Below are 205,517 nucleotides of genomic sequence, written 5' to 3'. Positions count from 1 at the left end.
AGGCTAGAGGTCCAATTCCACATTTACTGAGTGCTTACAGAGGTGGTGTGTGGCTTCCCCCAACCCCCATATTTGTCAAGTCCACATTCAGGTTCAGAAAAACTGGGGTGATGATAATACCAATCTGGAGGTGGGGAGAGGAAGAAGGGCAGGAAGAGAACAAAGAAATCAAGCTTTAAAAGTTAGACAACTCAGTCTTTGTCCTGTGGGTTATAACTATCAGAGTTTAAATATAGAACACTAGTCTAAGCATGTAGTAAGCACTCAATAATTGATTGAGGCAAATGTTAGATCAGTTGTCTTGTAGATTCCTGGGGGCTAGGACCTTACTAGCTTGGCATAATATCTGTTACGAATCTAGCACAATAGAGTATTCCTAATGAAGATTTCAGGGATCAAAGGTTGAAGTTCATGGACCATTCTAGGGCTGGCAAGCTCAATCAGGTACTAACGAGGCACAGGTGATGAGTTTTCTGTCCTTATGGGTGTGAGCTACTCATCAAACCATGCGTCACTTTGATAAGCACAAGTCACTGTTGATAACGGTAAAACTAGAGTTAAGGAGCAAGATTAGGAGATAAATGCCAATATATTATAATACTAGTGGATTGTTTGAGAGGAACAGGATGTTTTAACAGGTTAGGAGATGAATAAAAATGACTTGGAGAAATGAAATGAGGTGAAGCAGAAGAGTCAACTCTCTGAGTTCAAATTTCTATACAGAGCAGAGGTGGAGGAAGGAAAGTAGTAAATCTCAGACTTTTTTTGATTATGATCCATAATTAAGAAAACAATTTAATGCTGTGAGTGTGTATGCCCACACATTGTCATCCTCATTCAACGTATATATCTGAAATTAAAATAGCATCAAGTGATGCTCTTATCACAGTGAACTCTGAAGTTTTCAATTCCATTTCATTGTTTCAAAAATGCTGGCCAGATCTGCTGAATTGATTTCACAGCTCATAATTATTGGGGTTATGGCCTATAGTTTGAAAAGCAGATGACTGGGTGAAGTAAGGACAGAGCAGAGAACGTGCAGTTAGAATTTCAGTGAGGTCTTATCGCAGGCTGAAAGAAGAGAATGCTGGGATGGTCCAAACAGTGAAGAAACTTCTGGGAAGTTAGCAGGCTGAGAGTTCAGCCCTGCCTATGGGAATCAGGCCAGCATCAAGTTTTGCCCAAATCATCTGATACCTCATACCTGGACTGACCTGCCTTCAAGGCACTGCAGGATTTCCATGAAACAGCTAAGATAGGGAGCAGGTAGGGGATATTGGTGGCCAGTATCACTGAGTGATGCTCAGTTCAGTTCAGTCACTCAGTCGCATCTGACTCCTTGTGACCCCATGGACTGCAGCATGCCAGGCTTCCCTGTCCATCACCAACTCCTGGAGCTTGCTCAAACTCATATCCATTGAGTCCATGATGCCATCCAACCATCTCGTTCTCTGTCATCCCCTTCTCCTCCTGCCTTCAATCTTTCCCAGCATCAGGGTCTTTTCAAATGAATCAGCTCTTCACATCAGGTGGCCAAAGTATTGGAGCTTCAGCATCAGTCCTTCCAATGAACACTCAGGACTGATCTCCTTTAGGAGGGACTGGTTCGATCTCCTTGCAGTCCAAGGGACTCTCAAGAGTCTTCTCCAATACCATACTTCAAAAGCATCAATTCTTTGGCACTCAGCTTTCTTTATAGTCCAACTTTCACATCCATACGTGACTACCAGAAAAACCATAGCCTTGACAAGACAGACCTTTGTTGGCAAAGTAATGTCTCTGCTTTTTAATATGCTGTCTAGGATGGTCATAACTTTCTTTCCAAGGAGTAAGCGTCTTTTAATTTCATGGCTGCAATCACTATCTGCAGTGATTTTGGAGCCCCCCAAAATAAAATTTCTCGCTGTTTCTGTTTCCCCATCTATTCACCATGCAGTGATGGGACCAGATGCCATGATCTTTGTTTTCTGAATGTTGAGCTTTAAGCCAACTTTTTCACTCTCCTCTTTCACTTTCATCAAGAGGCTCCTCAGTTCCTCTTCACTTTCTGCCATAAGGGTGGGATCATCTGCATATCTGAGGTTATTGATATTTCCCCTGGCAATCTTGATTCCAGCTTGTGCTTCATCCAGCCCAGCATTTCTCATGATGTACTCTGCATTTAAGTTAAATAAGTTAAATAAGCAGGGTGACAATATACAGCCTTGACATATTCCTTTCCCAATTTGGAACCAGTCTGTTGTTCCATGTCCAGTTCTAACTGTTGCTTCCTGACTTGCATATAGGTTTCTCAAGAGGCAGGTCAGGTGGTCTGGTATTCCCATCTCTTTCAGAATTTTGCACAGTTTATTGTGATCCACACAGTCAAAGGCTTTGGCATAGTCAATAAAGCAGAAATAGATGTTTTTCTGGAACTCTCTTGATTTTTTGATGATCCAGAGGATGTTGGCAATTTGATCTCTGGTTCCTCTGCCTTTTCTAAAAAGAGCTTGAGCATTTGGAAGTTCACGGTTCATGTACTGTTGAAGACTGGCTTGGAGAATTTTGAGCATTACTTTACTAGTGGGTGAGAAGAGTGCAATTGTGCGGTAGTTTGAGCATTCTTTGGCATTGCCTTTCTTTGGGATTGAAATGAAAACTGACCTTTTCCAGTCCTATGGCCACTGCTGAGTTTTCCAAATGTGCTGGCATATTAAGTGTAGCACATTCACAGCATCATCTTTTAGGATTTGAAACAGCTCAGCTGGATTTCCATCACCTCTACTAGCTTTGTTCCTAGTGATGCTTCCTAAGGCCCACTTGACTTCACATTCCAGGATGTCTGGCTCTAGATGAGTGATCACACCATTGTGATTATCTGGGTCGTGAAGATCTTTTTTGTAGAGTTCTTCTGTGTGTTCTTGCCACCTCTTCTTAATATCTTCTGCTTCTGTTACATCCATACTATTTCTGTCCTTTATTGATCCCATCTTTGCATGAAATGTTCCCTGGTATCTCTAATTTTCTTAAAGAGATCTCTAGTCTTTCCCATTCTATTGTTTTCCTCTATTTCTTTGCACTGATCACTGAGGAAGGCTTTCTTACCTCTCCTTGCTATTCTTTGGAACTCTGCATTTAAATGGGTATATCTTTCTTTTTCTCCTTTGCTTTTCGCTTCTCTTCTTTTCACAGCTATTTATTTGTAAGGCCTCCTCAGACAGCCATTTTGCTTTTTTGCATTTCTTTTCCATGGGGATGGTCTTGATCCCTGTCTCCTGTAGAATGTCATGAACCCCTGTCCATAGTTCTTCAGGCACTCTGTCTATCAGATCTAGTCCCTTAAATCTATTTCTCACTTCCACTGTATAATTGTAAGGAATTTGATTTAGGTCATACCTGAATGGTCTAGTGGTTTTCCCTCCTTTCTTCAATTTCAGTCTGAATTTGGCAATAAGGAGTTCATGATCTGAGCCACAGTTAGCTCCCAGTCTTATTTTTGCTAATAGTATAGAGCTTCTCCATCTTTGGCTGCAAAGAATTTAATCAATCTGATTTTGGTGTTGGCCCTCTGGTGATGTCTATGTGTAGAGTCTTCTCTTGTATTGTTAAAAGAGGGTATTTGCTATGACCAGTGCATTCTCCTGGCAAAACTCTATTCACCTTTGCCCTGCTTAATTCTGTACCCCAAGGCCAAATTTGCCTGTTACTCCAGGTGTTTCTTGACGTTCTACTTCCAAGGAGCTAGTCTTTTAATTTCATGGCTGCAGTCACCATCTGCAGTGATTTTGGAGCCCCCCAAAATAAAGTCTCTTACTATTTTCATTGTTTCCCCATCTATTTGCCATGAAGTGATGGGACCAGATGCCATGATCTTCGTTTTTTGAATGTTGAGTTCTAAGCCAGCTTTTTCACTCTTCTCTTTCACTTTCATCAAGAGCCTCTTTATTTCTTCTTCACTTTCTGCCATAAGGGTGATTTCATCTGCCTATCTGAGGTTATTGATATTTTCCCCAGGAATCTTGATCCCAGCTTGTGCTTCCTCTAGTCTAGCATTTCACATGATGTACTGTGCATATAAGTTAAATAAGCAGGGTAACAATATACAGCCTTGATATACTCCTTTCTCGGTTTGGAACCAGTCTGTTTTTCCATGCCCAGTTCTAACTGTTGCTTCTTGACCTGCCTACAGATTTCACAGGAGGCAGGTAAGGTGGTCTGATATTCCCATTACTTGAAGAATTTTCCAGTTTGTTGTCTGTGGAAACAAACTAAAGTCAAATGCTTTAGCATAGTAAATGAAGCAGAAGTAGATGTTTTTCTGGAATTCTCGTGCTTTTTCTGTGATCCAACGGATGTTTAGTGATTCTAGGGACCAGAAACCTGTGGGAAGTACTGCCCTGCTGTGTGTTATAATCTCTGCAGACCTTACAGCTGAGGTAATTTATATTATAGAGACGCTGCTGCTGCTGCTGCTAAGTCACTTCAGTCATGTCTGACTCTGTGTGACCCCATAGACAGCAGCCCACCAGGCTCCCCTGTGCCTGGGGTTCTCCAGGCAAGAATACTGGAGTGGGTTGCCATTTCCTTCTCCAATGCATGAAAGTGAAAAGTGAAAGTGAAGTCACTCAGTTGTGTCCGACTCTTAGTGACCCCATGGACTGCAGCCTACCAGGCTCCTCCGTCCATGGGATTTTCCAGGCAAGAGTACTGGAGTGGGGTGCCTTTGCCTTCTCTGTGTAGAGATGCAACTCTTCCCAATTTAAAATACCAGCTTTCCATGACATTTATGATTAAGGCCAAAATTTTTGCCACGGGCCAAACAGCCTTAATGATTTGTGCTCTGACCCTCTCTCTGACTGCTCTTCCTTCCCCCACCCTACTGTGCAGCCTGTGATAATTTCAAATGCTCTTGCTGTTTCCTTGGCCTTCCCTGCACTCTTCCCTCCCCTTGAGCCATTTTTCTTATCGACACACAACCCAATTTTTGCGGCCCCATGAATTCTTTCTTGATCCCATCCCCTACACATATTGGAATGAAACTAGATCTGCCAATTAGTACTTCCATACCAGGAAATTCAATTATTTGTGTAAGCATGTATTTAATATATGTCTCCCCACTAGACTATGAGCTCTATGAAAGCAAGAACAGTAACTGATTTAAAAAAAAAAAACAGTTAAAACAATGAATTTAAATTAAATGTCTTACTAGGGAATGGCACTCAATTTCTTAAAAATATCTCAGGCTTCCCTAGTGGTCTAGTGGTTAGGAGTCATGGATTACATTCCTGGTCTGAGAGGATCCCACATGCTGCAAGGGAACTAAACCCATGCACCACAACTACTGAGGCTATGCTCTAGAGTCCATGCTCTGCAACGAGAGAAGCCACCACAATGGTCAGCCTGTACAGTTCAACTAGAGAGTAGCCCTGGCTTGCTGCAACTAGAGAAAGCCTGTGAGCAGCAACGAAGACCCAGAGTGGCCAAGAATAAATAAATAAATAAAATATCTCTTAAATCTAAAATAGCTAGAGGCCCAAGGTTTTTCATTGAACAGTTACAGAATCTACAATAAAGACTGTTTTGTATCTTTCTTTTGAAAAGTTGTATTTACTATTTCATTTTCATGTCTTATTGCTTTATTTTAGCCACTTAAACAATGTTAACAACATTGATGATAGCACACATCTCTATCTTATTGCTGAATTTGTTGGAAATGGCTTTAGTATTTTCTATTTTTTATGCTGTTTGCTGTGCTGTTTTGAGTAGTTCATGTTTATTTTTCCTTGAGAGACCTTCCTGGCCCTTACTGGTTGAATGAAAACCAGAAGCGTCCTGGGAGCCATTTCAAGACAGGAGTGATTAACCATGTCGAATGCTGGATGGGTCAAGTAAGACAAAGCCTGAGAACTGGTCATTAGATTTAAAATCATGGAGGTCACTGATGACCTTGACAAGAGCAGTTTCCATACAGTAGTAACTAGAATTGGTTAAAGAAAGAACAGAAGAGAAGAATTAGAGACACCAAGCAGAGATAAGTTTTGTTTTGCCAAGATTTGTTATAGAAGAAGGAAGAGACTTGGGAGAGCTGCCAAAGGAAGAGAGTCAAAAGAGTTTTTGTTTTGTATTGTTATTTTCAAGATTCAAGACACTAAACCCTATGGGAAAGCCACTGCTTATGGCCTCTTTATGAGGACAAACTAATGATCCAAGAGTATGCTTAGTCGCTAAGTTGTGTTCAACTCTTTGTGGGTGGACTCTAACTCACCAGGCTCCTCTGTCCATGGAATTTTCCAGGCACGAATACTGGAGTGGGTTACCATTTCCTTCTCCAATGATTTCAGATAGAGGGGAGCATTTATTTATAAAGTCATGTCCTTAAGTGAGAGGCTGGGTCTTGCACGTAAGTGGGAGGTGACTTCAGATGGAGCAGGGGCAGCTTATTTACAATAAGAGGCGAGAAGGCAGAATAGGACAAATGGGGACAGACACTGGGCAGTGCGTCATTGTAGTCTCCTACTATTTCTATGGCTCAGTGTATTTAACGATTTCCGGATGATTCCGGTGAACATGTAGGTTTGGAGTCACTGGCCTATAGTTAAAACCAAGCAAACCAAAGGGCTTATCTAAACTCCTCTCCTCCAACTCTATTCTTGTGTCTCATTTTTCTGCTGGTGAGCAAAGAGCATATCCAGAGCATCCTGGGGTGACGGTGAGGAGTGAGTTGCCTCAGTTTGTCAACCTTAGGTCCCACACTGTGAGAACAACCCTAGGCCTGTCTCACTTTCCTAACCGTGCAAACTGCACATATGAGAATAGAGAGGACTTAGATAGATAGATACACAGACACATAGACAGACAGACAGGCAGGCAGATAGAATGAATATAGGTCAGATCTCTCCCAAAATAGAGCACCCCAAGAGGGAGCAGGACACCTGGCCCAGCATAGGCTTACTTTTATGCCCCTGCTACTGGGACTCCACCTTCTAGAAGTCACAGTCCAGTCAGTTCCTTAAACATGACCAGTCCATACCACAAGGAGAGAGGCCACAAAGTCATGAACACTGATGCCAAATTCTCCTTGGAACAGAAGGAGTGGGGTGGGGGAAATTGTTTAATAAATCTAAATTGCCTCCCCTCTTCCACCTAGGCCCAAGTCAAAAATGGGTGTCACAAGAGATTTAGCTAGCACGATTGTTGCAGTCCCTTTGGACTGATATAACAAAAATACCATAGACTGAGTGGCTGATGCAAACATTTATTTCTCACAGTTCTGGAGGCTGGGAAGTCCAAGATCAGGGTGCTGGCATATTTGGTGTCTGGTGAGAGCCAGCTTCCTTGTTCTTAGATCATTGTCTTCAACCTGTGCCCTTTTATAAGGGCACTAATCCCATTGTTGAGAGTTCTACCCTTATGACCTAATCACCTCCCAAAGTCCCCAGATACCATCACACTGGGGATTAGGTTTCAACATATAAAATTTGAGGAGACACAGCATTCATTCTATAGCCACAATAATTTAAAAAAATTATATCTATCCACCCTAAGCAAGGTGGGCATGGCATTTTCCTGCTTAAGGTGGCAACTCCCTGCTTGTGTACTCCAGGACCCTGGCCTAGCCACCAAGGTACAACTTGCATATCCAGTCATAGACAGTGGGAAAATGCTGGTATATTTTTTCCCCCAGGAAGAAAGAAGTCCAAAATAACCTGGTGGCTTTCCCAACCACTAAGCTCTGTGTGGTTATTTTCTGCTGGTTCACCCCTACTTAGGCCAGCTGTTTCTTTAGGTGTCCTCTCTTGAGGGTAAAAATAAGGAACAACCTATTTCCTGGTAGCAGCATCCACAGGATGACAGCATGTGATATCAATGTGATGGAGGGAGTCTAGTTCCTATTCATTCCCTTGGCATTGTGCAGTAATGGACTCCGATATTAAAATGCATATTTCACACCCTTGTCCCCAGATTTGGAGGATGGCCATTCACTATGCATGATCCATTCACTCATGCTCATCACACAGAGAAAATTACATTTTCCCAGTTGCCAAATGAAAGAGATAAATTATCTCACGTGGATAAGAACACTGCTTCCACAGCAGTTCCACAGACCCAAGACACTGATCTAAAGCACCCAGGAGGGAGATTGCGATTTCCTGGGGTCTTCCTGGTCAGACGAGGTGGGACATTCGCCCTTCCAGCTTTTTTGGATAAAATGAGCATCCTTGAACCCTCTTATTCTTCCTTCCTAGGAAATATGTTATAAAAGAAATAAATCAACACACAGCATTTCAGATTTATGCCTACCCACTGAATTGATAACACTTATTTGTAATGAAAATTAAAGAAGCAAAATGTTAAAATGTTCTCTTTGGGGAAGATACACTGGAATGTCTCACCACTGATGGACACATATCTGCTTCTTGCACACTCTCTCCTTATCCCAGTGTATTCTTTTAGGTTAATGAGAATCAGATCACTGCTGTCTCTAATTTAGAATCTATTCCTAAACCTATTGGTAGCAGCAGTGGTAAAGAATCTGCCTGTTAATGCAGGAGATGCAGGAGACACAGGTTCGTTCCCTGGGTCAGGAAGATCCTCTGGAGAAGGAAATGACAACCCACTCCAGTATTCTTGCCTGGAAAATTCCATGGACAGAGGAGCCCTGGTGGACTACAGTCCATAGGGTCCTAAACAGCTGGACACAACTAAGCACACACACTTAAACCTGTTACCTATACACATATAATTAATAGCAATTGTATCTGTACAGTAATTACAGCTACCATTTATTATCCTTCACATGGACATCACTATTCTAACCACTTAATGCATATTTCTAATATAATCTCATAATTTAAATTTTTTGGTTTTGCCCATGTTACAATTAGCACAGTTATATGATTCACACAGTAATTCTTTCAACGGTTATCCAGCGCCTATTACACACCTGGAATTGTACGAGGCCATGGAGGCTGAGGGGGGCGTGAAGCAGAACCAGAGTACATGGCAGACCCTCCAGAGTGTCGAAGTGAAGTTCTCGCACTGATTGCTTTGGAAGTTGGGAGAAGGGAAGGCTCAAGGGCAGCTAAAGCCACCAGTGACCTCATTATACAATATTTAGGTTATCGTATTTTTCTCTGCCTAGAAAAGCGGCTTCTCGATCCATCCCACTGCGGCGCACGCATTAAGCGACGCCCCTAATCAGTGTGGAACACTTTGGATTTGCCCGAAGGCACCACCTAAACGCTAATTATTACTAGTGTACAGGTCTAGTGGCTTCTGCTTTCCTTTTCTCTGGCTTCTTAAGTGTTGCTTCCCTTCTGTTAGTTTTATCCCGGTCGTGCAAAGGAGCACAGATCACAGCCCGGGCGCCAGGCTCTGGACTGGTGCACGTGCGCTCGGTGCCCCTCAACCTTCGGCGGGGTCCCCTCTCCCGCGCCACCCAGTCCGGGCTGGTCCCTTCTCCTCCCGGGCGTCCCCGCCTCCGGCCGCCGCATCAGAGCAGGGCGGACCCGGCAGAGAGGCCAGGGTTTCGACCGAGCGCAGAAGCACTCCGCTTCCCGCCGCCCCATCCCTCGCGGCAGAGCTCAAGGGGGTCCCCTCCCTCGGGGAGGAGTAGGACGAGCTCCAAAGGTGATGGAGGATTCTGGGGAGCGTGCTCCCAGGCAGGAAGGGCAGGCTACCCTGGGGAGCTGGGTTCGACTCAGAGAACGCGAGTCCCAGGCCCCCCAGGTGAGGTTGCCTCCGAGAGGGCTGGGTCGGAGAAGGCCGGTCTACACCGCGCGCGCTCCGCCCCGGAACAGCGCGGCGGAGCGGCCTCGGGGCTTGCGGGAGGAGGGAGCCGGGCGCGCGGGGGAGGCAGCCGCCCCCTGCCGCCCAAGGCCGGGCTCCCCCGCGCGCCCGCCGCCGCAGCAGGTGGGGGCCCGGCGGGCCGGGGGCGGGGCCCAGTTCGGGGCGGAGCCGCGGCGGAGAGCGCGGGGCGGCGAGGACCCGGGCCGGGGCCAGAGAGGCAGCCCGAGCCGGAGCCGCGCGCCGGGCTGTCCGGGCGCCCGCGGGAGCTCGCCGCGCGCCGGGGTTGGGACAGGCTAGGCAGAGCGCGCCGGCGCCGCGGCCGCAGACAAAGGCGCCGCTCGCTCCCGGGCCGCCGCGCTCTCGGGCTCTGCCTTGGGTAAGTGGCTCCCCCCTGCGCCTTCTTTCTTCTCCCGGCTGCCTGCTCCTCTCGGAGTTCCACGGGCTCCCGAGGAGCCGGAGAGAAAGGAAGAAATGACACTTCCCCGCTCTCTCTGCAGTCCTCATTACACCTTTTAAAAAAATTCCTGAACAAAAACCCTAGCCAATTTCACACTCGCGTGTTTCCGAGCGGTGGGACGTCTCCCGTGGGATCGGCGCGGCTGCCCTCTGTGACCCCTTGCTCCGCCGACTGAGCGCGCGGGTGTAGACCCTGGATCGGCGGTTTGGACGTGAAAGTGGACGGTGGGCTCCCCCGGGGCGGAGGGGCGAGGGTTGTAGGGGAGGAGGTCGTGGGGACCGATTGCCGCGAGGGAACCCCCATCTCCAAGGACTGCTCGGCGCGTTCTGGAGCGCCGAGGGGCAGTTCGCACTGTAAGTTCAGATTTGGATCTCGGTTATGGGGTCTGCCCCAGTCCCCTAGCACCCTGCTTTCCAGCCTTCTCCCTGTCTTGTTCAGGGTTAATATAGCGCCCCCTACGCCCCACCCCACCGAAGCTCCCACTCTGCCCCTTCGCGGCCCCAGGGCGGGGGCTCCGAACGCCTGAGAGGGAGGAAGCCCCGCCGCCTTCCCGGCTGGGGGAACCCCAAACGCGTATCTGCGGCGGGAGGGCGGGCGGCTGCAGGCGGAGGAGATTTGACATCACAGCGTGGTCCCCGGCCGGCTCCCCCAGCCTCTTTCCGGGCTGCCCTCCGTCAGAAAAGGAATCCCGGCTGCCTTTTTTTTTTTTTTTTTTTTTTTTTGCTTTTGTTCTGTCGGTAACTCTCCGGAATCCGGGGATAAGCCGGGGCGGGCCGATACCCCCGGGAGGGGGACCTTGGCGGAAGCTCCAGGTGCAAGCCCAAAGTGACAATTGGAGGCGGCAGCTGTCTCCCGCCCCCGAGTGGGGAAGAGATCCCGATCACTGATCAATGCTGGGGAGCAGGCAGTGGGTCGGCCGCCTGCCTAAGAGTGGGATGTCCGCCGCTGCCGCGCGCCGTCACGCGCCGCTCCCGCACTCTCGGAAACGCTTCCTCGAAACGCGCATCGCCATTCACGGATCTGTGTCTGGGACTTGATTAATGTCACTTCTGCCCGGGTTCTCTGAGGAGCGAGCGTCTGCTTCTATTTAATTTAATAGCCTTTTATAGGGGCCTACTGTGTGCAAGGCAGCAGCCCTACGATTATCCTAAGAGATACTTAATGGAGCGCCTACTGTGTGCAAAGCAGGTGTGTTACGAACTTTTCAGTTTAGCGGAGTTTATTGAGTACTTACTGTATTCACGGTACCGATGCTCTGACCGTATCTTAATAGATATTTACTGAGCAACTACAGCGTACAAGGACGTTTTTGTTTTGTTGCTGAAGGGCTGCCCAGTGTATCTTTGGGGGCGGGGGACACGTCGAGGCAAGGAAGCCAAAATATGTCTTCTAACCCTTCAATTCCTTTGGTAACCTGCCTTTAACTTTCCCGGACTGCTTGCTGTGTGGTGTAGGAAGAGCTGGTCTGGTACATTCCAGCTTGAGGGGTTTATCAGACGGGAGCAGGGCAGAATAATGAAAAGGACCTCTTTCCAATTTAGTTTCCTCACTTTAAAAAGAAGGAGGGAGGAGGCGGTTCTCTTTGTGCAAAGCAGGGTGGTAGTTATTGCAGGAAATCAAAGGTTAATGAGGCAAAGCATTGACACTTAGAGGGGGGAAAGTCTATGGTGGGGACAGAAAGACCAAAGACAATCAAACCAGGAAGCTTGTGGGGTGGAGCATGAAGATAGGGCCAAGTTAGACCCCTCAGCCACTGGCTCCAAACCATGACCCTGTTGAGAGTGGCTTTAAAATTCTATATTTCTGGTGGCTGGGGACATAAAGGCAGAATCAAATGGTCTGAGGGTCCTATCTAGTAAGAGATTAGATGAGTCTGTTACTCTGATGGGATCTTGTGACACTGGAATATCCAGATTGGCAAGAAAACCATGGGTCCTCAGCCTCTTGGCATATAGTTGTTGTATGGTGACTGCAGCCATGAAATTAAAAGACGCTTACTCCTTGGAAGGAAAGTTATGACCAACCTAGATAGCATATTCAAAAGCAGAGACAGTACTTTGCCAACAAGGTTCATCTAGTCAAGGCCATGGTTTTTCCAGTGGTCGTATATGGATATGAGAGTTGGACTGTGAAGAAAGCTGAGCGCCGAAGAATTGATGCTTTTGAACTGTGGTGTTGGAGAAGACTCTTGAGAGTCCCTTGGACTGCAGGGGGATCCAACCAGTCCATTCTAAAGCATATCAGTCCTGGGTGTTCTTTGGAAGGAATGATGCTAAAGCTGAAACTCCAGTACTTTGGCCACCTCATGTGAAGAGTTGACTCAGTGGAAAAGACTCTGATGCTGGGAGGGATTGGGGGCAGGAGGAGAAGGGGACGACAGAGGATGAGATGGCTGGATGGCATCACCGACTCGATGGATGTGAGTTTGAGTGAACTCTGGGAGATGGTAATGGACAGGGAGGCCTGGCATGCTGCGGATTCATGGGGTCACAAAGAGTCGGACACAACTGAGCGACTGAACTGAACTGAACTGATAGGCTGTTATCAGGAAAATGTAGACTAGTAGGTATGATGTAGTCTAGTAGGAGTTCTTGTGATAAACACATAAACGGGTTGCTTGGGCAGCGTACGTGAAAAGCTAGGAGCAGAGTCTTCCTAGAATTTAACGTCAAAAACAAAATTCTATGCTCATGGAATTGTGGCTTTCCTTTTATCAGAGAGTGAGAAATTCTCTGTGTCTAGTATGGTTGTCTTTTTAACTTCAGTTCAGTTCAGTCAGGTGGGGGCTTCACCCAGCCTGGCCTGGCGTTCACTGTAATTCCCATGGCTGGTGGCTGGTGAGAACCCTTGTCTCCTGTTCCAGCTGCAGGGAGCACTGCATCCCTACCATTCTTTCCAACATTCCTAGGGTTTTTTTCACCTGAGCCAAACTTGATTGTAATCTTCTTCAAAGCCAAGAATGTAACTTGGTCTTTTCTCTACATCCTTCCCTCCCTGGAGGCTCTGGCGTAGTCTGCAGGGTAGGTGACTTTTATTCCAGAACCCTGGATTGTCCATTCCTTCCACCTTTCCCTACGGAAGGGCCTGACCTTTCTCCCTCTCTACCACTTTCAGCTCCTCAGAGCCTTTCACTGTATGAAAACTCAGGACAAAACCAACCTGTCATCAACCCCTTTCTCTTGACTAGGAGTGTAGGTCACTGTTCTGTCTTCCAGGGGTCCTTGCACTTTAAACCTCATTATGGAACGAAAGGCCTTATCCACCATGAGATTTCAGGCATAGACAAGTGGCTGTTGGAGGTAACGGGGGAGGCGAAGGGCCTTTCCTGGTGCTTCTGAAGTGATGCTGCTACCACCTCCTTGGGTAGCCAGTCTTGGCAAAGGTCCCTGTGGGCCCACAATCCACAAAAGTCTGGAGCCTTCGTTGCTTGGTGGCTGGCGTGGCGGCCAAGGTCAGAGAGCAGTCCTGCCTGTGCTGTCAACCCGGCCTTCTCTCGCTCTGCTCTTTAAAGCTTAATCCTTTTCCAGACAGGATTCTTTCTTCCTTCCCTACACGTGCCATTATTCTAAGGCTGGGATTCTCAACCTGAGCACTCTTGGTGTCGTGAGCTGGGACATTTGTTGTGGGGCCTGTCCTATGCATTGTAGAATGCTTAGCAGCAGCCCTGGCCTCTACCCACCAGATGCCAGTAGCACCCCACGTCCCCTCCCCAAGTTGTGACAATGAAAAGTGTCCCCAGTTATTATCAGATGTCCCCTGGGGAGCAGAATCACCCCCTATTGTGAATAGCTGTTCTGAGGGGTACTGGTTACTCTGTACAGTGCTATGTGACCATTCCCACTTTTCTGGAAGAGGCCTCCTTTATTGTAACTTGGTTTTCAAGATAGGTGACTTGGTAAATATAAGGTGTGTGTGTGCTGAGTTACTTCAGTCGTGTCTGACTCTTTGTGACCCTATGGACTGTAGCCCACCAGGCTCCTCTGCCCGGGGGATTCTCCAGGCAAGAATACTGGGGTTTGTTGCCATGCCCTCCTCCATGGGATCTTCCTGATGCAGGGATCGAACCTGGGTCTCTTACATCTCCTGCATCAGCAGGCCGGTTCTTTAGCCACTAGAGCCACCTGGGAGGCCCACAAGTGTGTAATGTACATTGTGGCATTTTCCATGTGAATAATTTCCTAAATCAGAATAAACATCCTTTGCAGGTCACATATCCTAATCTGGTCATCAGTCAATTTTTTGAGACAAAGCAACAACAACCACCCCCCTCCCCCCAAAAAAAACCACAAGACACCTCTCAGCTTCTTCCCCTAGCATGTGTTTGATTTATGTAGCAGAAATGCAGGTAGTAGAACCACTGTGGGGAACCACAATTGCCCACAGGGCCATCCCAGCCCGCTGCTCGGACAGTGGCTGGTGGGTGGTAGTGGGGGTGAGAAGCGGTGGGCGAGGATCCAGTTCTGGTGGGATAGGATGCTTGCGTAAACTGTCCTGTTTACCAAAAACAATGAGCACTTGAGTGTGTGCTGGGGCCCTTCACTGGCCCTGGATGGGGCTCTGAGTTTTCAGTTTCATTCGCTTCAGGTGAAGCCGGCTCTGGGGATCGCTGATGGCAGTGTCTGCACAAACAGGCTTGCTGCTACCCGTGAAGTCAGGAACTGAGACGCTTCTCAAAGACTTGGCTTCAGGAGAGCACAGCGATCAAACGGGATGGTTGAGCACAGGGTAGCCAGCACTTCTGTTCCTATCTGCCTTCAAAAGTAGAACTTCCACAGCGTTAGCAGCAACCGCATCTTTGTAGGATGGAAGGAGCACGGCTAGTTCAAGTTTAGCAGCAGGATTCTTGAGTTCTGTCCAGTAAATGGAAGTAACTTAATGGACCTTGTAAGTGAGTTTGGTCTGCTGCCCAAGTTATTGCTTCCGAAAGTGACTGAAACTCTTTTTGGGGTCACTATAATCGTAGTTGAAAAGTTTACAGTAAGATTTGGATTCAGACTTCTATTTTGGACCACCCCAGTGTGGGGTGAGACTTTTCCTGTCATTGAAACAGGCCAGATAGGAAATACCTTCTGGAGGCAAGGTGGGAAAATAACTCAAGTCCTTAAATACTTAATAAAACAAACAAATAAAACCCCTCTATATTTCAGGCTTTTCATTCGTCTACAGTCTTTTTCCTTAAACTGACCTATTTTCAAGGAGGAAGAGAAAGTGCTATGATTTGTATCTAAATGTGCCTGGCTCTGCATGAAACTGATCTGCCAATATTGCCATTGTCTACATTTAACAAAAATAAAGACTCTTATTAGAAAATTTGATGTAGGAGGGATTCTTTGAAAAATTAGTAGTTTTTCTATTTCTGTTTGAAGTGATTCAAGTTTTATAAAACTTTTCAAGAATCAAGATCAGTTTGGAGAGTTGGGGTCAAATTTACACATTATCTAAGAATGTAGACCTGCAAGGGATCTTGGGGGTCAGTGACCAGCTCTCCCTGCCCAACTGTGTAAATGGGGAAACTGAGGCTGAGAGGTGGTTTGCCAAGGTCACACAGAGGTCAGGGCCATGGCTGAGCAAGGAGTCAGGAGTTTGTCCCATTCTCTCGGACACTCAGTACCACTGGGGAAATAACTCGAGTACTTAAGAACTTAATAAAACAAACAAATAAAACCCCTCTATATTTCAGGCTTTCCATCTTTCCAGGTGAATGTTGGCGGAGGAAGAGCCAGGAAGGAAAAGAGCTTGATAACTTGTCTCATTTCCATGCCGCCTAATCCTGATAGAACTAATCACTGATTCAGACTGATTACATCTGTGCCAAAGGTGTGTGCGCGTACAGGTCGCACTGAATAAAAACTGAAACAGTTGGATTAGTGGAACGAGATTGTTTTATAAAACTTCCTATGTACAGCACAGTGACTATAGTTAGCAATGCTGTATTATATGTTTGAAAGTTGCTAATAGAGTAGATCTTTAATGTTCTCATCACAAGAAAAAAATTGTAGCTTTGCCTGGTGATGACTTATTGCTGGTGAACATTCCTGGTATATATACAAATATTGGATCATTGTTTTACATCTGAAACTAATACAGTGTTACATGTCAATGACATCTCAATAAAATATTTGAAAAAAAATTTTAACTTTCTTTAATGTTGTTTTATATTGTCTGTAAATAGAATGAAACATTTATCTCCCTATTGGGGAAAGGAATACGGGTTCATTATGGAAAGTAGCAAGGTGAATGAAAATGATCCTTCTACCTGTGATAGACTGATCTGATCACATTGTACTATGTTTATGTTTAGTGTTTTCCCCTCAGCTCATTTTTAAACACAATTGAGATGATGCTGTGTTGTGCTGTGCTAAGTAGCTTTAGTCGTGTCCGACTCTATGAACTGTAGCCCACCAGGCTCCTCTGTCCATGGAAGTCTCTAAGCAGGAATACTGGAATGGGTTGTCATTTCCTCCTCCAGGGAATCTTCCAGACCCAGGGATCCAACCTGCATCTCTTAAGTCTCTTACGTTGGCAGGCGAGTACCACTAGCGCCACCTGGGAAGCCCAGGCATATAATTTTAATTTTTTATCTTGCTTTTTCTCAGCTAATATTGTAATAAGCAATTTCCATGTTATTACAAATGCTTTGTAAACATATTTTTAGTGACTGTGCAATTCAGTGCTTTGGAACCCTGTTAACTTATTACAATATTTTGTTATTAGTGGGCATTATTTTCTCCCAAATCTGATCACTGTGTCATGACAGTGAGTAGCTTTGCACTTATACTTTTTAACAATTAGGATTGTTTTCTTAGTAAATATTTCCAGATAGTGAAATTAGTCAGCCAGGGGAAAGCACCATGTTAATACCTTGCTTTCCAGAACTGGAAATGATTTTACCACATCATTGACAACATAGGGTCTTTTATTTTTTTAAACTATTTATTTAAGGTGAAAAATATGTTGCTTTCATTTGCATTTTGGTTACCAACTTGGCTAAACATTTTCTCCGTAAGAATTGTTATCTGTTTGTATTTTTTGTTAATTTGTTAACTTTTCTATTTGGGTTTAGTGCTTAAAAAAAAAATGATCTGCTTGTAGAAAACCCATTTTTAAAGAGGAAAACAATAAACCTCTGATTGCATAGATATTTTATGAAGGCTTCCATCTAACCCTAATATTCCACAGTTGCAATACGTCACGGGCTGTATTTCAGGCTGAACTCTTTGTCACAGTGATGGAGCTGCCTGTTCCATTCCTGAAGCAAGCTCGGGTGGACAGGGAGCTCCATCGTCTTGTCCAGCCAGCAGGCAGTAAGCACTTATTCAGTGCTTCCCAGGCACTGAGTTCTCAATCCTTACTTTGTAAAGTGGGTACTGTTTTACTATATCCATTTAGATATGAGGAGAGTGATGCACAGAGAGGTAAAATAACCATGGTCCCATATACCTTTTAAAGGGTTCTGATCACCAATTCCAGCATACATGAGGTTTTTGCCACACATCTGATAAATCCTCTGTGACACCAGCTGGGTGTCCTGAGGTTCAACTTGAGTCTAACCCTCTACCTGAGATAGCATCAGATCTGATGGGTTATTGGCTCAGTCCCACAAGACTGCCCTCCAGCTCCAGTCTCAGGCCAGGTTGTCACCTGTGTCTCTGACAAAAGTGAAAAGTGTTAGTCGCTTAGTCATGTCTGACTCTTTGTGACCCCATGGACTGTGGCCCGCCAGGCTCTGTCCATGGAATTCTCCAGGCAAGAATACTGGAGTGGGTTGCCGTTTCCTTCTCCAGGGGAATCTTCCCAACCCAGGGATTGAACCTGGGTCTCCCACTTTGCAGGCAGACTCTTAACTGTCTGAGCCACCAGGGAAGTTAAATCAGAGGTTCTCATGACTCCCTCCTTGAGTTCAATTAATTTGCTAGAGTGGTCGCAGACATAGGAAAAGCCATTTATTGTCTAGATTACTGTTTTATTACAAAGGATATTAAAGTATGCAAATCAATAGCCAGATGAAGAGCTAGCCAGGGTGAGGGCTTAACATAGGAGGTTCTGTCCTTGTGGAGTTTGGGGCCCAGCATGGTGGCATATGGAAGCATTCTTGTTCTCCAACCTGGAAGCTCTCCAAACCTTTTGGATTTTTATGGAGGCTTCATTACAAAGGCATTATTGGTCAAATCACCAGCCACTGGTGGTTGATTCAATCTCCAGCTCCTTGCCCCAACCAGAAATCAGGGAGTGGGACTGAAAATTCCATCTCTTTTTCCACGGTTGGTTTCCTTGACGACCAGCCCCCATCCCTAGGTACTTTCCAAAGTCACCTCATGAATACAAACCCAGGTGTGCTGGAATGGGGTTTATTATGAATACGGAGACACCCATTTCACCTTTCTGGCTCTGAAGCAATGTCAGGATCTGAGGACAAAGGACAATATTGTTAACAAAAGATATTCCCATTGCATGTATGGCTCAGGAAATTCCAAGGGTTTGGGGAGCTATGAGCCAGGAACCATTGATTTGAAGACCATATATATGGAAAACATATTTTGTTCATCTGAACAGGCAGATACATGTTCCTTGTAAATCACAATATTGAATCTTTATTTTTGGCTGTGCTGGGCCTTTATTGCTGTGTTTCGACCTTCTCTAGTCGCAGTGCCTGGACTTCTTGTTGCTTCTCTTGTTGAAGAGCACAGGCTCTAGGGCGTATGGGCTCAGTAGTTGTGGCACATGGGCTTAGTTGCCCCATGGCATATGAAATCTTCCTGGACCAGGGATCGAACCTGTGTCCCCTGCATTGGCGGTGGATTCTAAACCACGGGACTGCCAGGGAAGTCCACCGGATTACAACTTTCAACCACTGTTTCCAACCTCTGAGTCTTCCCCAAAGTGATCTGCCTCCATTAGTCTTTGAGGAAGCTGGGCTTAGGAAAACTAGCTACTTTTTATTTACTCCACTGCCTATTACTGGGAGAACTTTGTGTTGTAAGGTAATTTTGTTACCTCAAACGTTTTCTTAACTTTTATGTCTCTTAGCCTCTCTTCTGCTTCTCCATCCTTTTTATATCTCCTAGCTGCATCTGGTAGTTCTTCTGACCTATCTTCTAAGTCTCACCGTGTCTCTTCAGCTGGGTCTAATCTGCAGTTAAATCCATCTGTTGCATTCTTAATTTCAGTTACTGAATTTCAGTTCTAGAATTTTTAGCTCTTTTTCAGATCTTTAATGTTACTTTATATAGTCCTGGTTCCTTGTTCTGAAAATTTTAAGCCCAATTTCTATCACCATGAGCACAGTTATGTACTCTATCGTTGTCTTACATTCTGTGTCTGGTAATTTTTCCATCTGGGATATGTCTGTTTCTTCTGTTTGGTGTTTGTCCTAATTCTCATGTTGGTTTGTATTTATGTCATTGTATCTCCTCGTGTGCCTTGTTATCTTTGAATGTGTGTTAGATGTGGTTTTGAAAAAAAATGTTTGTATAAATACCATATTTCATCAATTAAGTACATTTTTTTCACATTTTAATCTCTGAAATTCAGATGTAATTTACAGTTGATCAAGATGTACATTTACAGTTGGTAGCATTTTCCCCTTTTTCATTGGCTCATACCTAAAAAAAAATAGAGCATCATATAATTAGCAGTACTGAAGGTTGATGAAGTAATCTGAGGCTTTGAATGATAATAAACATGACAAGAGTTCTAGAGAGTCTTTTAAACAACCTCTGCCGGCTTTCTGGGTACCAGCAATCCCAGATCAATTTGGGCACTTGAGATTTTCTAGGCCATTCAGATGACTGGAAGTTTCCTTTTTGTTTTCTCTTACTTGTAGGGCTTCGTCACGCCCAACCACAGGCGTGAAGTGGCTTGTCAGGCTTTAACCTTGCGGATGCTCTGGGTCCCTGACCCTGTGAGGCTGTGAAGGTGATGCTCAGCTTTCCAGTTCTCTCTTCCTGCTTGACAGATTCTCCCCAACTCGATAAGAGTGGCTTCTAAGACCTAGGGCCACAACTCAGGCTCATATTCCAGATCTGAAGCCTGAATCCCCCTCTCTCTTGTAAGCTCTTTGATACTTTTGTGTGCTGTGTGCTCAGACGCTCAGTCATGTCCGACTCTTTGCAACCCCGTGGACTGTAGCCCACCGGGCTCGCCTGTCCATGGGTTTCTCCAGGCAAGAATGCTGGAGTGGGCTGCCGTGTCCTCCTCCAGGGGATCTTCCTGACCCAGGGATTAGATTACAGTCTCTTACATCCCCTGCATTGGCAGGTGGATTCTTTAACCACAGCGCCACCTGGGAAACTTCTAGGAATAATTAAAGCATTTCATCTGGGTTTCTTTGTTATGGTCACTGGGAAGGTTGGTTCTAATTATGCAGTTTATCACTGTCGGAAGGAGGCAGTAGTGAATCTCATCTGTCTTAGAGACTGACGGAAGAGCATGGAATACCAGCTGCTCTTTGCTAGCTCATGGTTAGGGAACTTCCTCCATCCACTCCTAGTATGCCATCTGGGTTGTAACTGCAAAGTGGAGGTTGGGATGAATACATTTCCACAAACTGGATATAGCTAAATATAGATATATTTCCCTATATAAAAGAGACGAATTCCTCAGGCTTTTCTTAATAAAGTGGGTGACTTGGCAAAGAAAGCGGTTCTAGGAGTTGCTTCTGGATCCCCATCAGTCATGTTTCCATCCGGCTTCTTCCTTCTCATTCATACTGTCCTGCAGAGAGATGGGGATTTAGGACCAAGGACCCTGATGAGGGAGCAAGATGCTTTGTGTTCCAGCAACTGTTACGAAGTAAAACAAAAAACTAGACCATATTTGAGCTAGGTGAGATTTCTTCCCTTCAGCATGGGCCCCAGCATTTCATTTGGAAAGCGGAATTTCTCACCCCTGGCCGAGGCTACTCCTTGCGGAAACTGACCTGTTGTGTCCACAAGGCTCGGGGTGGCCTTTCCAAAGGACTCTTCTTAAATCTTATTTTTCAAAAGAAGCTCTGTGTTCCTTTCTGGCCTCTCAAAGGCATATGGTTACCTATGTTTTCTCAAAATCAGCTGCCAATTGTATTTTCCCCCTGCCTCAATCCAACTCTTATAGATGTTTTCCCAGCAGCTTTCATGAAGCCAGAGAAATTTACCATGAGTTTCAAACTCTGTATTGAGTTTGAAAAGGTTGGGTGAAGGGGCACAGAATGGCAGGAAGCCCTCCCTCCCACCAAACCAGAGCCTCCATTGGCTTTTTTGAAGGGGGAGGGCTCTTGTGTTTATTTGGGGATTTTATTTTTTTTTTTTCTCTGAAAACCTTAGAACTGTCCTCTCAGAAAATTGCTTCTGCCCGGGGGACTGCTGGCCAGAAGTGTAGCCATTGGGTGTAGTGATGAAAGGTATGTTATCAGGGATCTGTCCTTCTAGAAAGGCTTGTTTGGTGGGGGTAGGGTATCCCCACCACCTGTTCGGAGACCACCTCTTACCTTTTGTGTATTGCATGATGATTTATTCAGCTTATTTGGATTTTCATTTACTTTTACAATATTTCACACGTAGGAAAGATTACATATAACCATTGTAACATATTGCATATAACTATGCATATTTCTAGAGATGGAAACCCTCCAATTAGCTTTTAATAACTGTCCTTAGGGACTTCCCTAGTGGTCCAGTGGCTCAGACTCTGCACTCCCAATGCAGGGGGCTGGGGTTCGATCTCTGGTCAGGTAACTAGATCCCACACGTTGCAACTAAGACCCAGAGCAGCCAAAGAGATAAACTGATAAATACACAAATACTTTTTAAAAGATAATTAAAAGAATAACTGTCCTTAAGCAACAAGTCTGTCATTCCACTCCTGAGTAATTCTAGATTGTAACTGATCCCTTTGGAAGAAATGATAAATGACTTAATTAATTTTGAAGAAACAAATTTTCTATTCTCCCAGAAAATGTGCCCCCCTCATGATTATTTTTGGAGGCAGAACTACTAGAAAACCCCACCAACCATAAGAACTTATGAATCAAGACATCTGAAAACTCTTCAGCCTGAAAGGAAGTGAATTAATTCCTTCAGCATGATTCATTTCGGTACAAGCCAGCTTCCTTTATTTACCAGTAACTTAGACTCTTAAGCTGATTTTTCTAAAGAGGTATAATTATTTTGACATCAAGGCCATATTCATATATCTCTAACATCAGATTTTCCATTTATTTGAAGCTGAGGTTTTTCCCAGCCATTTTGAGACCGTTTTGTCTGCTAATAAGAGATAATATGCTGTGATTTCAATAACATGTGTGAGAACCACAGGAAGTTCAGACAGAGTCAGCTGAGCAAATGTCTGTACTTGTCATAGAGAGCTGCACACTGCCTTCAGAATGTGTCCGTGATAGTGTGCGTGAGAGCTACGTCGCTTCAGTTGTGTCCAACTCTTTGCAACCCTATGGACTGTAGCCCGCCAGTCTCCTCTGTCCGTGGGATTCTCCAGGCAAAAATACCAGAGTGGGTTGCCCTACCCTCCTCCAGGGGATCTTCCTGACCCAGGGATCGAACCCGCATCTCATGTCTCCAGCAGTGGCAGGTGGGTTCTTTACCGCTAGTGCCGCCTGGGAAGCCCCGGTAGCCGTAGTACCTTTTACCAAACTTTTTACCAAATAGTCAGGACTTTTTAGAAGACTCAGAACAGTAAAGTGTGATAGCTCTTTCAACATAAATAAAAGGGACAGAGAAATTCAGAAATCTGCAATGATTATATTGGTAAGAAGAGAATAAGGGAGATGATTGCTGTATACCACTTAGAAGAGGAGATGAGAAGTATGTTAACAATAGAGTAACCATAGTGACTGTTTTGAGCTTTCCGGAAAGAAGGAGCGAAAATGAAAAATGTCTTGACCAATTACTCTAACAACCCACACATCTGCTGTGTAATAAAGCCAGTGAAATACGGGCCATCAAATGGACAGGGAGAACTTTAGGGTATACAGAGTAAAGAGAGAGAATTTTCTTTTTCTGCACTGTGAGAATTTGTCTAGTAAATAGTTCTGGGCATGTCGTGGCCTAAATAACTGTAAAAATTTTCCTATACTTTACGGTTTTCTTGAGCTGAATGGAAATTAAAGACAAATAAAAGGCTTAGATCCTTAACTAATTTTGTTAGGTCTCTAGATGAAGGGCAATAAGGAGTAGGAGTCCAGCAGGAAAATGCTCATAGTTTGTTATTTTAGTTAAAAGCTTGATGTCTTATTTCTAAATTTTTGTGCATGCTTTCATTCTTCAGGAGTCTTTCGCTGAATTTGTTAATCCTGAAAACCCCCTTTTTATGAGCAGTCTTTGAACCTGAAATGCATTTAAAGAATAAGAGGAGGTAAAAAAAAATTTAAAAAAATCCTTTGACTTCTCTCTCTGATTTATTCAGAAACAGATCCCCAGAAGCAAAGATCTATGTATAGGTCCTTTAGCAGCTGAATTTTATTTCACCAACAAACAGTACTGTTTTGCTCTGCACTCCTGAGTTCAGGATTTAGCAACTAAACCACCACTGCCACGACAATATATTAAATAACCTTCTCGTCTTCTGTTCCACCTTTTCTATTGGTAAGAAATAATAAGAGCATTATTATTTAATTATCACCACTCGAAGCTATGTCAGATTTCAGTAATCTAAAACTATATTGTCTTAAACTGAGATTGTTTGAAATAAGATCTTTCCTGTACAGTAATGGATACCTAGAAAAGGAGGTGGATAGTTATAGACACAGGGAGTAGAATCAGGAATATATACATACATAGTTTTGATTATGGGGTAATCATAAGCTTTGTTTCTGGAAGGACACATGAGACATTGTGAGTAGTGGCAAAGTAAGAAGTAACTGGTTACACAGGTGGTAGTGTTCAGTTGCTCAGTCATGTCCGACTCTTTGCAACCCCATGGACTGCAGCACACCAGGCTTCCCTGTCCTTCACCATCTCCCAGAGCTCGCTCAAACTTATGTCCATTGAGTAGGTGATGCCATCCAACCATCTCATCCTCTGTCGTCCCCTTCTCCACCTGCCTTCAATCTTTCCCAGCATCAGGGTCTTTTCCAGTGAGTTGGCTCTTTGCATCACATGCCAAAGCATTGGAACTTCAGCTTCAGCATCAGTCCTTCCAATGAACACCCAGGACTGATCTCCTTTAGGATGGACTGGTTGGATCTCCTTGCAGTCCAAGGGACTCTCAAGAGCCTTCTCCAACACCACAGTTCAAAAGCATCAATTCTTCAGCGCTCAGCATTCTTTATAGTCCAACTCTCACATCCATACATGACCACTGGAAAAACCATAGCCTTGACTAGACAGACTTTTGTTGACCAAGTAATGTCGCTGCTTTTTAATATGCTGTCTAGGTTGGTCTTAGCTTTTCTTCCAAGGAGTAAGCATCTTTTAATTTCATGGCTGCAGTCACCATCTGCAGTGATTTTGGAGCCCAAGAAAATAAAGTCTGTCACTCTTTTCATTGTTTCCCCATCTATTTGCCATGAAGTGATGGGACTGGATGCCATGATCTTACATGTTGAATTTTAAGCCAGCTTTTTCACTTCCTCTCTCACCTTCATCAAGAGGCTCTTTAGTTCCTCTTCACTTTCTGCCTTAAAGGTGGTGTCTACATATCTGAGGTTACTGATATTTCTCCCTGCAATCTTGATTCTGGCTTGAGCTACATCCACCCTGGCATTTCACACAATATACTCTGCAAATAAGTTAAATAAGCAAGGTGACAATATACAGCCTTAACATACTCCTTTCCCAATTTAGAATCAATCCATTGTTCCATGTCAGGTTCTAACTGTTGCTTCTTGATCTGCATACTGATTTCACAGGAGGCAGGTAAGGTGGCTGGTATTCCCATCTCTTGAAGAATTTTCCATAGTTTGTTGTGATCCACACAGTCAAAGGCTTGAGTGTAGTCAGTGAAGCAGAAGTAGAGGTGAGGGAAGGGAATTTTAAATTTTATAGTTTTCCATACTATTTAATTTTTAGCATGAACGTATATTTTTATTTAATATGTAAATATGGGGGAAAATTAAGAAAGTAGAAAACAGAGAAGAAGCCACTGTATACGAGATCCTGCAGGTCTGAATTTAACCTCTGGATTCCTTTCTCAGTGGAAATTCTGGCTTTTATGAGTCATCAGACCCAAGTCTATATCGACTCAGTTATGTCATCCTCCATGCTTTTGTGTAACTTATCTTATGTAGCATATTTTCAATCCCTCTCATGCCTGTGTTTCCTTTGAGCCTGACAATGGCACTGTCCAGTATGTTGGACTGGTATTATATGATTCCCATTTTACAGGTGAAAAGACTGAAGCTTAAGAAAGATAGGTGACTTATCAGGGGTGCCATGTTTGCTACCCATGAAGTTCAGAACTAGAAGTCAAGTTCAGTGTGCCTTTAACCCTTGTAGAAAGAACTTGGCCATTTATTTTGGACATTAAAAAAATATTCCAAGCTGTCTCCTCTCCGGTTTCACACCATAGCATCTATTTCATTCTGTCTTATATCATGGTTAGATGTGTAATTGTTTTCCTCATTAATTTTTATCACCCTAGGCTGTCTCTCTTCTTTCTCTAGCCTTTCTGTGTCTGGTCCATTTGATGCATATATTAGTTCTTAATCTTTGTTTTATGGAATTGGATACTCAAGGTACTTTCTCCTACATAATAATCCATTTTTAGGAAAACAAAATAGTAAAAGCCATTTCCACAAGACTAATATCATTGTCCACAAGAGAATTCAAGCCACATAGTGTTTGAGCTGGAAGAAAACCATCTTTGTGAGTATTTATTTTGCTTTAGAAATGAGGAACCTGAAGATCAAATAAGTGGCTCAAGATCACACAGGGAGTGAGAGGTGACTTGGTATCAGAGGACGGTTCTCTTTCAGCCCAGCCCGGTTCCTGCTGCAGCGATCATTACAGACACTTATTCTTCTGGTCATCAGGCATTTAGATGAATGGTCAATGTGGGCAAAAGGTAGGTCACACTTAACGTAGTAACCATGAAGTGGTAACTTCAAAATGAGGTATTGAGCTGATTTTTCCATGTTTTAGTGAATGATTTTGCAGTTTACTTCCTTTTAAAGCAAACTTGGTATATACATGCCAGCATTTCCACAAAAGGATTGGGACTAGGAATCTTTTAGATGATAAGTAATCCCACCTTGAGCATTTACAATAGAGTCAAATCACCCTCGCTTGTGGATAAATCTAGGTGCATAGCATCAAAGTTGTGAGTGAGAAATTAATAGTGTTTTCTATTTTACTTATTGGCTTTTAAAATGCAAGTCATTCCTGGCTTGGTGAATAAGCCACCTGTTCTCCTCTTAAATGAGGAGTGACGAGTCCTCCAGTTCCTAAATTCACCCCTGGGTACCTGAGTGCCCAAAAGATTCCCAGTTTTCAAATATGCTGAGAAGGGAGCTGGAAAGCCTTTTTTTTTTTTTTTTGTCCGAAGCTATGCAGAGGAGAAACAGAAGGATAAATCCCAAATAGGGCGACAGTATCAAAAGTGTGAGGACTGGGGGAGCCCTGGGCGTCGGATTCACTAATGAGACAGAACGTCTTTTTATGAAGTACGTTCTTTTTTGTGCCACCTCCTATTGGATTCATACAGTCCTCAAAGGCACCAGGTCCGGAAGGCATACTTGTAAAAGACATCAGGGGAACAGACATCTCTAAAAATTCAATTTAGTTCAACAAATATATACGGTAGGTGCTATAGGAGAGTTATGGTAAAAATCACAGAAGACCGGCCCAGCTTTTCTGGAGGTTGGAGTCTGTGCTGTGCTCTCCAAACTTGTCTGCATTTTGGAATCATCTAGGGACCCTCAAAAGTCACTGAGGTCTGTGTCCAGTCCACCACCCCCGATTGAGCTTGTGATCCAGCTGGTTTGGGATGTGGCCTAAGGTTTGGAATAGTTGAAAAGAGAATTCTAAAAGTGCAGTCAAATTTGGGAATTAGTGGTCTGTGAAGTGGTTCTCAGCCTTGACCGACTATATTAGAATCACCTGGAGTATATACGTATGTCTGTACATATGTGTGTATATGTATATGTATGTATACATATATGTATGCATGTGTATATAACCATAAGCATATTCACACATGTGTATACAAATGCATGTGTGTATAAGCATGTATGTGCATGTGCATATACCCATATGCATAATATACATACAGGGCTTCTGTGGTGGCTCAGATGGTAAAGAATCTGCCTACAGAGCAGGATACCCGGGTTCGATCCCTGGGCCGGGAAGATCCCCTGGAGATGGGAATGGCTACCCACTCCTGTATTCCTACCTGGAGAACCCCGGGGACAGAGGAGCCTGGTGGGCTACAGCCAGTGGGGTTGCAAACAGTCAAACACAAGTGAGCGACTAGCACTTTGTTAGCCCTTATACATACATGCCCAGGCTCCAGCTCTTGAGATTCTGATTTACATGGTTTGGGATGGAGTCCAGACATCCATATTATTTAAAACCATGGTTCACCAAATTGCTGACACCTGGGTCTGACTCCAGACACTCTGGTTTAATTAGCCTGGGGTCTTGTCTAGTCATCAGAGTCTTTTCAACCCACTTTCCCCTGCCATGTGATTCTAATATGCAGTCAAGGTTGCAGTCTACTGGGTTAGTGAGTGAGACCTGGCTACCTTGTGCATAGTTGGTTCTCAAGAAAAATGGTTCACTCTGAAATGAAAACTAGATAGAAGAATTTGTAAGAAACGTCAGTGCTGAAAAATTGTACATTCCTTGTTCTTCGGGCCTTTCTGCAGGCCTGAATATACGATGCAGTGATTTGGGGGGAGAGTAGGGTGTCAAAAACCTCATCAATTCAGCTCACAACCATAGCCTTTGTTGTGGCTGCCAGTGAAACTTCCAGCTGAAACTGACAGCCAAGATCTTCCTAATTGCTCGATTCCATTATATCTGCTTGTGATGGGCAGGGCGATCTGCCTGTCACACTCCTGATGCGTCCCACGTTGTGTTTTAAAGAAAAACACCCAGAAACTGGCTTCTGTGAGATCTCAGTGCTCCAGCCCTGGATTCACCCTGAGGTGAACTCTGTCCCGGGCAGCCAGCGTCTGCGAGGGCCCTCCCAGCCCGCCTGCCCAGGGCTAGGGAGAGCTCTCCGGAGCCCAGAGCACAGAGTTGTCTGGTTTCCTTTGTTCCCTAGGTGACTCTCGATTAGTCCAAGGGGTACTGGGAGGGGAAGTATTTCCGCATCTGGCCCCGGTGAATGCAGCTGCTTTCAGCCTTGGAGAGGCTCCACCACCCTGGAAAGGGGGAGACTGCCAGGCAGGGAGTTCACCGCAGCTGCTTACAGGGCAAAATCTGAACCCTCCCTCCTGTTGGTCTTTGAAGGCTCTAGGGCACTGATGCTGAAACTCGAGTGGATCAGAATCCCCTGGAGTTGTGTTAAACTACAGATCACTGGGGCAGCTCCCAGATTTTCTGATTTGGTCGGGCAGGGGTGGGGCCAAGCACTTGCATGTGTGATGTAGGAGGAAGCACCCAGATGGCACCTGTGTGATTTAGCAAAAGGATGTTACTTGATTGCTGCAAATTTACCTAATGGTCACAGGATCAATTGAAATGACCTCCAACTGTAAGATTGATAGGTTAATTGATTTTTTAAAATTATGTCTACTTGCCAGGTGTTGTGCAAGCCTTGTTGCTACAAGGAAGAGGAAGATGTGGTTCTTCACTGAGCAGCTTGTCTTGGGGGGTGGTGACACAGCAGTAAAGGGACAAGCACAGTACTGACCACTTAGTGGAAGGAGTGCCGGGCTCCGCTGGGACACACATGAGCAGGAGGAGTGTGGCTCAGGGTTGGCTTCCAGGAGTAGGTGATTCTGGGGTGGGATCCTGGGGGATGACTGGGGGACTGCCAGGTGAAGAAGGTGGGGCAGAGTTCCAGGGGCAGTGTGAGCAAAGAGGAGCAGGAAGATGAGCAAGCCTGGTGTGGGGAGCCCCATGTGGTTTAGGGTGATTGATGGGGAGCAGAGAGCTTAGTCTGGACAGGCAGGCAGGGGGCGGATCCTGGGGGTGCCTGTTTTCCACATGGAAGAGTCTGGGCTGATCCAAAAGCCAGGATGGTCACTGAGGGGTTTTAAGTAGGCAAGTAACACCATCAGCTTCGCCTGCAAGTTGGAAAACGGGCTGCAGGGAGCAAGCGCCTGCAGGAGGCACGGGAGACTGTCATGGGAGTCCCCCTGGGAAGTGATGAGGCCACAGGGGACGTGACCCTTACATCACCTGTCCTTGCATCACCCTCCGCCTCTGCTCAGTATTTCAGACACTCAAGGTCATTTCCAGTGGGTGTATTAGCTGATTTCTTGAATGTCTGCTGTGTGTGCTTTTAGAGTGGAACCAGGCAATCAGTCTTGTGCTTCCCCTATAGAGATACTGTGTTTCAAGGAGAATTAAGTTAAAATAAACATCAAGGGCAACCTTAGAACAGGTGAGCCCCACATGAAGGGCCTGTGTGGAAGGGATCAGACATTTCCAACTGTTTAGTCTGGATGACGTCAGGGAGGGATGGTCTCTGCGTGTTGTCTGTCTGAGTTTTTCCTTTTTGGTTCTAACTGGGAGTCACTCTTCCCTCTCTTGCTCCCACCTTGAGAACAGATTCCAAATCCGAGTCTTAGTCCAGCCACCTGCTGGCAGCTGTCTTCCCCCACCTCCCCGCCCTTTGGTTTGGGGACTTACCCAGGACAGTTGCCTAAATTCCTAGTACCCTGGAGATGGCTTGAGTGCTGGGCATCATGGAGGAAAAGGGATGTTCAAAGCAGATAAGTCCCATGCATGCCCACCTCAGTAGTTAAGGAATTGTGCATGAAGGAAACCCCAAAGAGGGCTGCAGTGAGCTAGTGCTTGGGTAAAGAGCACGCTCTCATCTGTCCCTGACCCATCTTAAAAAAAAAAAATCAACACTGGTGGATTCTGCTTGTGGTCCTTCATACTTCATCTGGTAATGAAAATTTGATTTGTGGTTTCCTCTCATAGGGCTCTTCAACTCATCGTAATTGATCCATCTCCAACAAGTGGCTCTTGAGGAAATCAATTCCTACAAGTCTTGTCAGGACCCAGAGAGCCTTCCAGGAATGTTGGAGGCTCCTTCTCCCCTTTGCACCCCTTCCTCCCGCAGGTTGTGGTTTCACCATCGGCTGAGTGAGGGGCTCCCTCAGAAGCTCTGAGTGGGCTGCTGCTGGGGAGGCAGCGGTCCCCTTAAGTAGATTGATGACCAGCACCAGTGAGCAGTCTGTGCTCTGAGGTAATGGCATCAAGATTTACAGGTCATCAATGCCGAGGTGGCTTTGCTGCTTCACACCAACACGGTAGATGTGAGACTCGATTGCAGAATGAATTGCTGGCAGCCTGCCTCAGATTGCAAGACTAAGAGCAGAAAGAAAGGACTAGCATGACCCTCGGTTGGTGTTTGCTCTGGTCACTGGATGCTGTCCAAAGAGGCACAACCTGAATTCTTCAGTGAGGGTCGTCCCAGGCTTTTTGCTGGTGACATGGTCAACTGGGATTCTTCTTGCTGGAGGGCTGCTAAAAAGGTTTGCCAAATGTCCAAGGAGATTTTCCTTGACTTTTGGCTAGTTAAGGCAGAGCTGCTTTTATCCTGATTCCATCTGCTGTTTGTCTCTGAAGGAAACTCACCATATAGTGGGTACCATCCTGGAAGTCTGTACTTAGGCCACTTGAGGGGGCTCTGCTTTCTCTGTCTTTCATGGTGTTTACTCTCGGCCCTGCCCAATGGACCTGCACACACGGTGTGTGCTAAGTCGATTCAGTTGTGTCTCTTTGCCACCCTATGGACCATAGCCCACCAGGCTCCTCTGTCCATAGGATTCTCCAGGCAAGAATACTGGAGTGGGTTGCCATGCTCTCCTCCAGGGGATCTTCCCAACCCAGGGATCGAACCCACATCTCTTATATCTGCTGCATGGCAGATGGGTCCTTTACCACCAATGCCACCTGGGAAGCCCCAGTGGACCAGCATTAGAATACAAATTGTTTAATTCTCTAATGACATTGAATGTGCCAATCAGATGCTTAATAAACCTTCAAGTCAGGAACGTAAACATATCACTGAACTTTCCTAGCACCCTCTTGCTTTGCATTTTCCATCACACAGCACCTTTTGTCCAACTGTATGCTTGATCTGGGTGCCTGAATTCCCTTTAGCTCCCTTGTTATTGGAACGTGTCTGCCTTTATGCTGCTCATGGGGCCTTTTGCCTTATACTGGCTGGATAGGAATGCTTGACGCATTTATTCCTCCTTTACTCTGTGAGTGATAAGGGTCATAGTTTGCATATTTGTTCTGGGTCTTCTCAGTGTACCAAGATACACTAGTGCTTTTACTTAAAAAGTGAGGAAACAGGATGTATTAATTATCTGTTGCTGTGCAACCAATGATTCCCCAATTTGAAAGCTTAAAATGGCAAGCATTTATTATCTTATAGTTGTTATGGGTCCAGAATTTGGAAGTGGCTTGGCTGAGTGCATCTAGTTTAGGGTCTCTGGTGAGGTTGTAGTCAAGATGTTGGCTGGGGTCACAGACATCTGGAGACTTGCCCTGGGAGGGAGAAGGAGGGGTCAAGTTCATGTGTGGCTATTGGCTAGAGGCCTCAGTTCCTCCCTTTGAACATACTTTAAGCCACGTGAAGTATGTGGGTTCCTGGGTCTGACCAAAGGGATGAGCAGAGGTGGCTGAGTCCATTCTCTGCTAAGAGCTCGCTTCTTCAGGTGGGTGACTTGGAGCCTGCTCTAGAGAACTCCCGTGAGCTGTTGAGGGTGAAAAATGGTTGGGATACCCAGTTACAGAATTTAGAGTTACTCTGACAACAGTTATTGAGTAGGAGACGTATCAATACAGTCACTGCGGGCAAGTGCTTCTGTGCATTCCTGGGAATAGGAAGCTCATTTTTCATTTCAATCTTTACTTTTGGGATGGGATTGCCACCTGGTGGTGACACCCATAAATTGCAGGGTTTTTTGAGACATGCACCCTGGTAGCTCAGATGGTAAAGAATCTGCCTGCCCTACAGGAGACCCAGGTTCTATCTCTGGGTTGGGAAGATCCCTTGGAGAAGGGAATGGCTACCCACTGCAGTATTCTTGCCTGGAGAATTCAATGGACAGAGGAGCCTAGTGGGCTAGTCCATGGGGTCGCAAAGAGTCAAACCCAACTGACTGACTGACGCTTTCTCTTTATAGCTTTTAAAATATTTTCAATTTGAAAAGATAGTTATGAAATGACAGCTGGGAGAAAATTCGCATCATACCTTTCAAAGCTCATTTAACAAACTCTACCTCACTTGGTTACGACAAGAATTCTGTAGAGTAAATCAAGCAGGTGCTATTATCTCTACGTTATAGATGGGAAACAGGCAGTAGGGACTGAAACATCGCCCAGAGCTCGGAGTAAGTCACTAGAGCAAGAGTGAGGGCTGGAACTTAGGCCTCCAAGTCTACACCAGCAGAGCTGGTGGCAGATGCTTCGGAAGAGGGTTTATTAAGTCAAGTGGGAAGAAGGGGCGCATGAAAGACATTTCACTTCCCAAGACTGCTGCTGAATACAAGATTTCAGCTGTTTGCTTCACAGAAGGGTTTGCAGTTCTCTGTCTACATGGCTGATGATGTCTTTTATGTCAGTATTGCTGAGTGTTCTTTTTTTGTGGTAGAATGAAGAGACCTTGCTGTTTCTGTTCTACTGCAGCCTAACAAACCCACCCTGTAGGCTTCCCTGGTGGTGCAGTGGTAAAGACTCCACTGGCCAATGCAGAAGACACGAGAGATGCAGGTTTGATCCCTGGGTAGGGAAGATCCCCTGGAGAAGGAATGGCAACCCACTGCGGTATTCTTGCATGGAAAATTCCATGGGCAGAGGAGCTTGGTGGGCTACAGTCCATGAGGTCACAAAGAACTGGACGTGCCTGAGCACACAGCACAACAAACCCACCCTAAAACTTGATGTCTTCACACAAGAGTGACTTATTGTTATTTCTCATGATTGTGTGATTTGGGCAGCGCTTGGCTGGGTGATGATTCTGCTTCATGCAGCATCAGATGGGACTATTTGTTTAGCTGCTCTCAGCTGCTGACTGGGTTGGCTTGGGCCAGAAGGTCCGAGAAGGCTTCCCTCACAGGCCTCACACCTCGTGTTCTTCCATTGTGATCCCTCTCCACGTCTGGCTTGGGCTTCCTCACAGCATGGTTGTCTCAGGGTAGCCAGACTTCTAACAGGGAGGCTGGCTCCCTAGGGAGCATGCAGCAGTTGATGGTTCTCTTGAGACCCAGGCTCCAGAGTCCCAGAGTGAGCATCATTCCCATCACCCTCTGCTGGTCAGAGCTAGTCACAAGGTCAACCCAGACTCACAGGGAGGAGAAATGGACTCCAGTTCTTGGTGTGCAGGGTGACATGTACACACGATGGTGGGAGGAGATGCTGGTGGCCAAATTAGGCCTCTGTCTACTACAGTAACATTCCTGTGTCCACTTGCTGAGGAAAACTCACCGTCCGTAGGCACGAGGAGAAACCATCTGTTAAAGCCACCAAGTGTGCAAAAGGCATTTGTGAAAATTCAGGAATAACAAGTTCAGCCCAATGTGAAGATTAGGTGGAGGAACAGCCCTGGGGTACGGGTCCTCTCTCTGCCTATTGCCAGACCAGGCTCTCGTAGGGGCTCTTTTCTGGGACTGCAGGTAGTTCCAGGAATCATGGCTTTGGTCTTAAAGATTACTTTATGTTTCAATGCTATTCTCTCAAATCATCCCACCCTCGCCTTCTCCCACAGAGTCCAAAAGTCTGTTCTAGCACTGAAACATGTATATTACCATATGTGAAATAGATCGCCAGTCCAGGTTTGAGGCATGAGACTGGGTGCTCAGGGCCAGAGCACTGGGATGACCCTGAGGGATGGGATGGGGAGGGAGGTGGGAGGCAGGTTCAGGATGGGGAAGACATGTATACCCGTGGCTGATTCATGTCAAAAACCACTACAATACTGTAAAGTAATTAGCCCCCAAATTAAAATAAATTAATTTTTTAAAAAAAGAAAAAAAAAGATTGTGCGTCTAACCCAAACTCAGTTCAGATAGATATTTATAGAGGGAAAAGCTTGAAAATATGGCCTTAAAAGTTGGCTTGTTGGATGGTAGAAAAATATGAACTCTTCATGTCATGATAATGGTATGTCCAAAGCCTTTTATTTGGATTTGAATTATGGTTCAAATTCAAATAGGCTCAAATATGTACTTCTCCAATTGTTTATGTCTAGAAAATGGTCCCTCTCTTTCAGTGTGTTTCCGTCCATCCACCCAGCCACATTCTTAGTTCCTGAGCAAGCTTTTTTGTTAGCTCTTAACTGCATTGAGAGAATAGGATACAGGAGTTCAAATTGCAATTAGCAGAATTCCCAGCTGGAGCTCCTATTGTTCTGTGCAGTTGTCCTCTCACCTGCAAATTTGCATTGCCAATGTGTTTGTAGAGCTTTTTTCAGAGAGCTTTCACATGCATTATTACATTTTAATTTTCATGGCAATACCCTAAGATAACACTGAGTGAGATTGCTCCCTTGCAGAAAGAAGGAAATAGAAGTCCACTGATGTTAACACATTATTGATGGGGGGGGGGGGTGGATTTTTGCAGAAACTAATGCCTGTGGCTGATGATTTGTTATATAAATGCATATTGAAACACTCCAGTCAATAACATTCAGGTAACAAAACATCTACTAATATGTCTCTGGTCAAAACATTGTTACAAATTTGATCAAGAAGTGGCAAAGCCAGACTTATGTCCTTTTTTCAGTGTTTTCTCCTCTATTCCACATATCCAGCTTATAATCTGTCTACCCTAATGCCCAGGGCATGGTGACCAGTCATGATGAAAGGATAGTTCTTAGACTAAAACATTTGTTAGGAGCTTTACAACAGCGTTGGTCTTGAAGTTAAGATGCAAACATATGCATCTTTGAGTAGAATTTCAGTTAGTGGTGTAAAAACTTGCTTTTCGCAGCCAGTGGAGGGGACAGCAGGAACGTGTTAGCCAGCCCTGATGGTGGCTTTCTCTTTGGAGGGGGATTTGAGCTCATTCATTCCCTCATGGACCAGAGCATCACACAGGACAGGAATAAGGGCAGGGTGCTCATCAGGGGCTGAAGCGCTTCCACGGTGCCCACTTGGATCTTTACTGCCCAGGAGGTGGACAGGTTAGGGCCCATTGGCAAGCCTGTGGAGCCACCAAGCCAGCTCAGAGCCCCACATGCAGATTCAAGAGGAAACTTTCTCGATAGCAATGAATGGGCTTTTCTGCTGTGCTAAAATTAGAGCTGAAAGATAAACACAGGTATATCACTGGAGTGGAATAATAATGTTATGCCATATGCGGAAAGGCCAGGGTGGGTTAGTGGACCTATTGTCCTTGGAGTTCTTCAAGACTGTTATGAGCTGTGCAGAGATTGGGGGGGGGGGGCGTGCATTCTGGTTGACCAGTGAGATAGTCTCAGTACGGTTTCTTATCCTTGCGTAATTATTATGTAGTATGTTTCCTTTTACTCTTGGAACTGTTCTGTTTGGGTGATAATTATATAGCCCCCTACAGCATGAAGCTCAGCACTGAGTAGGCGCCCAGGGAACGTTAGTCCCTTTCCTTGATAAGCCAGTAACGTATGAAGGGAAGTGACTACACATGTGTATTTTGTGCTTTTTATTTTATTTTTGATTATTTTATATTAGAGTATAGTTGCTTTACAGTGTTGTACAGCAAAGTGAATCAGCTATATGTATACATATATCCCTTCTTTTTTGAATTTCCTTCCAATTTAGGGCCCCACGGAGCACTGAGTATTTCCCTGTGTATATGGTAGCTTCTCATGTGTTGTCTATTTCATGTGTGTGTGTGTGCACTCAGTCGTGTCCGGCTGTTTGCGACCCCGTGGGCTGTAGCCCACTAGACGCCCCTGTCCATGGAATTCTCCAGGCAAGAATACTGGGGTGGGTTGCCATTTCCTACTCCAGGGGATCTTCCCAACCCAGGGATTGAACCCACATCTCTTGTGTCTCCTGCATTGACAGGTGGATTCTTTACCACTGGCACCACCTGGGAATAGTATCAATAGAATATGTATGTCAATCCCAATCTCCCAATTCATCCTCACACCCCCCACCTCCTACCCCCAGCTTTATTTTGTGCTTTTAATGAACCTGTTCTTCTTGACACTGCTGCTTCTGCTAAGTCACTTCAATTGTGTCCGACTCTGTGCGACCCCATAGACAGCAGCCCACCAGGCTCTGCTGTCCCCGGGATTCTCCAGGAAAGAACACTGGAGTGGGTTGCCATTTCCTTCTCCATTGCATGAAAGTGAAAAGTGAAAGGGAAGTCGCTCAGTCGTGTCCGACTCTTTGCAACCCCATGGACTGCAGCCTACCAGGCTCCTCCGCCCATGGGATTTTCCAGGCAAAAGTACTGGAGTGGGGTGCCATCGCTTTCTCTGCTTCTTGACACTAGAAGTTGAAATAAGGGCTTTTCTCTTGATTGACCTCTTCTTCTTAAAAGTGAAAACACTTATTTGAGTTTCTTTTGGCACAGTAATAGGCTTGACCTCTGCTGGCTGTGGATTCGGTTGAGCACTTAGAAAAAAGGTGTCTCTGGTTCTTCATAGAGGAATCAGTTATATCCTTGTAATAATATCATCCACTGTATTGATAGCTTAGTAAATTGTTTCTCATGCATGCTGTATCTCACCGCAGCCCTCTTCAGTGGAACTAGAGTTATAGAGAGAATCCCACAGCTTATTAATAATGCTGCAAAAACTGGAACCGAGACTTTTCCCACCTTTTGATCCTACATCCTCGTCTTAGTCCCACCTTTTGTAGAGGCTCCCAATGGCTGTATTTGGCCATGTTGGCTTATGATGTTTCTCTTAACGCCTGGTAAAACTGAAGACCCAGTGAAATGGGTGAAGTTGGAACATGCTGGCCTAGGTGACAGCACAGAATGTGGTTACTCTGGAACACGCATTGTTGCTAGTCTACTCATCTCGTGTGGCCAAGGGGCACCGTCATTAAACAGGCCTTCTATTTGTTTAGTGCTTTTATGGCTTGCACGGTAATTTTCTTGCCCTGTTTGCAGCATCTGTTTGATGCATCAGAAGCATAAAGCACAGGTGAGAGGTCTTACCATCATTTTTCCCTAACGGAGGAGGAAGGAGGCTCAGCAAGATCAAGTGGATTGCTCAAGGTGACAGAGCAAGCACAAGGCAGTGCTTGGCTCAGAGCTCAAGTATTTCTGACAGTTGACCCCCTCCTGGCCTCACATTCCTGATTTCATGGAGATTTTGGAGCATGTGGTTAAACTCGGGAGAGATGGTTTGACTCCAGGGCCACAGGGCTCCAAATGAGCACCTCGTGAGAGGCTGAGGTGGAGTCTCCTCTGCGAAGAAGGACAAGCTTGGTTTCCTGATGCCACACTGGTGAGAAGTGAATTAAAACAGCTCATTTTCAAATGAAGCCAAGTGGACAGAAGGTAAGCAGAGACAGGCAAAGGACTGAAGGAGAGGGTTTTTAAGGCTTGCAGACCCTGCCTGTCATGAGGGAGAAATGGGAAAATGCTAGAGGCCCACAAAGGTTGGAGAAGCTTTTTAAAAAAGGCCCAGAAAAGGGTTCAAGACAGGCCAGTGGCTCCTTCCACAGGGAAATTTTGTTTGGTTTCTCATTTGGATCAGGGAGGACTCAAGGGGCAAGGAATTTTAGACAAATATTGTGCAAATCTATAAAGACCAGAGCTAGAGAAGAAACTGAGGGCCAAAATACCCACTTGCTCTGAGTTAGAATAATGCCTTTCCCCCTCACCATGGACTTTGAAAGACCTCAGTAAGAGAGAGAAAGCAACCAGCTCATGTTGGGAGCAAACTCATCGTAACTCCTATTGCTTTTGTTTCATTTTATTTCTCTATTGTTCTAGTTTTTCCGTTCTATTTTCTGTCTCCTTTGTGTGATGGAGGGCACAGACTGATACAGATTTCCTCATACCAGTTATAGAGGCTTTGTCTCCAATCAAGCTGGGAATTACTGATGGAGTGAAAGGAGAAGAGCTGATTGCATGAGAGGAGGGAATTGTCATGCCTTTTGTTCAGTTCCTAACTCTGGAAGGAGCTGACTTAGAATCACTGGATGTTAGAATTCAAAAAAGGAACCCTGGAAACTGGGTAGTTCAACTTTTCATCAAATACAGGTACATTCAACTTTTCTGTAACTACATAAATTGATGGCAGTTCAGAAATTTGGGGAACACTTTTCAGAGAGTCAGAATTTCTAGGCATACCTCATTTTATTACACTTTATAGCACTTTGCTGATATTGCAGTTTTTATAGATTGAAGGTTTGTGACAATCCTGCATTGTCAAATGATGGTTAGCATTCTTAGCAATAAAGTATTTTTTAATTAGGCTGTATACTTTTTTTTTAGTCATAATGATATTGCACACTTTGTAGGCTACAGTATAGTATAAATGTAACTTTTGTATGCACTGAGAAACCAAAAGAAAAATCGATACTTTATTGCAATGTTCACTTTATCGCTGTGGTCTGGAACTGAAACTGCAGCATCTCCAGTGTATGCCTGTACCGTCTCAGGAGACGGCCCCTTCCATCTCATTTTTTAACCCATTGATGTTGACATAGCATCTGCCATGTGCCAGACGCTGACTGCTGTGGGTCCTTACTTAGTCATGGGGCTAACACAACTTTTATCCCTATTTTATAAATGAAGAAATTGAGAAACAAAGAGGTTAAGTAACTTACCTAAGGTCACACAGCAAGCAATGACGGAGATAGATAAGACTGGAACCCAGGCAGTCTGACTCCATAGTCTGTGCACTTAACCAAGTTTGCTACCTTAGTAACTACTTATCAGAGTAATCGCTGTTTGTTTTGTGTAATTACTGTTTGTTTCTTATTTTGCATCAAATTGGTCCCTTGTATTTTCTGTTCCAGGGTCTTTCATATGATTTGTGTGCTCTTGGTCCTTCCTCTGGTTGCATGCAGTTGGATTGGTGAAAAGCACCTGAGATTTAAGATCAGATTTACTTAAGCGAAAATCTCAGCCTCCTTACTTACTAGCTATATAAACTTGAGCAGATATTTTATCAGTTTTTCTCAGCAAAGAGTCCTTCATTTGTGAAATTAGACTAAATAAGCTTCCTGGGTCATTGTAAAGATGAGCAAGGGTAGGACTCACAGTGTGAGCTCCATAAAAGATATGTTACTTTGTTGCAACTGTCTAACTATAATAATGACATCTGTATTCATTCGTCTAAAATTCATCTGTAGAGTCAAACAATCTCAATCAAAACCTTAGCTGGCTCATTTGAAGAAACTGATAGGCCAGTCTAACTTTATATGAAAATGCTAAGCAATAGTGAAAAAGAAGGACAAAGTTGGAGGACTCCATTTGATTTCAAGATTTACTATAAAGCTATAGTATCAAAGATAATGTAACTCTGACATAGGAAAAACATATAGATCAATGAAGCAGAATAGAGTCTAGAAACAGACTCACATATCTACAATTAATTGATTTTTTCTTTTTTTTTACAAAGAGGCAAAGTCAAGTCAAAAAGGGCTGTTTAACAGATGGTGTTGGAAAAAAATGGGTGTGTGTGCGTGTGCTTAGCTGCTCAGTCATGTCTGACTCTTTGTGACCCTTTGGACTGTAGTCTGCCAGGCTCCTCTGTCCATGAGATTTCCCAGGCAAGAATAGTGGAGTGGGTTGCCATTTCCTTCTCCAGGGGATCGAACTGACCCAGGGATCAAACCGTGTCTCCTGTGTATCCTACCTTGCAGCTGGATCCTTTACCCACTGAGCCATTGGGGAAGTCCAGAAAAAAATGGGTATCTCTCTCTAAATAAAATGAACCTTGACCCCGACTCCACTGTACACATTGAAACTAATGTTAGATCATAGACTTAATGTGAAAGCTAGACATAAAACTTCAAGAAGACAATGTAGGGGATTAAAAATTGTGATTAGTCAGAGACTGAGACACAAGAAAATCCCATGGGCGGAGGAGCCTGGTAGGCTGCAGTCCATGGAGTCGCTAAGAGTCAGACTGTGAAGAAGGCTGAGTGCCGAAGAATTGATACTTTTGAACTGTAGTGTTGGAGAAGACTCTTGAGAGTCCCTTGGACTGCAAGGAGATCCAACCAGTCCATTCTGAAGGAGATCAGTCCTGGGATTTCTTTGGAAGGAATGATGCTAAAGCTGAAACTCCAGTATTTTGGCCACCTCATGCGAAGAGTTGACTCATTGGAAAAGACTGATGCTGGGAGGGATTGGGGACAGGAGGAGAAGGAGACGACAGAGGATGAGATGGCTGGATGGCATCACTGACTCGATGGACGTGAGTCTGAGTGAACTCCGGGAGTCGGTGATGGACAGAGAGGCCTGGCGTGCTGCGATTCATGGGGTCGCAAAGAGTCGGACACGACTGAGCGACTGAACTGAACTGAATTGAAGAGTCAGACACGACTGAGCAACTTCACTTTCACTTTTCACTTTCATGCATTGGAGAAGGAAATGGCAACCCACTCCAGTGTTCTTGCCTGGAGAATCCCAGGGACGGGGGAGCCTGGTGGGCTGCCGTCTATGGGGTCGTACAGAGTCAGACACGACTGAAGTGACTCAGCAGCAGCAGCAGCAGTGACACAAGAAACATTAACCATAAAAGGAAAAAAAGGATATATTGGACTTCATCAAAATTGGATGTTTTTGTTCCTGAAGAAATATTATGAATAAAATGAACAGACCATCTTATGACTGGGAAGAACTATTCACAACACATATAAATAAGTGCTTGCATGCTTAGTTGTTCCATCATGTCTGACTCTTTGCAACCTCTGGCCTTGGGCTTTTCCAGGTCAGGATACTGCAGAGGGTTGCCATTTCCTTCTCCAGGGGATATTCCTGACCCAGGGGTCAAACCCACATCTCCTGAGTCTCCTGCATTGGCAGGCAGATTCTTTTCCACTGCGCCACCTAGGAAACCCATATAAATAAGATTTAAAGTGTAATAGACAACTCCTACAAATCAATAATAAGGAGACAAATAACCCAATGAAAATCATGCGCAAAAGACTTGAACAGAAGAAGATATGCAAAACCCAGTGAAGAGCTTGCATCTTTTGTCATAAAGGAAATGCAAATTAAATGAGATGCTATTAATGATTGCTAGAATAACAAAAATCAGAAAAGCTGGGAATATCAAATGTTGGGAAGAAAATGGAGCAACTGAGATGCTTGTACAATACTGCTGGGTGTGTTAAATGATATAATCACTTGGAGAACTGTTTGTAAGTTGTTATAAAGTAAAAATACATCTATGGCCCAGCTATTTCATTCTTATCAATAGAGCTTTACACAGGAGAAATGAAAACATATGTCCATAAAAAGACTTATATGAGACATGTTTGTTGCAGCTTTATTCATATTAGCCCCAAACTGGAATCAACCCAAGAGCTCATCAACAGGGAATGAATGAATAAATTGTGTTATTATGGAAAAGGGAATAATACTCAGCAATAAGAAAGAGTGAAATACTGATACACACAACAGAGTCTCAAAAACAAAATAGTGAGTGGAGGAAAAAGCCAGAAAAAAAAGAGTACTTCCTAAATTATTGATATGAAGTTCAGGAATAGATAAAACTAATAATCTGTGATAGGAGTTAGAACAGTGTTTGCCTTTATCAGGAGTGGGTAGCAATTGACTGGAAGAGGCTGAGAGGAAATTTTCTAGGGGGACAGAAACATTCTGTTTCTTGCTTGGGGTGATGGTTATATAGGGGGACATAGTCATGACAACGTGTTATATACTTAAGAGCTGTATAAATTCTACCTAAACATTTAAGAACAATAATGCTATCTGAAATTGAATATATTAATGATTTAAAGAGTAGCAAGTGCTTTTATTTCTATGATTTAAACTTTCTACTTCTATTAATGTGGCCTGAGATTGTATTTACTTTTTTCTTAGCTCCTGGGCTAAGAGCACTCTGCCTGACCCCTGGCTTGCTTCTGCTTGGTATTTTGATACTTTGACCTGTTCTGTCTCTGGTTAGTCTTCTTAGAATAGCTCAATCTAGGTTTACTTCCCTAAGGAACATCATACCCTGAGCACTTCATGAATTCCTTACATGACTCTTATGGGAGAACCTGTCTGTGAAGGGGCAGCGGAACGCGGTGAGGGAAAATGTCCCTTGCGATCTCCAGACCTTATTCCAAGCCCAGCCTTTGCAGTCTTTCTCCACACACCCAAGTTCAAAGAATTCCTTAAATACCATCAACTAGCCCTGAAGGTGCATGCTGCTTTCCACATATCTAACCAAATAGACATCAGTTACATAAAGTCAGATCGGGACTCACTGCTGGGTAGCAACTCATGCCTGAAAGGAAGAGAGTCTTGGCAGTTAGCATTAGCCACAAATTCCATAAATGGCAAGAGTGTGATGATGCTGCTTACAAAAAAAATTAAAGTGAAATCAAACTCAAGCCACATGAATAGAAATAGAATGGCAAAGAGTCAGACACAACGGAGTGACTGAGCATACACACACATTCAGAATATGGAATAATAGTCCCAAAGCACTCGTCCCAGTTTAGAATAAGTCTTGACATGTTCAATTTCAGATGTCATTATTATTACATTTTAGCATTTAGGAAGATTTTACATGGACATCAAGTGTTTAGTTTAATCAATGTGCTAAGTCACTTCAATCGTGTCCGACTCTTTGCGACCCTATGGACTGTAGCCTGCTAGGCTCCTCTGTGCATGGGATTTTCCAGGCAAGAATACTGGAGTGGGTTGCTATGCCTTTCTCCAGGGAATATTCCTGACCAGGGATCATTAAACTCAGTTTAATGACTATGTCCACCCATATAATCAAAACCACAATCAAGATACAGGATATTCCTGTTACCCCCAAAGTTTCCTCATTTCCCTCTCTAAGTCAATTCCCACTCATCCTCACCAAAAGCATCTTTTGATCCAGAGAGCAGAGGTCTTCTGGAGCAGATTGGAATTTTTGTTTACTAATATTTACCACTTTATATGGTCACAGACCCAGAGGAAGCGTCCCTTGGAAAGGGGTGTCATAGGCTAGAAATGGCTTGTTGCAGGGGCGGATTTGATCTTACCAGCTGGGAACGCTGCTGTCCACAACTCACAGCCAGTCTTGGAGGACACTCACCTGTGCTAAAATCATGACTGTCCTGCTCATTTTCTTTCTAGACCAGTGGTCCCAGGGAGTCCTGCTAGATGAAAGCATAGGTTTCTGTTTTTTCATGCCAAAGGAAGCATTGAATTACCTAGAAAGTTCCAGGTGGTGAGATACAAGTCTTATTTAGACCTTTTAATGATCTGCTTTCTTAATAGGCTATGTCAAATTGGCCTTAAACTCAGTCAGAAATAAGACCTGAGAATGTGTTGGGCCAGGAGGCACCCACAGGACACAGGGTGATGTGTCTGAGAGAGATGCATGGGCAGGGCTCCCCAGCCCCTGGGCCACAGCCGAGCGCAGAACCGGTTCAGGTCCACGGTCTGTTAGGAACTGGGCTTCGCAGCAGGATATGAGTGGCTGTCAAGTGAGTGAAGCTTCATCTGTATTTACAGCCGCTCCCCATCACTTGCATTACCACCTGAACTCCACCTCCTGTCTGATCAGCAGTGGCATCAGATTCTCATACGGCTGCAAGCCTACCGCGAACTGTGAATGCAAGGGATCATCTAGGTGGCACAGTCCTTATGAGAATCATCCCTAAATTACCCCCTGCCACCCTGACTTGTGGAAAAATTTTCTTCCATGAAACTGATCCCTGGTGCCAAAAAGGTTGGGGACTGCTGGCCTACTGCGTATGCTTGATAAAGAAGTTAGACCTCAGTTTTCCTTGGGAATTCATCATAGGTCAGCTCTGCATATACACTTAGTTTCTTTGCGTTGCAAAGTCCTCAACTGAAAATTGGGATTGATGTGGTGTCTCTATCTCAAGATTATAGGTAAAGGGGAAATGAGATATGAAGTCGTTAGAGGTCTGAAAATGTATAAAAGCAGTGTGACATTAGGGAGCTCGGTCTGTCAAAACCATCACTATGGCTCCTTGAAGAAGCTGAGCTAGTGGAAAACCAAAACAATACAATAGTTGGGCTTGGGGCTGTAAAACAACTTTTTCAGCCCCTGTGTATTTGAAAATTCACCCTTAGTCATTCATCCGTTAAGACTCCCTCCCCTCACAGCCAAAAAACCCTGAGAAATGTTAGGCTCTGAAACTCGATCTAAATCGAGTCAACTGACTTTAATATTAAATATTTACTGTATGCCAAGCACTGTGAAGGTTATAAAAATGAGTAAGAAATAGCTCCTGCCTTCCAGGAATTTACAGCTTGGTCAGATCCCTTACACGAGGAGAAGAATCTCAAGGAAATCATGCCCCTCTGTTTTATTCACTAACTGACATACCGGTCTTCTTACTAGTTCATCTTGATTTGTCCGAGTCTCTGCTTTTTCACACATTAAGTGATTCCTGAGTTTCCTTTCTACAATGAAGAACGGCCTAGCCAAGGGGAAAAAAAAATCCTTTCCTGGACTTCTAAGACAGGACCAAAATAAATTACTCTTATCTGTTGAAAGAGACATAAATAAACTTGCGGTTATTGTGTTCTCTATTTATGGATGGTTTTTGTTTTAAAAGTTTCCGCACACCTTTATCTTACTCATTCATGCCCTGAGCTCTCTCTCTCTCTTTTTTTTTTTTAACTAAATGCCACATTTTATTTGCATTTCACCTGCTTGTCCATTAATGTTCTCTCTTGTTCCAGGAGCCAGTCTAGAGTAAGGCATCACACTTAGTTGTTATGTCTTTCCAGTCTCCCCTGATCTGTGATAACTTCTCCATCATCCCATGTTTATTCATGACCTTGGCAGTCTTGAGGAGTGCTGGTTTAGTATCCTGTCCCCCAGTCTGGGTTTATCTGACGTTCCTCTCATGATCAGTCTAGGGTTATACGTTTTTGGAAAGAACACTACAGAGGTGATGTGACCTTCTTGTCACATCATCTCGAGGTGCAGGACATTCACAGACAGTGCTGATGATGTTAACCTTGATTGAGGAGGTGTTTCCCATGGTTTCTTCTGCCATAGAAAGCTACTCTTTTCCCCTTTGTATACTCTCTTCTTTGGAAGTGGGCCATTCAGTCTAGCACACTGTAAGAGTTACATCCTGCAGCAGAGTAACTACATATATTATTTTGGGTGAATTTTTTGTTTGTTTTAGAAAAAAATTTTTTTGGAGTATAGTTATTTACAATGTGGTGTTAGTTTCTACTATGCAGCAAAGTGAATCAGCTCTATGTATACATACATCACTTCATGGCAAATAGACGGGGAAACAATGAAAACAGTGACAGACTTTATTTCTGGGGGCTCCAAAATCACTGCAGATGGTGACAGCAGCCATGAAATTAAAAGACGTTTGCTCCTTGGAAGAACAGCTATGACAAACCTAGACAGGATATTAAAAAGCAGAGACATTACTTTGCCAACAAGGGTCTAGTCAAAGCTATGGTTTTTCCAGTAGTCATATACGGATGTGAGAGTTGGACCGTAAAGAAGGCTGAGCATCAAAGAATTGATGCTTTTGAACTGTGGTGTTGGAGAAGACTCTGGAGAGTTCCTTGGACAGCAAGGAGATTTAACTACTCAATTCTCAAGGGAATTAATCCTGAATATTCATTGGAAGGACTGATGCTGAAGCTACAATACTTTGGCCACCTGATGCAAAGAGCTGACTCATTAGAAAAGACCGTGATGCTGGGAAAGATTGGGGGCAGGAGGAGAAGGGGATGACAGAGGATGAGATGGCTGGATGGCATCACCAACTCAATGGACGTGAGTTTGAGTAAACTCCAGGAGTTGGTGATGGACAGGGAGGCCTGACTTGCTGCGGTCCATGGGGTCGCAAAGAGTCGGACACGACTGAGCTACTGAACAACAACAACAATACATATATGCCCTCTTTTTTGGTTTTCCTTCCCATTTTGGTTGCCACAGAACACTGACTAGAGTTCTCTGTGGTATATAGCAGGCTCTCATTAGTTATCTATTTTACATAGTTACCAATAATGTATATGTATCAGTCCCAGTCTCCTTATTGGGTGAAGGTTTCTTGAACGGAATTATTATTCAGCCTCTACCACAGTACAATTCAACCTTGTACTACGTTTCATCCTTGCTCTGTGCTTTGAGAACATTAGCTAATTAATCCTAATTAGCCATTATAGCAGAATCTCACTAATTCTCATTTCACTGATCTGTACATAGAACAATTTTTCTAAAAACCCATCTGTCTTCACTTCTAAGCCTAGATGTATGTTAAGGAAGTCTATGTCTATGAATGTGTTTCTAAAGGGCTTATCTACAGAGTCTCAGCATGAGTAACTCTCCACAGATATTTTACTCATTATTTTCTGCTTTCCTGTGAAGCATTATCCTAAGTCATTTCAAAGAATATGCTCATGAAAATAGCCTTGGATTTTAATCTGTTTATTATATTACGAACTCAAAATGGAGCACCTTTTTCTAAAGAGTGCAAAGCCGATTATGCCATTAATTATGTAATATCTTCACTCTCAAAACAACCCAGTCTCTTTATGACTTGGTTTCTAATAGAACACAGTTTGGTTTAGGATGAATCTGTCTTGGATTCTGTCCAGTAGAAGGTATTGTATTTGGTACTTAAATATATCGCCTTGTATATTATAATTATTTTCCATGTATATGCATCTGTGTGTTTCCTCAATCATACCCTAAATGTTTTAAAGGTGTATTCTGTGACTTATAGCTTTGTCTCCTGTAGTGATTGGCTTCCCGCCTTTGTAGTTGGTGTTGTTGATTGTCTACCCAACACCCATTTATGCCTTACCTTCTACCCAATAGAATCCCAATTTATTCAGATACTCTTTCCCCCTCCTCAGCCAGGCATCTCAGGAGAAACTGACCAACCCTTAGCTCCAAGAGTGGATCTGATTTGTTTAAGGGCATTCATCTTTCTGGCTTCTGATCAGCTTAGACTGTACACATGACCCCAAATAGGCTGTGAAAGGGCTTGCTGGGAGCTTCTGATAAAAATTTCCTCCAATTAAAAAAAAAAAAAAAAAGCTACAGGGGGATGTGAGTTGGTCCCTCTGCCTATGGACATCTTTGTTTGTAACTGTGAAGATCAGAGCTGCGGGAGCCTCCTCCCCGCTCCAGTGGGAGCACGAAGCTGGAAGAATCTCAGGCAAAGGCCGGGGTCTGAGCCATGCTGTGCCTTTCAGTTTTGTGAAACAACAAATGTGCTTACTGTTTAAGCCGCTTTGAGATAAGTTTCTCCTTACTTGCAGCCAAAGGCATCCTGAATAATATATAATAATGTATCCTAAATACATCATGTGTTTATGGATAATGTAGAATTATCCATAAATATTTTTCCTGATTGATTTTAGTGACACAGGTCCTCTTTGGAAAAGGAGATTATGCTTGAACAAGAAACACTAGTTCACTTTGGGAAAGTCATTTCAAGCCAGTTAGAAATTTTTAAAGAATATGTAGTATTTGGTCCTAATCAGTTTTTTTTCCCCATAAACTTATTCATTAGATGATAGTTCAAACTTGACATTGTTCATGTTTGATGCTATGAAATAAAATATTTGGGGTGGAGTGGACCGATCTGTTCTGTGCTAGCGTGCCTGGAGCGTGGAGCTGGTGTTGTGAAGTAATCTTGATTCGTCGCCTCCTCTGAAACCCCTGCAGCTCTCTCCTCCAAAAGCTATTTGCTCTCAGTTCCTTCCGCCCTTCCATGTGGCATCCCTTCTCTCTCTTTCTTCAGGCCATCCTGTTGTGGGCAGGGGTCCACAGAGCTGCCTTCCTGGAGGCAGGGTTAGTTTCAGCCTCTCTGTCTTGGGAATAGGACACACCCTTCACTAGTGTCCACCCTTGGGCTTCCCCCATGATTTCTTGCAGATCCTATTTGCTGTTTCATGGCATTACCTTCTATTCATTAAGGCTTTGCAAACTGACACCTATAGGAATTCAGTTCAGTTCAGTAGCCCAGTTGTGTCCGATTCTTTGTGACCCCATGGACTACAGCACGCCAGGCTTCCCTGTCCATCACCAACACCAAGTTGGAGTTTGCTCGAACTCATGTCCATCGAGTCTGTGATGCCATCCAACCAGCTCATACTCTGTCGTCTCCTTCTCCTCCTGCCTTCAGTCTTTCCCAGCATCAGGGTCTTTCCTGGAATTCAAGCCCAGGACTATTGTTTCTCACCTTTTCCTATAGTTGCTTGGTCACCAGGCACTTCTCCACTCTACTCATCCTTGGTCTTGCCTGCTGCCTCTGCAGCAGCTCACTGTGAGGGGTTTATGATGAAAATTCTCTCCACCTCCATGGACACATCAATTTATTTTCCCTCCATCCTCAGGAAAAGAGCCATTAATTTGGTATCTTAAGCCTTAGCCCAGTAAGTAAATTTCTTTTTTCTCTCCAGCCAGCAGCCCAGTATTTCCCAGCGGTATGATTCAGCTCTAGCCCCTGTATTTTTATACTGTGTTTCTTACATTATTTTCCTTGGAATATAGTCCCTTAAAATGCTCTGTAGAAAAATGGTTCCACAGACTAAGTAACTTGAAAAATACCACAGACCTTCTCAGTGAGTTCACATAGATTATGAAAAAAAATGTTAGTCACCCAGTCATGTCCAACTCTTTGTGACTCCATGGACTGTAGCCTGCCAGACTCCTCTGCCCATGGGATTCTCCAGGCAAGAATACTGGAGTGAGTAGCCATTCCCTTCTCCAGGGGATCTTCCCAATCCAGGGAACAAACCCAAGTCTCCTGCATTGCAGGCAGATTCCTGACCATCTGAGCCTCCAGAGAGCCCTGGTCTCATACAGTATAGTTCCCAATGATCCTGTATGAAGACTAAAACCAACTGCTGAACTTATATGACTGTAACACCCCTCAACTCCTTTTTCCCTTGGTACCTCCCCTCCCCAGTTTATTGAGTAGCTAATGGATCCCACTGAGTAGAACTTAGAATTCCCTGAACCCGTTTGAGCTTTGCCACTTCTAAGTCCCGGCTCTGGGGCTTCCTTACCCAGAATACCCTCCCTCCCAATCTGTGCCATAGAATGCCCCCACCCTACCCCCAGAGTCTGGCGCACAGGAGTGTCTGTGTGATAGCTTACTCTCAAATATTTCCATGTAAAAGTCGCAGCAGGAGTGTCGACACAGTTTAACTCCAGTCCACCTGCCTGGGCTAAGTGCGTAATAAGATACGCTAGTCAGGAACCAACATTCTAGAGATAGTTACCCAGCATCCCAGGCATACCTGGTGTCTATCCCTGGGGGCTAATTAGCTAATTAGATCCCTGCTCCATGGAGGACCCCGGCTGCCTGTGTTTGAAACAGCCTCCTGAGAAACAAGATGCTGGCCTTGGCGTCAGAGGGCCAAGCTGTGCCTTTCCTGAGCTGTAGGCACTATTCATGTGGCTGGGTTCACAGGCCGGCTAAGAAGTGTTAACCAGTCAGCTGAATTTCACCAAAGACTTGCTTCAGTTGTATCATACTAGCTGGTAGGGAGGTGGTGGTGAGGGGCCCTTCAGTTCAGTTCAGTCCAGTCGCTCAGTCGTGTCTGACTCTTTGCGACCCCATGGACTGCAGCTCGCCAGGCTTCCCTGTCTTTCACCATCTCCTGAAGTTTGCTCAGACTCATGTCCCTTGAGTCAGTGATGCCATCTGCTGAGTTACCAGAAGAGTCTCGTAGACAGTTTGGGCAGTCAGCAGAGGGGTCTGTCCCCGCAGGTGACAGCAAGCTCAGACCCACCCCTCACCCCTCTGGTGCTGGTACTGGATGTGATGCGGGGCTGGGCAAGGAGTCATCAGCTGCCCCAAGCTTTGCAGTCAATGGGCGGTCATTTCCTACATCTCCTTTGTCCCCCTTAGTAAATGCATCTGCATCAGGGACTTCTAAGCCTGGACACCGACATCTCCTCCCCCCTGTGACCACAAAGAGGGGACCTTTGCACTAGACGACCACTCACTAGCTCCTGCAGGTGCCCTGCCCTCCACGTCTTCCTGCTCTACCCCCCAACATTCTGAGGGCTCTGGTAGGACCCGTACCAGCAGATGGCACACTGTCACTCCTCCCGGAACCCAGTCCTCCACCCCCAGGCTCTTGTGTTAGTCTTATCTTCGCTGTGCCTCAGAGTCTATACCTGGAAAATGGGTATAATAATAGGATCCCCTTGCGGGCCTGTTGCAGGGAAACTAGCTCACACGTGCATAGCACTCACTGCCCAGCTCACTGTTCCCTGTGCCCGTTCATCCTTCCTTTCCTTTCCCTCCCGTGCTTCCTTCCTTCCCCTCTCTCTCACTTTTTCTTCCTCTGCCCTTTTCTCCCTCACTCCGCTTGCCTTTCATTCCTTTCTTTTCTGTCTTCCTTTCTCCTTTCCTTCTTTATTCTTAATTATTAAAACTTTTTCTTAACACTTGGACTTGTTATACTAGTGAGGGACGAATGAGCCGTATTCCTCCATGGAAGCTTGGATCAGACTTCTATTAAACATCTATCTATGAAACAAGACAGATGTCACCAAGACCTTGTACTAACGTTCAGTTCTTTACTCAGGAAACAGTCCTTTTGGTCGGCCCTTACTTATGCTTATTTGCTCTTGGTTTGCATGGAGTTTTAATAAGCTTGATTTACTTTCCAACTTCATAGAAGATTAGAAAAGGCCCATTAGAAGGAATTTGTGGTTGGTGTCCTCAAAGCAGCAAGAAGAGACTGCTGAAAATGAAGGAAGAGGCATATAAATATAAAATCAGACAAAAGAACTTTTAAATTCTGGAATCTTTGGGGGTAGAAACAAACCCAGAATAGCCCCATACCTCAGTAGTTCTTGAATAGTGTCATTGTTTTAAAAGCCCACTGGAATGGTTGATGCTTGTAATGATGGCCCTGAATGATGAGATGATTCAGTGATTTTTAGCACGCTTTGTTTAAAGAGGCCAAAAAGTATGTGACAAGCTTTAGAACTTCCAGCAAAGGGGTAAATGAGAGTGATAAATCATCATTTTATTTGTTAAGGCAATTTGTGTAACATACCCAGGGCCCCGATCATGCTGGATAAATGAGGCATCATTTTACATAGTTATGGCTGTTAATGTTTGTTAAAATATCCCCTATTTCATGAGACACGAGCTCACTCTATTAGAGAAACAACCCCAAATCTGACTCCTGCCAGATCTGCAGTTTTATAGACACACGTGAGAACACACAGAGCGTGGAGGATAATAGATCTGAGGAAGAGACTGAAGCCTGTAAATAAAGCAGCCTTTTCCTAATTTCTATTTTTAACTTCTGCTTTCTGTCTTGCCCTAGAAGGCCTTATCCACTGTTATGTTTTGCTAAGTTGGGACCAGATGTATTTTAGAGGTACCAGGGAAAGGCCTGTGGAATATTTTGCTTTGGCTGCAAAGACTTTCCTGGTCACCAAGTTTTGCCTTGGCCTTTTGGGAGCAGCTTGTCTCAAGGGTAGAGGGCCCAGAGTGGGGGTTTTGCCCCAGCAGTGACTCAGACCTGACCCAGTCTGGGTTAAATACTCGGGTTAAATAGGTAAGGGATTTGAAGGTCTGTGACGGATGATATGGAAAGAGACAGCTTGAAATTGCTGAACGCGCTCCCCATTAAGAAAGAGGATGGTAATTACTTTCTGACATTATTGCCATGGCCATTACCTTATATGGAGCTCTTACCACCTGCCAGGCACCATGCACAAATCAACGCTTCAGCTCAGCTGCTCTCAACCCCATAGGGTCGGCACTTTGTAGAATGAGGAGACTGAAGCTCAGGGAGGCTTAGTGACTTAGCCAAAGTCACACAGCCCGGAAAAGGAGGAACCAAAGTTCAGATCCAGATCTGTCTGCCTCTGGACAGATGGCAGGGCTGTGCTTTTAACCACGAGGTGAGCACCTGGGGACACCCCATCCCCCAGGACCAGCCCGACCTTGGTCTTGGTGTACAAAAAGGGGCCAGGAGAGGGCTCCTGGGAGGATGCACGTTCTGCTCTAAGACAGAAATGCCAGGGATGAAGATACGCAGCCATTTGGATGGGGCCTCGGGCTCACTGCCTGGTCTGAACCCTCCTCGTGGAGTGGGCCCTCTATTTCAGGGCCAGAGCAACGCACAGGAACCACTGTCCCTCCCGCTGCCCGGGACGCTCTCTGTGCCCCCACTCCCATGGCCAATGTGCCCCGGCTCAGGGGCTTGTTCAGGGTCACCTCTAATGCGGCGGCTTCACTGCTGATCTCCTTAGGTTTTCAGTTCAGACCTCGCCTTGTTTTCATGGGGGATGTCTCCCAGGAGGTAGAGAGGAAGAGAACCAGCCCTGCAAGCTTCCTTCTGGAGGTTGGGCCGTCAGGGCAGGATGCCTGCTTTCCTAGGGGTCCAGGCCTCTGTTCCTCTTCTCTCTAGCTGACTCGACTGCCACCCTGTTTCCCTGGGGAACACGGCAGCTTCTGTCCATGGGCTCAGCCTGAACCCAGTTCCTCCGGATCCTCTTGTCCATTCGTAAGCTGCAGTCAGAGGAAAAAGTCAGAGGGTAGATTAGGGCCATGACCTCAGAGGGAAAGAGAGGTACACACAGACCATTGCTTCGTCCTGGTGCTCTGCAAGGTGTCCCGAAACACAGGGCTTTCTGGGCTGAAGCGTGAAATGAGGGCTTGTGTTTCTCACGGGGGAAGGAAGGAACAGGTATCCTGGTAACAGAAGAGCACTTCCAGAGGACTGGCCTCTGCCCTGGTGTCAGACAGACATGGGAATGCCCCCTGTCCCCGACTGTGTAGCCATGGACATTTTCTTAATTTCTGAGGGAGATTAGATAGATAGAGGCAAAGGAATCCTTGTTAAGAATAATGGAAAATATTATAGGGTGGATAATAGTTTACGTACACATATTGGCTTCCCTAATGGCTCAGTGGTAAAGAATCTGCCTGCAGCGCAGGAGACGTGAGTAGATGCAGGTTCGATCCCTGGGTCAGGAAGATCGCGGCTCAGTGGTAAAGAATCTGCCTGCAGTGCAGGAGACGTGAGTAGATGCAGGTTCTATCCCTGAGTCAGGAAGATCTCCTGGAGAAGGAAATGGCTACCCACTCTGGCATTCTTGCCTGAAAAATCTACGGTCCATAGGGTCTCAAAGAACCAGACATGACTGAGTGACTGTGTGTGTGTGTGTGTGTGTGTGTGTGTGTGTGTGTATACACCACAAAGTCTTGAGTGTCAGGCACAGGGGTTGGAATTTTATATATTAGGGATCCAGTCAAGTTTCCTGAGCAGGGATGTCACCCGATGAAATAGTGCTCCGGTGAGATGAGCTCCACAGTATTAGTTCCCATTCAAATCTGTGCCTGCTCCTGGAGAAAGCTTGCGGCCATCTCGGAAACGCTGCCCTGTTGGTGGCCTGGTGTGAGCCACTCTGGTGGACGTCAGTGCTGTCCTCAAAGTGGTTCTAGTTCTGTTTTCCGGGACCGTAGCAGGCGTACGCTTTCCTGCTTCAAAGTTGGGTGTGGCTGAGTGACTTGCTGAGACCCGTGCTGGGGTCGGTGAGCTTTCTCTTGAGGACCAGACACTGAATACGTGTTTCCAGCCCCTGGGCCCTGCAGTCACTGCCACGCCGGCTCAGCTCTGCTGCCGTGGTGTGGAAGAGGGTGTGCATGGGCGTGTGCATGGGTGTGCATGGGGGCAGGTGCCGCGTGTTCCAGTGAAACTGGAGGTACAAGGACAGGCAGCTGGCCCGAGGGCTGTAGTTCGCAACCCCTGAACCAATGCATTGTCAGTGGGAAAAGCTCTGATGGGGCGTGTGATGACCATGGACGCACATGTGGAAGTGAAGCCGCTGCCGGTCTGGGACCCTAAGTGAGCACATGGCCTGAAGGAGACATAAACTGGCAGTGTGAAGCCATGGAGACTTTGGTGGTGTTTCTTACCGTAGCATAAGCTGTGTCTGCGCTGAGTGATGAGTGATTCGGCATCATCCCTGCGTGCACAGTGTCACCATCGTCCATCGACATCCTCCTCCCCCCACTCCTCACTGTCACAGCTGGTGTCTGCAAGCCCTACCTGGGGGACTTTACCAACTTGGTTTCAGTAATTCCTTCCCACGCGCCACCTTTCACAGAAACGAGAAAGGGACATTCAGAGAGGTGAAATAAATTTCCCCCTGTCTCACAAATGGTTAAGTGTGGGAACTGGGGTTTGAGCCTAGCTCTTCTAAATTCTTAACTTCTGTGTATCCCGCCTCGGGTTCAGGTCTTTGGATTATGATTTTTTTTTTCTTTTATCCCTTCACCTCTTTGATCACTGCTCTTGGCAATGTATCCTGTTTCGACAGGACCCGCAGTGGCTCTGGCAGCAGGCGGAGAGGGAAGAAAGACCCTTGCTTCCAGAAAAGCACTGGTTTCAAGCAGTGGAGGAGGTAGATGGAAGTAACCAGAGGGTTGGATCAGGTTGGCAGCTCAGATGCTCCGAGGAGGAGGACGGCTCTGGGGACTGGCACCTCTGAGCAGTGGCTCTCAGTCCTGTATTTCCTGTATTTCTGTCAGTCATCTCCCAGGCACGCTGTCCTCTTTCCTTGCTCAGCCATGTTCTTGTCTTTCTCTGAAGCAATTAAAAAAAATTATATTCTGAAACAGTCTTGAGAAATTGTGTTACTCCCCTTGCTGGCCTGACAAAGATATCAAGCTCTGACTGCCATCTTTGATGGTTTGGCAGATAATTTTCCAATCTGGTGTTACAAAGGCCTAGCTCTATTTGATCAAGTAATAAGAAGCCATGTAATGAGTTCTTATAACTTCTGAAGAGCTACCACTGAAGACGCTGTCCATTCTGTTATTCAATATTTCTTATTTAAAGTCTCACTTAATTAAATTTCTCTATTTAGTGTCATGGAAAATTTTCTCTCGTTAAAATGATCCCTTGCCCTAATCACCAGTGAGAATTACATAAGCGATTATGTTTCCCTTTTTACCTTGGCTGTTGGGAAGCAGGATTTATTTGATACTTGGAGATAATACCTGTTTGGACTCAGGATCAGAGTAGATTATCTACCCATTCCCCCCTTCTCCTTCACCTCTGGGTTCAGATCGCTGTTTCTGACTTTAAGTTTTAAATCGTGTAACATGCTGTTGTAGGTTCCTGAAAATCCTTCTTGGAAGTAGATGAGATTTAAGTTATAATGAAGACCTCACGTGCCCATATTGTGGCAAGTCAGAAAGTGAAACCGAGAGCCCCTTATGGCCTCATCCTAGGAGGAGGTTCTTGTTGTGTATCATCTAAGACTGTGCTCAATCAGAACTTGAGGTTGGGCAGGTTCCCTTCCGTTTCCACAGTGATAACTCCTGGGCAAAGGGCTTTGCTGGGGTCGCGCTGCCAGGAACAGCTCTCCTCCCACCTTGCAGTTTAGCTTTAGTGTCCCTCTAGCGCCCCCTGTTGGCAGAAACTGACAGGGCGCCCCTTCTCAGAGAGGCCTCGTGAATCGCATTTTGCTGATTCTCACCCCAACACCACTGAGCAGAGAACTGACAGGTGGTTCAGAGCGGGGAGATAAGCGCTTCACAACAGGAGCACTCTCTCTGCCCCCACTTCTTTATTTATGAAGTGATGAGATGCAGCACATGATGTGCAGGGTGACGAATGGCACGCTTGACCCTCTCCTAGGCCTCAGTCACAGCAAAAGATGCAGCCAATCAAGTTCCCTCCTCCCCTGTCTGCGCTCAGTGGTAAGTAAGTATTCTGAGGCCTTATATGTCTCCCCCGCTCCCAGTTCTTGCCTAGTGCCAAGGACAGTGCTTACAGGGGACACTCATTGTATGCTTGAGATAGTTAATTATTGGATTTTTAATATATGCAAGTCACCAAGTATTCAATAGCTACAGACTGTATCCAGCCCAGGGCCAGGGAAGCAGACCATGCGGGAGGCATGGCCTGGCTGTGAATGAGCTTATAGTCTTGTTATAAAGTGAGATAAAGCCAGTAAGCACAGAGCAGGGTTTTACCTTTATGATGACAAGAATACTGGAGTGGGTTGCCATTTCCTTCTCCAGGGGATCTTCCTGACCTAGGAATTGAACCTAGGTCTTCTGCATGGCAGGTGGATTCTTTACTGTCTCTGAGCTACCAGGGAAGCCCCAATGAAGAGTCTCAAGTTTTAGTAGATTCAGGTGGAGTTTGAGTCCAGGGAAGGGATAGAGAACCTCATTGCTTGGAGTAGGAGGTTTTCAAGAGAATCTGGTTTCTTAGCCATCTCTCGTGTACTCACCTGGAGACACAATTTCTCCAAAGACATGTGTGTTGGGAGAAGCTACTCATTCTGCCACCTCTGGCATCTGGCATCGCGGGTACTGTGCTTTTCCTCAGCATCACCATCCCACAGTGACACAACAGTGTGCAACTTCCTACATTAGAAAAATGAATGTCTGAGACCCCAGGAGAACGTTCGGCATAGAAAATCATCCTCGGGAGCAGCCCTGGATGCATCCTCACAAAGCTCCACCAAATGAGTGAGCAGAGAGGACTTTTGGCTGGAAGGCATCTCGGAGCTCCTTATCCGGGCCTGGCCCAGAGTGTTTCCTTGCGGATGTCACCCCAGGGAGAGCTGACAGCTGGGGCAGTGTTCCCTGGCCTCAAAGGAAGGCTTCAGGGACTCGTTTAATGAAGCAGCACTTGATCTTCAAGGTCTGCAGAGAAGGATACAGTGGCCCAGAGGAGAAGGTAGCATTCCTTCAGTGGCCCCTGTCCACGTCAGCACGACGTGGGTGCGGGCCCTGGATGAAACGACTGAGGAGGACTCTCTGATGCTGGATCCCTTCGAGATGATCACACTGTTGACCCCGCTTTGCCCGACTTCTTGTGCAGGAATGGGGCTGTGTTCTTCACACAGAGCCCTCAGGCACACTCTCCTCTTTTTCATTTAAATTTTTACATATTGAAGTATGTTGCCTAGGGTAAAGCTTATGAATCTTAAACATACAGCTTGATGGATTTTTTTTCCATGTGTCTACACTATGCAAGCAGATAAGACTATAGACTATTTCTAGTTCCCTAAAATTCTTCATGCCCTCACTCCCAGGCAGTTCTCTCCTCTAAATATTAGCTTTGTCTGGCTTTGAGTCTTCTATAAATGGAATCATGGAAAATATATTCAGTTTTGTCTTTTTCTTTTGCTAAATATTGTACAATTCTAATTTTTTTACTTTTGGGAAAAGTTGAAACAGTTCAGAGAAGTGGCGTGGCTTGAACCAGGTTTGACACCTGCAGTCCTGTACTGTTTACCATTGCACAGCTTGTTACCCTGCCACCGTGCATCCGTCTGTCCTTCCACCCATCCTTGCAAACTCGTGTTGAAAGATGGCTCTATGTCAGGGATGGTGCCCGGTGCTGGACATGTAGATATGAGTAAAATCACCCTGCCTTCAAAGATCTCCCAGTGTAATGGGAGTGAAATATCTCAGGAGGATAATTAAGGTGTAGAGGGTGTAGAGGTCTGTACAAGAAGCTGGGTCTTTATGGGAATGCCTGGAGGAGAATGGAGAGGCGGAGGCAGACGAGGAAGAGGCAGTGACTGTGGCTGGAGGGCTCAGGAAGGAGGAAATGGCATTAGAACAGAATTTCATCTTTCTTGTTTTCTTATCAACAGGGCTGCAGAATTTAAGAAGACAGGTAGGGTTGGGGTCATCATCTGTGTATCACTTATAGGATCTTGCATTCACGGAGCTAACAGCTAATTCGTGATCCCAAATCTCCAAACATTACAACATGTCTTCTCTAAGGGCATGAGTAGCGCACCTAGAACTTTCTAACTAGGCGGAGAGCAGAAAGCAATGGGCTACTTCCCTGATTTGATTAGACACCTGGAGAGATCAATGGTAAACAACAGTGACAGTTTCAGCAGAGTTCCTGAAGCGGAACTTTCTAGCTCGGGTAAACATAGGGCTCTATACGAATTTCTGGAAACTATGTACATCAGCTTGCTTCTCTAGATAGGTAGGAACTTTTTCAAGATCTCTCTCTTCTGTCAGAACATAAGAATACACACTGTGGCAGATGTCACCACGTGACCCTCAATGAGTATAACCCCTTTATAATACCCTGTATAACCCCCTCCTCCTGAGCATGATGGAACCTATGACTTGGCTTCTAACCAACAGAAATGGGAAAGGTGACGGGGGTGGGGTGGGGTCATTCTCTTAATTAGGCTACATTATGTGGGAAAGATGATAGATGTCAGTCTCATAATTATGTTACATAAGACTCTGCCTTAGCAGACTAGAGAGGGAGTCTCCTGTTGGCCTTGAAAAAGTATACAGCCAGATTGTGAGAAGGTCTGTGCAGAGGGCCACATGGCAGGCGACTGTAGGTGGCCTCAAGGACCTGAGTGGCCTCCAGCCAACTGCTGGTAAGAAGCTGGGGCTCCAAGGCTTAGAGTTGCAAGGAAATGAATTCTACTAACAACATGAATGAGCTTGGATTCTTCCCTGGTCAAGCCTCGAGATGAGAATGCAGCCCATTCAATACCTTGAGTCCTGAGCAGAGTAGACGCCTGACCCACAGAAACTGTGAGATGATAAACATGTGTTACTTTAAGCTGATAACTTTGTGGTAATTTGTTACATGGCAATAGATAATTAATACACATACTTATTTGCAAGCATTTGTTGTATCAAAATAACCCCTCAGTGACACATGATTCTGCAGATACTCTGAGTCCTGCATGCCCTAAAGAGGATGTTCAGTTCAGTTCAGTTGCTCAGTCGCATCCAACTCTTTGTGACCCCATGGACTGCAGCACGCCAGGCCTCCCTGTCCATCACCAACTCTTGGAGTTTACTCAAACTCCTGTCCATTGAGTCGGTGGATGTAGAAGTGGCCAATGAATTCCTTTAAGGATTGCTATTTATAACAGCATTTTACTTTCACACTGTTGTGGGCTTTGACTTCTCTAAGAAGTAAATAAGGGCATTGTATAGGACACAAGTTTAGTTGTTCTGAGAGAGACCCGATATCAACCAGCCCCTTTTCTAACATTTGTAGGGTCTGGGGCAAGAATGCAAATGGATGACATACCATATGTCTAAAGGATGAAAAGTTATAAATCACTGTTACATGTAACATGTTCTGCTATGGTGACAAATATGTATTGTAATAACAATATATGTGTCAAGGTCTTTATATCACTGAAGAATGGCAAAACATTAAAGATAATGAAATATAATTATTATTTTGCATTCTTGGCTGTTTAGTTGATGGAAAATATTTGAACAGAGTAACAATGTTTAATTCATATATTATTGTATTTTCGATAAAATATATTTTCTTGCTTCCATTTCAAGGTCACTAATTATTTTGTTTAGTATAGTGGATGTTCAATTGACAGTAAGACTCTAAAGGATTAAAAAATAGATTGTCTACCAAATTTGAGTGTTTTATTTTCATCAAAATATAAATTTAAAGTAGTGAAAAATTTAAAATTTAAGTGAAAGTTTTCAAATAGTTTTTTCCAAAGTATTCACAAATCTATGAAAACTAAAAAGCAAACATACCAATTATAAATTATAAAAAACTTAGTTATTTAAATACAGCTGAATTTTCAGTTTCTTAAACATTTAGTTTAAGGTCTTATTAAATATTCTTTTAAAAAGAAAACCACTTGTAATTGTAGCTTTTAAAGTTTGCCTAGGGACCAACGTAAAGAATCAGGGTCACATTTCATGTATATTATTTCTAGTCTCAGATTATTATTGCAAACTATCACTCCACTTTCCATATGCAACTCTTGTTGCATACCGATCCAGTGGTACTGATGAAATCAAGAACTAGAAGATGAAGAGAAGCAAAAAAAAAAAAAATAACCCACAGATATTCTGGCCTTCTGGGAAACAATACCTCTTCATTATGCAGAAATCTGTTGCACTGATGCTCTGTGAAGAAAGATTTGACGAGTTAATCCCCCCATGCTGGCACTGATCAAATTCTCCATCCTCCGCGGCTGCATCTGTCCCCGATCCTGGCAGTGGCGAAGTCCCCAATCTTTCACAGCCCTTGGACACAGTGGCCTTTTGTTTCGAGGACTAAGGCAAGAGATGTGGAGAAATGTTTCCCTGGGGCTTGAATGATGTTCATCATGCAAGCGGATGCTTTGGGTGCTGATCATGCTGTGTCAGCACTGGGTCCCAATTGATTGGAGCACCCATGCGTTCTTCAATAAATGTGTGTGTGTGTGTGAGAGAGAGAGAGAGATGAGAGAGAGAGAGAGAGACCCATTGCTTTCAGAAGTGTGGGTCCACATACACACATCCTTCTTGTTTGAGTCCAAGGGGGGTGTTTGCTGCCCCAAATATTAGTTTTTTAATCAGTATAGCACTTGCCTTCCTTCTCACAATAGTTTGCAAGCGTAATAGTCTTGAAGCTCTAAGACTTTGGCCACTTGATGTGAAGAGCTGACTCACTGGAAACACCTTGATGCTGGGAAAGACTGAAGGCGAAGGGAGAGGAGGGTGGCAAAGGATGAGATGGTTAGATAGCATCACCGACTCGATGCACATGAATTTGGGCAAACTCCAGGAGATAGTGAAGGACAGGGGAGCCTGGCCGTAGTCCGTAGTCCATGGGGTCGCAATGAGTCGGACACAACTTAGCAAGTGAACGACAACAAATAATAGTCCTTGATGCGATGGCAGCTCAACCCAGGCTCTTTCTCTCTGGCTGTTCCCTTTTCCCTAGGTTGTTGCCCTCATCAGCATGGCTCAAGATGGTTCCCACTGTATTTCTTTTTTTTTTTTTTTTTTTGATAGAAATGTGTTTGTTTATTTGAAATTTAAATTACACTGGTGAACCTGTATTTAATCTAGCCATCCTGCTGCTGCTGCTGCTGCTGCTGCTGCATCACTTCAGTCGTGTTCGACTCTGTGCGACCCCATAGATGGCAGCCCACCAGGCTCCCCCATCCCTGGGATTCTCCAGGCAAGAACACTGGAGTGGGTTGCTATTTCCTTCTCCAATGCATGAAAGTGAAAAGTGAAAGTGAAGTCGCTCAGCTGTGTCTGACTGTCAGCGACCCCATGGACTGTAGCCCACCAGGCACCTCCATCCATGGGATTTTCCAGGCAAAAGTACTGGAGTGGGGTGCCATTGCCTTCTCCACCCACTGTATTTCTAATTCAGCCAGAAGGAAGAAAAAGACGAGAAGCAGGGCTTGTCCCTCTTTTTAAGAGTCTGACCCTGAAGGTGCACACACCAATTCTGCACACATCCCACTGTCCACAGACGACTGAGAAATTGTTCTTCTATTGGGTGTTCTCATGTCTACCTAAAAATTAGTCTTCTGTGAGTGAAGGGGAGAACACAGCTTGGGTGACAGCTAGTAATCTCTGTCACAGTATGTATTTTTTTATGTAAGTTTGGAAGGATGATCATTTAGAATCACGCATACAAGGTTGCCCAAGTTCAGTTGTATTTGACAAAACAACAGACTTCTAGGAAAGAGCTTTGGATGGTTTTAAGCACACTGCAGGCTGGGGGCTGCCTGAAATGTTAAGCTGAGTGGGTGGAAAACTGAACTGGGTTCAGATCCACAACCAGCTGCAAACAACTAAAGTGACCTTGATCCAGTTACATCTGTTGGCCCCAGTTTGCTTTTCAGTAAAATGAGGGCTTTGTATTAGACTACTGGTTTACGAACTGGGTACCATGGAACCTTGGAGATCCTCAGAGTCACTTCAGAAGCTAGGGATTGGCTCTGAACCTTTCTTCCCTATGTATTAATTCTAATTAATTTAATTTCCTATGTATTAATTTTTATTGATTGTGAGATAAAGGAAAAAAGGGAAGAGAGCTTCTATTGCCAAAATGAAAGTTTGACAATGCCTGTGCACTGGGGTGCCTAGTGGATATAGTAGGATATAGGGGTCGGACTCAATGGATATGAGTTTTAGCAAACTCAGGGAGACAGCGAAGGACAGGGAAGCCTGGCGTGCTGCAGTTCACTGGGTCACAGAGAATCGGACATGACTTGTCGACTGAACAACTGAGGGGTCAGACTGCCTGCATTTCAACCTCAACTTGCCACTTTCTCTGATACCTTATGCTGAGGTCTTCCCTTTTCCTGAGTCTCAAGTATTGCTTCCTCATCTATAAAATATCATTACTATTCTGTACCTCTTGGGACTGTCTCAGAGCTTAAATGAGGTAACATACCTGAGAGGGCTTACCTTAGAGCATCTGGTGTCACAGGTGTGGCTAATAAATGGGAACCGTTATCATTGTCTCTGTCAACGACCTCGTCTCTAAGGCTTCAGCTCTGGGCCCTCAAGCTTGGTGTTTCTGTGAATTGATGCACATAATGAAGGACCTTTCTATGAAATAAATGGCTACCCACGGGTTTTTCTCTTTACACCTGGATTTTTGCAGGTTTTCTCTAAATGAGGCAGATGTAGAGTTCTGTCATTTCAGAGGCAAAATTTAAATAATTTTTTTCAACAGAGAAAAGCAATTTCAGTCTTTTAATTCAAGGAGAAAATGAATCAAGTCCGCACATGGTAGGAAATAAAATGCAGAGCTTCTAGCACTTTAAATAGTTAACCAGAAGGATAAGCAGGAAAAATCCCATGATATGACTTTTTGTCAATCTTGACTTTCTAGGGATTAAAGCTGCTTTTGAGTTTAGACTGCTGCTTATTCCAGTTTGTTAAACCCCTGACAAACTCCAGTGTGTTCCACTCAGCAGTTCCACATGAGGGGGTCACATTACAGTCTCCACATTACAGAGCCGATGAAGCAACAGCACAGAACCGTGTGCTCCCGGGGCTGAGACTTGGAGGTCACTGACTGCAACCATCCTTGTGGGCCAACTGATGTTGTATCCAGAATCAAGTGGAAGAAGTGTAATGGGCCTTTGGATCCACCCAGTCATCTTATGATGGCTCAGATGGTAAAGAATCAGCCTGCCATGCAGGAGACCTGGGTTTGATCCGTGGGTAGGGAAGATCCCCTGGAGAAGGGGAATGGCAACCCACTCCAATATTCTTGTCTGGAGAATTCCATAGACAGAGAAGACTGGCGGACTACAGTCCATGGGGTCACAAAGAGTCGGACACAACTAAGCGACTAACACTTCAACTTCAAAAGATTTAACAGGAATGTGCGAGAGAGGATTTTAAATCTTAGGATGAGTGCTGTGTGGTGTTTAGTTGCTCAGTCATGTCCACTCTTTGCAACCCCACGAATTGTAGCTTGCCAGGCTCCTCTGTCCATGGGGATTCTCCAGGCAAGAATACTGGAGTGGGTTGCCATGCCCTCCTCCAGGGGAATCTTCCCAACCCAGGGATCAAACCTGGGTCTCCTGCATTGCAGGCAGATTCTTTACCATCTGAGCCACCAGGGAGCCAAGGTTGGGGACTGTTAAATCTTTACTCTGACTTATAACCATAAGGCCTTTGACTACACCCCAGCCATCTTGTTTTCTAGCTCTGTAACGATTCTTGTTTATAGAACCTGAAAATCTGAGCACTGAAGTGATGCTCAGAGTTTATGCAATGCCAGAGTCTTCTTCATATCATCTTTGACAGATTGTTACTGCTCCTTCCTGACTGTGTCCCCATGATGAGGAGCTCACGGCTTTGTTAGGAGGCAGCCACTCCTTTGGAGGAAAGAGCCAACTTACTTGAAAATTTTTCTTTTGCCCTGAAGCTTGCTTTTCTGGTATATGAGTATTGTATATGTATGCGTATATCTGACAGCCTTTTTTACCTTCCAGATCAACCCCATTTAAAACCGATCCCTCTTTGCAGGTGGGTCTTTCAAATATATGAAGCCAACCCACTTCCATCTCCAGCCTTCATACGCTCTCAGTATCCCTCATATGTTGATGCCCTTAACCACCTGATCATTCCCTCCGGGCTTCCTTGGTTTTGATGAAAGTGCGTTTGTTAAAGTGAATGAGCCAAACCAGTTATCATACCCTGTGCTGACTCCTACTCTTCCTTTTTCCATTTTTCCCCATTTCACTTTATTAAAAAAATATTTATTTGTTTATTTGGCTGTGCTGGGTCTTAGTTTCAGCATGCAGGATCTTTAGCTGTGGCTATGCAAACTCTTCACTGGGGCATTTGGAGATCTAGTTCCCTGACCAGGGATTGAACCCCAGCTCCTTACATTGGGAGCATGGAGTCTTAGCCACTGGACTACCAGGGAAGTCCCTCCCCACTTCACGTTAGAAGCTGTATGTGAACTCCCCCATAATGGCTTGATTAATGTTGGAGAAAATAAGAGGAGGAATATATATGGGCCCTTAAGTTCTATTTCTCTGCATATATTTCTGTATCAAGATGGGCTCTAAAAATGGTTTTGTCATAATGATTCAGATGTAAACCTGAGGTCTGCCAAGTCTCTCAGACCTTTTCCAGTGGCCATTCCTGTATTTCAGACCTTCATAGTAAACCTGGAGGGTAAGTGCTGCATCTTTTATTTATTTACTACATTTCCCTTGGTTTTGAGGATACCTGTGCTTGTGTTTTTTAATTACCTCTAAAATGTATTAAGGTACTTAAAAAATCTATCTTTAGAAATGTTAGAGATCACTAGCATTTAGGCACCATCTACAAGGCTGATGGGAAGGCATTTGCTCTGTTGATAACAGTGTCTTCATCATAATGAAGTGAGCCGTCTCATTTGAAGGGCTGGATCAGGGTAAACAAGACCATCCCAAACCTGGAGAGAAAATGCACTTTGCTCTGCAGAATACTGTCTGAGTGTCAACTGTGTTGGGCATTTGACACTTCCAAGATTCAGACTCCTGGCTTATGTAACTGCCTTTCTATAGCATGTCTAAAGACATGTGGGTCAGTCATTACACACTATATTTAAAAAAAAAAAAGAAGAAGAAGAAGGTGAATGGACACTGAGACATGAAAAATGTATCATTTTAATTATGCTGTCTGAAAAAGTGATGAAAATATTCATCAGAAAAAAATGAAATGATCAGCCATGGTGTGTTTTCCCATGAGTCATTACATATTTACCCAGTCATATGAACTGCCTTATCAAAATTCAGGAGTTTACATTAAACTAGACCTAGAACCCTTGACTTACCCAGTGAGACAAGCAGATCTGAATTACCATTGACGACTGCCTCTCTCCTGCCGTCATCTTTCCTTCCCCAAGCAGGGAGCACGCTTACACCATGGAAATCTTCTAGGCTTTATTTTTAACCTCTTGGTCCTTTTACCAAACCTGAAGGCCATGAACCAAATTGATGTTACCTTTCCTTCTTCTCTGCAGGCCTTTCTCTCTGCAGCGTTGGTGAAAGAGGAAGCCTCTGGCCAGTCCACAGGGGGCTTGGCCTGGGCAGGTGCTGGTCTGTGCTGCAGGGTTCCTGGCCATGGAACAGAACTGGGGGCCCAACTCTCTGAGGACATGCAGGCTGTGCAGCTTCTCTGTTTGGGTTGGCAACACAAGTCATGTGCTTCACTTTTGCTGGGGCCCTATCGCTTGCTGAATATTTATTTGTCCCCAAGATTATTTAGTTATCCTCAGGAATCCAGACTCTCTGGCCAGCTTTTCTCCTTTGGCATAGGTTCCCAGAGGGGAATGTGATTGACCCCCTTCTCCCTTCAGAAGGGGCCTTATTGCTCATTGACTTGGCAGCATTAGAGCAGAAAAGCAAAAAGGGACACGGGAAGACACATGACTGTGTCTACAGTTAGCCGCCGGGCTAAGATTAGAGCTTGGGTCTTCTGATTCCAAATCCAGAGTTCTTTCTAGAACCTCTCAAACTTTGGGGAGCATGTAAGCACCTGGGGGACTCATTTAATAACATAAGCACCTGCTGCTGTTGTTGTTCAGCCACTCAGTTGTGTCTAACTCTTTGCAACCCCGTGGACGGCAGCTCGCCAGGCTTCCCTGTCCTCCACCATCTCCTGGAATTTGCTCAAACTCACGTCCATTGAGTCGGTGATGCCATCCAACCATCTCATCCTCTGTCATCCCCTTCTCCTCCTGCCCTCTTTCCTAGCATCAGGGTCTTTTTCAATAAGCACCTGAGGAACTTATTTAATAAAATGCAAAGTCTTAGTTTTCCCTCTTTAGAAATTCTGATGTGGAATCTGCCTGCTGAATGTGCATCTCTATGATCTAAGATGTGCACTAGGTCATACTGGCTTATCAACCTTTGCCTTCTACTTGCATTCACCTGTTGAAGCTACCCAGTTAAATATGAAGATTGTCATATACCCTTACTCATTAAAAAATTACAGCACAAAGAACATGATAAAGTCATTGAAGTAAGATAGAAAGTAGAAGAAATCTACCCATAGCCAAGCTCCCCGTCAGCCTATCTACCTACCTACCCTGTCATCTTGGGAGAGGTTATGTATCAACCTAATAATTCTATTACCTTAATTTTACTTCTTTTGAGCCAAGTAGGCTTTGTTATTTGACTCCCTAAGAAATGAGGCTCTCCAAAGCTATTAAAGTAGAAAAACAGTATGAATTTTATTGAGCATCTGGTACATTACTGGGCACTGTACTCAGTGTTTTACACAGATTCACTCATTTCCTCACATTGACCTTATGAAGAAAGTTCTATTATCCCCATTTTCCAGACAAGAAAACAGGCTTGGAAAGGCTAAGTGGCTTGTATCAAGTTTTCTGGTTAAGAAGCAAAGCTGAGATTCAAACCCTCCTACGCCAAAGCCCAGGCTCTTCCTCACCACACTGCTTTCCAAACATGCAGACAAAAGTCAGAGATGCCTGAACTTCAGGTCCTCATCTCTGTGAAAAAAGGAGACATTCCTAAACAGAAAACAACCAGAGGACAACAATAACAAGTGTATTTAATTTCTAAAACGTGTGCTAGAGATACGTGGTGCTGTAGGGAGGGAATATAGGGAAATATTTACTGGATTGGAAGCTTTTGAATGCAAGGGAGGAAAAAGACACTTTATCTTGATGGTGGAGGCTGCTATTATAGGTTTGGGGGCAAGGGAGTAACTCCGTGAAATGAAAAGTCACAGAGAGCCCCAGTCTGCTAAAAGCCATCCATTTCGGCTGACTCCCCAAGCAGATCCTTTGCCAGAGCCACTACAGATTTGGGATTTGACTTTTTCTCTCTCCAGAGCTGTTAATCAGCACAGACAGGACCCCAAATGAGAGGGAAAAGGGATGACAAGCTGGAGGATTACATTCTTAATAATTCAGGGTATAGGTGCTACCAGGAGCAGGGTTCTTCCCAGAAATGAAATCTCCATTGTCCCCAGTGAGCCAGTTATTAGAAAAGTTTTCTTGTGATTTCCCTGGAGTTTCTTCAATTTCTCTCTTCCCCAACTCTCCACAATGCTTTCATTTGACTTTAGCATTACACATGCTGTCGTTTCACGTACTACTCATCACTGTCAGTGACATCAACCGGCATTTACTATCTCTTTAAAACTTGAGGTATAATTCACTTACAATATTATATATTCGTTTCAGGTGTACAACATAGTGGTTTGATACATTTATAAATGACAAAATAATCACTGTGACAAATCTACTTACCCTGTCGCCACCATTACAATATCATTGACTGTATTCCTTTTGCTGTACGTTTCATCCCTGTGGCTTATTTATTCTGTAACTGCAAGTTTGTAGCTCTTGATTCCCTCTACCTGTTTCACTCCCTCCTACCCTTTCCCTCTGGCAACCTCTGTATCTCTGAGTCTGTTTCTGTTTTGTTATGTTTGTTTGTTTTGTTTTTTAGACTTCACATATAACTGAAACCATACAGTATTTGTCTTTCTCTTCTGACATCTTTTACTAAGCAGAATACCCTCTAGGTCCATCCATGTTTTCACAAGCGACAAGATTTCGTTCTTTTATATGGATGAATAATATTCCTGTGTGTGTGTGTGTGTGTGTGTGTATGTGTGTGTGTATCTCCCATCTTCTTTACCCATTTATTTCTTGATGGACATTTAACTTGCTTCCGTATCTTGGCTGCAGTTTTAATAATACTGCAGTTAACACAGGGGTGCATATATCTATTCAAATAAGTGTTTCTATTTTCTTCAGAAAAATACCCAGAAGTGGAATTGGTGATTTATATGGGCTTCCCTTGTAGCTCAGTCAGTAAAGAATCTGCCTGCAATGCAGGAGACCCAGGTTCGATCCCTGGGTTGGGAAGATCCCATGGAGAAGGAAATGGCCACCCACTCCTGTATTCTTGCCTGGAGTATCCCAGGGACACAGGGGCCTGGCGGGCTACAGTCTATGGGGTCGCAAGAGTTGGATGCCGCTTAGTGCTTAAACCACCACCGTGGTATGTTTAATATTTTGAGGAACCTCCATACTGTTTTCTGAAGCGACTGCACTAATTTACATTCCCGCCAACAGTGTGCAAAGGTTCCCTTTGCTTCACATCCTCACCAACGTTTGCTATTTGTTTTCTTTTTGATAATAGCCATTGTGACAGGTGTGAGGTGACTGCATTTGCCTGAAGGGTCAGTGATGTTGAGCATCTTTTCATGAGTGACAGTCACTCTCTTGCGCACTGCCCTGTGCTAGGCATGCGAAGTAGGTTAAGGCCCTGCCGTTGGGTGTTTGTGGCCTGTCTGGGGAGACAGGACCTGTTCATGATACCAATTAACAGCCCTTAGAGTTCACTGTGATCTCAGGGGACTTTATTATAAAAGGAGGAAGATGGAGGCCACAAGTTAAGAGGACAGACCCAAAGCGAGCCAAAGAATAGGAGGCAGGAGAGGCTATCGTGGCCTGGGGTTCATAAGGGGCTTGTCTTCTGGAGAAGGCAGGCCTCAAAAGGGGGCTGTGTGGAAGGACTGGAGTTATGCAGGAGGCTTTAGTGAGGGTTGTTCCAGCAGGTCTATCTCCCTGCCCAGACCATAGCACCTGTGACAGGTGTGGGGTTCCACCACGTCTTCCCTGGGGGAGCTGCCCCTTGCGTTACACGTCAGAGGCGGTGGCTGCTGGGAGGCAGGCTCTGTGACACAGATTTGTGTAAAGGGAGTTTGTTAAGAAGAAAGAGGGAAGCAGAGTTGAGGATAAGTTGGGCTGTGAAGCCATCCCAGTGACAGCCTCGTCTGACACTCTGGAGACTCGTGCAGCTGAAATGTTCTTCAGACTTGCCCTGACTCAGAGGCCTTTCTGCTCACCTGTCACGTTGTCCCTGGACGTGGGCTGCCCCAGGGAGGGAGCCTGGCCTGAGCTGTATTCTGGAGGAAAACAGAGGAGGCGGTTCTGAGGCGGGGCTGCAGCCCCCGGTGCCGGTGCAGTGAGTCCTCCTTTCCTGAAGGGGGCGCTGAGCAGCTGGGCAGGTCCATGCGCAATGGACGTATTGACTGAGAGCAGCTGTCTCCATGGCACTGGGTCCCTGGCTTGTGGCAGTGACGCAGACAGAATAGGGTTGGAATTGCAGCATTTGTTTAAAAAATAATAATTTTCTAGGCCAAGAAAGACCATTTTGTGAAGGGTTGAGTAGCAGCCACCACAAATGGCCTAGTGTATGGGTTTTGGGCTTTAAAATACCAGCCTCATTTGTAATGAGAGGGAAGGCAGTGCTCCCAAGCCAATTAGTGATGGTTGGGGAGGAATTAGTGACTTGTACAGTCAAATAAATGGTATTATTTCAGATACTGTCCCCCAAAGATATGTTTTTCAGAGACAGAGAGCCCTTGGAGTAAGATAAATATCTCTGTGTACACAACTATTTTAGTTAATTCAGGAGCCAGCCTAAGAAACAAAATAATTTATGGTAAGCATCCTTTCCAGTTGAAATACTTTGGGTATCATTTCTCAGCCTTTAAAAGAGCCGTAGGAGTTAGGAAGGGAGCGCTTACTCTATTTGTTTTGTTAAGATGGGGAATCTCCATAAAGTAAGGAAAATTCCCTGAAGAACCTGGACCACCTGGGTCTCCGTGCTTGAAGCACCAAGTTCCTTGGAGGCAGGGGGAATGGATCACAGAAGATTTGTAAACATCGTACAGCAGTGTGGTTTTCTACCAATTCATTTAGACTCCTCCCAAATCTGCATGTCCCCTAGACTTTCTAATCCATAGATGGTTGCCCCTGGTCAGTGAAGCAAAATCATGAGGGATCTTGCTTTAGTTCTCCCTGTCCTCATTCCTTATAGCTCACCTAGTAGCACATATTGGTTCCACTTCTAGGATTCACCTTGCATCTCTCTCAACCCCTCCTCCTTGACCTTGACATCCAAGTCACCATCACTGCCCACCTGGACCTCCTTACTAGTCTCCCTGTCTTCATGCTTACTTCCCCTGAATATATTCCTTGCATTTCAGGAATCAGCCAGAGGGAGCTTATAAACGTGCAAATTAGATCATATCACTGCCTTACCCGAGCACTTCATGGCTTCCTGGTACAATGGAATGAAGTTAAAACTGCTGCTTATGATGTAAAAGATCCTGTGGGGCCCTGCTCTTCAACCTCGTCCCACACTGTTCTTGCTGCTTCAGCCGCACCAGCCTCCTTCCTGAATATACCAGCCTCCTTCCTGCCCCAGGGCATTTGCACTTGCTGTTTTCCCTGCACTGCTTATTCTTCCTTTAGCTGTTTACATGGATGACTCCTTCTCTTTCAGGTCTCAACCCAAACAATATCTTTTCAGAAAGGCCTTCTAGCTAAAATAACCCTCTCTCCTGAGATAGTTGTTACATCACCTGTCTCTCTCTCTCTGGTTTTTTTTTTTTTTTTCAATTCATCGTCCTTATCATAATCTGGTTTTGTTAAAAATCACTGTTTTTTAAAAAAATTATCTGTCTTCTCTCACTGCAAGGTAAGTTCCATTAGAGCAGGAAGCTTTAGTTTACTGGTTTACTGTTACATCTCATTGCTAACACAATGATGGGAACGTAGGAGGCACATAATCAGCGTATGGTGAGAGAATGAGTGAACAGGCAAATATATAAGTTTTCCAGGGCCTGATGTACAAATGGAAGCAGAATACAAGAGCACCAGCCAAATGATTATTTCCTAATGATATTCCTAGAGGTTTGTACATGAAGCTATAATTTGCAAATATTTTATTAAAGGAGGACACACTATGTATAGGAAACCAACACAGGAGTAAATCGTAGTACTCTGTGTGATGATGCCCAGAGCTCTTAGATGATGCAGTGTCTCTTAGGATTTTTTTATAGTATGTTGCTTATAAGACAGCCCATACTATATGATCCTTTTTTCCTTTAAAAAATGTTACTGTATCTTAGAGGGGTGAGATGGGGATGGAGGTGGGAGGGAGGTTCAAGAGGGAGGGGACATATGTACACCTATGGCTGATTCATAATGATGTTTGGCAGAAACCAACACAGTACTCTAAAGCAATTATCCTTCAATTAAAAGTAAATAAATTTTTAAAAAATGTTACTGTAATTATACAGCAAAGGTTAGACAGGTATTATCGAAGTATTAGCCAGGATTATCCAGAGTGTTAAAGTCATTCTTTGTTTTTCTTATTTTTATTATCTGATTTTTATGTGGTGAATTTGTAATTTGTTTTTTCATTGTTGATTTAGTTTTCATTGCGCTGGATCTTCATTGCTGCGTGCGGGCTTTCTCTAGTTGCAGTGAGCGGGGTCTACTCTTCGGTGAGGTGCTCAGGCTTCTCTCTGTGGTAGCTTCTCTTGTTGCAGAGCACAGGCTCCAGGGCGCACAGTCTTCAGCAGTTGTGGCACACAGGTATAGTTGCTCCGAGGCATGAGGAATCTTCCCAGGTCCGGGATCGAACCTGTGTCCCCTGCATTGGCAGACAGACTCTTATCCACTGTACCAGCAGGGAAATCCTGTCCTCTTTTTAAAAGCAGCAACTGTTTTTGTTGTTTTTCTTAAACATACTAATGGTGAATCCTTTCGTGGAATAAAGAATGAGCATCAGCTTTGTTTTTTGTTTTTTTTTTTTTTTAACCTAAATCCAACTTTTCATACCTTGGTTCACTTGCTTTTCATGAATCAGCTGTGACAGGAGTTTTGTGGAGGTGGTGGTAGTGATGTCATTGTTGATAATCTTGTTTTAAGAAAAATCCCTTCCTGGAGGGCCTTGTCTGGTACACTCTCCTGGTGCAGTCTCCTGGGAAGTTGTGACTGCCTCGGGGTCTCCAGAGAACCTGTTGTGTTCAGAAAACGACTCTTGAGAGTGGCTTGCCGAAGGAGTACTGAGTCAGCTGTAGGTTTTGTCAGAGTCCACGGCTGAGCCAGAGCCTTGTCCTTTGTGGCTCTGAATTCCATTCTGATTCCCTCCCCAGGGAACCAGCATGAGCGGCTGAAGCTCAGGCCGCCCTACACACTCAGCCGGCTTTGTGCTTCCCTGAGTGGACTGGGGAGCAGAGGAAGGTGTGGAGTGGGTGCAGGTCAGGGGGAGCTGAGACTGGCCTTGGAAAGGGTCCACATCAGGGAGGCCTGGGGTCTTGACCTCAGGAGACTGAGCCTCTGGTGACCAGAGTCCTGGGATGCTAAGGGAGAGCAAGGGTGCTGGCTTGAAATGGTGAGATTTTTCTCCTTCCTTCCTTCACCCTGCCCCTGATCTTGGTCTGTTTCCTCTCCCAGGCCCTGTTTCCTCTCCGAGAGCCCCTGTCTGGCCTCTTCCTTCCATAGACCCACCAAAGTCGAGGACCAACATTCTGTAAATGAATGTGCATCAAGCACTTAGCAGGTGCCAGGACCGTGACACACACAGCAGAGGCCAAGGGGCAGAACTGTCTCCCCATCGTGGAGCTTCCACTAGAAGGAGAGAGGGTGGACGTGCTCATGTGGGCAGGACAGAGTGAAGATGTGGACGCCAGGGTGGACGTGAGGAGTAAGTGCCCAGTTCAAAGGCCAGGCTGGATCCAGGCCTGGAGAGGCTGAAAAATTATGCCACATTGGAGGCCTTCTCAAAAAGGAGAGAGATGAACCTACTAGGCCCCCTCCCAGGACTCTGAAAGGGGCCCTGCAAGTGAGGAGCCCTCGGCTTAAGGTTTGTTAGTTTCCTGGTGTGGTAGAGTTCTCCAGAGAAACAGAACCAATAGGATGTGTGTGTACACACACACATGCGCGCACACACAAAGAGATTTCATATATCTTTAGAGAGAGAGAAAAATACATGATTTATTTTAAGGAATTGGCTCGCTTGATTGTGGAGACTGGCAAGTTCGAAATCTGCAGGGTGGGCCGATAGCCTGGATACCCAGGAAGAGCCGATGTTGGAGCTGAACTCCAAAGGGTTTCTGCTGGCAGAATTCTCTCTCGCTTGGAAGAGGCCAGCATTTTGTTCTGCTGGATGAGACCCACCCAGACTATGGAGGGCGATCTGCCTTACTCAGTGTCCTGATTTAAACGTAAATCCTACCCCAAAACACCCCTACTAAAACTTCCTGATTAGTATTTGACCTAATATCTTGCATCATGGCCCAGTCAAGTTAGCATATAAAACTACCCATCTCACCTGGTATATCCATCTCTGGATGTGAGGTCAACAGAGGGGAGGATCGCTATGGACAGAGTGGGCAGAGAGCGCTCCTTGGGAGAGGTGAGGGTGAACCATCCTTGGGCTTCATGGGGCCCACTGTCCTTGAGTATTAAGCCATAGGAGGGACTTGGGGTGGCATCTCACTAGAGGCTGCAAGGATGCTGGCGTGGCTAATGGGGTTGGTGACCTTTGGCTCAAGGAGTCGTCAAGGCCATTTCTTGTGGGTTACTTGCCCCCATGCCGTCCCACCATGAGAACCTGTTTTTACTTTTACTTGTCCTCTTTCTCCTCCATTTTGCCTTCCTATCTTTTCTTGCTGTCCTCTCTCAGGTTAAACCTCAGACAGGACAAGGCCTGGCTGGCTCACCAGCAGTCACAGGAGACTTGAGCAAGGGAGCTTCATTCCAAATCCTCAGAATGAGCCACAGCCTCGGTCCGTAGTGTCACTCACACACCCAGGCTTCTCTGATGTTCAGAGAAAGCCTTTGTTGTTGGTATTCCCACACCTGGTGCCCAAGTGGCTCTTTGCAGGTGTTAATTGGTATGTGATGTCATTTATCACGTAGGTGTAATTTAAGGGAGCCTCTGCATGTTCTCTGCACAGAGAAACCAGCTTCCTTGCTCTCCTCAGCCCGCCATCAATCTGCAAGACAGATGGGTGTTTTCATTCGGCCCTGTACATACAGTAGGGTAGAGCATTCCAACTTTCCTTTCCAATGCACTTTCGCATTCCCCCCTCAAGTCTTGGCCAAGTGTCTTTTATTTCAACTCCCTTTGTGTTTCCTCAGTTAGATCCTGCCTGGACCTCTCTAGAAGCAACAAGCTGACAAAAATCATCTAGGAGGGTCCAATGGATAGCAGTGAGGAAGCAGAAAACAGTACCTTCCAGAATGTTCCTTCCTGCTCCTTGCCACCTGCTTCGGCATTGGCCTGGGGTCCGGGGAAAGGAAAGGCTTCAACCATGCTTCCTCCTCCTTCCAGAAGTCAGATTTGAGATCCTTCTGACCTGAAAATGATTTGAAAAGTGGGACCAGAACACCACCACCAGGGTGCATTCAAAGCAGTTTGGTCTGGTGGTAATGGCCCCTTGGCGGCATTTGGCAGTGACGGCATTCTGTCCCTAACAGCACCTGGATGAGGAGGACATGACATGTGATCATCCCTGTTCTGCGAGGTCAGGCGAGGCCCCTGAGTGGCAGGACTTGAACCAGATCCTGAGCCCAGTATGGCCTGCCCAGGAATGGCACAGAGGGCAGGTTCTCTTGTGGCCATGCCTTTGGAGGGTGTTTACAGGCCACCCCAGAGACCTGGCTGCATGGGGTGCTCTCTCATGGTTTCCTGGGGCCTGGAGTAAGCATCTTCGTGAGGTCAGTGAGACAAGTCTGGTGACGGCCGCGTCCTCCCGCGGTCTTAGGTTCTGAGTGGAGCCACGGGGCTGGGGAGTGGGCGAGCTGACACAGGTTCTTCTCTCCAAAGCAGAGGTTTAGTCACCAGGGAATTAGCTCCCCCAGGCCGCCCCCACCCATCTGGGCCCCGTGGTGACTTGTGACTCTCACGCTGAGCTGCAGTTCCCAGGGGGTGGGGTCCAGGGTGCAGGGGGGAGGCTGGTTCCCATTGAAGCGCTCCCCAGATGCCAAGTTGCAGCCCGCTCAGCTAATTGGCAAGAGAAGGAGAAGCAAAAATAGTGAAAATCTGTGAATTAATAAAACAGCCTTGAAGCAACCGCCAAAATGTGTACAAATCATGAAGTAATTAGAAGTGTGAAGAATTCTATCGGGTTGACTGTTTCCAAATCCAGCATCTGATCGCTTTAGGAGGCCAAGGGCTGGCAGGCCAGGGGAGTAAAATTCTTTCCATTGCATTCTCATCTGGCCTCCTTGAAGCCTGGGTTTCTTGAAACCCTTTCAGGGTCCAGGCAGTGGCTTGGGACCTGCTTGAGTCAAATGTGCACCTTGTTAAGGCCCTTTAGGACATGCAAGATCTTGTCCCAATAGCATCTCATATTTTAGAATAAAACTTTAAGGTTTTACAAAGCGTTTTTTGGATTGATGGTCGTATTTAATCTCACTATCACCAAATATTTTTATGTCAGTAAAATACTGACAATTACTCTAAAAAATTTAGAGTAGGAAATCAAAGTCCAGAGAGTGAAATGCTATCAACCCAACTCCAAGAGCTAACCAGTAGCAGAACCTGGGGCCAAATCCAGGGTCTCCTGGTAACCCCGCCAGCCTTCCCCTCTCCCGTGCACTTCTTCCTTTGGAACCTCCTGTGTCTCTCCACCCATCTGAGCCACCAGGGAAGCTGGCTCAGACGAGCTGCTCAGCAGTGCTGGATATGTCTATCTCATGATTCTCATGGCTGAGAGCTGAATGCAGTTCTGTTTGGCCAAGGTATTAAATTTAGATAAGTTACTCGACCCACTTGTTTGATTAATAAACTAAGGCTCCGGCACAGTCACCTATTTGTTGATTTAAATTTCATTTTATATCCAGATTAGAGCAGGGAGGAGAAAAGGATCCATTTTTCTTATCTTTTTGGAAACACTTTACGGAGACAGATTTCAGGTATCATGTCTTGTCATTTACCCTTGAGCAGAGATAGAAACAGTATGTGGTTAGAGTTTCTTTGTTTGGATTTGTTATTTCTGATCTGAGGGGACTTTAAGGGTAGGAGCTCACATTCAGTCATTGAAGGGCAGGCATCTCTCAGGGCTGAAATGCAGCCTGCTCAGGGTTAGAAATTCTGAGAGCAGACATCGGAGCAGAACCCTGGGAGAGTCATGTAACGAGCTTGACGTGTGTTGTTAATTCCCCACGCGGCAGCGAAAGCTCCCGGGAGGATGGAGTTTACATGGTTTACAGCCAGACTGAACAAACAACAGTGTGATTAAGTTACACGCATTAGTTGGCTCCAGAACCAGAATAGAAATGTACATGTTAATCTGGGATGGAAAGTTTTCAACAAAGTGGAGGCCGCTTGCACTGACTTGTGGGAGAGGAGATGGGGGAGTCAGGGGCGGTACTGGCTGTGGAATCTGAGGTGCCCAGTGCGATAGGAAGATGGGGCCCCTTGCTTCAAAATTAAGAATTTTCAAGACGGCCACAGCAGAGCATTAAACCAAGTGCAAGGTCCTTCTGAGCATGGGTGGGACCCGTGAGGTCGCAGAGGCTGGAAGCTCTTGAAGCCCCGGAAAAGGGAGGTTATAAGCTCTGGGCTAAGGAGGGGTCTGTGTACCAAGTGGCGCTGCCTGGAAGGTCAGAGATGAAAGGCTTTCAGATTATATTTCTGGAGTCACTTGGATGCCCCAAGTCACTTTTAAGCTGCGGGGATTCAGCCGTGAGCAAGCAAGAGCTGCTGGGTGTGTGGCTACAGCTGCGAGCTCTGGCGTCAGCCTGTCAGCTCGGAGAGTTTTAAGAGCTCCACTAACCTTGTGCATTTCCCATCTGTAAATGGGCTGAATGGTAATAACACCCACCTCTGACGTGAGGACCATGCCCATCACGAGTTATCATGTGCAAGTGTCTGGACACCTCAAGGGCTTTAATGGATGTCAGCAAAGACGACAGGCAGGTAAACAACCGTGATGCGTGATGGGGAGCCCTGGGCGCATGCAAGAGGGAGACGGAGGACGGGGTCAGGGAAGGCCGCCCTCTGGGCGTTCGGCCTGCCTCGATGGCTTGTTCCTTTTGGACAGATACGGAGACTTGGGAGTCTGACACCACAAAGCTATTTCCTCTTCTCACTCACTCTAGACCAGCCACTCAGCGCCATTCTAAGGATCCAGGGGTGGCCCGGTGCTGACCTCACATGGCCTTTGTCCAGAGCATCCTCTCCTGACCCATCCTTCAAGGTCCTAAAATTATGCTCTTTTCCAGTCCTGCCCTTGCCAGGTTCCCTGATCTGCTGGTTAAAGTTTGATCCCTTGTCCTGATAGTCACGGCCCACCCCCTATCTGACCACCTCTGCCTCGATAGTCACGCCCCCTCCCATCACCACATTACCCCAGAACCAGCTTCCCACCCTTGCTTCATTTCCCCCACCTGAGAGCCTCCTTCACCTGTGTTTACAGTCAGATTCAATTGGCAGATGGGGACCGAGTGCCTCTCCTCACAGCCCTTCTGTAACAGAGTACAACTGATCCTCGTTGTTCACGGAGCCTGCGTTTGCCAACGCGCCTACCCACCAACACTGATTTGTAAGCCCCCAGCTCAGGACTTCTGCGGCTTTCTCTGCTGTTCATGGTCAGAGCAGAAAGGCAAAATTTTGAGTCGCTCACATTCCCAGCTGAGATCCAACGAAGGTGACACTGGCTTCTTGTTTCAGCTCTCAGACGCTAAACAAGCTTCCTTTCTGTGTCTCTTTAGTGCCACTTTGTGCATTTTGTCGGTGACTTCATTGTTTAAAATGCTCCTGGGTGGAGAGCTGAAGGGCTGTCTAGCGTTCCTAAGGGCAAGAAGACTGTGATGTGCCCGCAGGAGAATATACGTGTAGCACACATTTGATAAGCATGCTTCAGGTGTGTGTTATGGTGCTGCCGACCCAGGGTTCAGTGTTAATGAATCCACAATATGGCACATCCAGAAAAAGGAAGAGGAAATTCAGCAAAATGTATGTCAAGTGGCTCCACTGTTTTGCCCAAGGGAGGCTCCGAGGAACCTCACCCTGTATTTGCCCTGGGAGCCGTGGTTCCAAGGTAACTAATTCAGTGTCTGTAGAGACCAAGGCTCCCTCTGTCCATGGGATTCTCCAGGCAAGAATACTGGAGTCGGTTGTCATGTCTACCTCCAGGGGATCTTCCCGATCCAGGGATTGAACCTGCATCTCTTATGTCTCCTGCATTGGCAGGCAGGTTCTTTACCATTAGCGCCACCTGGGGAGCCCATATAGGACATAACTACCACGGATAATGAGAATCAGCCTTGCCCCTGCCCGCCACAAAAGCCTTGTGTTTCTACTAAGTGTCAGATATCATTCAACCCCCTCTGGTACTTTGTCGCTTCCTGCTTGATCCAGACCAGTGCTTTCTCTGTCCTGTGAGCTGATTTTGCATCAGGGTCTGTGCATTTTGTTGAGTACTCACCCAAACACTGGCTTCTGGTGCCCCCTCAGTATTAACCCTCCAGTTGTAACCCCCAGATGGACACTAAGTCCCTTGAGGGCAGAAAACCATTGGCCCTCACATTGTCCTTCCCAGGGAGGTGGACAGTGAAGATGTCCTGAAGCCAAAGGTGGAAAAATTGTTAGTCGCATGTGCTTACGGAGAGATGCTAGACCCAGCAGGGAATGATTCAACAGAACCATGAGCTGCAAGAAAAACCGTAGAGCGCCTGCCCCCCCAGGGATGTGGCAGAATCAGAGATGTTTGTAAAAGCACAAAGTAAGCTTTGGAAGTGCCATGCGAGTGTTCTTTAGTGTTGGCATCCATGGGAGGGACCCCTGGGGGTCGGGGGCTACCCAAACTCCAGGCCAATGGGGCACCCTCATGGCCTGAAGAGCCTGACTCAGTGCTATCCCAGCCAGGACCCCACCGTGTCCAACCTTCCAGGGACGTCATGCTGCTGAGGGGAGAAAGTGGGATTTCACATGGCCCGGGGTGGATGTTCCCAGGCTGCTGCCTCCCAAAAGTGCTGCCTGCTCTCTGGTGGAGGTCATATCATCCCTGTCCACATTCACGTGGCCTGGAGTGGTCACCGCTGGGGTTCGGCAGCCCTGTCCCTGGGCTGTGGGGATTCTCCAGAGCCGGTGGGTACTGTGGTGTATGATACATCCTCCCGTGTTTCTTCTATTCATTTGAGAGAAGTCTGTTTTTCTTCTTGTTGCTTGCTGCTACTGTTGCTAACTCACTTCAGTCGTGTCCGACTCTGTGTGACCCCATAGACGGCAGCCCACCAGGCTCCGTCGTCCCTGGGATTCTCCAGGCAAGAACACTGGAGCGGGTTGCCATTTCCTTCTCCAATGCGTGAAAGTGAAGTCGCTCAGTCGTGTCTGACTCTTAGCGACACCATGGACTGCAGCCTACCAGGCTCCTCCATCCGTGGGATTTTCCAGGCAAGAGTACTGGAGTGGGGTGCCATTGCCTTGATTTCCACATAATTAGATTTGTGTGGTTTTTCTCTATGGTTTGTCACAATCCACTGTCCTAATCTTTCGATTTCGAAGCATCCACTCATGGGTGCCCTCTGTCTGTGGTATTTCCCTCAATTGGTTCTCCTGGATTCTTTCACATTCTGTCGTGTGCTTTCTCTCTTTATGGACATTTGTGAATAATATTAAGCCTCTTCTGGTCTTTAATCTTCCTTGAGGACAGAGACTGGATCTGATTTTTTTTTTTTTTAATGTACTACTGTGCTGATGGACGTGAGTTTCAGTAGGCTCCAGGAGTTGGTGATGGACAGGGAAGCCTGGCGTGCTGCAGTCCATGGGGTCGCAAAGAGTCAGACACGACTGAGTGACTGGACTGAACTGTGCTGAGTACAATACCAAGAAGGTCATAAATTATCTATAGAAAGGATGGAGTCATTTACTGGAAACCTAAACAGAGGTTACAGTTTTACACCTGGGTCCCTGGGGCAATAAGGAAATGGACTAAGTCAGGCTCTCAGCTGTCCCATCTGTGCCTGGGGAAGCATCAGCTTAGCTCTTCTCTACCTCATGGTGAGGGAGGGGCTGATTGAGAGAGGTGGGAGGGACACAAGGAAGTCCTGGTCAAGTTGAGAAGGACACAGAGGAATCCCTTTCATGGAGGATCTTTAGGGAAAAGTGACATCTTTTTTTCTTAAAATGGTTGCCTGGAAACAAGGACCTGCCTGGGAAGGGACAGCTATTCCCAGACAGCCAGGGCCCGGTCCAGTGGCCTGAGCCGTGGTGGCCGGAGGGCCCAGGAGTTCTGTTTCCGGAGCAGTGAGCAGGGGCCCTAGTTGACTGAAATACTGTCACACACACTGGTTCAGAGAATGTTCTAGTGCATCTCTAGGATAGTTGAGGACCTGTGAGCTTCTGAGGGTGTGATTCTTGTCACCTCCTCCCTTTATTTAGTGACTCACCAGGCCAAGCCACTTGGGCAGCTAGATCTATCTTAAACACCTTGATCCTCTCAACCCTCAGTGACCTCACACTGCAGAAGGGATACAACCTTAACTCCTTACTCTGAAATCCCTGAGGTCCAGGCCTCCCTCTGATACTCCTTACCAAGTCCTCAGAACAGTGGAGATGGACAGTGATAAAATGCTGAGTGTTGGTTTGATTTTATCTGTGGTTGCTTCTGGAGAATGGCAGGGCTCTAGAAGGTTCTGTCTGTCCACTGACTCTCCATCCTAAGGTATTCAGAGAAAGCACAGTCCAGCACCGTCAGAGTCTCACTGTGGGCTGTTACGTTGCTTCTAGTCAGGGGCCATCAGGAAGAATTTGGGGAGCACTGGGCACTGAGCAGAGTGTGAGGTCAGGGCAGAGAGTGGGGAACACTAGTTTTGTTGGGGGTTGAAGTTCAGGTTTGTGTTTTTTTGGATCCTTGCCGCTCCCACACTTTCATATCTCCCAGGTACCTCGTTTTTTTCCTTTTCAAGCAGGCCTGATGAAACCCGGGCCCTCCCTTCCCATCAGCCCCAAGCAAAGGTGAGTGGGAAGGTTCTGAGTGGTGCTGGGCACTGCTCCTGGAGGGGGCAGGATGCGAGCTCTGGGCTCTGCAGGTGACGTGGGGTTTGCCTGGCATGTGCTACTTCTTTTCAGACTGGCTGCCCGTTGTTTTTTCTTTCAAGGAAAATTGAGGAATGTCTGCTTTGAGAGTGAGTTCAAGGGCAAGGTGAGTTCAATTCCAGGAGTGAGGAAGCTGAGGGGTCCATTGTAGTGACTTGGAAAGAGGAGTACAGCACGAGCAGGCTGATGTCCCTTGGCATTTATTTTGTCCTGTATGTTGGCATGGGTCACACCCGCCTTACGTTACACTTGACTTACATCTTCTATTATAGTATCAGCTCTTTCAGAGAAGGGATCATCTGTCATTCAACTTTGTTTCTCCCATAACCATGGGAGGTGTTTCTCTGTGTCATGGGAGAAGCTCTACGATTCAAGACAGCCAAGCCCAGTTCTTAATGAGGGAGCCACGGAGCATCTAGGAACCAGAAATTACTAAGGATGAAAATATATTGGTTCAATATCCAAAGAATATTATCCCTATTATCCCCACGTGTTTTAGTTTTTCTGTTCTAAATCTCTGAGGCCTAAGATCTTGAGTCATTTTTCTACTTCTTCTTCCTATGTGACTAGATTCAGGCTGTGCTGGGTCTGGCATGCTCTGCAGTAGTGTTTCTCAACTCTGACTCCACCACAGAGTCACCCAGGACCACTCCTCAACACCCTGATGCCCAAGTAGCTGAGACCCCCTAGGTGGGACCTAAGCATCAGTAGCTGTCAGACTTGCAGGTGATTCCAGCGTGAGGCCAAGGCTGAGCATGAGGTGTTTGAAGGAGGGGAATCTCTTCATTGTTTTATCTCCAGGGCCTCCTAGAATGCTTGGCACAGAGAGTATTCAGCACGTGTCAGTGCCTCCTGTTTCACCATGTCCTCACGGGTGTCACATAACTTCAAACAGTGTGATCCTAAGACCCTCCCGTCCCTCTTCCGGGGCTTCCCCATCTCAGCATTTGCATCCCCATCTGTCTAGTAGCACAAGCTAGAGCTTGAGGTTCATCTCTGATGCCCCCTCCCAGCCCTCCCCAGCTTCCCAGCCCTTCATTATGGGATGTACATGCTGAGTCTCTTCAGTTATGTCCGACTCTCTGCAATTCCAGGGACTGTGGCCCACCAGGCTCCTCTGTCCATGGGATTCTCCAAGCAAGAATACTGGAGTGGGTTGCCATTTCCTTCTCCAGGGGATCTTCGGGACCCAGGGATCGAACCCATGTCTCTTATGTGGCCTACATTGGCAGGTGGTCTCTTTACCACTAGCGCCACTATGGGGATTTTACACTAAATCTGCCTCACAGTTACGCATTTGTTTCCATCCTCACCCACATCCTCATCCGTGGTCCCACCCTCAGTCCCCTGAAATACCTCAGAACTGCCCAGCCAGCTGCCTGCACGCAGCCCAGCCTCACCAATCCACTGCCCACACCAGTCAGAATCATCTTTACCAAGCGCAAATGTGATTGTGTGGCCTGTTGATTGAAGCACTTCAGTGATGTGCCACTGCGGTTGGGGACCAAACTCTTTAATCCTGTGGACAAGACCCCATGGTCTGGTCCTCGCATCCCTGTGGCCTGTCCACTAGACCCCAGGGTCTGACCCACTTTCTCAGTCTTGGTTCAGTCCACCCTCTGCCACATCTTGACTCTCCAGCCACTCTCACTTTCTTTCCCTTCCTTGAATCTTCCACTCCTTCCAGTCTTGGGGCCTCTACATTTAAAAGAAGGGTCTGACCACATACCCCTGCCTCTTTGCCTTGTTAATTGCTGCTGCTTCTTCAGTTCTCAGCTTAAGCGCCCTTATCCCCATAAAACCTTCTTAGACCCATTAAAAACTCCTTTGTCTCATGGTCCTGTGGCCTCAGGCTCACTTCTCCATGAGTGTTTTTATCTCAGTGTGTAGCTCACTTTCCATCTGAGTGATTTTCTGACCCGTGTCTTTCTGCCCCGCCTGACTGCAGCCACATGAAGGCAGGGCTGTGTCTGATTTTGCTCATTCTCTCCCCCGTGCCAAGCAAAGGGCAGAACACCTAGAATGTGCTCAGTAAGCCCTTGCGGACTGAATGCCTGGCCTCTTTTGTCCCAGAGCTCCGTGTCTGGGAGTAGCTGTGGCTTCTCTTGTCTCCTCTTCTGTTAGGCAGTGGCTACCTCGCCTGCCTGAGACCCCATGCTGGTTCCTAGCTGCACAGTCCTATGAAAGATTCCACGTGACACATCTGCTTTGCCCTATTTTCAGCAGCCTCCTAAAGATCTATTAATATCCACATCCATCAATTGCTTTTCTATGGGAATCTTTTGATATTTCTGAATCTCCTTAGAACTTTCCCAAATCTTAATTTTTTGGGCTTAAGGTGTATCTTCTGTCCTGCCCTTTGGCCCACTAGGGATTTCAGGAGTTGCTCTTTTTTTATTTTAGAGCCCATGCCAGAGCATCTTACGTCATCCATGTGCTTTTACATGTGTTTGTGGCCTCATAGTGATGCTCGGAGGATCTGTGTTTATAGAAGAGAAACACAGGGTCCAGGACTGCAGTCTCCCTGTTCCCATCACAGCCTCCTGGTTGCCTTAAATCCACTGCACGACCCCCCCTCCCCCACTTTAAAAACCACTAGAAACTAAAGCCTGCCTCCAAACAGTTGTTTCTTTGAACATCAATGGATAGAACATTAGCCTCGATCCTGATTACTGGTTTTTGTGACCTTCTAAGACATTTCCCATTTCTGGAGCTCACTTTACTGACTTCATAAAATGAAAAGTTAAGACCAGATTATTAAGGATCCTTCAGTCATAATAATGGTAATAGTAATACTAATGGTGAAAATTGTAGTAATAATAATATTAGCTAGTATTTATTGGGCACTTACCACGTGTCAAGTACTATGTGTCAGTATTTTACATTGTCTTGGGGAAATGCTGTGTTTTTCCTTTGTCCTTTCTCACAACACCTCTGACACCAGATTGTGTGGGCTTTTCTTCAACATTGACCAGTTCTGTGACATCAGCTGGGTGTCCTGCAATTCAGTTCTGACACTGTCTACCTAGAGTTAATATCAGATTCTACAGGTGAAGGGCTTGGTCCTGCAAGACTGTCTCCACTTCAGACACCAATCGCAAGTCCAGATTGTCACCTGTGCTTCTGACCAGTTGGCTGTCCATCAGAAGTTCCCATGACTGCCTACTTAGTTTCAGGTAATTCGCTAGGATGGCTCACAGAACCCAGGAAAACAGTTTATGTTCTAGGTTTCTGGTATATTACAAAGAATATTAAAGGATACATAGGTGAGGTCCAGAAGGGTCCTGAACACAGGAGCTTCTGTCTCTGTGGAGTTTGGGGTGTACCACCTTCCAATACTTGGATGCATTCTTATTCACCAACTTAGAAGCTTTCCAAACCAATATTTTAAGGATTTCTGGAGGCTTCACCACATAATCGATTATTAACTTCCAGCCCCTGTCTCCTCTCTGGAAAATGAGAAGTGGAGCTGAAAGTTCCAAGCTTCTTATCATGGCTTAGTCTTGCTGGTGATCAGCCTCCATCCAGGAGCCCACCAAGAGTCATCGCAATAGAACAAAAGATGCTCTTATCACTCAAGAAATTCCAAAGAATATAAGAGCTCTGTGTCAGGAAGCAAGATCAAAGACTAAATATTAGCAGGTACCAGATGCAGAGACACACACACACACACACACACACACACACATATATATATATCCTTTTATTTCACACATGTTTTAGATTCTTTAATCCCCTCTACAAGCAACCAAGTAGGGCTCTTTCTGTGGCTCAGTCTTACAGATGTTGAAACTCAGACACAGTGACGTTAAGTAACTTGCTCAATACCACAGAGCCAGGAAATGGCAGAGCTAGGATTCAAACCACCCAGGATCACTGGCTCCAAAGCCCTCACTCTTCACCAGCTAAAGTAGAAGTCACTAAAGTAAAGCATACCAAGCTTTGGGTCAAACTGATCTGGTTTGAGGACTGACTCTGCCAGCTATCAGCTGTCTGATTCCAACATGGGCTATTCTGTACACCTGTTTTCCCATATGCATAAAATGGAAATAGTACCTGTAGTAGGTGTATCAGGTCTCTTGGGCTGCTATAACACAATACTCCAGACATTTATTTTCTCACAGTCTGGAAGCTAGAAGTCCGAGATCAAGGTGTCAGCAGCTCTGGTTTCTGCTGAGGCCTCTCCCCTTGGCTTGCAGGTGGCACTTCTCACTGTGTCCTCACATGGTCTTAGCTCCATATTCCTGCGTGTCTGTGTCCTAATCTCCTCTTCTAATAAGGGTACCAGTTGTATTGGTGTCCATTAGGGCCTACCTATATGATCTCATTTTACTTGATACAGTCACATTCTGTGATCCTGGCAGTTAGGGTTTCAACATGTGAATTTAGGAGGTACACAATCCAGCCCAAAACAGCCCCAAAGAGAGTTTTGTGCAGCGTCAAGGACATCGTGTTGGATAGAGTACCTGAGTTAAGCATTCAGTTAATGCCTGACCTTCTTCTCTCTCTGCCGGTTCTGACTCCACATCCATCTTTTTATCCCAGGGTAATGATGAGACTTGACGCTCTGTTGGCAGCATGTGAGTGAGCATTGGGTGGAATCTGCCTCTTTGGCAGCTATTTCTAGTTCAGTTCAGTTCAGTCTCTCAGTTGTGTCTCAGTTGAGACACCGTGAATTGCACCACGCCAGGCCTCCCTGTCCATCACCATCTCCCAGAGTTCACTCAAACTTATGTCCATCGAGTAGGTGATGCCATCCAGCCATCTCATCCTCTGTCGTCCCCTTCTCCTCCTGCCCCCAATCCCTCCCAGCATCAGGGTCTTTTTCAATGAGTCGACTCTTCACATGAGGTGGGCAAAGTACTGGAGTTTCAGCTTCAGCATCATTCCTTCCAAAGAACACCCACAGCTGATCTCCTTTAGAATGGACTAGTTGGATCTCCTTGCAGTCCAAGGATTCTCAAGAGTCTTCTCCAACACCACAGTTCAAAAGCATCAATTCTTCGGTGCTCAGCTTTCTTCACAGTTCAACTCTCACATCCATACACGACCACTTGAAAAACCATAGCCTTGACTAGACGGACCTTTGTAGGCAAAGTAATGTCTCTGCTTTTCAATATGCTATCTAGGTTGGTCATAACTTTTCTTCCAAGAAGTAAGCATCTTTTAATTTCATGGCTGCAGTCACCATCTTCAGTGATTTTGGAGCCCCAAAAAATAAAGTCTGACACTGTTTCCACTGTTTCCCCATCTATTTCCCATGAAGTGATGGGACCAGATGCCATGATCTTCATTTTCTGAATGTTGAGCTTTAAGCCAACTTTTTCACTCTCCTCTTTCACTTTCATCAAGAGGCTTTTTAGTTCCTCTTCACTTTCTGCTATAAGGGTGATATCATCTGCATATCTGAGGTTATTGATATTTCTCCCGGAAATCTTGATTCCAGCTTGTGCTTCATCCAGCCCAGCATTTCTCATGATGTACTCTGCATGTAAGTTAAATAAGTAGGGTGCCAATATACAGACTTGACGTCCTCCTTTTCCTATTTGGAACCAGTCTGTTGTTCCAGGTCCAGTTCTAGCTGTTTCTTGCTGACCTGCATACAGATTTCTCAAGAGGCAGGTCAGGTGGTCTGGTATTCCCATCTCTTTCAGAATTTTCCCCAGTTTATTGTGATACACGCAGTCAAAGGCTTTGGCATAGTCAGTAAAGCAGAAATAAGTGTTTTTCTGGAACTCTCTTGCTTTTTCGATGATCCAGTGGATGTTGTCAATTTGATCTCTGGTTCCTCTGCCTTTCTAAATCCATCTTGAACATTTGGAAGTTCACGGTTGACGTATTGCTGAAGCCTGGCTTGGAGAATTTTGAGCGTTACTTTACTAGCGTGTGAGATGAGTCCAGTTGTGCAACAGTTTGAACATGCTTTGTCATTGCCTTTCTTTGGGACTGGAATGAAAACTGACCTAACAACCTAGATGTTTTCAATTGCATATGCTAAAAGAACTGGCTTTGCAGTTTTCAAGGAAAAAAAGTTTCAAAGCTATTTCTAGAGTGGAAAAAAAAAAAAAACTCTCCCTCATTTTAGATCACTTATGGCAGAGTTTACAGCCCTTGAATTAACACTGGAGGCCTTGAAGTCTTAGAAAAATATTATCATAAGTCACAAGCCTTCCAACTTGCATGACATACTTCATCCAAGGGTGGTAGCTGGCCTTTCATATGTGAATTTCTTCTTCTGCCTCTAGTAAGGCAGTGCCTCCCTCCTCTTGCCGCTGAATAACTGAGGCATTAACACTTCACATACAAATGGCAAGAGGAATCTTGGAGTTTCCCACTGCTGTACCCTGGCCCTTCCTGTGTTTGCTTGTGGCCTCCTTTTTCTCCTGGAAGCCTACCTTTCTGAAGTCACAGAAGGTAGGAGGTGGGCTGGCCAAGAGGAGGAGCCAGGAGAACAGAAACATTAATTTAGTGGTGCTGAGTTACTGAAGATGCGCTAGCATGGTGACATGGGCATGAAAGACATCCCTTCCATGCAGAATCTAAGAAGAAATGATACAAAGGACTTATCTACAAAACAGACTTAGAGAACGAACTTATGGTTGCAGGAGAGGGGGGACTGGGGGGGAACGATGGAGGGAAGGGATAGTTAGGGAGTTTGGGATGGACATGTACACACTGCTGCATTTAAAATTAATAACCAACAAGGACCTACTTACTGTATAGCATGAAGAACCCTGCTCAATGTTTACGTGGCAGCCTGGATGGGAGGGGTGTTTAAGGGAGAATGGATACATGTATATGTATGGCTGAGTCCCTTTGTTGTCCCCTGAAGTATCCCAGTGATGTATAAGCTATCAGATAAGCTATACACCAATATAAAATTTTAAAAAAATTTTAAATTTTTGAAATGCCTAATTGGTAGTCTCTATAATTAGCATTTCTGTTAAAAGTTTAATATGGTTTTTAAAAAACAGATGTGGGAGCCTTTAGAGACAGACCAGATTCTTCCCTGGAAGGAAGAACCAAGAAGCAGCAACAGCAGCATCATTGAAAACTAGCAACTGCTGTTGATGGACTGAGAGCCTGTTATGCCAAGCATCAAGCAAAACTCTATAGGTGAGTTATCTCAGCCCTCAGAGTAGGTTTGATGATCCCCTTTCTTCAGACAAGGCACTGAGGCTTGGGGAGGCTAAACAACTCGCCCAAGGTGTCTTAGCTCCTAAGCAGCAGAGCCAGTGTCCAAAGCCAGAGGAGGGAACCTGCTTAGGGGCTCCCGGGGCACGGGCCAGGAACATCACGTGGGTGACCAGATGGGTGGGGCAGAAGAGCTGCCTGTGAAGTCTCAAAGGAGCGCCTGGTGCCCAGAGCTGAAAATATCCAGGGAATGGAGAAAAACACAGCAAAAATACAGCTCAACTCTGCCTATGGGGAGAGTAAGCAAGCTGCCTTGAAGAAGCGAAAGTAAGGGCTGATGCCAAGCTTGATGACTGGAAAGGGAGTGAACCTGCAAAGCAGAAATTCTTACAGTTGAGCCAAATTAACTAAATTCCAAGACAGCAACTTGTCATCTGCCTTTTCTCAGTGTCTGTGGGAGATTGATTCCAGGACCCCAGCGGATACCAAAATCCCCTGGTGCTTAAGTCCTGTAGTCGGTTCTTGGTATCTATGGAGGCAGGACCTGTGGAGATGGAAAGGTGACTATAGTTCACACACCAAAAGGACTTTATTTCCTGGTTGCTGATTTGAGTGATCTCTGAAAGTTTTGTGTTTTATTAAGAGAGGTTGGGAAGAATGGGAAAGAACTGTACTCTCAATGTCAAACCACCTTTCCTTTACCGATTTTTTTCTGGTTGTAAAATTATGGTTATTGCAGGAAATTAGTGTGAATAACACAGGAAATTATAAAGAGAAAAAATTTCAATGATCTACTGCTTTCAGATAACAATCAAAAATTTTAAAGACCGCTTTTCCAATCTCTTTTCTATATAATTTTAAAACCAAAAAAAGGATCATACTTTGTAACCCTTTATCACTTAGCACTATAATGTTGTTCTTTAAATGTTGTTCTTTTTGAATGGAAGTTTTTCTCCCTAATGGGTGATGTACCATAATCTAATTAAGTCCTTTTGTTCGTTGAGAGTTTCTTGCCTTGATTAGCTCACCTGGTAGATGACCATTAGGGACCTCCCAATAGCAGGACAAGGTGTCTATTTTGGGAAATCAATGCTATTTATATACAATTTTCTCTAGTAATTATCTCTAATATCAACTAACAGAGGTCTGAACTAGTGGCAGTATCTGCTATTTTTAGCCACTTCACATTCTTTTGTCCTAATAGGAACAGTTCGAATGTGTCACAAACCTTTAATTCTGAAAGATGATTCATCTTGGGAAGTGTGGGCACAACCCAATGTTCTTTATATACATCCACTCACATATGTGATCTTTATATATGCTCAGTCACTTCAGTTGTGTCCAACTCTTTGCAACCCCATGGACTATAGCCTGCCAGGCTCCTCTGTCCATGGGAGTTTTCAGGCAAGAATACTGGAGTGGGTTGTCGTGCCCTCCTCCAGGGGATCTTCCCAACTCAGGGATTGAATCTGCGTCTCCTGAATCTCCTGCATTGCAGGTGAATTCTTTACCCCGAGCCACTGGGTAAGCCTGCTCTTTATATATCAGATCAGATCAGTCGCTCTGTTGTGTCTGACTCTTTGTGACCCCATGAATCGCAGCACGCCAGGCCTCCCTATCCATCACCAACTCCCGGAGTTCACTCAGACTCACGTCCATCGAGTCAGTGATGCCATCCAGCCATCTCATCCTCTGTTGTCCCCTTCTCCTCCTGCCCCCAATCCCTCCCAGCATCAGAGTCTTTTCCAATTAGTCATCTTTACATGAGGTGGCCAAAGTACTAGAGTTTCAGCTTTAGCATCATTCCTTCCAAAGAAATGCCAGGGCTGATCTCCTTCAGAATGGACTGGTTGGATCTCCTTGCAGTCCAAGGGAGTCTCAAGAGTCTTCTCCAACACCACAGTTCAAAAGCATCAATTCTTCAGCACTCAGCCTTCTTCACAGTCCAACTCTCACATCCATACATGACCACAGGAAAAACCATAGCCTTGACTAGACGAACCTTTGTTGGCAAAGTAATGTCTCTGCTTTTGAATATGCTATCTAGGTTTGTCATAACATTCCTTATATACACATACATAAAAGCATAGGTCAAGTGGCAAAGACCACCATACTGGGAATAGAAAAGTTCCTATTACAATGAGATATGAGATGTTTTGAAGGAGACTGACAATCAAAGACATATTACAAAATGGACTTTTTGCCCTCTTGGGTTCCCATCAGCAGCATGGCTGTTCAGAAGCTATGCTTGGCCACTGCGGGGTGGGGTGGGTCGCACCAAGGAAACTAGGGTTTATACTCCAGTCTCAAATTAGGAATGATCTTGGCCATAGGAACAGGAATTGTGACTGCTTCCAACCCTTCTACTGGCCTAAACGCACACACACACCCTACACACACACCCCCTACACACACACACACCCTGCACACGCCTGTGTGTTTGTAGCTGAGCAGCCAAGGGAGGAGAAGAGGGAACACCTTACAGATCTTACAGCAGATGGAGCTGGCTTCTATGAATATAGCTAGAAAAGGAGAAGATGGAATGTCCAATAGCAAACAAAAATTATTTACAAATTCACAAATCTGTGTTGTTTTTTCACTTTACTATTGCCCAAGATTATTATTTGTCAATTTCAGGAGAATCATCTGAGCTGCCACCTGAAAAAATGGTTGAATAAGTCTAGTTGGTGACACAAAATCAGCCTCTGTTCTTTGTCTTTTCACTAATCACCAAGTGACCCTGGAGTCACTTTCTACAAATAATCACTTTCAAGTGTTCTTTCTCTGAAACATGGGACACCAAAAGTGGCCTGGCCGTGTTGTCAGGAGAAGTTGGTTTGAAGCTTACCCTGTCACTAAATCCCTCTGTAGGGTTTGGGCAAGTCTCCCTGTCTTCCCCCTGATTGCCTCATCTGTAAAAATAGAAAAGTCATATAGATTTTATCTTTTGTGTTTGAAGGTATTTTGGTGTTGCATAGATATTTGCATTGACCTTCTTTTAAAATGTATTTTAAATTTCTTTTAAGAATTATAACCCCCAGTCACATTCAAATCTGTTGTGTATAGCACACTCAATGTGTTAATTTGATTGCTCACCTGAAAGTTTATTCTGCCATCTCTTTTTAACTTAAATATAATTTGAGATTGTCAGAGTGAACTATATTTTTTTTCCAAAAAGCTATTTACACAATTACTATAACTTATCTCTGTGAATCAGGATTTTTTTCAATAATATAAATTTAATAAAATTTAGACATAAACTGGACAAGTATTACATAAGAATCAGGTTCAATGTTCTCACTGTCTTTATAATGATTAGAATTTATACTGAAAATGTAATAAATTAAATAGCATAGTTCAGAGTCTGTCTTATAGATATTGTTAGAAGTTATTTAGAATGTTAGTGTTTTTCCATCATTAGTATTTGGTTTTCTGTGAGATCTTTTTTTTAAAAAATGCTCTGCAACATTACCTCTGAGAACCCCTCAGACTTGACATTCTGTGTAAATTACATTTTTATATGTAAACAAAATGTATTTGTGGCCTTCCAAACATTATAGTATACACTAATGGCCTTAAACGGTTTTAGTGAAAGACAGGGGATTAAAATAACTAATTAAATTAAGTAAATGATAACCGTTATAAAGGAACTGTAAGCAGAATCATAATTAGTGAATTTGCTAATTATTTTCCCCACTGCTTGGCTGCTGTTTGGTTGTCAGCTGAAATGCATTATTGTGTTTTGGGGAAGAGGAAATTTACTTGGAGGTTGCAAAGACTAGCCTACGCACCAGTGCTAAAGAATTCCATCCCAGGGGACTTTAAGGAATAGATTTTGGACAACTGTTCAATTGATTATTCTAAATTAAATTACTAAGTACTGACTCCAAATTTGGTTTAGAGAAACCTTGCTGGTATATGCATTCCATCTTCCTTCCCTTATTTTATAAGTAGAGTCCAAGAAATTGCCTAAACTCGAGTAGGCAGGACTACTGGAAAGTTATTTTCAGGGGCAGCTTTGCCCTATAATATAAATTTAGTGAAGTATTAAATAGAACTCCTTTTTACAGCTGATATCCCTGGACAGAACGAATGCCCCTCATTTGATTATTATTGATGTTTTAAGGGGTTAAATGGTGCTGGGCATGAGATCTATCATGGCATATATGAACAGAGAATAGCATAGCCAGGAGCATCTCTTGTTCAAAGCTCCAATGCTCCTCTGTGATTAGCACCCTGCAGGGGGTGGTTAGTAACCAATCAGCCTCAGTCTTGACCCTTCAAAGTGAGACCAGATCAGCTACAGTGCCATCATTTTCTTGATGGCTTCGTATTGCGTTGGGAAAGAGGTTTCTGCCCCTACCCTCCACCTTCCAAGTCTCCCCTTTGCCAGTGGTTCTCAAAGGCTGGTCTTGAGACCAGTAACATCAGCATCACCTGGGAACTTGCTAGAAAGGCAGCTTCTCCAGTCTCACTCCATCCCAGACCTCCTGACTGAGACACTCTGGGGTGGGGCCAGTCATCTGTGTTTGAAGGATCCTTCCAACACATTCAAGTTTAAGCACTGCTGCTCTGGGTCATTGGAGAAGGCAATGGCACCCCACTCCAGTACTTTTGCCTGGAAAACCCCATGGACGGAGGAGCCTGGTAGGCTGTAGTCCATGGGGTCTCGAAGAGTCGGACACGACTGAGCGACTTCACTTTCACTTTTCACTTTCATGCATTGGAGAAGGAAATGGCAACCCACTCCAGTGTTCTTGCCTGGAGAATCCCAGGGATGGGGGAGCCTGGTGGGCTGCCGTCTGTGGGGTCGCACAGGGTCGGACATGACTGAAGCGGCTTAGCAGCAGCAGCAGCTCTGGGTCATGGCTCACCCAGGCAGGGTGGCCATTCCAGGGTCAGGTCTGGGGATCTCTGTTGAGAAGTCCAACTGACCTGACAGGAAGCTTGGGCTTATGCCCGAAGTATTCATTTGGCTCTGGTTCCAGACAGTCCTCTTCTTGCTGACAGAAAATGGTATGGATGGGCTTGCTGAAGCAGCAGGAATACACGTGGACACAAGCGCATCTCCCACAGCACTCTACAGTTGTCTGTAGCAGTGGAAAACTAGCTCCTCTTGGCCGTATGCTGATGTGAAACATATTTTCTTATCCTTATTTGCCATCTGTGTCTCTTCTTTGGTGAGATGTCTATTTAAATCCTTGGTCCATTTTTTAATCGGGTTATTTGTTTTCTTACTGTTGAGCTTTATGAGTTCTTTGAATATTTTAAGTAACAGTCCTTTATCAGATATGTCTTCTGCAAATATTTTTTTCCCAGCCTTGGGCTTATCTTCTCATTCTCTCGAGGCATCGGGAGCTTAAAAACTTCCCAGGTGGTTCTAATATGCTGCTGAGTTTGAGAATCAGTGGGTTAAATGTCAAGGTACCTGATGAAGGTGAGGAGAAGGATGGGGTGGGCAGTAAGGGAAAAGCCCAGTCACTGACAAGAGACCCTCGAAAGATGGTTCTCTAGGCAGCTCTCAAAGCCCTCTCTTCTTCTCAACATCTTGTCCCACAGAACCAAAGTAACTTTCCGTCTTCAGAACATCCTTTCTGCTTTGCCCTGGTGACCATGAGGTTGACAGTAAGTGATGACTTCCAAGTCTTTCTCACTTTAATCTCTGCAAGCCATGATTTTTTAAAAAAGTTCAAAAGGGATTCATAATGAAAAGCTACCACAATCTTTCCCATCTTTGACTGCAAACTTTCAAGCATTTCTTTCTTTAGTTGTTTTGTTGTTTGGTGTCATATCTTTTAAATAACGTACTTGACTTGCTCAGTAGTGGTTTTTCTGGTTTTGCTCATTTTTGTTGTTAGAAAAAAAGAACAAGACAGAAAGGGAGTAATTTAGAGAGTGAAAATCTGCTTGTCTGCCTATGAAATAACCTGATATTGTTAGGGTAATATTTATTTTTTGGTGAATCCTTAATTCCTCTCTCACTAGAAAATAAGCATTGTGATACTTGACTTTGATAATAATTATCACTTTTTAAAGAGCTTATCTTTTATCCTTTAACTTCCAGTCCTTATAGTCACTATAACTTTCTTTCTCTTTCCATTAGAATTCAGCACTAGCTTTCAACTTGGTTTGAGAATGTACTTATTTTCCTTCCCTCCTTCTTCCCTTCCACCTTCCAAATTTTATTTGCTACTGAATCTTTTCTTGTACATGTCAAATTTGATGATATTTACCTTTTGTTTGTGACATACACACCTATAGATTGATTCTAAAAATGGAAAACCAGTAGATGTCAAATTCATTTGCATTGTGGGTTTGTGTAAATAATGTCCCCTTCCCCAGTAACTCTCATCCTGTCACTGATTCTCCACTGCAAGTGACAACCATGTTCCCAGAACTTGGGGTTTAAGAAGAGAGCGGGAAGGGGAGGGAGACCCCTGGGGTGATGTGGAAGGGTGTCCAGTGGTTTCCCATGCAAACCTTCACAGAATTCCAGTTTCAGGAGTTACTTCCCACCTGCCTGTTACCCTCAGTCCGGGTGTTGGTGGAACTGGAGAGCGCCTTCCTCTGTTGCCCCTGCCCCGCCCTCAATGTGCCTCCTGAGCAGAGACTTCCAAATTCCCACCCTTTCAGAAATGTGGTGAAATCTCTTGTCTTCTGGTTTTTATGCTCCTGTTGTCTCCACTTTTATGGGTTTATATTGATTCAAAGGGCTTCCCTTGTGGCTCAGTGGTAAAGAATCCACCTGCCAATGCAGGAAATGCGATTTTGATCCTTGGCTCAAAAAGATCCCCTGGAGAAGGGAATGGCAACCCACTCCAGTATCCTTGTTTGGGAAATCCCGTGGACAGAGGCTCCTGGAGGGCTACAGTCCATGGGGTTGCAAAAGAGTTGGACATGACTTAGTGGCTAGACAACAACAGTTGATTTAAAGACTCCCTTCCGAGCATTTTAATGCCATCTCAGTGGAAAGGGAGACATCAAATGCCCACTTGGCCCACATCTAGAACAGCATCTGAGCTGCCGCCTCCTCTCTCTGCAGCTGCATCCCGGCAGGACTGAAGTACAAGAAGATTTGGAATTTCTGCTTTGGAAAGGAGACCTTGCTTAGATTACTGTTCATTTGGGTGGGTAGGGGGGAGGGAAGAGTGAAGGGGAAAACGGAATATGATAGTGTAAAATAATGTCCACATTCAGTTGCCTTGGTAACAGCCTCCCTCTGTAAATAACGCTTGGGAGGCGGAGGGAGAAGGGGAGAGCTGGTGTCAGCAGATTGATGGGGTTGACAGAAGGGAAGGGAATCACCAGATTGGAACCACTCAGAGGCTAAAATCGGCTAGATGACTGAGAACTGAGTAACACCTGTCGCTGATATCTGGAAGGCCCCAAACCTGTTCAGTCGTGTAAGCAAAAGACTCAGGAGCTGTTTGAACAGGGACAAAAGGCAGCAGTGTTTTGGGGTGCCAATACTGCATCATTACCCCTCTCCTCAAAGAGGCTCCATGACCCTCTCTCCTCCTCTTTCTGGCACCTGGGGAAATGACCTCTGTGGTGTCAGTTTACCATCCCCCAAATAGCCAAGGTGATGCCTAACCTTTCCTGACCAGGACACAGGTTTTCATTCCATGGTTAGCTTTAGGGCTTAAAGTATAGATCCCCTGGGAGAGGGAACCTGGTATCTTAGTTACGGAGAAGACTAGATGGCTAGACTCAAATCCTTCTGGAGGTGCTAACAGGGAGGGGTCTGGGTGTTTGAAAAAAGCAGTAGACAGGACACAGCAGAGAAAGAAAAGGAACAGAAAGTGACCTTGGAATCATCCAGATAGATGTTTCCTCACCATTTGCCTGTGATTGGATGTTCCCCATCCTCTCATCCCACTCGTACCTGCCCCCTCATCCTCTTTCCTAAACTCCCAGGTGGCTGTTCTGAGGGGATATTGATCAGAGTTGGAGTGCAGAATATGGGATGGGATGAGGACTGGCAGGGGAGAATGCTCTAGGTGGAAGATGGGGCAGCAGGAGAGAGCAGTGTTCATCAAGGGGATGGCTGGGAAAGAGTGCAGAGAGCAAAGACAGAAGGCCAAGGAGCCTTCTGCCACACATTTCAAGCTACGGGATTAAAGATGAGGGGTGAATGCTGACAAGCCATCCAAAATGACCCTAGAACTTGGCAGAGCACCACAGGCTCTCCAATGTGGCAGACTAGCCTGCGGCTGCAAGAAGGATGGGCTTGTGAGAGTCTGTGCAGGATCTTGCTGCTGGGTGATTATTAGACACTATATATAGCCACCTGATACTCGCAACAGGAGCTAGGCACCTTTCTTAGGGTTTCCTACCATGAACCCATTAATGTGATTGCTGTCCCTGGTCACAAAAGGAAAGGGAAGCAAGAGAAAGACAGTCCCTTGTCAAGGGGCACATAGCAAGTTAGTGGCAATTTTGTGGTGTCACTTTCCACAGTGGCTCCATAGGCTGTTTACTGGGACAGCTCTTAGCACTCAGTGCCCTGGGGCATTTAATTCACTCAACAGCATCAGTTCAGTTAAGTCGCTCAGTCGTGTCAAAGCAGATACATTACTTTGCCAACAAAGATCTGTCTAGTCAAAGCTTTGAGTTTTCCAGCAGTCATGTATGGATGGGAGAGTTGGACTATAAAGAAAGCTGAGCGCCAAAGAATTGATGCTTTTGAACTGTGGTCCTGGAGAAGACTCTTGAGAGTCCCTCGGACTGCAAGGAGATCCAACCAGTCCATCCTAAAGGAAATTGGTCCTGAATATTCATTGGAAGGACTGATGCTGAAGCTGAAACTCCAATACTTTGGCCACCTGATGCAAAGAGCTGACTTATTTGAAAAGACCCTGATGCTGGGAAAGATTGAGGGCAAGAGGAGAAGGAGATGACAGAGGATGAGATGGTTGGATGGCATCACCAACTCAATGGACATGAGTTTGAGTGAGCTCTGGAGTTGGTGATGGACAAGGAAGCCTGGTGTGCTGCAGTCTATGGGGTCGAATAGCCTCATGGTAAGGGCGTGGGGTCTGGAGGTGGACTGTTGGGGGTTTGAAGTCCTGTCCTGCCACTTCCCAGCTGGGTAAGCTTGGGCAAGTTCCTTCGCCAGGTTGTGCCTCGGGTTCCCATTTGTAAGATGCAGTCAATGCTGATACGTTCCTGGGAACATCCTTGTGAATTTTAAATGAGATGGGGTACATCGCTGTCAGTCATCATTTAGTGTGGGGAGGTGAATAATATTTATGGGGATTATTGCTGCAGCCGTCTTTTATGTGGTATTTACTTTTCACACTGCCTTCAGGGCTACTGCTTTTAACTCTCACAAAAGCCCTGTGAGATATAATATGGAAGGTGTTAATATTCCCGTTAGTAGACGTGGAAACTGAGGCTCAAGGTCACGTCTTCTGTGAGTGGCAGAGGTCGGACGTGAACCCAGAGTTCTTTCATAAGCCAGAGGCTCGCCACTCCACTGTGCCTGACGGGCACCTTCTCCAGGGGAGACGCTGCCTCCTCCAGGCAGTCCCCCAAAATCCACGGGAAGCTTTGCATAAAAAGAAATGGGACATCACAGGAGTACGTCTCCCTTGGCTGTTTCCTGAGAGTCAGGTGACGTTGTTTGGTTCTTCACCTGCATCTTCTGCACTTGGGGCCCACCTAGAGCTGGTCAGTCAGAGTAGGTGGCTTCTGGGAAAAGGAGATGGAGCCTGAGCACCTCAGCAAATCCCCCCCGCCCCTCTCAGAGCGCCCAAGCATAGTCAAGGGGGACCGGAGAGTCAGGGGCGTTCACCAGGACTCTCAGAGGGCCTGCGATGGCCACTGTCCCCAGGACATCCAGCCCAGAGCCCTCCCATCTCCACTCCACCAGCTGGAGAGCCTCTGCTCACTCCTCAGGTCTCAGCTTAGATGTCTCTTCTTCAGAGAATCTGCCATTTTTCATCAAAGTCTCCTTGTCGTCCCCCCCATCACCTCCTGTACTTTCCCATCACACACTCATCACAATTGTAGTCACGCATAGGCTCTATTTATGCCAGTATCTGTGTCATACCTGCCTCTCCACCCGCAGACTGTAAGTTCCTTGGGGCCAGGGATTGTGTCTGCTTAATTTACCCTGGGTCCCTCCCCACCCACTGTCCGGTACAAAATGATGCAATAAATATTCCATGGAAGTATTAAATGTTTAAAAATACACACAAATGCTTTGGACAATGGAAAGTTGCTTTGCAAATGTGTTTTCATCTTCATTTTACTGCTGTCTGTGGGGCCACCACACAAGGAGAGAACAGTCTGCGGCAGCTGAGGCTCCCAGATAAATCAGGCAGGACAGTTCGTAGGAAGTCCCTGCTATTTGGCATGTCTGCTTCTGAAGAAGGAAAGTAGACAAGTGAGCCGGAGGAGGGAGTCTTGGTAAACAACCCGAATTTAGCATCCTGAGTTTGTCAGTGTGATGATCTATAAGTTGGGAGAAGGAAAAAAACGAACACCTAAGGGAATGGCTTGCAGTCGCTGTCTGGGTTTATTTTTGCTTGAGCTGGTCTGTTCCTACCATGCCGATGATGCCCAAAAGTAGTTACTAGGAATCAGCCAGCAAGAGCCCTTCTCTGGTCCCAGCTTCTTTCAGCTCCGCCGGACTCTCTGCAACACTCCCGCTAAATCAACTATCTGCCTTCATACTTCCGATCAGCTCCCACCGGACCTCACTGTCCCTCACACCTTGGTGGGTGCTGTCCCAGCGCAGTCTGTAAGCCCAGACTGATCTTCAGAGCTCACTGTTCAGCCGCCCCCTTGTTCCCCATGAACATCCTACTGTTGTCCAGAGAGCCGACTTGGCTTCCACCAGCACGCCGCCCCTCCAGGCAAGGCGCTGTTATGAATCACTTCCCCAAGTGCCCCTTCCGAACAGTTTCCACTCTCAAGTCCCTAGCTCTGTTGCCACCCATCTCTTCATCTGTTCATCAAATTTTTATTGAGCACCTACTACGTATCAGAAACTGTACACGATTGGGGATATAAGGATTAACCAGCCACCGTACTCTTGCTCTCGGAACATCCAGAATTGGAAAGGATGACCCACAGGGAGGTGCAGCCCCGTGAGATGACGCCTTGGGTGTAGGCATTGTGCACCACCATCCTGGAGAAGGGAGAGCTTACTCTGAGGACGGCAGGGTTGACATTTGGTAGCACTGCTCCAAGGACCCTAAGAGGACAGGATCTCTGACATCAGGCTGTGTGTACTGGGAAAATGGCAAGTCAGAAAATGGCAAGTCAGGGACTATTGCCCTAGTCTGTGTGTCGTGGGGTGCGGTTTGGGGAGTGGTTGGACGTGAGGCAGGAAAATAGATCAGGTCCATTGTGGGGGCTGTGGAAGAAGCTTGAGTTTCAATCTCTGAACAGTGGGGAGCTATTGAAAATCTTTTATAAAACAGGAGAATGAAATGATCAGATGCATTTCAGAGATCACTGAAAGAAGAAAGGAAGATGGATTGGAGAGGATGCAGGAAGGTGGTGGAGAGAGCATTTGGAGGCTATTTAGGCTTCATTCATTCATTCACTCTAATCCTGCTCATGGAAGAAGCCACAGTGCTACAGTGCTCTCAGCTGCAGGGAAGCCAATGTGAATGGTTCTCGCGCCTTGCTGTTACAGTGGGGTGAAAGCTAGAGGTGGTCCGATGCAGGCTCTGGACGTGTCAGGATATCCAGGACCTAAGCTGAGGTTGTGTGGCTGAAAAAAAGGGGACAAGTGGCAATATTTCCAAGAAAAAGTCTTATCTTCCCCACATCACCACCTCTCCCATGTTCTTTCCGGTCACAGCCCACACCAGCTTCCCTAGGAGGTCATCCCACTGGAGACCCGGCAGGGAGTGGGAAGAGAAAGGCAAGTCCAGGCTCAGAAAACACCCTGAGCATAGGCACAGGGGGTGGGAGGGCTCTGAGATTTTTCCAGGCCTTCGTCCCAGTCGCCTTTTCTGACAACCCAAAAGAAATCAGAGCCTCTTTGGAGCCTGTAGGCGTGGGGTAGAAGCCGACAGCCCATTCCTGTCTGCAGTTGTGTTGAAGAGCGATGGAACAGATTGATCCATGGGTCAAAGAGACAACGATCAAAGTCAGTGTTTGGTTTGCTTTTTGCTTTATTTCAAAGAAAAGCTCACCTTAATCATATAAAATTGAACAAAGGGATATGAGTGGACCGTGAGTCCCGGGCCCTCTGCCTCATTCCGGTTGGTCAGGACTCTTGCACCCTGACTCTTGCTCCTGATGGAGCCCCTTGGCTCCATCCTGACAAAACCCACCCCCCTGTCCTCTCCAGACTTCCTGGGGCCCCGCCTCGTGGGCACAGGCACTACGTCCCAAGACTCTCTAGCCACCCACACTTGGGATCCTAATTTGCAGTTTGGGTGGTTAAAACAGATTCTAAACCAAAAACAAGTCATATTGTTGCTCGAAAAAAGAAAATGATTTTGTCATTGGTAATATAAAGTCTTACTCTAACAGCAAACTTCTTCCCACCTAGAAGGTTCTCACTGATGGTAGGGGTTGCTCCCACCACCCTCCGTGAGTAGGGATGTCAGTCCTCTGTATCTGTAGGTTCCGCATCTGCAGATTGAAACAGCTGCAGGTCAAAACTGCTTGAAAAAAATTTCCAGAAAGTTTCAAAAAGCAAAACTTGAATTGGTCATGCTCCAGCACCTTGTAACGTAGCAATTTTTACTATATTAGTGCTAAGTCGCTCAGGCATGTCTGAGTCTATGCAACCCTATGGACAATAGCCTGCCAGGCTCCTCTGTCCATGGGATTCTCCAGGCAAGAATCCCCTCCTCCAGGGAATCTTCCCAACCCAGGGATCAAACCAGCGTCTCTTTTATCTCCGAGCATTGGCAGGCAGGTTCTTTACCACTAGCGCCACCTGGGAAGCCCTTATTGTATTAGGGATTGTACATAGTCTCCAGATTTGAAGTATATGGGAGGGTGTGTGCAGGTTATTTGCGGATACTGTGCCATTCTATATAAGGCACTTGAACACCCTTAGATTTTGGTATCCACAGGACTTCCTGGACCACAGACTCTGGGGGATGATGGTCATCTCTCTCTGCTTACTCCAAGTGAGAGGTGACCAGTGCTGGAGAGGACAGCTCCTTCCAGCCCACCCTTCTAGAAGGTGTTCTGGAAGGCAGCTCTGTCTATGATGCACACCAGTCAACTGCCTTACCTACCCCTTTGAGTCCCAGTTTGCTCTGGCCTCAAAGCACTGATAGGTATTGAGGGCAACATCTACCCAGTAGCATTCCTCCCAAGATGTGGCTTGGAGACTGGATCTGCCTTTAAGCCTGGGAGTGGCTGGGCGCTTCCCAGGCAGCTCCCTGCCCACACCCTTGCTTTTTCTCTTGTTCCCTGCTCTGGAGAACTCCAGCATGACAAGGACACAGAGCCTGATTTGTGCTGGTGCTCAGAATCATTAAATCCTGAGGTTGGTGCATCTGGAACCTGTAGAGAAAGGGTGGGGTAAAGGAACGCTTCCCTGCGTCTCTGCTCTGCCTAGGCACTCATGCCTCCTTGGCCCAGCTGCCAGCCTGATCCGGGTTTCCAGCTAACAATGCCCAGCAGGTAAAAAAAAAATCCAGTCCCTGCCCAGGACTCCCTGTACCTGTGAGAGGCATGGAATTGGTGGCCGCAGCGCGATTATGTCTATATTGTGTTGGTCATGCTGCTGACCTTCTCGAGGTTCCAGCACTTTCTGCAGTGAGGACTTTTAACGATCTGTCTGTCTAAGGCTCCCGGGCAGCGAGGACTGTCTGGATGCCAAGTGCTCACAACCGCCCAGCAACTCAATTAGGAGGCAGAAGTGGTGCCTGGGGGTGAGGTGGGGCGGGGGTCCCTCTTTCTTCCCTTACCCCTCCTTCTCTCTCTCCTCACTTCTCCTCCCAGGTCTCCTCTTCCACCTTGTTCCTCCTCTTCAGCCCTGCTCAGAGGAACTGGGCCAGCTTGGGCCCCCACCTTGCCTCTATTCAGGATTCTGAATGCCCACTGTCTCACTGGTACCTTGAGGCTTAAGACCATGCACATCCCTGTGTTTCCTTCATGGCCTTGGTTTCACGTGAACAGACAGAGGGGGCTTTTGCTCCTGGCCTATGGGGGCTTAGCTCTCCCCAGTCCAAAATGGACTTGGAGCCTTCCCGATGCCACAGATACTGGCTCTGTCCCTCCAGGGTTCCTGCGGCACCGTGCTGGGCACCAGCCCTGTGCATCCTCGGTGGGGACAGCGACCAAGTCACCATTCCCCCTTCCTTCTTCCTCCCCCAGCCCAGCCTGGCTCCCAGCGCTGCTGTCGGTGAGGGGAGAGGATTCCAGTCTGGAAGGCGGACAGCTGCTGCCATGCGGTCCATATGCGATGCTTTTCCCCGTTGCTGAATAATTACTTAATGACTTGAGGAGGCGGGGCTGCTCCTTCCCAGCCTGCCAGGCCTGGCCGCGTGCTGCTCTCTGGCAGCCTGGTCAGGACGCCGTTCCTCTTTGATGGAGGCTGTCCTGGCCATTTGCATGGTGGTCCTGGGGCCCAAGAAACCACTGGAAGTGCCTGCACCCCAAACTGACAGCCTGGGGCACCCTACAAAGCCTGGTTCCTGCCTCTCTGAGTGACCTGAAGATTCATTTCCTTTTTCTGGGTCCCAGTCTCCTCATCTGGCAAAGTGAAAGTGTCAGTTGCTCTTTTGTGACCCCATGAACTGTAACCCTGTAACCCACCAGGCTCCTCTGTCCATGGGATTCCCCAGGCAAGAAATACTGGAGTGGGTTGTCATTTCCTCCTCCAGGGGATCTTCCCGACCCAAGGATCGAACCCAGGGCTCCCGCTCTACAGGCAGATTCTTTGCTGGCTAAGCCACCTGGCAAGGCTGAGGGCAATTAGTGTGAGCTGAACTGGCAGTGTTCTGACACCCAGGATGGACACCTTTCTCCAAATGAAATTGAAACCAGCTAAGAACACACGTGCCAGCTGGAAAACCCAGTATCACCATCTGGGCTCTTGTTCTTTGCCTCATTTATCTTAAGAACCCCAGGGTGGGAGAGGGGCAGTTGTGGGGGCGTGGTGGGTGGTCCCCTGCCCACCTCCCTGCTTCCTCTTGCTCTCTTGCTTCCATCGCTTTTTTCCCCAGTCTTCCTCCACTTCCTTCCCAGGCAGTGGAACCGTTCTTCTCCAGGGAGTTCTCATAATCGAAAGGCTGATCACTTCCTTCCCTCCTGCTTCCTTGTCCAGTAGGTTTTAATGACCTTGACCATCAAACATAAGAGGGCTATTTGTATATAGAATCTCTCACAGGCTTGCAGGGCCTCATTGTTTCTAAGAGGCCAGTGACACTTGCTGGTATATCTTCTGCTAGAGCGAGGAGGAAAATGAAAAAGCAAGCACCCATCAGCACGTTTCCCTTCCAGTGGGTCATGTTCCTACAATGTGATCTCTGTGGCATGAGATTCTGAGTCTTGGAGTCTCATAGCCTTTCAGTGAAGGAGGTGTTCTCAGGGAGAGTTGAGGAGAGGGCGATGGACGCTTGGAGGTCCCTGAGAGCAGGTGGCCTCACCGTGATGGGCCAGGTTAGCCCCTGGTATTAAGAAGCAGAGGCATCACTTTGCGGACAAAGGTCCATCTAGTCAAAGCTATGGTTTTTCCAGTGGTCACGTATGGATGTGAGAGCTGGACTATAAGGAAAGCTGAGCACCGAAGAATTCATGCTTTTGAACTGTGGTGCTGGAGAAGATTCTTGAGAGTCCCTTGGACTGCAAGGAGATCCAACCAGTCAATCCTATAGGAACTCAGTCCTGAATATTCATTGGAAGAACTGATGCTGAAGCTGAAGCTCCAATTCTTTGGCCACTTGATGCAAAGAGCCAACTCATTGAAAACGACCCTGATGCTGGGAAAGATTGAAGGCAGGAAGAGAAGGGGATGACAGAGGATGAGTTGGTGGGATGGCATCACCAATTAATGGACATGAGTTTGAGCCAGCTCTGGCAGATGCTTAAGGACAGGGAGGCCTTGGTGTGCTGCAGTCCATGGGGTCGCAAAGAACTGAACATGACTGAGCGACTAAACTGAACTGTCTTAGTCTGTTTGGGCTCCTACAACAAAGTACCATAGACTGAGTAGCTTATCAATACCTGAGGTTTGTCTCTTGTGATCTGGAGGTGGGGAAGTTTGGTTTTTCCCATTTCCTGGAGAGCACCCAGGCAGTGAGAAGACTTGAACCCAGGCCTCCCGGCTCCCAGCCCGCAGCTTTCCTCCTCGGCTGTGACAGCGCCGTGTGGGCCGGCGATCGTTGCTGTCATCTGAGCTGTCGGGATGCCAGCTCTTCTGTCACCTGTGGACAGCGGGATGCAATCACCAGGAGAGAGAACACTCTTTCTGCTCTACGAATGATTTCTTTGTACCTTTGAGCGCAACCCCTGGAAGTGATTAGCGTCCGTGGGAATAGTAGGGGGTAGCCCGTGGCACGTCCACGGGACAGTGGGCCAGGTGCCTGGGTGGGAAGCAGACCAGTGAAAGGAAGTCAAGAGCTCAATGAAGTTTATTAAAGGGACTGTACCGCACGCAGGATTCAAATCAGGAAAAAACTTGTGAAATTCTTGCATCTGGGTGGCATCTCTCATGAGGAGGAAAGAAGTGAGTATCACAAATATGAATTTGTTAATGATACTCTGGACCATAGGGCTTCTCAGAATCCATTTGTTCTGCCCTGTGTGGTGCTTAGTTGCTCAGTCATGTCCAACTCTTTGCAATCCCATGAACGGTAGCCCGCCAGGTTCCTCTGTCCATGGGAATTCTCCAGGCAGGAATACTGGAGAAGGTTGCCATACCCTCTTCCAGGGGATCTTCCGAACCCAGGGATCAAACCCAGGTGCTCCTGCATTGCAGGAGGATTCTTGACCATCTGAACCCCAGAGAAGCCCAAGAATACTGGCGTGGGTAGCATATCCCTTCTCTGGGGGATCTTCCCGACCCAGGAATCAAACCAGGATCTCCTGCATTGCAGGCAGATTGTTCTGCCCAAATATTATTTATTGTTAAGTAAGTTAATAATTAGGCATTGGGGCCAGAGTGATGCACATGGGCCACTGCCTCTCCAAGCTTCCAATCAAACACTGAAGACAAGGGATTAAAGCTCAGACTAAAAGAGAGAAAGTAGTATGAGAGGGGAGAACACAGTCTGACAGATAAGCTAGTCTGGAGAGGGAACAAAGCATCAGGGAAGGCTTCCTGGATGAAAAGGCATTTAAGCTTAGACCCAGAGGAGAAGTAAGAATTAGCCAGAGGAAGAGAGGAAACGGCATGCATGGAGGCCTAGAGGCAAGAGAGAAGATGACGTATTCAATGGATGGCCGGTGAGTGGACTCGAGGAAGCTATGAGGTCAGAGGCTGAGACCGTTAGATGGGATGCCAGTTTCCAAGGTGATTTAAAGGAGCAAGGCTTCTCCTCCAAGGAAGTGGGGAGACTAAAGAAACAAAAGTGAGCCCTCAAATGTGAGAGGGATGGCGGTGGGAGCTTCATGGCAGGAGCCCCCATAGGAGATGACAGAATGCACTAGGGTTGCAACCAAGCCTGGATCAGGAAGTGGGGTCAACCCCATCTAGTGTGTGATCTTGAGCAAGTCAGTTCACTTCTCTCGACACAGAAGGGAGGGGAGGGGACAGGTGCCTGCCCTGCACAAATCACTGGTGCCGTGTTTATTCACATCGAGAATAATTATGCCTTCCTCGCCATGTGCCATGGAGCCTCAAACATTGTTGACCGTGTGTGATGGTGCCCAGCACATAGTAGGCCCTCAATAAACACCAGCAAGTCAGACTGCGTGCCTGGGGAACACGGTGGGGGCTTGATCCCAGTGGGGGCAAGGAGCTCAGAGAGAGCCTGCCTGTCCACGCAGATAGGCTCTGCCCTGAGCACCAGCTGTGGGCCATCGACAGGGCCTCTCAGAATGCTGATGGAGAAGGGTTCTCATCTTCCTGGCTCATCAGGAAAGAGGGGTGATCACTGGTTATCAGCATCTGCTGTGGGTGCAAAAATGAGTTGATAGTAGTACACATAACGGAAGTTGCCATTTCTGATCTAAAGGCAAGATAACTTAATGCTGTATCCTTTAGCTACAAACCAGGGATCTTTCAGCATCCTTGCCATCTGCTGACCCTACAGGGGAGTAAGTGGCTCCCTGTATGGGCCCCAGCGTTTGGCAGGAAAAATCAGATCTGAACAACGAACTCCTCCAGGGACCACGATGGATCATGAAATCTGGGCTCAGAGAGAGTAGTCCCGGAATTCAGGAAGGCACAGTGGCCCGTGGGCACCGTACAGTGGGTGCTGGTGTGAGTGTGGGAGAAATGAAAGAGGCAGGCTCTGCTTTGGAGAGGCTGAGACCCTGGCTGGGATCTCTGCCCTTGAGAACACAGTCCAAACAAAGCAAGCCCCAAAGGGCTCACCTTATTTAGCCACTGAAGTCAGAGCTGTCCTGATTTAGATTTTGAAAGAGGCCAACATCTTCTGCGATCCCAGGTTTTGTTCCTTAGGAAAAAAAAAAATACGAGAAGTTTTTCCTTTGCGTCGATAAAGGTCAAATGGAGGAGTTGTGTCAAATCAGAAGGATTTCAGTGCTGGCACACACACACAGCCTCACACACTTGTGATCTAAAAGTCACACTCGCAGCCTCGAGCCTGTGCAGGTGGAGCTCCTGCCCCCATGCTGTTCCCGTGGCGACCAGCACCCACTCCCCACCACTTGAGGACCCAGACTGCCCGCCCCCAGCTCTGCACCGATGTGGGCTTTGGAGCTCCAATGAGGTCGCTGGAATTTCTCACTGAGCTATTTCAGTATTGTTGGGAGGCTTGGGAAGCCTTTGTTCTCCCTGGCTGGTTACGTAATTTTCAAGAGAAAAGGCAGAGGAAAGACTGAACTGAATGCTTTCCGAGTCTGCTTCTGGGGGAGGTGGTAACCCCAGAATTTGATGTCCCCTCCGCTCCTTTTATCCTTCCAGCCCCTCTGGAGCTCTCCTCCCTTCCCCCCTCAAGGAGATGATGATAAAACAGGTTCCCCTCCTGTTTCTTACACTTGGCATCCCCACTGGCATGTTCTGGAGGAAGCTGTAAATGGGAAACCAGCCAGGGCCGGTGGCATCACTGCCTCACGGGGACGTGAAGGTGTTTGCACATCTCAGGGGAGGACGCTCACTGGGGCCTGGCCTGGGGACCAGGCCTGTCAGTGGCTCCCCGCTTGGGATATACGTGTATTTTAGGCCAAGCAATGCTTTGGGTCTGGGGCTGGTGGCTGAAGTGCTGGCTGGTGTGTGAAGGGGTATCCGAAGACCTTGGCTGGAGTGGTCCTGGGAGTGAGAGAAGCTTGGGGCGTAGGACCTGCAGCCTGAGTTGGCATCATGGGTGTCGACCCTGGGGAGAGCCAGCTGCCCCTGCACGTGGGTTCCCACAAATAGAAAGGGCTTCCGGGCTCAGACGCCTTTCTACCCGTGAACGCCCCCCAGCCTGTTCACCTCCTGGGTCGAGGGAGTGGTACTTCAAGAGTCAAAAGACCAGGAGGAGTTGTTCCCCTTGATTCCTGGGCGCCCCACAGCTGCCTCCTACTGCAAGACGCACAGAGGCTCAGTGCTAAAAACCAGAGAGAACCCAGTGATCACTGCCTCGGGATCAGCAGCCCTTTCCTTGGTGAGGCCACGTGTCACCTCTCTTCTGAGGTCTGGGTGGCATCCTTGCTTGAGCCCCGCCTTTATCCCCAGCTCACCGCCTGTGTGTGTGTGTGTGTGTGTGTGTGTGTGTGTGTGTGTTAGTCACTCAGTCGTGACCCCATGGACTGTGGCTCACCCTAATCCTAACCAGCTTCCTCTGCCCACTCCTCCCTGGAGGGATTCAAAAAGCTTTCTAATCTGGGCTCGGGGGCAGTTGTCTTTCCACATGGGTTATACTTTGTCATAACCCTAATCTTACTGCAAGCAGGTAGCCATTCCTATGTCAACTGGCATTTATTTCTAGAATCCTTACTGTGTGTCAGACACTGGACTCCCCCGTGGGGTTATGTCAGTGAATAAAGAAAGGTAAGTTTCCCCAGCAACCCCGACTCCCCAGGGTCCTGTCTGGCTCTGGAATCTGATGGGATCTAAGCCAGCTCTGACCCAGGAACCCCTGCCCAGTAGACTCAAGGTCTCAGGCCAAGTCTGCCCCTTTTCCGTCTTGGCCATGTCAAAAACTGAGGCCTCCAGCTCCCTCCCCTCCGTTAGTCACCTATTGCCTATAATAAACACCCCCACATTTAACTAACTTAAGCAGCACTTGACATCACACAGTTTCTCTGGGTCAGGAATCTGGGCCCAGCTTTTAGCTGGTGCCTGTGGTATAAGGTCTGGGTGAGACTTCAGTGGGGCCATGGCCTCCGGGAAGGGCTGCAGTCCCCTCAAGCTCACGGGGGGAAAGATCCACTTCCCAGCTCACTCATGTGACGGCCAGCAGGCCTCAGAAGATCCCACTGTAAGATCGCACCTGGGCCCCCCTTCGGGGCCGCCTCACGACACAGCCTCTGGCTCCACCTGGGCTGGAAGCCACAGTCTTCCTGTATCCTGATCTCAGAAGTAACATCCCGTTACTCCGACCATATTCCGTAGAAGTGAGTCAGGGGGCGTCCCTGTTGGTCCCGTGGTTAAGACTCCATGCTAACACTGCAGAGTAATGCGGGTTCAGTCCCTGGTTGAGGAACAAAGATCCCACATGCCTTGTTGCGGCCAAAAAATAGTTTTTTTTTTTAAAGTGAGCCACTAAGTCTATACACATTTAGGGGAGGGGATTCCACAGGACCTGAAGCCAGGAGGTGGGGACCTTCCCCTCCTCCAGGAGGCTTCTCTGACTGACCCGCCTGGTCCTAACTCCTACTCCCCCTGTAGGAGAAGGATGAAGCTGGCCCCCGAATATTTTTGCACCATTTCTGTAATTGTTATGTGGGCCTGCTCTCCCTGTAGGAATATAAGCTCCTTGAGGTCAGGAGCCATGTGTTCCACATCTCTTTATTTCCCACTTAGACCAACCATATACTTTCTATCAGGTATTTCAGGTTAAAAACAAGCCAGTAAAAAATGCCTTAAACAAAAATAGAACTTGACCGTCTCACTTGGCAGGAAAGCTGGAGGCAAGCATTTCCAGTCTTAGCCTAGCTACTCAGCGACGTCTGCAAGGCCCCATGCTCGTCTGCCAACTCCAGTGTGCTGGCTTTGTTGCCACATGGTCTCAAGATAGCTGCTGTGGCACCGGCACCACAACTGCATCCTACAACTGCATCTAAGGACAGGGAGTAAGGGAAGAACTTTTTCAATGAAGTCCCTGCAGTGATCTTTGCTATAAGGCTATTGTCCAGAACTAGATCATATGACACCTGTCAAATGGGAGTTGAATTAGCACGACTGACTTAGACGTATGGCCCTCGGTGGGGATGGGTGTGGATGTCATCACCCTCTGGGATTTTGGCAGTGAGGCTGTCACAGGAACCAGGGGTGCTGTTGGCGTTTAGTGGGGCAGAGCTAGGGTTGCTAAATTTTTGGTAATACTGTACCGTGTTGTGCTAAGTTGCTTCAGTCTTTGTGAGCCTGCCAGGCTCCTCTGTCCATGGGATTTCCCAGGCAAGAATACTGGAGTGGGTTGCCATGTGCTTCTGCAAGCGATCTTCCTGGCCCAGGGGTTGAACCCACATCTCTTATGTCTCCTGCATTGGCAGGCAGGTTCTTTACCACTAAGCACCACCTGGGAGGCCCCCCAAGCTCTGTGAAACAAATAACTCTACTGTGAAATTGACAATGCTGTCTCTGCTGGAGAGTGCTGCTTCGGACCAGTGGTTCTCTACTGGGTATGATTTTGTGCCTTCTCCACTGGTGATGGTTTTCAATGATTAGAGGTATTTTGGTTGCAACAACTAGGGGGCACTACTGGTATCTAGTGGGTAGAGGCCAGGGATCCTACAGTGCACAGGCCAGGCCTGCAGCCAAGAATGAAAGTGCAAATGTTAGTTGCTCAGTCGTGTCTGACTCTCTGCGACTGTGGTCTGCCAGGCAAGAATACGGGAGTGGGTTACCATTCCCTTACTCCAGGGGATCTTCCCGACCCAGGGATTGAACCTGAGTCTCCTGCATTGCAGGCAGATTCTTTACCCTCTGAGCCTTCAGGGAAGCCCCAAGAATGATTTAATCATAATTGTGCTGATGTTGAGAAGCTCTGCTGTAGAGCCCCCATCCAACCATGGGTCATCCCTGAGTTGGGCTCAGCCGCTCAGTGGCTGACCCAGACTTGGTCTCTGTTCCTTTGGAGGAAGTGGGAGTGGTTCCTGGGCAGGGGGCCAGTGGCAGCTATGGGACCAGCTGGGAGGATGCTCAGCTCAGCTTCCCTCTAGGATGGCCAGTCCCTGCAGCCAGGGGCTCTGGCATCTGAGGTTTATAGTTAGAGAAGAGGTCAGGTACTGGTTGGAAGGCAGGGTTGTGGTTGTTTGAACTTAGCAGAAGTTTTGTTTATTTATTGGTTTGGCTTTGTGTTTCATTTGGTTTTCTTTCACCCAATCTCATTGTAATGTTTTACTTCTCCATTTTTCTTTTTACCAAGTGGGCTGATTACCTGTGATCTCCAAACTGGAGCTGAACACATGCTGAAAAGGGGCTGCTTTGTGCTTTAAGACCCACAAGGTGTGCCTCCCCCAAACTTGTCCTTCACTAATCCTGGGACGTCACACTGGGTCTAGATAGTTCTTGGTGGGAATCACTTAGCTGGGCTCAGCTAATATGTTTCAGGGACGAGAAGTGTGGACTTTGGCGGCAGGCAGACTCATGTTTACGCCCCCAGATTCGCCTCTGGCTGCTTGTGTGGCTTTGGGAAAGTTGTTTCCCTCGGGGGCTTCGTGGGAGAATGATATCAATCCCAAGGGGCTCTTGTGAGACCCAACCAACTAATGTCAGACCCTTGGCCCAGCGTGAACCCTCCCTGTGTGTAGGTACCCCGTCTTCATCATGTTGTCTTCGCCACTCCCCCAGAAAGCCTCCGTGAAAATGCATGTGGGTTTGGGAGTGAGGCCCATCAACAGCACCATAGAATCATCAAAGGGTTGGTAGGTAGTTTGTTGGAAAGCTGGGTCCTGAGGGCATGCAACCTATAGGTGAGCTGAACTAAGCCTGATGGAGTCTGGAGCCCAGGGAACCTCCTAGGGAGGGCAGGCTTGGGGCCTAGGGCAGCTCCGAGGGGCAATGAGGTAGAGTAGGAAAGGCCTGGTTATGGCATACTTCAGTGCCTCCTTGGGAACAAGCTAGATGTTCCTACATGATCCAGAGTAGGGGTCAGCAACTTACCCCCTGGCCAAACCCAGCCCCCCACCTATTTTTGTAAATAAAGTGTTCCTGAAATGCAGCCATGCCATTCATTGAGGTATTGTCTGTGGCTGCTCTTGTGATACAAAGACAGGGTTGAGTAGTTGTACCAGAGATGGTGCTATAAAGCCTAAGGTATTTATTCTTGACTCTTTATAGAAAAAAAAAATTGTCAGTCTCTGCTAGGGCACTTCATTCACATAGACTACAGCAATGAGGATCACCAAGCTTTGAGTCAGGCAGACTCGACTGTGATGTGAATGACAGCACCTGGAACTGTGCAGTGGATAGCCTGTTCAATGGTAAACATCAGCCCCGCTGGGGGAGGCTTTCCTGTAAGATTTTAGATGCTCAGGAGGGGGAAGAAAGCAGTGTCTGGGAAATGTCAGCACTTCGCTGGGGGCCATAGTTCCTGCTGAAAGCTGCCAATGTGAGGTTGGGGAGGATCAGAGGAGGTGAATCTAAATTTAGACTTTCCAAAGCCACTTTGTAAACCAGAGCCCCAGGAGTCCTCGAAAGGGGCAGTTGGCACACACCAGCTCGTCTCTGGTTTGCCTCTACATGTTAAAAGCTGAATGCATGAGAGGATAATTAATTGGCCTCAAATAAGAAATTGGTGGAAAGTTGGTGAGAAATCGGTGGAGAGGAGAAGCTCCTCTGGACGGAGTCCGGGGGTAGAGATTTCCATTTGTATGTTTTATTACAACGTTCCCCATGGAATCATGGGAGCCTTGCTGCCCTTGGAAGAATTACATGCATTCTTCTCCCTGAGTGTCATTTGAGCACAACTGGACCATGACCTTTCCGCCTCTCAAGGTTAATGCCAGCTCCCTAGTTCCGAATCACACCTGTGATTCAGAGCAGCTCTGAGCCACCACCTCCAAATGGGGAACAGCTGTGATTTGCTCTAGAAGCTTCATCACATCAAGAGCTGCCATCCACCCTCTGCCCAGGAGGGCACATCCAGGTGTGGGGTCTGGGACTCCCCAGGCCCGATGGGCCCACACCAGAAAAGAACCACTAATCTGAGACTTCGTAGGTAATCAGTGTTTCATAATCAGTCCACCTGTGGGGAAAGGCAAAGGGTTTATGGTAGAAATTATAGGGGAATGATATGGGAAAACTTAGAAAATAGGAGGTTTGAGAAGGGATGAATCACAGTAAACTCAAATGGGAACAGAGAAATGGTCAGACGAGGGCTGCCTGGTTTGTGTTGAAATGCTAAGAGAGGCAGCATCTAAGTTCAGAAATATTGGTTTGTCTGAGCAGCTGAGGCTTGTGTGAAGAGCCCTGTTGCAATGAACACGTTGCATTGGGGCAGCCACGGAAGGGAGGGCAGGCTGGCTGTCTCGGGAAGTTGGCCATTGCGGTTTTGTAGATGTAACAAATGGACCGAAAGTAACTCCAATCCATTATGTTCTAAGTGCTGCTTTGTGTCCTGGACTTGGAGCTTAAAGTCAAGTTGAGAGATGGACATGTATAAAAAGTTAAATAATAGCCCAGATTAGTATATGGCAAATGTCAAATAAAGTATATACACACGGATGTACAGGAGTTCAGGAAAGATTGGAATGTCACTGAAGACACTTCAGGGGGGAAGTGAGACTTCATCTGGATTCAGAATGATGGACAGGGTTTCAACAAGTGGGCAGGAAGCAGAACATTTCGGGAACAGGGAAGATGCAAGCAAAGAAGCGAGGCAGGAGTTAAAAGAGTGTGTTTAGAGTCCATGAGAACAGTGCAGTAGCTGGAATAGAGCCTTCCCAAGGTGAAGAGGTACCTGCCAATAGTTTGTTGAGCAGACCACTCACACACAAACACACACACACACGACAGCCCCTCTGCCTGTGAGAGGAAGAAGAAAGAGTTTTAAAAATAAATAAAGTCCCTCTTAATTATCCACAGATTATCTGCACTGCAGCTGATCTGGAACAAATCCTGCCTGCAGCTTGCTGGTGATGTCATCTCCCTGTTTAGGTGCTCTTTCCCGTCTCTGTTTACCACCCAGTGGGAGCCGGAAAGGGAAGAAGCCTTTAGCATCTCCCCTCATAAAGCAAAATATACAATTGCCTCTGTTTGCTGTGCCCTTGGGAACCAGGCCAAGTATATGGGTGGAAAGTGAAAGGAGTTCCAGTTTAGTTTCTGTTCCCTGACTTGGGCAGCAGGAATTGGAGGAGGGATGGAATGGGGCCCCAGGTGGTTCTTTTGTTCCCCCGAATTAGGTGACCAAGTGGACTTCACTGCACAGGCCACAGATTGACTCAGTGGGTGGTCTTAGCACTGTCTCTAACTGGCTTGGAATCTTCAAAGTGAATGGTGTTTATCAATTCCTCAAGTGTTTATTGATCCTGTCTGTGCTAGAAGCACTAAGCTGGTGTTCTTTGAGCCCCAGTGCCCTTATCTCCAAAGTGGGAACTCGGACTAGAATTGCAGTCTCTCAGTGGAGATGCTGGCATTATTCATTGATGGAGATGCTCATCAGGATGGTTAGCAAATCCAACTCTGCCCATTAAAGGCCTGTAGTGACTTCTTGTCAGAGTAGCCAAAGAAGGCAGGACCACCCTCAGTTAAGGACCACTGGACTTGTTTGCTACAATTGCTTCCCAATCTGAAATTCTGATTATTTTGTGGCTGGGCCCAATAAAAACATGTACAGTAGAATTACTGAAGGTTGATGAAACATCAGAATAGCAGGTACATCTTATGCAAGTAAAGGGAATTTTTAAGAGTAGCAGCAACAGATAATATCTGTTGAGCAATTATTATGTTTCAGATTCTTGGCAAATTCCTTTCATTAGAAGTCTTTAGAGAGCATTTTGGAGAAGGCAATGGCACCCCACTCCAGTACTCTTGCCTGGAAAATCCCATGGATGGAGGAGCCTGGTAGGCTGCAGTCCATGGGGTCTAAGAGTCGGACACAACTGAGCGACTTCACTTTCACTTTTCACTTTCCTGCATTGGAGAAGGAAATGGCAACCCACTCCAGTATTCTTGCCTGGAGAATCGCAGGGACGGGGGAGCCTGGTGGGCTGCCATCTATGGGATCGCACAGAGTCGGACACAACTGAAGCGACTTAGCAGCAGCAGCAGCAGCAGCAGAGAGCATTTGATTGTTTACCATTTCAGATCATTTGTGTCCTCTAATTTGTCCCCTTAATTTTAGAGCATTGAGTTGACAATTGTCTTGCTTCATTTACCATCTGCAAAGTTCAGATGTGTACGTAGCCCTATAGGGGACCCTACAGTATGAAGAGAATGAAGCAGCAGCCCTGGCTAGATTCACTCTTCTGCACAGGATACAGCATTTGTTCTCTGTATATATGTGGATTTAACAAACTTAGGAAACCTGTGACTCCCTAAGAAGCTATAATATTGTCTTTTCTTCAGAGATCTGAATTGCTCTTTTTGACATTTTTTTCCCTCCCCAATGAAGTCCTTTGCCTGCAATTTGAGTCAGGAACCACCAGGGGGCAATCAGGATATGATCTGACTCATTGCTTTCAAGAGCTGCTGCTGTTGGCTGCTGCTAAGTTGCTTCAGTGGTGTCCGACTCTGTGTGACCCCATACAGCAGCCCACTAGGCTCCCCTGTCCCTGGGATTCTCCAGGCAAGAACACTGGAATGGGTTGCCATTTCCTTCTCCATTGCATGAAAGTGAAAAGTGAAAGTGAAGTCGCTCAGTCGTGTCCGACTCTTTGCGACCCCATAGAGCGAGGTCCCCATTATCAGAAAGAATACAGTTCATCATGCCAATGCTACTGTCCTGCTAAGAAGCCTATGTCCTGTTTTGCTGTGCAGAAAGTTCCTTTTCTAGGGTGGCAACAACATTTCCTTATAGTTTGTATGTATGCATTCTTGTGCTATTACATGGAAAGAAAGAGATACAAATAATTAAATCTGTGTTTAGCAAATTCTTTCAAAATATTCAAAGACATTTGCAAAAGAAGGAAGAAAAGGGGTCCAAGTAGAAAAACAAATGTATTGATCCCTTATTTTCCGTCTGCAATGAGTTTCTTTTTACTGTTACCCTTCTCCGCTAGTGCTGCTGTGTGTGTTTGGAGGGCATAATGAATGATTTTTGCAAAAGTCAGAGCTGATCACTGCCACCCACAGCTTGTGCATGTTAACCTTCGGGGAGAAGGCATTTACATTAAAGGCACACTAGCTGATGATCTTATCAAATCAATCCATCTTCTCTCTCTTCCAGGGGAGCGTTGCATACAGCAGGCTGGGTGGCTTGGGCAGTGCAAAGCCTGGAATCCCCTGAGCAAGCAATGTTTCAGCTGGCTGGACAGATCAAATAACACTTGGGCTGGTTAACAAAAGGCACCCAAGTGGGAAGGTGTTGGAAGCTGAAGTGTGGAAATTTACCCAACATTGTCTCTTTGACAGGGAAGGAGACTCGGTCTGAAAGATGCTGCATTCCTGCCAGCCTCTCTGGGTCCAGCAGAACACAATCTCCTTCACGGTGATGTGGATGAGGGGGTGACAGAGGACACTGCCTGCCTCTGAAGTCTCCGGAGGATCCAGGCCAGGCAGGTGAGACCCAGGTCTGGGACTTCAGGTGCAGTTTGGTGTAGAGTTCATGAAAGGTGCTTGAATTTCTCCAGCTTCCTTCACCAACATTCAACAGACTGGTTTGGGTTTCAGAATCTGAGAGGAGCTGGTAGAAAGGAAAGCTGGCAGAGGTACAGAGAAGTCCCTACAAGCCTCTCGAATCTACTGTTGGGATCCCTTCATACTGCTTGGGACTGGGAGGGCAGCTCCCAGGCTGCCAGAGGCTGCCATACCACTAGACTTTGGACCATCAAAAGGAAAGGAACATAGCTCAGCAACGGCTGCACATTTGAGCCAGAAGGAACCTCTTATAACAAAGAATTTAAACGGGAGAGTTTCTGCATCTTTACTTTGTGGTCCATCATGAGAGAAAACTTTCCATTCACATAGATAATGGGACTGGGTTTTCTTTCCAAAATACTGTATTTGAAAGAATCATGAGCCATTCTAAGCTTCCAGGGAGGCTCAGGGCACATAGGAGTTGGTGGACGGCCTTCCCAGGGCAAGGCTAAGGGGACAGCCTGAGCCTCCAACTTCTGCAGCTCAGCGGGTATGGACAGATGCCACTCTTGTCTCCAGAGAGCCGGTGGCAGTGACATCACCAGGAGAAAAGGCATCCTTCAGCCTTGGGACTTGACAGAATGAGGAGGGCTGGGGAAGTCAGGAGCTGGGACTCAGTCTTTCCCGACTGCCCCTCTGTCCCACGGGCAGCGCCTGACCACTGAGCCAACCATGGCCGAGAAGGGTGGCTGCCTCGCCAGCGTCTACGGCTATGACCTGGGCGGGCGCTTCGTTGACTTCCAGCCCCTAGGTTTCGGCGTCAATGGGCTGGTGCTGTCCGCCGTGGACAGCAGGGCCCGCCGGAAGGTGGCAGTGAAGAAGATCACCCTGAGTGATGCCCGAAGCAGGAAGCACGCGCTCCGGGAGATCAAGATTATCCAGCGCCTGGACCACGACAACATCGTGAAGGTGTACGAGGTGCTGGGGCCCCAGGGCACCGACCTGCAGGGTGAGCTGTTCAAGTTCAGCGTGGCCTACATCGTCCAGGAGTACATGGAGACCGACCTGGCACGCCTGCTGGAGCAGGGCACGCTGACCGAGGAGCACGCCAAGCTGTTCATGTACCAGCTGCTCCGGGGGCTTAAGTACATCCACTCTGCCAATGTGCTGCACCGGGACCTGAAGCCCGCCAACATCTTCATCAGCACCGAGGACCTCGTGCTCAAGATTGGGGATTTTGGGTTGGCGAGGATCGTTGATCAGCACTATTCACACAAGGTATGTCTGGCTGGAATGGCTGGGACGAGCGGTCCTTGGAATCCTCAAGAACGCTCGGTGTTCGAGAGGGTATTCCTAGCTCCAGTGGAATCAGAGCACTGGGCTCAGTATTTAGGGGGAAGCTGGAGGGTGCGAGAAAGAGGGGAGGTCCAGTTCTTAGTCTTGCCTCTGCCACGTGGCCATGACCAATGATTCATGGCTCTACAGAAGGCGGTTGGATTAGATGATCCAGCTCTAAACTCTGTGGCTTTATAATTGTGCAGCTGGGGAGCTCCCCCAGTGGGCTAGTGGTTAGGATTCCGGGCTTTTACTGCCGCAGCCTGGGTTCAATCCCTGGTGGGGGAACTAGGATCCTGTAAGCCGTGTAGCACAGCCAAAAAAAAAAATGTGCTGCTGGTGAATTTGCCTCTAGCACCGTTTTATCCCCGCCATCTGCCTAACCTCCTCCCCTCCCTACCCTCTATTCAGGACTCCCCGGGAGGCCTCCCAGGATTTGAGTCTTACTCTCTGGCTCATCTTGCCTCCTCCTTCCATCAGAGTTGCCCCACTCTGTGTTCCATTCTCTCTGTGGACAGAGGCACAAACGGTGAATCTGATAAACTCATTCTCAGCGTACCTTATCCAGCTAGGGGCTCAGCTCTCCCAGGTCCCGTGATGCCCTGGGCCCGCAGTGTGATGTTGAAGCCACAGGGTCCCGTTGGTACTGAGACCCCACATGGTGGTCAGCTAAACACACCAGCAGCTGCAGAGATCAGAGCTGCCCCGGCCACACTGACACTCGTTCTCAAGGCCCCTGACTTCTTCTTACCTTATCCACTGGGCCCTTCAGGAGCTAGGAGTTCTCTGAAGTTCTGTTCTCCTTACCCCAGTTCCTCTGACTTTAGGGGAGCCTCTGAGCATCTCAGGCAGGCACCCCTCAACAGAGCTGTGGGGTGGCTGTGACTTCTGGCCTCCTGCCAAAACTTGTGGATCATGAATTTTTACTACTGGATTAGCCAAAAAGTTCGTCCCGATTTGCAAAAACACCTGAATGAAGTTTCTGGCCAACCCAAGAGAATAAGTGCATTCCTCAGGAGGTGGGTGCATCATAACCTGTTACCAGCCACAGGGCTGGGGCGGGCAATGAGTGGGGAGGGCATCTCTGACCTTGAATGTGTTCCGGCCTTCTCTCTAGGCCCCGTTCCTCTGCTCTCCCTTGCCACCCTATCTGCCTCCAGCCAGGTCACAGACACTGAGAAAAGGTGCTGACCTGCCTGGCGCAGCGGCAGTGGGGTGGGGGTGGGGGACTGGGGGGCAGAGCTCCCTGTCCCACCTTCCCTGGCTGGAACCTGGGATCCAGCTCAGATTTCAGACCTCGAATCAGCCCAGCTGGCTCTCGTTGCCTGGTGCCGCCTGAACCACGAGCTTGCCCTCTGTCCCCACTCCTGCAGCCAGGCCATCTGTCAAACCTGACAGCCGAGTCTGTAGGAAGGAATGTCCACGGTAAAAAAAAAAAAAAAATCCCATGTCCTTCTGTCTTCCTAATTCCCTGTGCTGGTTCTCTTTTTTTCAAAGGAGCAGTGATTCCAAACAATTGAACCGAAGGTTTTAACCCAAATCTGCCCTTATTTGGTAAAAGGACCAGAGAATCCGTGACACTGTTATTTCTGGGATGCACAAAACCACTTTCTGAATTGGAATAAACCAGGATGTTTGGAAATAATAAAAGGAGCTTTTCTTCGATGCAAGTGAAGTGCTATTATGGGAACAGGCACAGAACAGCACGTGGTGGGGGCTTTCAGGAAAATGAGGGCAGGGGGTTGTTGGGGCAAGCAGTGTCTGTGGCAGTGATTCCTAAGGAGGTGTGAGGAGGTGATGCTGTGATGGAGACTGAGACCCGGGCTCCCCTCTGGGGATGCTGCCTGGGACACAGTCACCCCCGGGAGCCTCTATTTCCCCATCTTTGATAAGGGTGATCGTATGTGCCTTGCCTGCCCCCCTAGCTTGTGGTTATGAATCAAAATGGAACATAAAAGCAAAGCCCCTTAGAAAGTAGTAAGGAACCCCCCCCCACCCCCACTCCACTCTGCCCTGTTCAGAGTGCTGGCTGAGTACACGAGGCCTGGGAGCTATGCTGGGAACTACGGAGGAGCCTCAGGTTCACTGATCACCAACGCTGGCCATGCGCCTGTCCCTCAGGGGTGGGAAGCCACCGTCTCTCTGGTCGGGACTTTCATTTTCCTGATGCAGAGGAATTTAGATGCTCTGACTTACTCTTCCGTGGGCTCTTTTCAATAAAATTAACTGTGGGAGGTTTAAAAGAAAAAAAAAAATCATGGAGCCAGTGACAGGCCCAGTAGGAGCTGACATCAGCCCTGGGTTTGGCAGGCGTCCCCACCCCCGTTGGCCTCCTCCCTCGTATGCTCTCTGCTTTTAGCTTCCTCCCTACTCTTCCCCAAGTGATGACGAAAGCTTTATATTCGGTGCCTTTATCTGATTGCATTTAAATCAGTTCTCATTTAATTCTCATAATGCCGTGAGGCACTTTGGGCAAATGGTCCATTTTAAGATGGAGAGAACTGGCTTTCTCAAGATTACTTGGCTGACTGCAGCAGAAGGGACACAAGAATTTGGCCTTCTAGCATCTTGATGAATGGTCTTTCCATGCACCATTTCCTCCATGGAGGCTGTCTGGGTCTTTGCTTCCTTTGAATTCCCTGCCGCCCATAACCTGGATCTTCTAGCACCCACCATTGACTGATTTATGGTATTTCTGCCACTGTCTTCTGTGTTCTCTTAGGCTAAGAGCTCCGTGGTTCTTGACGGCTGTATCACGTTCATATCAGTTTCTTCCAGGGAGTCTAATCCTGTACCCGAGACATGGCCCAGGTGATTGTGATGACTGTCGTGGACAAACGGAAGAATTGCCATGGGCCAGCACGTTGCAGATGTCAAGCTAGCTGGGGTCATTGATTCCATGTGCTTAGAAGGTTTGACTCTCAGAGAGAGAGCATGGCATTCTTCCAGCCAACGGAAGTCAGAAGTAGGCACCTGGTCTCCCCGGTGTGTTTGGAGGACAATTGCTTTCATGTGAGCGGCTCTAAACTTGACCCCTCTGAAAGCTTCAAGGATCCTACGCTTGCCCTGAAGAAGCTCATGCGCATTTGGGCTGCACCCAGTGCCTTTGTGTGGGTTACAGCCCAGGGTCAGGGACAGGCTTTGTGATCCAATGGCGGGGTAGGGGGTGGGAGAGGAGCTGGACATGGAAGCAGCAGCTGGTCCTCCTTGTCCTCATTGTAACTTTGTCCTGAGTGGACAGCAAGTCTCCTTCCTGTCCACATCCCTCCTCGTCTAGCACAGGGCCTGGCCCAGGGAAGGTGTCTATTGTGTTTGCCTCATGGAGGAAAAGGCCTTCTCTTCTCTAATGGGTATCTGACAGCTTTGGAGCATCAAGTTACAGTCAGCAAACATTATGGGCATGTGACCCCTCCCACACCACCCCAAGGATCTTTGATTTTGCAAGGCAGAGGGCAACTAGAGGCCCTGGTTGACCCACACTGACGGTAGAATGTGGCAGTGGGTAGCAATAGGGGTACTCTGGTGGCTCTCATTCATCAGACATGGCATGGGGGACCCCTGGTTTCTCTGTGTCATTCACCATGTGACCTCAATTCCTTTACCTTGTGTAGGTCATTCCCAGAATAAGAGATCTATAAGGAGACCTCCCAATCACCTGGTCCATTTTTCCATCTCACAAATGGAAATACTGAGGTCTAGGAAAGAGATCTGTTTAAGACCACACAAGTATTGGCTGAGCCTAGAGTACCATGTCCACTGTTTTTTTCTGAGCTCCTTCTCAACTGTCTGATCTGTCAAATGGGGCCATCATTCCCCTTCTGCTTATTTCATAGGATCCTTGTCAGCATCAGTGAAAGCAGGGATGTCAAAGGCTTTCCTGATGCGCGAAAGGCTAAATCACTAACAACCGCTTGCCCAGTAGATGCTATGGTAACACCAGGCAGACACCCGATGTCAGTTTCCCCTCCACCGACATATGGACCCACAGACAGGGGGGCCTGGCGTGCTGCAGTCCACGGGGTGGCAAAGAGTCAGACATGACTGAGCCACTGAACAACCTGACGTGATGGCCGAAGGGCAAGCCAGGAGGCCCCACCTCCTGAGGGCGGCTGCCGGCCTGTGTTCTTGTCATGAACCCTTTTCTGCCCGCCTCCTCGGCAGGCCTGCTAATTAGTTCCTTGTGTGTGTCAAGAGGAGGCAGCTGGAAGAGCATGTTTCCCTTTGAATTTATCCTATTGAGGGAGTAGATGAGCTCAAAAGAGGGAAAAAATGTAGTTTAAGACTTCACTAAGTTCTGTGTAAATTCTGAGAAATGTCAGGAGCCCCCAGGAGAGGGTGCTGAAGGCTGAACAGGGCGCTGACAGCCTGATTAGCTGTGTGAACATGTTCCTCCAGGCAGGGGCCTGGGAGAGGGAACCATCTTTTGTCCTTGCCGAGGGCTGCCAGCAGACCTGCCTTTCCTGGGAGCGGTAAGCAGAGAAAACTGCAAAGGAAAGAAAGCAAGAGGAAGAGGCCCATAGCATGTATCTTGGTGGATCATTCAAGCAAGTCCAAGTTTTCTGCCAGGCTGGCCTGCCTTTGGGTCCTGACCCCTTCCTATTGGGTTGGCCAGAAGGTTCTTAAGATCCAGACAGTTCCATAGGATGTTATGGAAAAACTTGGGCTTTCTGGCCAACCCAATACTTCAGAATCGTCCATCTTCTTACCTTATAATTCATGATCGGAATGCTCTCACACTCTGCCTCTGCATCTCATGAAGATTTCCTTAGAAATCAACTAGTACCATCATCCTCAAAGCGTGGCTCTGGACCAGCAGCATCAGCCTTACCTGGGCACTTGTTAGAGATGCAGGTTCTTGGTTCCCATCTCAGACCTACTGAATCAGAAACTCAGCGTGGGGGCCCAGCAAGCTGAGGTTCAACATGCCTCCAGGTGATTCTCATGCGGGTGAACTGTTAAGCATCACTGATCTGAAGATGTGGAGTAGCTTGTCTGTGAGCAAGCTACTTTTATTTTGTGAGCGTTCCTTTTAGTTTTTTCTTGAATACTTGCTATTTATTTGGTTACGTCGAGTCTCGGTTGGGGCGCGGGATCGTTGTTGCGTCATGTGGGGTCTTTTGTTGTGCTGCACCAACTCTCTAGTTGAGCTCATGAGCTCAGTAGTTGTGATGTGAGAGCTTAGTTGCTCCAAGGCACGTATGATCTTATTTCCCCAACCAGGGATCGAACCCATGTCCCCTCCATTGCAAGGTGGATTTTTAACCACTGGACCACCAAGGAAGTCCCCAGAAAGTGGACACTCCTCGTGTATCTGCTGATGCGTGCAGTTGAGGTTCTCAAACTTGAGCTTAATGAAGAAGGCTAAGAATACCTCCCTGGTAACACAGGTGTGTTTGAAGTAGGTACCTTAATCAAAAGGGGTACTTAATGGTGGTGATATCAGGCACTGTAATGGGGAATTATGAAGATGGTTTTAGGCGGGATGACTTTTAAGGCTTTAGTCACATCACTTGGAAACCGCCTGGTCCACCATTCCTTGAGCTTGGTGGAAAACTGCACAAACACAGTCCATCAGGAGTGCTGGTTCTGTTTAGGTTTGACTTTAACAAGAGTTAGGTGATTCTGGGGCTTCCCAGGTGGCTCAGTGGTAAAGAATCTGCCTGCCAAGCAGGAGACATGGGTTTGATCCTTGGGTCGGGAAGATCCCCTAGAGAAGGAAGTGGTATGACACTCCAGTATTCTTTCCTGGAAAATCCCATGGACAGAGGAGCCTGTCTGGCTACAGTCCATAGGGTCGCAAAGAGTCAGACAGACTTGCAAAAAAACAACAAGGTGATACGAGAAATGATTTTAGAAAATATGCTTTTTATCCTGGTGTAAACTACCTCACTAGATGTTATTTAAAGACAAGACATTGCTTTCACAGTTCAGCGAGACTGATTGAGGGCTCAGCAAATTACTGCAGTTTGTTAAGACTTGTGGTTCAAGGTCCCAAAGGAGGCAAAGAGGTACATGATGGAAAATGTATCAGGCAGCTTCCAAAGGCTGTGCACAGAGCTTTGATTAGCTGTGTTTTTGCTGGTGAGATTGTGTTGATCCACCACACCTCCTCCTCCTCTGGGCCACTCTGCCTGCCTTTGACGGCTTCTTGTCTGTCTAGGCCAAGATAACCCTCCCCTGCCTGCCTAGGCAGACACACGGATTCCTTTGAACCTGAACCTAGGAGGAGAAATGTCCATTTCTGTGGCTGAAATAGAGTCTTTGTCGCTGATCAAGAGACTGTCTGTTTGTTCTGTGTGCCTTTATTTTGCATGGCCTCCACCTTGAAGATGCAGATATGTAGGCGCAGGAAGGGAGGAGGGGCTTGCCTGGCATCCCAGAAAAGGACCGGGGTGCACAGTGCAGGCACTGGGAGGGGCCCAGCCACTCCTGAGGTCCAAGGTTTCATGAGAAAGTGGACTCATTGAAGGACAACTTGCTGGGGGCCCAGCTAGAAGTTCTTAAGCTGCTAAGAACATTATTCTCAATCAGTGGAGGTGAAAAGATTTATTTAAAAGGCTATGAAATATCTCATTTTAAAATGGAAAACTATGACGTAGGGGATTAGAACAGAGGTTGTTCTAGAGTCAAGTGTCCCTGAAACCTCAGGCTGACCTGGGAAAGTTCATTTTGGTAGCTTTCAGAGCTTCCCTGGTTCCTACTGCACACCCCCCCTCCCCGCCCCCGGCTCCAGGAGCAGAGTCTTCATTCTGTCCCTAGGCCTCCTGGGGTCCTTCTCTACCCACTGCCAGAGCCCTACACACAGAGAAGCAACCCCACTTAGCTCCAGTGGTGATATTGTAAACCTTTAATAACTGGCATGGCCCAGGCACCAACCAATTCGAAAGGAAGCTGGCAGAGCCCTGGAGGTGCCCTGCTTGCCGTAAGTTGATCCTTCATTGCTCCATCATAGGGATGTCTGGGAGTATCTGGGAATGAGGCCAAGGTGATGAGCGAGGGAACCGGGCTCGGAGCAGCGGCTACTTCCCGGCCAATCTGCAGGTATTTCGTTACTGACAGCTGGCCTAACTGTACCAGTGCGTACCTGTCATCCTTTTCTGCCTTTCTCTGAATGTCCAAGATCGTCCTTCCCATACACCTGGGTCTGGTTGTCCACTGGGGGGTGAATGGTTGATTAAATAGCGCAGAGAGATCACCACCTCCCTCCTTCCTGTCAACACCTGCCTACTCACTCACCTACTCACAATCAGAGCTGCCCTCTCCTACGGTGAGCTCCAAAGCTCTAGGAGAATTCAAGAAGCAGGAAGTCAGCCTTCTTGCTAGGAATGCTAGAGAGTGGCCAGTATTTTATGTAGTTCAGGCTTTCTGGGGACAAATTCTTTTATCTAGAAAGTGTCTTTATTTCTCTCTCATTTAAAAAGTTTGTTTTCCCAGGACAGAAAGCTCTGAATCTGTATTTTTCTCTTTCAGTACTTGAAAATGTCCATGCTTTATTTCCTATCCCTAATGTTTCTCAAGAGAAGGTCTTCATATGGATCATTGTTCCTCCATATGTAATGTATTTTTCTCTCTTAACTGCTTTCAAGATTCTTTCTTGATCTTTAACTTCCAGAAGCTTGATTGTGGTGTGCCCAGGTATGGTTTTCTTTGTACTTATCCCATTTAGATAATTCATTGAACTTCTCAGATATGTGTATTTTCCCCCACCAAATTTGGGATGTTTTCGGCAATCATTTTTTTTCCTGTCCCCATTTTCTCTTCTCCTTCCGGGCTCTGATTATATGTGTGTTACTGAGCTTGGTATGTCGCAAAAGTTTGTCCTCCGATCTTTTTCCTCTTTTTCAGAATGGATAATATCTATGGTTCTGTCTTCAACTTCCTTGACCTTTTCTTCTGCCATCTTTAATTTGCTGTTAAGCTCATTGGATGAAGTTTTCATTTTGGATGCTGTACTTTCCTACAATTTCTATTTGCTTCTTTTTCATAGTTTCCACTTATATACTGAGATTTCCCCATCTTTTCACTCACTGAGATCATATTTTCTTTACGTTCTTGAACATATAATACCTGCTTTAAAGTCTTTACTAATTTGAACATCGGGGACATCTCGGCATCTGTTTCCTATTGTTTTCCTTGAATTTGGGTCACTTTTCCTGCTCCTCCGCATTTCTAGTAATTTTTGATTGTTTGTGGATATTACAGTTGCTACCCTGAAAGGAGCTTGAATTATACTGTCTTCCTTTAATAAGTGTTGCATTTTGTTCTGACGGGGAGTTAATTCACCCGTAGTGAATTACGGGATCCTTGATCCCACTGAGGCTTGGGTTCATGCTTCGACAGGGCAGGCCTAGCGTGGACCTGACTCCAGAATGTGATCCTTACTCCTGTGGTATGACCTTGCTGTTGTCTCACTTGAATGTCTGGAATGTGAATAAGGAGTTTCCCCCTCTGGCTAGATTGAAACGCCTATGTGTCCAGGGTTTCTGCAACTTCTACTATCCGCGTTCTGCTGTAAGTTCCAAAGTAACTACTCTTTGCTAGATCTCACCCTGTGTATGGGCAGACCAGCCTTCAGCCAAAGATCTCTGGGGGATCTCCCCCCTCTACAAACTCCTGAGCATGTACCCTATGAAGCTCCTTCCTCTCCAGTATCCTGCCCCACGGGCTCCAGTGCTTCTTTAGCTGCAGACTCCAGGCTCTAATTCCTCAACTCAGTAGGACAACTGTACCCTGCTTTATTCCACCTTCCTGTGTGGTGGTTGGAAATCTACTCAGGCAGAGTGCCAGGTGAACACGAAGCTCACCTGATGTGTTTCTTTCCCTTCTTTCAGGGATCCTGTACAGCCTATTCAGTTCAGTCACTCAGTCGAGTCCAACTCTGTGAGACCCCATGGACTGCAGCACGCCAGGCCTCCCTGTCCATCGCCAACTCCCGGAGTTTACTCAAACTCATGTCCATTGAGTAGGTGATGCCATCCAACCATCTCATCCTCTGTCGTCCCCTTCTCCTCCTGCCTTCAGTCTTTCCCAGCATCAGGGTCTTTTCCAGTGAGTCAGTTCTTCCCATCAGGTGGTCAAAGTATTGGAGTTTCCCCTTCAGCATCAGTCCTTCCAATGAATATTCAGGACTAATTTCCTTTAGGACGGACTGGTTGGATCTCCTTGCAGTCCAAGGGACTCTATTGTTGAATCCCTAAAAACTGCTGTGTATATTTGTTTTATACTCGATTTCAGCAGGAGGGCAAATCCAGCACTGGTTACTCCATCGTGATTAGAAATGGCCAGCCCTAACATTTAATGATGTAAGGCTCTGTGTGGCTGTGAATCTTTTAAAGCTAGCACACAAGCACCTCGGAGGAAGTGTTGATGACTTATATCTACATCCCTGTAGCATGCTTAATGAATATTATTAAATGTAATGAAATGGAGAGTCTGGGAGATCAGTGTTGAATAACGTGTTCCTCCATCATTTTTGCCTAGGAGATGTGCTGGGAAGGGAACTCCTTCCAGATAGCATCTTCTGTCCCTTCAGTCTTGGTGGGAAGGATCCCAATTGCTCCTGTACTGACTCCAGTCTCTCTACTTAGGGATTCCAAGGTTATAAATGTCTCAGGAACATCACACACTGTCTTATTCTATAGGCAGATATTCCTGTGTTTATACTGAAGAAGGAGGATTAGAAAATTGGATCAAATCCTTTTTCATTTTCTCCTGAAACGTCATTTCTTTCTTCATCCTTTACCGTGGTAGTCTATTGAGAAGACAGCAGTAGAGAAACAGAAGGCTCAAGGGGAGCATCAGATTGCTATGTTTACCCTCACGTTCATGGTAGCTTCTCGATCAGCACTACACTTGGAGCTGGGAGAGAACCACCTTTATCTGTAGCTTCATTTGCTGCCACCCAATCATCTAGCGCTGTATCACTGACTTCTCAGCATTTGCTGGAAAATACTTGGTGACAGGTCTAGTCCCCAACACTGTTCCCTCTGCTCCCACATACACCCCTAATTATCCCTGCAAACTCCACTCAAAAGCCCCAATTCTGTAAAGCTTCACCCAGCTCTCCAGGGAGTTAATCACACCTTCCTCTGGTTGTCCATAACAGTTAACCCCATGCCATTGTGATTATTTATCTAAAATGTTTATGATGCCTCTACCCCAGTAGATAGTAGGGCCCTTAGGAAAGTGTATCTATCTCATTCATCAGATGAATACGCTGAGGCACAGACAGTAACTTATGCCAGGTCCCCGAGCTAGTAAATGGCAGAGTTGGGTTTCAAAGTTTCAAAGCCTAATAGAATAACCACCTCATGGTGCCTTCAGAGGTCATGCTTTATCCACTGAGCATACTGCCTTGTTGGCTATTTAGATGACAGTGTTTCCAAAGGTCATATATTCCAACTGTCCTTTCACTGACTGACCTACTTGTCACACCCTTTCCTAAAATCTTCCAGAACAGATACCTTGTGAAGTCAGTGGGAACATGACATCTTTGCTCCATAAATGACTCTCCGTTCATGTTGTTGGTATTTTGTTGTTGCTGTTCAGTCACTCAGTCGTGTCTGACTCTGCGACCACATGGACTGCAGCATGCCACATTTCCCTGTCCTTCACCATCTCCTGGAGTTGGCTCAAATTCATGTCCATTGAGTCAGTGATGCCATCCAACCCTTCTCCTCCCAGCTTCAATCTTTCCCAGCATCAGGGTCTTTTCCAATGAGTCAGCTCTTCGCATCAGGTGGCCAAAGTACTGGAGCTTCAGCATCAGTCCTTCCAATGATTATTCAGGACTGATTTCCTTTAGGATGGACTGGTTGGATCTCCTTGCAGTCCAAGGGACTCTCAAGAGTCTTCTCCAACACCACACTTTGAAAGCATCAATTCTTCGGTGCTCAGCCTTCTTTATGGTCCAACTCTAACATCTGTACATGACTACTGGAAAAACCATAGCTTTGACTAGATGGACCTTTGTTGACAAAGTGATGTCTCTGCTTTTTCATATGGTGTCTAGGTTGGTCATAGCTTTTCTTCTAAGGAGCCAGTGTCTTTTAATTTCATGGCTACCATCACCATCTGCAGTGATTTTGGAGCAAAATAAATGAAGTCTGTCACTGCTTCCATTGTTTCCCCATCTATTTGCCATGAAGTGAGGGGACTGGATGCCATGATCTTAGTTTTCTGAATGTCAAGTTTTAAGCCAGCTTCTTCATTCTCCTCTTTCACCTTCACCAAGAGGCTCCTTAGCTCCTCTTCTCTTTCTGCCATTAGAGTGGTGTCATCTGCATATCTGAGTTTATTGATATTTCTCCCAGCAATCTTGATTCCAGCTTGTGCTTCTTCCAACCTGGATTTTCGCATGATGTACTCTGCATATAAGCTAAATAAGCAGGGTGACAATATACAGCCTTGCCGTACTCCTTTCCCAGTTTTGAACCAGTCCATTATTCCATGTCCAGTTCTAACTGTTGCTCTTGACTTCCATACACGTTTCTCAGGAGGCAGCTAAGATGGTCTGGTATCCCCCTCTCTTTAAGAATTGTCCACAGTTTGCTGTGATCCACACAGTCAAAGGCTTTAGTGTAATCAGTGTATTTGTGCTGATATTCTGCGGGGCAGCCATGTCACTCTATTGGCTCATATTGAGGTTGTAGCCAACTAACTTCTAATAAGTTTGGTATTCCCTATTCACATTCATGGGCTTCCCTGGTGGCTTAGAGGGTAAAGCGTCTGCCTGCAATGTGGGAGACCCAGGTTTGATCCCTGGGTGGGGAAGATCCCCTGGAGAAGGCAATGGCACCCCACTCCAGTACTCTTGCCTGGAAAATCCCATGGACGGAGGAGCCTGGTAGGCTACAGTCCATGGGGTCGCAAAGAGTCGGACACGACTGAGCGACATGTATGTTTGTTTGTTTGTTTATTCACATTTATATTATTGATTTTTAGCCCAAGTACAAAACTTTGCCTTTCTCCCTTCTCTCTCTTCTTGGCTTCCAGCAAATATTTCAGCCTGACAAGGTCTTTTGGCTCTTTGCTCTATCACATAATCTTATCCCATACAGCTTCATAATTCACAAGCCAATTTTCTATGACTTCACCCATATCACTGATTTTAAAATGTGTGAAGAGATTAGGTGAAAGGCTTAGTGTCATGGCCACCAGCTACTTCCTTCCAGGGTGACAGTGACCCTAAGCCAGAATTCTTTGGGTTTAGCTGTCCAACCACTTGTAAATTTACATCATTTTATAGTGGTCTGACCCATGTTTCTTCATCGTCCACAAAGATGTCCTGAGAGATTGAGCTAAATGCTTTGTTGAGATTCAGGGACATTGTCTATAGTATCCTCTCATTCTACCTCAGTACAGTTTTAAATTCATCCCCAAGTAAAAAATCCCAATTCAAGCTGTGAAACCAACTATGATTCCTAGATACATGGAACTCAGATCTTGGCAAACAGTACCTCTTTACTTAAAGAAAACCTGAGACATGAAAATTTAAACTTAACAAATTTATGTTGGAGCTTAAAGCATGATTAAGTACACTATGTCCATCCACTAAATAGAAAGATATACAACCATTTTCAATGGTGATTTTGAAGAGTTTAGAATAACATAGAAACTGTATATGTAATAAGGATTAGGTTTAAAAAGGAAGATACAGCATTGGATGGATGGTATGATCATAAGAGTTTAAAACAAGGAGAGACGAATGATATATAAAAAACAGATGAGAAGTAAAAACTCCAAAGTGCTAATGACTGGACTATACATGGTGTTTTTTTTTTCCCCAGTCATTCCAAAAGTACAATGTAAACATGCACACTTTAAAAAAATACTTTATTTGTGGCTATGCTGGGTCTTCATTGCTGCGAGGGCTTTTTTCCAGTTGCAGTGAGCAGGGTGGAGAAGAAAATGGCAACCCACTCCAGTATTCTTGCCTGGAGAATCCCAGGGATGGGGGAGCCTGGTGGGCTGCCGTCTATGGGGTCGCAGAGAGTCAGACACGACTGAAGCGACTCAGCAGCAGCAGCAGCAGTGAGCAGGGGCTCACTGCAACAGGGAGAGTTGCAGCATGCAGGCTTCTCACTGCAGTGGCTTCTCTCGTCGTGGAGCATGGGGTCTAGAGCCTGCGGGCCTCTGTAATTGTGGTGCAAGGGCTCAGCAGTGGCAGCTCCCAGGCTCTAGAGCCCAGGCTTAGTGGCTGTGGCGCACGAGCTTAGTTGCTCTGCAGCATGTGGGATCTTCCCAGACCAGGGATCGAACCTGTGTCTCCTGCATTGGCAGACAGATTCTTTACCACCGAGTCACCAGGAAAGCCTGAACATATATAATTTTGTCCCAGTGATCTCTTCAGGTAGGAAGCTGGGGAAGTTTGTTTGCTGGGTGGGACGAGTAAGCTTGCAAAAACATGTTTATTGCAAAAATAGGTAAACTCAGATCATTTGGCCTCTGAGAGAGCCGGGTCAAGCACCGTGGCATCTGGCCCAGGAGGCTGGACATGCTGACCCTTGTCTGCATTCTGTCTGGAGGTGCCCGTGCTGTCGAGCATGTAAATCTTACCTCCCCACCCAGGGTGGCAGCTGTGCTTTGGCCACTGGCTCCACGGGAACGTGGGGCAGGCTCTTCTGGGTGTGCCATCCCCTGGGAAGCAGAACTGCTCCCCTCAGAGGCAGGATGGCCAGATGCTAACTGCTGCCATGGAATCCTGAGCAAATTACTTCACCTTCCTCACAAGCCTCTGATGGCTGGCTCCATCCTCTCATGATCGATTCTACTTCTCAGGGCCGTGTAAGAGTCGAGAACATGATGCATGTAATGTGTGTGTCAGCTATCTTGGAAGGACTCAGTAAACAGTGGCTTTTTTTTTTTTTTACTATGATTATGAATCACCATTGGAGGGAATTCTGATACCTGAAATTTGACCACTAATGATGCCAAAACTCAGCCTCTGTGCACCAGTGCCGAATCGATTCTCAGAGTTTTAGGTGAAGTAGAAAAGCTTTATTGCTTTGCCAGGCCAAGGGCGACATGCAGGCTCATGCTCTCAAATCTCAAATCAAACCCAGTCCCAGGCTGGGGGGTATTTGGTGAGGAGTTTTATAGCAGTGGATGGGGGTGGGAGGAGGTTGCTAATAAGGATCAGGGTTTGTGTGGGGTCTGGTGGCTCAGATGGTAAAGAATCCACATGCAATACAGGAGACCTGGGTTGGGAAGATCCCCTGCAAAAGGGAACGGCCACCCACTCCAGTATTCTTGCCTGGAGAATTCCATGGACAGAGGAGCCTGGCAGGCTACACTCCATGGGGTCGCAGAGAGTCAGACAGGACTGAGCGACTTTGACTTTCACTGCATTTCTTTAATCTGACCTCAGGTGGTCTCCTGATAAGCGTCTCTGGTTCTTGAGGTTATCAAACTGTGACCTTCTTTCTGGAATGAAGAATGCTTCATCAAGTTAACATCTCCCACTTGTTGGAAGTTTCAGTTCTGTAGACGAGTTCAAAGGTACCATGTGTATCCTTTGAGGCAGAACCGGGCCCCTGCCCCAAGCCTGCACTGTTGTTTCCTGATGCAACTTTCTTGTCTCTGCGTCCCCTCCCATCCCTATTAGCAACTCTTTGAACCTGCCCTCTAGAACTCTAAGAAGGTCATGGAGGCTGAAGCCTATTTCCCACAAATAAGAAATGGGGGACACAGAATGGCTTCCACTCCCAGGAACCCCCCAGAGTCCTGTCCAGTTTCACTAACAGTAAATTTTATTGAGACAGTTGACCGTGTTTCATTTTCTCTTCTAAGATACAAATTGAAGGAGTGAAGAAGAGGAAAGGTTCAGAAAGCCTTTATTTGAACGAACTTGTCCAAATGGATGGATTAGGAAGCAGTGCACTGGGGGAAGTGTATTTAACCCAAAGAGGGATCAGAATAGGGAGCCGCCTGCCTTAGTTTTTGACACTTTGGCCATTTAGCCAAAGTGATTTTAGTATGGAGGTTATACACTAAGAAAGTGAAAGTGAAGTTGCTCAGTCATGTCCAACTCTTTGCGACCCCATGGACTGTAGCCTATCAGGCTCCTCCATCCATGGGATTTTCCAGGCAAGAGTGCTGGAGTGGATTGCCATTTCCTTCTCCAATGGATCTTCCCAACCCAGGGATCAAACCCCGGTCTCCCACATTGTAGACAGACGCTTTACCGTCTGAACCACCAGGGCAATTTCTTTACACTAAGAGTGATATTCAAAACACTTAATTGCTAAGGTTTGGGACCAACCAATCAAAATAGACGTTGGTAATGACCAATCAGCATGGATCCTGGTTGCTATGAGCACCCAAATCCCTACCTCTGCACACCTCACTCTACAAAGCCTGGAAGGCAGAGCCCTGCCTCCCCAGAGATGCTCCTTTAGACATCCGCCAGCAGCTCCACATCTGGGCACGCAGAGCAGTAATCGAGAGCCAAGCCCTGGTCCCCGAGCTGCCCCAAGCTCTCATTCCTGCTTCCTTCTCTTGTCCATGACACCATGTTGGCCCTCTGCTGTCCACCACACCTCTGACAGCAGGCACGGGGGAGCTGTTCCTTAGTCTCCCTGCTGGGCCACGCTGGCCCCTCCTGTGTCCCCAGATGACCTGGACGGTAGGTTTCCAAGATGTCGGGGCCTCTGGAGTATGGCTGTGAAGGTTTTATTCTGCTTTGCACCTGCTACCCAGAAGTGCTGCCATCTGTAGAAACCATGAGTACTCCTGGAGGTAATCTCAGTTAAACAGTTACGATCTGCAGGACTCATCTTTTGGAGATGAATATTTCCCATTTTACATCCCTACACTGTTTATTTTGGATTTGGAGTCACAATTCCCTGTGTAAGAGAGTGAGCCCAGAGTGACCATCCTGGCCTGGCTCTACAGGCCAGCACCCTGGAGGAAGGAGGTTGTCTGTAGATTGCGTGATGAAGGCAGAGGAGTCTGTAGCCAGAAGACTAAGCTTGTAAGTCTGGTTGTCTTGGCTTTTTATATGAGCTCTGCTCTGTGGTCACCAGCTGCCCTTATTCCTGACCCCAACCAATTTGCATGTGGTGGGTGGGTCAGATGCTAATGAGAGAATAAACAGGTGATAGATACTATAGCTAGGGGACCAATATCGTCATTCCGAACCTGAAACTTTTCCCACAGTTCACAATAGTGAGCCCTGGAAGTTCTTTCCCGTCCTTGATAACTCTGGGTCCTCCCACCAACCCTCTAAGGGAGGCAGATCACATTACTTACTGTTCTCCTTGACAGCTGAGGACTAGGGAGCCCCAGGGGTTGAGAGGTTCATCTAAGACCTACTGCTAATAAGTAGCAGTGGTGGACCAGGCCTGCCTCTAGGGACCAGGAGCAGCTGAAGCAACTGGGCTCAGCTTCAGAACTCGAGAACTCCCCTGCTGCCTTCCGTGATGAGGGAAGAGTCATAAGACAGGGGGCACTTGATTCTGCTTTCCCAAGAGGACACGAGGCAAACAGAGCAGTTCTGTGACCTTCTCCATACCCCACGGTGAGCAGACAGGGAACCAGACAGGAACTGACGGTCCCTGTGTCCTTGGCCAGCCCTCCTCTCTGCGGGTCTCTTCCCACCTTCCCACGTGCCTCCTGCTGTCCCCCAGCACTCCCACGGGCCCTCTTCTTCCATCTCTCCCCACTGGAAACTTACTGAGGCCCAGGGCCTGCTTCTTGGGAACACAGGCTCCCACCAAGGGACCAGAGCTCGCTACCCCAGCATTCAGCTAGTTGGAAAAGTGCTACCAGCTAGGGTATCACTTTTCAGTAGAATATTTGCCTTTAAACTCTTTTAAAAACAATTTGGCTGAAATAAACAATTTACCCATTTAAAGTTTACAATCCATTGGCTTTTAGCATATTCAGAGTCATGCATGTAGCACCAGAATCAATTTTAAAACGTCCTCAGACATATTCCTAAAAGATCTCACCCACCTTAGTCACCATCCCCCAAAGTCTCCACACCTCCCCACCATCCTTGGCAAGCAAGAAATCTACTTTCTTTATAGATTTGCTTATTCTGGGCATTTCACATAAATGGAATCATGCAATATGTGATTCTTTGTGACTGACTTCTTAGTGTTTTCAAGGTTCATCCACGTGGTGGAAGATTTTAGTACGTCCTTTCTTTTTACTGCTGAATTATATTCCACTGTATATACAACATTTGCTTATCTATTCCTTAACTGATGGATAGGTCAGCTGTTTCCACTTTGGGGTTTTGGATTAATGCTGCTATGAACATTCATGTACAAGTTTTTGTGTTTACAGAGGTTTTCCTTTCTCTTGGATTATATACATGGGAGTTGAATTATTGGGTCATATGGTACTGTTGGAGGAATTACCAGGATGTTTTCCAAAACGGCAGCACTATTTTACATTCTCACCAGCAATGTATGAGGGTTCAATTTCTCTAAATATTCACACACACTTGAGATTTTTTTTGTTTAATTCTAGCCATCCTAGTGGGTGTGAAGTGGCATGTCATTGTGGTTTTGATTTCCATTTCCCTGATGTCTGATGATGTTGAGTATCTTTTCATGTGTTTATTGGCCATTTGTATATCTTCTTTGGGAGACTGTCTATTCATATCCTCTGCCCATCCATTTTAAAATTTTTTATAGAATTGTACAAGTTCTTTACATATTCTAGATGCAAGTCTCTTATCATATAAACAGTTTGCAAAAAAAAAAATTTCTTCCATTTTTTGGGTTATTCTTTTTACTGTCTTGGTGTTACCCTTTGAAGCACAAAAGTGTTTCTTTTTGATGATATCCAGTTGATGTACTTTTTCTTTTCTTGCTCTTGCTTTTGGTGTCGAAATGAAGAAACCATTGCCTAATCCAAGTTCATGAAGATTTAACCCATCATTCCTTAAAAGTTTTATGGTTTTAGTTCTTACATTTGGGTCTTTGATGCATTTTGAGTTAACTTTTATATAAGATGTGAGATTTTTGTCATAAGTTTTGACATCAGGAGTGTGAGTCTGACAACATTGTTCTTTTTCAAGATTGTTTTGTCTATTTAGGTCATAAAAAGGATGCATTCTATAATAAGGATGAATCTTGAAACTGTTAATACTAAGTGAAAGCAGTCAGTTACAAAAGGCCACATACTGTATGAGTCCATTTATTTATATATGAGTCCATTTCAAATATATTATATGAAATACACAAAATAAGCAAATTCAGAGAGACAGAAAATAAATTTGTGTTAGGATCTAGAGGTTGGGGAAAAATGGAGTGTGACTTCCAATAAGAATGAGGTTTTATGTTGGGGTGACAAAAACATTCTGGAATTAGGTAGTAATGATGTTTATATAATCTTGCCAATGTACTGAAAACCACTGGATTCTTATATAGTGCATTTTATGATACGTGAATTATATCTTAAAAAATTAAGCAGATCATTTGATATCACTGTATCTATTAAAGAAATTAAATGTGTAGTTAAAAACTACCCCCACAAAGAAAACCCCAGGCCCAAATAACTTCATAGGTGAATGTTACCAAATATTTAAGGAAGTAAGTACCAATTCTATAAGCTCTTTCAAAATATTGAAGAGAATGGACTACTTTCCAATTCATTCTAAGCATTACCATGAAGCCAAACCTGGCAAAACCATTACAGGAAAACAACAGATTAATATCTTCCATTAACACTGATATAAAATTTCTAAACAAAACTATCAAATTGAATTTAGCAACATATAAAAAGGAAAATGCACATCAGTCAAGTATGTTTTATCTCAGGAATGCAAGTTTGGCTTAATATTTGAAAATCAATGTTATAACCATTTTGGAAAATGATTTGGCAGTTCCTTTAAAAGTTAAACTTACATCTACCATGATTCAGACATTGCGCTTCTATATATTTACCCAAGAGAAATGAAAGCATATGTGCATACAAAGACTTGTGTATAAAATTTTATAGCAGCTTTCTTTTCACAGAGAAAAACTAGAAGCCACCCAGATCCATCAACATCCATGTAAACAAACTGGGTCCTACTCAGCCTTCATAGGGTCACCAGAGGGGCCGCACTGCTGGGATTCATAGGATGCCTGCTACAAAAGAGCCGAGGTCAGGAAAGTTACCACCCTACCAGATATATAAAAATAAACAATAAAAAACAGCAATTTAGGTGAAATTAGGCAGCGGAAGAACATGTTCCAGATTAAGAAATAAGATTTTTAAAAGCCCAGAAAAATAACCAAGTGAAGTAGAGATACACAATCTACCCAAGGAGGAGTTCAGGGTAAGGATCATAAAGATGATCAAGGAACTCAGGAGAACTGATGCACAGAGCAAGAAATTAGAAGATTTAAACAAAGAGTTAGAAAATATAGAGAACAAACAGAGATGAAGAATATAGTGACTGAAATTAAAAATATACTAGAAAGAATCAGTAGTAAACTAAATGATATAGGAGAATGGATCCGCAAGCTGGAACACAGTAGTGGAAATCACCGATGCTGGACAGGAAAAAGAAAAGAAACGAGGACAGTGTAAGAGACCTCGGCGACAACATCAAGCACACTAATATTCATGGTACAGGGGTCCCAGAGGGACAGGACAGAGGGAGGAACTGAGAACATGCTTGAAGACATAATAGCTGCAAACCTTCCGTAACCTGGGAAAGAAAACACACATCCAAGTCCAGAAAGAAGAGAGTCCCAAACAGAATCAACCCAAAGAGAAACACAAGACTCACTGTAAATGGCAAAAAGTAGAGTATTAAAAGCAACGAGGGAAAAACAACAAAAGAACAGATGAGGGAACTCCCGTAAGGCTATCAGCTGACTTTTCAGCAGCAATTCTGTAGGCCAGAAGGGAATGGCATGATATATTTCAGCTAATGAAGAAGAAAAACCTACAACCAAGAATATTCTACCTGAGTAAAATTCTTCCTGAATGAGAGCAAGGTTCTCATTCAGATTTGCTGGAGAGATCAAAAGAAAAAGAGAGAGGATCCAAATTGATAAAACCATAAATGTAAAAGGAGAAGTTACAATTGATAGCAACAAAATACAAAAGATCATAAGAGACTAAAACAGACAACTATCAGTTCAGTTCAGTCGCTCAGTCGTGTCCGACTCTTTGCCACCCCATAAATCGCAGCACGCCAGGCCTCCCTGTCCATCACCAACTCCCGGAGTTCACTCAGACTCACGTCCATCGAGTCAGTGATGCCATCCAGCCATCTCATCCTCTACCCATAAAATGGACAACCTAGAAGAAAGGAACAAATTCTTAGAAAGGTGTAGTCTCCCAACACTGAATCAGGAAGAAAGAGAAAATATGAACAGACCACTTACCAGTAATGAAATTGAATCAGTGATTTAAAAAAAAAAATGAACTCCCAACAAACAAAAGTCCATGAGCAAATGACTACACAGGTGAATTCTACTAAACATTTAGAAGAATTAACATGGCTTCTCAAACTATTCCCCCTCCCCACAAAAAAGCACCAAAAAAGTGCTCCCAAACTCATTCTACAAGGCCTGCATCATTCTGATACCAAAATTAGACAAAGATACAACAAAAAAAGAACATTACAGACCAATATCATTGATGAGCAAAGATGCAAAAATTCTCAACAAAATATTGGCAAACCAAATCCAATTATACATAAAAAGGATCATACAGCATGATCAAGTAGGTTTTATCTCAGGGGTGTAAGTGTTTTTCGATATCTGCAAAATTAATGTGACGCACATTAACAAGTGCATGCATGCTCAGTCACTCAGTCGTCTCCAACTCTTTGTAACCCCACAGACTGTAGCCTGCCAGGGGATTCTACAGGCAAGAAAACTGGGTTGCCATTTCCTCCTCCGGGGCATCTTCCTGACCCAAGGATCAAATCCACATCTTCTACGTCTCCTGCATTGGCAGGCAGATTCTTTATCATTGTGCCATCTAGGAGGCCCCATATTAACAAATTGAAGAATAAAAAGCATATGATTACCTCAGTAAGTTTAGAAAAAGGTTTTGATAAAATCAATATCCATTTATGATAAAAACTCTCCAGAAAGTGGGTATAGAGGGAACCTACCTCAACATAATAAAGGCCATATATGACAAACCTACAGCTAACATCTTACTAAATGGTGAAAAGCCTACAATCAGAAATAAGACATGGATGTCCACTGTCACCACTTTTATTCAACATAATACCAGAAGTCCTAGCCCCCAAAATCAAACAATAAATGAATCCAAATTGGAAAGGAAGAAGTAAAACTGTCTCTGTTTGCAGATGACATAATATACATAGTAAATCCTAAAGTCACCACCAGAAAACTACTAGAGCTCATCAATGAATTTGGTAAAGTTTCAGAATACAGAATTAATATACAGAAATCTGTTGCATTTCTATATACTAACAAGCTGTCATAGAAATTAAGCAAACAATCCCATTTACCACTGCATCAATAAGAATAAAATACCTAGGAATATACCTACCTAAGAAAGTAAAAGACCTGAACTCAGCAAGCTCTTAAGACACTGATGAAAGAAACTGAAGATAAGATAGATGGAAAGATACACTGTGTTTTTGGACTAAAAGAATCAATATTGTTAAAATGACCATACTACCCAAAGCAATCTGCAGATTCAATGCAACCCCTATCAAAATACCAAAGGCATTTTCCACAGAAACAGGACAAATAATTTTTAAATTTATATGGAAACACAAAAGTCCACAAATAGCCAAAACAATCTTGAAAAAAAACATAGCTGAAGGTATCGTGCTCCCTGCCTTTATATTACAAAGCTACAATAATCAAAATATTAATGGTGTTAGCACAAGAACAGACATATTGATCAATGGAACAGACTAGAGAACCCAAAAATAGACCCACACACTTAAGGTCAATGTATAACAAAGGAGGCAAGAATATACAATAAAGAAGAGACATTCTCTTCATTAAACAGTGCCAGGGAAATTGGACAGCTACATGCAAAAGAACGAAATTAAAGCATTTTCTAACACCATATTCAGAAATAAACTCAAAATTATTAAAAATCTGAATGTAAGACAGGAAACTGCTAGAAGAACACATGGCAGAACACTCCTTGACATAAATGTGGCAATATTTTTTTTGGATCTGTTTCCTAAGGCAAAGGAAACAAAAGCAAAAATAAACAAACAGGGCCTCATTAAACTTAAAAGCTATTGCATAGCCAAGTAAACCCCTGTGAAAAGACAACCTACTGAATGGGAGAAAATATTTGCAAATTATATGACCAATAAGGGATTAATATCCAAAATATATAAATGGTTCATACAACTCAACATCAGGGGAAAAAAATGCAATTTAAAAATGGGCAGAAAAAAAAAACCTCAAAAAAAAAAAAATAAAAAATAAAAATGGGCAGAAGACTTGAATAGAAAAGTCTTTTCTATTTTTCCAGAGAAGACATATAGATAGCCAAGAGGCACATGAAAAGATACTCAACATCATTAATTATCAGAGAAACACCTATCAGAATGGCTGTCATCAAAAAGACCACAAATAAAAAATGTTGGCAAAGATGTGGAAAAAAGGGAATCCAGTACACTCACTGTTGGTGGAAAAGGCAACTGGTGCAGTCACTGTGGAAAACAGCACAGAAGTTTCTCAAAAAATTAAAAATGGAACTACCAGCTGACCCAGCAATCCCACTCCTGGATATATATCCAGAAAAAATGAAAATACTAATTCAAAAAGATGCATGCACCCAAGTGCTCATGGCAGCATTATTTACAATAGCCAAGATATGGAAGCAATCTAAGCGTCTATCAACAGATGAATAAAGAAGAATACTATTGGAATACTACTCAGCCATAGAAAAGAATGACATTTTGCCATTTGCAACAACATGAACGGACTTGGAGTGTATTATGCTAAGTGAAACAGGTCACAGAAAGACAAATACTATATGACATCACTTACACATGGACTCTAAAATATAAAACTAGTGAACGTAACAACCAAAGAAAACAGACTCACAGATACAGAGAAAAAGCCAGTGGTTACCAGTGGGGAGAGGGAAAGAGGAAGGGGCAAGATAGAGGCAGGTGATTAAGAGGTAGAAACTACTGTGTATAAAATAAACTACAAGTATGTATTGTATGACATGGGGAATATAACCAATATTTTATAATCACTACAAATGGAGTATAACCTTTAAAAATTATGAATCACTGTTATATACCTGTAACTTATTATATATCAACTGTCAACGAATATTTGAATGCTAACCATGGGCTGGGTGCTAGGGATACAAAACAAACACAAGACTGTAAACAAGGGCTCTGCTTCGTGGAGTTTATATTTAAGTGTGAAGCTTAGGTAGACTAGATACTTCATAATAGTCCTCAGGTTCACCCACACAATCCTTTCAGCCCCAGGTGGAGTCGTCCCCTCCCTCCCAGAAGTGCAGGAGGGCTGGATACAGGGCTGCATGGAGCTGGGCTTTAGCCCCGGAAGAACCACGATTGGGTTTTCTTCTTTCTCTCCGGGGGTTCCCCTTTAGGCCTCTGGCTCACCATCCATGCTCCTACCCTGACCAGCAGGAAGGGGGTTAGGCCTGGTGGCCCCTCCTGTCTTTGGGGGAACTTCTCCTCACCCTGCTGCTGCTAAGTCGCTTCAGTCGTGTCTGACTCTGTGCGACCCCATAGATGGCAGCCCACCAGGCTTCCCCGTCCCTGGGATTCTCCAGGCAAGAACACTGGAGTGGGCTGCCATTTCCTTCTCCAGTGCGTGAAAGTGAAGTCGCTCAGTCGTGTCCAACTCTAGCGACCCCATGGACTGTAGCCTACCAGGCTCCTCCATCCATGGGATTTTCCAGGCAAAAGTACCGGAGTGGGGAGCCATTGCCTTCTCCTCACCCTAACCTCCATCAAACAGCCTTGGAGGAGCCTCTCTTTTTGCTTAAACTCCTTTCACTGGCTCTGTCATTGCGACTCAGACAAGCTCTGAGTCCCGTCATTCCTTTGGGTGGCCTCTGTCTTCAGGAGAGCTGGAGACGAGGCGTGGAGGGGGAACGACTCTCTGCCCTCACCAGGTAGGGCTGGATCCTTCCTTAGAGCAGCTTCATGTCCTCAGAGCGGCCACACAGGAGAGAGGAAGGTCTGTCCTGAGGAGGACCCCCCCCCCCCGGGGGCTCTAGAGGCCATCAGCAGAGAGGTCCTGGGAGGAAGCTGAATAGAGTGGAGGCTGTTGCAGGGATCCAGAAGCAGGTTCTGGGCAGGACTGGGGACAAAGGGACAGGAGCAGCGTGTGTGGTGACCCACAGGGGTCGTCACATCTGCAGGCCTGGCTCCCTGGAGGTGGTCCCAGCCCACCTGTGCTCACCAGTGGGTCTCCTCCCCGTCACGCCTTCTGGATTCCTTTGTGGAGGCTCCTTGCTCAGGACGCTCGTGGTGGGCATCCCACAGCCCATCAGGAATGCACAGACCAAGGAAGTCGCTCATTTGGGAGCAAAACCCTGGCCTGAGATTCAGACAATCTGGTTTCTAGGCTTAAGTGACCAGGAGCAAATAGCACTGCTGTGTGCCTTGGTTTCCCCATCTGGAAACAGGAACAGTGGCCGCTCTTCTGAGGGCACAGAGGCATGATAAGAATTGAAAGCAATGTGGGCTGCTTTCAGAGACCAGAAGAAAGACAGGTGTCAGGGTCCCCAGTCCCAGCCCAGCCTCCCAACGTTACCAGTGTGACCCTGAGCAAGTCACCCCGCCCCGCGGGGCTCAGCCTCCTCACTTGTCAAATGACAGAGTGCCCCTGCTTCCCACACGCTGCCGTGGGGAAGATCAGAGTTCAAAGAGGAGGACACGCTCAGAGACGCGGACGTGCCACGTGTGCGTGAGGAGGCACAGTGACCACAGAGCAAGCGGCGAGACTGATGATCAAGGAAGTCAAGGACTCCCCCACCCATCCCAGGGCCTTCCCCTCAGTCCATCTCAAGACAAAGACCCCAGAATTCTAACCGCGAGACTGCGTGGGATCAAAGCAACCTTCATCCCTGATCATCAGGTCTCTGCCCTGCTCCTCCGGGAAGGCCAGCTGTGTTCACCTCACCCCCAGACTGCGTTCGGGAGAAGCAGCCAGGTTTAAAGACCGTCATCATCCTGAGGGGTGCCAGATGATGACCCTCGGTGTGTCCAGCTCCCCGGTGGGCTCTGTTGTTACAGTGATGTATGTCTACTGCTTTCAAGGGGAGTCCTGCCACTGGAGCCAGCGAGTCTGTGCTTGACGAATTTCCCGGCTAGCTTGGGGCAGGCGACACTCAGCAAAATAACAATTAACAGGAATGCTCAAGCAACCAGAGTGGCGTGGTTCTCAGGGATACAGACGTGAGGGCCACGTAAGAGCCTAGATTTCAGCTCCTCTCACTGCCCAAGGAGGCCCTCCCACAAGTGTCTTGCCCAAGATGATGGTAAAGTCTAGACTTGACTCTGACGAGCAGATAACCACAAAACAAATACAAGTTGCATCACGAGTTCCCTTGTCCTTTGGACCATCAACTTCCCATTGGTTCCGAGTCCGAATACTCTGTAGACCAAATGCCAAATGTCTTCCACATTTTCTACGCTTCTCTCTGGTGCCTGATGCCATGATGAACTAAAATTCAGAAAGACCCGGAAGCGAAGAATGTCACTCAGTCATCACAAACTGAATTCTGTTCCCTGGGTGCTAGGCACCAAGGCCGGAAATCAAATGGGGACATTACAGAGATATTTCCAGACACAGAGGTTGAAACAAAAAGCCTTTTCTGCTTAACTCTCTTTTAGCCAGAACACCAAATCATCTCCACAAAAGCACTGAAACTTCTGCATGATATTAACACTCTGCTTCCTTCCTGAACAATGGATTTTCTTTTCAGAAGTGGCCCCTGATTTATGCAAACCAAACCACCCTACTCTGCTGTTGGAGAGCTAACGCAAGGCATGTTTGTTCACACTCCAAACCCAAAGTCCATTTTGCAAACATGCTTCCCTTTAAGCTTGTACATGGTAATCAGGTTGAGGTCTTCCTGCAGCCAGCATGGGCCCAAGTTTTCTGGGACACATCTGCTCTGTGCAACGAGACTTCCTTGACATCTTTCTCAGTTGTTTGGCGATGTGGGTGCCCACGGCCATCCCAGAAAGGAGTACTGCTTTTGTCAACTCCACTCTGGTTGACTGGAGGAGAGAGGAGCAGAATCAGGACTGAGGTCACGGATTTTGAGCAGTGAGACCAAGGAGGCCAGACAGGATGGATGTGAGATTCCTAGCAAACCCACCTTAGACTCAGGACCCCCTAGCCCCCAACCTTCTCCACAAAGCCTAGACTGGGAAAGCCCAGAAAGGAGGGATGCGAGGCCTGAGTCAGAGCCCCTGAAGGCTCATCTCTCCCAAGCTAACTCTTCTGCTTCACCTGCCTTGCTGTTTCAGGTCATTACAGTGACCTATGCATCTGGGCAGCTGTGCCCCTTAATAACAGGCAGTAGAAAAGGAAAGAAATCTCTCTACTCCTGTTTTAAAGTGATACTGTTCAGGTTGGGCTTTCACATTTCTAAGCCTCTCCCACTCCTTCTCTTTTAGATCCAGGTGTGAGTTGATATATAAATTATCCTCACTTGCTTCCAGAAAAGCATCTTGCTGCTAACAACGCTTGACACAGTGAGTTAACCTCACTGACATATTACAGAGCACCCAAATGCACAATGAGAACAAGACAGTCAGAACAAAAATTTAAAGAGCTCTGAATAGAGATTGTAAATGACAAAAGAATTTGGCAGTCACTATGTAACCACTTAAAAAGCTCCTTTTATCCTAAAGAGAAGTCATCTGTAATTGAGGTGAAGAAATCAGGTGAAGGGAAAGTATAATAATTTCATTTCTGAAAAGAAAGCATATATGTGTGTGGATAGAGAGAGGAAAGGAAAAAATGAGAATTATGCTAGCAACCCACGCCAGTACTCTTGCCTGGAAACTCCCATGGACGGAGGAGCCTGGTAGGCTACAGTCCATGGGGTCACGAAGAGTCAGACACGGCTGAGCGACTTCACTTTCACTTTTCACTTTCATGCATTGGAGAAGGAAATGGCAATCCACTCCAGTATTCTTGCCTGGAGAATCCCAGGGACAGAGGAGCCTGGTAGGCTGCCATCTATGGGGTCGCACAGAGTCAGACACGACTGGAGTGACTTAGCAGCTGCAGTGATTCCCTTTAGGGAATGGGGTTGGGGGGTGATACCTTGAGAATCAAGGAATAACTCACTTTGAAAGATTATTTCTTTAGTGGCTGAGATTTTTTAAGTGAACCTATACCAATTTGTGATTAAAGAATAAAACAAAAATCTATCTTGCAAGACAGCAAAAGGAAAGCTCCAGAAATGAATCTGCCAGGAAGGCAAAGCATCTTCAGGAAGGGCAGGGCACCTGAGAGGCAGGAAGGAGTGAGAATTTGACTCTCACTTATAAAGAGAGGATTCGTGGTCAGTTGAAATTTAACATTTTTTCTGCCTTCTGATGGAGGCCTGTGCTATTGAACTTAACAAATCCTGGAGCATATTCTGTGTAAGAGCCTCCTCTATGTATGTATGGGGTTTCCTGCACACCCACACATGGTCATTTAAACACCCATGTGGCATTCAGTAGAGGCAGTTTTCTGAAACCAGTCTTCAGGTCAAAGCATTAAAAAAGATAAAGCCTGGCGAATTTTTTTTTTGCACAATAGGTTTTATCACTCTCAGGTTTTACTACTGAAAGCTTTCCAACTGAGGCTCTTGCCCCATGTACTTTTGTGCAGAGAACACCTCTGATGGTCTCAGAGAGTGAGTATGTGGAACCAGGACTAGTTTTAGCCAAAACTGCAGAGCTAGTAGGGTCTGTATCTCTTGGTGTCCTTTCTGCATCCCTTGGCTCACATTGGAGCTTCCCTCCTCACTTTGCGATGCCCCATCTCCTTTCCCATCCTTCCTTATACCCACAGGAGCACCGCTGGATGCTTCTTCCTTCTCTCAAAACCCTCCACGGATCTTAAAGGGAGCTGGTATCAGTCATTTACATTTTAGTATGAATGTTAACATATGGCCACAGAAGCAGGAGGTCTTTATATCTTAAGTTTTACTCTTTACTGTGACATGGAAGGTTGAATCCCAGGGAAAGGAATTTCCAGGCAACAGCCAACAGGTGGAGGCAGTATTTTTCAAGCAACCTTCCTGCTGCTACTAAGTCGCTTCAGTCGTGTCCGACTCTGTGCGACCCCAGAGACAGCAGCCCACCAGGCTCCCCTGTCCCTGGGATTCTCCAGGCAAGAACACTGGAGTGGGTTGCCATTTCCTTCTTCAATGCATGCAAGTGAAAGTGAAGTCGCTGTCATGTCCAACTCTTAGCGACTCCATGGACTGCAGCCCACCAGGCTCCTCTGTCCATGGAATTTTCCAGGCAAGAGTACTGGAGTGGGGTGCCATTGCCTTCTCCAGAAAGCACACCACCTGACTGCTGCCTTGATCTTGGGTCTTCCTGCCCAGAGGCTCAGTACAGGGCCTCCCCCAGTCCTGGGGGGCCCCCTCTGCTCTCCGGAGGATACTTTTCATTGTTCTCCACATTGTTCATTTTTCTCCTTTCATTGTTCTCTAAATGGTGTGTGTCAGGTCTCTGGCTCAGACCACTCACCTTTTGTAGGAGAGAATCTGGACACCCAGGACCCAGCAGGGCCTGGGATTCACTGTTGAGAGCCCAGGAGAGGGAACTCTGGAGAGCACTGTGTGACCTTGGGACTTCCCTGGTGGTGCAGTGGTTAAGAACCTGCCTTGCAATGCAAGGGACGTGGGTCCAAACCCTGGTCGGAGAACTGAAATCCCACATGCCGTGGAACAACTAAGCCCGCGCGCCAGAACTAGAGAGTCCACGTGCTGCAGTGAAAGACCCTGCATGCCGCAACTGAGACCCAACACAGCCAAATTAATTAATTTAAAAAGTTGTGTGACCCTGAGCAAGCTAGTCATCCTCTCCCAGCTCAGTTTTCTTACCTGGAAGAAGGACATAATGGCTTCTCTTTTCTTGTGTTGTATTAAGGATGGATTGTGATCAAGAAGGCAAAGTGCTCAGCACAAGGCCTGGCAGGCCGGAAGCCCTCAGGAAATCTGAGTGCTTACTTGGTGGAACAAAGCAAGGCACACGGGAGGAAAGAAAACCAAAAATTCAACTGCTTTGATCCAGGGGCCTCCTATGGGTCGTGCAGTGAGAGAGTACGCGTGAGGGTTGGCTGGTGGCTCCCAAGCCCAGCACAAGATTGGAAATGATGGCTTGTAAGTAAGGAGAACTCAGGACAGCAGTCCCTCTGTTATGCAGCCTCACTCATCTGAGGCACAGGCAAGACAGAAGCTAAAAGGATCGTTGGCTGCTGAGCAGATGGTACATAGCTGGTGCACAACGTTTATCATACACTTTACCTGAGCCTGTGTACCTTCACTCTATACGTGGTTCTCACAAAATTCATTATCCGGTTGTCAAGGCCACCATGGACGAAAGGCAACAAACGGGGTGAGACAGGCACCGGAAGTGCAGAGAGAAGTGACAACCGGGAGTCTGCCAAGGAAGGAGACAGAAAACTAGACAGACAGACATTAGAATTAACAAGGAGTCACAGCCATCAGGCTCTGGAAGAGTGTCTGCCTCCCTTTGATTTCTGAGTGCTGCGGTGTGTGATAGCTCAGAATTCAGAATTATGATGTCCAATTTCTTGACCCTGCAGAAGGATGTTCAGCTACAGTCAGTGCATGTTAAGCAGCCAGCAGGGTGTAGAACGTGAAGGACAATAGAACCTTGCGGGGGAGATGTTCAAGTGTGCATGGGCTGTCCACAGATTTCATTATCATTTCATTCCCATGATAATCCTGGGGTAAAGGCAGGACTCATGCTATCGTCTCCCATTTTACAGAGGATGAAGCGAAGCCTCAGGGTGGCTAAGAGACGGGCTCGGCTCACATGACTAGTGTGTACTAGAGCTGGGCTTCCCCCAGGACCTCTGATTTGCAGTCCAGTGCTGTTTCCACCACGTGGGTGCTTTCAAACTGTGTTCCTGGGAACCCCAGGGTTCTGCCCAGAGGCTGATACAGGGGCACTGCACCCCCTCCCCCAGCAGGGCTGTGACTTCCCACCTCTGATGCAATGAGGATTGCTCAGTATTTCTCCGCAGGAGTCTTTAGATGAGTAAAATAAAAAAAGATCCTGCTGCCTGGGGGAGAAAAAGAATGGAAGAAAGAAAAACTGTGAAATGTTGCCCAAAATATTTGGGGAACATTTCTATCCAATTAAAATCAAAAGAAAGTCACAGGGCTGTGTGCGCACAGGGGAGACCTGCTGCTCTCCAGAAATCTCAGCCGGCCAGAAGGGCTTTTTCTGGGGATGTCCAGTCCTGCTGGAGGCAGGTTCCCCAAGGGCTGCCCCAGGTGGGCTCAGTCGCTGACCTTAGATGGAAAGATCTCAGCCTGCACTCTCCACGCCCCTCCTCCATCCCCTACACGTGCACGCAGGGTCCCCAGGCCACCCAGGGCCATCAGGGATCTTTACAGTCCCTCTCATGGGCCACACGAGTTCTTCATCCCCACCTCAAGGCAACACCTGGCAAACTCCTCAATGATACTCAGCTGACCCAGCACCATCACTTCACGTGGTGTCCTCTCTGCCCAACAAAGCCATTCCTAAATTCTTTCACAGGGGTCACGCCTGTTGTATTTCAACAACTTAGTACTTGTTGAATGAATGACAGTTATCTTTCTGCGTGTTAACAGTGGCCTCAAGTGCCCCAGAGTACCACCGTGTCATGTCATTTATCTGAGGGTAAGATCGGGCCCTGCGACAGGTCCCCGGGAGCGTCATCTGCAGAGACAGGGCTTCTGTGACACCATACCGGTGGCCACTAAGTCACCTGGGAAGAGCTGGCCCATCTCACTTGGTCACTCTGCACCCACAGCCACCTCACCGAGAGGAGGAAAGAGCCTGAGTGCCACCAGATGTTAGTCATTCCCGTGTCACCACCATGACCACGGGCAGACACTTGCTGAATGCAGACAGTCTGGGCTGGGTATTTTAAGAGGGAAATTATACGACTTCTCCTTTACCTGGCCACTGTCAGAAATCAGTCTGAATTGTAAGCACTTGGTAAATAGCAGTGTTGACCATGACTGGAGCTGACGATCCAAGGGGAAAGACAGGACACAGACTAAAATCTTAGCAAAACAGACAAGGTGGCATCTAGCCAGCGTGGAGGGAGTGACACAGATAGCGTCCTTTGTCGAAACTTTCCTTCCCCCACCTCCCTTTCTGGCCCCATTTTCCCCCCTCTCAATTAGAGGTCATTTTGGAGCTGGAAGGGCTTCCCTGGTGGCTCGACTGGTAAAGAATCCGCTTGCAATGCGGGAGACCTGGGTTCGATCTCTGGGTTGGGAAATGTATCAGAAGAAAATACTTATGGTTGTGAGACTTGGACTATAAAGAAAGTTGAGTGCCGAAGAATTGACGCTTTTGAACTGTGGTGTTGGAGAAGACTCTTGAGAGTCCCTTGGACTGCAAGGAGATCCAACCAGTCCATCCTAAAGAAAATCAGTCATGAATATTCATTGGAAGGACTGATGCTGAAGCTCCAATACTTTGGCCACCTGATGAGAAGAGCTGACTCATTGGAAAAGACCCTGATGCTGGGAAAGATTGAAGACGGGAGGAGAAGGAGACAACAGATGATGACATGGTTGGATGGCATCACCAACTCAATGGACATAAGTTTGAGTAAGCTCCAGGAATTCGCGATGGACAGGGAGGCCTGGCGTGCTGTAGTCCATGGGGTCACAAAGAGTCAGACACGACTGAGCAACTGAACTGAACTGAGAACTGAAGGGGTCAAAGAGGATGTCTTGAGGTGGGGGTAGGGTGTGAAGTGAGCCCTGTGGGTTGTTAGGATGTAAATAGGAAGGGAGGGAGGAGCCTTTCCAGGGGAGAAGAGAGACTGGGGGAGGGGCAGAGCAGGAAGAACCTGAGAGAGCAGGCTGACGGGTATGAAGACAAGAGAAAAAAGAACCATTAAAGTCTCTCTCACCACGGAGACTGACAGAGGGAAAGCTGAGGAGCTTCTGTGGTGTTCCTGTTGAGCCCTGACTGCAACCTGGTCAAGTGTGAGCTCTGTCTTGCAGATGAGGAATCTGTAGCTCAGAGAGGTTAAGAAAGTTACTGCGAATCACCAGCAAGTACATCACTGGCCCAAGATTTGAACCCAGGCTCACATTCTCAACACAGATACCCAGCATTGGAGAAATCTTTGTCTGGAGGGGCAGTGCAGGCTGCCCTGGATGAGGAGTCAGGTCCTCCTGCTAAGAAAGCCCAAAGATACTTCAGTGCAAGAGTCAGGGTCCCAGCAGGGCAGAAACACCTAGGAGGATTTGTAAAGAATTTTACTTTTGGAGTAAGGAAACGGCAACCCACTCCAGTATTCATGCCTGGAAAATCCCATGGACCGAGGAGCCTGGTGGGGTACAATCCATGGGGTCACAAAGAGTCGGACACGACTGAACGACTTCTGTGTGTGTGTTTACTTTTGCTATTTAAAAAAAAAAAAGGCAAAAAAAAAAATCAAAGTCATCATCATGGGAAGAAAATTAGACCCTTGTTGGACACTGTATTGGGCTTCCTTGGTAGCTCAGGTGGTAAAGCGTCCAGCTGCAATGCAGGAGACCTGGGTTCGATCCCTGGGTCGGGAAGATCCCCTGGAGAAGGAAATGGCAACCCACTCCAGTACTCTTGCCTGGAAATTCCTCGGATGGAGGAGCCTGGTGGGCTGCAGTCCGTGGGATCGCAGAGTCGGACACGACTCAGCGACTTCACTGGACACTGTATGAGTTTGCTAGGCCTGCTGCAATGAAGCGTCACAAATTTGAATGACAGAAATCTAATGTCTCACAGTTCTGGAGGCTGGAAGTCCAAGATCAAGGAGATTTGGTTTGGTTTCTCCTAGCACTGTGAGGGAGAATCTGCCCTCTGCCCCTCCTCTAGTTGCTGGTAATCTCTGGCATTCCTTGGCTTGTGGGAGCATCACCCCAAGATCTGCCTTCATCTTCTCCCAGCATGCATGCATGTCCAGATTTCCCCTTTTTAGAAAGACTGGCCATATTGGATTAGTGAAAGTGTTAGTCTCTCAGTCATGTCTGACTCTGTGCGATCCTATGGACTGTAGCCTGCCAGGCTCTGTCCATGGAATTCTCCATGTAAGAATACTGGAATGAGTTGCCATTCCCTTCTCCAGGGGATCTTCCTGATCCAGGGATAAAACCCAGGTCTCCTGCATTGCAGGCACATTCTTGACTGAGCCACCAGGGAGACCTATATTCCTATATTGGATTAAGATCCACTTTAATGACATCATCTTAAGCAGTTACATCTGCAGTGACCCTATTTCCAAATAAGGTCACCTTTTGAGGTGCTGGAGGTCGGGACTTCGAGATGCAAATCTTGGAGGACACAATTCACCCTACAACAGGCTTCCTTACATTCATAGTTTCTGTAGATTTTATTTGAAGTACCTACAGGAAAGGAGCACCAGGCTAGATCAGTCCTAAGGGCCTCTAAAGATCTCTTCCTGGTCTGGGGGACCCCACGAGCAGAGCAGTGTGGAGAGAACAGACCACGAAGTCCTGACCTCAAGGTGCGATGAGGCTTGGACACTTGAGTCAAGAGAATAGCATGAGACAGCGCTCCCTGGCGTTGAACCCCACTGTCCAACCCCAAAGGCTGCGTGGGGACATTGTGGGCTTCCCTGGGAGAGAAGCAAAAGCCATCCTGCAGAAACTGCAGGTCCGAGAGAACAGTATGTTGGGTTATACTGTGGCTATACTGCACTCACTGTATGTTGGGCTGTACCCTGTGGGCCTGCGGGCTTTGTAGCTGCCCGGCCTCAAGACCAAAGAAAGACCCCAGAGACAGCAACAGAGATCGAAGATCTTACAGGTCAGAGGCAAAGGGTCCCAGAGCAACACAGCACCGTGTGAGAAGCAAGGCATGGTAGCCGTCTTGACTACTCCGGGGAGAAGGAGGCTACCATTTATAGGGGGATGCGATGTCAGGTGGGCTCGTCAGTTACCGAGGGCGATTATTAAGCCTTATAAATAAGAGGACTGGATGGTCATGCGAGTGAAGCAGGGACTGGCCGAGCAGGGCACACAAGAGAACAGGCATCTCAAGTGGCCTAACCGTACACGCTGGGAAAGACTATGAGGTTCCAATCTGGGGTCTCTTCTGGGTCCAGGGACCCTCCTCCCCATTTGGCCAAGGGCCAGAGCAGCCAGCATCAGCTGCCGTGAGCTGTGTGTTGCCCATAACACAGCCTGGGAAGTCAGGGGCAGGAACAGCCCCTTTTCCCAGCATAACTTGTTTACACGGAGTGTAACAGAAAACATGTTTAATTGGGGTGATTATCCACATAGACACAGACAGTGACGGCAGCACTAGCTGGCTGCGGTGAGGCTGAGGTCCTGGGAACGTGTAGGCAGTCAGCCTGGCATGGGGCCCCTGGCACATGCTTGGAAGAGAGGCATGGTGAGGAGGAGAAGTGCGTTGTGAAAGAACCAGTGAGAAACTCAAGAGTTCTGGTTCTGTATACACAACAGTTGTTCTCAAAGGCTGGCCCCCAGACCAATAGCGTCAGCATCACCTGGAACTTTTTAGACAAGCGCATCCTCTGGCTCTGCTGCAGACTCACTGACTCTGAAACTCTGAGGGTGGAGCCAGGGCTCTGAGTTTAACAAGCCCTCCAGGTGATTCTGATACCTGCTTCAGTTTGAGAATTGCTGATGTAGAGCATCACGAAGCTGTTCAAAACAAGACAGGGCTCCTTCACAGCTTCAGCACTTAACTAGCTGGGTCACCGTATCTTTATCTAAGCCTTACTCTGTGCGTGCTTAGAGGCTTTAGTCCTGTCTGACTCTTTGTGACCCTATGGACTGTAGTCCCTGCCAGGCTTCTCTGTCCATGGGACTCCCCAGGCAAGTATACTCGAGTGGATTACCATGCCCTCCTCCAGGGGATCTTCCTGACCCAGGGATCAAACCCAGGTCTCCTGTATCTTCTGCATCGCAGGTAGATTCTTTATCCCTGAGCCACCAGGGAAGCCCAAGCCTTACTTTACTTATCTATAAATAGGAATAAAAACACCTGCCCTATGGGAGCAGCAAGTGGACCGCAGAGGTGGGAACTTCTCTGCTTTGTTCACTGCTCTGCCCCAGGACTCAGCTAGAACATGACAGCTCAGTAGATGGTTGCTACGCTGGTGATGCAACAAGACTATGGTGAGGTATTCGTTGAAGTTCTGCATGTCAAGTATTGATGCAATGCTTGGCAGGCATCTAGTAAGTGCTTCATGATCATGCAGATTATAGACAGATGATGGCGATGCTTAGGAGTTCCCCTTCTGCAAAATGAGAGGCTTGGTTGAAATGACCTACATCATCCCTTTTAGAGACGAGTCAGAAGATCAGGTCCACAGCCTCCAAGGGTTCTAACTGCACCAAAATCTCTAAATGGGGAGGAGAAAGGAGGTTGGTAGGCTGTCATTTTATCCACAGAAGGGAACAGAAGGAAACAGGACAACGTTGGTCACCTGTGCATCTTGGGCCCAACAAGTACAAAGCGTAACTCAGCCATCTAAAGAGTTCTCAAGGGCCCCTGAGTAGCTTGGAGGTTTCCAGGTGAGTCTGGGTCCTAACTCCTCAACGTGAGGCCCCCTATTGGCAGACAGCCCGAAGGTGCAGGGTCGTGGGCCCTGCCCAGTGAGCAGTTTCTCAGAGCTGCTTTGTGGGATGGGCTTGTCCAGGCCAATTAACTTAGTTACAGGAGCTCACCCATATTCCTCTGTCACTCTGAAAAGTGCTAAACCACAGCAAGAGCTCCTTAAAGGACAATAATGCTCTCTCCCTCTGGGAATCAAAATGACAGCTGATCATGGTTTTCATTCTCCTGAAGGCAGAAACCTAGTCAGGGCCTAGGTTACACTACTGGGCCTTGCCCACACACTCCTGTGGGTGGCACATCTCAGGTCAGCAGGAAATCAAATCGGGCAACAAGCTGGCAAGTCTCAGTGTCCGCCTTCCACAGAGTGGCCAGTGGCCTCCAGGGTCCGACCATCCCAACAGCCCTAAAGAGCAAAGAATAGAACCACAGATTCTAAATTAAGAGTATGCTATGAACCCTATGCCCATAAATGTTCATTTATTAAATACATATATTTATTAAATAGTAATATGAAGTGAATAGGTTCTTAGAAAAATATAATTTTATCAAAATTGGACTCAAAAAGAACACCTCAACAATGCAATAACCATTAAAGAAACTAAATCAGTAGTTAAAAAGCTCACAACGAAAACCTCAGGCCTTATAGTTTACAGGCAAACTTTTAAATAACATAAGTTTAATCAAACTCTCACAGAGAATCTAAAAAGAGGAAATACCCTGCTACATTAAAACATTGTTACCAGAGTCAGAAACAAAGGAGGAAAAAAAAAGATCACATGATCTTTTCAACAGATACAGAAAAACATTCTAGAAAATTCAGAGCTGGTAGTATGATAAAAACTCATACTAACTAGGAAGAAGAGGATTTCCTTCACTGAAAAATGGTTTCTACCAAAAATCTCAACAAAGTTTTATTTAACAATGAAATGTTAAAAACCTTTTTTAAAAGCTAGGAACATGCTAAGGTTGTCACTTACTGCTCATCATTGAGCTAGTCCTGGCAAGCAAAATAAGGCAAAACTGTTATTATTCACAGATGATTTGGCTGTGTAAATAAAGCCTCAATCTACAGCCAAATTAATAGATTTAATAAAGACTTTAGTAGTGTTACTGAATATAAAATCAATATATAAAATTCAACTTCATTTCTATACACTGGCTGAAAGCAGAAAACATAATCTTAAATAATATACCATTATAATATATATAGCAATTATATAATTGCTATATTATAGCATTATATATAGAGCAATCAAACAATATGTGGTAACTTGGTGATTCAGTTCATACCTGGAGTTAGGACAAACCTCACAGGTTAAGGGCATTCCCCCCACAGAACTACCTACACTTCAACCACAAACTCAGGGTTTCCCAGCCCACTTGCAAAAATAACCAACTAGCTACATATTTGAGGACTCCCATACCCCCTCGCTTGAACAATTCACAAAACTCGGGAAAGCCCTATACTTAAAATAGGACTTTTTAAAGCTAATCCAATAAACTTCAGATATAGAACACAACCAGCCAAAAGACGAGGCCCATGGGGCAAGGTCTGCTGCTGCTAAGTCACTTCAGTTGTGTCCGACTCTTAGCTACCCCATGGACTGCAGCCTACCAGGCTCCTCTGTCCATGGGATTTGCCATGAGTACTGGAGTGGGTTGTCATTGCCTTCTCCGGGGCAAGGTCTAGGAGGGTCCCAAATGTGAAGCTTCTTGGTCACCCTCTTAGCAAATTGATGTGTATCACCAACCAGGGACTCTTACTTAACTTTCAGTGTCCAGGGTTTTAACTGTGGATATGTTTACATGGTTTTCAGCAACTTCTACATAGAGTTAAGTTAGTGCCAGCATCTTGGTGTAGGAATAACTTCTAGGAATACCTCTGTGGCTCACCAAATCAACTCATGAGTGTCACGACAAAACAGCAGGGCCCACCCTATATAGCTCACAGTACATAACGAGTAGGACATCACGGACAACCGGGTTGATGAGTGTCATGGATTCAAAGAATAGATGTTTAGTCACCATGTAAGAAAATTGGAAATGCCCCCCAAATCTCACAGCTCATAAGCAAAAGAATATCTAAGTAAGGTTTTTCCCAAATTTGACAATAATCTTGAAAATGTATACGACATTGGTGATAACTAGTTTTGAAGGTAAAAAACTTCTAGACTATCTACCCAACGAAAGAATTGACTGTATTAGAGGAAAGACTGAGTTATCTTTTCAATTATCTGTCAAACACTGAATTAGCTTTAAATTCTGCCTGTAAAAATTATTACAAAACTGTCATAGACAAGATCAGAGATTATGAAATCCATTCACGTGTTTGCTACCCGCACTTTGCCAAGCAGCTAATTAGTAAAAATGTTATTTTTATGAATGTTGTGATGTTTGTGCTATTTGCCAGCTTTTCAGAATTTTTAATTTGCTGCACTTTTCTGATTCAAAAATAAATATTCACTTCCGTACCCAATTTTGTGTTCATAACTTCTAAGGACCACCCCCGTGCCCCCGAGCATGGATCCACCCTGCCCCCTTTCTGCTCCTTTCTTCACTTGGTGCCTGCCTCCTCCCCTCTCTGTCCCTCACCCAGCGTTGACTTGTTGCTAGTTTAATGATTGTCTTTGCAGTTGAGCCAGCTAACTCACTGTCTAGAATTGGGCTGTAAGCTCCTTGAGGATAGTCCCCTAACTTAGAGCATCACGCCCAGGGCCAGCACCACCAGAAACACTGAAGAAATGCTGTCAAAATACCTGTCTGAAATGGGACCTGTGTTCCCTGGCACAGGTGACCCGGGCAGCCTCTCAGCACTGGGACACTTCTAAAGAAGGCTCATGCCGGAGACCTGCAGCTTTTGTAGGAAGGGAAGGGTTTCTGCAGAAAGGATGTGGCCCCTGATGGATAACTTGAGCCGGCTGGTTGCCTGGTCAGCAAGGAGAGAAGACCCTTCTCGAGGTCAGGGTTGGGCAGGGTTACTGAGCCTGCATTCAGACCCTGCCAGAAGCAACAGAGGAGAAGGGCTGGAGTCTGCAGTCTCCCCTCCACCCTGCTGCCTGTTTGCGCTCTGGGCAGTGGGCTGGCCTCGGTGCCTGCACTCCCCACACCTCTAATGGCTTCTGTAACAGGCAACACCCCTGCCTTGGCTCAGCAAGTCCAGTGGCCCTGGCCCTAGGAGGCTCAGAGATAAACGGGGGAGGAAGTACGTTTCCATCCACACGGAGCACACTCAGCAGCAGCCACGGTGACCGTAGAAGACGGGGAAAATGGGCCAGTGTGTTTCCTCTCCCAGGTAAACACATTAACAAGGACCTTACCTGGGACTTCCCACAGCGCATCCTGAGAACAACTGGTCCCTAAGATGCACCTAGAAAAGAGAAGTGGTTACATGGACAGAGAGAAGTGCCAAAGACTGCATCCTTAGCCCCTGAGACGGTAAAAAAAAACTTACTAGCCGCTGCCAACCTGTCCCAGGGTGTTTGTCCACACGCCTTACCTGCCCCTAGTAACCTCTCTGGGGTGTGGACCCATCTGGGGAAATACTGCCCTCACTATAAGCAGCAACTGTGGGTGAGACTCTCCAGGACAGGCGGGTAGTCAAATTCAGCAGTCGTGGGGAGTTTCGGGCTGCTTCTACCAACATCTACCGGTAGCGACTTCCTTCTAACACACAGGCGTCCTTCCCCTGGTCAGGGGCCTTCCTGCATCAGGAGCCCTGAATGACCACCACCTCCTCCCCCTGACTCCTCCCCTTCTTGGGACTGGGAGAGAGGGATTTCTAACACCTGCAGCGCAAGGCCTGACCCCTCCCACTGTCATCTGTGAAGTGAAGCCACCTGGATGCTCTCAAATCTGCCTTCTAAGTTCTACCTGATCCTGGATGGAAACAAGCAAGGCCACGAGGGCTCTCTCTTCCTTTTCTTAGCCGATTGATTCTGTCTTTGTTACCTTCAATAAAGGTGGTGGTTTACACCCCAGAGCCTTCAGAGAAGGGGAGTTGCCCAACGAAGTGCCTTTCATTCTTCTGGGTATGCTCTCCCCGCAAGCTGAACAAGGGGGAATTTTAACCTTCCGTGAGGGGATGGGTGAGCAGAAATGAGGTTGGGGGGGAGGCTGGGAGCAGGAGAGGGACTTCGGAGACTGGACTGTCCTCTGGGGGACTTGGTGACCTTGGCACTGTGTCACCGACCTTCTGCCCCAGCTTCCCACCCCCTCCCATCAGGAACAGTAACAGCACCCACCTTGTGAGCATAAGTGTGTGCTAAGTCGCTTCGGTCATCTCCGACTCTGAGTGACCCTATGGACAGTAGCCCACCAGGCTCCTCTGTCCATGGGGATTTTCCAGGCAAGAATACTGGAGTGGGTTGCCATTTCCTTCTCCAGGGGATCTTCCTGACCCAGGGATGAAACCGCATCTCTCATGTCTCCTGCGTTGCCAGGCAGGAGCGCCTGCCAACTAGTGCCACCTGGGAAGCCCCCACCTTATGAAACTGATAATCAAATGAAAGGACGCAGAGCTCAGGTGGTACCTATGGCGACCCACTCCAGTACTCTTGCCTGGAAAATCCCATGGACAGAGGAGCCTGGAAGGCTGCAGTCCGTGGGGTCGCTGAGTCGGACACGACTGAGCGACTTCACTTTTCACTTTTCACTTTCATGCACTGGAGAAGGAAATGGCAACCCACTCCAGTGTTCTTGCCTGGAGAATCCCAGGGACGGAGGAGCCTGGTGGGCTGCCGTCTATGGGGTCACGCAGAGTCGGACACGACTGAAGCAACTTAGCAGCAGCAGCAGCAGGACGTGGTCAGCTCCTGGCAAACATGACTATTGTCTGCGTCACTCAATAGTGCTTTGGGGGGTGAATATTCTCTTTCTTTTTTGAGAGTGAATTAGAAGGGATTGCACTAAAGCCCTGAATCTGACCTCTAGGTTGGCCCCAAGGGCCCAGCTCCCACCATTAAGGTCACATCAAACAGAAATCCACAGCCACATCTCACATCTGAGGGAGCCCCTAGATTTCAGAGGGCTGGACTTGAACGTGGCAGCTACCTTTGTCCCGCAATTCAAACATGTCCCACAAACTTCAAAATAATCTCCCCTTGACCGGTGATCAGTGTCTAAAATTCCACCACGGGCGTATCAATCATTCCTTTGGCTTAGATTTTTATCCAAGTCAGTCACCTCGTTGAAAGTGAGCATCTACCCTAGAAAAAACAGCCTTCAGGGCCTCCCCTTCCATGGAGTTGTGATCTGGAGATAAAGAGGTCCAGGATCACAAAGGCTTACCAGCTAAGCCAAGCAGAGGGGAGGGACCTGCAAGAATTTCCCCAGAGAGAAAATGAAAAAAGAAATACCTTCCAGGGTTGTCAGGAGGTCAGCTGAGTTAATGCTGCCAAACTCCCTTGTGCCTAACGGGGACTCAACAAACTTTCATTCCCTTCTCCTCCTAACCTGTTGTCAGTGGTTTACACCTGGGGTTAACGAGGGCCTGAGACGAGGGCTTGCTGGGTGAGCTGGTGAAGGTGAGAGTGTTTCTTTTGGGGACAGGACGGGAGACAGAAAAGGAAGCCTTGGGGCCACTCCTTTGAGTCACTCTGGTCCCTGTTCACTTCCCCACTTGTCACAGAGGCCTTCCTAGACCACCCACCCAGTCCCTCACTGTATCTCCTTACCCTGCTTGACTTTTTATTCCTCACACTCCCTCGGCTGTCTTTCCTACCAAATGCATGTCTACAAGGACTTTGTTTTGCTCTCTGCCAGGATGGAATCTCAGCATTGCCAGTTCGGACCTGATTTGGCCCTGGTCAAACTATTTCCTTTTCTGTGCTGTCTTCATAGGGTCATTTTGATGATTAAATGCACTAATAATAAAGCAGCACTTGGCACAGTGCCAAGCACATCCTAAGTTCTCACTGAATGGCTGGTTATTTTCTAGTAAAATTTTCCTTCCTGTGGGTCAGCCGTCTGGAGAAGACTGCTGTGGCCACTCAGGGAATTCATCTCGAGTGGAGCCAGAAATAGAAGCCTGCACTAATTGGGGAACTGTGAAAATACTGCTTACCTTCCAAAGCCAATGAGCCAGGGATCCCTAGGATACTGGTTCTCAAATATGGCTGCGCATTGGGGTCACCTGGAGAGTTTTAAAAATGACTGATGCCTGGGTGCTCTGCCAGAGACTCTGATGTCATCAGCATGGTTGGTGGCCTAAGCATCAGGATTTGTCTTAAGTTGCCCAAGTGCTTCTAATGTGTATCAGGTTTGAAAGCCGCTGCTCCAGACTGCTGCCAGATTTCCCCCTTGAAAGTCAGCGAGAGACAAGTGTCTAATTATGGCCTGCTGGTTAATGCATCTTCCTAAAAGGGACCATTCGCTCACAGTCCAGCCCATTAAAAACTAATCACTTTGGCCCTGCAGGGTCCCCTCGCTTAGAGATTGCTAGTGACTTCGGTGCAGATTTCTAGGACTCCAGCACCCCGCAAAGGAAATCCTGGAGGCCAGCAGCACAAGCAAATGGGGAAACTGAGGCTGGAGCAGCTGCACCAGGCCTTCGTCCACCCAGCCCAGCCCTGGTCCTGGCAAGGACGGCGGTATTAGAACTGGCGATCCAAACAAACGAAACATTTTGTCATGTCTTGCACTGTAACAGAACTCAGAGCTGATGATTAGGATCCCAGAGGGATAACATGCAAAGCTTTTATCTGTGACGCGAGCTCTAGTTGAGTGAGAAGACAACCACATTTTAAGAAAGTACTTTTTAAAAAGAAGCTCAGCTCCATTGCTCCCACCTTCCTGCTGTTTAAAGCAGGGAGAAGTACATTATGCTGAGTGAAAGAAGCCAGTCACAGACAGACAGATACTGTATGATCCCGCTTATATGAATAGTCACATTCAATAGAGCCAGAAAGAGTGCTGGTCGACGGGGGCTTTGGGGGCTGGAGTTGGAGAGCTGTTGTTTAATAGGCATTGACTCAGTTTTGCACATGGTTGTGATGCTGGGACAACAATGTGAAGTACTTAATACTACTGAATGTTGTGCTTAAAAACAGTTAAAACGGTGAATTTTATGTGTATTTTACCACGAATAAAAATAAGTCATTTTTTAAAGCAATTCTGATTTTTTTTTTAGTGTAAAAGGAAGGGACCACATGGGGGCTGCAGGCCTATAGGAACTTAACTGGGCTTTTGGTTATTTCCATGGAAACTGGGGGAGAGATGAATTTCACTGGAGAGGATCCAGAGCAGGGAGTGGGGAGGGGGCAGCCCTGAGAAAGGAGGGCATCAGATCAGCACTTAAGGGGCATCCACTTTAGAGGTTATTGATGGCTCGGACGGTAAAGAATCTGCCCGCAATGCAGGAGACACGGGTTCAATCCCTAGGTTGGAAAGATCCCCTGCAGAAAGTAATGGCTTACCCACTCCAATATTCTTGCCTGAAGAATTCCATGGACAGAGGAGCCTGGCGGGCTACGGTCCATGGGGTCACAAAGAGTCAGACATGACTGAGCAACTAACACTTTCACTTGAGAAGTTAATGAAAATTCAGGGCAGCTGATTTAACCACACTGTTCACCATGTGTATTTTAGCTGCATAAACAGAATGTGCATGCATGCTCAGTCGTTCAGTGGTGTCCGATTCTTTGCAACCCACGGGCTGTAGCCCACCAGGCTTCTTTGTCCATGGAATTTTCCAGGCAAGAACACTGGAGTGGGCTGCCACTTCCTTCTCCAGGGGATATTCCAGATTCAGGGGTGGAACCCACGTCTCCTGCATTAGCAGGCAGATTCTTTACCACTGGGCCACCAGGGAAGCTATAAACAGAACGTACCCGGTGACTTACCAATGATTGTATTGTACACTGGGCTTGTAAGACTGTGCGTTCCTTCCCTCAGCTTGAGAGAGTCCCTGCTGCATATCTTCATGGAAATGAGTTTAACAGAATGAGTTTGGAGTCAGCAAGAAGAAAGGTGATTCCACTGTGGTGTTCTTTATCTTTTAAAAGGCTTCTAACATGCCTGATGTGGATATTGGCACAAATAAGAATTATACCTTCGGAGGAAGGAGGCTGTGGAGAGGGAGGCAGTGTATTTCTGCTTAACCTGGGCCTCTGAGAAGGTGGTGTTTTTCTAAATGATCTTTTGATGAGTGCTTGTAACACAAAGAATTAACCCCTATTACAGGTCAGCCTGCTGCTCAGTTAGAGAAATCTGCCTGGCCTGTGAGCAAGGCATTAATCCCTTGGGCAGGGCAGGATATTAAAGATCATCCAGGGTTTTCCTGGTTCAAATGCAGTCCCCCAACCTGCAGCATCGGTACCACCTTGTTGGCCTGATGAAATGGAATCTGCACGTGTTCAGCCCAGGTCCCCAAGAATTCAAGTGCAAGCCAGAGTCCGAGGATCTGCGGCCTGCAGGGTGCTGCTGGCTCATCTCCCATGAGCTTGTCCATCCCTGTCTGCCTGGGAGCCCAGCCCCACCCTGCGACAGCCTGGTGGATTCGAGGGCTCTCTTTCTTCGAAAGGCAGTTCAGCCATCTATTCAGATCACAGGGACTACATCGTCCCAAACTGGCGCTGCATCCCAGCTGTGCTGCTTGCAGCCTGGGTGACCATGGATAGGTTGCTTACCCTCTCTGTGCTTCCGATTCCTCCCTGTCAAATGACTGTCATAAGAGTCCCTAACTCATGGGGTTTTCTCAGGGATTAAAAGAGTTAATCCCTAGGAAGCATGAGAGCAGTTCGAGTATCTCAGTAAGCGTGAGCTATTATTATACTGCCTGGATTCCTGCCTCATGCCATGGCTCACGTCTGTCCCTAGAGCCTCAGAGAACAAGCTTAACTCCCCATCTGTATGACAGCCCTGTGTACGTCCAGAGGCAGCTCTCATGTCCTCCTCTGCAATATTCCCCAGGCTCTAAGCGCCCCGTCTTTCCCATTCCTTGGGTGACATGCTTTGATTTCCACAGCACATCCGTCGGGAGCTCTTCTGAGAACTTGCACCTCCACAAAATCACAGCATCCATGCCACAGCCCTGTTGACCCCCTCAAGCTCAAAAGTTCTTACTTCTCCGTAGCCTGATAACTCTTTCCCTTGACCCAGTTTCTTCTAGATCAGAGAGGATCCATGTGTGCATTCCTCCCCTCTTCCAGGGAAGTGTGGTGCCCAGGGGCCTTCCTGAACCTGTTAACCCACGGCTACCCAGAGAGCACCTGAGTTGCAAGCCTCTCCAGGCTTCCCGCAGCCACTGCCAGGGCTCCACGAACGGCCCTCCCTCTAGTGGAGTCTGCAGGAGCCCTACCACGGGCACAGGCCTCCCCAGGACCTTCCATAGAAATCCCCGTCCTACCCACCTCCCCTCCTTGCCCAACCCCACCCCCAGGTCTGCCCTGACCCAGAAATGCCCACACCCCTCTGTTCCCATCCCTCCCTCCCCAGGGCTCCTTTTGCTCCAGAGCCTGGCATAAGCCACAGGAAGAAAGTGAGTTAGTCGCTTAGTCATGTCCAACTCTTTGCCACCCCCTGGACGGTAGCCTGCCAGGCTTCTCTCTCCATCAGATTTTCTAGGCAGAAATGCTGGAGTGGGTAGCCATTCCCTTCTCCACGGCATCTTCCTGACCCAGGGATCAAACCCACATCTCCTGCATGGCAGGCAGATTCTTAACCTCTGTCCTATGGCTCCTGAAACACATCAGGGGCAGCCTTGCCTCTGCAAACATCTTTTACATTCAGGGCAGGTGCTTCAGAAGGAAGCCCCCTGCATCCACTTCAGCCCCAGATTCTGCAGATAGACAGGTGTTAATTATAGGGAATTCCATAACAGCCTGCTCACTGACACATCAGAGTAAACTCCCCTCGGTATCTTCCCCAATGGGCACTCTGCTTTTGCCTTCCTCTGACACTCTTACCTTCTGGCTGGAGAATAACACTGGGCCATTCTTTATTTATAACCCACCCACCCAGATGTGCGCACCTACAGTTGGGCTTGTCTCTCATTTTGAGACTCAGACTTAAACTCACGAGCTACTCTCCATACAACCACAGGGATGAGTCCAGATGCATTAGGCTAAGCAAAGGAATTTCAACTCAAAAGGCTACACACTATGACTCCATTTATATGCATTCTGTACAAGGCAAAACTAAGGAGATGGAAAAGAGTGGTTTCTAAGGAACTAGGGCTGGGGGTGACCCGAAGCAGGCAGGAGGGGATTGTGTGAGATAATAGATTGTTATACATCTTGATTGTGATGGTGGTTACACGATTTTATACTTTGTCAAAACTCATGGAACTATACACTAAAAAGTGAATTTTACTGTTTATAAATTATACATCAATAAACCTGGCTTTAAAAAAAGTTACACTTGCCAGTCCTTTCTGGAACAAGGCAAAGTGTAAGGCAAAAGCCAACAACTTTTGTAAACTCCTCACCCACTGCTGAAAGTGGGAATTGGATCTCCCTGTAAAATCAGGTCTGTTAAAGAAAGGGATCAGTGGTTCCTCCAGTAGGGGCCCCATTTTGAAAGGGCTCTGGCCATGCGAGACTTTCTTTACTCATTCATCCGTCCATCCACTCAACAGTGTTCATTGGACATTTCCTAAGAGGCAGACTTGGGACAGAAACGAGCAAGGCAGAAACGGCTGTGAAACAAGATACAGCCTCTACCCATGAGGGGGGAATTGTCCAGTGGTCCTGGGGGTTGAGTGGGTGAGGCAGGTGGGATGGGAACAGCAGAGAAGTAAAGTGCTCAGTCATGTCCCACTCTTTGCCACCCCAGGGACTGCAGTCCCCCAGACTCCTCTGTCCATGGGATTTTCCAGGCAAGAATACTGGAGTGGGTTGCCACTTCCTCCTCCAGGGGATATTCCCTACCTAGAAATCAAACCCACATCCCCTGAATTGCAGGCAGTCTTTTACCACTGAGCCACCAGGGAAGCCCCAGAGAAGTAAAGAAACAGAGACAAAACAGGGATGGTGGAACTCCTGGGAGGGGGCATTCAACTTCACCCCAGGGAGCTGGGGAGCTTCTGAGAGGAAGCAGGCCTGCATGAGTTAGCTAGGAAGGACAACGGGTGTGAAGACACCCATCCCTGGAAGGTACACATGCAAAGGCCCAAAGGACAGAGAAAGGGGGCACATTTTAAAAATTACAAGGAGCTCATTTGGGAGCCTCGAGGCTGGGGAGTGGGGGTGCTCTAGTCTTTTCTTCCTTTCTGCCGCCAGTTTGAGGTCCCGCTCTGAAGAAACATGTGTCACTGAGGAGAGAAAACTGCTGTAACTGAGGGCTCTCGGGTTTTAAACACAATAAATCTTTGCTCAACAAGTGAAGAGATTTCAGATTAACTGATTAAAAGCTCCTGGGGACTTGAGCTTCCTAACTTTTCCTCTGTTTTAACCTGGGTCTGTGATACTTTCTACTTCAGCAGAAAAGGAAAATTAGATGCCAAATTGGAAATTACAACAGCAAATAACAAAATGTTCCCTAGACTCCCTGACTGGATACCCCTGGTGCTAACTGTCTGACCTTGACCACCAAATAGGTCTGTTTTCTTCACTTTAGAGAGACCGTTCCAGGTAATGCAAACAGACATTTTGCAGATTTCACTGTTGCACATGCTTTCTGAATTACACAGAGAACAGTTTCCACATGGCCTGGCTATACTTCCCTAAAGCACCTATGACGTCATTATTTCCCATAGGAAGGGCTTCCACCCCAGGCCACACACAGAGCAGTGGCTGAAATCAGCTAGAGCATCCACCCCACACTCTGTAGAACTCCCAGAACCCTCTGGGCCAACCAAAGCTGTGTCCAGTCTGCCCTTTAGGGCTGCTCCCCAAAGCCCTTCACCCACACCCATGATGAAGCTGGCTTCGTCCATTCCCAGCAGAAGATTGGTGTCTGGCATTGTAGCAGAATTAATTTAATCATAAGCACCAAAGCAACTGGCTTGATTTCAATTTTCCAGCTATTTCTGAGATTCAGCCCACTGCATAAATGAAATTCCAGTTTCTCGTCATTACTCTGTTGATGGTGACAATGAACTCGAGTACGGCTCCTGTTTATCCATCTTCTTACTAGACGAGGGTAGAGTGTTATGTGTTGTTACATCAAGATGGGCTGGGAAAGCGTTGCTTCTTAAATAATAGCATCCTGGATCCCATTCCACCGAACAGAAGAACTCCAGGGCCTCATAAGATTCCCCCACCAAACTCTTTGAGCCCCTCAAACCTGCCTGAACCCCTCTAAACAGATGATCAACAGGAAGGATGGAGAGTGAAAGGGGTCTTTTCTCCCTGAGAAGGGACAAGAAGAAAGGTACGGGAGGGAGTGATGCTCAGTCATGTTGGACTCTCTGCGATCCCATGGAATTCTCCAGGCCAGAATACTGGAGTGGGTAGCCTTTCCCTTCTCCAAGCAATCTTCCCAACCCAGGGATCGAGCCCAGGTCTCCCGCACTGCAGGCGGATTCTTTACCAGCTGAGCCACCAGGGAAGCCCTGTGGGAGGGAGGGTGTCCACAAATGACTGACCATTGGAAGCTGGGGTTTTGTCTTCCAGGGCTACCTGTCAGAAGGCCTGGTAACGAAGTGGTACCGCTCACCACGCCTACTCCTCTCCCCTAACAACTACACCAAAGCCATCGACATGTGGGCCGCCGGCTGTATCCTGGCTGAGATGCTCACGGGCAGGATGCTCTTTGCTGGTAAGCTGCTACCCGGGCCACCCTCCTACCCCTCTGCTGCAGCTCAATAAAAGGGGCGGAAACATGCTAATCACAAAACCTGCTATCCTCCTCTTTGAGGTTGCCTCTGACTTTGACGGCACTACTTGCAGGCACCTTGTTATCAACTATTTCGGGCAAAATCCTGGCTTAAAAAAAAAAAGAAAGAAGAAGAAAAAACTTCTTGAGCACTAAACTTCCAAAATCAAGAAATCGTGTCTCTTCAAACACCTTAAGATTGACCCATGAAAACACCCACCCAACCTTTTCAGCTCCTTTCTTCCCTCTCCCTGCCACTGTGAGAGGTCAGTCTGGACTGCTCATTTAGAGAGGGGACCCCGCCAGGCTCCCAGAGTCCCTGCACCGACTCTACCTGAGTCCACTGCAGGGAGAAGCCAAGTGACTCCTTCAGAGCAGACGCTGATGCTTCGCCACTTTCTGGGTCAGCATTCACAGCATTCGCATGCACTTAGTGCCACACAGGGCATCATTAGGGGGACACGGGAGAGCCCTGCCCTTGGCCTCCAGCTTCTGGAAGACTGGGACCCCAGAGGACTCAGTGATGGTGGGGGTTGCTCTGTGCAGCTGGATGAGTCAGGAAGGAAGACCGGGCTTGGTTGGATTTAACCCAGTAGAGGTGAATGGCAAGGCTACTCATGCAAAAAGGGAAAACAAAAGGAATGGAATGGCCAGAGACCAGAGAGGGCGGCAAAGATTCAGACCTGACCCACCCCAGCAGCATCAAAGCTCTGAAACAGCATCAGCAATGGCCTGGGTGTGGAAGAGGACTTGAGTTTCCGAGAATCAGAAAGCCTGAAGCTTCTTATGGGTGAAGATGCTATTCATTCCCAGCATGTAGCATGATCCCTGGCAGGGAGAGGACACTCCATAAATATTTGTTGAGTGAACGAATGAGTGACTGAATGAGTGCTTGAATGAGCCATTCCGTTCTGTACCATAGGCCTGGCACGCCCTGTCTTCCTCCCTCTGCCTGGAGGAGCACAAGTCAGTGTGCTCATGACATGTCCCAAACTTAATTTGCTATTCCTGATTTTTTTTTTTTCCCTCCTAATGTGAACCCAAAAGGTAAGACTTATTTTTAGCCTTAAAATCTCTTCCTCACCCAGCCTGGTAAAGGACATGCACAGAGGTGCATGGGAAGGAACGCTTGGAAAGCCTCAGGTCGGACTCCCATCATTTTAGCGTGGGCTGACTCAGGCTGTATGAGGCTAGACCATTCCAGAGGCACAGAATGCTAAGAGAATGGATGGGCCCCAGAGACTAGCCCTTCTTTCTGCATTTGACCAAGCCCCAGAAATGGCAAGCAACTTGCCCACCGTCACCCAGAAGTTAGCAGCAGAATGAACCCAGGGCCCCGGGCTCCCACTGTCCTAGGCTCCTAGGCGCTGGGGTTTCCACACCCACCAGCCTGGTGGGCAGCATGCTTAACCATCTGGCATTTGCCTCCGCAGGGGCTCACGAGCTGGAGCAGATGCAGCTCATCCTGGAGACCGTCCCCGTGATCCGGGAGGAGGACAAGGACGAGCTGCTCAAGGTGATGCCTTCCTTCGTCAGCAGCACCTGGGAGGTGAAGCGGCCGCTGCGCAAGCTGCTCCCGGAAGTGAACAGCGAAGGTACCGCCGCCCGACTGCCCGGCCGGCGTCTGGAGGCTGCACTCTGCGCCCTGGCTTCACCCTGGGGCCCGGGGGCAGGCAGTCTTTTCCAAAAGGACCAGAGTCCCTAGACACAGAAGCGGGGGACCCCCCCTGGCAGCAGGTCTTTGCCCTCGCTGCTTCCAGACCGAGTTCAGCCGTCAGGCCACCCTCAAGGCAGTCACTGCTGGTCCTCCACACTCAACCCTGATTTTGTTTCCTTTTCCTTCTTTCTCACTTGCCTCCCTCCCTCTCCTCCACCTCCCTTTACTTTTTCCCCTCTGGAAGGCATGGTACAGTTTCATCAGCTTCCAAGTCTGACCCAGGCTCAGCTCTCCATTCCACCAGTGACTAGCTGTTTGGCATTGGGCAAACTTAACTTCTCTGCATCTGTTTCCCTAACTGTAAAATGGGTATATTAATACATGACACATAGGGTCATTGTGATGAGTACATAAAATAGAGTTTGTAAAGTCCTTGGCATAGGATAGTTTCTCCATTATCTGAGATGTCAGAATATCACCAGTCTCATACCTGCTAGAGGCTTCCTTGTTGTTCTTCAGTCGCTAAGTCGTGTCTGACTCTTTGCCACCCCCTGGACTGAAGTATGCCAGGCTCCTCTGTCCTCCACTGTCCCCTAGAATTTACTCAGATTCATATCCAGTGAGTCAGTGATGCTATCTAACCATCTCATCCTCTGCTTGAGGAAATTCCTATATCAGATAGGATATAGGTTTGGCCAATTGTAAGAGAAACCCAGATTCTCAACAACTTAAATAACATTTATTTCTTATTTAAGAAAAAAAAAAGAGTTTATTTCTCTCATATAAGAATCTAAAGTAGACAGTCCAGGGCCTCTGAGGTAGACCTGGTCTACAGTCATCCAGAGGTTCAAGCCCCTTCTGTCTTATATCTCTACCACCTTAGGGTGTTGCCCTTACCCCTTGGAGGCAGGTGGGGGAGGAGGGCAGCCCCTTGCCTTTAAAGTCATGAGCCAGGATTTGGACACCTCACCTCCATTCATGTCCTGTTGGCCAGAGTGTAAGTCACCTGGCCCCACCTCGCTGCAGTGAGGCTGTGACATGGAAACTTACCCCACTGCCACTATGTGTCCATTACTCTGAAAGAGGAGAACAGACATGGGTACCAACTACCGTCTCTGCCATGCTCACCCCCATCGAAAAACCAAGAACTTGGACTAACAGTGTCTTTGGCCATAATCCCCTGTCAATCAATAAACTGTCTCAGCTTCCCTGCCATCAAGGGAGAGAGGCAGTTTGATTCCCTACAAATTAAGTCTCAGCCCATCCACATTTTTTTTTGATTCTTGGGCCTTTGTAGAAATCCTGCCATGTGACAGGAGGTTCAGAATTCTCAGGAATTCTGGATCAGGGGTGAGTCATCCATGTCTCTTCCCAAACCACCACACACACACAGTAGCCCCTCTGAATGTTGTGGGCCTGTCTCAGAGAAACCAGAGACATGACAGATGGTCTACCAGGGAAGATGGATACCTGTCAGAGATGAGCAGATGAAGGAACACATCCTAAGGGGCCAGCGAGAGCTCTGGGGGTTTGGGGAGGGCGTGAGAGCCACCGGGCACAGAGAGGGACAGAGAGCCGGCCCGGAGAGCTGATGAGGGCTGGGATCAGCAGGATCTGATCGTCTGAAGTGAAGTGGGAGGGGTGAGCAAGGCCAAGAGGCCACAAGGCTCTGAATGCCCAGGCAACGTGTGTGGACTGGATCCTGGAGCCAAATAGAGGTTCACGAAAGCCGGGCCGGCTTCACCCTCCCAATGTGCCGGCTTCAACCACAGTTCTCTCATCCGTCTCTGGGCTTGGAAAGTGACCCCGGTCAGCCTGACCTCAGGGGAGAGAGGTATGGCTGAAATGAAACTTCAGTAGGGAAAAGGGTATCACACCCGCCTGCCCCAAAGAGCCAGCTGCTGTCCCTCGGCTCACCCTGGGCTGTCCCTCTGAGGACCTACAGGCCTGGGAAGAGGCTGTCTCTCTAGCTTTCCCCTCGGAGGCATGAAGGACACAGTCTGGGTGGACTGTGTTCCCCAAGCAGCCACCACTGCACAGCCGCAGGACAAGGGAGCAGGCCCGAGACTGCACCCAGAGGGCGTCAGTCCTGAGCTGTGCTGGCAAGAAGCAACTATACCGCAGGGGACAGAGCCGATGAGGAAGTCTCTTCCCAAAACAGGGAGAGGAGCGCTCTGGCCCTGCCCCCCACCCCACCTCTCAATCACCAGAGATGCCCCTCCCTGAGAATCCTTCCAGAAACCCTGGGGGCTCTGAAGAGCCCAGCTGAGAATCTAGTGGGGCCACATAAAAGTCACATGATTGTACAGCTGCTACTGCTAAGTCGCTTCAGTCGTGAATGACTCTGTGCGACCCCATAGATGGCAGCCCACCAGGCTCCTCCACCCATGGGATTTTCCAGGCACGAGTGCTGGAGTGGGGTGCCATTGCCTTCTCTGAAGCCTCATTATATCAGAAGCATCAAAAAACCCCACAAAAACATGTGGGAGGTTGAACTTGCAGAAGAAGAAAGAGTTGGGGAGTAAGGGCAGTGGTCATGAGTTAAGGGGAAGCCAGTCCTGTAGCTGATAGACCTGAAATCTCCATGGCCTACCTGCTAGCGATGTAGGCACTGATCAACTCAAGTCCAGACAGACGGGGGCCTCTGCCCAGGACACAGGCCTTCTGCCATCTTCGATCAGAGCTTCCAAGGCTCCCCTGGGCACCAACTTCCAGCTGAAGCCAGAGACGGGAAAGAGAGCAGACACACATGCAGGAGGTTTTGAAGAAGATGGCCTTCATCTGTCAAACCTCCAGGGGCAACATGTGGGAGAAAGAGCTCTGGACCTAGGAGGCCCGGGCTGGCAGACTCTGTCCCCCCGCCTTCCTCCATGGTGACGGCTCTCACTCAGGCTTTCTACTGCTGAGTCCTACAGGAGGAGGGTCCTCCACCGGCTCCCCCCACAGCTGCACTCAACCCACACCTGATGGTGGGGGTGGAGATGCCCCCGCCTACCCTCTCCAGGTGGGACCACCTCCGAGGCGTGTCCTACGCTGTCTCTCGGAGGACCCAGTGGAACGGAGCCCCAAGTGCCTTCAGCAGGAACTTCTCACTAGCACGTCCTTGGCTGGCTTCTCCCCCACCCCCTACCGGTGCTTCCTGGGGTCACTGCCACATAAAGTGCCTCCACCCCGTTCCTTGTCTCTGCAGAAATCCAGCCAAAGGCAAAGTTCTAGCCCTGACCTCCCGTAACCAACGGTGACCTTATCTTACAAGTCACTGCAATCCCTCTGTATGTATTGTATGTATGTGGGCAGTCAGTCATGTCCGACTCTTTGCGACCCCATGGACTGTAGCCTGCCAGGCTCCTCTTGTCCATGGAATTTTCCAGGCAAGAATACTGGAGTGGTTGCCATTTCCTGCTCCAGGGATCGAGCCCACATCGTTTGCGTCTCCTGCATGGGCAGGCTGATTCTTTACCATAAGCGCCACCTGGGAAGACCGTAACCCCTCTGAAAGTGCAAGTAAAAGTCTCTCAGTCATGCCCGACTCCTTGCGACCTCATGGACTATACAGTCCATGGAATTCTCCAGATCAGAATACTGGAGTGGGTAGCCTATCCCTTCTCCAGGGGATCTTCCCAACCCAGGGATCAAACCGGGGTCTCCTGCAATGCAGGTGGATTCTTTACCAGCTCAGCTACCAGGGTAAGCCCTCTGGACCTCCGTTAATTCATTTGTGGAGTCAGAAAGCAGCATCTGCTCTGAATTTATCCCTAGACTGTGGTGAGGGTCATGAGAAAGGGAACGGGTAAGAAGCCCTTTCACAAATGGAAAAGTACAGACACTCGGGGGCATCCCCAGGCTGAGGAGTCTCATTCTCAGTGTGGCAAGGGCACCAATGACCATCCCGTCCTGCTCTGCTCCCCACAGCCATCGACTTTCTGGAGAAGATACTGACCTTTAACCCCATGGATCGCCTGACTGCCGAGATGGGGCTGCAGCACCCCTACATGAGCCCGTACTCTTGCCCGGAGGATGAGCCCACCTCACAGCACCCCTTCCGCATCGAGGATGAGATTGACGACATCCTGCTGATGGCCGCCAGCCAGAGCCAGCTCTCCAACTGGGACAGGTGTGGTTCCAGGGGCCCCAGCCCTGGAGGTTGGGGTTCATTACCCCATCCTCCCATTTCTACCTGCCTCTGATCCTCTGTGACCTCTCCTTCTGTCTCCCGAGTTCTAAAGTCCATGGGGCGCTTTCCCCAGCTTGGCTTCCCGCCCTTCCCTCCTTGTCCCTAGACGCTCGCTGTAGATGAACAGCCGTGTCCTGCGTGTGCGGTCAGGGGCTGCCTTTGTGCCTCTGCCACCCTCTTTCCCCACCCCAGCTGCACCGCACACCCGGGCTCAACACAGAGTTGGGCAAGCATTTAATGTGCACCCGCGGCTGGAGCTCACGTCTTGCAGGCTGGGAATTTGCCCCAGAAAAGCAAAGCACAGCAATGCAAGAAAACAAGGTGCAGTTCACGGTCACACAACACCTTCCTGCTCTTCACACCCTTTGCATCTCCTGAGAAGCCAGTAAAGCAGGCACCATTATCATTATTGCCCACTGATACACGAGGAAGCCACAGCTCAGAGAGGCTGGAGACTGGTGTCGTGTCACAGGGCTAACACCTGGCCACGAGGGGCAGTCCCCTGTCTCGTGTCAGACATCGTTAACACTCGCAGAACTCTTCTCTCCTAAGCTGGGCTGGGCCTCAGAATCCTTCTCAACCCAGTGTGCCTAGAAGTCACTACCAATGAGTCAGAGCTGGGGAGAAGATATGTTTTTTTTGTTTTTTGTTTTTTTACAAACTACATAAGCACACAATGATCTCTCAGGGCCCTTCCCATTCTGATGTTCTAGATCAGGCAGAAATGTTTAGGCATCACCACCTGCTAATTCTGGGAGGGGAGCGATGGTAGCTGCTCCATTTAGAAACAGAACTCCAGGGCTTAGCAGCTAGGACTCTGAGGGGGCCGAAGTGGGAGCCCTGCTGCTGTGAGAAAGTGACAGCTAGTTACAGAAGTGACAGATGAGCAGTATCTCCTTTTCGGTCATTTGACAGATGATGGGTTTCAGATTAAGGAGGCTCCGAGGGAGGGTCAGGGCCACCTTGCTATTTTGGGACAGGCTGGTCGTTGTCGATGGTTGTTATCAAGTGTTGCCAGCAAATAGAGATTAACTAAGACCCTCTCTGCTGCTCCCATGCTAGGCCTGCCCTTAACTGTGGTCCCTGCAGCCCCGCCCCCTCCACTCCACAGCGTCTAGGGCACAGCGCATTGGCGTGGCAGGGTTCATCCATGCTCATCACGGCTATGGCCTGAGGCTGGCACCTGGAAAACTGTAGCAGGGTTTCTTTGGCCCCTGCCCATCAACTCTGACCACTTCTAAACCTGGGCCTCCTCTGCTCTGACTTTTCCCATCACACCTGCATGACGAAGGCGGATGACGAAGGCAGTGACAAGCCCCTGCCCACAGGCCCTGCTGCTTTGGGCAAGCTGTTGACTTCCGAACACTCGTGTCCTCACCTATGGAGCAGGTGATAATACTCCATGGGGTTGCCCTGGAGACTGCAGACAACTTATCGGGTTGGCCGAAAAGTTTGTTAGGGCTTTCCATACCATCGTGTGGACAAGCCCGAACCAATTTTTTGGCCAACCCAATACATTTGGCCCTTAGCAATGTAGCAGCCAAAAGTGAAAGACATCCCATTGGGGTTTTATTAAATGCTATCACAGAGCTGCAGAAGAATGGGATGAATATGAGCTTTACCTTTTTGAATTATGCCCAGTCCAGCCAGTGTAGAAACTGGCAAGACAGTTCTGTGAGTTATGCAGCTGGAGCACTCACGGTTCACTGAAGCTCTGAATCCTCAGCAATGCCATCTGCACATACTCATACTCTGTCCAGGGTCCCAGCCTAGCCCTTACCAAGATACTGGTCCTGGTTTGAGGGGATTCTGAAACCTCAAACTAACAGAACTTTCTAATAGAACTAACAGAGCGTCCAAAAGTGATGCTCTTCACAAGTTCTTCCGCCTGAAATCTCTGCCATTTCAAGGACCCTCACGGGAGGGGGCAGTGTTCACCTTGAGGAGTGACTCCTGCCCTAATGGCATCAACAGGCAGAACTGGTACCTTCCTGCCTGGAAGGTACCAAACCACAAGGCATGGACCACAGCTGCCTGCCTGCCTGGTTACACAGCCAAACAAGCCTTCCCTTGGTTTTTCCTGTGTGAGCGCTTGGCCTCCTGTTCCAAGAGGTTTCTTCTGTGCTCCCTGCCTCCCCGTCCCCTAAATTCCGCATAGAACATCTGACACGGGGAGGGCTCAGCCCAGGCTGATGGCCTGCCCGCCTGCCCACCTGTCCTTCACTGGGCAGCTGCTTTCCAAGGCCCCAGGACAGTCAACAGAGGGCAGAATTCCAAGGATCCTTGGCCTCTTTAGAGGGTATGCCAAGAGGTACCAAAGAGGGTACTCTTTTTGGTACGCCCCACCTGCTCACATCTGCACAGAGTCCTGCAGAGCCTCCAACCAGAACCCCTAGGGCAGGGTTCTTAGCCCTGGTTGGAACTTAGAAACACCTGGAGAGGTGTTTCTAAGATGACCTGCAGGGCCTTTCCCTAGACATACTGAATCAGCATTGGAGGTGCAGGGCGGGCATGGAACTTTATTTTTAATTCCCCCCCCACCCGCCCCCGACACACACACGTGCGCGCGCACACACACACACACAAACAAGTGATTCTAATCTGAGCCAAGGCAGTGAAGCACTCATCAGAGCCCTGCTACTCAAAGTGTGGGCCACGGACCAGCAGCATCACATCACCTGGGAGCCTGTTAGACACGCAGATTCTCAGACCCCACCTCATTTACTGGATCAAGATCTGTGTTCTAACAAGGTCCCCAGGTGATTTGTGTGGACATCACAGTTTGAGGAGCACTACATAGGTGGATCCACTAGAAAATGCATTCCAAGGTGACAAGGATTTTGTTCCCTGCTGTGTCCAGTAATGCCCAGTACAGCACCTGGCACAGAGGAGGTGCTCAAGAAATATTTGTAGGGTATTGAATGAATGGGCTTCCAAAGAGGCCCCAGTGGTAAAGCGCCTGACAATGCAGGTTTGATCCCTGGGTCGGGAAGAGCCCCTGGAGGAGGGCATGGCAACCCACTCCAGTATTCTTGCCTGGAGAATCCCATGGACAGAGGAGCCTGGTGGGCTACAGTCCATAGGGTCACAAGCAGTGGGACATGACTGAAGTGACTCAGGACGCACACACATTGAATGAATGAATACTATACATACATTCCATGAAATTCTCCAGGCCAGAATACTGAAGTGGGTAGCCTTTCCCTTCTCCAGGGGATCTTCCCAACCCAGGGATCGCACCCAGGTCTCCCACATTGTGGGCAGATTCTTTACCAGCTGAGCTACAAGGGAAGCCCAAGAATACTGGAGTGGGTAGCCTATTCCTTCTCCAGCGGATCTTCCCGACCCAGGAACCCAACCAGGCTCTCCTGCAGGCGGATTCTTTACCAACTGAGCTCTGAGGGAAGCCCCTTGAATATAAGAGGAAACAATCAGTCCCTCCACCTGCGCACTGGGGGCTCACCGTTACTGTTCCTTTGTCCCATGTCCCTCCCACCTTGGAGGTGGGGGACAGCAGGAGCTGGGGGGACTGGAAAGGAATGGAAAGCCTGGCTGTTGGGGGGGCAAACAGTGATGAGGGGGGTGGCTCCCTCCGCAAAGCCACCCCGGCTGGCAAGGCGAGCAAGAGCGGAGTGTCCAACGGCCATCCCGTCTTACCCTGCAGGTACCCCGTGAGCCTGTCGTCGGACCTGGAGTGGCGGCCCGACCGGTGCCAGGACACGAGCGAGGGGCAGCGTGACCCACGCGCGGGGTCGGCGCCGCTGGTGGAGGACGTGCAGGTGGACCCGCGCAAGGACTCGCAGAGCAGCTCCGAGCGCTTCCTGGAGCAGTCACACTCGTCCATGGAGCGCGCCTTCGAGGCCGACTACGGGCGCTCCTGCGACTACAAGGTGGGCTCGCCGTCCTACCTGGACAAGCTGCTGTGGCGCGACAGCAAGCCGCACCACTACTCGGAGCCCAAGCTCATCTTGGACCTGTCGCACTGGAAGCAGGCAGCCGGCGCGCCCCCCGCTGCCGGGGTGGCCGGCGTGGCTGCGGTGACCGCGGACCCCGGGCCGCGAGACGACGAGCCGGCCAGCCTCTTCCTGGAGATTGCGCAGTGGGTCAAGAGCACGCAGGGCTGCCCTGAGCGCGGCGCCAGCCCGCCCCCCGACGGCCCAGAGCGCCGCCGGTCCCCACCCGGCCGCCCGGCCCCCATCGATGGGGGCGCCAGCCCGCAGTTCGACCTGGACGTGTTCATCTCCCGCGCCCTGAAGCTCTGCACCAAGCCCGAGGACCTGCCGGACAATAAACTGGGCGACCTCAACGGCGCGTGCATCTCCGAGCACCCCGGCGACCTCGTGCAGACCGAGGCCTTCTCCAAAGAAAGGTGGTGAGGGCAGAGGGGCGCTCCAGCCCGTCCCCCCGGAAACCATCCAGGGAAAGCCAGCCCTGGCCCGAGGGGACCGCCCCCCTGACACCTCCACCAGCCCTTCCACCCCCTCTCTGCTGCCCTGGGGTTAGCGGAACAGGAAGGATCCGAGGAGCGAGAGGAATGTCCATTTCTTAAACTGCCTTAATAACTAGCCTTTAACCTCTGGGAGCGTGTTTGAACAGGAGCCTATTTTGGGGGGTGGGGGGTTGATCACTTTCCCAGCAAAGAAGAGGCCCTTGTGTTTTTATCAGCGGTGGTGCGCAGGGCAGAAAGGTCTTAGCAGTCAACAGGCCCCACCTGGGTGGCTGCCTGGAGAGGAGCCTGGCAGAGAGGGTTGGAACTCTCTAGTCCAAGCAGCCTCAGCTCACAGATGAGAAACACAGTGAGGTCCAGAGAAGCCAAGTGACTTGTTAATGAGATCGGGGCCTAGCCGTGTCAGGGCAAGCCTTGAATCCCAGTCTCCTGGCCCCCAGGCCAGTGTCTATCCATCTGTCCACTAAACAATGTCTTCCTCTACTGGGGTCACTCTGGCCTTTTTGTCAGAAAACTTGGTTCAAGACGTTTCTTCCCTGTCCATTACCAGCTTACCCATTCTGTGTGCTTTTACTCAGAGCCGTGTCCTGTGAATTCTGAAATTGGACATTGAGCCAGCTTCCTTCCCCTTGTCAACAAGCATATATTTTTTTTTTCCTGGCTCTCATGGCACCCCACTCCAGTACTCTTGCCTGGAAAATCCCAAGGATGGAGGAGCCTGGTAGGCTGCGGTCCATAGGGTTGCTAAGAGTCGGACATGACGAGCGACTTCCCTTTCACTTTTCACTTTCATGTACTGGAGAAGGAAATGGCAACCCACTCCAGTATTCTTGCCTGGAGAATCCCAGGTCCAGGGGAGCCTGATGGGCTGTTGTCTATGGGGTCGCACAGAGTCGGACACGACTGAAGTGACTTAGCAGTAGCAGCAACTACTGAATATTCCCATTTGCCTCACCCCGGTGTGATCTGAACTCTTGGTTTCAGATCAGACCAGTTTGGGATCTGTGGGTAAAATCACCCATCCTCCCAGACCTGTGCACACACATTTTCCAGAACTTCCTATGCACTTTCCTGACACACACGCAGACACAGTGACACAGCTCTTGTTCCCCAGGGAATGCCGTACACTGGTGAGTTTGAAGACAGCAATTCCAAGAATCCCTGCAGCCTGCCCCGCACCCCTAGTACACACAGCCCCGCTCCAAGCCTACCTTGGGAGCTTGTGTTCTCAGCCCAAATTGCCCCTTTGGAGGAAAGCAGTGAAGTGCCTGCAACAGAGCGGATGTGCTGGGAGAGACGCCCTCACACAGGACCCATCGACCTTCATTAATTCTGCCCTTGGTTTGATCATCCATTTAGCCCCAGCAAACTGCAGGCCCTGAAGAAATATACTGGAGAGCAAGGGGCCTTGGGGACAAGGAATCCAGAAAGGCAGGAAGGTCTGAAAAGTGGGGTGCTGACATTGAGTGCCCTCAGGGGTCAGGTATCAGCATGGGGACCCCATGACAGAAGAAGGGACTTGAGACCACCATGTCCTCCCTAGCTTAGGCCAGGATGAATTTGGAGCATGCCAAACCAGAGGTACCGGAGAAGGCAATGGCACCCCACTCCAGTGCTCTTGCCTGGAAAACTCCATGGACGGAGGAGCCTGGTGGGCTGCAGTCCATGGGGTCTCGAAGAGTCGGACATGACTGAGCGACTTCACTTTCACTTTTCACTTTCCTGCATTGGAGAAGGAAATGGCAACCCACTCCGGTGTTCTTGCCTGGAGAATCCCAGGGACGGGGGAGCCTGGTGGGCTGCCATCTATGGGGTTGCACAGAGTCAGACACAACTGAAGTGACTTAGCAAACCAGAGGTGCACGTGTTTACAGAGCCTCAAGGGACAGTGTGTAGCATGGCAGGTCCTCTGCAGAGGCATGGAGTCCGGTCCCCGGCAAACGCTCTTCCGTTTCCACCACCGGCATTCAGCTCCCCTCAGAGATGCCCATAGGAGCCGGTCTGTAAACAGAGGATCCCCCAGTGTTGATCGTAGGCTGTGTTCACCCTCACCTCAACAGCACCTTAAATCTAATCAGCTAACTAGGATCTGTACATTGAAACCTGCAACACATTAGAAACTTATATTTAAAAACAGTTAACCATACTGACCAATTTTTACCTGGGAAATATGTAAATATGAAGTGTTGGGGTTTCTTTTTTTTTTTTTTTTAAGAAAAGGAGACGTTCACCGCTCTCATGTGCCATTTGTCCTCAGAGGGCGGTTTTACTTTTTTGGTAAAGGAACAAGCTGCTGATCTTGACAAGGAGTTCATATATAATTGTTATTACAGAGGAATTGCTATTACTCATGTTTTACAAATATCTATTAAACATTATTAAACTTGATCGGGATGGGCCAAATAAAGTTTTATTGGAACATAGATTCATTTGTTCATCTACTTACTCTCATTCATTTACACGTTATCTGCTGTCTTTAACAGCAGTTGAGTCATCGGAACACGGCTGGATTCTCCCTGTACCTGTGAAGACAAGGTGTTTTGAGGGGTTGCAAGTTGAAGGGGAGGTGAGGAGAGAATCTACAAAGATTGGTAAAAAGGGAAGACATTCAACAATCACCTGGGTCAGGCCCAGGGTCTACCTTGTATGTTTCAAACCATCTCTTGGAGCCAACTCCAAACCTTCTGACCGAGGTTGGTTCTTGGTCCCACAGCTTCCTCCTAGCTTGGAGCTCTATCAGTGAGGAAAGTCAGAGGAACTGCTTAGTTTCCTTCAAAAGCAAACTCAGAGACAAAGAATCAAGTGCAAGTAATTAAGGGGCGGGAGAAATGGCTTCAGGAGACACAGATAGGTGATAGGGAAGTGATGGGGAAGGGAAAGAAGCCAACAAGGGTGCATGCCACCACTGTGGGCATGGCAGCTTAATCCCGGTGGGGTGCTCGATTAGAGAGGAACATCCACCTCGCCACCCGGCGCATCCTTGGAGGATGACCATATTCTTGGACTGTTACTTCCCAGCAGTCTGGCCTGTCCTGCACTGCAGCAGAACAGGTTCCAGCAGCCAAAGAAAGGCCACAGACACGAGGACACAGGTGCTGGCAGGTGAAAGTTGGGGTGACAAGCGCAGAAAGACTAGGACCAAGTAGATCTCAGTAAAGCACCAACACTCGCAGGTGTCAGCAGCAGGATTTAACGCGAAGAGGGTTCAGAACACCTGTTAGTGTTGGCAATACACTCCGGGTTTCTCAACCCCTCCTGTCCCCTCTTGACTGCCTCCAAGAATTAAAACCTGTCACAGGGCAGGAAGCTGCAGGTAAAACACAGAGGTGGAAGAGGCTGGAGGTACTAAGGTGACTGCTACCTGAGCTACCCATGGCTTTTCATGTCAATCTCCTAAACATCCCAAGCTCGGCATCTGTGTCCCGCCACGAGTCCCACTAATCCAACTCTGGGATCAGTCGTCCCTGTCCCTGCTGAGAAGTTTCAGTGTCAAATCGATGGGGGTCCTTGTGTCAGACCCTACTGGCAAGGCCTGTGGTGTAGGTGCAAGAGCTGTGTGTAAGGCCACTTTGACCCTTGAGATGTGAATTTTGCTTTTTACACTAAGAACTTCACGAAGATCATGAAAAACATTCAAAGTTCAAGTTCCTTAGTTTCCGCTCATGTCTCTTTCTTGCTCTGCACGTTCTTGACTAACAGGTATGTTAACTCTCTTTACGCATTGGCACCTTTTAGCACCCAGTCGCTAATTCCCACGGGAATGAAATATGGCAGGGTTCTGAGTACAATCGTGGTCAGGAAACAGAGCCCAGCCCACCAGACAACTGAACCTGCAGGTGCAGTCTCCTTGGTACAGTGCTTTGGCTGGGCAACTCAGCTATATTCTGGGTCATTCTATTTCATGAATAGTGATTGGCTTTGTTTTTACTCACAGCATTAGAGTGATTATTAGTCTCAAGGTCCTTACTGTGGGATCAGATTGGCCCTCAGAGCACCTGCCCCACCCCAGTCCCTTCCATCAAGCTTAGTTGACAGGCTTGTCGAAAATAGGCTCTGCTGTGGGAGAAAACAAACTTGTGAATGACAAGTTTGTGTCTGAGAGCCAAACTGCATATTTGACTATTGTTCCATACTGTCTTCCAGAACTCTGAACCAAAGCAAGGCTTAACATCTTCTCCACTTTAATTCATGGGCTCAGTACTAAGATAGAGCTTTAAATGACTGAGAAATTCCTTTGCAGACACAAAGACACCGTGAGCTGTGCAGAGATGCATCAAAATATGGTTGTGGGGGTCCCAGTGGCCATCAGACTTCGGTCACTACTGTCCTGGCTTCGTTCTCGGGAATCTTAAGGTGGGGATTCCTTAGCAAGTGATTGATGGAGGAGATACCTGAAGATGACGGAGGGTATGGGACACAGAGGAGGGCTGGAGACGAGTACTCAGCAAGTACCCGGTCCAGGCGAGAAACTAGCTTCAGCTTGACCCCACGGAGAGCTCTGCAGTACAGATTGTGCCGTGGAATTGGCCCCACCTTGAAGAGGAGAGGACAGCCTTTTGTGCCTCCATGTCAGCCAGTCTTTGGTTGCAGGCTGTGGGGGTTGGTGGTGAGGGGCAGGACCTATTCACCAAAAGAAGTTCTAGGAGCAGCTGTGAGCCACTCAGCGGTCAAACCCACAGCCACGGGACAGTGGGCAGACTCCCTGCTGAAGGGGGTCTGGGCAGGGTCCCATCCACATCACAGAGCCCTGTGCTAGGCGCTGGGGGGGATAAAGAGGCAGAAAGGGGGCCGGCCCAGCAGATTTTTATGGTTGGAGTGGATAAGTGGGGCAAACATATAAACCCTCTGAGGTGCAAACAAGAGACCTTCCAAGTTCCTCACCTGGTGGGCACGCCAAGGCCCAGGTCCAGCCCTTTCATTATTAACTTTCTGCTGTTCACTTGCCTAAAAGCTACCTCTACACCACCGCCCCCTACCACGGAACTCTCAGGCAAGTGACTGTGTTGGGGGTCCCCAAGCCCACCCACACCCACATCTTATTGGCCTGTTTCTCAGGAGAGCCCTGACTAGTGAGAGCACAGGGCTTGACATGCACCATCCATTTTAATCCTCACCACAACTGAGGAGGCAGATGTCATCAAACCCATTTTACAAGTGTGGAGACCAAGGGACAGAGAAGTTAAGTAACTTACCCAAGGTCAGAGTAACAAAGGATTTCAGCCAGGAATAACTGAGCCAGACGGCATGGGCTGGAATTCCAGCACTATCACGTACTCACTTTCTTCTTTTCACTTTCATCACTTACTTAAGTTCATCTTTCTATGCCTCCATTTCCTCATCTGTAAAATGGGGATAATTGTAATACCTGTCTCATAGAATCATTGCAAACATTAAAGATGCTAAACTATGTAAAGCACTTAGTGTTTGTACAATACAGTGTTTGACATGTCAAAAGTGTTTTATATGTGTTTGGTAAGTAAATTAAAAGAAACAAGATTATTAAATGGCAGATCCAAAATTTGTACCTAATAAATGATACTTTCAATTTTATTTCTTCTCTGGGATTTTTATATTGCTCTATGTCAAACAGGTAGAAAATCCACATCTCTGTTAAAAACAAAAATCAGCCGCAAAACCCCACCCTTTGAAGTATTTGCTCAGCCTACAACCTCCCTTCTCTGAGAAGTGTACCCCGGCTCCCCCATTCACAGGAGAGGCTGCTCCATTCAAGTTGGAGCTATGGTGACCTTCCGCCCTCACCCTTCCCACCCCCGTCCTGGTGACTGGACCAGGGTACACACTCCCGACCCAAACTGGACCAACTGTGTTCTCTCTCCTGGGAATGTAGATTTAAGATTTAAGATGAGAATGCAGATTTAAGATTTAAGATGGGAATGTAAATTTAAGATTTAAGATGAGAATGCAGATTTAAGATTTAAGATGGGAATGTAGATTTAAGATTTAAGATGGGAATGTAGATTTAAGATGTCAGAGTTTGCTGTTGCTTGAACTGAGGACAAAGCAACCTCAGAACTGTGAGATGACCAAGTTCACTGTGAGTCTTTAATCACAGAAGGAGAGGAATAGAGCAGCAGTAATAGAGGAGAGCAGAGAAGGCAATGGCACCCCACTCCAGTACTCTTGCCTGAAAAATCCCATGGGCGGAGGAGCCTGGTAGGCTGCAGTCCATGGGGTCGCTAGAGTCGGACACGACTGAGCGACTTCACTTTCCCTTTTCACTTTCCTGCATTGGAGAAGGAAATGGCAACCCACTCCGGTGTTCTTGCCTGGAGAATCCCAGGGACGGGGGAGCCTGGTGGGCTGCCGTCTGTGGGGTCGCACAGAATCGGACACGACTGAAGCGACTTAGCAGCAGCAATAGAGGAGAGAGGGAGAGACAAACTGAACTGCCCTAGTGCTGGTTTCTGCCAGTTTCAGTCGCTCATGGGGCCTTGACTACACCTCCGGTCCCTGGTCCCTATAGGTTACCCCATGTCCTGAGAATAACACCCCTTTCTGTGCATCTCCCTTGAGTGGACTCTCACAGCTGAGAAGAGCCTTGACTCAGCTGCCTTCCTGTCCAAGCCCCGTGCTGAACCCCCACATGTGACCTGGATGTGGGGGGCCTTGTCCCCCTAGTATGCATTCATGTTTTGGCACAGGAAGCTCATCACAGCAGCCTCCTGTGAGCAGTGCTTTGCTCAAAAGGAAAGAAACTGCATAGACTTCCAGGTGAGAGGGAATGGGAGGCATTTAGATAAAGCCTTCCCCTTGGGCCAGAACTGGGTGAACCCAACCCAGCTGGCGCTGTGGTGAAGAACCCACCTGCCAATGCAGGTGTCCATGAAAAATGCGGGTTTGATTCCTGGGTCGGGAAGACCCCCTGGAGGAGAGTACAGCAACGCACTCCAATATTCTTGCCTGGAGAATCCCATGGACAGAGGAGCCTGGTGGGCTATGGCCCATAAGGTCTGTACACAGAGTTGAACATGACTGAAGCAACTTAGCATGCATGCAGAAAACCATGGGTGGGAAGGAAAGTTCTGGCAGGACCTCAGGGCTAATTTCATCTCCTCCAGATTTCCGCCTCAGGCTGCCCTGACCTGAGCGGGGCAGCGGCCAGTCAGTGGCTAGAGAAGCTCCCACCTGCAAGCTCCATTCTCATGATTTCAGCCACGGTCCAGGTTGTTAGCCACTGGCTGCAGGTGGCTACTGAACCCTTGAAATGTAGCTGGTTTGAATTGAGATGTGCTGTAAGTGCCAAATACATTCAAATTTCAAAGACTTAGTACCTCCCCCCGCAACAAATGTAAAATATCTCCTTCATAAATATTTATACTGATTACATATTGAAGTCATAACAGTTTTGTGTATGCGTGAATGCATGCTCAGTCGCTCCAGTCATGTCTGACTCTTTGCGATCCTATGGACTGTAGCCCACCAGTCTCCTCTGTCCATGGGATTCTCCAGGAAAGAATACTGGAGTGACTTGCCATGCACTCCTCCAGGGGATCTTCCCAACCCAGGGATCAAGCCCGCATCTTCTGTATCTCCTGCATTGGCAGGCAGATTCTTTACCCACTGAGCCACCTGGGAAGCCCCCGTGACATTTTTGATGTTGTATTAAATAAAATACATTAAAACTAACTTCATCTATCTCCTTCGTTAAAAAAAAAACCTTGACTAGCTAATACAAAAGTTTTAAATTGCGTAAGTGCCCCATATTTTACTTCTATTGAACAGCATTCTCTGACACTCTCATCGGGAACAAACTTCAAGAGATCAAGGACACTAAGATGCTGTTATAATTAAAGTTCCATCAAAATCTGTGAGCACGAGAGTTTATCCAGCCAACAAACGTCCTCTGACCGTAAGAAGGAAAAGAGCCACAGCTGTTTTTCACCAAATGGATCTCATTAAATTAATTACATTAGCACTGGATAGCTCCTTCAAGGCCCTCCAGGAGTTTTAATACAATCAGTAGTGTTAGAGCAGAAAGAGATCATCTACTGAATCTTACCCTAGAGATAAAGTTGTAGGTTCAGAGAGGCCAGCTGACCAGAGGAAGGTCATATAGCAAGATGGTGGCTCCTGGCTCATAATCCATTGCTCTTCCTTCTATAGCAGGGTGCCTTATCTTGGGGCTTGAGGCATTCACTGTGGTTGACTATCCAACAGTCACTTCCAACACCCTTTCCTTTTGTCTCTGTCCCTAGAGGCAGAAAACTGCTTTTCCAACCATCCTGGAAGCAACTCATGGCCATTTGACCCAGTTCTGGTCAATGAGATATAAAGGGGTATTTCTTGAGAACCTTCTCAATACATATGAGACAAAAACCTTTTACCTCTGCTTCCTGTTTTTTGATTTTTGGATGCAATCCTGGAGCTGCCACAGCCATCTTAAGATCATGAGGCAACAAACCCAAGGACAAAAGGTCAAACAGACTGTGGAGGCGAAAAAGAGGAATAGAAAGAGCCCAAGTTCATAATGATGTCATTAGGTTACTGAACCAGCCCTAGAACTGCCTGCTATCAGACTTTTTGTTAAGAAAACAATAAATATCCTTATGATTAAGCCAATTAGTCTTCAGTTACAAGACTTAGAATCCTCCCAGTGGATGCTGAACGCATCCCAGTGAATAAAGATTTATTTGAAGGTCCCTAAGTCCTCCACTATCTTATTCTGCTTCATTCCTGTCACTGTTGCAGTCTGGGCTGCTGTAGCTTGACAAACTCTTGGCTGATCCCAGCGGCATATTTCTGTTCAAGGATATGCCTTTTATTGCAAAGAATCTGACTTTTCCTGAACATACAAACAAAAGTTTCAAACCACCGAGTTTGGGCTTTCTTGTAGATACAGCCATATATTACCCTCACCCACTCCTGCCACCCTGGGAAACCTTCTTGCATTATCTACTGTGTTCTTAACTTATAGTTCTCTAGTCATCCTGTCCCTCCAGCTTATTCCTGAGATGTTTACTGGACACGTTAGCTGCTCTCAGAAATACCTGCAGTCCCCTATTTACTAGACCCCCTCCCTGGGTTTCATATCTGCTCATATCTCCTTTACACTTTCACCTTTACTCTCCCTGGGAGAAAACAGATATCGACCCAGAGAAGCTCCCATCTGCAAGCCCTATTCCTGCATGATTTCCAGCCACTATCCAATTCGGTAGACACTGGCCACATGTGGCTACTGAGCCCTTAAAATGTAGCTCATCCTAGCTGCCATGTGCTGTGAGTCAGGGGTCCCCAACCTCCAGGATCTAATGCTTGATGATCTGAGCTGATGTAATAATAATAGAAATAAATGTAATGCGCTTGAATCATCCCAAAACCATCTCCCCCAGCCATCCATGGAAAAATTGCCTTCCACAAAACCGGTCCCTGGTCCCAGAAAGGTTGGGGACTCCGCTGTAAGTGTCAAATACACACCAGATCTCCAAGACTTAGTATCTCCTTCAAAAGAATGTAGACTATCTCATTCATAATTATTTCTATTGATTACATATTAAAAGTATAACATTTTGAAATCATATTAAAATATATTAAACTAACTTCACCTGTCTCTTTTTACTTCTTTTAAAGTAGCTGGCTAATGCAAAAGTTTTCAATTATATACTTCTGTTGGACAGCACAGTTCTAGAATGCTATGAGCTGATTATGGCCTTAATTATTTTACAATAATATTTCATTTCAGTGAGGTATTCCTCTTTTCAAACTAAAAAAAGTGACTCTCCTAGCAGAACTCCAAACACCATTCAGTCTGTGTGGGGCAGGTCTCTTTCAAATCAAATCAAATTATATAAGCATTGGCCTCTTAAAGATTGTTTGCAAACCCACTTAAATTGCACTAAACAAACAAACAAAAATAGCATTTATCGCCTGGCATGCTGCGGTTTATGGGATTGCAGAGTCGGACATGACTTAATGACGAGCAACAACAAAAACAGGCACAATAGTGTTCCTCAAAATCTGAAGGCCGGAAGCAGAGTCCAGCCTCAGGAAGGACTAGACAGAAGCCCTGAAGAAGCTGAGAATCAAAGCTCTTCTCTCTTCACTTCCCTTCGCAAAAGTGTTATTATCTCATCTCTTGGCCCAGCCACTTTCATTTCACTCAAAGCCCTGAATCTGAATGCCTTTCTGCTTCTTCTGAGTTTAGCAAAATCAATCACAGAAGTCACCAGAACAAAGCAGAGGATCAAGATGACCTGCTTACCAGATTACAGGTAATTTATTTTATCTCCAGTGGTGCCAGACGCTACATTTTACATTTGGATCCCGTCACTCTGAGCTGTGATTTATTTATTAGACTTGACACAGTCTGCCTTGTGCATGTAGAGGAAATTTCAGTCTGAATCAGAAAACAGGAGGCACTGTGCCAAGGATAGCCACTTGGCACATCCAAGTGCCAAATAAAGGGTCGGGGGGGGAGGCGAACCTCCTTGCCATCAAGGAGCTTGCAAAATTAGGTCAAAAGGGGAGGGAACTCATTAAGATAGCTCTTTATTATGAAGATCTCCATACATCGAAGACTATAGAAACAAAAAGTCATCCCTTAAAACCCTAAGGGGACCTGGTCAGATATAAAAGGTGGTCAAGGCTAGACCTCTCACCAGTGTGCCAGATGTTCCCCAAATGGACTGAACAAAGCCCCTCAGTGAAGAACCCCCCTCACTGACCCTGCTACTCCAGCCTGTCCCAGAGCCAATGTCTCCCATCTCAGTCCTTCCATTCTCCCATGCACCACGTTACCTGGAAGGAAAAATACGTTGCACCAGCTAAATTCACCACTAGCTGGTGAAACATGTTTGCCAGCTAGATGAGAGCAAAGCCCAAGAGAAAGGGAGAGAGGTCTGAGAAGTTCGGGTGAGATGAGCAGAAAAGTCTGAGCCTCTGATGGAATGAAGGGTAGCAGAATATACCATGCCAAAATAAGCCACATTGGTCTCAAAATTATATTGAACTGAAGGCAATTAAGAAGCAGTAAGTGTAAGAACTCCAGTACTTTGGCCACCTCATGCAAAGAGTTGACTCATTGGAAAAGACTCTGATGCTGGGAGGGATTGGGGGCAGGAGGAGAAGGGGACGACAGAGGATGAGATGGCTGGATGGCATCACTGAATCGATGGACGTGAGTCTGAGTGAACTCCGGGAGTTGGTGATGGACAGGGAGGCCTGGCATGCTGCGATTCATGGGGTCGCGAAGAGTCAGACATGACTGAGCGACTGAATGGAATGGAAGTGTAAGAAAGCTCTCCCTATCTGTCCTCTTTCTACCTAGAGAGAAGATGTAAATTTTCCCTTTATTGGAGACAGACTCTTAACAGCCCAGAGAAGGCACCAGAGGATTCTACAAACAAACCTCACTCTATTTCCTCCCATTCGTTTACCTTCCTGCCACTTGCCACCCTTGGAAGCCTGAAACTGCTTCCTCTGACTGTTATTTCTCTACAGACGCATTGTCGTCTGTTGAAGATGCTATATAAACCAGAGATCTGAGCCACCATTTTTTTCAATTGATCTATTTATTTTAATTGGAGGATAATTACAGTATTGTGATGCTTTTTGCCATACATCAGCATGAATCAGCCATAGGTATACATGTGTTCCTCCTACATCCTGAACCCCCGCCCCCACTCCCTCCCCACCCTATCCCTCTGGGTTGTCCTAGAGCACCAGCTTTGGGGGCTTGGCTTTCTGCATCAAACTTGCACTGGTCATCTGTTTCACATATGATAATGTACACATTTCAATGCTATTCTCTCAAATCCTCCCACCCTCACCTTCTCCCGCTGAGTTCAAAAGTCTGTTCTTGACATCTGTGTATCCTTTGCTGTCCTGCATGTGGAATCATCGTTATCATCTTTCTAAATTTCATATATATGCATTAACATACAGTATTTGTCTTTCTATTTCTAACTTACTTCAGTCTGTATAACAGGCTCCAGGTTCATCCACCTCATTAGAACTGACTCGAATGCATTCCTTTTTATAGCTGAGTAATATCCTACTGTGTAGATGTACCACAACTTCCTTATCCATTCATCTGCCGATGGACATCTAGGTTTTGCTCTCACATCCCAGCTATTGTAAATAGTGCTGCAAAGAACATTAGGGTGCATGTGGCTCTTTCGATTCTGGTTTCCTCGGGGCGTATGCCAGCAGTGGGATTGCTGGGTCATATGGCAGTTCTAGTCCCAGCTTTTTGAGGAATCTCCGCGTAGTTCTCCACAGTTGAATCATCATTTTGAGTTATGCTTCATTTTGGGTTTCTCGCATGTGATGTGCACTGCATGCTAATAAACAGTTTTTCTGCTGTTAGTCTTTTATTAGAGTCCCAAATGAAAATCTATGAAGCTTAGAGGTGGAGTTTGGCCTCTCCTACAAGACCTCTGTTCAAGGGAAGAAAGATGGAAACCAGATGGAAGGAAGAATGGGCACCTGATGCTGGAGGTTGAGCTGGGCTGAGAATGAGGGGGAATCTCCACCAGCAGAGGGAAGAGCCTCTGGGGAAAGTTTTTCTGGACAAAGTCTCCGAAATCTGTCACAGAAGAGGGCGAGCCAGGTCAGACCCGGAGAGAATCTGACAGGATGGGGATTTCAGAGGAGGAGCTCTCAGATCAGAAAGCCCTGGAAATGTGGGGCCCCAGAACTTGGCCTTCTCTCCTTCCACACTGGGAGCCTTCAGCATTTCAAATGCTGCCTTCTGGGCTGGCCTGGTTACTACCCTGAAGCCCTGTAGTGGGTCTCTCCTTGGTAGTGAAGCCCAAGTGGACCATTTCTTCTCTTAGAGATGATACTGCCATGTTACCCCAGGCCAAGTAGTCAGACAGCTCAGCCGGCCTGCGGCAGCAACAGCGCTGGGATGGCACTTCTCGTCTCTTCTCTGGCTGGATCCTGCAAGACTCCCAGCCTTAGCCAGTCTCTTCTGTGCCCTGAAGAAGCCCCCTCACCCGCCCCATGAGGGCGACCTACCACGTCCCCTCCTCAGCTCAGGCTCTGAGAGGCCATATCTCCTGGGAGGCCCCTGGGACTCACGTCATCGAGGCAGTAGGTACAGGGAAGCTTTGTGAAGCCCTCCTCAGGGTCCCTTCCCGCGGAAGCCAGAGCCTCTCATGATTCCATGATTCCATTCTGTCTTTTCCTGCCTCTTCCTGCTGCTTCAGGGCTCCCTTCGTTTGGACAGCGGGAGGGGGAAAGCTCAGCCCCCTGAGGTAAACCGACCCCAGCAGGACCTCCCCACCGGCCTCTGACTGGGCCAGGCCTGTCTGCGCTCCGGGGCTCAGGCCAGTGTCCCTGCCGTGCAGGTGAGAAGTGGGTCACTTCTTTGGCTCTTCTCTTCTAGAAAAAATATCTACTGGCTTCAAAGAGGGAGGGGGACATCCTGCTAGGTTGTGGCATTGGGCTCTGTGAAGTCGCCATTCAAGTTTAGGACCCCGGGGTTGGCTTGTACGTGAGGCGGTCATCATCTCGCAGCCTGCCAGCTGTTCCCAGATGTTCCCACCTTCCCCAGGTTCCCCCCACGTCCCTCTGCCTGGAGAGGCAAGGCAGGAGCCGGGCCTCCAAGCCCAGAGCAGTTTGGAGCAGAGAATCTCACCATTAACGCCTCCGGCTGGTGCGAGGGAAAACCTCCTAGGAGCTCTGTAAAACTTTTGTTTTCCTTTCTCTTATCACGGCCTCTGTGGAGGCTGCTGTGGAGGCTGCTGGCTCAGATCAATCGCCTCAGTGTCTCCCCTCACTTATTCCCTCACCTGCTGCTGTCCAGCCTGAGGGAGACGTTTCTTTTGCACAAACCAATGGGAGGATAGACTGGTCTTCAATATGCAAGGCCTGGAATCTCAGGAATTGACCCCTCTAGGGAGGGGATTCCTGGGGAGGCCGGACTGACAGATCAGTCAAGCTCAGAATTCCCTGCTCTAATCACCAGCTTGATCCTATGGTCTGTCAAACAGGGCTCAGCCCCACCTGCACACCCCTGCCAGTGCCCAGATGGGGTGACGTGCCCCAGGGACCAGAGCTTCCACCATCTGACTTAGTGACGGCTTACAAGGAAGGAAAGGGCCAAGGACAGATACCATAGGAGTGACTGAGAATCCAGGCACCCTGAAGGGGTTTCCATTCGAGGAAATTTATTTATTAGATAACCAGCAGTTCCACCTCCCTGGCCCCTTCTCAGCACAGCAAATGGTCTTTCTGGAACCAAAGGCGAGAGCAATGGCAAGAGAGGAAAGAGCTGGAAGCCAGCTGTCCCCAGCATCTCCCCTCCCCAAGGACATAATTGCTCCTTGGGGCCAAGCCTTGACCTTCCCTGGAAGTGCCATGCTTCATTGTCTGTTTACAAGGCTCGAAGCTCTACAAAGTTTTAATGAGACGCAAGCAACTGATAAGATGGCAACACGGTGACAAACTCTCATTTGCTGGAGGTTACGGTAAAGAATCCACCTGCAATGCTGGATCGATCCCTGGGTTGGGAAGATCCCCTGGAGGAGGGTGTGGCAACCCACTCCAGTATTCTTGCCTGGAGATTTCCATGGACAAGAGAAGCCAGGTGGGCTACAGTCCATGGGGTCTCCAAGAGTCAGACATGACTGAGTCACTAACACTTTCACTTTGATTTTAATAGCTGTACTTCCAGTTCAAGGGTGCTGCAAACAATGATGAATATGGATTGTTGTGTGTAAAGACTGTGAAGCAAAAAGTTGTTTATTATTATGATGATGATGATTATATCAGTCCCCCTCTGTAAACCACCTCAGATGAAGGCTTAACATGTTCACTCTGGGGACTGGGGTAATGGGCAGCAGAAAATTGTGCCTTCTAAGTTAAAATTATCTGCAGTATTCCAGAGAAGCTGAATGGGGTTCCCACGGGAAGATGGGGGGGTCCCTGAAAGGACCCTCACTGCCGACCAAGGATCTGACCCTGGGTCCAGAGTCTAGGCTGCTGGCTGTCACTGTCCACATCATGAGCTGCAACTGTTAGAGAGGAAAAGTCTTTCCTCTCTCCTCTTAGGTTCTTCTGCTGGGGCCCGTGAATTCAACTGACAAAAGACTGACCACAGAAAAAGGTTTATTTGCCTACATGTGAGGGTAAGAAAAGAAGTAACTGTATTTAGAAGTGGAGAAGGCAGTGGCATCCCACTCCAGTACTCTTGCCTGGAAAATTCCATGGACGGAGGAGCCTGGTGGGCTGCAGTCCATGGGGTCACTAAGAGTCGGACACGACTGAGCGAATTCACTTTCACTTTTCACTTTCACGCATTGCAGAAGGAAATGGCAACCCACTCCGGTATTCTTGCCTGGAGAATCCTAGGGACGGAGGATCCTAGTGGGCTGCCGTCTATGGGGTCGCACATAGTCGGACATGACTGAAACGACTTAGCAGCAGCAGCAGTATTTAGAAGTAACTAAATACAGTGGACTCTTGAATAGCATAGATCTTAACTGTGAGGGTCCACTTATTCACAGATATTTTTTCAATAGTGAATACTACAATACCACTCAGCCCAGAGTTGGTTGAATCCACAGAGGCAGAGGAACCTCAGGTATGGCGGGGAAGGGGGGGTGGGTCCAACTATAAATTATACACAAATTAACCCCTGAGTTGCTCTAGGGTCAAGTGCAGCTGAAGTCAGAGGATACCTCTAGTAGGGGTAAGGGAGGGGGCGGAAAAGGCTTTCGTGGGCTTTGGGGAAAAGGAAAAGAGTTTCTGGGAGCGCAATCAAGAGATCAAGTCTGTGATAGTATTTGTCTATACAAGTGTGAGCCTGGAGGTCTCCGGTCCATGGGGTCGCAAAGAGTCGGACACGACTGAGCACCACCACAACACAAGTGTGAGTAAATTTCCATCTCCTCCAAGGCCACAAAGCCCCGCTAGGGGAGCGATTTGGTGTGGATTATACTCGAGTTCTCCCTTCTGCAGGGTAAATCTGCCCTTTAGAAGGAATTTATAGCAGCCTTATTTCCCAGAATTTTTTGCTTCTAATCAGATGAGGAAAGCAGCCTCAGAGGGTTTCTTTCTCCATCTTTTGATTCTTCATTGCCTTCAGCTCAAAATAATCTTTATGCCAAAGCGGATATATTTGGAGGGCGGTGCGTTCTGATCGCCTCATGACTGAGAGGGGGCGGTCGTCAGCGACCACCCCAGGATGAAGCCGCCAGGCGGAGCTGACCCTCTGGGCTTGCACCAGGGGCACCTTCTCCCTCCTCCCCAGAGCACCCTCCACCTGCCTGTCATCCCCTCCCTCGCCCGTGGCTCCCAGCTCCCTTCCCCTGGGTGTTGGGGGCGAGTGGGGAAAAAACAAGAAATAGTGACCACGATGAAAGGAACCACAGTTTCTACCTTTACTGCTGTTGTGTTCCTACCGAGCCTGGGAGGAGTGGGGTGGCTGTCAGCTATGAAGGAATATTAAGCAATTTTAATCAGGGCTTCAAAATGCAAACCTCATACACTGAGCAGAGAGGTTAATAGTTCAAAATAGGGGGAGGAGGTGGACTATTTTTAGATCTCTCAAGAAACTAAGAACTTGCTGAAAAATACTCACAGAATTAGTGTCAAATGTGAGGGGTGGTGTGGGGGGAGTTAAGGATAGGGTCCAGTTAAGAGTCAGTGAAGGGTCCAGTTAGGGTCAGGGCCAGGGGAGGGCCTCCCTGTGCTGAGGCAGATGTGAGAGCAGAAGTAGGGGATCTGGCTGAGTCAGAGCCACGCTCTGGGCAGCGTGTGTGAAATTCAGTGGCCGAGGAAGGGAAGCAGGGCTCGGGCTATGAGATACAGGACTAGGCTACAGAGCCCAGGCTTAAACCTAGTGGGGCCAGTAGACAGAGGGCAGAGAATGGATTCATCCTCCATGAAGTGGGCTGCAGGGAAACAGAAATGTCAAGAAGGCTGGGGCACATGTATGCATGGTAGCAAGAAGACTTGGGGCCAGGAGAGAGGAGCCCTGGGTTCCTCGCCTGCCCAACTTGGGGTGTGAACCCTGTCCTATGTCCATTGCACACGTGATGAGTCCAGAAGCACACCCTCTTACATAGTCCTGCACACAGGTGTAGTGGGAAAGATGACTACTTCACAAGACGGAGCTAAGGTAGACACACACCTGGATGGATGGCTCTAGGGCCACAAGAGGTTTGCTCTGCGCAAGTCTCCACGGCAACAAGAGCCCCAGGCAGGACTGGACAGGGTTAAACACAGCAGATGAAGTACCCCTGTGGTGCTCAGAGCTGAGCTGCAGGATGCGCAAAACTCCCACCCTAAAGGACCTCCCGGCCAGGTGCAGGAAGTTGGAAACTGATCCACCATAGCTGCTCCTAGGCTTCGAGCAGCTCCAACCTCAGATGCAGTCCAAGCCAGCTCTTCACCTGCGGACTCTGGTGCCTTGCATCTGCCACTCCTGGGAGGCTGTGCACCCCAAATTGGATCAAACGCCTGGTGATGGAATTACTAGGAAGTGCAAGGAGGACAGGGGGTGCTGCCGGGGGGAGGGAGAAGCATGGGCAGCAGGCAGGGAGGGGGAAATTGCTGCAAAAAAGCAGCCAGCAGCTGCTGCAAAGGCCTGAAGGAGAGGCAAATGAGATCTGACCAGACTGAGCCAAGACAAAGGAACAAACAGAACCGGGCTCCTGTCCGGGGTCTGCTGACCACCTGCTCGAGGCAGGAGGGGCGGTGGGCAGCCCCACAGAGAGTTAGCCAGAAGGAAGTGTCCCTTCCTTTCCCACCTCCCCAAATGCTTCTACTCAGCTGAATCGTGAATTTGCCAGCCTCGTGGGTGGGTCTATAGGACTGTAGCATGGCAAGGACTCCAAAATAAACCTAAACACAGAAAGCAACCCCCGTTCCTAGGGTAGGGAAGGAAGTTCCACTATCAGAGACCCCTTCTCCTCTGGGGAGGAGGCTCCAAGATGTTTGTCATTTGTCAAAAGGCCAATTTAGCGCCCTCAGAAATCGGAAATCAACAGATTTCATACCATCAGTCGCTGGTACCTCCCTGTTACGGAGTTTATCTGAAAGGAAAGGAAATATTCCATATGGCTCTTGTCAGAAGGGCCCTGAAGAAGGAGACAAGATGTCCCCAAGAGTGGTGAAGAGAGAGCGAGGATGGGAATTTACCCTGAGATTAAAAGAGTGGGAGAAGGAAGGAGGCAACAAGAGGCAATGGAAAGAGACGCAGAGGAGAGGGAGGGCTTGGGGCGCCAAGGAGAAAGAGAGACTCCTGCCGGAATGATGACGTCATGTTTTCCACTTATCTCACCTGGCATCAGCCACCCAGGGGCTTGTTTTCATGTGAATGAGAATGTTACTCAGCTTGGTCTTTGTGTATTTCCCCCCAAAAGCTATTTGTTCTAATCAGCATCTCTAACCGGAAGGCGAAGGCACCCCACTCCAGTACTCTTACCTGGAAAATCCCATGGACAGAGGAGCCTGGTAGGCTGCAGTCCATGGGGTCGCGAAGAGTCAGATACAACTGAGCGACTTCACTTTCACTTTTATGCATTGGAGAAGGAAATGGCAGCCCACTCCAGTGTTCTTGCCTGGAGAATCCCAGGGACAGGTGTGCCTCGTGGGCTGCCGTCAATGGGGTTGCACAGAGTTGGACACAACTGAAGTGACTTGGCAGCAGCAGCAGCAGCATCTCTAACAGCCCTCTTTCCACAACCTGCCCTTCTGGAGGCTGAGAACAGACATCCATCTGGATACATGAAGAACACCTACACCAAGCAGGAAAACTAGAGGCACAAGAAAGACGCGGGATGGAGTCACTACTGCCCTTAGAAGGTGACCCCGGCAAGAGGCATCCACAGTGATATCCTCTCACGCCCAGGAGGTGGGTCTCCACTTTTCTCTGCACGATTCGCCCAGGAATGTCCACTCTGCCTCCAAAAGCCTGACTCACAGACCTGGCATGCATGTGTGTGCGGGTTAAGTTGCTCCAGTCATGTCTGACTCTTTGAGACCCCATGGACCATAAACTGCCAGGCTCTTATGTCCATGGGATTCTCCAGGCAAGAATACTGGAGTGGGTTGCCATGCCCTCCTCCAGAGGATCTTCCCAACCCAGGGACTGAACCCAGATCTCTTACGTTTCCTGCGTTGGCAGGCAGATTCTTTACCACTAGCACCACCTGGGAAGCCCGGCAGACCTGGCACCTGGAGCCAGCTTCCATCAGAATCAGGGAAGAAATGAAATGAGAAGGAACCGGCTGAGTTGAGGAGAAAGAGATGCTGAGTTTAGGAAGCCTCAGTGCTCTTGCGGCTGTGGTTTGAATATGATCCTCGGGCCTCATTGTTCCAACCAACCCAGACAATAAACATGAAAGTGAAAGTTGCTCAGTCGTTCCGACTCCTTGCGACCCTGTGGACTATAAAGTGCATGGAATTCTCCAGGCCAGAATACCGGAGTGGGTAGCCTTTCCCTTCTCCAGGGGATCTTCCCAACCCAGGGATCAAACCCAGGTTTCCCACATTGCAGGCGGATTCTTTACCAGCTGAGCCACAAGGGAAGCCCAGGAATACTGGCGTGGGTAGCCTATCCCTTCTGCAGCAGATCTTCCTGACCCAGGAGTCGAACCGGGGTCTCCTGCATTGCTGGTGGATGTTTTACCGACTGAGCTAGGAGGGAAGCCAGACAATAAAAGCGGCAGACATCTGGAGGTAGAGATAACAGGTGATGAGCAAGTGTACATCTGAAGCATCACCTGTCCCTCAGCTCAGGTCAGACCTCTCCTCCCTCAGTGCCTGTTTCCTGGCCTGCAAAACCAGGACAATGTTAAATCACTTCACTTATTCCCTCGATGAATGAGCAGAGAGTCAGGATCTAGTGTATCCCAGAGACTGGGGCCAAGAGCTGGGAAAACAAAATACTACAGCCCTTCAACTAAAAGCACCTGTGCCTCCCTATTGAGCCATCTTCTGAGCTTACAGAGGGCCTTCACGTCTGACCCCACCCAGCCCAGGAGGGAGGAAACCTCCAGATGAAAACTCCAAGGATGCGGGGCTTCAGTGCTCTGTCCACAGCTCCATAACCGCTCATGGCTGGACCGGGCTGTGGAATTGGGTCTCCAAGGTAGGAGGTCCACCCAGGTGGCCCAAAGGTTTGAGGGTAGCCTGTAATGGAAGGGTCTTGGAGGGGGGAGGTGGGTGCTATAGGCTGGAGGTTTGTGCCCCCTGAAAATTCATGTTGAAATTTTAACCCCCAAGGTGATGGTATTAGGAGGTGGGGCCTTTGGAAGGTGATACGTTCATGAGAGTGGGGCCATGAATGGTTTCAGTGCTCCTATAAGAGGGGTTAAGAAAGCCCCCTTGCCCCTCCAGGCGCGTAGTTACAGTGAGAAGACGGCCATCTGTGAGGAAGTGGGTTCTCACCAGACACCCAACCTGTGGCACCTTGACCTTGGACTTCCATCCTGCTCATCGGAACCTGTGTCCTTGGAGAACTGAGCTTCCATGCGTGAAATCCCACTCTCCTAAGATGACATCCCCAAGAGACCATGTGGCGAGCTCTGGACGGCAGCCCCTGCCACGCCCATGCTTCAGAGAGACACCTGGTAGGTGAGCCAAGAAGCCTTCTGGCCTCCAGAGTCCAGCCATGGACGTCTCCCCAGGAACCACAGAGCCAAGGAGGCCTGTGCCCGTCTGCATTGCCCGCCCACCATTTCCATGACATCACGTGGTCATTGCTTTACATCCTGCAGTGTCAACAGAGTTGTTCTGCAGCAATGAATCAATCCCAAAAAAGCCGGGCCTGCGCTAAGGACACTGGTCACACTGGTCTGGCCCCAGGTGCTAAGGATGACTCTCCAGGGCAAGGCAGGAGAAAGTGGCTTGAGTGCCAGTCATCCCAGCACCAGGAGAGACCTGCGGGGAACTTGGAAGCTCTGCGGCCAAGGAAGTGAGGCTACGGGAGAGGAGGGACAGCTCAGAGGACACTCCGAGTCCTGGCAGTGGCGAAATTAGCGCTCCCTTGGCAGGCAAGGCTTCTGATGGTGTTCTACAGCCCACTCCTCTGGCCTGTCCACGGATCTTGGAAGCACGCTGCCCCCAGTATTAAATCCTTTTTTTTTTTTTGGCAGATGAAAGCCAGAGCAGTGTCTGATACCTGCAACTTAATCTGCCTGAGGCAGAGTCCACTCACCCTGCTTAGATTACCGGTCAAACCTGATGCTGATCCATTTCAGAGACCGCATCCCAGCCTTTTCACTGATTCTCTGCGCTCCCCAGAACCCTTCCAGTAAATGCCCTTTGCTTTGCCAAAATTGCTTTCTGTTGCTTGCAACCAGAAAACCCCAACCAAAACAAAAGTTGCAAATTACAAGGATATGTTCTATTTAATCCCATGTTTGAAGAACTCACTTTTCAGATGATCAACAGTGTAGAAAAGAATGATGATTTCCATAGGATGGAAAGATGTAATTAGGATTTTTTTTTTTTTTTTTTTTTGGTCTTTAGGAGTGGCTTTTTTGTATTGAAAAGAACATTCAGGAGCTACTTTGATATTTAAAGTTAATACTTAAATAATTCAAAGCCTTGGTTTTCTTGAAGTTTTTAAGTTCAATTTAGAAATAAGTTCTATTTATAAATCTTTCAAATTTTCACAAATGATTTTAAGAAGATTTTCATAATTTAATTGAATTCTTTTAAATATTTTTAGCTGCACTGATAAAGCCAGCACACTCAATTTCCTTTTTAAAGTAAGTCAGTGGCTGGCAAAGCGAACAACTTTTCCAAGTACCTAAGAAATTCTTACAAATCTAATAAAATTTATTGAGATGATGATTAAACTCTTCTACATATTCCTATGTTGTTTAAAGACTAAAGCTCTCTCGGACATTTCAGCTTAAAATCTAGATGAACTGCTCAGTCCTCTAATAAGCCAAATTCTCCAGATCCTCTGCATAGTCACTGCTGGGGCCCAGCTTTGCACAGACGAGGTCTGACAGCATCTCCACCTGCAGTTTCTTGCTTTTCACCTGTCTTGCTTCTCAGTTCCAAGGCCACGGACCCTTTGTGAGCCACTGTTCCTGAACACACGCACCAACCTGGAAGTGTAAGGGAGTTGAGGTCATGCGGGAGAATCCAGAAGCACTGGTTTCTTGCTATGGTCTCCTCCACTGTCCCTTGAGCAGACCATTCCCCGGTGTATTCCACATGGTTCCTCAGAGGCGCTTGAAGGATGGGGCCTCAGTGACCCACTGCAATGACCAACTCAATTGAGAATGAGTGGAAGTTGCTGTCATGTCTGACTCTTTGTGACCCCAGGGACTGTAGCCCATCAGGCACCCCTGTCCCTGGGATTCTCCAGGCAAGAATACTGCCGTGGGTTGGTATGCCCTCCTCCAGGGGATCTGCCATGACCCAGGGATCGAACCCGAATCTCCCTCGTTGCAGGCAGATTCTTTTCCATCTGATGCACCCTGTTTTATTGTGTTACTCCTATTCCCTGGCTTTCCTTATCAAAACAAATTACCTGCCCAAATCCCATCACAGCAGCTCTGCTTCCCGGAGTGAGGCGGTGTGTGGGATTGGGGGTGTGTGGGCTAAGAAAGACCGGTACATGCAAATTATTACCAGATTTTACACAATAGTGACACCATGGATTTGGTTTGCCTCATAATCTCTGTTGGCAATTCCAAGTCACTCCCAGGTTAAAGGTTCCACTAACTGGGTGGCTTAAAACCATTGAAATTTATTCTCTCATAAACTTCTGGAGGCTGGAAGTCTGAGGTCAAGGTGATTTCAGGACTGTCCTCCCTGTGAGCCTCTGGGTAGAATCCATCCTTACCTCTCCCAGCTTCCAACGGCAGGGGGCAATCCTTAGAGCCCTTCAGCTTACAGCTTCATCTGTCAGGTCCACTCTGCCTCCATTTTTATATGGCGTTCTCGCCGTGTTTCTTCATGTTGTCTTCCCTCTGTGTGTGTCTGAGTCCAATTTTCCCCCTTCTATAAGGATACCTCTCACAGAATTAGGGCCTACCCTAATGACCTTATCTTAACTTGGATAAAGCTGGAAAGACCCTTTTCCCAAATAAGATCACATTCTTTTTTTTTTTTGACTATGCTGGGTCTTAATTGCAGCACTCAGAATCTTCGCTGTGACAATGGGGCTCTTAGTGGCATCCTGGATCTTTTTCCCTGACCAAGGATCGAACCCAGGGCCCCCCTGTATTAAGCTCGAAGTCTTCCCCACAGGACCGGCAGGGAAATTCAAGATCACGTTCCGAGATACTGGAAATTAGAACTTCAATTATCTTTCAATTCAATTTATAACACCCACGGAGGGAACAATTAAGTAATTCTAATCATCTAGTGGGTTTCCAAGCAAACTTTGAGGATTCCCTTCAGCTGACCATTTTGCAAACTGACCAGAGATTCTGGCAGGAGGTAAGAACGGAAACTGTAGGTCTCCAGGATGTGGAGAAACTGAGTCATCTTCCATAGTCATTGTGCCAGGGTGAGTCTAAAAGCCCAGGCCTTCTGAATGGGATTATGGAAACAGAGATCATAACCTACAAATTCTTTCATTCAGCTTCAGCTAGAAAATGGGAGAGGAAGCAGATCCCCAGGAATCAGCCATTGTTAAAGAATCCTGAGAAAATGAGAGATTGTTGATACAGGTGCTCTCTAGACATAAGTCCTGGGGTCGCCATTAAATCTTGTTAGGTAGAACAGGAAATAGTAGTGAATATTTACACACCTGTGAACAAATAACATAAGCTAATTCTGTTCACAGTCTGTATCTTGTCATCAGAGTTGAAATTCTGTCTAATTTGCTGGGAAGTGCAAAGATATTTGCTGTCATATTAAAAGTTTTATCCTTGTATTTCCAAGGATTTTGACTTAAAATCTTAAGACTAATATGCTTGTTTTTTGCAACTACCTTTGAGAGGATGTTTACTGTAGAAAATGGTGTTTGTTCACTTGGAGGTATAAGCTACACTTGTCAGAGGAGGTTGATCTTTCCCAACAATCTTGGTGACAAATTAATTCACTATGCCAGCACCTGTCTGGCTCAGATGAGCTCAACTCATAGAAAAGGACTGTTTTTCTTCTTCTTAGGCACCTAGCTAAAGGGACATGCCTATGTGCAGCGTGCCTTTATTAGTAGTGATTCTAATGGGTTACCTTAACCTCAATCTGTCAGGGTGATCCTACTGGTTAAGTTGCTTGAATTCATCACACCTTTCCTCATTCTTGAGTTTGAATGATCGTGTTCCAAAGTCACTGGCAGCTGCTCGAGGGGATGTGACTATTTACTTTTTTTCTCTCATGAATTCTTGTCATAGTCTCCCTACAATCCACAAATCCATTTGAATGCAACAAAATGCCATTTGATTGAATTCTTCAGATCTCTCTGACTTTATCTAGCTTAATAGTCATAACCTTCACGGTCATGCAAATGACAGGAGGTCAACTTCTCAAAGAACAAGCATCCGACGGGCACCCACTTTCACAGTTGCCATAAGGAATTTCCAGATGAAAAGTAAGTAAAAATTGAGAGAAGTCTGATCCTTACAATGAATAGTTAAAACCCCTTATAGAAAATGAGTGGATGTTTGGCAAACACTGTGTTCATTCATTCGTTCAGTTGCTAAGTCCTGTCCTACTCTTTTGTGACCCTGTGGACTGCAGCCCACCAGGCTCCTCCGTCCATGGGTTTTCCCAGGCAAGAACACTGGAATGGGTTGCCATGTTCTGCTCCAGGGGATCTTCCTGACCCAGGGATCAGACCCGTGTCTCCAGCATTGGCAGGTGGATTCTTCATTGCTGAGCCACCAGGGAAGCCTTTAGTGTGTGTGTGTATATATAGTGTGTGTGTGTATATATATATATACACACACACACATACACACACGTATACAACAGACTATTACTCAGCCATAAAAATAATGAAATTCTGACATTTGCAACAACATGCATGGATCTCGAGGATACTATGCTTGGGAGAAAAGCCAGACAGAGAAAGGTAAATACCATATGCTGCTGCCAAGTTGCTTCAGTCGTGTCCGACTCTGTGCGACCCCACAGACGGCAGCCACCAGGCTCCCCCATCCCTGGGATTCTTCAGGCAAGAACACTGGAGTGGGTTGCCATTTCCTTCTCCAATGCAGGAAAGTGAAAAGTGAAAGTGAAGTTGCTTAGTTGTGTCCAACTCTTCGCGACCCCATGAACTGCAGCCTACCAGGCTCCTCCATCCATGGGATATTCCAGGCAAGAGTACTGGAGTGGGGTGCCATTGCCTTCTCCAAATACCATATATCATCATTTATATGTAGGCTCTGAAAAATGAAACAGATGAGTGAACACAACAAAACAGAAACAGACTCTCAGATATTGAGAACAAACTAGTGGCTACCAGTGGGGAAGGGCAAGATGATGGTAGAGTATTAACAAATACAAACTACATTTATAAAATAAATAAGCTCCAAGAATATATTGTACAACACAGGGAATTCAGCCAATATTTTAGAATAACTTTAAATCTAGTATAATCTCTAAAAACATTGAATCACTATGGTCTACACTTGGCACCAATATAATATTGCAAATTACACTTCAATTAAAATAAAATTAAAAACAAAAAAGAATTCAGGAAAGATGACACACAATAGTAAAACCCTTCCATGGCAAAATGAAAACAAAACAAAAAATGCTCCACCCACGAAGCATGTGTCCCAAACGTGGGAGGCATGTGCCCACAAAGCCATGTGCCCCAGGTCTTGCCTCTCTCTGTCTGGGCCTTGACCTGCCCACATGGCCCCTTGAGGCAGGCACTTCCTCCAGGACCTGTGAGTATGCACACCTCTATTTCAGTTTCTTGTATGGTTTGTTGAACTGGGAGACTCACCACCAGCACGCTGAGCTCCATTTAACAACTGTTCATTTCACAGTATCATATCAACACTAAACTTGGGTGAACCTTAAAAACGCTAAACAAAAGAAGACAGATTCAAAAGACCATATATTGTACAACTGCATTTATAAGAAATACCCAGAAAGCAGATTAGCGGTTGCAAGGATTTGGGGTGGGGGCAAGGAGAGGAGGGTGAGAAGTAGAAGTGTTTAAAGGGTACAGGGTTTTCCTTTGGGGTGATGAGAAAGTTCTGGAACTGTAGAGTGGTGATGAATGCGAGACACTGAATATACTTAATGCCATTGAATAGCACACTTAAAGTTATTTAAATAGTGAGCTTTATGTTATAGAAGCATTATCACCAAAAAAAAATTCAAAAAGTGAAACAAAACAAAAAACATATGGACAAGGAGCTGGCATGGAGTGAGAGGAATTATTAGCCAGTCCCAGGAAACAGGGGGAGGTGCTCCTGTCGGGGCAGCCCCTAGCCAAGGCGAGCCGCAGGGCAGGGCCATCTCGAAAGCCCAGACATGCACCGCAGTCTTCAGGTAACAAGGTAGGCTAATCCTTACGCAGTTGCCAACCAAGCACAAAAGGCTTCAACAAATTCTTATCGAAGGGCTGGAGACAGAAACGAAAGAAACTTTCTGCTTTTGTGGTGAAGAATGGTACATTCCCCTCCCACCTCCACCTGCAGCAGCAGAACAAAAGCCTTTCCAGCCCGGAGAGTTCCCTCTGTGCCCTGGAAATCCTGCACCACCGTTTCCCCTGGAGGCCTCTGAGTGGAAGAAAGGCAGGGCGTTGGCGCCCTCCTCTGGTCACTGAGCGGCTTTGCTTTTCTCCCTCTGATTAAGGTGAGTCTCACCGGCTGGCTGAAAGGGACCGCAGTTTGCACTCGCTCCATTCCTCGAGATGTTAGGGAAGCTGAGAAACCATGGTCGTGAAGGCAGCACAACCTTTATCTATATAATTAAATTTACCATTTAAACCATTTTACATGAAAGGCTCAGTGGTGTGCTGTGCTTAGTGGCTCAGTCGTGTCTGACTCTTTGTGACCCCACGAACTGTAGCCCACCAGGCTCCTCTGTCCATGGGATTCTCCCCAGGCAAGAATACTGGAGTGGGTTGCCATGCCCTCCTCCAGAGGATCGTTCCAACTCAGGAATTGAACCCGGATTTCCTGCATTGCAGGTGGATTCTTAAGTTTATTCTCATTGTTGAGAAAGATCACCACCATCCATCATCAGGATATCTTTGTTTTCCCAAACAGAAACTCTATGTGCATTAAACACTAACTCTCCATTTCCCTCTCCCCCAGAGCCTGGCAACCCCTAGGAATGTGACTATTCTAGGTACCTCAATTTCAAATGAAATGGTTTATTAGGTTTATATCTGGTTTTATATATATATATATATATGACATGATATATTGGTATAAAAGTAATTGCAGTTTTGCGTTGTTGAACACTGCCATTTAATATCAGAATTCATTCTTAAATAAATGTGGTTATGTTACACGTCATTTTAATGAGCATTTCTTGCTATGTTTTTTTTTTGCTATTGACTTATTACTGTTTATTTTATATTTATTTTAGACTACAGAAATTATACTGACAAAAAGAAATTCAAGCTATTTTTTTATTGCAATTCAAAATGGGTCATACAGCAGTGGGAACCACTCCCAACATCAACAACCTGGCCCAGGAACTGCTAACAAACTTACAGTGTAGTACTGGTTGAATAAGTTTTCAAAGGAGATGAGAGCTTTGAAGATGAGGAGTGCAGGCCAGCCATCAGAAGTGGACAACAACCAATTCAGAGCAATCATCGACGCTGACCCTCTTACAACTGCACGAGATGTTGCCGTAGAACTCAACATCAACCATTCTACGGTCATTCAGCATTTGAAGTAAATTGGAAAGAGGAAAATAAGTGGGTGCCTCATGAACTGACTGGAAATCAAAAAAATCATCATTTTAAAGTGTCATCTTCTCTTATTCTATGCAACAACAATGAACAATTTCTCATTTAGATTGTGACGTGTGACAATCCAAAAAGTGGATTTTCTATGACAACTGGTGATGACCGGCTCAGATGGTGGACCAAGAAGAAGCTCCAAAGCACTTCCCAAAGCCACACTTACACCAAACAAAAGGTCATGGTCACTGTCTGGTGGTCTGCTGCCCGTCTGATCCACTACAGCTTTCTGAATACCGGCGAAACCATTACATCTGAGAAGTATGCTCAGCAAATTGATGAGCCCCACGGAAAACTGCAATGCCTGCAGCCAGCATTAGTCAACAGAAAAGGCCCAATTCTTCTCCATGACAAAGCCTGACAGCATGTCGCACAACCAATACTTCAAAAGTTGAACAAATTGGGCTATGAGGTTTTGCCTCATCCATCACATTCACGTGACCTCTCACTAACTGACTACCACTTCTTCAAGCATCTATCTAGACAAACTTTTGCAGGGAAAATGCTTCCACAAACAGCAGGAGGCAGAAAATGCTTTCCAAGAATTCTCCAAGCATGGATTTTTACATTACAGGAATAAACACACTTATTTCTCATTGGCAAAAATGTGTTGATTGTAATGGTTCCTTAATAAAGATGTGTTTGAGTCTAATTAAAAATTTAAAATTCACGATCTGAAATCACAATTACTTTTGTACCAACCTAATAGTATTTGTCCTTTGGCTTCTTACATTTTGCATAAGGTCTTTATCAATATTTTTTTCTTTCTTCCTTTTTTCCTTCCCTCCTTCCTTTCCTCTTTCTTTCTTTTCTGCCACAAAGCATGTGGGAGTCTTACTTCCCCAACCAGGGATTGAACCTACAACCCCTGCATTGAAAGCGTTGAGTCTTAACTAACACTGGACCACCAGGGAAGTGCCTTCATCAATATTCTACCTTTGAA

General features: G+C 47.0%; 1 protein-coding gene and 6 long non-coding RNA genes across 11 annotated transcripts; 3 read left to right on the top strand and 4 right to left on the bottom strand.

Moving 5' to 3' along the window:
* The first annotated feature begins 9,486 nt into the window (after nucleotides 1–9,486).
* MAPK4 (mitogen-activated protein kinase 4) lies at nucleotides 9,487–177,516 on the top strand. Of its 4 annotated transcripts, XM_025273703.3 has the most exons (7): nucleotides 9,963–10,144; nucleotides 116,457–116,603; nucleotides 116,715–117,899; nucleotides 166,272–166,416; nucleotides 167,907–168,068; nucleotides 172,043–172,244; nucleotides 175,969–177,516. In XM_025273703.3, the coding sequence occupies exons 3-7, from the start codon at nucleotides 117,354–117,356 to the stop codon at nucleotides 176,678–176,680; spliced, it is 1,767 nt and encodes a 588-aa protein (XP_025129488.2). In that variant the 5' UTR covers nucleotides 9,963–10,144; nucleotides 116,457–116,603; nucleotides 116,715–117,353; the 3' UTR covers nucleotides 176,681–177,516. The 4 variants fall into 4 exon arrangements, with proteins under 4 accessions (XP_025129485.2, XP_025129488.2, XP_025129489.2 ...); XM_025273700.3 differs by lacking the exon at nucleotides 9,963–10,144 and adding an exon at nucleotides 9,487–9,708 and having other exon boundaries at nucleotides 116,457–117,899; XM_025273704.3 differs by lacking the exon at nucleotides 116,715–117,899.
* On the bottom strand, nucleotides 76,786–79,480 carry LOC123331262. Its single transcript, XR_006547821.1, has 2 exons — nucleotides 77,331–79,480; nucleotides 76,786–77,102 (listed from the first exon to the last, which is right to left on the bottom strand). It is a non-coding gene; the product is annotated as an uncharacterized LOC123331262 (long non-coding RNA).
* Nucleotides 153,529–157,358, bottom strand: LOC123331261. 2 transcript variants are annotated; one of them, XR_006547820.1, is made up of 4 exons: nucleotides 157,217–157,358; nucleotides 157,038–157,087; nucleotides 156,477–156,717; nucleotides 153,529–154,123 (listed from the first exon to the last, which is right to left on the bottom strand). It is a non-coding gene; the product is annotated as an uncharacterized LOC123331261 (long non-coding RNA). The 2 variants fall into 2 exon arrangements; XR_006547819.1 differs by lacking the exon at nucleotides 156,477–156,717.
* Nucleotides 156,659–160,828, top strand: LOC123331263. Its single transcript, XR_006547822.2, has 2 exons — nucleotides 156,659–157,748; nucleotides 160,135–160,828. It is a non-coding gene; the product is annotated as an uncharacterized LOC123331263 (long non-coding RNA).
* LOC123331264 lies at nucleotides 168,854–170,832 on the bottom strand. The gene is made up of 2 exons (XR_006547823.1): nucleotides 170,724–170,832; nucleotides 168,854–169,206 (listed from the first exon to the last, which is right to left on the bottom strand). It is a non-coding gene; the product is annotated as an uncharacterized LOC123331264 (long non-coding RNA).
* An 18,729-nt stretch (nucleotides 177,517–196,245) lies between the features above and the next one.
* Nucleotides 196,246–198,527, top strand: LOC123331172. The gene is made up of 2 exons (XR_006547683.2): nucleotides 196,246–196,813; nucleotides 197,062–198,527. It is a non-coding gene; the product is annotated as an uncharacterized LOC123331172 (long non-coding RNA).
* On the bottom strand, nucleotides 198,494–201,258 carry LOC123331173. The gene is made up of 2 exons (XR_006547684.2): nucleotides 199,529–201,258; nucleotides 198,494–198,785 (listed from the first exon to the last, which is right to left on the bottom strand). It is a non-coding gene; the product is annotated as an uncharacterized LOC123331173 (long non-coding RNA).
* Nucleotides 201,259–205,517: the final 4,259 nt, after the last annotated feature.

The sequence above is a fragment of the Bubalus bubalis genome, chromosome 22 (assembly GCF_019923935.1).
Source record: "Bubalus bubalis isolate 160015118507 breed Murrah chromosome 22, NDDB_SH_1, whole genome shotgun sequence".
NCBI classification, from domain to species: Eukaryota; Metazoa; Chordata; class Mammalia; order Artiodactyla; family Bovidae; genus Bubalus; species Bubalus bubalis.
This window is presented reverse-complemented; position numbering and strand designations above follow the sequence as displayed.

Excerpts from the sequence above, each read along its gene's own strand:
- MAPK4 (XM_025273700.3), top strand. The coding sequence starts at position 117,354 with ATGGCCGAGAAGGGTGGCTGCCTCGCCAGCGTCTACGGCTATGACCTG. Across the intron at positions 166,417-167,906 it reads GGGCAGGATGCTCTTTGCTG|GGGCTCACGAGCTGGAGCAG; the intron begins GTAAGCTGCTAC and ends TTGCCTCCGCAG. Across the intron at positions 172,245-175,968 it reads CAGCTCTCCAACTGGGACAG|GTACCCCGTGAGCCTGTCGT; the intron begins GTGTGGTTCCAG and ends CTTACCCTGCAG.